This window comes from Aphelocoma coerulescens, assembly GCF_041296385.1.
Source record: "Aphelocoma coerulescens isolate FSJ_1873_10779 chromosome W unlocalized genomic scaffold, UR_Acoe_1.0 ChrW_unloc_scaf_1, whole genome shotgun sequence".
NCBI classification, from domain to species: Eukaryota; Metazoa; Chordata; class Aves; order Passeriformes; family Corvidae; genus Aphelocoma; species Aphelocoma coerulescens.
The window spans coordinates 10,673,166-10,961,523 of record NW_027184080.1 but is presented as its reverse complement, the minus strand read 5'-3'; the positions used below and the strand labels follow the sequence as shown (position 1 = coordinate 10,961,523).

Here is a 288,358-nt window from a genome sequence, read left to right as displayed (position 1 = left end):
ACCAAATTGACTCTTAAACGGAGACCAGGTGGTAATGAACTGGGACAATCTAAATGATCCAAGGGATGTGCAAAGAATCACGCCTAACTGGGAAGTAAGGCCAAATTTATATCAGTGGTTTCCAGTGCCCCCTGGACGAGTTCTGAGGCATCTTTGATACCCACCTTAGAGAGGAATACTCCCACTTCAAACGGGAAGATTGGGACTGTATCAAACAGGGGATTCTCATGTTCTGGTTTTAGCCTGTGACTTGTATTAAGAAGGGGGAGAATCACAACTTCCATCAGTGCCACACCATATACCCTGTTTGAATCATCCTAATATGGGGCATGCCAGCTGGGTCAAATATAAGTGTTTAATCTGTGGGAAAATTGACACTGTAGTTCACACCATTGACGCCCTAGTTGTAAGGAGTGTCAAGCACAAAATCGATCCTCTATCCAGGCAGAATTACAAGCAACAGAAATAATAACTTTGCTCTGCAGATGGGAATTACTAGTGCCTGTTGAATGGGAAATACCTGAGGTACAATGGGATGCTACAGTTAAAAGGTGCCAGAAGAGATTTGCCTGGAAACTATAAAAAAGGAAGTGACAAGGAAATAGAAGGCAAGACTGGGTTGGCCACTGTACTCGCCACCGAGAAGATCCAGTACACCTGCTATGGGTTGCACCCTCATAGGCAAGAGAGGTGGGAGTGAGTATAAGCCATGCCGGACCTCTGTTACTCCTTCTTTTGTCACTTATCCCGGTCCCTTTCAGGACACTGGCAAGACCATGTTACAAATGCTATCGAAAGCTCTACATGAAAAGACACCAGGGTTTCTTTCCTATTACTCATACCCATATCAACAGTCACTGTTATGACTCATCCAAATTAGGTATTTGCATGCATAGAGGGGAAAAATATTGGATTACAGAAAATTTAGGAACAAGTGGAAACAGATTGGGAAGCAATTGTCCAAAGGGAGAAAAATGGATTTGCTTCACAGCTGCCACCAGGGAAACAGTCCAAGATTTGGTAAAAGAACAAGTGGTAAGTAAAAATACAAAGCCAGCACAGCAACCTCACCCTATATTCACCTCACGTCACGACCTGTATGCACAGCTTAAACAACAGTTAAAAGAGGAAAAAGATACTCCAAGGTTGAGAAAGAACCTGTTTGTGGAATTGGGGGAGAGGATAGCTAAGGAACTTAACATAACCAACTGTTGGGTCTGTGGAGGAGCTTTAATGACAGAAGAATGGCCATGGAAAGGTAGCAGCATAGGCCCGGTAGAACTCCTTAAATGGAACCGGACAAATATAAGAGGGGGGAACCAACCTGAAGGGTGGGTTTTAAGTTCAACAGTGATAAGGGAAGAATGCCTCTGGCGAACTGGGAAAAATTTTCTTAATAAAGTAGGAAATACTCCCTATAAAAGGTATGAAGTAAGTAATAAAACTTTGACGTGGAGGGTCCCAGAAAAACCAACTTTGTATTGGGCTCAGAAAAAAAGGACTGTGTATATGATAGTGAAATCAGACTCTTTCAATGTAATGACACAGGGAAAAATCCTTATTTTGGAATCCCAGAAATATCCAAATTTTGGGAGAATATAAATCAACAGGAAGATGATTATTAGAAAGCACCAGATGGCTTATTTTGGATATGTGGGAAAAGGGCATACCCGAGACTCCCTTCACATTGGAAAGGGAGTTGTACACTAGGAATCATTCAACCAGGGTTTTTCCTTTTACCAGAACCAGAGGGAGATCAATTAGGAATACCCATCTATGAAAACTTCAAAATAAATAAAAAGGATTTGATTAGAGGATTTCAAAAATGGGAAGATAAGGAATGGCCCCCTGAATGCATATTGGAAACATATGGGCCAGCTGCCTGGGCACAAGATGGAAGTTGGGGATATCGAACCCCAATTTACATGCTGAATCGTATCATCAGACTCCAAGCTCTTGTAGAAATCATAACCAATGAAACAGCCAGGGCTATGGGATTAATAGTCAGTCAGCAACGCCAAACCAGAGCTGTAATATATCAAAATAGGCTGGCTTTAGACTATTTACTGGCTGAAGAAGGGGGTGTATGTGGGAAGTTTAATACATCGTGTTACAGTGGAGATACTATAACACGCCTATATCAAACCAGGAGTCCCGTGGAAAAGAAATATATATGGACGGATTCTTGATAGATGTTTCAGAGATGTTTATTTCCCCAGCCGCATGGCCAGGCTCTGCCGAGGAACTCTACAGTCAGGACCCGAGGTCCTTTTCTGCCCGCGCAGGGGAACACAAACCAACCAATGGGGAACGAGGCTGACCAGGGGCAGGGAAACCCCGTGCCTCCCTCTTCCCAGGGCTACATGGCGGGGGGAAGAGACCCCGACAACATCGGATTGTTGTTTAAAAATTGATGACAACGGGGATGCTGTTCTAGATATCTGTGGGAGTGTGTTAGCTTAGTTCAGTCCGGGTCTCCCCCCTATGTTCTGTAAGTTTGGTGTACCCCAGTTGGCACCCCCCCTGTTTTATTTAAATCACCCTGTCTGTCATTTTTATCTCCTCCCAGGACCCTGTCTGTCACTCTGCCACCCCTCCCAGGCTTCTGGAAAGTTCTAGCCAGGGGGCCAGGTGATTAGTCCTGGGAAAGGAGTCCCTCCCTTCCCCTGTTACAGTTGGTTCCCTTATGTGTCCCTCGTTCTGTTTGCCGCACCCTTCCCTTCCCTGGTTGGTTATTCTGTACACCCCCCCCCCCATGCCCCCCCTGCCATAAAATGCCCTGGCGCGCGATCTGCAGGTGCTCTGGGTTGGGCGCCCCTGGTGGTTGAGGTCCCCTCGTTCGGAGGACCAATAAACTTTCTGGATTTCACCCAACTCTGAGCCTGCCCCCTTTCCTCCGCTGTCTGCCTTTATCGCCGCGGTCCCTTGGAAGGACCCACGAGCTAGACCTTTGATCCCTCCGATATCAGAGGCTGGCCCCTGTTGCCTGCTGTGTCCCGAGCTGACCGGGCTGAGTGGGAACTGTTCCCAGAGGACACAACGGCAATTTTGCGCCCAAGCGTGGGGCTGCCGTTCCATCGGACCGCAAAGACAGCGTGGCGCCCGAGCGTGGGGTTCCTCGTTCTATCGGACCCCACGGAAGGGGCGTCCTCAGCATAAGCAGCTTGGCGCCCGGGCGTGGGGCTCCGCTTCCATCGGACCCCACGGAAGGGACTGATTGTTTCGGCAAGTGCGTCATCGGGACGTCAAGCTACCCCAGCTGCAGCACGCTCCGTTTTAGTGAGCTGCGTTCCTGGGGGTGAGAACCGTAACTTCGCCGCGCCTGCGAAGTCGTTCTCGGCGGAGGAATCGGACGTCTGGAGCTAACCTGGACGCCAGTCAGGTAAGTATTTTTCCCCGGGGGGGGAAAAACTTGCCTCAAAGCCGGTAAAGGCTTTCGGAGGGACCAGGATGGTCCCCGGCTCTCGAAGAGCCGAACGGAGGCTGCGCAGCCCCGGAACAAGCGCGGTTCGCTTGTCTCCAGTTGGTTTTTGGGAGACCGGCGTTCTAGGCTTTAAAGAGTCAGCTCCAGATGCTGTGCTGTCGGCTATGGGCACTAAACTTTCCACAGCACAGAAAGGGGTATTTCTCCAAGTTGCGGGACTCCTTGAGGGTGGGGGGATAAGTTTTTCAAAGGGATGTTTAAAACGGTTTGTTCGGTGGCTGTTTCTGCACTTCCCTCAGTGCTCTCAGGATACGGTTTTGACCGTTCCTTTTTGGAATGCCGCGGGAGAGAAGCTAGCGCGATCTAATTCTGCCAAAGAGAAAGATTTCTCCTTTCTGTACTTGCAGATTAGATCGGCGTTAGCTAAAAAAAGGGAGAGGGAAGGACAAACAGCCCCGATTTCCCCAGTTGTTACCCCTAACCCATCTCCCGAACCCATGTCCCCTCAAACGGGCATCCTGAGGAGAGCAACCCGCGATGCGCAGGGGTGCCACCGTCTCCCTGGCTTTCCTCGGGGTTCTCGGAGCCCTCGCTCGGACAGTCCCGGCCAGACTGCCCGAGGCTTATCCCGTTCCCCGACTTCCCCAGTTATCAGACCCCGAGTTCGGGTTAGTGATCCAGACAGTTTAGAAAATGCCCTCCCTGCCCGAGGAAGACAAGATGGCGGGCGCCACGTGGAAGGGACCCCCTCTTGCCGTCCCCCGCGCTTTTCCACCCGAAATCCCTTTCTCCCGAGTCCCAACCCCTTTCGCCCCGACCCCTCCTACTCCCAAGTTGGATCCACCCCTCTTACCCCTCCTACCTGCCACCAGTGCGCGCCCCCGTGCTCCGCCCCCAGAAATCGCGGCTCCATGCCCGGCTGCCACCCACTTCCTGCTTCCGGTTCTCACGCCTGTCCTTCCGGTTCCCACGGTGTCTGGCCGGAAGGGGGAAGGCTGGAGGACCGGAACCCGGAACTGGATCCCATTCCCTCCGCCGCTCCAGTTTTTTATCAGAGGTCCCGGAGAGGAGGAACAACCCATGTCAATTGGGAACCCCTCTCCCACCAAACAATAAAGGAGCTCTGCAAAGCGCAGAAGGAGTTTGGGAGAGAAAGCGGATATTTCCGTGGCCTTTTAAAGGCAAATCTCTCCGGAGCAGTAATGACGCCCTTTGATCTGCGTCAGCTTTTCTCATGCCTGCTTTCCTCAGCAGAGTTTCTGCTCTGGAAGGCAGCGTGGGAAAGGGAGCTCCGCAGGCTCCTTCCAGCGCTCTTGCAAGGTTCTGGTACGGCCGTTGATGCCGGCAATCAGGAATTTACATTGGACCATCTGAGCGGCGAAGGGGATTGGGCTCTGGCACCAAAGCAGGCTCAAGGCTTGCCTTTGGAGGTTCTGCAACAGATCAAGGAAGCAGCCAGTAAGGCATTCCTTGGTCTGAGGCCTGATATGCCCGTATAATCTTACTCGCAAGTCCAGCAGGAACCCACTGAGTCATTCCTGAAGTTTGTGGAGAGACTAACCTGAGCTGTAGAGTTGCAGGTTAAGCAGCCGGCGGCCAGGGAAGAGGTCATTGCAGAGATGGCCATGGTGAATGCCAATCCTCAATGCAAGGCAGCCATCCTGAGCCTCCCCCTGGACCCCCCGCCAACCGTACAGGACATGTTAGAAGTTTGTGCTGCGAAGGCACCACACCTGCAACCTGCCAGCTCGGAGAGACAGCGGCCCAGAGGAATGGCCTCAGTGGGAACAGCAACGCATCGCCCTGCAGCGGACCAGAGGAGGACCACGGGCCTGAACACCAAACCACCTCCAACCATGAACAGCCACAGGCGAACCCCACAGGCCAGAAACACCTGCTTCCTATGCGACCAGCCTGGACATTGGACAAGGGACTGCCCGCTCAAGTGGCAGTTCCAGCAATTTATAAAAGAACATGAACCTGGGGGACAGGAGGGCCAACTGCAATGAAAAAACTGAATGGGGAGCGGGCGCCCGCCCCGCGTGAAGACAAAAAAGGGACGGGACGCGAGGGGTAGGGGGAACTCAAAGAGGCAAAACTATCGGACGTGACCTTAAAACCGGACTTGACTTCCTTTTCTGATGGTTCTTTCAGGTTGCAGCTGTTGACACCGCTCCACCTAAAAACCAAAGAGTGGCATACCGCACCAGTGAGCACTGGTAGTGAGCTGTGGGCAGAAAACCAAGGCCCTGACAGGTATGTCATAGTTGGAAATGTTACCTGCACACCACAAGAGATCGAAGTCGCTCCGGGACTAATGATATCTAGTCCCGAAGGACCCGTTCTCTGGCTGCGCTGTGTCCACCCACCTCTGTTCCTGCCCAGAGGGCAGACAGTCGCCCAGGCTATCCCTGTGGAAAGGCCACACCCAACGGTGTGTGCCACACATGTTATAGGGACAGAGAAGCCTCGGGTAGGCTGCGAGGTCAACAGAGGGGAGGAAGTCCTGCACCTCAGAGGGCTTCTGGACACAGGGGCAGATGTGACGATCATTCCCACATGGGAATGGCCGGCACATTGGGAATTGCAGAACGTGGCTGGACACGTGCAAGGTGTTGGGGGCGTTCAATTGGCCAAACAATCAAAAAGTATCGTGCAAATTAAGGGACCGAGCGGACAATTGGCAAACATACGTCCGTTCGTATTAGACTACAAGGAACCCCTCTTGGGGAGAGACCTCATGCAGCAGTGGGGAGTCACAATTGACCTACCTGACCCCCCGAAAAATTTTTGGGTTGCGGCCACTGAAGAGCTCCCTACTCAAAAACTGAATTGGAAAACTGATCACCCCATTTGGGTGGAGCAGTGGTCGCTCCATGGTGAGAAGTTGAAGGCGCTCGAGAAGCTCGTGGAGGAGCAACTTGAAAAGGGGAATATCGTGGAATCCAACAGCCCCTGGAATTCCCCTGTCTTTGTTATCAAAAAGCCCAACAAATACAAATGGCGGCTCCTCCAGGACCTTCGTCAAATTAACAATGTTATTGAGGACATGGGCTCTCTCCAACCAGGGATGCCATCCCCACTGATGCTCCCTCAAAATTGGAATCTGGCAGTAATTGATATTAAAGACTGCTTTTTCCAAATTCCCCTGCACCCTGACGATGCCCCGCATTTTGCCTTCTCGATTCCTGTTATCAATCGAGAAGCCCCAAGGAAAAGATACCATTGGAAGGTGTTGCCACAGGGTATGAAGAACAGCCCGACCATCTGCCAATGGTATGTCTCTTCCTTGCTTGCCCCAGTTCGCGCAGCAGCAAAAGAGGCCATCATCTTCCATTATATGGATGATGTCCTCGTGTGTGCCCCCAACAATGACATGCTTGCCAGTGTGCTCGACCTGACAATCAATGCATTGGTTGCTGCAGGGTTCGAGCTCCAAGAGGGAAAGATTCAACGGATGCCACCTTGGAAGTACCTGGGCCTGGAAATAACAAAGCGGACCATTGTGCCGCAAAAATTGGCTATCAATACTAACATTAAGACTCTGGCAGATGTCCACCAGCTGTGTGGGTCTTTAAATTGGGTGAGGCCGTGGCTGGGTCTGTCCAACGAAGACCTAGCCCCCCTTTTTGATTTACTAAAAGGGGGAGAGGAGCTTAGTTCTCCCCGGACACTCACCCCAGAGGCCCAAACAGCTCTGGAGAGGGTGCAACATCTAATGTCTACCAGGCAGGCAAGCAGGTATAGGCCTGACTTGCCATTCAAATTCATCATCCTGGGTAATCTGCCACACTTGCACGGGGTTGTCTTCCAATGGGAAGACAACAAAAAGAAGAGCAAAAAGGACCAGGACCGGAGGGATCCCCTCTTAATCATAGAGTGGGTATTTCTCAGCCATCATCAGTCCAAGAGGATGACACAGCCACAAGAGCTGATGGCTGAACTGATCCAGAAGGCTAGGATCCGGATCAGAGAGTTATCAGGATGTGACTTCGACTGCATCCACGTGCCAATTAGGACAAAAACGGGCCAAATTACTAAGGCAATGTTGGAGAGCCTGCTTCAAGATTGTGAAGCATTGCAGTTTGCTCTGGAGGGCTACACAGGCCAAATTTCCTTGCATAGGCCAGCCCACAAAATTTTCAATTTGGAGATTCAATTCAAATTAAATACAACAAGTGTTCGGAGCAAAGAACCTTTAAAGGCCTTGACAGTTTTTACTGACGCGTCCGGGTCCCATAAGTCCGTGGTGGCTTGGAAAAACACCCAAACTCAGCGGTGGGAGGCTGACATCAAAGAGGTAGAAGGATCGCCTCAGGTTGCTGAGTTGGACGCAGTCGTCAGGGCTTTCGAAAGGCTCCCCGAACCCCTAAATTTGGTAACAGACTCTGCATATGTTGCAGGGGTAGTCTCCAGAGCCGAGCACGCCATTTTGCGTGATGTCTCCAACATGGCCTTGTATGAGTTGCTCTCAAAGTTAATAAATCTAGTCTCCCACTGAGAGCAACCATTTTACGTGATGCACGTCAGGTCACACACGGACCTGCCCGGGTTCATCGCAGAAGACAACAGGAGGGCAGATGCCCTCGCTGCGCCAGCTGCGATGGCCCCGACTCCAAACGTGTTTGAGCAGGCCAAAATCAGCCATCAGCTGTTCCATCAGAACGCTCCTGCCCTGGTTCGTCAATTCAATCTAAAGCACGACCAGGCCAGGGCGATTGTGGCTGCATGTCCAGAATGTCACCAGCTAGCTCTTCCTGCCATTAGTACTGGCGCAAACCCCCGTGGACTTAACAGCTGCAAAGTGTGGCAGATGGACGTGACACATGTTGCTTCATTCGGCAGAATGAAGTACTGTTGGGGTTTTAGTTTAGTCCTAGTTTTTTTTCTGTTAAAGGAATTTTTTCCCATAGCATGTTGCTAGGAGATAGATAGCCATACTTAAGAAAGACAAAAGGGCCCGTCCAAGCTTTTGTTCTCACCTGGCGGGCAGTTCAGTTCGCTCTCAGCGTCTGGAGGGAGAAGGTGCAGAGAAAGGAGCTGCTGGTTCCCGTTTTCGGCGTCTTTCCTTTCTGCTGGAAACAACACCGGGGATCCCAAAGCTGCTTTCCCTGCCCTGCTGGAGCCTGGGCTGCGGCCGCCCTACCCCGCTGCTGTTTCGAGCCTTCGTTACGCTGTAGCCGTGCTTACCCTGCCTGCCTGGACCTCTGGGGGTTCCCCCCTTTTGGATACATCTCGTCTGCCACCCGGGATTTGTGTTTGTGCCTGCCGCTCCAGCCTACCAGTCCAGCCTGCTGTTTCCGGGAACCCGGGACCAGCTGCCCACCGGTTTGTGAAGCTCCTTTGTTCCATCCTTCCCCGGGATCCCAGGGCACCAGAGCAGCCGCGTGCTCCCCGAGCTCGCTCCGGAGCGCCCCCTGCAGCCGCGGGGGAGCCATCGCACCTGCCCTGCTCACCGGGAGCCGCCAGCGATCCCTGCCGGCTGCGAGCGGAACTGCACCCGAGGGGAAATAGCCTGACAGCCGAGAAGGCCGGGACTGGGTTTGTGTTTGCTGTTACTGTCATAGTTGTTGTTGTTTTGTTTGACTAGTTATATATATATCTATATATATATAGTAAAGAACTGTTATTCCTATTTCCCACATCTTTGCCTAAAGACCCTTGATTTCAAAATCATAATAACTCAGAGGGAAAGGGGATACATCTGCCACTTCAAGGGAGGCTTCTGCCTTCCTTAGCAGACACCTGTCTTTCAAACCGAGACAGATCTTGGTGCCCAACCGTGGGGCCTGAGGGCATTAAGAGAGAGAGGTGAAAAAGGAATAACAGTTCCTGAATAACTTAAGTTTGTGTGTTGGATATAGGAACCTTGGTAGGCAGCACTATGTGGTCTACTTTGCCCTGGTTCGGGTGGCATGTGGCCGTGGCTATATTCTTCCCCTTTGCAGCTCCTAACTTGAATATGGGCCCTCTCACTAAGGCTACCATTGCTGTTATCCAGCTTGTGCTGTGGGTCGAGAAGGTGAGGAATTCATGGGTTTTTAACTTCCTCCGGAATGTGGGCACGTGGATAAATGGCTATCACACACTGAGCGCATGTTTTTGGGGTTATGTTAACAATGGTACCTTCTGTGAGGAAATGACACCAGGGGAAGTTTTTCCCCAACCCCTCAACCAGTTCTTTGGACCCACCCCATCAATTTTCGAAGGGTTTAGATTCTCTCTGAATACTAACCACCTGCTGCTGGTAGGCCTACTCTATTTAGCATTCAAGGATAAGTTGAGATTGGCTTGGATAACTACCCAGACACCAGCCCCAGAGACTAGAGATCCTGCCCCAGAGCCTGATCCTGCCCCAGAACCTGATCCTGCCCCGGAACCTGACACGGCCCCAGAGAGTAGAGTTCCTACCCCAGAGCCTGATCCTGCCCCGGAACCTGACACGGCCCCAGACACTAGAGACCCTCCCCCACAGCCAGATACCGCCCAACAGCCCACCTCAGAAATGGACTACCCAAACTGGGTGGGGGTACTGGCGAAAGGGATGCAGGAGAAGTGCCAGGAGATGGGCCAGGTGCTCAAGGAGATGTGCCAGGAGATGGGCCAGGTGCGCCAGGGGATATGCCAATTGCTAAGGGAATACACCTCCTCAGCTAGTGAAAAACCCTCTCCCTGCCCCAAAGAGGGTGAGTCCGACGGTGCAGCAGTGGAACCCACGGATGTTACAACCGTACAGGTTTCAGCTGAACCCCAAGGACAAGTACAGCCAGCAGCAGTCGCCCCTGTGCAAAGGAGGAAGTGTAAGACCAAATCAGTACGACCAGTTAATGATGATGGGGAACCAGGGCCCTCACAACCAGCAGGGGAGCCAGAGCCAGAAATCATCATTGAGTCCCTGTCATACGACAGTCTCCGTGGTATGCAAGACGACATTGTGCGAAGGGGGCGTGAGCCTTATACCACCTGGCTGCTTCGGGTTTGGGACCTTATGGGCACAAGTGTGCAACTGGATAGTGGTGAGGCAAGGTATCTGGGATCGTTGACCCAGGACCCAGGTGTGAACCAGGTATTTGTGAGGGAGCCAGGGCCCCTTTCTCTCTGGGAGCGGCTCTTAATGAGTGTGAGAGAAAGGTTCATTCACAAAGAGAGAATGCAGGAGTACCATCATAGAATGCAGTGGAAGACACTTGAGGAAGGGATCCAACAGCTAAGAGAAGTGGCAGTATTAGAGGTACTCTTTGGGAGGGATGGACAGCACGGTAATGACCCCGATAAGGTCAGGTGCACAGGACAGATGATGTGGAACCTGGCAAGGCTAGGGCCATCGCAATACACCACTTTCATTGCAACCATTGATGCTGACAATAACCGAGAAACAGTGGGCTCTGTTGCCAACAAGCTCAGGAATTATGACAGCATGGTCAATGGTCCGCTGAAAGCTCATGTCTCTGCTGTGGTCCAGGACCTCAAAGAGGAGATGAAGGAAATGAGGGAGGAGATGAGGAAGGTCAGTGTGGCACCAGTGTGAGTCACAGGCCCCCAAGTCAGAGCCCGTCGTCCCCCTGCTAGAGAGAGAGGGTACACCCCACGAGCTGAGCTGTGGTTTTTCCTGTGTGAGCATGGGGAAGACATGAGAAGGTGGGATGGGAAACCCACCTCTGTCCTGGCAGCGCGGGTGCGTGAACTTAAGGAGGGAGGCACTAATCGAGGGGGCTCCGCTAAGGTGAAAGTAGCCTCAGCCTCCCGTGACCGAGCTGCCAGGTATTACAGAAGGGAGGATGATATGTCAGATCCCCTCGAAGGTACCTCTAGTATGTATGCCCAGGGAAAGAATGATAACCAGGGCTAGAGGGGCCCTGCCTCTAGCCAGGAAGAGGCACGGGAGAACCGGGTTTTCTGGACGGTGTGGATCCGATGGCCTGGCACATCAGAGCCACAAAAATATGATGCATTGGTTGATACTGGGGCACAGTGTACTTTAATGCCATCGGGACATGTGGGGGCAGAACCTGTATCCATTGCTGGGGTGACTGGGGGATCACAGCAGTTGACCCTTTTGGAAGCTGAGGTGAGCCTGACTGGGAAGGAGTGGCAAAAGCATCCAATTGTGACCGGTCCAGAGGCCCCATGTATTCTGGGCATAGACTTCCTCCGGAATGGTTATTACAAAGACCCAAAGGGACTCAGGTGGGCGTTTGGGATTGCTGCTGTGGAGGCAGAGGGCATTAGGCAGTTGAACACCCTGTCCGGACTGTCTGAGAATCCTTCTGCAGTTGGGCTCCTGAAAGTGGAAGAGCAACGAGTGCCAATTGCCACCTCGACAGTGCACCGCCGGCAGTATCGGAAGAATCGAGATGCTGTGATTCCCATCCACAAGATGATTCGTGAGCTGGAGAGCCAAGGGGTGGTCAGCAAGACCCACTCACCCTTCAACAGCCCCATTTGGCCTGTGCGCAAGTCTGATGGGGAATGGAGATTGACTGTGGACTATCGTGCCTTGAATGAAGTGACTCCACCACTGAGCGCTGCTGTGCCGGACATGTTGGAGCTCCAGTATGAGCTGGAGTCCAAAGCAGTGAAGTGGTATGCTACTATTGACATTGCCAATGCATTTTTCTCCATTCCTCTGGCAGCAGAGTGCAGGCCTCAGTTTGCTTTCACCTGGAGGGGTGTGCAGTACACCTGGAACCGACTGCCCCAGGGGTGGAAGCACAGTCCCACCATCTTCCATGGGCTGATCCAGGCTGCACTGGAAAAGGGTGAGGCCCCAGAACATCTGCAGTACATTGATGACATCATTGTGTGGGGGAACACCGCAACAGAAGTGTTTGAGAAAGGAGAGAGGATAATCCAAATTCTCCTGGAAGCTGGTTTCGCCATCAAGAAGAGCAAAGTCAAGGGACCTGCCTGAGAGATCCAGTTCCTGGGAGTAAAGTGGCAAGATGGACGACGTCAGATTCCCACTGAGGTCATCAACAAGATCACTGCGATGTCTCCACCGACCAGTAAGAAGGAAACACAAGCTTTCCTAGGCGCCATAGGTTTCTGGAGGATGCACATTCCTGAGTACAGCCAGATCGTGAGCCCTCTTTACCTGGTTACCCGCAAGAAGAACGATTTCCACTGGGGCCCTGAACAACAGCAAGCCTTTGCCCAGATCAAGCAGGAAATTGCTCACGCCGTAGCCCTTGGCCCAGTCAGGACAGGACCAGAGGTGAAGAACGTGCTCTTACTTTGCAGCCGGGAACAATGGTCTGTCCTGGAGCCTCTGGCAGAAGGTGCCTGGTGAGACTCGGGGCCGACCACTGGGATTCTGGAGCCGAAGCTACAGAGGGTCCGAAGCCAACTTCACTCCCACAGAGAAAGAAATCTTGGCAGCTTATGAAGGAGTCCAAGCTGCCTCAGAGGTAATCGGCACAGAGGCACAACTCCTCCTGGCACCCCGACTACCGGTGCTGGGGTGGATGTTCAAAGGAAAGGTTCCTTCCACGCATCACGCCACCGATGCTACTTGGAGCAAATGGATCGCCCTCATCACGCAGCGCGCCCGAATTGGAAACCCAAGTCGCCCTGGGATCTTGGAAATAATTACGAACTGGCCAGAAGGTGAGACTTTTGGGTTATCTTCTGAAGAAGAAGAGGAGCAGGTGACGCGTGCCGAAGAAGCCCCACCATATAACGAGCTACCCGAGAGTGAAAGACAATATGCCCTCTTCACTGATGGTTCCTGCCGAATTGTAGGCGCTAGCCGGAAATGGAAAGCTGCTGTATGGAGCCCCACACGACAAGTTGCACAGGCTACTGAAGGAGAAGGTGGATCGAGCCAATTCGCTGAGCTCAAAGCCGTTCAATTAGCTCTGGACATAGCTGAAAGGGAGAAGTGTCCAAAGCTCTACCTCTACAATGATTCATGGATGGTAGCCAATGCTCTGTGGGGTTGGCTGGAAAGGTGGAATAAGGCAAACTGGCAGCACAGAGGAAAACCAATCTGGGCTGCTGAGGAGTGGAAAGACATTGCCACTCGAGTAGAGAAACTATCTGTGAAGGCCCGTCATGTAGATGCTCACATCCCCAAGAGCCGGGCTAATGAAGAACATGGTAATAACAAGCAGGTAGATCAGGCTGCGAAAATAGAGGTGTCCCAGATAGACTTGGATTGGCAACATAAAGGAGAGTTGTTCCTAGCTCGATGGGCCCATGATGCCTCAGGCCATCAGGGCAGAGACGCCACCTATAAGTGGGCACGAGACCGAGGGGTGGATCTAACCATGGACAGTATCTCCCAGGTGATCCATGATTGTGAGACATGCGCTGCGATCAAGCAGGCCAAGCGGGTGAAGCCCCTGTGGTATGGTGGGCGGTGGTCCAAATACAAGTATGGGGAGGCCTGGCAGATTGATTACATCACGCTGCCTCAAACCTGCCAAGGCAAGCGCCATGTGCTCACAATGGTAGAAGCCACCACCGGATGGCTGGAGACCTACCCTGTGCCTCACGCTACGGCCCGGAACACCATCCTGGGCCTCAAAAAGCAAGTCCTTTGGAGGCATGGCACCCCTGAGAGGATTGAATCTGACAATGGGACTCACTTCAAGAACAGCCTTATAAACACCTGGGCTAGAGAACATGGCATTGAGTGGGTGTACCACATCCCTTACCATGCACCAGCAGCTGGGAAGGTTGAGCGGTGTAATGGACTGCTTAAAACCACCTTGAAGGCACTGGGTGGGGGGACTTTCAAAAACTGGGAGGTGCATTTAGCAAGAGCTACGTGGTTAGTTAACACCCGAGGCTCCACCAGCCGAGCCGGCCCTGCCCAATCCGAACCCCTACAAACGACGGATGGGGATAAGGTTCCAGTGGTGCACATGAGAGGTATGCTTGGAAAAACTGTTTGGGTAAAGTCTGCCTTGAGCAAAGACAAACCCATCCGTGGGGTTGTTTTTGCTCAGGGACCAGGTTGCACCTGGTGGGTGATGCAAAGGGATGGAGAGACCCGATGCATACCTCAAGGGGACCTTGTTTTAGAGTGAACTACCCATGGCTCTGTACTTGTATCAGTATCAGCATGTATATATGTATATAATTCAGGTGATGCTTGTATTTATATGGTTAAAAAGTTAAGTTTCATGTAACATGTTAGTATGGAAAAAATTCGGGGTGGATAATGTTGGGGTTTTAGTTTAGTCCTAGTTTTTTTTCTGTTAAAGGAATTTTTTCCCATAGCATGTTGCTAGGAGATAGATAGCCATACTTAAGAAAGACAAAAGGGCCTGTCCAAGCTTTTGTTCTCACCTGGCGGGCAGTTCAGTTCGCTCTCAGCGTCTGGAGGGAGAAGGTGCAGAGAAAGGAGCTGCTGGTTCCCGTTTTCGGCGTCTTTCCTTTCTGCTGGAAACAACACCGGGGATCCCAAAGCTGCTTTCCCTGCCCTGCTGGAGCCTGGGCTGCGGCCGCCCTACCCCGCTGCTGTTTCGAGCCTTCGTTACGCTGTAGCCGTGCTTACCCTGCCTGCCTGGACCTCTGGGGGTTCCCCCCTTTTGGATACATCTCGTCTGCCACCCGGGATTTGTGTTTGTGCCTGCCGCTCCAGCCTACCAGTCCAGCCTGCTGTTTCCGGGAACCCGGGACCAGCTGCCCACCGGTTTGTGAAGCTCCTTTGTTCCATCCTTCCCCGGGATCCCAGGGCACCAGAGCAGCCGCGTGTTCCCCGAGCTCGCTCCGGAGCGCCCCCTGCAGCCGCGGGGGAACCATCGCACCTGCCCTGCTCACCGGGAGCCGCCAGCGATCCCTGCCGGCTGCGAGCGGAACTGCACCCGAGGGGAAATAGCCTGACAGCCGAGAAGGCCGGGACTGGGTTTGTGTTTGCTGTTACTGTCATAGTTGTTGTTGTTTTGTTTGACTAGTTATATATATATATATAGTAAAGAACTGTTATTCCTATTTCCCACATCTTTGCCTAAAGGCCCTTGATTTCAAAATTATAATAACTCAGAGGGAAAGGGGTTATATCTGCCACTCCAAGGGAGGCTTCTGCCTTCCTTAGAAGACACCTGTCTTTCAAACCGAGACAAGTACTTACATGTGTCAATTGATACCTTCTCGGGAGCAGTTTTTGCCTCTGCCCACACAGGGGAAAAGGCTAGCGATGTCCAAAAGCACCTAGTGCAGGCATTCGCTACCCTGGGCATCCCCAAAGTCATCAAAACGGACAATGGCCCAGCGTATACGTCCAAGGAGTTCAGGAACTTCCTGCAGCAATGGGGAATAGAACACAAGACTGGCATCCCCTATTCCCCGACAGGTCAAGCCATTGTAGAGAGGGCCCACCAAAACATCAAAAGAATGCTCCAGCACCAGTGCTCCTCAAAAAAGCTAGAGTCACCTGCTGTCAGGCTCTCAAAGGCATTGTTCACCCTAAATTTCCTCAACTGTGCCTTTGAGAACCTGAACCCACCAATCATCCGGCACTTTGGGCGGTCTCAGCAGTTGCAAGTGAAAGAAAGGTCTCCGGTGTGGGTTAAAGACCCGGAGACTAGGGAGATACAAGGGCCTTATGAACTAGTTACCTGGGGGAAAGGGTACGCATGTGTATCCACCCCCGAGGGCCCTAGGTGGATCCCATCAAAGTGGGTGAAACCGTGTATCTCCCAGACCATCAGGAAGGGAGATCAAATACCCCCCAAGACCGGGGTAGGTTAGTTGTGTGCCTCTCTGACCCCTAAGCCCCAAGTTTATCCCAGTTGCTATCCCCAGTTTTAACCTTATTTTTCTAAGTTGTGTTTTAGTTTGGAGACATCGGAGATGACGTGGTTCGGGGACCTGTACCCAGACTCAGAGTACTGTCCCCAACCCAGATTCATGTCATCTTAAAAAAAACAAAAAAGGAGAAGATGTGGGAGTGTGTTAGCTTAGTTCAGTCCGGGTCTCCCCCCTATGTTCTGTAAGTTTGGTGTACCCCAGTTGGCACCCCCCCTGTTTTATTTAAATCACCCTGTCTGTCATTTTTATCTCCTCCCAGGACCCTGTCTGTCACTCTGCCACCCCTCCCAGGCTTCTGGAAAGTTCTAGCCAGGGGGCCAGGTGATTAGTCCTGGGAAAGGAGTCCCTCCCTTCCCCTGTTACAGTTGGTTCCCTTATGTGTCCCTCGTTCTGTTTGCCGCACCCTTCCCTTCCCTGGTTGGTTATTCTGTACACCCCCCCCATGCCCCCCCTGCCATAAAATGCCCTGGCGCGCGATCTGCAGGTGCTCTGGGTTGGGCGCCCCTGGTGGTTGAGGTCCCCTCGTTCGGAGGACCAATAAACTTTCTGGATTTCACCCAACTCTGAGCCTGCCCCCTTTCCTCCGCTGTCTGCCTTTATTGCCGCGGTCCCTTGGAAGGACCCACGAGCCAGACCTTTGATCCCTCCGATATCAGAGGCTGGCCCCCGTTGCCTGCTGTGTCCCGAGCTGACCGGGCTGAGTGGGAACTGTTCCCAGAGGACACAACGGCAGATATCGCCAATAGCATCAGAAAAATAGCCCATGTACCGGTCCAAAAATGGGAATCAATGATGACTGCTAACTGGTGGGATGGCGTATTGGGGAAAGAATGGTGGAAGCTAGGTTTCTTCTTCTTATGTGCCACAGCTTGTTTAATATTTCTCCCTTGCTTGATCCCCTGTTTTATTTGACTAATCACCAGCGTAGTTCAAGGCATGCAAGTTGTGGCAATGCCTACGGACCCAAAGTTGGCTATGTCTGGAATGGCACAAAAAATTATGGTATTAAAAAAACTAAGTGATATAAAAGACCCTCTTGAAGAAGCCAAATTGATCTGTGAAAAGAACAAACGGACATTAAAAGCCAAAAAAAACCACCAAATATTGCTCAAGCCAAATGATTTATAAAATAGAAGAAGGGGGGGATTGATATAAATGCATATCATAATATTGGCTTCTCGCAAGGATTAAGGTGAATATTATATTATGTTAGAAATGCTGTGTGGATGTAGTTTTCTTTCTTTTTAGCAAGAATTTAGCAAGTGTGAGCGGGTAAGATACCCTCCAAGGGAACAGAGAATGAGGCCCAAAGCTACTATCAACACTCTGCCCGGGGAACAAAGAGGCCCAAAGCTGCTATCAACCCTTACTGTCTGGGGAAATTGAGGCCCACTCTACTATCAACTCTCACCTAGCGAGCCCAGGCCCAAGAATCAAAAGAAATAAAACCGCAATGCAGAAAAATGCACATGCTCTAAAAAGGCAGAACCAAGGAGTGGCCATGCAGAACAGTTCTTGGAAAAGTTTGAATATGCATAAAGAACAGACAATAAAAATAGTATAAAAAAGGACTATCCCCGGGCATCAAGTGTGCTCTTGGCAGAGCGCCAAGGTACCCGGCCATTACTTCTTTGCTTTATTTTATGTGTCTCTTATTGTCTTTTTTTAAACTTTTAAATTCTTACAGGAGAGTGAACCTTGTTTTTCACACTCTTCTTTCCTTTCTCCTCTGTCTGCTAGATTAGGATCCCAGTGCTGCCATGAGAGGAAATGTACCATTACTGTGGTCCCGCTCAACGTCTCAAGCTATGGGGTGTTGTGAGAGACTGGAGGAGATTGCCGGCTCAAAATATTTAGGGTGCGTGTGTGTGTGGTAAAGGGGAAGGTCAGGCCTCGCCTTTGGTGAGGCAATCCACTGCTCTGTACACCCCACCCTTCCCTGGGCCTGTATCTCAGCCCCACAGTGGCTGCCAATCACTGGCACACTGGAGACAGTGCTCCACATCCCACCCCTGGAGCCCCATTCTAGCCCCAGAGTGTCCAGATGACCAGAAGTCCCACGTGGGGGAAGGGCCCAGGAAAGCCAAAGGGTACTTAAACCGAGATACGAGGCAAGCACATATCTTGACCCTAGATCCTCTTGGAATTTCTATCAGCTGAACACCGCTGGAACCAAGAGTGGTAGCTAGGTTTGTTCTTTTCTTTATCTTTTCTTTCTCTCTTTCCCTTTCTTCTTCTAATTCCCTCTTCTTGGAATTTTGAGTAGATAAAAATCAAAGGGACTTAGAGTTTACTGAGTTGAATGGACTAAGTTAATGCTTTGTGAAATGTTTATGTTGATTGAATGCTGCTCTAAATTTTTGCCAAAGTTCTCTGATTTTCTAAAATGCCAGTAAAGGGGTTTTTTTGTTGTTTTGACCTCTTGAGAATATCTTGTCAGTATTTCTCCCATGTGCCTAACTCAGAGTACATGAAAAACTGTTAGCTCTTTAAGTGTCTTGTGCAAGCTTCTTTATTTAAGGCCTTACAGTTGCAAAATTCACTCTGAAACAGTTTTTGATTGCAAAATGCAGCTTTTCGGGTTTCTACTGCTGCCACTCGGAAAACCTGCCTGAAACAACCTTCTCGGGAAAAAAAAAACAAACAAAAGAAAACCAAAAGGGAGCCTCCATGTGTGCTGCCCCAGCTCTCTCTCCCTGCAAGAACAAAAGGGAATGACCAAGAGTGAAGAGACAAGAGTGTGCTGCCTTGAGTGCCCCCACCTTATAAAGATGGGTACCCTCCCCAGCCCTGTGGTTCCATTTCCAGCTGTGCCACTGAATCTTAAAGAGGCAGCAACAATTTTGGGCACAGATATGTTATGAATGTATTGTGATGTTGGCTTTTTGCATGTTACTTAATGTTAGAAAAACTTTACTTAGATTATGTAATATCATACATGATATAGAATGTCTATTGTTTATGTAGTCAATTTACAAAAGATAGGCAGAGGAAGTCTTCACATTCCTGGAGTATCTTATCAGAGAAGAAGAAAACCCAAAACCAGAGAGAAGAATTTATGGAGGGAACAGAGACGGAATGGAGCCAAGGAGGAAGATAAGGCTGATGGGATGATACACAGAAACTCCAAAGAATTTATGAATCATGCATGATTGTGATGAATATGCAATAAGAGATGTACTTTTAAAGAGGATCTTTTGGATGTAGAGGTGTGCCTTTGGATCTCTGCCAAAGCACCCGGCCATAATACCCTTTTTGCTATTGTCTCCTAATTGTCCCTTTTATTAAACTTTTAAAAAAATTTTACAAAGAGTGAACCTCATTTTTCACAGATAGATATGGAATACAATAACGTTTTGGGTTACCCAAGACATTATCCACCCCTTATTCCACCTTATTTGCTTAACGCCCAAATTAATACCTTTCAACTGTACACATATATACATATACACATAACTATATACAAATACAATCATTATTTCAGTAGCCATTGGAACCCTGGGTTCTGAGAGTTTCAGCCTTTCAGTGCTGAGAGGCAGTGATCCTCAGAAACACACTGTGTTCGATCCAAAACCCTGGGAAAAGTTTCCTAAATTGTGTGATAACACTGAAGTTGTTGCTGTGTAATTAAAAGTTACGTCACTGGGTGAAATATGTAGAAATGTAGAAAATTAGGTTTAGAACATATAGGTAATAATAGGTTACAACATGGAGGATTTTGGGTGTGGATTTATGTCTTCTTTCTTCTCCTCCTTCTCAAATCTGAATGTTCTGTCATTGGGTCAAAAGTTCTGCACTGCAGAACATGAAAAGTTAGTAATTGGATTGTAAGTAAAAACATATTCATAATTGGTTAGTTTAGACTTTAAAAAGCTTGGAAAATTAAAACTCACGGCCATTTTCCACCCTTCCAACAAAGAGGCACACTGTGCAGCTGTATTACTGATAAGATATAATAAACAACTAAGTCCGAACAAGAATCCTTGATCTCCTGCGTCTCAATTCAAACTCTGAGTAAAAGAACTCGAGATGTAAAAGAAAAAGAAGTAAAAGCGATATCTGATGCCCTCCATGTGAGGACTCGGAGTTTGAACCTCCCTGAAGACAATGAGAGAAAAGAAGAAATAGCAGCTTTAAGCTGGAAAAGGAAGAAATATATTCCCCGGGGAAAGAAGAAACAGGTGCTCAGGACCCTAAGGACTGGTGAAAAGAAACCAGAACCGCAGCTGCTGGCCAGCCACGGAACAGAGGGGCCTGAGGAAAAGCTTCTGACGGCGAGTCAGGTATGATTTTTGTTCTTCAGGGTCAATCCTAGAATCCTAGATTTTAAAAATGGGAAGCGTTATGTCAAAATCGCAGAGAGAGGCATTTAATAAGCTAGAATCGATGGTAAAGGAACACCCTATTGCAGTTCCAAAAGAACAATAGAAAGACCTTGTAATTTGGATTAACCAGGAATTTCCAAATTCCGATCCAACTTTGCTTTTAATACCGTTCCTCAGGGACTCTATACATCTGAGATTATATAATAAGGCCTCTAAGGGAAATGGTTCGGCTGCAAAACTCTTACCCACGTGCAGGATTGTTTATGAAGTTATGGCAAATAAAAATGAGACAGGACAAAGTAGCGAAATGCCGGCAGCCTCTCACACCGGCATAGCTGGCTCGCTCCCCGCGGAAAAGGGAGAGGGAGCCCCGCCTGCTTCTCAGGTTTTTCAGGCAGCAGGAGCTCAGATTCAAACGAAACAGCAGATATCTATGATAAATTTCGAGCCAGCCGAGACGTGTCGGCGCGGCACCCACGGTAAAACCGAAACAGCCGATCACTGTGGGAGCGCAGGGAGGCGGTCTCGCCGCTTCTCCCCGGGAAGAAATAAACTCGGCGGATCCCGGGAGTACAGGCGGGGAGAGTACCACAAGCAGGGGGAGTGTGGTCCCGTCCCTACCAGGTCCGCAAACAGCGGAGCAGACCAACCCGGGGCAGCGGGAGGTGGCAGAGCAGCGGGAGACACCCCAGACGAGCGAAACAAAAGCAGGGCGCGATTTCGGAACGGCAGATTCAAGCACGGACCCAGAAAAAATAAACTGTAGCGCTTTATTACCTATCGCTGCGGCACGGAGTCCCCTTCGGCCGCCAGCTTTCTTGCAGGGCCCTGCGGGGGCTCCTGCCACGGCAGCAAGCCCCGCGATTGCTTGGTTGGGCTACGGCATGGCTCAGCGTGTTTCCTATGGACTTGTTCCGAGACTTCCTATTGCACATTCGTGACTACGCGCGAGACTTTGTGCTCTCGCAAAATGGCGGTGCGCAGTTTCTGCCTGCCGTACAAGAAGATGGCGGCATACGGCGTAACACTGCAGTACAACAAAATGGCGCCCAAGTCACTTCCGTAAACAATACCTACGTACTTCTGCCTCCACTGTGTTGTGACAAACGAGCTGCTCATCCTCCAAATACAGCGCCACCTGAGGCCATTTGTATTATTACACCCTCAAATATATAACAGACAAATATCAGAACAATCAAATCTCTGCACAAGGGAAGAAAATGTGAATGCAGCTTCGAAGCCAGAGGAAAAAGCATCTTTACAAGGCATAAATGTACAAAATGCAAGTAATATACAGAATGCAAATAGAGAATTAGCCATATTTCCTCCTGAATTAGCAATGTTTTCAAACAATAATCCAGATGATCCTTCAGAAGATATGCCTAACTTTACCCACTGGGCAGAGACTAGAAAACATGCCCTGAAGGAAGGAGATTTTAATATGGCAACAGCAAAAGTCATTGCAATGCCAATAAGATATGGTAGAAGAAATGCAAATCCCAAATGGATTCCACTGACACACGACATCATCAAAAACTTCAGACAAGCAATTAAAGACAGTGGCTTAAGCTCTCCATATTTCAAACAGCTACTGAAAGGCATCTTCAATAACTAAGATTTGGTGCCTTATGATTGCAGATACATAGCATCTATGGTCCTGACAGATTCACAATACATACTATGGGAAGTTAAATGGAAAAGAGCTCTTGCCAATCAGATAGAGACTTATGCAGGAGGCGTGAATCAGCTCTTACATTTGTGGAAATAGCAGGTGGTGCACCCCACGACAAACCAGAGGACCAAGCAGATTTACCTTGAGAAGTTATTGCAGACATCAAAGAAGCAGCTTGGAAAGCAATTCTACAAGTTCATCTTGCTGGAGTTCCAGAAGGCGTTTATACAGAAGTAAAACAAGGAGCATGTGAACCATTCACTTCTTTCATAGACCGCCTTACGCAAGCAGTGGAGAGGCAATGCAGTGATGAACTGGCACATCCTCATCTGCTTCGAAGTCTCGCTTTTGCTAATGCAAATGAAGAGTGCAAGCGTTTAATCAGTGCCTTACCAGATCCTCAACCAACCTTGTCTCATAGAGGTCTGCAGCGAGATAGGCACTCCTCAACATGTAGCACTAATACAAGCGAATGCCCTAGGGGAACAATTTAAGAAAGCCCTCGAAGCAGCAGACGAAAGGCTCGCAAAAACCCTTGCTGCTCTCCATGTAACACCTCGTCAAGAAGATTCCGCAGAAGTAATGGCAGCAGAACTTGCAAAGAGGCCATGTTTCAGGTGTGGAAAATTTGGACACATCAAAAGATTTTTGCCCAGAGTCTGCAGAGAATGCAAGAGCACTGAATCACTGCCCAAGATACAGCGATTAGAACCTGCGTCAACAATCTGCAAGATCTACAGCAGCTCATAATTTTTAAGAAAAATTAATTGAAACAAGCCAATTTTGGGGATCACCAATGATGAACTTGCACCACTTTTCGACTTATTGAGAGGGGACTGCAACATTAACTCTCCCCGAACTCTTACACCTGAGGCTGAAAAAGCCCTTGAGAGAATCACTGAGGCCCTTCAGCAAAGACAGGCTCATCGCTGTGTGATGTCACAACCATTTCTTCTTGCAGTTTTGGGAGAAAAAATGCAATTGTATGGTCTCATTTTTCAATGGTATACCTCACAAAAAGATCCTTTTCTGATAATCGAATGGGTTTTCTCACCCTACAGATCTCTAAAAACAATTTTCACAACACTGGAAATTATAGCGCAGATCATAATCAAAGCTAGATCAAGGTGGATATCAATGGCAGGCAAAGATTTTGCAATAACTTATCTGCCACTGAAAAAAGAATATTTCGATTGGGCATTGCAGAAATCAGAACAGTTACAAATTGCATTATTAGATTATTCAGGTGCTTGTTCAATTCACTTTCCAAAGCATAAGCTGTTGCAGACAAAATTTAGTTTCAGGGAAAAACGCATGTTAAGTGAAGTGCCTTTAAATGCAATAACATTATTCACGGATGGTTCAGGAAAGACACTTAAATTAGTGATAATATGGCAGAACCCAACAACAAAAACATGGGAATCAGACATTAAGATAGTAGTTCCTCAAATTGTGGAATTAGCAGCAGTAGTTAGAGCATTTCAATTGTTTCAGGAACCTCTCAATCTGATAACAGATTCAGCCTATGTAGCTAATGTGGTTAAAAGAATAGAAGGATCACTCTTAAAAGATGATGATAATGATAATCTGTATCATTCTCTTGCATGAATGCAGCAGGTTATACGAAACAGGAAAAACGAATACTTTATTTCTCACATCAGGGCACATTCTTCAATTCCAGGATTCTTAGTGGAAGAAAATGCAGAAGCAGATAAATTAACAGTGCCCATTGCAAACACCTTGCCAAACATTTTTGAACAGGCAAAACTGAGTCACGCATTTTTTCATCAAAATACTCAAGCACTTAGGAGAACATTTCAGATTAGCAGAGGTCAGGCAAAAGAAATCATAAGTGCTTGTCCTGATTGTCAACTTGTGCAACCTCCTGTATCTACAGGGGCAGTCAATCCAAGAGGATTGCAAAGTCTGCAATTATGGCAAACTGATATCATAAAATATCCATCCTTTGGAAAACTAAAGAATATTCATGGATCAGTAGACACCTTTTCAGGTGCAGTCTTTGCTTCTTTGCACACAGGAGAAACAGCGAAACATGCATGTCAGCATTTTCTGAAAGCATTTGCATCATTAGGTGTGCCTCAAGAAATAAAAACAGACAATGGTCCAGCTTACATAGCAAAAGAGCTACATAAATTCTTAATGAATTGGGGTGTCTACACTCCTTCGGTATTCCTCATTCTCCTACAGGGCAAGCAATCATTGAAAGAACACACCAAACTTTAAAATCCCTTTTGGATAAACAAAAAAAGGGGGAGGCAGAGGCTGCGCCTCAAATGCACTTGAATAAAGCGCTGTACATTTTAAATTTTTTAAACAGCTCTTTTGCAGAACCAAATCCGCCAATAATCAGACATTTTTTCAACACCACACAAGCAAAGTTAAAGGAAAACCCTTTAGTTTTGATCAGAAATCCAGAGACAAGGAAAATTGAAGGTCCATTCCCACTAATAACCTGAGGCAAAAGGTATGCTTGTGTCTCTACAGGTGCTGGTCCAAAGTGGATTCCTTCAAAGAACATGAAGCCCTACAAACCACAGGAATACCCAGACGCCGCTGGAAGCAGAGAAGCAAGCACGCAGATGTGAACTGCAGAAAGACCGCAGCTGATGATAAACATCTTTTATCCCACATGCAGAAGCTGTGAACTTTGGATTTAGTGCCAGTATAATAGTGTGGGAATTGTTGGTATCATAAAACCTTGTTGACAAGTGCGTGGTGTGGATTGTGTTACAATTTAGAATTATATACAAAGTATAAGGCCATTGAAATTTTAATTAGGCCACGAGAGAGGAAATAGTCCTCGTCTCCTCGGTAATTGGAGAGAACTTTAGAGAGAATCCAAAGAAATCCAAATTTGTGAAATTGAATACAAAAGAAGTAACTTTTGTGCCTTACTCCTTATGATTGGCTTGTCTCAAAACAAGACTGAAAAAAGAAACCAAAGATAAACATGAAACTATGTTGGGGTATCATACTTGTGCCTTATTATTTCATTATTTGCCTTAAGTAGCATGATCCTGCCCGTGAGTCAACCAAAACCCAATGTTTGGGTGACCTTAGCCAATGCCTCAGGTTTGGATAACATTTGTTTGACTTATTCAAGTCCAGAAAAGCCATTTTTAACTTGCTTGGTCGGTTTACCGGTAGACAGTTGGCCAATACCAAAAAATGTTTCTTCAGATCTTCCATGATTCCTCATGAATCCCACAGAGGAATGGGGTGTGTGGACTCAATTTCTCCCTGGGACACCCTATGGCCCTCAAGAATTGGAAATCCTTGGCTCAGTAAGAATGGATTTTTGCATAATATTTGATTCTCCTGAGTTAAAACAGAATAAAAACAAAATCACAGATGTCACTCCAAATCATGCATTGTACGAGAATGCGACATCTTGGTGCAACTTCACCTCAGTTCTACACACAGCACCCAACCATGTTCCTTTACAATTACCACAAGGAGACTTTTTTATTTGTGGAGATAGAGTTTTATGACAGCTGGTGTGGGGTCAGTAGCTCTGACCCAGGAAGCTGTGACTGGTACAGAGAGATGGTCCCAAAAGAGATCATCTTCCCGAAGCCCGGTGTCTTCCCTCAGCTGCTAGCTAGGAGGGCCCGTGCAGAAGCTGTCAGCTCTTTAGTGATTGTCAGCTCGTGATTTCAGCTTACCTCTGCAGGGCAGCCTCCAGACCAGACCAGGGAGAGAGAGACGAGAGGCCCATATAGCTGTTCTGCACGAGGTAGCTTTATTAGTTCGGCGAAGGGGAGCCAGGGACGAGCATCTCTCTGCCCTCGCAGGGGCAGGGGGCTAGCTTTATAGGGATACAGGGGGTGGGTATCAGAAGGTAAGGGCCAATGGGTTACAAAGGATCTGCATAGGGTCTCCCAGAGGATTCTGGGTTGGTCTTCTTCTTGCCGTAACTAAAGAGCAGCTCCCTTTCCAGGGGAGTTCTGCTGGGAGGTTTAGGCACTCTCCTTATCTCAGCAGACGTCCCTCCAGGGCAGGGGCTGGGCATACCCCACAGAATTTGGCCTTGTCTTGGGGTGACTTTATGATGTGTATCTCCTATCGCTGCCCCCTGCCCAGAAAATAATTGTGTGCCTTTCTGTGCCTTTAAACTGTGCCTGAGAGGGGGGAGAGACAAAACCGAGGGGACTTTCTAAGCAATTTGTTTTCATATTTTCAGGGACAGAGAGATAGAGTCGGCTCTGTGTTCAGCTGCGGCAGCAGACTGAGAGTGGGGAAAGCACCCTGCTTGCTTTTGGCCAGTTTTTTCAGCTCCTTTTTCTTTCTCTGGAGAGAGATGAAGAGTTGAACTTTTGTTTTCCTGGGACTTCGGTTTTTCCTTTTTTTTTTCTTAGCAGGACTGTTTCAACATCACAATACCTCAGGAGGAAATTCCACCAAGACCTTGGCCCTGGAGGTGGGCCCACCACCCCAACCCAGCACCAAGGAAGGGGAGAGGGGGAGAGAAAGATCTATGGAAGGACTCTGAAATTTTCCCAGGTTTCTCTCAGCAGAGTGAGAGGTTTCATTGTTTAGCATCATTATCCTTTTACTGTGTTTGTTAAATAAATAGTTTTTATCTCTTTCACTTTCCTTTGAGGAAAATTTATTTTTTCCCAAAGCTGATGGGGGGAGGGGTGGTTGTAACCTGCCTTCTCTCAGAGGATATATTTCTAAATTTGGCCAAACCAGAACAAATTTAGTGGCACCCAACTGCGGGGATCGAAGGAAAGTGAAAAACCTGTACTAATTACATTTTGGGTTGAATTTAATTATTCTGTGTTGGGGTAAAGTCGTCACCATGTTGGTTGAGTTCATAATGTCTCTCTGGCTTGATATATTCATGTCTTTCTGGTCTGTAGGCTTGTTTGAGGTATTAGTGCCTTTCTGGTCCTTAGGCCTATTTGCCTATCCACAACTTGGTCCGATCTTATCCTTGATAAGGAATTTTTGCAGAGCAGGGGAACGAATTCTGCCGGGTCACCACTTGTCCGTTTCTCGCGCTTCACGTGTCGGAGGAAAATAACTTTAAGGGATGGGACTATGCAACTACACGAATTTATTGTTTAAAATAACAAACGCATCAGTCGAGGCGTGAGATTTTACAACACCTCCGAGTAATGGCGACTAGTCCCAAGATTTAGGGTTACATCGTAATTTATAACTTTCTAATCCAATAGATACTTAAAACGACACTTTGTTTTAGATTAATGACCTATCACCTGTGGCACTTCTCACTGCAATGCAGCTTATGTTTTGACCAATAACTTCTCATGTCACATACACACAGATGTCTCTCTTATACCATCTAAATTCTTAACTTAAACTATATAAAATCACACTATTATATTTTAAAACCCTTCACCAAAACACCCAGTGTACAATTTTACTTATAATGATAGGAACACAAGTTTGTAATCCTGTTGCTTAAAGTCCACAAATCTTTGTCAATTAAGCCAGACCTAGTCTCTTCCAGGGTTGTAAATCAAAGCCTCCTTTAATTGCAGGAGTATCTACTCCTCTGTCTCCCACAGAATTCAGATTTCTATTTTGCTGTGCTCGGTGATAATGATTTATAAGAAGTTGACAGAGGTACAGGCAGCTGTTCGAAGTGTGTATGATATGTGGTTTCTCCATCCTAACCCCAGTCCTAACTTCAGTAGCCTGTTTTGGGAATTTATTAGTAATTGCACCCAGATTGTTGGAACAGGAGGAGACGGGGTTTCCCTTCCCTTTAAATTGGATAGGTTACCTTTTGAGAATGATCAGTATCCCCTGGATGTTAAAGAGACCACCTTCCTGGTATTTCTGGTATTTTATCTGGTAAGCTTCCTTTATATGATTTGCAGCTTGTCTAGAATAAGAGCTCAGATTTCCAGGGTGACTGATGAGACACCTGACCCAGAGGTGGAAAATCCTGAGTGGTGTGGGGAATGGGAGGATATGGGCCAAACCCTGAAGAAATCCTCTGACCCAATGGTTTTCAATTTCCCATCTGAACAGGTTCAGAAACCAGCTGAGGTGGTGAAATATCTGAAAGAGAAATACAATGACAATTCTAATGAGAAAAAGCTTATTGCAATATGTTGGGCTTTGGCATATGCCTATCGCACACTGCAGCAGGTAAAGGTAGAGGGGAAGGAAGATCAATCAGCAAAGCCTGCAGACACCCCAATCACTCAGGCTGCAGCCAAACCAGATAGCAAGCCCAAACCAGATGGAGAGTCTAAGCCACTGACAGTGGCTCCTGTCAAGAGGAAAAAAGCACACAACCAAAACAGATCGCCCAGTGAAAGATGAGGATGATGCAGGGGAAGGCACCTCAAAAGATGCAGGGAAAGGAACCTCAAAACCACCAACTGACTCAGGCACAGAAACCATTACTGAGTCCATGTCCATAAAGGACCTTCACAGCTTAAGAAAGGACAACACCCGACGGTCTGATGAATCCATAATAAGTTGGATGGTCCGTATTTGGGATGCTGCAGGTGATGATGTGATGCTGGACGGTGCTGAAGCGAGGCATTTGGGATCCCTGTCACGTGATCCAGTGATCGACCAAGCGATGATATGGGGGGCTGACTCTGTCAGTCTCTGGAGACTAGTTTTGACAGGTGTGATTGAAAGATATATGTGCGGAGATGATCTCTACATGCAGCAAACCCAGTGGAAGACCATAGAACAAGGGATCCAGAGCCTGAGAGAACTTGGGGTGGTAGAGATTGTCTTCATAGATGACCCAGGATTGAGGAGTCCAGACACGGTCAGAGTTAATCCATTCATGTGGCGAAAACTCATACGACTTGGGCCACAAGAATACGCTTCTGCTTTAGCAATAATGAAACCGGACTACGGTGCAAATGAGACCGTGCAGGATATGGCAGTGAAGCTCCAAGCATATGCAGGCTCTGCATGGCCCAACACATGCAAAAATCGCAGCTGTAGAAACATGCATGCAGAAAATCGAATATAGGATGGGGAAGAATCTCCAGGAATTCAAGCAGGAGATTAAGAAGGAGATCAAAGAGTGCCTTCTCCAAGTCTTGGCAGTACAGATCAGATTCTGATACCAAACGTGGACGTTCCCCTGAGAGAAAGTACATCCCACGAAGTGAGCTGTGGGATTTCTTGTGTGACAGTGGGGAAAACCTGAGGAAGTGGGGTGGACAACCAACTTCTGCTCTGGAAGCACAAGTGCGTGAATTGAAAGAGTGCAAGTCTCAGAAAGGAAGTTCTACCAGAAAGGAAGTTCTACCAAAAAGGAAGTAGCTCCAGTTGCCTGTAGCCAAACTGCCGGAAATGATGGAAAAGACAATGACATGTCCGATTCCCATGACAGAACCTCTAAGATGCAGGCCCAGGGAAAGAAGGATAACCAGGCATAGAGGGGCCCTGCCTCTAGCCAGGTAGAGGCCAGGGAAAACCGTGGTTTTTGGACTGTGTGGATTCATTGGCCTGGTACATCAGAACCACAAAAATATGATGCCTTGGTTGACACTGGTGTGCAGTGTACAATAATCCCATTGCAACATGTGGGGGTAGAATCTGTTTCTATTTCTGGTGTAACAGGTGGATCACGAAATTTGACCTTGGTGGAAGCTGAGGTGAGCCTGACTAGAAATGAGTGGAAGAAACATCTCATTGTGACTGGTCCAGAGGCCCCGTGCATTTTGGGCATAGACTTCCTCCGAAGCAGGTAATTCAGAGACCCAAAGGGACTCAGGTGGGCTTTTGGAATAGCTGCTGTGGAGACAGAGGGCATTAAGCAATTGAACACTTTGCCTGGACCAAGGCAACTCGCTGAACTCAAAGCTGTTCAACTAGCCCTGGACATTGCTGAAAGAGAGAAGTGACCAAAGCTCTACCTCTACACTGATTCATGGATGGTAGCCAATGCTCTATGGGGATGGCTGGAAAAGTGGGAAAAAGCTGATTGGCAGCATAGGGGAAAACCAATCTGGGCTGCTGAAGAGTGGAAAGACATCGCTGCCCGAGTAAGAAAGCTACTTGTGAAAGTCCGCCATGTAGATGCCCATGTCCCCAAGAGTAGGGCTAATGAAGAACACCAAAACAACAAGCAGGTAGATCAGGCTGCAAAGATAGAAGTGTCACAGATAGACTTAGATTGGAAACACAAGGGAGAGTTGTTCCTAGCTCGATGGGCCCATGATGCCTCAGGTCATCAAGGCAGAGATGCCACCTATAGGTAGGCACGAGATTGAGGGGTGGATCTAACCATGGACAGTATCTCCCAGGTTATCCATGATTGTGAGACATGCACTGCAATCAAACAGGCCAAGAGAGTGAAGCCCCAGTGGTATGGTGGGCGGTGGTCCAAATACAAGTATGGGGAGGCCTGGCAGATTGATTACATCACACTGCCTCAAACATGCCAAGGCAAGCGCTATGTGCTCACAATGGTAGAAGCCACCACAGGATGGCTGGAGACCTACCCTGTACCTCACGCTACTGCCCGGAACACCATCTTGGGTCTTGAAAAGCAGGTCCTTTGGAGGCAAGGTACCCCTGAGAGAAGTGAATCTGGCAGTGGGACTCATTTCAGGAATAACCTTATTAATACCTGGGCTAGGGAACTTGGCATTGAGTGGGTGTACCATATCATATGTCATGGGTTAGCATAGCTACGGAAGTGATTCTCTTGCAAAGAGGTGCTTACAGCTTCCTCTATGACCTGACAGAACCTATCAACTGGCTACTTTGAATATTGGCAACTTTTTTAGCCACTTAAGGAGCTTGACACACCTCTCTTGTCCACATTTAAGAATGGACAAACCCTGGGAAAGCTCTCTCTTGCTTCCAGCCTTGGGACAGGTAACTGGGGGGTGGGGCCGGGCTGGGCCCTGCTTGGCCCGGGCTGGGCTGGAACACAGCCATCCTGGACCTGTGAGGCCCTGTTCCATCCACGGCCCCCCCACTGCCCTGCTCCGTGCAGGCAGCCCCTCGTGCTGCTGGGGCTCGTCTGAGACCGCTGCCGCACTGTCCAGCAAAGATCATGTGACCAACAGCAATAAGCGAATTCTAGCTGTGGGGCCCGGGTGAGGTTAACCCTTTTTTAGTGCTGTAAGTTTCCTCCAGAACAGATGAAGCCTGCAGATATTAATCCTCTTCCAAGTCTGAGGAAGAGGGAAGGTGAAGAAAACACCATAGAGACACCAAAGTCAGTGAAGAAGGAAGAGCTGAAACCCTGAGGGAGGAGAAAGAGGAGATGCTTAGAAGCTGAAATTCTGTTGTAAAGCTATGGTGGTGATGGACTATGATACCTCAGAGTACCTGATGTAATTTCATGAAAGCATGGGGGGGGGGGGTGGAGGATTCAAACTGTACTTGTGAGCAAAAGTACCTATGCTGAAATAAGCAAATGCTGAAGCAGCTGTAATTTGATGAGAAGTTTGAACAGGGAGAGATGGAAGTGATGAGGACTCTTGTTCCAAATCAGGAGAAGACCTCTGTTCCTAGAGATGCTCCCAGAGATAGTCCTAGAGATGAAGATGCTCCCAGAGATAGGTGAAGAGAACCTTTGTTTCTGAACAGCTCATCCTTTAAATGGTACCCCAGTAGCTCAAGATTGGACCCTTGAAAGCAGTTGTGGGGAAAGCTGCAAGTCGAGGGAAGGGACTCTCACATGCAGGCAGAGAACCGACCCAGGCGGCTGTCTAGCTGTGACACTGAAGCCATGAGAGAACTTCTTGTGGAGATGTCTCCATAGCATGAGCAAGAAAGACTCCTTTCCCGAAGTGAACTGAAAAAGTTATTATAGGAGTGGTAAACTGACTGAAAATCTCAAGGGTTGTCTTTTTACATTGTCAGTGGGAGAAGGGAGAAAGGGGGGGGGAGGAGGTGTTCTGAAGGTGTAGTCTGACTTTTTCTTTCTTTCTTTTAGGTCTGTTAATAAACTTCTTTATATTCTTTTAAGTTTTGTGCCTGCTTTGCTTTCTCCTAATTCTTATCTCATAGAAGGTCACTAAGTAAGTAATGAGTATTTTGGACCAAACCACTACACTTACCATGCACCAGCTGCAGGCAAAGTGGAATGGTGCAATGGATTGTTGAAAACCACCTTGAAGGCACTAGGTGGGGGAACTTTCAAAAATTGGGAACAGCATCTAGCAAAGGCCACCTGGTTAGTTAGCACCCAAGGTTCCACCAATAGAGCTGGTCCAGCCCAATCTGAATCCCTGCATACAGTAGATTTTAGGGACCGAGTCCGGAGAGATGGCTAAACGACACGTACACAGATACGATTAAGCATCGTTCTCCCTTTATTGTTCAACTATGCCAACTTATATCTACTTTTGCAAAGATTCAAGCCCAGTCCCTCTAGACAGCCTCTAATCAGCAGGGGAGCCGGCCAGTGTATACCTTGCCAAGGACTCTCAGGACTCCCTGCAGCCAGGTGCTTTCCAGGCCTGCCTGCAGCCAGGGGCCTGTTCAGGGGCTTTTCCTCAGCAACCCTGGGTTGTCCAATCTTTCCAGAGGTATCATATGCCCTTGTTCCATAAGGAATCCCTCTGCATACAGTAGATGGAGATAAGGTCCCAGTAGTGCATGTCAGAGGTCTGTTAGGAAGGACTGTTTGGGTTAATTCTGCCTTGAGTACAGACAAACCCATCCGTGGGGTTGTTTTTGCTCAGGGATCTGGTTGCACATGGTGGGTGATGCAGAAAGATGGAACAACACGTTGTGTACTGCAGGGAGATCTGATTGTGGTGTGAAAACCACATGGTATGTGGAATGCCTGTATACCACTGCTTGCTGAGTGTCACTGTCACTGTCTGTACATAGCTGTACATATGTATATATGTATTCATGTATTAATGTGTGTGTGTAGAATTAGAATATATTAGTTTGGGCATTGAGCCGACAATATGGGATAAGGGGTGGAATGTCTTGGGGTGACTTTGTGATGTGTATCCCCTATCGCTGCTCTATGCCCAGAAAATAATTGTGTGCCTTTCTGTGCCTTTAAACTGAGCCTGAGAGGGGGGAAGAGACAAAACTGAGGGGACTTTCAAAGCAGTTTGTTTTCATGTTTTCAAGGACACAGAGATAGAGTCGGCTCTGTGTTCTGCTGCGGCAGCAGACTGAGAGTGAGGAAGGCACCCAGCTTGCTTTCGGCCAGTTTTTTCAGCTCCTTTTTCTTTCTCTGGAGAGAGACGAAGAGTTGAACTTTTGTTTTCCTGGGACTATATTTTTCCTTTTTTTTTCTCAGCTGGACTGTTTCAACATCAGAATACATCGGGAGGAATTTCCACCGAGGCTTTGGCCCTGGAGGTGGGCCCACCACCCCGTCCCAGCACCAAGGAGGGGGAGAGAGAGATCTATGGAAGGACTCTGAAATTTTCCCAGGTTTCTCTCAGCAGAGCAAGACGTTTCATTGTTTAGCATCATTATCCTTTTCCTGTGTGTATGTTAAATAAATAGTTTTTATCTCTTTCACTTTCCTTCGAGGAAAATTTATTTTTTCCCGAACCTGGTGGGGTTGTAACCTGCCTTCTCTCAGAGGATATATTTCTAAATTTGGCCAAACTGGAACCGGAATCAGTGAAAAGACGTGTGTCTTCTGATGGCAATTGGTTGTACGGTGGAGCTTCTTCAGCACATGTCACTTGTTCTTGCTCTTCTTCATCAGTGAGACCAAATCTTTCACCTTCAGGCCAATTTGTGATTATTTCCAAAATCCCAGGGCAATTCAGTTTCCCGATACAGGTGCGCTGTGTGATGAGAGAAATCCCTTTACTCCATGTGGCATCGATGGCGTGGTGGGTAGAGGGAACCTTTGCTTTGAACATCCACCCCAGCACCGGTAGTCGGGGTCCCAGGAAGAGTTGTGCTTCCATGCCGATTACCTCTGAGGCGCCTTGGATTCCTTCATAGGCTGCCAAGATTTCCTTCTCTGTTGGAGTATAGTTGGCTTCAGACCCTCTGTAGCTTAGACTCCAAAATCCCAGTGGTCAACCTCGAGTCTCACCAGGCACCTTCTTCCAAAGGCTCCAGGACAGACTATGGCTCCCAGCTGCAGCGTAGAGCACATTCTTCACTTCTGGTCCTGTCCTGACTGGGCCAAGGGCTATGGCGTGAGCGATTTCCTGCTTGATTTGGGCAAAAGCTTGTTGCTGTTCAGGGCCCCAATGGAAATCGTTCTTCTTGCGGGTAACCAGGTAAAGAGGACTCACAATCTGGCTGTACTCAGGAATATGCATTCTCCAAAAACCTATGGCACCTAGGAAAGCTTGTGTTTCCTTCTTCTTGGTTGGTGGAGGCATTGCTGTGATCTTATTGACAACCTCAGTGGGAATCTGATGCCATCCGTCTGGCCATTTCACTCCCAGGAACTGGATCTCTCGGACAGGTCCCTTGACTCTGCTCTTCTTGATGGCGAAACCAGCTTCCAGGAGAATTTGGATGATTTTCTCTCCTTTCTCAAATATTTCTGCTGTGGTGTTCCCCCACACAATGATATCATCAATGTACTGCAGATGTTCTGGAGCCTCACCCTTTTCTAGTGCAGTCTGGATCAGTCCATGGCAAATGGTGGGACTGTGTTTCCACTCCTGGGGCCATTCGGTTCCAGGTGTACTGAACACACCTCCAGGTGAAAGCAAACTGAGGCCTGCACTCTGCTGCCAGGGGAATGGAGAAAAATGCATTAGCAATGTCAATGGTAGCATACCACTTCACTGCTTTGGACTCCAGCTCGTATTGGAGCTCCAACATGTCCAGCACTGCAGCGCTCAATGGTGGAGTCACTTCATTCAAGCCACAATAGTCCACAGTCAATCTCCATTCTCCTTCAGGCTTGCACACAGTCCAAATAGAACTGTTGAAGGGTGAGTGCGTCTTGCTGATCACCCCTTGGCTCTCCAGCTCATGGATCATCTTGTGGATGGGAATCACAGCATCTCGAGTTGTCCGATACTGCCGGCAAAGCACTGTTGAGGTAGCAGTTGGTACTCTTTGTTCTTCCACCTTCAGAAGGCCTACTGCAGATGGGTTTTCTTATTGTCCAGGCAAGGTGTGCAATTGCTTAATGCCCTCTGTCTCCACAGCAGCAATCCCAAAAGCCCACTTGAGTCGCTTTGGGTCTCTGAATTACCTGCTTCGGAGGAAGTCTATGCCCGAAATGCACGGGGCCTCTGGACCAGTCACAATGAGACGCTTCTTCCACTCATTTCCAGTCAGGCTCACCTCATCTTCCACCAAGGTCAAATTTCGTGATCCACCTGTTACACCAGAAATAGATTCTACCCCCACATGTTGCAATGGGATTATTGTACACTGCACACCAGTGTCAACCAAGGCATCATATTTTTGTGGTTCTGATGTACCAGGCCAATGAATCCACACAGTCCAAAAAACACAGTTTTTCCTGGCCTCTACCTGGCTAGAGGCAGGGCCCCTCTATGCCTGGTTATCCTTCTTTCCCTGGGCCTGCATCTTAGAGGTTCCATCATGGGAATCGGACATGTCATCGTCTTTTCCATCATTTCCGGCAGTTTGGCTACAGGCAACTGGAGCTACTTCCTTTTTGGTAGAACTTCCTTTCTGAGACTTGCACTCTTTCAAGTCACGCACTCGTGCTTCCAGAGCAGAAGTGGGTTGTCCACCCCACTTCCTCAGGTTTTCCCCACTGTCACACAAGAAATCCCACAGCTGCAATTCTTACATGTGTTGGGCCATGCACAGAATCTGCATATGCTTGGAGCTTCGTCGACACATACCGCACTGTCTCATTTGCACTGTAATCCGGTTTCATTATTGCTAAAGCAGAAGCGTATTCTTGTGGCCCAAGTTATATTTTTTGCCACATCACTGGGTCAGCTCTGACCGTGTCTGGACTCCTCAGTCCTGGGTCATTCGTGTAGGCAATCTCTACCACCACTAGTTCTCTCAAGCTTTGGATCCCTTGTTCTATGGTCTTCCATTGGGTTTGCTGGATATAGAAGTCATCTGTGCACATATACCTTTCAACCACGCCTGTCAAAACTCGTCTCCAGAGACTGGCAGAGTCAGCCCCCCTTATCATCGCTTGGGCAATAGCTGGATCACGTGACAGGGATCCCAAATGCCTCACTTCAGCACTGTCTAGCATTACATCATCACCTGCAGCATCCCAAATATGGACCATCTAACTTATTATGAATTCATCAGACCGTCCGTTGGAGTCCTTTCTTAAGCTGTGAAGGTCCTTTATGGACATGGACTCAGTAATGGTTTCTGTGCCTGAGTCACTTGGTGGTTTTGAGGTTCCTTTCCCTGCATTATCCTCATCTTTCACTGGGCGATCAGTTTTGGTTGTGTGCTTTTTTCCTCATGACAGAAGCCACTGTGAATGGCTTAGACTCTCCATCTGGTTTGGGTTTGCTGTCTGGTTTGGCTGCAGCCTGAGTGATTGGGGTGTCTGCAGGCTTTGCTGATTTATCTTCCTTCCCCTCTACCTTTACCTGCTGCTCTACAGTACCTAGCAGTGTGCAATAGGCATATGCCAAAGCCCAACATATTACAATGAGCTCTTTCTTCTTAGGATTGTCATTGTATTTCTCTTTCAGATATTTGCCCGCCTCAGCTGGTTTCTGAATTTGTTCAGATGGGAAATTCCAAGCTATTGGGTCCGAGAATTCCTTCAGGGTTTGGCCCATATCCTCCCATACCCCGCACCACTCAGGATTTTCCACCTCTGGGTCTGGTGTCTCATCAGTCACCCTGGAAATCTGAGCTCTTATTCTAGACAAGCTGCAAATCATATAAAGGAAGCTTACCAGATAAAATACCAGAAATACCAGGAAGGTGGTCTCTTTAACATCCAGGGGATACTGATCATTCTCAAAAGGTAACCTATCCAATTTAAAGGGAAGGGAAACCCCGTCTCCTCCTGTTCCAACAATCTGGGTGCAATTACTAATAAATTCCCAAAACAGGCTACTGAAGTTAGGACTGGGGTTAGGATGGAGAAACCACATATCATACACACTTCGAACAGCTGCCTGTACCTCTGTCAACTTCTTATAAATCATTATCACCGAGCGCAGCAAAATAAATCTGAATTCGTTCCCCTGCTCTGCAAAAATTCCTTATCAAGGATAAGGTCGGGCCAAGTTTTGGATAGGCAAATAGGCCTGATGACCAGAAAGGCAGTAGTACCTTAAACAAGCCTACAGGCCAGAAAGGCATGAGTAAATCAAGCCAGAGACATTATGAACTCAACCAGCATGGTGACTACTTTACCCCAACACAGAATAAGTAAATTCAAACCAAAATGTAATTAGTACAGGTTTTTCACTTTCCTTCGATCCCCACAGTTGGGTGCCACTAAATTTGTTCTGGTTTGGCCAAATTTAGAAATATATCCTCTGAGAGAAGGCAGGTTACAACCATCCCTCCCCCCACCAGGTTCGGGAAAAATAAATTTTCCTCAAAGGAAAGTGAAAGAGATAAAAACTATTTATTTAACAAACACATGGGAAAAGGATAATAATGCTAAATAATAAAATCTCTCCCTGTGGAGAAAAAACCTGGGAAAGTGTTAGAGTCCTCCCTTTTGGTCTCCCTTCTCCTCTGAGCTGGGACTTGGCCCAGGGCCAGGCCCTCTGTGCTCGGTGGAAAGTCCTCCTGATGCGTTCTGATGTTGAAGTAGCCCAGCAGAGAAGAAAGGAAAAAATCGGAGTCAGAGGAAAAGAAAGTTCAACTCTCTGGAGGAAAAGGAGCTGAAAAAATAACTGGCTGAAAAACTGGCTGGAAAAGAGAACAAGCTGGGTGTTTCCTTCTGCTCTCTCTCTCTCCTGCCGCTGCTGAAATGCAGACTGCTTTTTATCCCTGTGTCCTTGGAACATGATAACTAACTGCAAACTGCTTTGAAGAAGTTTTTCTCCGTTTAAAGGCATGGAGAGGCAGAAAATTAATTTCTGGGCATAGGGCAGCGACATGGCATCCACATCATAAAGTCACCCCAAGACACTTCCCAAACAGTTGCATTTGTAATTCTTAATATCTGACTCAGGGACCGACGAGAGTGAAAGTCATAAGCCCTCCCTTGACATTTATGTACACCAGTCACCTTATATGCATGCAATGTTAAATTTCCTTCAATAACTATGGCTATAACAATAATCACAAAAATTGCAATTTTCCAAATTATGCTTATTTGACTATTCATTTTAAAAGGTGTTAAGCTATTGTGAGGAATGAGACAACTCTTAGAAAAAAATTAAAATAATTTATTAAAATGGAAAAATTGAAAAATTACAGAAATTAGAAAAATATAAAAATTTGGGATCCTAGTGGCTCAGGAGGTATGCCCCAGGAGTGCAGGGATTAGAGATCTTCAGGCTTATACAGCACTGGACCTCTGATGGAAGAACTTGCAGTGCTGGGCTGACTTTTAGCTAATCCAAAAGTCAAAAAAAAATTATTAAAAGCTCAGTAAAAGGAGTAAGGCTTAAGTACCCAGCACTGGTGCCCACTACAGCTGATCTGCAGGGGTCTCAGCTCTGCTCTGAGGGGTGCATCATTGTTTTATAGTGCCTTTGCTCCGCCCCAGTCCGCCCACAGCCCGCCCATAGCACACCCCTTTGGTCCAAAGTGATTGGTGCTTTCCTTTTGACAGATCATCTCTGTCTACCAATAGTTTGTCATTGTCAGAGGGGTGGTAACAGCTGAAGTAAGGGTGGTAACATGTCCTCATTAAGATTCAGGTTGCTATGGAGCTTACTTGCAGAATAACGGCTATGGGGCTAAAAAAACAGCAATTGGCTGTTAGGACTGGGGTTTTGGAGTTAGTCCCGAGACTAAAGTGCAAAGCAAAAACTTAAAAACATACTAAAATACATCTAATACCTCCCAAAACATCCCCAAAAGCAGACAATGAACATAGGAGAAAACTCTTACAGTGTACAAGTGGTTTAAAGTTTGAAAAAGGGATTTTTAGCTAGGAAACTTTTAACTGGGAATTTTAACTGGGACTAGTGCAAATGCACTGTTTTGAACAAGTGAGAACACTAATAATGAAGCTTGATAGTGAAAACCATAATAATAATGCTTGATTTTTGTACCTGGGTTGATGGGTTAACTTTATCATTCAATTAAAAGAGCTGCTTAACTCAAAATTAACTAATTGAGGCACTTAACATGCAAAGACCAAGCTAATAAGGGATTTCATGTATGACAGCTATGCTAACATTTTACCCACACTCTACTTTCCCGAGTAAGTTTTAATTTCAGTTCAATGTCACTCGGCGTGACTTTCCAGAATCCTTCAGGAGCCTTCTTCACTTGGGTATAATGAATCCAGGCAGTTTTTTCTTTGATCCTGATTGCAGTAAAGGTGGTCAGGAGCACCTGGAGTGGTCCTTCCCACTGTGGTTCTAGGGTCTTTTCTGTAAAAGACAACATATACATAATCCCCAGGTTGTATATCATGTACTGGTCCATCTAATTCTCTGTTTCAAGCTTTAGCTACATGTTTTTCAATTTCTCTGAGCTGTTTGTTTAGGGCCATCATGTATTTGTGTAGGGTTTCCTCCCCTACTTGGGTGGGGGTTATGCCTTCTTGGACCCCCTATGGTGTCCCGTACAATATTTCAAAAGGACTCAATTTTTCCTTTACTCTTGGCTTGGTTCGAATTCGTAATAATGCCAATGGAAGAACCTGAGGCCAAGGTAATTTTGTCTCTTGTTTTAATCTTGTAGTTTGCTGCTTAATCAAATGGTTCATTTTCTCTACTTGGCCACTCAACTGAGGATGATATGGAGTGTGAAGTTTCCAATCTATGCCTAAGTGGTGGCTAATTTGCTGTACAAGTTTTGAAATAAAGTGTGGCCCTCTATCTGAAGATATTGTGGCTGGGACTCCAAAACGCAGTATTATTTCTTGTAACAATACTTTGGTTACCTCTCATGCTTTAGAGGTTCTGGTGGGGAAAGCTTCTGGCCATCCTGAAAAGGTATCTGTTAGCACCAACAGGTACCGATATCCCCCTTTCCTGGGCAGCTCTGAAACATCAATTTGCCATTGCTGCCCAGGCCCATAACCTTTTCCAATTTGTCCAAGTTTTGGTTTAGGAATATTTTTGAGGTTAGTTTGGAGGCAAAGACTACATTGAAAAGTTACTTGAATTACTGTACCTTGCAAATTTCTGGCCATAATTCTGTCTTTCAAGTAGTTATACAAAGTGTCTATCCCCCAATGCTTTTTTTCATGTTCTTTTTTCACTAATGACCATAACATGTAGGAGGGAATTACAAGTCTTCCTTTTCCTTCATCTGTGATAGCCCACCCTTCCTGATTATAACTCCTGTTTTCCTGTTTAATAAGTCTCTTGTCTTTTTTATTATACTCTCACTTACCTTCAATAAAAATCTGTCCATCTAGAATTAAGGTTGCCTCTACTGTCTTTATAATTGCCTCACTTTTGGCTGCTTCTTTTGCCTTTCTGTCTGCTAGCTCATTCCCTTCTTCCAATTCAGAGCTCACTTTTTGGTGTGCTTTGATGTGCATGATGGCTACTTCCTCAGGTAATTGAACCACTTCTAATAGTTTTATTATCTCTTGTGCATGTTTAATGTTCTTCCCTTGTGAGTTCAACAGTCCTTTCTTTCCAGATGGCTCCATGTGCATGAACCACCCCAAATGCATACCTTGAGTCTGTATAAATATTGATTTTCTTTCCTTTTGCTAATTCTAAAGCTTAGGTTAAGGCAATTATTTCAGCTTTTTTTGCAGAGGTGTTGATTGGTAATGGCCCAGATTTTATGACTTCTTTGCTTGTGGTGACTTCATATCCAGCATGTCTTTTTCCACTGATGACATAACTGCTTCCATCAGTGAACCAGGTTTTGGTGTCCTTGAGAGAAGTGTCTTTTAGATCTGGGCGACTGGAGTAAGTGGCTTTGATGGTCTCCAGGCCATCATGGATCACCGGTTCTCTTGTACTGCCACTGAGGAAGGAAGCTGGGTTCACAATATTAGTTACCACAATTTCTACATCATCTTGTTCTACCGTTATAGCTTGGTATTTCAAGAACCTTTGTGGGGAAAGCCAGTGTCCGCCTTTTATCTCCAGGACTGTTGACACTGTGTGGGACACTAGCAGTCATTTTCTGGCCCAGGGTGAATTTCCGTGCTTCCTGGATGTTCACTGCCACTGCTGCAATAGTTCTGAGACACCCTGGACATCCCTTAGCCATTGCATCCAGCTGCTTGGAGAGGTAGGTGACTGCCCTGTGATATGGGCCTAAGTCTTGTGCTAGTATTCCCAATGCAATCCCTTGCTTTTCGTGAGAAAACAAAAAGAATAGTTTACTCACATCTGGAAGTCCCAGGGCTGGGGCTGACATGAGGGCCTTCTTTAGTTGGTTAAAAGCTTGTGTTGCTTCTTTCGTCCATTGAAGGTCTCTGTTTCTTTCCACAACCAAGGCATATAAGGGTTAAACCAACAGCCCATAATTATAAATCCACACTCTACACCACCCTGTCATGCCCAAAAAGGTTCTCAGTTCTTTTACTGTCTGGGGTTTTGGAGTTTGGCATATTGCTTCTTTGCAATTTTGCCCTAAGGTTCTTTGTCTGGCACTGACCTCGTAGCCCAGATAAATAACTGTTTGCCTCACCATCTGGGCTTTCTTCTGAGATACTCGATACCCCTGTAAACCCAAAAAGTTTAGAAGGCTTACCGTCTACTCCACGCATGTCTCTTGTGTTTTAGTAGTAATCAGGAGGTCATCTACATATTGTAACAGCTGTCCTTCTTCTGATGGGGCTTCCCAGGATTCCAGATCTCTTGCAAGCTGTTCTCCAAATATTGTGAGGGAGTTTTTAAATCCTTGGAGTAGTACGGACCATGTGAGCTGAGCTTTGCATCCAGTCTTGGGATTCTCCCATTCAAATGCAAAAATTTTCTGGCTAGCCTCATGGAGAGGAAGGCAAAAGAAAGCATCCTTTAAATCTAAAATGGTAAACTAAGTTAGTTCGGGTGTTAAACAGGTTAATAAAGTATAGGGGTTAGCAACCACTGGGTATAAGTCCTCGGTTATTTTATTAACAGCTCTTAAATCCTGTACTATTCAGTATGATCCATCAGGCTTTTTGACAGGTAAAATGGGAGTACTGTATTCAGATTGGCACTCTTTCAAAAGTCCTATCTGCAAAAAGTTTTCAATGATGGGGCTAATTCCTTCCCTGTCTTCCTTTTTCAAAGGATATTTTTTAACTCTAACTGGTTGTTTTCCTTCCTTAAGCTTAACTTGTACAGGGAGTACATTCTTTGCTCTCCCTGGTATGTTAGAAGCCCATACCCCAGGGAATACTTGATCTATTATTTTCTTGCTAGTCTCTTCTTCATTTTCAACTTTGATTTCATTTGCTATCAACATCAAACTTAACAATTCTATGTATGGTTGATCTTTAACTTCCAAAGTAACTTCTCCATTTTTAAATACTATCTTTGCTTCTAGTTGCTCCAGTAAATCTCTTCCCAAAAGTGCTGATGGAGCATTAGGCATGTATAAAAACTTATGAATTCTCCATTGTCTCCCAAGTTTATATTTCAATGGTTTGCAAAAGTATGCTCTTTCAGATTGACCAGTTGCTCCCCTTACTACAACATAATCATTTGTTATTGGCATTAAAGCTTTATTTAGCACTGAGTATGTTGCCTGTGTCTATTAAAAACTCAATTTCTTTTTCTTGGTTCCCTAGTTTAATTATAACCAGAGGGTCCCCTAGGGTGGGAACCTCCGGTCTCCTTCAGTCTTCTTTAGCATGAGCAGCCACCCCATCCTTCTTTTGGTCTTCTCTTCTTTGATGAGCGCCTTTTCTTTGTTCTGGGCATTGGTTCTTCCAATGTCCAATTTTCCTGCAAAAAGCGCACTGATTTCTCCCTAACCAGGGTGGTCCTTGCCCATGTCCCTCTCCTTCTTTTTCTTTTACTATTGCTATTAATTTCTTCATCCCTTGCTTACATCCCTTTCTCTATTGCTAAAAACTCTCCGTGCTTCTTCTAGCAAAGTCTCTAAATCTCGTGCTGTTGGGCCCCGTATTTTCTGAAGTTTGTGTCGAACGTCCCCTGTAGATTGTCCTAAAAATAAGCTCACCAGGTGTTGCGTCTCTTCCTCAGATTTGGGGTCTAATGTCATATGACGACGCATTGCGTCTTACAAATGTTCTAAAAACTCAGAGGGTGTTTCAGAGGGACTTTGCTTAATTGTATATAGGGCTGACCAGTTTATGGTTTTAGGAATTGCCCTCTCCAGTCCCTTTGCTATGAAATATTGGTAATCTTCTAATCTTTCCATGTCACTGTCATCATTAGGATCCCACTGCAGATCTTGGAGAGGAAAAACATCCTTAACTCTCATTTATGTTATTTTGCAAGCGTCCTCTGCTAAGCTCCCTGCTGCTTTCAAAACTAGTCGTTTTTCTGTCTCTGTGAGGGCATCTAACAACAGTTGAAGATCTAACCAGTCAGGTCTATGTTGTTTAACCATAAATCTAAATTTCTTTGCAACACCTATTGGGTTGCTTCGATAACGTTTAGCAATCTTTTCCCAAGCCTCCAGATCTACTGTAGAAAAAGGGATTTTAACTAACATTGTTTTTCCTTCAGAAATTACTGCCTATCTCAAAGGTGCTTGTATGATTTCTTTAGCTTGTTTCTGGGTTCAGGATGCTACAGGACCCTCTGGGGAAAGCAGCTCTTCCCCTTCACTGTCACTGCTGGACAATAGTAAAGCTTTAGGGGTCTTTTTCAAAGAGGGTATAGGTGAAGTGGAAAATGAAGTGGAAGCTGAAGTTGGGACTGGCATTGATTCAGCTGTACTTATAGCTGAAGCTGGAGTTGAGATGGTAATAGCTTTAATTGGAGTGGGGGATGGAACATAAGCTGGAGTTGGGATCGAGATCGAAGTGGGGGGTGAGATAGGAGCTGGGATAGGAGCTGGTCCCCTGGGAAATGAGGTGGGGGGTGATGTAGGAATCAATTCCTCTCTTTTAGGGGGTGGTTTAAACAAATCTCCAAGCTCTTGCTCCAGTGAGTCAGCTGGATACACTTTATCAGGATGTGTGCAGCATTGGTTTATTGAACAGGTACTGCAACACCTTTTAGGCTCTTGTAGAGGGATTCCTTGTGGAACAGGGGCATATGATACCCCAGGAAAGTCTGACCAACCCAGGGTGGCTGTGGAAAAAACCCCTGAACTGGCCCCTGGCTACAGGCAAGCCTGGAAGACACATGGCAGCAGGCAGCCTTGAAAATCCTTGGCAAAGTTACACACTGGTTGGCTCCCCTGCTGCTTCGAGGCCGTTTCGTGGGAATAGGGTGTGAATCTTTGCAAAGTAGATATAAGTTGGTGTAAGTAAACAATAAAGCGGAGCACGATGCTCAAATCATATCGGTGTTCGTGTCGTGACTCTGGCCGGCTCCCCTGCACTAGAGAGCCCCCCCCCTCAAAAGGCTCTCTTATTAATTTTATCCTTTTCTAAGGCCAATACTAAGGGATCAGAAGGAGGCTTAATTCGACACTCCCTCTGCCATGCGGGGTGGTTTCGGAGGGAGAAAAATAAATCAGTGTAGGTTACCTCCTCCTATCTCTGCTCTTGTCTCAAAAAAAGCCTAAGCTGTAATAGGGTCTCATAATCTACAGTTCCAGCTGGTGGCCATCTAACACCTTCTCCGAGCTTATAAAGTGGCCACCATTGTGTGCAAAACTTGATAAGAGTCTTTTTGTTTTCTGTACCACCACAACCCACTAATTCTTTCCAGTGTGTCAGAATACATCCTAGTTTGAGGGATCTCTTTACTCTGGCTGGTTCCCATTACTTTCTCTTACAGCCCTTTCTGCACGGTCCACAACTCAGGTTAAAATCAACTTGAAAGGGGCTGTCAATACTGACTACACTTTCTGCACTGGGTTACAAAACAACAATAACGTCTGGTACAAAACTCACTTTTGTTATAACTTGGGCAATTTACCAACACAACTCATATCTAAACTTACTTTTTTCTTAGGCTGTAATTATAACTTTTGACACATGATGGCGGTATTACCTTTAAAATACACCTCAGACAGAAAATGCTGTCTCTATCGCTTCTTAAGGTCCGGGCCCTTTTAGCAAGAACACTGGGTGTTACAGCCGATACCGTCCCCTCATAACCAAGTATACGCACCACAATTACAATAACAAAACAGCACACAGCGTTCACTTTCAAACATTCACCATACACGCTTCGTCTTTCTCCGGCCGCCTCATTGCGGGTCCAAACTCCTCTCTTGCTCCATGCTAAGCATGTCTCAACAAACCCTCACACAGCCGCTCACACAGTTAAAACATACTCCTCACAACATAAGCAACTGTGCCCTCTACGGCACAACAACAACATAAGCAACTGTGCCCTCTACGGAACAACAACAACATAAACAACTGTGCCCTCTACGGAACAACAAATAAGGATTTGCCTTTAAAACTGCTAGCCCCGAATTGCTAGCAGACCAAAACCAAGCCCTCTACGGCACAACAAACGGCAAAATCCCTTCTGCCAACAGACAATGCCTGAGCATCCCCGGCCCAGCAAGGCATCTCCACAGCCTTTTGCCGGCCACTAGACACCACTGCAGCTTGCAAGCACACTACACAGGCACCAGTTGTGCGTGGGACATCTCCCTCCGACTTACCAATGGCCTTTCATGACCACGCGTATGCCTTACAGGTCACTGTTCCACTGTTCCAGTATTTTCTTTAAACATACCGTATTGTCCGGAGTTTTAGTAGTCAGGAGTCCTTGTCTGTTGCTGGATGAACAATCCGGACAGCGGAGACCTCTCTCCAGGAATATCCCGGGGACGCCCCAAGGGGTCCACCAGCCTGGGCTGGTCTCACAGCCAAACAGAACTTTCTCCTCCCTGGCTCGCCAGAATGATTCAATAAATCCCAATATCCACAGACAAAAGACCCTCTAAGTAATTAAAGTTAGAAAGTGGTATGTTTATTCAGGCACCAGCAGGCAGCATGGGAATAGCCTCCTAAAGACATGCCAGCAAAGTACAAGGTTCTTTGTTCTCTATTTATTACACAAAGTTTTACATCTTCTACATATGTATGACCCCAGCACCTCCCATCCTCCCCTTCATATTAAAATGAGATCATTAGTCTTTCACACATGCACAGTTTCTCTCTTGAATTGGGTCGGTGGTCTCGAACTGGGTCAGTGTTCCTGAAAGATGAAGTCAGGAATGTCTTCCTCACAGTAACCTTTTAACCTTCTTGCTGTTGGCAGGCCTTCATGACCTCTTGGCGCAGCCCAAGATCTCCTACTTTTGATTAATTATTATGAAACCCAGGTGCTGTTCTTGGTTCTATTAGTTTCAATTTGTTTTGATGACTGTTCATTTATTCTGTTTCCTCCTACAAACAAAACTTAAAACAAAATATAATGGCAAATAATACATCACTTAACTCTAGCTTAGGCATCTACTAATCATTAACTTATCTTTTGTTTCTCTACTCTGTATCTTAATTAATAAAAATTTCTTCTAACTCTTAGCTAAAATTTTAACCTTTTAGAACCTTGACTCAATGGAAGGTGAGTTTTTCATCCCCTGAGGGAGGACTCGCCAGTGGTACCTTTTTAGAGGGGCTTGCCTGTTTAGGGATGGGACTGAGAAGGCAAACCAGGGTGCATCTCTAGAATGGAGGGGGATGTTAAAAAAGCAGTCCTTGATATCTATGACTGCGAGTCTCCAATTGTGCGGCAGCATGGAGGGTGAGGGCAGGCCGGGCTGCAGGGGACCTATGTCCTCAATGACCTCTTTAGCGGGGGGGGGGGGGGGGGGGTCCCGGGTGCAGGAGAGTCAGCCGGAGTCACGACCCGAACACCGATACGATTTGAGCATCGTGCTCCAGTTTTATTGTTTACCTTCACCAAGTTATACTTTTTCAAAGTTCACGCCCCTTTCCCATGAGAAAGCCTCTAAGCAGCCGGGGAGCTCACCAGTGTATACCTTTTCCCAAGGCTGTTCAAGGCTGCCAGCTAGCAGGTGCCTTGCAAGCCTATCTTCAGCCTGAGGCCCTGTCAGGGGTACTTCTGCAACAGCCCTGGGATGCCCAAGCTCTCCTGGGGTATCTTATGCCCCCACTCCACAAGGAATTCCTCTACAACCTCATTGATCTTTCTGAGGTCATGGAGGAGCCTCCACCTGTCTTTGCCAGGTTTCTTAATAACAAAGACAGGAGAGTTCCAAGGGATGTTGGTGGGTACTATAAGGCCCTTGGAAAGCTGCTCTTCCATGAGGGACTCGAGACTGCGCAGCTTCTCAGTTGAACGGGACCACTGGTTAATCCACACCGGGCTATCGGTTTTCCACGTCAGCAGTGGGGTGGCGCGCTCCGCAGTGGCCCCAACTAAAAATCCCGAGATGGTGTGGGGATTTCTAGTTGAGTCCCCCATTGAGATAACAGGTCCCTGCCCCACAGAGTGATACCCGACCTGACCACGAAGGGCCTGATGGTGGCAACTTGACCCTCGGGTCCCTCCACGATGATGTTGTCTCTGCTGCGCATGGAGATCGCAGCACCTCCAATCCCCAAGATGACTCTGTTGACTGGAGTCAGTTCCCAGTCCCATGGCCACTCGGAGCAGGCAATGAGTGTGACATCCACTCCGGTGTTTGCCATCCCTGGAAGATATAACTTAGAACCCTTGTTAAGCAGGCTGCACTCTGCCATAGGTTTATCTGTGCCCACAACTTCAACCCAGCATGCTATCGGGTTCTCTGGGATGCAGTCTATATTATGTGGCAGGAGGAAAAATTAGGCAATGGTCATTCCTTGGTATAAAAACCAAGGGGGCTCATTGCATGAAACAGTTATAAAAATTTTGTCTTGAGGGCCGACGGTTTGGACTTCCGGAATAACATAAAGTTCATCCGGCCCATAAAGTCTATCGCCTGTAATTAAAATGTCTCTTGGGCCATCCGGGGGCCCAAATTATCCTGTGGGGATTTTGTACATGCCCTCATCATCAAACTGAATAGAAAGGGCACTCACAAGCTGCTGTTGGGTTCCCACCTGGATCTGTTGGAATGCCTCGGAGACCTGGAGCTCCTGGTCCGCATAGGCGTAATCAGGAATTGTGTCCGAGACTCCGGGACAGCAGGCAGGGCAGGGCAGGACGGCTTGGCATTTGGTGTCGTAGCACAGGGCCGTCCCACACTCTGCTGGCCGTTTCCCGAGTGGCGCTGGTGGTGGTGTTGACAAGTCAGGCAGTCTGATGGTGGGCACCCCACAGGTCGGTGAAAGTCCTTGGCCACATGATGTTCCTGGCAGTCCTTAATAAAGTGTCCAAATTCCCCACAATTAAAGCATCTTTGTTCTTCCTTGGATGATGCCACCAAGGCTTCAGCCACCCCTTTTGAGATCGCCATTGCTATTCTGTGTTCAGTGGATGTTAATTTGGCACAGGCCTCAATCATCTGGTCTATTGTAGGCTCAGGGTCGAGAGGGAGGGCCCTTAAAATCATTTTACACTCTGTATTCCCATTGGCCATAGCCAAGTTCTGCAGCAGTTCCCTGCAGGCCTCTGTGTTCTCAACCTGCCTCACAAGTGAACCCTTTAGACAGTCAATAAATTTATTAAAAGACTCTTCTGTGCCTTGTCTAACACACAAAAAGTTCAGGGTGGGAGTGGCATCATCAGGTGTTTGAAGCAGTGCTGCTTCTGCTGCTTTTCTAATGTTTCTAAGGACAGCCTCGGGGAGATCTTGGGCCTGGTCTTGTGGGCGCTCAAAGTTACCTTTTCCGCTGTGCCAGTTTGAACAAATTTGGAGGAAAAAGATCCTCTGATAGAAGGCAGGTTACAACCACCCCTCCCCCACCAGGTTTGGGAAAAAATAAATTTTCCTTGAAGGAAAGTGAAAGAGATAAAAACTATTTATTTTAAAAAACACAGAAAAAGGATAATAATGCTACATAATAAAATCTCTCGCTATGTAGAGAAAACCTGGGAAAATTTCAGAGTCCTTCCATAGGTAGCCTCTTTCCTCCTCCTTGGAGCTGGGATGGGGTGATCCCTCCTCCGGGGCCTTGATGAAAAAAAATTCTCCCAATGTGTTCTGATGTTGAAACAGTCCAGAAAAGAAGAAGGGAAAAAATCAAAGTCCCAGGAAAACAAAGTTCAACTCTCCAGAGGGAAAGAAAACCCAAAAAAAAGGCTGAAAGAAAAAGCAAGAAGGGTGCTTCTCCACTCTTGCTCTGCTGCCGCAGCTGAACGCAGAGAGCCGACTCTATCTCTGTGTCCTTGAAACAACTGCTTTGAAAAGTCTTGCTCAGTTTTTTTTTTCTTCCCCCTCTCAGGCTCAGTTTAAAGGCACAGAAAGGCACACAATTAATTTCTGGGCATAGAGCAGCGATAGGGGATACACATCACAAAGTCACCCCAAGACATTCCACCCCTTATCCCATATTGTTGGCTCAATGCCCAAACTAATATATTCTAACTCTACACACACACATTAATACATACATATACATATATACAGCTATGTACAAACAGTGACAGTGACACTCAGCAAGCAGGGGTATACAGGCATTCCACATTACAGGTGGTTTTCACCCAACAATCAGATCTCCCTGCGGTACACAACGTGTTGTTCCATCTTTCTGCATTACCCACCATGTGCAACCAGGTCCCTGAGCAAAGACAACCCCACGGATGGGTTTGTCTGTACTCTAAGCAGAATTAACCCAAACAGTCTTTCCTAACAGACCTCTGACATGCACTACTGGGACCTTATCTCCATCTGTTGTATGCAGGGATTCAGATTGGGCTGGACCAGCTCTATTGGTGGAACCTCGGGTGTTAACTAACCAGGTGGCCTTTGCTAGATGCTGTTCCCAATTTTTAAAAGTTCTCCCACCCAGTGCCTTCAACGTGGTTTTCAACAATCCATTGCACCATTCCACTTTGCCTGCAGCTGGTGCATGGTAAGGGATATGGTACACCCACTCAATGCCATGTTCTCTAGCCCAGGTGTTGATAAGGCTATTTTTAAAACGAGTCCCATTATCAGACTCAATTCTTTCAGGGGTACCATGCCTCCGAAGGACTTGCTTATCAAGGCCCAAGATGGTGTTACGGGCTGTAGCATGCGGCACAGGGTAGGTCTCCAGCCATCCTGTGGTGGCTTCTGCCATTGTGACCACATAGCGCTTGCCTTGGCATGTTTGAGGCAGTGTGATGTAATCAATCTGCCAGGCCTCCCCATACTTGTATTTGGACCATCGCCCACCATACCACAGGGGCTTCACCCACTTGGCCTGCTTGATCCCAGCACATGTCTCACAATCATGGATCACCTGGGAGATACTGTTCATGGTTAGATCCACCCCTCAATCTCGTGCCCACTTATAGGTGGCATCTCTGCCTTGATGACCTGAGGCATCATGGGCCCATCAAGCTAAGAACAACTCTCCCTTGTGTTTCCAATCTATCTGTGACACTTCTATCTTTGCAGCCTGATCTACCTGCTCGTTGCTTTGGTATTCCTCATTAGCCCTACTGTTGGGGACATGGGCATCTACATGGCAGACCTTCACAACCAGCTTTCTTACTCAGGCAGTGATGTCTTTCCACTCTTCAGCAGCCCAGATTGGTTTTCCCCTACATTGCCAATTAGAATTTTTCCACTTTTCCAGCCATCCCCATAGAGCATTGGCTACCATCCATGAATCAGTGTAGAGGTAGAGCTTTGGCCACTTCTCTCTGTCAGCAATGTCCAGGGCCAGTTGAACATCTTTGAGTTCAGCGAGTTGGCTTGATCCACCTTCTCCTTCAGTAGCTTCTGCAACCCGTCGTGTGGGGCTCCATACGGCTGCTTTCCACTTTCGTTTCATCCCTACAGTGCGACAAGAACCGTCAGTGGCAAGACCGTAGCGTGTGTCTTCTGATGGCAATTGGTTGTACAGTGGAGCTTCTTCAGAACGTGCCACTTGTTCTTCTTCAGGCTTTACGGTAGAGAAAGCCTCGCTCCCTTTGTGCTGCTGGCTGCATGGTGTCTTCTTCAGTTTGGCACGAAGTGTGCTGGCTGCAGACAGGCGGCTTCGGTGGCTCCCGTTGGCTCTGCCGGCTCCGTGTGGAGAGAAGAGGGACCCGCCAGTCCCAAGAAGCCTCGCTGGATGGGTTTAGTTCTGTGGCAGTCCATGGCTGGTTTTAGCTGCCTGTGGCTCTGGGACAGTTCCCCCCACAGCAACCCAGGGTCCATGCTGCGGCGTTGGGAAAAAGGGGGGGGGGGACAGGGGCCCCAGCCCGGCCCGGTGGGGCCTGGAGGTTCAGAGGCCTCCCCCACCTTCTGGCAGGCGAGCTGGAATGAAAGGAAATTCCCACCTTTCTGCGCGGTTTAAATATGTAAATTGTGAGAAGCGTCATTAGTCTAAAAGACTGTCCATCAATTCAGGTTCAACCCACTACATCCGCTCAGGTGCTCGATGTTTAAATGAGCCCTAGTGCCATCTCCTCTGTAAGATTGTATGAGCCCCTTTAACTGTTTCTTCCAAGTTCTCTCCCAAAGCATATATTCCGCGGGAGAGAGGAGGCACAACATGATGTTTGTAATGTCTTGGGGTACTAGGGTCTGCTCGGAGAAGGTAACCTGGAGCAGATTCTTAAAGTACGGTGACCCCTGGCCATATTCCTTGCAGGCCTTGCATAGCTCTTTTAACTGTTGGTAAGGGATGGTTTCCCAGTGTGGATTTCTCCCGCCCCTCTTATAAATAACTGGGGCGGTATATGGCGTGATCTTATTTGCCAGCTCCCAGTTACCATCCCTGGCTGCCCGCTTTCTCACCCCAGCCTGGTGATCCTCAGACTCAGTGTCGAGGGAGAGTGCTTGGCAGGGGTGCAGAGTTTTCGGCAAACCGGAGCCACCTGGTGTGGTGCATCAGTGGACGGCAAGATGGCGTCCTTCCGGTTGCCACCATGCCCACTTCCGGTCCCAGTAGTGTGGGAACCAGGAGTGGGTTGGTTCTCAGGGGTAGAGCCACCAATGGAGGGGGTGGGAACACAGGAAGGAGAGGCGAGGTCTGCGGCTGGAGGGGGATTCCCGGTGGGGGGGAGTCCCGACGCAGACATGGCCATCGACGTGAGGGAGGAGAAGGGCAGAGGGGGGTCGCGAGTTTGTGAAATGGCCGCCGCCACATGGCCGGCGCCATTTTGTGTGGCCGGGGTGAGGGCGGGAGAACTTGGAGAGGAAGAAGACAAGATAGCGGGGCTGGCCACATTGCTAGCGCCATCTTGGAAGATAACTGGGGGTGGCAGAACTGGGTAGGTGGGCATAGGTAGGAGGGTTAGGAAAGAGCCTGGGACAGCATGGCCACTACTGTCCTGGGAAGGGAACAGAGGAGACCGGGAGACATCAGGAAGACGGTAGCAATCCTGTGCCCTTGGGTGGGATCTGTCTCCCGATCTCTCCTGAGGCAGGGGAGAGGGGTCAGGGATGCTAGGAGAGGAAAGCAGTGAAAGGGGTTTTTCCCCGACTGATCCCCAGCACCCTCAACAGCTTTCTAACTAGCCTGTAAAATGAATAAATTTTTCCCAACACAAACAACCAATGAACAAGACGCTTTACATCTCCCCTAAAATGCTTAAACAACCAATTAACAAAATGCATTAAATCTTCCTTTGAAAAACAAAAATTTCCCCAAACAAGGGCTCTCAAAACTTGGGGAAAGGCTTCCCGCTGGGTGTGGGTTAAAGCCCCCATCTCCACACTCTTCCCAACACCCGAGAGAAAAGAGGATAATGAAAAGGATAAAAAGTGACCCGAAATACGCTCACCAAAGGGTCAACTGAAATTCTCGGGATGGTCCGTTGATCCCTGACGAGTCTTCTCTTTCCCGAGAAGGTTATTGGTCACCCCTCAGATCACCCTGATAAAACTCAGCGCTCTCTCTGGGGAAATGGCTGCACCAAAAGCGGCTTGCTTCCAGCGGCAAAAAGCCACTGGAGACGTTTTCAGGGAAGCTCCGACGAGGTCCCTGTTCGGGTGCCACTCTGTCACTAGCCGGGCACCTGGGCTTGTCAGAGTGTGAGGTGCTGCGACCTTCCTAAAAGCGTCTCCTTAGTGAAGCCGCTCAGCAGGACCACCACACACTCACACACACATGCACGCACACACACATGGATAGCTCCAGGAATGGATCGATAAGAAAGAGCTGGGAAGAGTCCTCATATGGGGTTCCACGGACGAGAACGCAGAGGCCCGCAGGGAACTGGTGCAGAACTTGGCTATGGCCAATGTGAATACAGAGTGTAAAAAGCAGGATTACTATTGCAACAACACATCATCAGTAGGGTAAAACTAACCTGTCTCACGACGGTCTAGGACGGACAAGGTTTATTGCTGTCACACCGTGAAGGGTTCCAGGGACAAAGACAAAGAACAATGGAGGGTCCAGGTTTAAATACGGTAGCAGATCAAGCATCAGGGACCAATGATCTGGGCACGGGGGCGGTACACAGGCAGGACTAGGGAATGGGAGCCAATGGGGAAACTCTGGGGGAGTGGCGAGGGGCAAGGGCCAATGGGGGGAATTTGGAGTGGAGAACCTTCTGGGGCATGGGATATAAGGTAACAAGGGGGTGGGGAGGCCAACGGCCAACCAGGGAAGCAGAACTGGGGTACATTAACATAGCAGGGCAAAGCATCCTGGGGGAAGCTTCTTTTCTCACCCTAACCTGGGGAGGAATCTTTGGTACTAGGGACTGTCCCATCTTTGTCCCTTGTATCGTAGGCTCACCGGCCACCAGAGTTGTTGGCTACTAGAGTCAGACTGGGGGTATAGGTGCCCCATAGCCAGTAGTGTCAGCTACTGGAGTGGGGAGGGGGGGGTCAGCATCAGCTACTGGAATGAGTGGGGGTCTTTTACTTTCAGCCACTGGGTGGGGAACAGCATGTGTCCTGAAAACCAGATATTGGGGGGAACTAGCATCAGTGATGCAAGTGAGAGGCTCAATGCCAATGGCTGGAGCAGGACTGCAGGTCACAGCTTGTGTGCCTAGATCTGGCTGCTGAGGGGCAGGGGAAAGTTGAGTGTCCGTATCTTCCCCAAACCAGCTGTGTGGGTATGCATGTGCAAGCATATTCACTAGCAAACTTCAAGCTGTACTTGCCAGCAAGTAGCAGAGGGGTCTTGGGTCTGGGCTGTGGCACTGGGCAGGCAAGGGTTAATGCTGGTATGCCCATGGGGACTTGTGAATGTAGAGTGCCTGGGGGATGAGCTTGTGAGCGAATTCATGTTTGCTATCCAGCATCAAGCTCAATTAGCCTGAGTCGGCATCCACGAAGCAAGTAAGAGGGTCAGGGATTGGGGCAGGGCTACCAGGTAGACAGAGGGTCCATGACAGTACTTGAGGGATCCTCAAACGTGTGTGTGTGTCTTTTAACTAGTGACTTTTTATCTCTACCAGCCAGAGGAGAAAGGGAGCTTGGCTGTCTATTTTTATGTTTTATGCAGGTCCTGTATGTTAGGTGCTGTTGAAGGCAGCACCTTGTCTGGGGCAGTCTGTATAACCAGCCATGTCAGCATGCTCTGTGTGTTTTTGGGATACATTCTCAGCTTTGCTACTAGTTGAACCTGCAAACAGATAAGTCACAGCTGAGTCCCTCAACCTGGGCAGAGACTCCGAGTGCCCAGGATACTGGGCTGGGCTTAAGAAACTGGGCAGGAGGGAGTTCTGGGCTGAAGTGGCTGGAGGAGGTTGCCAGGCTCCTAACATCTCTTAACAGTATTTGAAATTAAGTTGCTCATCAAGCCTTTTATGCTTCAAAGTCCATATAAAGAAAATAAAGAGGAAATAAGAAGTACAGTTTGGACTTCTTTGACTATCATAGAGATTTTCTCTACCTAAATGTAATTATTTAGAGGGAAAAATACTATACATTGTCTACCAAAAGCCTGAGGAGTACTGCATCTGTGTAATGGAAAACTGAAGACACAAGAGTGGGAGAAGGGTTTAAATATCTGCAACAGTAGTATGATTCATTTAGTATTGTCTTGCTGTGACCAGACAGTCTGTTGAAGAATTGGTCTCATCTTAAATAACAGCAAGTCATATCTGTTTCAAAGGGATTTCTGACTACTATAAGTGACTTTTCCCTCCAGGGACATTTATTAGACTTTCTTTTTTCCTTTCAGTGGTTTATCATTCTTTGAAACATAGTAGGGATCATTTATTCACAAAAATCAATGTAACTACACTGATCTAGTGCGTTGACCTTGGCTGGACACCAGGTGCCCACCAAGCCACTATATCACTCCCCTTCCCAGCAGGACAGGGGAGAGAAAATAAGATGGAAAACAACTAGTAGGTTGAGATAAGACAGTTAACTAAAAAAAAGTGAAAAATTGCACACGCATTAGCAAAGAGGAAAAAAAGTTTATTCTCGACTTCCCATCAGATAGCGATGTCCAACCACTTCCTGGGAAGCAGGGCTTCAGCACGCATAGCGGTTGTTCCAGAAGGCAAACACTGTAAAATAACAAATGTCTGTTGTCGTCCCCCCCCCCCCCCCCCCCCCCATTCCTTTCCCCTCCTGTTACAGTGGGGATACTGTAACACGCATATATCAAACCAGGAGTCCCGTGGGAAAGAAATATATATAGACAGATTCTTAGTAGATGTTTCAGAGAGATGTTTATTTCTCCAGCCGCATGGCCGGAGCTCTGCCGAGGAACTCCTACAAGCCGGGACCGAGGGTCCTTGCCCGCGCAGTGAAACACAAACCATCCAATTGGGAACGAGGCTGCCCAGGGGCTAGGAAACCCCGTGCCTCCCCTCAGGGCCCCTCTCCCAGGGCTACACGGCAGGGGGAGGAGACCCCGACACCCTCCCTTAGCTTTTATATCTGAGCTGATGTCATATGGTATGGAATATACCTTTGGTTAATTTGGGTCAGCTGGCCTGGTTGTGTTCCCTCCCAGGATCTTGCCCACTCCCAGCCTACTGATGGGGGGTGGAATGTTGAGAGACAGCGCTGATGCTGTACCAGTGCTGCTCAGCAGTAGCCAAAACACTGGTGTGTTCTCAACACCTTTCCAGCTCCCAATGCAAAGTACAGCACTGTGAGAGCTGCTATGGGAAAATGAACTCCAGATCAGCCAGACCCAATACAACTGGTAAAAGTAAAAAACTAATCATGGATTGATACTGAAATTTGGGAAGGGAAGGCACTAAAACTTTCCCATATCGACCAACTCGTGAGGATTAAAATCTTGACCTATATGCTATATATTTTTACAGCAAACCCACCAACTCTCTATTATTAATTGCTGCATTTTGAAAACCTTTTTTACTGAGTTAAATTCATCTAGCCTAATAAACTGGAGGCTGAACTCATCCAACCTCTTAAATCTCAGTTAGTTTTCAGATTTTGCTCAATTTGAAGTACTATTTCTTTTAAATATGTTTTTCAATCTTTTTTCCAATTCTAAATAAGGCCGATTTGTTACAAGTCTGTTCCTAGAAGTTAAATGTTTTCCAGAAGTCACTGCTAGCAGAAGGAAGTAATATCTGATACAGTTGACTTTTAATTTAGTAGTAATTGGAGCATTTATCTTAAAAGATTGGCTTTATTCACTACTTCCTGTAGTATGCAAGAATTCACTTAAAGAAGGCAAATTTTCCTGAAATAGTCACACAGTCGACTAGATGATCATTGTAGGTCTCTTCCAACTGGAACTATTCTATTTATTTAATTTACATCACCTGATTTTGAAACTTATTTATGTTTTATTCAAGTTGCTAAAAGATAGGTTGGTTCCTGCTGGCATAATAAATTTAATCAGTTGTAACCATGTCAGAAAGGAAACACATTGGAAGGAGGCTTCTGTTTCTGTTGACTTTAAATAATTCCTGTGATAGCTCTACAGTAGCTTGCTTGGAAAAGAGACATTAGCCAGGTAGTCACATAGTTATCACAAACAGATAATTGCTTCTTTAAAGTTACATTAAAGCAAAAGTGGTATTTGCATTTAAAGATATTAATTGAAGATCAAGATCAGAATCAAGACATCATTCCTCCTTCAAATTCAGATCAAGCAAAGATCTAGCCACTTGATTTCTGAGGGTTCTTGATTCTCCCATCAAATCAAGAGGGCTGTGGTTTTTTTTCATCAGTTAAGGCTGTTTCTCTTTAGTTTGGAAGGATATCAAGAAAGCAAAATTTTCTGGGACCAGAGGGAACCTGGTTCTCATGCAAAGCTACTCAATAATATTCAAAGCTTCTGTAAGAGTTCAGCCATTTTATTCCTAACCAAACCAGGTGGTACTTCAAAGCATCCAAAAAGGCTAGGAAATTTATGTACAGCTGCAACTGGTACCTCCTGCTCCTGATCTCTGGTAATATGGTTAGCATAACTAATGCCATTTTATAAGGTAAATGGCCATTTTCTGTGACTGAGCTGGTCAAGTATCGGTCCCTTTTTGCCTCATCAGGTCTTGAAGGTCCTTCGCACCAGGCTGACTTCTCCCCTTCCCTATTGGCCTCCAGATTTTTGGGCACCATGCTGACTACTCCCCTCCTTACTGGCTTTGAAGGCCCCAAGGCACCTGGTCAAATCTTTATTTTCATTTCTAGTAGGCATGATATAAATTATTAAGACCACGCAGTCAATAGGAGCTAAGAACATTATTAGTGTATAATTGCTGAATCATTATCTGGAGACCCAAGGCCCCTACTAAGGGCAAGTGATCAACTAAATTAATTTTTGCAAGAACAGAAGTTTCTTATCCAAAGGATCCATATCTAAGAGAAACATAAATTGCTGATGCCTAATAAATTTGCAAAGTTAATGATGGAAACATCTAGATTAACAGATAAATCACAAGGATGCTGACAGATAATTATACTGCACTATCTACAAAATACATTTTTTGTAATGTATGTTGCTATGCTGTACCACGTTTATGATTAGACAATTGGAAATCTGCATTAGTAGGTGGATGATTCATATCATACCCTTGTCGCATAAGGTATAAACCCCCTAAAAATCCTTTGTTTGGCTGAGACATCTCATGCACATGAATAAATACATACCTTTGTAATTCTATGCTTTGCGTTCTAGCCTCTCTCCTCAGTCGTCACGGGCCAAATTTGTAACACAGGATGTCCATAGCTGATTTTTCTTTCTTATAATGGATTACACATTTTCTTTCCTATGATGGCGAGAGGGCAGTGTACAGCCACTGGCTCCCAAGGCCTGTTTAAGAAAGCGGTACCGCTACCATAAAGCACTGTGGCCACTTCACGAAAGATGGACATTCACCGCCCCAGGGCCTAGTGGCCTGAATTTGGAGAAGGGCTAACAGACAGCCAACTGGGGTCAAGCCCACACCACTCTCCGCTACGACACCAGTTTCCTCGACGGAGCACCGAGAGACGGCAGTGGAGGTAAAGAAGCGCCTGCGCAGTAACGAGTAGCGGTGGACTAGGTGGAGGATTGCTTCCTGCGCTCCTGTCGCAGTTCGGAATTTGCAGTGCGCCTGCGTGTTGGTGGAGGGGAAGAGGGCGGTGTCCGGTCCCGTGTTTTGAACGTCTCGATGCGGGTAGCTCACTATTTGGCAGGAAGGTGAGGAGGCCTCTATCCTGGTGGAAGAGTTCGTGTACGGAGAGGAGGATCCAAATGTAGCAGAGGCGAATTGGAGGCAGCAGTGGTGACTGCGGAGTGGGACAAACGAAACAAGAGGAGCAGGTCCCTATACTGCTGCCGCAGAGAATCTGAGTGGCCTAGTGAGGCAGGAGGACTGCGGCGGTTGCAGTGCTAACGCTTCTAGACCATCCTCCTGGCACTCCCAGGCGCCCATTCTCCCAGCAGGTGAGTAGTGAGTGCAGGGGAAGGGGGAAGGGAAAGGAAAGCGCAGCCTAGGACCGGGTAAAATCGGAGGGAGTCGCTGTTCCCAGCTTTCCCTCCCCTCCTCCTCCCCTGCGGCTGACGTTATTTATATACTTGCGGTGTTCCGTCTCTGTTAACCCTTTCTTCTTCACTGTCTGCCTCAGCAGCCCGCCTGGAAGCCGCGGGAGGCGGGCGAGAGTGGGGGCCCTCGGGCTCCCTTCCCACGTAGCGCCCCGACTCCTTGGCAACCACCACTCTTTTGGGCTCCAGGGGACTGCTGCCCTCGTTTGGCATGGCCCCTCCTGGTATCTACCCCGCCCACATCGCGTCCGTTGCTGGAGAGAAGGCGTCGCAGCTGCACATTCCCCCTTCCTCTCTGTGGATCTATTGTACTGTGGGCTGGGGCCCGCTAAGGGGCTCCCAGCAGAGTGCACGTTGGGAGAGGCGGGTATCTCTGACCTGTCATCTATTCGCTCCCCTCATGAGAAAATGTGGTGAAGGGGATGTGAGGGTGGTGGCCGGGCTCGGCCGTGCCTCAGTAGCCAAAGGCTGGAGCTGTGAAAGTTGCTAACGCGTCGGGCTGGCAGCACTGGAGTTGCACACGGCACCGCTTCTGTCTGGGACACCCAGAGTGTGTGTACGTATGCGCGCGCTTTGCTAGCGCTTTTCTGGGTTCCTTTGTCTGCTGCTGTCGCCGCTTTCCCCTCCTCCCTCCTCGATTCCCTCTCTCTCCTCCCTCCTCGATTCCCTCTCTCTCCTCCCTCCTCTCCTTTCTTTCCCCCTCCCTTCTTTCCCCTCTCTTCCAGACTCAAAACGCTGCTGCAGCTGCAGGTTTGTAAATACTGGACTAACACACACAACATGGCTGACGTTCGCCCTGCTCCTTCACCGGGCTGTCCTCTTTCTCGCTCTGTCTCCACTGCTTATCCTCTTCTCCATTTAGTCTTTTGTTTCTTCTCATTCATCTCCCATTAAAAAAAAGAATTCACCCTCCTTATTGCTCCCATGGCGGGATTTCAAGGGTAAGGATCATCACTTTGGAGGCTTTCTCCTTTCGTTTTGCCGTTTACAACAAAATCCAAACCTAAAATCAGAGGGGGTTTGGGAACCTAGCAAGGCCTGGAGGGAGGGGGAGAATTGGCTGAGCCCTGCTGAGAGAGGCTCGGTTGGAATGCGCGTATCTCTGGGGGGAGGGGGCTGGTGCACCAAAGTGCTGGCAGAGATGAAATGCTGTATTATGCTTGCAAAATGATCTCGTAATTTCTTTCATTTTGGGATGTAGCTCAGTATAAGATATCAACTTGGCACAGTCTTATTAAAAAAAAACTCAGCTACTTATGTTAGAATAGGCATTGTGTAGTGAAAAAACATAGCATAGGTATTGGCTTTCTCTGTATCTCCTTGTCAATATCTTAAATTGCTCACAGATCACAAGATATAAAACTGGAATTAACACTTGCAAGGTCTCTTTGTGTTGCTAGTTTTCTGTCACAGAATTATTTGCCTTTGTGATGACAATAGTATAAACAGAAGTGTGTTGTTTTTGTTGTTAAAAGGAACATTTTTTCTTAAAAAGTAAAAAGGCATGGCATCGTGAACTGAAGTGTGATATTGAACTACACAACAGCATATTTCTGACTTCTAACACAAGACAAATGTTCAGTTCAGCACCTCCCAACTGCATTTATTCAGAGTACCTCCTTCTGACTTCAAAGAAAATAACATATATTTTATTGGGTTGTTGGGCTTTTTTAATGACATAAAGCCAAAATAACATTTTAATGTCTTGAGTAGTCCTAAAATGATCTGCTGGGGAACAGCATATCTAGGTTTTAAGGATGAGTACCCAAGGTGCAAAGGATGTGATGCTATTGCTTTCTAAATATATATGTTACTGTAACTCATAGTGTTTCATTTTCAAAGAGTATATTTAAAAACTCAGTCTTTATTCAAAGTATGAGCCTATTGGTAGCCATGGCTTCTATCAGAGCAGTGCCCTAAAGTAATGTCCTAACTTTTTGTTTGTTTGTTTGTTTTTGCTACTTTGCTTTGGAAGCTTCCAGTGGAGGAGCACTGGCATAGCATAATCATAGTTCTTATTGAGATAGAAGTAGTTACTGCATTTTAATGCTAGAATTAAGTATCATATATTAATAATTTATTTCATTTTTTTCCCTCCTGCTTTTTCCCTCACCATTAACAAGTGTTGATTAACTGGAGGAGACAATAAATAATAGGATCGAGTTTACCACAATGTAAAACTTGAGTGGAGTAATCCAAATTGCATTTTGAAATATGTATTCATGTCATGGCTCCCAAGCCAATTGTAATATTTCTAGATGGAAAAGTCTGAGCAAAAGTCTGTAACTCGATATGTCAGTGAATTTGTGTAGCACTCAGTTACTCTAACTATCATTAACTAGTTAAAACATTAGTTAACTAATTTGTATTTTATCTATGAATGGTGTAAAATGGGCCTGGCATTGCTAAAGTAATTTTCAAGTAATGGTGAAATTATTTAATTGAATAATATACAGTACTTACTACTTTTTTTCATGTGACAGTGGTTGGATTTAACTTTCTGTTTTAATCTAAAATGTGAATTTGGTGATGACACGCAGAAATGTAGGAGGTGAATTGATTTGACTATTTGAGAGGTTGAGGAGAATGTTTTCCTATTCTTTGACCATGTTGTAGCTGATAGTCCCCTTGTATTAACAGTGCCAGCTACTTTAATTGAAGTGCTTTGGATTCAATCCCTGCAGTTCCATTTTCTGGGAGTGATCAGTGGTGTATGGTAAACTGGCTAGTTTTAATGCTCCTTTCTGGAGTTTTTGGCTTGTTTTAGTGTCAGAGTTCTGGGGAGCCTGTTTACTTAGGACTGCTTGTATCTGCAAGTTTGGAAATGCTTTAGGATAAAAGTGCTCCAATAAAATATATTGTTAATGTTTAAGGTCACTGGTTGATCTCTCATCCTTCTGTTTTCAGTCTTCCTAGTGGTTCAGAGGTAGTCCTGAATACCAAGTTCCCTATGTAACTTTGGGTATAGCCTATTAAGATGATAATTCCCTCTGAATGTGTACCTCAAAGGCTTTTTAATTCTATCCACTGTATTGCTTGGTGGGTTTTTTTGTATTCCCCACATTACTATTAGGTCAGAACAAGTAATGAATATAGGGAACGTGGGTAACTATTCTGTTTTAAGATTACTATGGTGACTAGGTTGTAAAGTATAACCTTACCTAGCAAACTGATGTCTACCACTGGTGCTGCTTCTTAAGGTGGTATTGCTTTGCCTAGATGTTGCCAGTCACTTCTAAAATTAAGAAGTAAGCTTGACATTTCCAGTAGTGTTCACTGACTTGATCTAAAGCATACTAAGCTGCCATTATGCTAATTTCTGAAAAAAAACCCCTTCACCTATCTACAACTTAAGTTGACCCCCCTTTCAAAAATATAGATTACTCTTTTCTTTTTTTTCTGAACCTGTATAAATCCCATTTAAATGTAAAAATGAGCTTTACTGGATCATGACCTCTTACTCCAAGAAGCACAACTGAAAGACATATCTGTCTCAATTTGAAAGACAGGTGTCTGCTAAGGAAGGCAGTAGCCCCCCTTGGAATGGCAGATGCAACCCCCCTTCCCTCCGAGTTATTATAATTTTGAAATCAAGGGGCCTTTAGGCAAAGATGTAGAAAATAGGAATAACAGTTCTTTACTATTATATCTATATGTGTATAACCAGTCAAACAAACAACAATATCTATGGCAGTAACAGCAAACAACCACAAACCCAGTCCCAGCCTTCTCGGCTGTCAGGCCCTTTTCCCTCGGGTGCAGTTCTGCTCACAGCTGGCAGGGGCACTGGTGGCTCCCAGTGAGCAGGGCAGGTGTGATGGTTCCTCCGCGGCTGCAGGGGGAGCTCCTGAGCGAGCTCGGGGAGCACGTGGCACTGGTGGCCTGGAATCCCGGGAAGGGATGGAACAAAGAAGCTTCACAAACCGCTTGGCAGCTGACCCCGATGTCCGGCCGGACCCTCGGGAATGGCAGGCTGGAATGGCAGGGACGAGCACAAATCCCGGGTGGCAGACGAGATATATCAAAACGGGGAACCCCTGGAGGTCTGGGCAGGCAGGGCGAGCAGGGCTGCAACGTAGCGAAGGCTCGAAGCAACAGCGGGGCAGGGTGGCCACAACCCGGCTCCAAGCAAGGCAGGGAAGGTGGGCTTTGGGATCCCGGGGCTTCTCCAGCAGAAGGAAGAAGCGGCCAAAGAAAGCAACCTCCCTCTCTGTCCTGAACACCGGAAATGAAACTGTCCACATACCCAGGTGAAACAAAAAGGGTAGCCAGCTCTTTTGTTTTTCTTAAGTACCCAGCCATTTGCTTCCCTAGCAACACAAATGGGGAAAATTCCTTTAAGAGAAAGTCAGGAGAGCTCCTAAAACCCCAACATTATTCACCCCAAATTTTTCCCATACTAACATGTTACATGAAACTTAACTCTTTTAACCATATAGATACATGCATCACCTGAATTATATACATATATACATGCTGATACTGATAGAAGTACAGAGCCATGGGTAGTTCACCCTAAAACAAGGTCCCCTTGAGGTATGCATCGGGTCTCTCCATCCTTTGGCATCACCCACCAGGTGCAACCTGGTCCCTGAGCAAAAACAACCCCACGGATGGGTTTGTCTTTGCTCGAGGCAGAATTAACCCAGACAGTTTTTCCAAGCATACCTCTCATGTGCACCACTGGAACCTTATCACCGTCTGTTGTTTGTAGAGGTTCGGATTGGGCAGGGCCTGCTCGGCTGGTGGAGCCTTGGGTGTTAACTAACCAGGTGGCTCTTGCTAAATGCACCTCCCAGTTTTTGAAAGTCCCCCCACCCAGTGCCTTCAAGGTGGTTTTAAGCAGTCCATTACACCGCTCAACCTTCCCAGCTGCTGGTGCATGGTAAGGGATGTGGTACACCCACTCAATGCCATGTTCTCTAGCCCAGGTGTTTATAAGGCCATTCTTGAAATTAGTCCCGTTATCAGACTCGATTCTCTCAGGGGTGCCATGCCTCCAAAGGACTTGCTTTTTGAGGCCCAGGATGGTGTTCCAGGCCGTAGCATGAGGCACAGGGTAGGTCTCAAGCCATCCTGTGGTGGCTTCTACCGTTGTGACCACATAGCGCTTGCCTTGGCAGGTTTGAGGCAGTGTGATGTAATCAATCTGCCAGGCCTCCCCATACTTGTATTTGGACCATCGCCCACCATACCACAGGGGCTTCACCCACTTGGCCTGCTTGATCCCAGCACGTGTCTCACAATCATGGATCACCTGGGAGATACTGTCCATGGTTAGATCCACCCCTCAATCTCGTGCCCACTTATAGGTGGCATCTCTCTCCTGATGGCCTGAGGCATCATGGGCCCATCAAGCTAAGAACAACTCTCCCTTGTGTTTCCAATCCAGGTCTATCTGGGACACCTCTATTTTTGCAGCCTGATCTACCTGCTTGTTGTTACGATGTTTTTCATTAGCCCGGCTCTTAGGGACATGAGCATCTACATGGCGGACCTTCATGGGTAGCTTCTCTAACCGAGTGGCAATGCCTTTCCACTCTTCAGCAGCCCAGATTGGTTTTCCTCTGTGCTGCCAGTTTGTCTTCTTCCACCTTTCCAGCCACCCCCACAGAGCATTGGCTACCATCCATGAATCAGTATAGAGGTAGAGCTTTGGCCACTTCTCTCTTTCAGCTATGTCCAGAGCTAATTGGATGGCTTTGAGCTCAGCAAATTGGCTCGATCCAGCTTCTCCTTCAGTAGCCTGTGCAACTTGTCGTGTGGGGCTCCATACAGCAGCTTTCCATTTCCGGCTAGCGCCTACAGTTTGGCAGGAACCATCAGTGAAGAGGGCGTATTGTCTTTCATTCTCTGGTAGCTCGTTATATGGTGGGGCTTCTTCATCACGTGTCACCTGCTCCTCTTCTTCTTCAGAAGATAACCCAAAAGTCTCACCTTCCGGCCAGTTCATGATTATTTCCACGATCCCAGGGCGACTTGGATTTCCAATTGGGGCGCGCTGCGTGATGAAGGTAATCCATTTGCTCCAAGTAGCGTCGGTGGTGGGATGCGCGGAAGGAACCTTTGCTTTGAACATCCACCCCAGCACTGGTAGTCGGGGTGCCAGGAGGAGTTGTGCCTCTGTGCCAATTACTTCTGAGGCAGCTTGGACTCCTTCATAAGCTGCCAAGATTTCTTTCTCTGTGGGAGTGTAGTTGGCTTCAGACCCTCTGTAGCTTTGGCTCCAGAATCCCAGTGGTTGTCCCCGAGTCTCACCAGACACCTTCTGCCAAAGGCTCCAGGACAGTCCACTGCTCCCAGCTGCAGAGTAGAGCACGTTCTTCACTTCGGGTCCTGTCCTGACTGGGCCAAGGGCTACGGCATGAGCAATTTCCTGCTTGATCTGGGCAAAGGCTTGCTGCTGTTCAGGGCCCCAGTGGAAATCGTTCTTCTTGCGGGTAACCAGGTAAAGAGGGCTCACGATCTGGCTGTACTCGGGAATGTGCATTGAACAGAAACCTTTGGCACCTAGGAAAGCTTGTGTTTCCTTCTTGTTGGTCAGTGGAGACACTGCTGTGATGTTATTGATGACCTCGGTGGGAATCTGACGCCGTCCATCTTGCCACTTTACTCCCAGGAACTGGGTCTCTCGGGCAGGTCCCTTGACTTTGCTCTTCTTGATGGCGAAACCAGCTTCCAGGAGAATTTGGATGATTCTCTCTCCTTTCTCAAATACCTCCGATGCCGTGTTCCCCCACACAATGATGTCATCAATGTACTGCAGATGTTCTGGGCCCTCGCCCTCCTCCAGTACAGCCTGGATCAGTCCATGGCAGATGGTGGGACTGTGCTTCCACCCCTGGGGCAGTCGGTTCCAGGTGTACTGCATTCCCCTCCAGGTGAAAGCAAACTGAGGCCTGCACTCTGCTGCCAGAGGAATGGAGAAAAATGCATTAGCAATGTCAATAGTGGCATACCACTTTGCTGCTTTGGACTCCAGCTCGTACAGGAGTTCCAGCATGTCCGGCACAGCAGCGCTCAATGGTGGGGTCACTTCATTCAAGGCACGATAGTCCACAGTCAATCTCCATTCTCCTTCCGATTTGCACACAGGATAAATGGGACTATTGAAGGGTGAGTGGGCCTTGCTGATCACCCCTTGGCTCTCCAGCTCATGGATCATCTTGTGGATGGGGATCACAGCATCTCGAGTTGTCCGGTACTGTCGGCGATGCACTGTCGAGGTAGCAATTGGCACTTGTTGCTCTTCCAGTTTTAGAAGCCCAACTGCAGAAGGATTCTCTGATAGTCCAGGCAGGGTGTTCAATTGCCTAATGCCCTCTGCCTCCACAGCAGCAATCCCGAATGCTCACCTGAGTCCTTTTGGGTCTTTGTAATAGCCATTCCGGAGGAAGTCTATGCCCAGAATACACGGGGCCTCTGGGGCGGTCACAATCGGATGCTTTTGCCACTCCTTCCCAGTCAGGCCCACCTCAGCTTCCAAAAGGGTCAACTGCTGTGATCCCCCGGTCACCCCAGCAATGGATACAGGTTCTGCCCCCACATGTCCCGATGGCATTAAAGTACACTGTGCCCCAGTATCAACCAATGCATCATATTTTTGTGGCTCTGATGTGCCAGGCCATCGAATCCACACCGTCCAGAAAACCCGGTTCTCCCGTGCCTCTTCCTGGCTAGAGGCAGGGCCCCTCTAGCCCTGGTTATCATTCTTTCCCTGGGCGTACATGCTAGAGGTACCTTCAAGGGGATCTGACATATCATCCTCCCTTCTGTAATACCTGGCAGCTCGGTCACGGGAGGCTGAGGCTACTTTCACCTTAGCGGAACGCCCTCGGTTAGTGTCTCCCTCCTTGAGTTCACACACCCGTGCTGCCAGGACAGAAGTGGGTTTCCCATCCCACCTTCTCATGTCTTCCCCATGCTCACACAGGAAAAACCACAGCTCAGCTCGTGGGGTGTGCCCTCTCTCTCTACCTGGGGGACGACGGGTTCTGACTTGGGGGCCTGTGACTTGCACTGGTGCCCCACTGATCTTCCTCATCTTTTCCCTGATCTCCTTCATCTCCTCTTTGAGGTCCTGGACCACAGCAGAAACATGAGCTTTCAGCGGACCATTGACCATACTGTCATAATTCCTGAGCTTGTTGGTGACAGAGCCCACTGTCTCTTGGTTATTGTCAGTATCAATCGTTGCAATGAAGGTGGTGTATTGCAGTGGCCCTAGCTTTGCCAGGTTCCACATCATCTGTCCTGTGCACCTGACCTTATCGGGGTCATTATCATGCTGTCCATCCCTCCCAAAGAGTACCTCTAATACTGCCACCTCTCTTAGCTGTTGGATCCCTTCCTCGAGTGTCTTCCACTGCATTCTATGATGGTACTCCTGTATTCTCTCTTTGTGAATGAACCTTTCTCTCACACTCGTTAAGAGCCGCTCCCAGAGAGAAAGGGGCCCTGGCTCCCTCACAAATATCTGGTCCACACCTTGGTCCTGGGTCAATGATCCCAGATACCTTGCCTCACCACTATCCAGTTGCACACTTGTGCCCATAAGGTCCCAAACCTGAAGCAGCCAGGTTGTATAACGCTCACACCCCCTTCGCACTATGTCTTTTCGCATACTACGGAGACTGTCGTACGACAGGGACTCAATGATGATTTCCGGCTCTGGCTCTCCTGCTGGTTGTGAGGGCCCTGGTTCCCCATCATCATCATTAACTGGTCGTACTGATTTGGTCTTACACTTCCTCCTTTGCAGAGGGGCGACTGCTGCTGGCTGTGGTTGTCCTTGTGGTTCAGCTGAAACCTGGATGGTTGTAACATCTGTGGGTTCCACTGCTTCACCATCGGACTCACCCTCTCTGGGGCAGGGAGAGGGTTTTTCACTAGCTGAGGAGGTGTATTCCCTTAGCACTTGGCATATCCCCTGGCACACCTGGCTCATCTCCTGGCATATCCTTTGGCGCACCTGGCCCATCTCCGGGCATATCTCCTGGCGCATCTCCTGCATCCCCTTCACCAGTACCCCCACCCAGTTCGGATAGTCCATTTCTGAGGTGGGCCGTTGGGCAGTATCAGGCTGGGGGGCAGGGTCAGGCTGTGGGGCAGGATCTCTAGTGTCTGGGGCTATGTCAGGTTCTGGGGCAGGATCAGGCTCTGGGGTAGGATCTCTAGTCTCTGGGACCAGTGTCTGGGTAGTTATCCAAGCCAATCTCAACTTATCCCTGAGTGCTAAATAGAGTAGGCCTACCAGCACCAGTTGGTTAGTACTCCGAGGGAATCTAAACCCTTAGAAAATTGGTGGGGTGGGCCCAAAGAACTGGTTGAGGGGTTGGGAGAGAACTTCCCCGGTGTCATTTCCTCACAGAAGGTACCATTGTTAACATAACCCCAAAAACATGCGCTCAGTGTGTGATAGCCATTTATCCACGTGCCCACATTCCGGAGGAAGTTAAAAACCCATGAATTCCTCACCTTCTCTACCCATAGCGCAAGCTGGATAACAGCAATGGTAGCCTTAGTCAGAGGACCCCTGTTTAGGTAAGGAGCTGCAAAGGGGAAGAATATAGCCATGGCCACCTGCCACCCGAACCAGGGTAAACTAGACCACATAGTGCTGCCTAACCAGGTTCCTATATCCAGCACACAAAATTAAGTTATCCAGGAACTGTTATTCCTTTTTCACCTCTCTCTCTTAATGCCCTTGAGCCCTACAGCTGGGCGCCAAGATCTGTCTTGGTTTGAAAGACAGGTATCTGCCAAGGAAGGCAGAAGCCTCCCTTGAAATGAAAAATGCAACCCCCCTTCCCTCCGAGTTATTATAATTTTGAAATCAAGGGGCCTTTAGGCAAAGATGTGGGAAATAGGAATAACAGTTCTTTACTATTATATATCTATATGTGTATAACCAGTCAAACAAACAATAACTATGGCAGTAACAGCAAACAATCACAAACCCAGTCCCAGCCTTCTCAGCTGTCTGGCCCTTTCCCCTTGGGTGCAGTTTCGGTCGTAGCCGGCAGGGGCGCTGTGTGGCTCCCGGTGAGCAGGGCAGGTGCGATAGTTCCCCCACGGCTGCAGGGGGAGCTCCTGAGCGAGCTTGGCGAGCACGCGGCACTGGTGGCCTGGGATCCCAGGAAGGGATGGAACAAAGAAGCTTCACAAACCCCTGGGCAGCTGACCCCGATGTCTTGCCGGACCCTCGGGAACGGCAGGCTGGAACGGCTGGCTGGAATGGCAGGCTGGAACAGTAGGGACAAGCACAAATCCCGGGTGGCAGACGAGATATATCCAAACGCTACAACGTAGCAAAGGCTCGAAGCCACGGCGGGGCAGGGCGGCCACAACCCGGCTCGATGCGGGGCAGGGAAGGCGGGCTTTGGGATCCCGGGCCTTCTCCAGTAGAAGGAAGAAGCGGCCAAAGAAAGCAGTCTCCCTCTCTGTCCTGAACGCTGGAGACCGAACTGCCCAGGAACCCAGGTGAAACAAAAAGGGTAGCCAGCTCTTTTGTTTTTCTTAAGTACCCAGCCATTTGCTTCCCTAGCAACATGAATGGGGAAAATTCCTTTAACAGAAAAAAAAATCCCAGGACAGCTCCTAAACCCCCAACAATATCAAACATCATATTTCTGGTCAGGTATATGTTAAGATTAAACAATAATTTTCACAACGCAAACAGTTTCCTAGTTTAGTATGTATTTTCTTTATTAAAAATTCTTCCCTCATGTTTTCAAAAAAGGTAACAACTGCACTGTATAATTTCAAACTTGTTGTTGAGATTTTTAAATCTGGAATTTCCCAGCAGCATAGAAGAAAGCATGTTCTAGAATAGTTGTCTTGTGACATTTTTTTAATTGGGTATAATTGGCAAGGTTGAGGTGTGGGGGGAGATCAGAGTGTGGCTTCACAAGTGACCTCTGTGGGAGAAACTTGTTGACTGCCCTGTACTAGTTAGAGTTGGTTCCAGACAGCTCATCAGCAACCCCATTGCAGGTCAAAGATGAGCCAATCAGTAAACTTCGTGGTGCCTCTGTGAAAATAAAGCAAGGAAGGGTGGTAAATGCTGAAAAAAAGGAAGAAAAGAAATAACAACAGAAGAGAAGAAAGAGGAGACAGAAGACCATGCTGGAACAGGAAGAGAGCAGGAGCTCAAGTGGTAGTCTGAGCAGGAACTGAGAGCCCTGACTCTAAAGGGACTGCTACCAGTACAGGAACCACCACACACTGACCCAAATTTCCTGAGCTGCCTGTTGCCCCATCAAAGAGACTTCTATGTGTGGTGATGGGATTGGAGAAAGAACAGAGGGAAGGAGAGATTTTTCAGAGGCAAGAGATGATGAAGTGGATTGAAAGCTGTCTGAATGGCTGGACCCAGAGAGTGGTGCTCAGTAGCACAAAGTCTAGTTGGAGGCCAGTAGCTAATGGTGTAGCTCAGGGGTCAATACTGGATCCAGTCCTTTTTAACATCTTCATTAGTTGTCTGGATGGATGGGGCAGAGTGTAACCTCAACAAGGGAGGGAGTGACTGATATACCAGAGGGTTGTGCTGCCATCCAGAGGGACCTGGACAGGCAGGAGAAATGGGCTGACAAAAACCTCATAAAAATCACCAAAGGGAAGTGTCAAGTTCTGCCCCTGAGGAACAACCTCATGTACCAGTACATGCTGGGAGCCACCCATCTGGAAAGCAGCTTTGCAGAAAAGGACCTGGAGATCCTGGTGAGCACCAGGTTGAACATGAGACAGCAATGTGCCCTTGTGGCAAAGAAACCTGATGTTATGCTTGGCTGCATTATGCAAAGTATTGCCAGCAGGTCAAGGGAGGTGATCCTTCCCTTATATTAAGCACTGGTGAGGTTGCACACAGAGTACCATGTCCAGTTCTGGGCTCTAGAGTACAGGAGAGATATGGACATACTGGACAGAGCCCAGTGAAGGGCAACTAAGATGATTAAGGGACTAGAGCATCTCACATCTGAGGAAAGGCTGAGAGAGCTGGGAATGTTTAGCCTGAAGAAGGCTCGGGTAGAATCTTATTATCTATAAATACCTGAAGAGAGGCTGAAATGAAGATGGAGCTGGACTCTTTCCAGTGGTACACAGGGACAGGACCAGAGGGAATGGCCACACAGTGAAACACAGGAGATTCCATCTGAACATTAGAAAACACTTCTTTACTGTGAGGATGACCGAGCACCGGGACAGGTTGCCCAGAGAGATGGTGGAGTCTCTGTCCTTGGAAATATTCAAAATCTGTCTGGACATAGTACTGGACAACTGGCTCTAGGTGGCCCTGCTTGAGCAGGGGGATTGAACCAGATGACCTTCAGAGGTCCCTTCCAACCTCAATCATTCTGCTATTTTGTGATTTCTGAGGGAGAATGAGCATGGCTTTTTGTTTGTTTCAGTAACAGAATTGGTAATTAAAAGTTTTTGACAACAAATTAAATTGATTGAAATTCCCCAAAAATCAGTAAACTTTTTTCTCATAATACATTTATGTTAAGTTTTCTTGTTATCCTTTTTCAAATACTGTGTCAAACAACTAAAACTCAGTACAGTTCTTAGGTCTCTGGTATGCTTAGCTAATGGACATCATCATACCAATGAACATTTTTTGTAGTTCTTCTGTATATCTGTAACTTATCTGGTCTTCAGCTTGAATTGTAAAATGTTTGGAGAGTAAACTGTCTTTAAATTTTCTAGGAATTCTACAAATAATGAAAATAAGACTTGGAAAATGTAGGTTGTCTAACACATCTTGTACTCAAAAGACAGCTACATCTGTATGATTTTTGATGGCTGTTTGCCCATCCTGTTCCTTAATCTCCTGTATATTGGGCAGTCATAAGATCTCTGTCTTAATGTTGAAAGAAGACACAAGATTTCATTAATGGTTGATTTGCCATGAGTGGAACTGCAGTTATAGGATAGCTGATCTGTCAAAATATCCACTGACAGGAGTGTCTTCAAAAAACAGCTTAACAGAAAATTCTGTCTCTTGTGTGGTGCAAATACTTTTCAAAAATCTCACTCTTAAATGCTTTTGGAGTTAGGGAATACACAGGTGTTTGACATATTTGGAAATTGGAAATCATTTGGTACTTATTGCTTGACATTTTGTGAGTAGGGGGAGCATTCACAAAAGCTGCCCTCAGGTCCCATAGAGTCATCTCTACTGAGGAAAAGGCTTTTTCTAGAAGGGAATCAAGATAGAAATCTCTCTTGGTCCATTGACTGCTGAGGGCACTTCAGGTGACTACTGGCTTATTTTTATTGCTAGTATTTGTGAATGAAATCTCTTTTGATCTTCTGTGTGTGTCCTCTGTCCCCCCCCCCCCCATTTTATACTTCTAAGCATACTTTACTGTTAGGTGTCAGCAATAAGACAGAGAGCAAGCAACCTCTCTTCTGGTTTATGTGCTGTCCTAATGATATTGAAATCAGATGGAATAAACTTTCTAACACAATTTGAAGCATTAGAAAGCAGGCATTCTTTATCTGCATAGGACACACAGAGGATCTCTCCTTATTCTGTGTGTACAATGAGACTTTACAACAAGGTATTTATCCATCATAATCATACATATTCATTACGGCATATCACCTGATACATAAACATCACTTTCCTATAACTAATTTGCATACATCTGCCTCCTACTGGAAGTCCTTTTATGGTCCTGGAGGGTCATCAAAAGGGGCCTCTGGTGGTTGTATTCACTGAATGCTTCAATATTAAAGGTGACCTTCCCTTGAACTTTTTCTTTGGGCATGCATTGTTGCTTCTTGTTAGGTAACTTGCAAAAAAACCCACTGTAGGCCTCTTTATCTGGTTCTCCACTGGTTCCAGCTATGTTTATCATCCTGTGTGCATACCTTTACATCCTTTTATCTTTTTTTTCCAGTTAGTCTTTAAGCTCTATTCAGCAACTTCAGGGAAACTGAAAATTTCTATTCTCTGTTATTTATCACTAACAATTCACTTGTTTAAAGTTGGGGGGGGAGGGAGGGATTGACTGACTCCTACTCTCAGTTATAGCAGTGTTGGCTTGTATTGAGAGGAGGATGAGGCAAATTTAATTCATATGACTAGAGATGTAGCTGTCAATGTTGGATGAAAAGTATATTTTTAAATGATAATGACTTGGGACAGGATTCTTTGCTGTGAGTAAACATCCTAGTTGTCAGTCATGCTGAGGCCTCTAACCACAATTCTGAGAGACTGTATGTTTGGGTGGGGGTAGGGCAAGTTTAAATATGAAGCAGGGATGTGATGGGAGAAAATAGGAAGAAGAGGAGCAAGTTTTGTGGGTCAAAACAAAGACAGGGAGATCACTTGCCAATTAACTGCCATGAGCAAAACAGACTTGACTTAGGGAATTTAATCACCAGAGGAGTGAGTTTTTGAAAAAGCTTAATTTATTGCCAATTCATATCTATATCTATATCTATATCTATATCTATATCTAGATCTAGATCTAGATCTAGATCTAGATATAGATATAGATATAGATATAGATATAAAATTACTAATTCAAGTATTGGGAAACAGAATCAAAACAAACATTAAAAGACTTATGGAGAACACACTTAGGAAAACACTTTTCCTTCCCCTTTTCCCAGCCTCTGCTTTACTCCAAACTCTTCCCCTTGCCCCTTATGTCTGCAGGTTACACTCAGTTCCTTCAGTGATGCAGTGTGTGTATGTGTAAGTTGTTGTGGTCAGCATATAGCAGCTTCTCTGCTGCTCATTCCTTGTCACTTTTTTTCTGTTCTGGCATGGGTTCTCTACAGGCTGTAGTCCTTTCAGGAATATCTGCTCTGGCATGGGTTCTCTGCAGACTGCAATTCCTTCAGGAATGTTTGCTCTGCTATGAAGCTCTTTCTATTCTGACCTTGGTGTTTCCTCTGTTGTTTTTCACTTCTTTTTGTTCCCTTCTCCCATTTTTAAATGTTTCCACAGAGGTGCCATCAGCTTTGCTGATTGGTTCAACTTTGGCCAGTGATGGATTTGTTGCTGAGCAGGCTGGAACTGGCTGTGGCAGGCACAGGGTAGTCCCTAACTTCTTGCCACATACACCCAATGGACTATGAAAGGCAAAGGGAGGTGACTGTTCTTGTGTGTGCTCTATTTATCCATAGGATAGACTTCTAGAAAGCCCTACCTGTATATAAGGGGAGGGACACCCTGCTTTCTGAGATCCTAACTTTTTCCCTTTCTGTGAGTTTTTTTGTTTATTGCCAATATATATTTATGCAAGATCTCAGGAAATCCAGGACATAATTATGTTGTTGAATCCAGTGTAGGTCAGACATAAAGATTTCTGCAAAATTTTTTCAAGCTAAGAGGAGGAGTCTCTACCTCTTGTCCCTGCCAAAAGTTCTCACTCTAAAGTCCTATCTTGGTGAATGTACTTTCCCATTTCTTTTCCATTTGTGCCACATGTACAATAAATAAAATAATTTAGAAGCAAGATTTTTTGATAAAAAATTATTATCAAAGTAAGAAATCAATACACATTTTCTGTAGGACAAACAAGGTATGCTACGGAAAAATAAAAGATTCCAAGATGGCCTTCATTCTTAGAGTCTTGGCTTCTTTCTTGCTATATTTTTTCACCTCTCTGCTAATACAGGACAAGAAGAGCTAAATGTTTGAGGCATACATTTTGCTTGTCTGTAGAGGTAATTCCTCAAAGTCTATTCACAGACAGTCCCTCCAGTTATATAATCTTTTGAAGTACAATAACATAATAAAATTACCTTCTGTCTTGGTTTGAAAGACAGGTGTCTGCCAAGGAAGGCAGGAGTCTCCCTTGAAATGGAAGAAAAAAAAAAATTGCAACCCCCTTCCCTCCAAATTATTATAATTTTGAAATTAAGGGGCTTTCAGGCAAAGATATGAGGAACAGGAATAACAGTTCTTTACTATTATATATATATGTGTGTGTATAACAAGGCAAACAAACAACAATATCTATGGCAGTAACAGAAAACAACCACAAACCCAGTGCCAGCCTTCTCAGCTGTCAGGCCCTTTCCCATTGGGTGCAGTTACTGTCGCAGCCGGCAGGGGTGCTGGTGGCTCCCGGTGAGCAGGGCAGGTGCGATAGTTCCCCCGCGGCTGCAGGGGGAGCTCCGGAGCGAGCTTGGGGAGCACACGGCACTGGCGGCCTGGGATCGCGGGAAGGGATGGAACAAAGGTTTCACAAACCCCTGGGCAGCCGATCCTGGTGTCTGGCCAGACCCTTGGGAACAGCAGGCCAGAACAGCAGTGACGAGCACAAATCCCAGGTGGCAGACGAGATGTATCGAACTCTGGAGCTGCGGTGGGAACCCCCAAGAGGTCTTGACAGGCAGGGTGTGGCGGGGCTACAGAGTAGTGAAGGCTTGAAGCAGTGGTGGGGGCAGGGCGGCCGCAGCCCGGCTCCCAGCGAGGCAGGGCAGGCGGGCTTGGGAATCCCAGGGTTTCTCTGGTAGAAGGAAGGCAGCTGAAAAAGCAGAAGTATTCAGTGCTGACGAATTCCTTCCAGCCTCCCTCTCCATCCAAACTAACAGCCCACCAGCCCAGGTGAAAAAAAGTAGCCAGATGGACCCCTCCCCCTATGGCCAGGTCTTTTGTTTTCCTTAAGCACCCAGTAATTTGTCCCCCTGGCAACATGTATGGGGGCAATTCTTTAAGAGAAAAAGAAAACAGAAGGAGAACTCCTAAAACCCCAACACCTTTCTCTGATGAATTCTCACATCTGTAAATTATTCTAGGTTTTGGTAAGTGCTACCAAATACTGGTCCGGTTCATAAGGGGACTGTTGTTTTCCCAAGATGCTAGGTATTTTGTGTTCTGAAAAAACATTCTAGCAAGAGGGGATAAGCATAGAATACAGTGTGAATTCTTGAGCTACTGGTTGGTTTTGACAGCTCAGTTAAAAGAAATTTAAAACAGTTTTGCTAATTACTGAAGAAAAACTGTTCATATACTTATAAACTTATGCAGGTGTTCTCTGAGAGTATATTTTTTTCATAGCCCAATATATAACTTTTCACCAAATAACTTAAAATGTTTATTCTTCCTCTTAAATACTTCCATAAGATCTTCTGGTTCTCATTTATTTTGATGGATATGCAAATATGCATTCATTTCAGAGCCAGTTCTTTGTGCATTTTTCCCTCCACTTCTTAAAGCATCAGCAATATCATGATCACTGTTCTCTGTTTTTTCCTCCCCTTCTGGGAAGGGTTGTCAGTTTTACAACTTTATTCCCCCCCCCCCCCCGTTCCTTTTTCTTTTCTTTTTTAATTATGCAGGATGTTACTTGTTTTCCATGAAAAATCTGAAAGACCCGTATATAAATAAAAAATAACATACAGTGCTATGATGCTGAGAAGTAATCTTTTGTCACAACACACTAGTATAGTAAGCAGTTTAAATTGTCATTTGCCCTTGCTGATGATTTCAGTGTTAATTACAATATTTAAATTATCAGTATTACAGGCCTATGATTTCTTTTTCTACAGCTGTCCTACTCTTCTACAAGCAACAGTTCACTTTAAAGGACTATTTTTCACTGACCTTTCAAATTTCTAAATATAGTGAATATTTAGCAGGGCTGCTCTCAAGGAGTTTTTCTCCCAGTCAGTGCTCATGTCTGGGATTGTCCTGACCCAGGTGCAACACCTTGCACTTGGACTTGTTGAACTTCATGAGGTTCTCATGGGCCCAATTCTCATGTTTGACCAGGTCCGTCTGGCTGGCATCCCTTCCTTCTGTTGTGTCAGCTGCACTGCTCAGCTTGGTGTCATCTGCAAACTTGCTGAGGGCGCACTTGATCCCACTATGTCACTGATAAAGAGCACAGGTTCCAAGACAGAGCCCTGAGGGACACCACTCATCACTGGCCTCCACCTGAACATAGAGCCATTGACCACAAGTCTCTGGCTGTGTCCATCCAGTGAATTCCTATTCCACTGAATAGTCCATACATCAAATCCATGTCTCTCCAATTTGGAGATAATGATGTTGTGTGGGACTGTATCAATCCAAACAGAAATAAAACTATGTGGAGGTGGGGATGGAGGGGGGAGGGAGGAGAAGGAGAGACAAAAGTATAGAAAGGGTAACAATAAAAAGGAATATGGTCTAAAGGCCCAACAGCAGTTAACAGTATTTTAACAGTATTTAACTTAAGTTATAAGTTAAACAATTTAGCAAAGGATTCATATAGGATTTACTATACCACAACAGTAACTTACAGGCCTAACTTAGAAATCTAAAGTATTTAAGAATCTAGGAGAGCAGCATTTCTCCCACATTTGATACAGCATATGCACACCTGTATGCACACATAAAGAGTCTGCCCAATGTACCTGTGAAAAATTCCCCTCGAAAGTAGTGAAATACTCACTTCAGATGCCTTTGCATCTTCTCAACCGGTGAAGGGTTGAGCCTTGAGGAATGGGGGTATCAGCCCAGAATCTGTTGTCATTTGCTAGTCCTCAAGTATACTCGAGAGTTTGCTGGCTCTGAGAGGCTCTACTCAGAGGGAGGTTGCTGGTTGCAGCTGCTGTGGTCCAGGAGCGCTCAAAAGGTCTCAGTTTGGACTGCTGTTTATAGGCTCACAAGAGAGTGGGCTTTGGTCATAACAGTGTTTCATCCTGGCCACATTTCAGGTTGGAAATTCTCTTTGAAAGTGTAAGAACAAAAATATCAGTCCACTTGGCTTGTTATTCAGGCAAAAAAAGTTTCCAAGGTTGTTCATTAAAAAAGAGCAGGAGCTCATAAGCCAGCACTAGTTCCTGGGAGCAGACAGTGTTTCTGATAAGCTCAAGAGGAGCTGAGCCTAGGTGCTGTTCATCAAGCCCAAGGCCTAACAAACATTTCTGAGATCATAGTGTGCCCTGGGGGAGATGGGGGATGCACCACCACAATGAGTAAGGACAAAACACTTGCATTCTACTACTTGAAGTTCACTTGCATCTACCTATGGCGGGTTGACCTTGACTGGCTGCCAGGTACCTACTAAGCCATTCTGTTACTCCCCCTTGTCAACAGGATGGGGAGAAAATAAGATGAAAAACTCATGGGGTAACATAAAGGCATTTTATTGAAAAAAAGCAAAGGCTGTGCAAAGGAGCAAAAAGTTTTATTTTCTACTTTGTATCAGCAGACAATGTCCAGCAACTTCCTGGGAAGTCCTCTCTAATTTGATATCCTTCTATGATAAAGTCACCCACCTAGTAGATGAAGGGAAGGTGGTGGATGTAGGTTTTCTTGGATTTTAGTAAGGCTTTTGATACTGTCCCTCACAGTATCCTGTGGATGCTAGCAAGGGCTAGCAGAGGAATTTTCCTTTGAAACTTTCCTTTCTCATAAGAAAGCAGTTAGAGAAATCCAGCTTCTCACAGCTTCTCACAGCTTTGCTGTGAAAGCTTTCGTTCTCATGAGAACTGGATGGACAACAGTTTGTAAGAATGTAAACTATTTCTGCACCTGCAGGTTGTTGTGAGAACACTAGAATTGTTTTCAGTTTTGTGAGAATAATATTTGGAAATGGGTGTCTTACTGCTCAACCTATCACCTCGGGAGGTGGTAGACCAATAGGCCAATCATATAATTTCTCTTTTGGGAACCATGCTATAAAGGTATGGGTGATTAAACGAGGTCGCTTCAGCCATACCTTGCAACCTGGACTTGTGCCATGATTCGCCATTCTCTGGGGAATAACAGCGACAGCATCCTTTTGGCCAAATTGTCTAACTGTGAGATGAGCGGGTTCATGGTGCACTGGGTGAAGAACGGGCTGAAGGGCAGAGCCCAAAGCGTTGTATTTAGTGGGGCTACATCAGGCTGGTGACCGGTCACTAGCAGTGTTCCTCAGGGCTCAATTCTAGGGCCAGTTCTGTTCAATATTTTGATCAATGATCTGGATGCAGGAGTTGAATGCACCATCAGCAAGTCTGCAGAGGATACCAAACTGGGAGGTGCTGCTGACTCTTGAGGGTCAAGAGGCCTTGCAGAGGTATATAGATAGATTGGAGCATTGGGCAGTCATTAATGGCATGAAATTTAGCAAGAACAAATGCTGGATTCTGCACCAGGGACAAGTATAAATTGGGAGAGGAGTGGCTGGAGAACAGCCCTGCAGGAAAGGATTTGGGGGTGCTGGTTGACAGCAGGCTCAACATAACTCAGCAGTGTGCCCTGGCAGCCAATAGGGCAAAATGTGTTCCAGGGTGCATCAAACACAGCATAACCAGCTGGTCAAAAGAGGTAATTATCCTTCTGTATTTGGCATTGGTGAAGCCTCACCTTGAGTACTGTGTGTAGTTCTGGGCCCCACAAAATGCTGGAGTCAGCAGAACTGACACCTTAGACTTCTGGAGGGCAGACTTTGGCCTGTTTAGGAGACTGGTTGAGAGAGTCCCTTGGGAGGCAGTCCTGAAGGGCAAAGGACTCCAGGAAGGCTGGACGTGCTTTAAGAAAGAAATCTTAGAGGAACAGGAGCAGGCCATCTCCATGCTGAAAGACAAGCCAGCACAGAAGACAACTGGCCTGGCAGAACAGAGAGCTTTGGCTCAAACTCAGGAAGAAAAAGAGTTTTATCACCTCTGGAAAAAGGGGCAGGCAGCTCAGGACTACAAGGATGTCATGAGGTCATGCAGGGAGAAAATAAAAAGGGCCAAAAAGCCCAGCTAGAACTTAATCTGGCCACTGCTGTAAAAGACAACAAAAAGTGTTTCTACAAATACATCAGCAACAAAAGCAGGGACAAGGAGAATCTCCATCCTTTTTTGGATGTTGGGGGAAACATAGTGACAAAGGATGAGGAAAAGGCCAAGGTACTGAATGTCTTCTTTGCTTCAGTCTTTAGTAAGACCAGTTGTCCTCAGGGTACCCAGCCTCCTGAGCTGGAAGACAGAGATGGGGACCAGAATAAAGCCCCCATCATCCAGGAGGGAATGGTCAGTGACCTGCAGTGCCACTTAGACCTCCACAAATCGATGGGGGTAGATGGGATTCACCCAAGGGTACTGAGGGAGCTGGCCAAAGTGCTTTCCAAGCCACTTTCAATCATTTACCAGCAGTCCTGGTCAACCAGGGAGATCCCGGGTGACTGGAAATTAGCAAATGTGACACCCATCTATAAGAAGGGTCGAAAGGGGGATCTGGGGAACAACAGGCCTGTCAGCCTGACCTCAGTGCCGGGGAAGGGCATGGAGCAGATCATCTTGAGTGCCATCATGTGACACGTACAGGACAACCAGGGGATCAGGCCCAGCCAGCATGGGTTTATGAAAGGCAGGACCTGCTTGACAAACCTGATCTCCTTCTATGACAAAGTGACCTGCTTAGTAGATGACAGAAAAGCTGTAGATATTGTCTACCTAGACTTCAGTAAAGCCTTTGACACCACTTCCCACAGCATTCTCCTGGAGAAATTGGTTTCCCATGGCTTGGACAGGTAAACTCTTCACTGGGTAAAAAACTGGCTGGATGGCCAGGCCCAGAGAGTGGTGGTGAATGGAGTAACATCCAGCTGGTGGTCAGTCATGAGTGGTGTTCCCCAGTATTGGGTATTGGGGTATTGGGGTATTGGGGTATTGGTATTGGGGACAGTTCTGTTTAACATCTTAACTGATGACCTGGTGTCATTGTTTAGGGCAACAAGGCTGGTGAAGGGTCTGGGACACAAATCCTCACAAGTCCTATGAGGAGCGACTGAGGGAGCTGGGATTGTTTAGCCTGGAGAAGAGGAGGCTCAGGGGAGACCCTATCACTCTACAACTACCTGAAAGGTGGTTTTATCCAGGTGAGGGTTGGTCTCTTCCCCCAGGCAGCTAGCAATTGGACAAGAGGACACAGTCTTAAGATATGCTAGGGGATGTTTAGATTGGACATTAGGAAGAAATTCTTCAAAGAAAGGGTGATTGGGCATTGGAATGGGCTGCCCAGGGAGGTGGTGGAGTCACTGTCCCTGGAGGTTTTTAAAAAAAGACTGGATGTGGCACTTAGTGCCATGGTCTAGTTGACATGGTGGTGTTAGGTCATAGGTTGGACTTGATGATCTCAAAGGTCTTTTCCAACCTAATTGATTCTGTTTAACCCCATCTAGCAGCCAAGCCACATGCAGCTGCTCGCTCACTCTCCCATTAGCAGGATCGGGGAGAGAATTGAAAGTGTACAAGCTAGAAAACTCGTGGGTTGAGATAAAGACAGTTTAATAGGCAAAGCAAAAGCCACGCACACAAGCAAAACAAGAAATTAATTCACTGCCATCCCATGGAGCATGCCTGCAAAATGTGGGAGCACAGGTATTCCACCCCTTATTCCATACCATTTACATCATGCTCAGGTGTGTTACGAATGGAGAGGGGAGAGCTTAGACAAATCCCTGCCTTTCCAGGTTTCCGGCAGTAGGCAGTGGCTTTATTGAGGCAGCCAGCACCCCAAAACCCACTCTCACTTGCAAGTTCTTAATAATGACCGATCAGGCCTATTACAACATGAATTATTTATTTGAATCGGCCAAGGAAGCAGACATAAGACTTTAACAGATTACTTACTACACAGGATAACACAAAAGAACTACTAGTAGATAAAAAATACAGTGCACAATAATAATAATAAAGGTACCTTATGTTACAGCTAGTGAAGAAATAGTATAGATTAGGAGTCAATGTCACTTACCAATGAATGATAGTGGTGTGCAGAGAATCTCCTAACTTCTCTCAGTCCCAGGGAGGTAACTCGATGTCAACATCTTAACATCAAGGAGAACTCTCCACACACTCAGAGTGTATAAGAGATTTCTGATTTCATGAAAATCGTAGTGGTCTTTTATAGTTGTAAAAATGCTTGTGTTCTGCAGTGACTAATTTTAGGTTTTCCTTTCTCATCATTTAAGACAGGATGTGTATTGCTGGCTAAGGAGGTTCCCAGCCGAGATAATTCATCACATGACAAATCATTCTGGCCTAACCTAGCCATATGTTACGGGGAGATAAGCTTTTGCTGTATCAAGGGTGAAAGGTCCTGCCAAAAGATCCCACCCTATCCAATACAACCTCACTACCCAACACCCCCCTTCCCATTCTTTGATATAATATACAGATATTGTTCCCTTAGTCTATGGACCACCCCTGCAAAATGTCCATAAAATGTCCACAAAATGTCTGTTGAATTTGTCTTGTTCATGACTTTGGGCTCCATCTGTTCTAGTGGTCACTTGGGACAGAAGAGGTGGTGTGTTGCTTGGAGTTACTGGGCACCAAAGCCAGCTCAGGTCAGGTCACTGCTGCACCTGCACTGCTTCTTGTAAGGCTTCTCCTCCATTTGTTTGGGTGGTTCCTGCTGTAGTAATTCCTGTAACATGCAACTCAAATCGTGGCTTACAACAATTTAAAGGCATATCCATTACAATCTCCACCCTGGTCCTTTTGGGCCAGGTTATAGGGTTTGACATTGCAGTGAACTCCTCTTGTCCCCAGCCTGGCTGCAACAAGGGGTTCCTGTGATAGTCCACCATTAGTATAGTCACATCCTAGTCCTCCATGGACTGCAGGGGGACAGCTGCTTCCTCATGATCTACACCATGGGCTGCAAGGGAATCTTTGCTTCCCCTGCTCCAGCGTGGGGTCCCACCCATGGGAGACAGTCCTCCTTGAGCTTCTTCAATGTGGGGCCTTCCCATGGGCTGCAGTTCTTTATGAACTTCTCTAGCATGTATCCCCTGTGACATCACATGTCCTGCCAGCAAACCCACTCCAGCACAGGCTTCTCAGCAGGTCTCATCCTCTACAGGCTGCAGGTGGATCTCTGCTCCATTGTGGACTCATCACGCATCATAGTCCCTTCAACTCAAGTTCACACTGGAGTTCCAACCTGTCTGGTACAGCAACACAGAAAAAAGCAGCACTGCCCTGGCCATCTGCCAGCCCAGACACATCGCCATGGCTGTTATCAAAATGTTCCCAGGCACAACTCAGTAAGGTGATAAACAGTACAGCACTACAGCAAGCACCGAAAGCTAAAAGCGGCCACTAACGAGCACAAGACTTTAATATACAATCAAGAAAATGAGTCCCAATGCAAGTTCAGGAGCCTGCTCATTACTACCTAAACAGCACTAACAGATATAAATTCAATCTAGCACATCCCCATCAAATATGTTGTAATCTTGAACCCTTTGAGCTCCGCATTGGGCACCAAAAAGGACTGTTGTGGTTTGACCCCAGCCAGCAATTAAGTACCATGCAGCCGCTCACTCACTCCCCCACCAATGGGATCAGGGAGAGAATCAGAAGTGTAAAAGCTGGAGAAGTCATGAGTTGAGATTAAGACAGTTTAATAGGGAAAGCCAAAGCCATGCATACAAGCAAAGCAAAACAAGAAATTCATTCACTGCCTCCCATGGACAGGCACGTGTTCAGCCATCTCCAGGAGAGCAGGGCCCCATCATACATAATGGTTATTTGGGAAGACAAACCCCATCACTCCAAACACCCCCGCCCCCTTCCTCCTTCTTTCCCCCAACTTTATATACTGAGCATGATGTCATATGGTCTGGAATATCCCTTTGGTCAGTGTGGGTCACCTGTCCTAGCTGTGTCTCTTCCCAACATCCCATGCACCTCTAACTTCCTTGCCAACATGGCAGTATGAAAAGCAGGAAAGGCCTTGGCTCTGTGTAAGCCTTGCTCAGCAATAGCAAAAACATCTCTATATTATCAACCCTGTGTTCAGCAGAAATCCAAAACACAGCCCCATTCCAGCCACTGGGAAGAAAATGAACTCTACCCCAGCCAAAACCAGCACATCTGGACAAGGAGATCAAATGCACCCTAAGCAAGTTCACAGATGATGCAAAGTTGGGCAGGAGTGTTGATTTGCTGGAGGGTAGGAAGGCTCTGCAGAGGGATCTGGACAGGCTGGCTGAGGCCAATTGTATGAGGTTCAATAAAGTAAAGTGCCAAGTCCTACACTTGGGTCACAACAGCCCCATGCGACGCTACAGGCTAGGGGAAGAGTGGCTGGAAAGCTGCCTGGAAGAAAAGGACGTGGGAGTGTTGGTTGACAGCTGGCTGAATAGTAGCCAGTATGGGCCCAGGTGGGCAAGAAGGCCAATTGCATCCTGGCTTGTATCAGCAATAGTGTGGCCAGCAGGACCAGGGAAGTGATCGTTCCCCTGTAGTCAGCACTGGTGAGGCTGCACCTCGAGTACTGTGTTCAGTTCTGGGCCCCTCACTTCAAAAAAGTCATTGAGGGGTTGAATCATGTCCAGAGAAGGGCAACAAAGCTGGTGAAGTGTCTGGAGCACAAGTCTTATGAGGAGCAACTGAGGGAACTGGGGTTGTTTAGCCTGGAGAAAAGGAGGCTCGGTGTTGTGGTTTGACATTGGTTAAAATGCCAGGCACCCACAAAAACCGTTAATTCGTTCTCCTCTGCTATAGCTGAGCAGAGGAGGGGAGAAAAAAACGAAGGGCTAATGAGTTGAGATAAGGATTGGGAGAAAACATTCTAAAGGCAAAACAGGCTCAAATTTAAAGGTATAAAGTAAATTTATTATTAACAGAGTCAGAGGAGGATAATGAGGAGTAAAATAAGCCTTTAAAATACTTTTTTCTCCCCCAGCCCCTCCCTCCTTCCCACCGACAGTGCAGGGAGACAGGGTGTGGGGAGGGGGTTTGATTAGTTCATCACTCGAGATCTTCTGTTCACTTAGGGAGAGGAGTATTTCTTCTGCTATGCCATGGGGTCCTTCCCACGGGAGACAGTTCTCCGTGAACTTCTCCAACGTGGTTCTAATTTCACAAGTAGCAGTCCTGCCAAAACTGCTGTAATGTTAGTCCCTCCCATGGGCAAACAGTCTTCCCAAAACTGTTATGGTGTGGGTCACTAGTCCACGGGGTGCAGTCTTTTAAGGATAGGTTGCTCTAGCTTGGAAGCAAGGGCCCTCTTTCTCTATCTCTGGAAGCAGGGGGTCTCTTTCTATTCGGGTCTCCCACCGGATTGCAGCTTTCTCTGGCCTCCACTCGCTCCAGCGTGGGCATCTTTCCCACAGGCTGCGAGTGGATTTCTGCATCCCCCTGTGGACGTCATGGATTACAGGGGAACAGTTTGTTTCACTATAGGCTTTACCACGGTTTGCAGAGGAATCGCGGCTCCGACGCTTGGAGCGCTTTCTCCCCTTCTTTTTTTCCACTGACTTTGGTGCTGCCATATTGTCTTTCCCCACATGTTCTTACTTCCTCCTCTTCTCCGACCAGAAGAAAAACTGCTGCTCATAAGTACCATTGCCAATAAATTCCACTAATTCAAAGATTTCTATAGGATCTCACAGCGCCAAGAGGTTGATTTCGTCTAGGTTCCGCATCGGGGAATTGTTCGCCATGTTTTCACTGCCGGTCATGCGGTACTGCTGCCACTGTGCGGGCAGCAGCAGCCGCTGCAGCGCTGGCATTATTTAATGCCTTTCTTCATGCGGGGTGCTGAGAAGAAGCCGCCACCACCACCCCTGCCTTCCTGCCCGCAGCGCAGCATGGCTAAGGGCGGCTGGGCAGGCAAGGCTTGCTGCAGGCTGTGCCCAGATGGCAGCGGCCGCAGCGGCCACATCACTCCGCACGGCGCCAGGATGGCTCCCGGCGGCGGCACCTTACCACCCCTGGGAAAAACTGTGCTTGTGTTGTTTTGATTCTTTTCTTAAATATGTCATCACAGAGGCGTTACCAACCTCTCTAATTGGGCCAGCAGCATGTCCATCTTCAGAGCCATCAGAGATTGGCTCTGTCAGACATGGTGGAAGCTTCTAGCAGCTTCTCACAGAAGCTACTTTTGTGGCCCTTCCCCACTACTAAAAACTAGGCTGCGCCAAATGAGCACACTCGGGGGGACCTTATTGCTCTCTACAAGTACCTGAAAGGAGGTTGTAGTGAGGTAGGTGTTGGTCTCTGTTCTCAGGTAACAAGTGTGTCTTGGTTTGAAAGACAGGTGTCTGCCAAGGAAGGTGGGAACCTCCCTTGGAATGGAAAATATGACCCCCTTCCCTCCAAATTATTATAACTTTGAAATTACGGGGCTTTCGGGCAAAGATAGCGGAAAAGGAATAACAGTTATTTACTAGTATGTATATATAAAACAAGGCAAACAAACAACAGTGGCAGCAACAACAAACAAAACCAGAAACCCAACAACAGCCTTCTCTCGGCTGTCAAGCACTTTCCCCTTTGGTGTAGCTATGGCCACAGCTGGCAGGGGTGCTGTTGGCTCCCAGCCACACAGGGTAGGTGTGATGATTTCCCCATGGCTGCAAGGGGCGCTGTGGCGCAAGCTCAGCTGCTTCTCTCCACATGGGTAATGGCGGCTCAGCCAGCGGGAGAGAGAAGGGGCTTCCTTTGCAAACTCGTGGGGGGGGGGGGGGGGCAGCTGGCCTCGTGCCACTCAGGAAGCTGAATGGACTGCAGCAGGAAACCTCAGAGCAACAGGCTGGAACAGCAGAGGTGGGTGCACCTGGGGTGACAAAGTGTAGCAAAGACTCCGGGGCCATGCCAGAAGCTGCGGGGTGTCCGGGTGTCAGGTTAAAGTGTAGCAAGAAGCCCTGACGCAGCGGCAGAAAACAGTGGGGCTGGGCGGGGAATCGCTCCCCTAGATAGCTCAAGGGCGATGGCTAGTCCCGGGGTCGGGCCGCGCAGAGGGAGTGGCCCCGGTAGGGGACGGTGGGCTCCCGGTGCAGCACGCACTGGCTCTGGGCTCCCAAGCAAGCAGAGGAGCAGAGAAGCAAGCCAGCAAGCCCCAGTCACAGTGCCGAAAGAAAAGAAAAAGAAACAGGCAAAACCCACAAGGCAACAGTATATCCAGTCAGAGGCACTGTGCCGTGTGGCCGCACGAGGCGATCGCCCCACCGAAAAAGGAAGCAGTAGCCCCCTGACCCCACCCATCGGCGGATCCCAGGTTGGCTCCCACCCACCGCGATACTCCCGGAGCCGGGGGGGGGGGTGGGGGGGGTGGGGGGTGTGACCATTCTGGACACAAAACCAAAACCGAACCAAAAAATGGATATGCTATAAAAACCATCCCCAAGACAAAGTTACAGGACAAGAGGAAATGGCCCCAAGTTGCACCAGGGGAGGTTCAGATTGGATATTAGGAAATATTTCTCCACAGAAAGGGTTTTCATGCATTGGAACAGGCTGCCTAAGGAAGTTGTGCAGTCACCATCCCTGGAAGTGTTCAAAAAATGTGTGGACATGGCACCTGGGGACATGGTTTAGTGGTGAATATGGTAGTGGTGCTAGGTTGGCAGTTGGACTTGGTAATCTCAGAGGTCTTTTCCAACCTTAATGGTTCTGTGTTGCTGTTGCGCGCAGGGACGGCGAAGAACGACATGCACTCAGGTCAGAGAAGATGGTCAAAGCCGACCTTTTAATGCCAAAACCCCATCTTTTTATAGCATGGATTGCAAAAGAGAAATTACATGATTGGCCCATCGGTCAACCACCTACCAAGGTGATAGGCTAAGAGGTATAACCACCCATTTCAAAATATTATTCCCAGTAAACTAAAACAATTCCACTATGTTCTCACAACAGCCTTGCACCTACAAATGTTTATCAACTAGCAAACTGTCAGAGAGATAGCTTGCGTGAGAACGGAGACTTTCACATGAGACAGTAAAATGTGGAGAATTTTTCTCTGCTAGCCTTCTCAGCATCTACAGTTCTGTGATTTAAAGAGTGTCTTAATGTCCTTGAATGCATCCAGAGGAGGGAAAGAAAGCTGGTGAAGGAGCTGGAAGGCGTGTCCTATGAGGAACACCTAAGGACACTGGGTTTGTCTAGATTACAGAATATGGTGAGTTGGAAGGAACCCACAAGGATCACTGAGTCTAACTCAGCCCTGAAAAAGACAGCCCCGGGATTCCCACCATGTGCCTGAGAGCATTGTCCAAACACTTCTTGAACTCTGTCAGGCTTGCTGCTGTGACCCCTTCCATGGGGAGCCCCTTCCAGTGCCCAACCACCCTCTGGGTAAGAAACCTTTTTCTAATATCTAACCTAAACCTCCCGTGACAAAACTTTAGGCCATTCCCTTGGGTCCTGTCATCGGTCACCTGTAGTGGGTTGACCTTGGCTAGATGCCAGGTGCCCACCAAGCTACTCTATCACTTCCCAGTGGGAGAGGGGAGAGAAAAATAAGATGGAAAACAACTAGTAGGTTGAAAAAAGTTTACCAAAGCAAGAAAAAACTGAAAGTTTGCACATGCATAAGCAAAGGGGAAAAAAAATTAGTCTCTACTTCCCATCGGCGAGTGATGTTTAGCCACTTCCCAGGAAGCAGGGCTTCAGCACGCGTAGCGGTTGTTCCAGAAGGCAAGCACTGAAAAAACGAATGCCCCCTGTTCCCTCCTCCCTCCCTTAGCTTTTATATCTGAGCTGATGTAATATGGTATGGAATATACCTTTGGTTAATTTGGGTCAGCTGGCCTGGTTGTGTCCCCTCCCAGGATCTTTCCCACTCCCAGCCTACTGATGGGGGGGTAGAATGTTGAGAGACAGCGCTGATGCTGTGCCAGTGCTGCTCAGCAGTAGCCAAAACACTGGTGTGTTATCGGCACCTTTCTAGCTACCAATGCAAAGTTCAGCTCTGTGAGGGCTGCTGAGGGAAAATGAACTCCAGCTCAGCCAGACCCAATACATCACCACAGAGAAGAGATCAGTGTCTGCCCCTCCTCTTCCCCTTGCAAGGAATTGGTAGACTGTGATGATGTCTCCCCTCAGTCTCCTCCAGGCTGAACATACCAAGTGACATTAGCTGCTCCACATATGGCTTCACCTCAAGGCCCTTCACCATTGTGCCGATTTGGACAAATTTGGAGGAAAATATCCTCTGATAGAAGGCAGGTTACAACCAGGTTTGGGAAAAAACAAATTTTCCTCGGCAGAAAGAGATAAAAACTATTTATTTAACAAACACACAGGAAAAGGATAATAATGCTAAATAAGATAACCTCTCGCTCTGCTGAGAGAAAACCTGGGAAGATTTCAGAGTCCTTCTGTAGGTGTGGTCTCTCTCCTCCTCCTCGGAGCTGGGTTGGTGTGGGCCCACCTCTGGGGCCTCGGTGGAAAATTCTCCCGATGTGTTCTGATGTTGAAACAGTCCAGAAGAGAAGAAGGGAAAAACCGACGTCCCAGGAAAACAAAGTTCAACTCTCCATCTCCCTCCAGAGAAGAGGAGCTGAAAGCTGGCTGAAAAGCAAGAAGGGTGCTTCCTCTGCTCTTGCTACTGCAGCAGGATGCAGAGGAGTGTGTATCTGTGTCCTGGAACAACTGCTTTGAAAAGTTCACTCGGTTTTTTCCTCTCCCCCCTCTCAGGCTCAGTTTAAAGGCACAGAAAGGCACAAAATTAATTTCTGGGCATAGAGCAGAGATAGGGGGATACACATCATAAAGTCACCCTGTCTTGGGGTAACCTTATGATGTGTATCCCATATCACTGCCTATGCCCAGAAATTAATTCCTGTGCTTTTTTATGCCTCTAAACTGAGCCTGAGAGGGGGAAGGAAAAAACTGAGCAAAACTTTTTCAAAGCAGTTTGCAGCTTGTTCAAGGTCACACACAGATAGCAATTTGTTTCCCAGCTGCGGCAGGGGAGGGAGGAAGCACCCAGCTTGCTGCTCCCAGGACAGTTTTTTTTGGCCAGTGGTTCAGCTGCTTTTTCTCTGGAGAGAGACTGAGATTTGAATTTTTCCTTCCCTGGAATTTCAGATTTTCTTCCTTTTCTACTGGACTGCTTGATTGCTTTAACATCAGAGCACATCGGGAGGACTTTCCACCAGGCACAGAGGGCCTGGCCCTGGCCCAAGCCCCAGCTCCGAGGAGACCAGAGGGAGGACTCTAACACTTTTCCCAGGTTTTTCCTCCACAGCGAAAGATTTTATTATTTAGCATTATTTTCCTTTCCCATGTGTTTGTTAAATAAATAGTTTTATCTCCTTCACTTTCCTTCGAGGAAAATGTATTTTTCCTGAACCTGGTGGGGGAGGGGTGGTTGTGCCTTCTCTCAGAGGATATATTTCTAAATTTGGCCAAATCGGAACACACCCCAAGACAACCATCTTTGTTGCCCTCCTTTCTTATATTGTGGTGCCCAAAACTGCACACAGTACTCATGTGGGCTTAAAACAATTTAAGGGGCAGACACTCCAAAATTAGTTACCTCCCCTTTTAGTTTTAACTGCTCCCCTTTCACCAATAAGGAGAGATGAATTTGAGAAGATCTAAGTGGAAAAACGTTTAACTAAAAAGACAAAACAGCAACAGGCAAAATAACGCTAATAATCACTAGATACAAAGGTGTTGAGTCCTGCGGACTCCCCAGAAACAAAGAAAACAAAATAGCGGAGAAGCCTCTCCCCTCACCATGGCACCGTCCTTAGACAAACACGCAGTCCAAGGCACAAAAGCAACATGGCAGATAAGCCCCTCCCCCAAAATGGCAGCTTCAGTAAAAGACTGTGTTGTCCAAGGGACAAAGGCAAAATGGCAGAGAAGCTCCCTTCTGATCGCATGGTTGAGAGAAAGAACAAAGAAAAAAAAACCACAGCAACTGAACCTCCGCGATTATAAAACTCCCTCTTCCCCCAAACAACAACCAACAGGGAACAATGACAAAACAAAAAGAAACCTGGGGTCCAAAAACATTTAAATGCCCCTCAAGCCATTTTCTTCATGCCACCCGACAGTGTCTCTCTCCCACTGGGGGCAGCTCCATCGACAGTGGTGGCTGGAATTTGGGCAGCTGCTGGAACTTGGGAATTGGGGCCGTGGCAAACCTGCAGTGTCAGTTTCTCTGCTTCTTTTTCGGCCAGCTGGACCCAGTTTGTGTTGGCACATTAGTGTGTTAGGGTGGGGAAAGGAACCGTCTTCCTGGGCACCTAAACCAGCACCCCCTGGCTCTGACGGCTCCAGCTTCAGAGATGAGGGTTGCCTCTGGCAACCACAGCCAAAAAGGTGTTGCCAACTATTCTAAAGGTACAGGAAAAACAAAAGAGAGCCTCTGCCTCCTGGTGGGAATGAAAGAGAGAGACTCTGCCTGAGTGTCTTGTCTCTGAAAGGCACCCTGGCACCCCCTGCCTCTGCGATTCTGTTTCCAGCCCCTGGGTCTTAAAGGGCCAGTAACGATCTTGGGCAAATGGCGTAGCACAAATATGGAATACAATACACATTTTTTTGGGTTACCTAGGACAGTACTCAAGGTGAGGTTGCACCAGCGCAGAGTAGAACAGGACAATCACCTCCCTTGACCAGCTGGCGATGCTGTTCCTGATGCACCCCAGGACACAGTTGGCCCTCCTGGCTGCCAGGGCACTGCTGATTCATATTCAACTTTCCTTCAACCAGGACCCCCAGGTCCTTTTCTGGGGCGCTGCTTTCCAGCATCTCATTCCTCAGTCTGTATGTACATCCAGGGTTGCCCTGTTCCGGGTGCAGAATCTGGCATTTTCCCTTGTTGAACTTCATATGGTTGGTGATCCCCCAGTCCTCTAATTTGTCAAGGTCTCTCTGCAGGGCCTCTATGCCTTCGAGGGAGTCAACAGACTCTCCCAGTTGTGTATTGTCTGTGAACTTGCTTAGTATCCCTTCCAGTCCTTCATCCAAGTCATTTATGAAGATGTTGAAGAGCACAGGGCCTAAGATGGAGCCCTGCGGAACCCCACTAGTGACAGGTCACCAGTCTGATGTCACCTCATTCACTATAACCTTTTGCACCTGACCTGTGAGCCAGTTACTCACCCACTGCATGATGTGTTTATCCAGAAGGATCTGTGAGAGACAGTATTGAAAGATTTACTGAAATAAAAAAGATGACACCAACTGGCTTTCCTAGGTGGGTTACCCTGTCGTAGAAGGAAATCAGGTTTGACAAGCAGGACTTTCCAACTCATGCAGCCATGCTGGCTGTGACTGATGACTGCGTTGTCCTTCAGGTGTTTTCAATACCCTCCAGAATAATCTTTTCCATGATTTTATTGTTCAGTGAAGTGAGACTGACAGGTCTGTTGTTTCTGGGGTCCTCCTTCTTGCCCTTCTTGAAAATCAGGACATTTGGCAGCTTCCAGTCATCTGGGACCTCTCCAGATTCCCAGGACTTTGCAAAAACCATTGAGAGAGGTTTTGCGATGACATCAGCCAGATCTTTGAGGATTCCCAGCAGGCACCATAGATTTCTAGGGACTGGAGAAAATGAGACTGAGGGGGTGCCCTCATTGCTCTCTACAGCTTTCTGAGGAGGGGAAGTAGAGAGGGAGGTGCTGATCTCTTCTCCCTGGTATCCAGTGATAGGACGCATGGGAATATCTCAAAGTTGCATCAAGGGAGGTTCAGGCTTGATATTAGGAAAGATTTCTTTACTTAGAGGATGGTAAAACCCTGGAACCAGGTTTCCTAGAGGGGTGGTTGATCCTCCAAGCCTGTCAGTGTTTAAGAGGCTTTTGGACAATGCCCTTAATACTGTGCTTGAAGTTTTGGTCTGCAGTTGGAGACCACACAGTTGGACTAGATGATCATTATGGTTTCCTTTTCAGTTGGAAATACTCTATCCTAAGTAGGACCCCAGTATGTCTAGTGGTTGCTTTGGAGACAAATGCCTTAATAATGTTACGTGTCCGTGTAAGGCCCGAAAAACCTCATTAAATGAGACACTTAAAAGGGCTTACAGTTTTTCATGTACTCTGAGTTAGATGCATGGGAGAAATACCGACAAGATATTCTCAAGAGGTCAAAAACAACAAAAAAACTTTACTGGCAACTTTAGAAAATCAGAGAACTTTGGCAAAAGCTTTAGAGCAGCATTCAATCAACATAAAATATTCCACAAAGCATTAACTTAGCCCATTCAATTTAGCAAACTCTAAGCCTGTCTAATTTTCTCAAAACGTTACTCAAAACTCCAAGAAGAGGGAATTAGAAGAAAGAGAAAAAGACAGAAAAAAATATAGAAAAGAACAAATATAGCTACCACTCCAGGTTCCAGCAGTGTTCAGCTGATAGAAATTCCAAGAGGATGTAGGGTCAAGGTGTACTCACCTCATGTCCTGGGTTAAATACCCTTTGGCTTTCCTGGGTCCTTCCCCCAGGTGGGACTTCTGGTCATCTGGCCACTTAAGAGCTGGGTTAGGGGCTCCAGAGGTGGGGTGTGGAGCATTGCCTCTGGTGTGCCAGTGATTGGTGGCCACTGTGGGGCTGGGATACAGGCCCAGGAGGGGTGGGGTGTATGGGGCAGTGCATTGCCTACCCAAAGGCAAGGCCCAACCTGCCTTTCCCTCACCGCGCCCCCCCCCCCCCCCCCGCCAAATGTTTCAAGCCAGCAATCTCCAGTCTCTCACAGCCCCCACACCCCCTTTCACTTAGCTTTTATTGCTGAGCATGATGTCATATGGTATGAAATATCCCTTTGGTCAGTTTTGGTTGGCTATCCTGACCTTTAGGGTTGGTGAGTGAGGGGGAGAAGAGAGAGCCTTGATACTGTGTAAGCACTGGTCAACAGTAGCCAAAACACTGGTGAGTTACAAATACAAAGCACAGCACTGAGGGCTGCTATGGGGAAAGTTAACTCCATCCCAACCAGACCCAACACAATCTCCACCCTTTTTTTTCATTCCATTTGCATCATGCTTAGATCCTGTCAGGGATTGAATCTCGGACCCAGACCGGCAGGGAATCTGAATTGTTTATTCAAAGGAGTGAGTTGGTTTTATACACCTAAGGCACAGCATTTCCTTATATGGCGTGACCTATCCCGTGTTGGCACATCCAGCAACACACTTCGTAGGGGTCTGCCGCGTGACACTTCCTCCCCCTAGGGTCCGGTGGAGACAAACCTCTTTGTGCTGCCATGTGCCTCTGCAGGCAGGTTTTACAGCTCACAGCCCAATTCTACCTTATAATTCCCCATAAGGTCCTATATAATTTCATACATTTACATATCTTCTTATCATCCCCTTATATCTATTTCACAGAATCACAAAATTGATAAGGTTGGAAGGGACCACAGTAGGGTCATCTGCCCTAACCTCCCTGCTCAAGCAGAGTCTTCTCGTTCTGGAGGTAATTCTCATTCTGGAAATGCCCTCTTACTGATATTTTCAACTTATGCTATATGCTTAATCCATCTTTATACCTGTCTCAGTTTTGGAGACAAATTTCAGGCAAAAACGCCCTGGAATGAGCGTTTCCTCCAAAGAGAAAGGGCTTCAATAACTCCCTTCTGCCAATGAGAGAAATTTATATCAGCAAGTGAAGGTGAAAAAAAGAACTGTTTATTAACAGAAAAAAAAAAGGGGGGGGGGGGGGGGGTGCCTGCAAGGCACAGAAAAGGATAGAATAAATGCTAGATATGGACTCCCAGAAACTTACCCTCCAGCCACCCACACACCCACCCACAGCAGAACAAAAAAACCTCAAAAATGCCTGGTAAGGAAAAATACACGGGCTGACCGCATGGCCCAGAAAACAAAATGGCGACTCGTCCCTTTTGTCTTCAGGAAGGGGAAGAGGAGGTCACACAGCAGTCTGGAGCAGAGCAGATAGGAAACCTGTTGAGCCTCTGGTGTTGGTTTTCCTCCTCACAGCAGGTGAAAACTGGTGGATTTTTATGTCCCTTCTTTCGCTGGTTCAGTCTTTCTTGGGGTTTGGACCAGCCGGGGCCACCCCTCAGGCTCCCCGGGCCGGACAGAAGAAAAAAACCCAAAAAGCTGCCAAAAGGATTTGCCGGTGAAAAGCCTTCAGGCCAGGGGGAGGGAAAAAAAACCAAAAAATCCCCAGAAGCTTCTTGCCTAAATTGGCGAAAATTATTCCAAGCAAAAGGCAATGAAGTAACAATCCGTGTAGCTGCCGACCACGCCGGAGAGAGAGATTGAACAGAGCCCGTGCCTGGGGTTCCTGGGCTCCGGCCCTGCCCCCTGGTTAATCTTAAAGATACCACAGACATTTTCTGGGCATAAAGCAGATGATTAGGGAATAAAGTATCATCATCATCAAATCACCCCAAGACAATACCCAACATACAGATTTATACATTCCCATTTACTACTATTCCCTGTTTCTTAAGAGATAGGTAGATATCATTTTCCCATTCCACAAACTTCTGCCATTCCCCCAAATGTTCATAAGAACTGACTATGACTTGGGCCCCATCTGTCAAGGTGGTCTCTTAGGACAGGAGAAGCAGCATGTTTGATTGTTAGGTGCAAACACCAGCTTGGTTTGAGTCATCACTGCACTCACCCAGGTCCTTGTGAAGCTCACTCTTGGTTGGTTGAAGTAGTCCCTGCTATGTTACTTCCTACAGCGTACAACTTGCATCACAGATTATTATCCCCCAAGGTTAAATCTTGAGGCACACACTGGATCTTCCCATGCTTCTGCATTACCCACCAATTACACCCAGATCCATGAATGGGTTTGCCTTTTTCCAAGGGAGGAGAAGTCCACATTGTCTTCCCCAGCGAATTCCCTTCTTCCTCGAATTCTGCTAAATTTAGAACCCAGTGCCCAACACTCAGTATAGTGTATAATGGTCCATTATATTTCTCAGTCTTTCTGGAGGCTTGTGGATGATAGGACATGTGATACAAGCACTCAGTGCCATGTTCCTTGGCCCAGGAGTTTATGAGGCTATTTAAAAAATGAGTTCCACTGTCCAACTGTTCTCTCTGGGGTATCTCAGAATCCTAGAATGGTTTTGGTTGGAAGAGACCTTAAAGACCATCTAGTTGCAACCTCCCTGCCATGGACAGGGACAACTTCCACTAGACCAGGTTGCTCAGAGCCCCATCCAACCTGGCCTTGAACACCTTCAGGAATGGGGCATCCACAACCTCTCTGGGTAACCTGTGCCAGTGCCTCACCACCCTCTGAGTAAAGAATTTCTTCCAAATATCTAATCTAAACCTGCTGTGTTTTAGTTTAAAATCATTGTCCCTTGTCCTGTCACTATCTGCCCATATAAAAGTCCCCCTCCCTCCTTTTTATAAGCCCCCTTAAGGTACTGCAAGGCTGCTGTAAGGTCTCCCCCAAGCCTTCTCTTCTCCTGGCTGAACAACCCCAATTCTCTCAGCCTGTCTTTGTAGGAGAGGTGCTTCATCCCTTGGATCATCTTTGTGGCTCTCCTCTGGACCCGCTCTAACAGGTCAACATCTTTCGTGTGCTGAGAACCCCAGAGCTGGATGCAGTACTCCAGGTGGGGTCTCACAAGGGCAGAGTAGAGGGGGACAATTACCTCCCTCAACCTGCTGGCCACACCTCTTTTGATTCATCCCAGGATGCAGTTGGCCTTATGGGCTTGTCTTGGTTTGAAAGACAGGTGTCTGCTAAGGAAGGCAGGAGCCTCCCTTGGAATGGCAGATGCAACCCCCCTTCCCTCCGAGTTATTATAATTTTGAAATCAAGGGGCTTTTAGGCAAAGATATGGGAAATAGGAATAACAGTTCTTTACTATTATATCTATATGTGTATAACCAGTCAAACAAACAACAATAACTATGGCAGTAACAGCAAACAATCACAAACCCAGTCCCAGCCTTCTTGGCTGTCAGGCCCTTTCCCCTCGGGTGCAGTTCCGGTCGCAGCTGGCAGGGGCGCTGGCGGCTCCTGGTGAGCAGGGCAGGTGCGATGGTTCCCCTGCGGCTTCAGGGGGCGCTCCGGAGAGAGCTCGGCGAGCACATGGCACTGGTGGACTGGGATCGCGGGAAGGGATGGGAAAAAAAAAGCTTCCCAAACCGCTGGGCAGCCGATCCCGATGTCCGGCCGGACCCTCGGGAACAGCAGGCTGGAACGGCAGGCTGGAAGGGCAGGGACAAGCACAAATCCCGGGTGGCAGACGAGATGTATCCAAACAGGGAACCCCCCGGAGGTCTGGCCAGGCAGGGTGAGCAGGGCTACAACGTAGCGAAGGCTCGAAGCAACGGCGGGGCAGGGAGGCCACGACCCGGCTCCCAGCGGGGCAGGGCAGGTGGGCTGGGGATCCTGGGGTTTTCTCCGCAGAAGGAAAAGCAGCTGAAAAAAAACCCAGCCTCCCTCTCCGGCGTTAAGGGACCGACTAACCGCACACCCAGGTGAAACAAAAGAGTTGCCAGATACACCCCATTTTCAGTGGGTAGCTCTTTATTTTTCTTAAGTACCCAGCAATTTGTCCCCCTAGCAACATGTATGGGGAAAATTCCTTTAACAGAAAAAAAATTAGGAGAACTCCTAAAACCCCAACATGGCTGAAAGTGCACACTGCTGGTTCATGTACAGCTTTTCATCCATGACAACTCCCAAGTCCTTCTCCACCGGGCTGCTCTCAATGAGTTCTCCCAGTCAGTACTCATGTCTGGGATTGTCCTGATGCAGATGCAACACCTTGCGCTTCGACTTGTTGAATTTCATGAGGTTCTCATGGGCCCAATTCTCAGGTTTGACCAGGTCCATCTGGCTGGCATCCCTTCCTTCTATTGTGTCAGCTGCACTGCTCAGCTTGGTGTCATCTGCAAACTTGCTGAGGGCGCACTTGATCCCATTGTCTATGTCACTGATAAAGATTAAAGAGCACAGGTTCCAAGACAGAGCCCTGAGGGACACCACTCATCACTGGCCTCCACCTGAACATAGAGCCATTGACCACAAGTCTCTGGCTGTGTCCATCCAGCGAATTCCTATTCCACTGAATAGTCCATACATCAAATCCATGTCTCTCCAATTTGGAGATAATGATGTCATGTGGGAGTGTATCAAATGCCTTACAGAAGTCTAGATAGATGATATCAGTCATTCTTCCCTTGTCGACCGTTGCTGTCCCTGTCATAGAAGGCCACCTTATTGGTCATGCACAATCTGCCCTTAGTGAAGCTGTGCAGGCTGCCTTGGATCACCTTCTTGCCTTTCATGTGCCTTAACATTGCTTCCATGAGGATCTGCTCCATGATCTTCCCAGGCACAGAGGTGATATTAATTTTCTCTGTTTCTGAATTTCGAGTTCTTTTATTCAGAGTTTGGATTAAAACACAGGAGACGCCAGGCTTTTCTTCTTTACTGATGTTTATTATTTCTTATCTTTAGCACAGCTGCACAGGGTGTGCTTTCTAGTTGGCAGGGTGGAAAATGGCTGTGAGTTTTAATTTTCAAAGCTTTTTAAAGTCTAAACTAACCAATTGTGAGATACCAAGTAATATGTTTTTACTTACAACCCAATTACTAACTTTTCATGTTCTGCAGTGCAGAACTTTTGACCCAATGACAGAACATTAAGATTTGTGAAGAAGAAGGAGAAGAAAGAAGACATAAATCCACGCCCAAAATCCTCCATATTGCAAGTTATTATTACCTATATCTCCTAAACCTAATTTTCTACATTTCTACATATTTCACCCAGTGATATAATTTTTAATTACACAGCAACAACCTCAGTGTTATCACACAATTTAGGAAGCTTTTCCCAGGGTTTTGGATAGAATACAGTGTATTTCTGAGGATCACTGCCTCTCAGCACTGACAGGCTGAAATTCTCAGAACCCAGGGTTCCAACAGGTGAGACTCACCGGTCTATAGTTCCCTGGGTCTTCTTTTCTTCCCTTTTTAAAAACGGGATCAATGTTTCCCTTTTTCCAGTCACAGGGGACTTTGTCTGACTGCCATGACTTTTGAAATATTATGGAGAGTGGCTTGGCAACATCATCAGGCAGTTCTCTCAGGACCCTGGAATGCATATCATCAGGCCCCATAGACTTGTGGCTATTCAGCTTCATCGAGTGGTTCTGAACCTGCTCTTTGCATACAGTGGGAGGGACTTCTTTTCCCCAACCCCCACCTGGAAGTTCAGGAACTTGAGAGATGTGAGAAGCCTGACTGCCAGTAAAGACTGAGTTTACATATCCTTATTCCACTGGCTGTGCATTTCCTTCTTACTCCTCAGTTTGAGGAGCAGATCCTTGCTTAGCCATGCAGGTTTCCAGCCTGCTGTGGTGGGTTGACTTTGGCTGGATGCCAGGTGCCCTTCAAGCCACTCTACCACTCCCCTTCCCAGATGGACAAGGGAAAGTAAATAAGATAGAAAAAACTCTTAAATTGAGATAAGGCAGTTTACTAAAGCAAAAGCGAAAGTTTAGTTGCACATAAGCAAAGAAAAAAAGTTCATTCTCTACTTTCCATCAGCAGGTAACATTCAGCCACTTTCTGGGAATCGGGGTTTCACCATGCAGATCAGTTGCTCCAGAAGATAAACATTGTAAATAATGAATGCCCCCCCCAATTCCTCCTACTTTCCTTAGCTTTTATATCTGAGCTGACATCATATGGTATGTGTAGCAGGTTTGGTTTGTAACTGGGCAGAAGCACCAATTTCGTGTAGTGGTTTGGTCCAAGATACTCATTACTGTTTATCTTCTGTGAGATAAGAATTAGGAGAAACGCAAAGCAGGCACCAAACTTGAAAGAATATAAAGAAGTTTATTAACAGACCTAAAAGAAGGGGAAAAAAAATTATACCATACCTTCAGAACTCTCCTCCTCCCCCCACCTTCCTCCCTTCTCCAAATGACAATGTAAAAAGACAACCCTTAAGATGTTCAGTCTGTTTACCACTTCCATAATAACCTTGTTCAGTCCATTTAGGAAGAGGAGTCTCTCTTGCCCATGCTACGAACACATTATCACAACGAGACAGCCACCCACTTCCAAATAATTTTGTTCAGTCCATTTAGGAAGAGGTCTCTCTGCTCGCATGCGAGTCCCTTCCCCCGACTTGCAGCTTTTCCCACAACTGCTTTCGAGGGTCCACTCTTGAAGGTTTTTGGGGTACAATTTTAAGGTTGAGCCATTCAGAAACAAAAGTTCTCTTCACCCATCTCTGGGAGCATTTCATCTCTAAGAACAGAGGCCCTTCTCCTTCCCTGGGAGCAAAGGGTCTTCTTCAGCTTCATCTTTAGGACTATCTCTGGGAGCATCTCTAGGAATTGAGGTTTTCTCCTTTCCCATTTGGAGCAAAAGTCCTCATCTGGTCCATCTCTCCCTGTCCAAACTTCTTATGAAATTACAGCTGCGTCAGCATCTGCCTATCTCAGCGCAGGTGCTTTTGCTTACGAGTTGAACACTCCACCCCCCCCATATCTTCGTGAAATTACAACTCTGATATATCATAGCTTCACAATAGAATTTCAGCTTTAAGCATCTCCTCTTTCTCTTCCCTCAGGTTTTCAGTTCTTCACAGCACTAAAAGGGTTAATCTCACCTAGGCCTTGCAGCTAGAATGTGGCTTATCCATGTTGGTCACCTGACCTCTGCCAGACAGTGGTGCTTCTTTTGCTGAAATCTTGGCCGCAGTGGAGGGGGGGGGAGCTGAGCCGCTCTGGCTGCCCACAGCCCTGCTGGGGGGGGGGTTCCACGGGTGGAAAAGGCCCATTGGCTCCAGGATGGCCGTGGCCCAGCCCGGCCTGGCCTGAGCAGGGCCTGGGCCGGGTCCGCTGGCCCCCGCACGGGGCCCGCAGCCACCTGTCCCAGCACCGGAAACGAGAGAGAGCTGTGGGGGGGGGGGGGGGGGGGGGGGGGGGGTTAGTCTATTCTTAAGTGTGTATCACAGAGGCAGTCACAATTTTAAGTGGCTTAAAGAATTGTCCATATTCAAACTGGCCATCTGATAGGTTCTGTCAGGTCATAGAGAAAGCTGTAGGAAGAACATCAATTCTGAAACTTAGCTTGCTAACCTATGACAGTATGGAATATCCCTTTGGTAAATTTTGGTCGGCTGTCCTGCTTGTGTCCCCTCCTAGGATCTTGCCCACCTCCAGCCCCTTGATGGAGGGGAAATGTTGAGAGCCAGCACTGATGCTGTGCCTGTGCTGCTCAGCAGTAGCCAAAACACTGGTGTGTTCTCAACACCTTTCCAGCTCCCAATGCAAAGTACAGCACTGTGAGGGCTGCTATGGGGAAATGAACTCCAGCTCAGCCAGACCCAATACCATCTCCATCCCTTATTCCATATCATTTGCATCATACTCAGAACCCACACAATTTATAAATCTTCTAACTGTTCCATTGTATTTATTTCTCATTTCTGGAATCCCTTCATACCCACACATGCAGCTTAAACTACATCCTTAAACCATCTCTTTACCCAACATACAGATTTGTACATTTTCATTAACTACTATTCCCTGTCCTTTCACAGATAGGTATTATTTTCGCATTTCATGGGCTTCCTCCACCCCTCCAGATCCATGACTTGGGCTCCATTTCATCAGGATGGGTACTCAGGACAGGACAAGAGCACAATCAAGTGTTGGGCACCGACACTGGCCCTGCCCAGGTCATTGTCACACTCTCCTTGCTCCTTGCAAAATTCATTCTTCATTGGTTCATGTCATTCCTGCTACTTTACTTCCTGCAACATACAACTTACACCAGAGATAATTTTTCCCCCAAGGTTAAATGTCCTTGAGTCACACACCAGGTCTCTCCATCCTTCTGCATTACCCACGAAGTACACCCTGGTCCTTGGGCAGACAATCCCATGAATGGGTCTGTCTTTTCCCATGGGAAGAGAAATTCACACCAACATCCTCAGCCACTTTGCTACATGCACTACAGGGACCTTATCTCCTCCCACAGTAGTAGGGGTTTATTTTGGGCAGGACCAGGGCAGTTAGCAGATCCTCTGGTGTTAACCTGCCAATTGACTTCTGCTAAATTTGTATCCCAGTGCTTCCATGCCCCATTGCCCAGCAGTCTCAACATAGTCTTCAGCAGTCCATTATACCTCTCAATCTTTCCAGAGGCTTGTGGGTGGTAAAGAATGTGATATATCCACTCAATGCCATGTTTCTTTGCCCAAGAGTTTATGAGTTTTTTTTCAAAAATGAGTCCCATTGTCTGATTCAATTCTCTCTGGGGTACCATGTCACCACAAAATGTTCCTTTCAAGACCTGTTTTGAGCAGTGGCATGGTTTACAGGGTGTGTTTCCAGCCAACCAGTAGATGCCTCCACCATGGTGAGTATGTAGCTCTTGCCTTGGCATGTTCATGGCAGTGGTCCAATATAGTCAATTTTCCAGGCCTCGCCATATCAGAAACCCAGCCACTGCCCTCTATTCTAAGATTATACTCACGTGGCTTGCTTGATTGCAGCACGTTTCACAATCATAAATAACCTGTGTGATGGCCTCCGTGGTCAGGTCCACCCCTCGATCACAAGCCCATCTATATGTTGCATCCCTTCCAAGATGCCCTGATGTTTCATGAGCCCATTGGGCTATAAATAGCACACCCTTTTGCTCCCAGTCTAGGTCAACCTGAGCTATTCCAGCCTTATCTACCTGTTCATTTATTAGATGTTTTTCAGTGGCATGACCTTTGGGCATTTGACCATCTACATGACGTACCTTTAGAGTCATGTTTTCTACCCATGCAGCGATGTCCTGCCACAATGCAGCAGGCCAGATGGGTTTACCACTGCATTGCCAATTGGTCTTCTTCCATTGCTACAGCCACCCCCATAGGGCATTAGCCACCATCCAAGAGTCAGTATAGAGATGGAGTACAGGCCACTTTGGTTGTTCAGCAATCTCTAGAGCTAGTTAGATGGCTTTCACTTTTACAAACTGGCTTCAGTCACTTTCTCCTTCAGCAGCCTCAATGACTCATCATGTGGGACTCCACACAGCAGCTTTCCACTTCCGATGGTTTCCTATCACATGGCAGGATCCATCAGTAAATAGAGCATAGCCTCTTTCATTTTCTGCTAACTCGTTATATGGTGGTGCTTCCTGGACATGAGCCGCCTCCTCAGGCAATGCTTCAAAATCTCTGCCTTCTGGCCAGTCCATTTTCTCTTCCAGGATTCCTGGGCAATTGAGTTTCCCCAGTCAGGCTTGTTGTGTAATCAATGCTACCCACTTACTCCATGTAGCAGTGGTTGCGTGATGTGTTGAAGGGATGTTTCTGTTGAACATCCAGTGTAGCATGGGCAATCATGGTGCCAAGATGAGACACATTTCTGTCCCAACCACTTCTGAGGTGGCTCAAATCCCCTCATAGGCTGCTAATATCTCTTTTTCAGTTGGAATATAGTGAACTTCTGATCCTCGATAACCCTGGCTCCAAAACCCTAATGGTTGACCTCAGGTTTCTCCTGAGGTCCTTAGCCAGAGGCTCTAGGTGAGACCCTGCTCCCCAGCTGCAGTGTACAGTAGATTTTGCACAGCGAGGCCTGTCTGAACAGGCCCAAGAGCTACTGCACAAGCTATTTCCTGTTCGATCTGCTCAAAGGCCTGTTGTTGCTCAAGGCCCCACTCGAAATGGTTCTTTCGGGTCACTCAATAGACGGGCTTACAAGCTGGCTATAACCTGGAATATGCATTTCCCAGAAGCCCACAAGGCCTAGGAAAGCTTGTGTTTCCTTCTTGTTAGCTGGTGGAGACATAGCTGCTATTTTGTTAACCACCTCCAAAGGCACATGATGGCATCCATCCTGCAATTTTATTCCCAATAATTGGATCTCTTGTACGGGTCCTTTTACCTTACTTTGTTTTATGGCAAGACCAGCTTTCAGAAGAATTTGGATTATTTTCTTTCCTTTCTCAAAAACTTCTGCTGTATTGCCCCACACAATGATATCATCAACGTATTGCAGGTGTTCTGGAGATTCATCTTGTTCCAGTGCAATCTGGATCAATCCATGGCAAATAGTGGGGCTGTGTTTCCACCCCTGGGGCAGTCAGTTCCAGGTATACTGGACACCCATTCTAGTGAAAGCAAACTGTGGCCTGCACTCTGCTACCAGAGGGATTGAGAAAAATGCATTCACAATATCACTTGTGGCACCATTTGGCTGCCTTTGACTTCAGCTCATAATCAAGTTCCAACATTTCCAGTATGGCAGCACTCAGAGGTGGCATGACTTCAATCAGGCCACGATAGTCTCCTGTCAGCCTCCATTGTCCATTAGACCTTCCCACTGGCCATATGGGGATGTTAAAGGGTGAGAAGGTCCTGCTGATCACTCTTTGGCTTTCCAGTCGATGAATTAGTTTATGGATGGGAATTACGGAGATTTAGTTGGTGCAATATTGCTGCCAGTGCACTGTTGTGGTAGCAATTGTCACTTGCTGGTCTTCAACTTGCAGCAATCCCACAATGAAGGGATCTTCTGAGAGGCCAGGCAGGGTGGATAACTTTGATCTTCTCTGTATTAACTGTAGCTATACCAAATGCCCATCAGTACCCCTTGGGATTCTTGAAGCACCCTCTACTGAGGTAGTCAATGCCAAGGATACAAGGGGCCTCTGGGCCAGTCACAATGGGGTGCTTTTCCCACTTGTCCCCTTTAAAACTCACCTCAGCCTCTAATACAGACAACTCTTGGCATCCTCCTGTGACTTCAGAGATCCAGATCCCAGGTTTCAGCACCAAAAAAGACTGTACTGGGTAGACCCTGTCTGGATGCCAAGTACCCACCAAACCCTCCCTATCACTCCCCTCAGGAGCTGGACAGGGAGGAGAAAATATGACAAAAGGTTCATGAGGTTAGATAAAGACAGAGACCGATCACTCACCAAACACCATCACTGACTGGCAAAACAGGCTCAAATTAGAGATATTAATTGAATTTATTACTAACAAATAGCAAGATGATGAGAAGTAAAATAAACCTTTAAAAACACCTTCCCCCCACCCCCCTCCTTCCCAGCTCTACCTCCTCCTCCCCAGTGGCACAGGGAGACAGTTACACTCAGTTCATCAAAGGTTGTTTCTGCTGCTGCTCAGGGAGAGGAGTTGTTTCTCTGCTCCAGCATGGGATTCCTCCCATGGGAGAAAGTTCTCCATGAACTTCTCCAATGTGAGTCCATCCCATGGGCAACAGTCCTCCCCAAACTGCTGCAATGTGGGTCCCTTTCCATGGGCTGCAGTCCTTCAGGAATAGCCTGCTCCAGAATGGGTCCCCCACAGGATCACAAGTCCTGCCAGGAAACCTGCTCTAGAATGGGCTCCTCTCTCCATGGGTCTGCAGGTCTCTGCCAGGACCCTGCTCCAGCACAGGTTTCCTATGGATTCACAGCCTTCTTTCATTTTCCTGCTCTGGTGTGGGTCTCCTCCATGGGCTGTAGGTGGATCTCTGGACCCTTGGGGTCCTCCATGGGCTGCAGGGGGACAGCCTGCTTCACCATGGGAAATCTCAGCTCTGGCACCTGGAGCACCTCCTCTCCCTCCTTCTCCACTTACTTGGGTGTCTGCAGAGTTCCTTTCACATATTCTCACTCCTCTCTTCTCTGGCTGCAATTACAACTGCTCAATAACTTTTTCCCCCTTCTTCTTACATATGTTATCACAGAGGCGTTACCACCATTTCTAATTGGCCCAGCCTTTTCAGCAGCATGTCCATCTTGGATCCGGCTGGTATTGGCTCTGCTGGAAATGGAGGAAGCTTCTGGCAGATCCTCACAGAAGACACCCCTGTATCCCCCTCTGCTACCAAAACCTGGCCATGCAAACCTAATACATTCTACCCCTCTCCTCTGTGAATTACATATTTAAGAATTATCACTAAAATCCACATTCATCACACAACCTGCTCTCACATCAACAAAACCAACCAAAGAAAGCCAGACAAAAATTCCCCCCACAAAAATCAAAATAACATTATCACAACACAGAACCAAAGTGAAAAATTTACACAAAATCCACCCTTTGTCCCTTCACCAGAATTACAACAAAAATTCCCCATTATCATTCTACTCTCTAAGATTGTTCATGGAAGACCACAGGGATGCAGACTGCACCCTATGGAAGAGTGACCCATGTTGCAGTAGTTTGTGGAGAGCTGTTGCCTGTGGGATGGACTCATGTTGGGGAAGTTAGTGGAAAACTGTCTCCCATGAGAGGGACCACATGCTGGAGCAGGAAGAGGACCCTTCTCCCTGAGCAGCAGCAGAAACAACTTATGATGAACTGAGTATAACGCCCATTCCCCATCTCCCTGCACCACTTGGGGGAAGGAGGTAGAGCTTGGGAAGCAGGGAGGGTTTGGGGGAAGGTGTTTTTAACATCTTATTTTACTTCTCATTGTCCTGCTCTGATTTTGTTAGTAATAAATTCAATTAATATCTTTAATTTGAGTCTGTTTTGCCCATGATGGTAATCAGTGACTGAGCTCTCTCTGTCCTTGTCTCACCTCATGAACCTTTTGTTATATTATCTCTCCCCTGCCCAGCTGAGAAAGGGAGTGATAGGGAGGGTTTGGTGGGTGTCTGGCATCCAGCTAGGGTCTACCCACTACACCTGCCTTGCTCAATTTCCTACACACCATGATGAGAGCTCTTCCTCTGAGAAAAGTGGCCTTTAAGAGCTGCCAGCTCTAGTCAGCCCCTCTGTCCTTAAGGACAGTTTCCCAGGGGATCTCATTCACTGACTCCTTAAACATCTGGGAGTTCACTCTTCCAAAGCTCAGGATCCTAACTTTGCTTCTCGCCAGCCTCACACTCCTTTAGATCACAAGCTCAACCAGGGCACTGTTGCTACAGCCCAGGCTGCCTCCAATCTTAACTCCTTTAATGAGCTCATCTGCATTTCTGAGTACCAGGTCCAGTAATGCCTCACTTCTGGTTGGTTTGTCTAATACCTGGGCCAGGAAGTTGTCCTCTACACACTCCAGGAGTTTCCTGGATTGCTTACAGCCAACTGTATTACTTTCCCAGCACATATCAGGGTGGTTGAAATTCCCCATCAGGACATGAGCCTGCAAGTGTGATGTTTCCTGTAGCTGGAGCAAGAAGGCCTCGTCAACAGGCTCCCCTTGATTGGGCAGCCTATAGTAGACCCCAACCACAAGGTGTCCTTTGTTGGTCTCGTCCTTGATTTTTACCCACAAGCTCTCAACCTGTTTGTGGCTGTTTTTCAGAGGCAGCTCTTGACAATCCATCCATTCCTTAGCATAGAGGGCAACACCCTGGCCCCTCCTTCCCAGACTATCTCTTCTGAAAAGCTTGTAGCCCTCAATTGCAGTGCTCCAGTTGAGTGATTTGTCCCACCATGTTTCTGTGATAGCAATTAGGTCATAGTTTTCTAATTGCACCATGGTTTCTAACTCCTCTTATTTGTTTCCCATGCTGTGTGCATTGGTGCAGAGACACTTCAGCTGGCCTGTCAACCTCTTCAGCTTTTCGGGGGTGCCCTCTCATTTCTGTGGCATGTTGACACAGAAATTGCTCTTCAAGACCTAAGATGGTGTTTTGAGCAGTGGCATGGTTTACAGGGTATGTTTTTATTCAACCAGTAGTTGCTTCCACCATGGTGAGTATGTAGCAGTTGCTTTCGTCATGTTCGTAGTAGTGGTCCAATGTAGTCAATTTGCCAGGCCTCACCATGTTGAAAATCCAGCCACTGCTCTGTATTCCAGGGAGACTTTACTCATGTGGCTTGCTTGATTGTGGTGCATATTTCATATTCATGAGTGACCTGTGTGTAGGCCTCAATGGTCAGGTCCGCATCTCTCCCATTTGTGTGTTGCATTTCTCCCTAGCTTCCCCAATGTTTCATGGGCCTATTGAGCTACAAATAGTTCACCCTTCTGCTCCCAGTTTAGGTCCACCTGAGCCACTTCAATTTTGACAGTCTTCTTTACCTGTTTTTTTTGTTTTGATGTTCTTCAATGGCATGGGTTTTGGGCATGTGAGCATTGACATGCTGTATCTTCACAGCAATATTTTCTACTTGAGCAGCCATGTCTTGTCACAGTGTGCCATGGTCCCTCTGTATCTCTCAAATTTTCAGGACAACATACTCTGTAAATTAAGTTTTATTTTATTAGCTTATAAAATAAATATAACAAACCTGACAAAAAAGGGGTCAATCCCCTTTGCACAAACTAGTTTATCACGTGAATTTACTTATTTGCCATATAAATCATAAGGTTTCATAACTTATAACCCATAACTCGTGCACCCATGAGCAAGATGGTTACCTAGCTGATGGTGGGAGTGCTCATCCTTCTTGTTCCATCACAGTGCCCCATCCCCTGTATAACACCAGGAAGCATGAAAGCCTCAGCAGTCCAGCTGCTGTTGGTTCCACTTCAAAATCTTTTTGGATAAGCTGATGTTTTTATAGCTTCTAACTTAGAATCATAGAATATGCTGAGTTGGAAGGGACACATTATGATCACCAAGTCCAACTCCTGGCCCTGCACAGGACACCTCAAGAATCACACCATGTGCTTGACAGCACTGTCCAAACACTTCTTGAACTCTGTCAGGCTTGGTGCTGTGACTACTTCCTTGGGGAGCCTGTTCCAGTGCTCAACTACCCTCTGGGTGAAAAAACTTTTTCCTGATATCCAACCTAAACCTCCCCTGACTCAGCTTCATGCCATTTCCTTGAGTCCTGTCACTGGGCATGAGCAAAGAGATTGGCACCTGCCCTTCCACTTCCCCTCATGAGGATGACAACTGCAATGAGGTCTCCCCTCAGCCTCCTCTTCTCCAGACTGAACAGACTAAGTGACCTCAGCTGCTCCTCATACGGCTTTCCCTCCAGACCTTTCATCATTCTCATGGTCCTCCTTTGGATGCTCTCTAATAGTGATGAGTGGGAAAGACTCCACTACTAGAATAAGTAGTAAAGTAGGTATGTATCGGGTTACAAGTTCCATATTCATTGAGTTTCCCAATACGCCTATATATATTCATTGCCTGGCCCCGCCTAGCCTCGCTTTGTATTACAATGAGCCCAAAAGTCATTTACATCCGCGTTGCGTTTGCGCAGTGTTGTCTGGTGGTTGTGGGCAGGGGTCTCCGAGATGAAATAAGAGTCTTCCTCAGATGAAGTAAAGGGTCTTCCTCATCCTGAACTTTTCACCTTTCTTCCCTGCACATGCTCTTTATGCCCCTGGGCTAAGTCCAAACTTCAAGACTGGTTTGAGTTAGCTTTAGGTTAAAAACAGGATCTTTGGTCAAGATTCCTTCCCTTTATCAATAGTCTCATATCTTCTCATCCTGCTTTGGTAGGTACAATAAGTGTTGGGCAAGCTGTATGCATTGCTTCTAACAAACCAATTCTTAGTAAATCATTTAATCTCTGCTTCCCCATCCCCCTGATTCAATAGTTTATTGCCTTTTTTATATCATGGTGCCCAAAACTGCACACATTACTGGAGGCGAAGCTGCACCAGTGCAGAGTTTTCTTGGTTTGAGAAAATTTGAAGAACACTCTGGAATGAGTTGTCTCTTCTAAGGGTCCCAACAATCCCTTTCCACCAATAAGAAATGAATACTAATAGATGAAAGTGGAAAAACAACAGTTTATTAACAAACAGAATGCCAACAGGCAGGGAAAAACATAAATAAAAAATAACTGCTAGGTATCAAACTGTAAGACCTCATCACCCCACTGGAACAAAGAGAGACCCAAAATGCCTGAGAATACCTGTTCTTAATACATGATACAAGATGGCTTCAGCTCCCTCTCGGGAAGGTAGGAGCTTCACGGAGCAGTTCCAGCAGCAGACAAAGGCCCGATGGCTCATCTGGCATCGACCTCCTTCCCATGGCAAGGCACAGCAGAGTGGTCACGGCAGGCAAAGCAACTGGGCTGGAGCCACTCGGTGTCTTCCTCTCCCCAGCCCGGTGCTGTTAACAGTGGCTTGGGCTGGAGCGGGGCGTCTCCGCTCCACTTCTCTTGGCGCGATGCCTCTGGCTTCGGACAAGCAGCTGCGGAATTCGCCTCAAGGCAGCCCAAAGATCGCTACTCCAGCTTCTCTGAGCCAAGGAAAGGAAAAATTTTTTGCCTGGGCAAAGACCAAGCCAGCAAAGCAAATACCACGCTGCATAGAACCGCGAAAAACCTGGGCGGGGAGCTTTTAAAAAATGCCCCGTGCAAAAGGAAACTCTCCCCCACCCGGTCCCAGGCTGCAGCGTCTTAAAGATACAGTAACAATTTTTGGGCACAAATGACTATGGCATACACTACCATTATGAATCACTCCAAGACAAGAGTAGAGTGGGACAATCACCTCCTTTGACCTTGGAACCTTGGTCTATACCATTTCCATGAGCTAGCAGATACTGATGAAACTGTCAGACAGTATGCAAAGATAAGGGTTGCAGGAGACTGCAAGCAATAATAGTTGTATAATGGCCTTTTAGCTCATTCTTGCCACCTGTCCTGCCTACATAATACTCTCCCTTTGACCTAATGTCACTTCTCTCAGCATGCATCGGGCCTTAGCATGAGCTGTGATAGCCAAAATCTGAGCAGGTGTTGAGCAGTCATACAGTACAGCAGCCGAGATGGGTTTATCTCCACACTGCTACCAATTGGTCTTCTTTCATTGCTGCAGCCACCCCCATAGGGCATTAGCCACTATCCAGGAGTCAGTATAGAGATGGAATACTGGCCACTTTTCTTGTTCAACAATCTCTAGGGTTAGTTGGATGGTTTTCACTTTGGCAAATGGTCATGTTCTCCTTCAGTGGCTTTGGCATCTTGTCATGTTGGACTCCACACAGCAGCTTTCCACTTCTGATGGTTTCCTAAAATACAATAGGATCCATCAGTAAACAAAGTATAATGACTTTCATCTTATGATAACTCATTATATGGCATGACCCACCCCCTCAGGCAATGCTCCAAAATCTCTGCCTTCTGGCCAGAGGTGTTACCAAAAATTGGTGAAAATAAAAAAAAAACAACTCCTTAACACCAATGTAGTATTAAGAAGCAGGTATTCTTTATTTGGTTGGATGCATGAGGGGATATCTCCTCCAAAATATTGTGCATGCTGAATACAGAAAAGCTCCTGTTTATAGACTATATTTTATATACATATTTATTGATTTTCCCAGAATAAACATACATATGATAATAATTTCCCCGAAATTATTAACATATTTTCCCTCCCGTTTATGCATGTGTTCTTCTGTCCTGGGGGGGCCCCTTTAGTGGTCCCTGGTGGTTGGCAACCCCAAAGTCGTACCGGAGCACCCAGTGAACTGGTAAAAGTTGGCATAACTGGGCTTGTTGCTTTCCAGTTCTTCTTACAGAATGGGCATTGTGCAGTTCCCTAGGCCAGTGGTTTTTGAAGAATAAGCATTGTGTTAGCCTATGTAGCGGGTTGGGTTTGTAACCGGGCAGAAGCACCAATTTCGTGTAGTGGTTTGGTCTAAAATACTCATTACTGTTTACCTTCTGTGAGATAAGAATTAGGAGAAATGCAAAGCAGGCACCAAACTTGAAAGAATATAAAGAAGTTTATTAACAGACCTAAAAGAAGGGGAAAAAAAATCATACCACACCTTCAGAACTCTTCTCCTCCCCCCACCTTCCTCCCTTCTCCAAATGACAATGTAAAAAGACAACCCTTACGATATTCAGTCTGTTTACCACTTCCATAATAACCTTGTTCAGTCCATTTAGGAAGAGGAGTCTCTCTTGCCCATGCTACGAACACATTATCACAATGAGACAGCCGCCCACTTCCAAATAACTTTGTTCAGTCCATTTAGGAAGAGGAGTCTCTCTGCTCGCATGCGAGTCCCTTCCCCCGACTTGCAGCTTTTCCCACAACTGCTTTCGAGGGTCCACTCTTGAAGGTTTTTGGGGTACAATTTTAAGGTTGAGCCGTTCAGAAACAAAAGTTCTCTTCACCCATCTCTGGGAGCATTTCATCTCTAAGAAATCTCTGGGAGCATCTCTAGGAACTGAGGTTTTCTCCTTTCCCATTTGGAGCAAAAGTCCTCATCGCTTCCATCTCTCTCTGTTCAAACTTCTCATGAAATTACAGCTGTGTCAGCATCTGCCTATCTCAGCACAGGTGCTTTTGCTTACAAGTACAAGTTGAACACTCTACCCCCCATATCTTCATGAAATTACAACGGGTACTCTGATATATCATAGCTTCACAACAGAATTTCAGCTTTAAGCATCTCCTCTTTCTCTTCCCTCAGGTTTTCAGCTCTTCACAGCAATAAAAGGGTTAATCTCACCTAGGCCTTGCAGCTGGAATGTGGCTTATCGCTGTCTGTCACCTGACCTCTGCCAGACAGCAGGGCAGCTTCAGCTCAGTCTTGGCCGAAGTGGAGGGGGGGGGAGCCGAGCCGCTCTGGCTGCCCACAGCCCTGCTGGGGGGGGAGAGGTCTGCAGGTGGAACAGGGCCCATTGGCTTCAGGATGGCCGTGGCCCGGCCCGGCCTGGCCCGAGCAGGGCCTGGGCCAGGCCCGCTGGCCCCCACATGGGGCCCACAGCCACCTGTCCCAGCACTGGAAAGGAGACAGAGAGACTCTGCCTCGGGGTTTACTATTCTTAAGTGTGGATCACAGAGGCGGTCACAATTTTAAGTGGCTCAAAGAATTGTCCATATTCAAACTGGCCAGCTGATAGGTTCTATCAGGTCACAGAGGAAGCTGTAAGCACCCCTTTGCAAGAACATCACTTCCGGGACTATGCTTGCTAACCCATGACAGCCTACCAGGTGCAGATGATTTTTCATCTGGCAACACAAGGATATTCCGTACCATATGGCATTATACTCAGTAATAATGTTAAGGGGGAGGTTGGCAGGAGGTGAGCTGCTCCAGGATTGTCTGGGCATCCATCAGTTGTTTGGGGGGGAGCAGCTGTTTTCATTTGCATCACTTGTCTTTCTTGGATTTTATTTTTCTGTCTTTGTTGTTTTTTATTATTATTTTATTTCAGTTATTAAACTGTTTTTATCTCAACCCATGAGTTTTCTCACTTTTCTGATTCTCTCCCCTATCCCACTGGGTGAAAGCGAGAGAGTGGACATCTGTGTAGTATTTACTTGCTGGTTATGGTTAAACCATGACAGTCCTACTCAAAATAGTTCTTCTTTCAGGTTACTTGATAGCGAAGGCTCCAAAGCTGATTATAACCTGGAATATGCATTCTCCAGAATCCCACCAGGCCTGGGAAATCTTGATTCTTCCTTGTTAGCTGGTGGGAACATAGTTCCTATTTTATTGTTCACATCCATAGGGATGTGAGAATGTCAATCCTGCCATTTTGCTCCCAAGAAATGGATTTTCTGTGCAGGTCCATTGACGTGGCTTTTTTTTTTTTTAATGACAAAACCAACTTACAGAAGAATCTGAATTATTCTTTTTCTCTTCTAAAAATGCTTCTACTTTGTTGGCCCATGCACTGATTTCATCAGTGTATTGTAAATGTTCAGGGGCATCATCCTGTTGCAGTGCAGTTTGGATTAGTCCGTCACAAATGGAAGGGCTGTGCTTCCACCCCTGGGGCATTTGATTCCAGGTGTATTTGATACTCCTCCATGTGAAAGTAAACTGTAACCTGCAGTCTGCTGCCAAAGGAGTTGAGAAAAACCCCAAACATATCACTTGTCTGACTTTGACTCCAGTTCATATTCAAGTTCTGGTGTGTCTGATATGGCAGCACTCAGTGGTGGTGTGACTTCATTTAGGCTATACTAGTCTGCCTCCATCAGACTTTGGCACTAGCCATATGGGACTATTAAAGGATGAGTGAGTCTTGCTGATTATTTCTTTGTTCTCCAATTGATGAATTGGCTTATGTATGGGAGCCAGGGAGTTTCAGTTTGTGCGATATTGTCACCAGTGCACTGTCCTGGTTGCAATTTACCCCTGCTGTTCTTTGACCTGCAGCAACCCCTCAACAGAAGGATTGCTTGAGAGGACAGGCAGGGTAGACAGCTGTTTAACTTTCTGTGTGTTAATGGTAGCTACACCAAAAGCCCACTGGTACCCTTTTAGGTCCTTGAAGTACCCTCTCTTGGGGTAATCTATGTTATGTATACACAGGGCATCCAAGCCAGTCAGAATAGGGTGCATTTTCACTTGTCTCCTGTACACTGATGTTTACCAAAGCCTTGTACTTTTGTAGGTCTGATGTTTCAGGCCATCAAATCTACACACTGTATACTCAGTGATCCCTTCCCTCCTTCTGGCTGAAGACAGGGACCCTCTCTTTCTGTTTCTGGTTGGAGTATTCACTGTCTGACCCTTGCAGTGCCAGATAAGAAGCCCCTTCACCAGAATCAAGGAAAGTGATTGCAGTCTTTCTTCTATGTGTGGGAGATTGACAATTGCCTTCGTGTCTCAACAGCAATTAAACTGATAGCCTTCTTGGATGGCCCCCTTCTTAGCATGTCTTTCCTCAACTGAATACTAGAATGCCCACTCTCAACCATATCATGAAGTGCCATGTCTACTTGTTTTTTGAACATTTCCAGGGATGGTGACTCCACCAGTTTCCTGGGGAGCCTGTTCCAATGTGTAACCACTCTTTCAGTGAAGAAAGTTTTCCTAATATCCAACCTGAACATCCCCTGGTGCAACCTGAGGCCATTTCCCCTTGTCCTATCGCTAGATGCCTGGGAGAAGAGTCTGACCCCCACCTTGCCACAACCTCATTTCAGGTAGTTGTAGAGAGTGATAAAGTCTCCCCTGAGACTTCTTTTCCCCAGAATAAACAACCTCAGTTCCCTCAGCTGCTCCAGACCCTTTATCAGCTTTGTTGCCCTTCTCTGGACATGCTTCAGCACCTCAATGTCCTTCTTGCAGTGAAGGGCCCAGAACTGGACACTATTCAAGGTGAAGCCTCACCAGTGCCAAGTACATGGGGACAATCACTTCCCTGGTCCTTCTGGCCACACTATTTCTGATACAAGCCAGGATGTAATTTGCCTTCTTTGCCACCTGGGCACACACTGGCTGATGTTTAGCTGCTGTCAACCAACATCCCTCAGGTCCTTTTCTGCCGAGCAGCTTTCCAGTCACTCTTCCCCAAACCTGTAGGGCTGCATGGGGTTGTTGTGGCTCAAGTACACAACTGAATGGTAGCAAACACATAAGTTGTATAGTATTAAGATGCTGCTATCATATCCTGGGTAGTGGTTATCTTTCTGCACATGTTGTTGGGTTCAGAGGAAGATGAATGTGGTTTTAGTGAGAAGATAAGCTACTTCATATTTGCAAAAATGTGCAGATTAAGGCAGTTTCTTGGGTTTGAATAAATAGTAGATCTCTTGTAGTTGATGAAAGCATTATTTTGTAAGAATTTTTTAAAATATGGATGACTGAATTTATTAAATGAACAGTTATTAAGGTGTAACATGCAAAGTTGACTCAACAAGCAGATTTTTATTACCTGTAAGTATGTGAATGCTTTAAAAACTTGTCATTTTTTATAGAGTTCTGTCAAGAAAAGTTGTAGCAAAAGGATGGATAGGAATTAAGTCACATCTTTTATATTTCCAAATAAGCAATAAACTTAGAAAGCTGGTTGGCTAAGCTGTCATTGATGTTTACAGTGGTTCCATCGAGGGTAGAATACTGAAATTGAACTATTGAATTCTTGCCTTCCTAATCCTTGTTTTTTTGTCATAGACAGGTCATTTCAGAGTAAACATGCATCCATGTTGTATGAGGGAGTAGAGCTCTGAAAGAATTCTTTAAAAATACTCTATGCATATGTTTTTAGTGTCCTAGTACCTAAGGTGTAAATAATTCTGCAATGAATGACTGTTAAAGCTTTGTGTATAGATAGATGTTTCACTAGTTCTTCACAAGTGTTGGGAGGGAAATTACTAGAAATTGGAGTTTTAATTTAAATTAGATGTTGATACAAGTACATTTTACTTTTTAAATTAAGTTGTTGCAAGCTCAGTTGGCACTAGCCAATTCTCCTATTCTTCCTATAGCCTGAGTCCTTTTTAGTGGAATAGAGGGAGTGTGTGTTTTTAATACCAAGCTTCAGATTCAACTTTTGTTTCAATTTTAGTATGTCTTTTGAAATAATAAGGGAAACAAGAAATTCTTCATAGGGCAAGTATATGGCAAAATGTCATTCAGGCCATTAGCCAGATATTATTGAATCTAGTTGTAATATTGATAATGTGGGATGCAGATCTGTTGCAGTGCAGATACTGCAACACGATGTATCAAACAAGGAGTCCCGGGGAAAGGAAATATATATGGACAGATTCTTGATAGATGTTTCAGAGATATTTATTTCTCCAGCCGTATGGCCGGGGCTCTGCCGAGGAACTCCCTCAATCCCCAGACCCGAGGGTCCTTGCCCACGCAGTGAAACACAAAACAGCCAGTCAGGAACGAGGCTGATGAGGGGCAAGGGAAACCCCATCTCTGTCCCAGGGCCCCTCTCCCAGGGCTACATGGCGGGGGGGAAACCCCAACATTTGACCCATTTATTTTTAACAAAAGAGATGTAAAACTTAACACTGAAAACAACAAGGACAGTTTCAAAACAAAACAAGCTACCCTCCTGAGTCTTTGAATGTCCAAACAGATTCTGTGGAACATCTTAAGGCTGACAGAAGGGAGACAGAACTCTCTGAGCATGCTTTGTGGGGAAACTGAGGCAGGAGAGGGTTTAATTTCTTCCCCCCCCCCTTTTCATCCCCCCCTCGGCATCAGAGAGGAGTTGTAGGGAAAGGGAATTGTATAGGGAAGCCATGGGGTGAAAAACGGATTAGGAATGAACTGGGGATGGTGTAAACTTAGGAAGGCGTTCATATTGGGTATAGGGTAAAAGGGGAAAGTAGGCTGTGGGTAGGGAAGTTGCTGGGATGGATATTGTTTATAATTTTGTGCATAACGGCTGCCTTTGACTGGAATACCTCCAGGCCCAGTAACATTTGCTGCTTGTAAACCCTTCTTTGCCTTGTATAATTTTGAATTCCATCACCTCTCCATCTCCCAAGCTTGGGATGCATTTTTCAGGGTTATTCTTTTTAATAGCAGTTCTATGAACGAATATATCTTGCTGGTTGTCACATCTCATTATAAAACCATAATTTTATTTAACATTATACCACTTTACTATTCTTAAAACTTTAGCTACAGTGATTTTTTCCTTTTTCCGAGTGGCTGCTGTTTTCTGTCTCGCTGCGTTTTTGCTTTCTCTTTCTCTTGCTCCCGTGTTGGAACTGCCGGAGCTGCTGGGGCTGCTGGGGCCGCTGGAGCTGCTTGTGCCTGCGCGCTCTTCCTGGGCTTGTATTCGGGGCCGCGTGGGCTGGGCCGGGCCGCACCGCTCAGTTCTCCGTGCGTCGCCTCCTCTGGTCGCAGCTTCGCTGCCGATGCCAGGTGCTGCATCCATGTCTCGGCCGGGCCCCTGAGCGATGACTCCCCCGTGCCCTGCTTCAGTGCATTTCGGCTGGGTGCAGCTCTGCTCCACCGCCACCGCTGCCGGCCGCCACCCACACACTGCCCCTCTCGGTCGGGCGTTCACAGGGCTCGCTCCACCATGCGCTGCGCAGGGCCGGGCTGGCACCGCCGGGTCACGCTGCTCCTGCTGCACCTCGCTTCGCCGCCAACACTGCAGCTCGCGTGGCTCCGCCCGCACGCGGGAACTGCCTCGCTGCTGCTCGGAGAGCGCTCGGTCCACATGGCCTGGGTCGCACAGTCCCTGAGCCAGGCTTCCCTTCACCAGGACACAGCTGACATTGCTCAACAGTCTCGGAAATTAAATAATATTCACGAAAATATTCTTCCATCGGCATATATTTTGATTAAAAAATTAACTGTGTCCAAACGGTCTTCCAAAAGTCTTTGGTAAGAATTAAATCCCAAGAAACATAGAAAAAGTTCTTAAACAACCATGAAAGGAAATGTTTCAGTTCCTTTTGAGCTTGAATTAAGCTAAAATTTACAAATAGTTGTTCAAGTATCTTTTTAAGTTTAAGATAAATGTCCATATGCGGCTCTGAGAGCCAAGAGTCTTCCCACGGTTCCTCCATAGTTTAGATATGGAATAGCAAAACAAAAACGAGAAGAGGAATCCAAAGTTTCTAGGGTTTACTCACACAAATCAGTCGCTTAGGGATCGGGGATCGTTCTGCCCGCAATTCCCTACCATTTGTTACAGTGCAGATACTGCAACACGATGCACCAAACAAGGAGTCCCATGGAAAGAAATATATATAGACAGATTCTTGATAGATGTTTCAGAGAGATGTTTATTTCTCCAGCCGCATGGCCGGGGCTCTGCCAAGGAGCTCTTACAGTCACCGGACCGAGGGTCCTTGCCCATGCAGTGAAACACAAAACAACCAATTGGGAACGAGGCTGACCAGGGGCGAGGGAAACCCCGTCTCTGTCCCAGGGCCCCTCTCCCAGGGCTACATGGCGGGGGGGGGAACCCCAACACAGATCAAATAAGCAGCATTTATATTATTTTAATTTTAGACTAATGGTTAATAGCTGACTTTGCTATTTATGAACCCTCCAAACCTGACCAAAACTGCAAGGTTTTTTTGAATATGTTATCTTGAAGAACCTAAATTTCTTCTAGCTTTAGGGTTAGTTAGTTTTTAAAATTGCAACCATGTAGCTTTTTTCCCCCTGAAACCTGGAGGCAATTTCAGAAAGCTAATTTAGCATGAGACTAAATTAAAAACCTATAATGAAAATGAACTGGTTTTTTCCCTCCCACTCATTGCTTTCTGAATATGGTGTGCATGTGTAGTTTCCTATTGCCATCTCTATTGCCTTCATTTTTCTGTACTGTTTTCATCACTTCAGTTTTGTATTCATGCTTTTAATTTTTGCCTCTGTGTTGATATACATGTTTTTTATTCATTTTGGCAGAAACTTATGCCTATAGCTAATTGTAACCATCAGTTGACATATTGATAGTTTGTCTGGTTTAGTGATCATGTAGTGTTATCATTGTCGTTTATTTTATAATTAGCCTGCATGTCTTCAGGTTTAGTGTTTTAAGTCTGGAACGACTGGTATGGTTCCTTCAGTAGTGGGTTATAGGACTTTCTTGGTCTTTTTTTTCCCCCTTTCTGTAAAGAATTGCAGGGAGATATAGAGCAGCATACAATTAAATAGAATGAAGAAGACTGATCAGATGTTCCAAAAGTATTTCCAGCTTATTCAAAGCCCAGTTCAGTGGGAGAAGCCATAATTTGTGAGGTATTGAACAAGACCAACCAAGATGATCATCCTTTTTTCAGGCACTTCCTACTATTCATCAAAGAAAGATTAAGCACTTTGAAAATCTCTGGACAGAGACCATCTAATTTCTACACCACAATAATGGTGTGAATGTTATATCATCAATGGTTATGTTCCTAATAAATTCTTCCTGAATTTTATATGAAAAGCAATGGCTGAAAAATAGATAAAATATTATAAAAGCACACCATTCTTCTGATGAAAGTCAAGTTAGTCACCCCTTTTCTGTTCTTTTTTTTTTTTTTTTAGCAATTCCACAAATGGAAAAATTAGCTGGCCTCTGATTAGCTTGTTTGCTTGGGGAGGGGAAGGAATTAGTCTGGGATTTTTTTGTACATCTACATTTCTAGTACATCTACATTTTGGGAGGGGGAGGGGAAAGCAGAGGAGCAAGAGAGAGCAGCATGTGGTTTGGAGAGTCTCAGCAGGGTCACTGAATTGAGTAGTACCATTCCTAAACCACGACAACCTGGCACTGAGGCTGGTGTCACCCGCAGCATTTTGGGTTCTTTGATAATGGGTTGGTCTATACCACGCCAGGCCTGTTGGCAACAGACAACATACACCTGTGTCCTGGTTTCAGCTAAGGTAGAGTTAATTTCTTCTCAGTAGCTGTTACAGTGCTGTGTTTTGGATCCGGAATGAGAATGGTGTTGATACAATGATGTTTTGTATTTTTACTAAGTCATGTTTCTCCTAAGCCAAGGACTTTTTCCTTGTCTCATGCTCTGCCAGTGAGGAGGTTTGCAAAAAACTGTGAGGGAGCATAGCTGGGACAGGTGATCCAAACTGACCAAAAGGATATTCCACACTGTAGAACATCATGCCCAGCATATAAACTGGGGGGAGGTAACTGGAAGAGGAGCCAATCTGGGCTTGGGAAGGAGGGTCTGGCATTGGTCAGCAGGTGGTGAGCAATTGCATTATACATTACTTGTTTTCCCCCTTTTCATTGTCATTATTATTTACCATTATTATTGCATTTTACTTTATTTTCAATTATTAAACTGTTCGTATCTCAACATACAAGTTTTACTTCGATTTTCCTCCCCATTCCACTGGGGGAGGAAAGAGAGGGGCATTGAGCAAGCAGCTTCATGGTTTTTTAGCTCCAGGTGGCCTTAAAACCATGACAACCTGTCTCAAATGGGGAACAGGATCTTTGTGTAGCAGTTAGCAGGGCTCATTAAAAGAGCTTTAAACTAGGTTTGATGGGGGAAAGGGGTGAAACCAGGCTCCCTAGAAAAAAGCCTGGTGGCGGCACTTCAATATTTAAGGGACAGTGTGTTAGCAAGGTCCTTTGGACTACTCCACTATGTGCTGAGTACACTAGAGCACATTTGAGATGCCTCGGTCCTAATGAGTGCAACACCCTAGCCATCCCAGTGGAGGTAGGGGATGGGGATCCATGCAACACCAAAGACACTAGGGTTATTGATGTGGTAGAAACCACAGAGGCACCTGAGAATGGTCACATAGGAATTAGGACATCTCCCCCAAAAAAGGTGGTGGGATAGCCCAACTGAAGTGCATCTGCACCAATGCACACAGCATGGGCAACAATCAGAAGGAGCTAGAAGCCATTGTGCATCAGGAAGACTATGACATAGTTGCCATCATGTAAACATGGTGGGATGACCCCCACAACTGGAGTACTGCAATGGATGGCTAAAAACTTCAGAAGGGACAGGTAAGGAAGGAGAGGGAGTGGGGTAGCCCTGTATATTAGGGAGTGTTTTGATTATCTAGAGCTTGATGACAGTGATGAAAGGGTTGAGTGTTTATGGGTAAGAATCAGGGAGAAGGCCAACAAGGCAGATATCCTGGTAGGAGTCTGTTATAGAGCACCCAACCAGAGTGAAGAGACAGACAAAATATTCTATGAGCAGCTTGAAGAAGTTTTGTAATCGCTGGCCTTTGTTCTCATTGGGGACTTCAACCTACCAGATGTCTGCTGGAAATAGAGCAGACAGGAAATGGTCTAGGATGTTTTGGGAGTGTGTGAAAGGTAAATTCCTGACACAGTTCATGACTGAGCCAACTAGGGAAGGTATAACAGCTGGTGATTGGGGTCAGAGGCTCTGACCCAGGAAGAGGTGACCGGTCCGGAGAGATGGTCCCGAAAGGAATCGCCTTCCCGAGGCCCGGTGTCTTCCCTCAGCTGCTGGCCAGGAGGGCCCTTGCAGAGACTGTCAGCTCTTTAGTGATTATCAGCTTGTGATTCCAGCTCAGCTCTGCAGGGCAGCCTCCAGGCCAAGCCAGACCAGAGAGAGAGACGAGAAGGCTCGTGTGGCTGGTTCCGCACGAAGGTAGATTTATTGTTGGTCCCCTCCGGCGAAGGGGAAAGCCAGGGACAAGAACCCTCTCTGAGCCACAGGGGCAGAGGCCTAGCTTTTATAGGGATACAGGGGATGGGTGAAGACCAATGGGTTACAGAGGATCTGGGATGGGTGAGGACCAATGGGTTACGAAGGATCTGCATAGGGTCTCCTAAAGGATTGTGGGTCTGTCTTTTCTCGCCTTGACCAAAGAAGTGGTTGCCTTTCCAGGGAGTCCTGCTGGGCGATTGCGAAATCTCTTATCTCAGCAGAGATCCCTCCAGGGCAGGGGCTGGGCATACCCCACAGGAAGGCATTGTGATCCTATTAGTGCGAGATGCCTCTGCCTGAATTAAGGTGAAAACAAGATCATATGCCAAAGTCAATAGTACGGATTTGATTAACCAGTAAATGTGAGGTAGAGAGAAAGAAATAGAAATGGGGGGGATGAGAGAGAGGTCAAGCAGAAGACAGTACCTACCCATGAATCCAGCGGCATCCCATTGGCCCTTCTTCACCCTGGGCTTCTTCGTGGTGGGGGTCCCAGAGTTGTTCTTCTATGGTTATCACCTTTATACAGTCCAAGTTCTGGGTATCCACAGGGTAGTCACAGACGCCGTTCCCATAACTTGGGGTAATAATGTGTATGAGCAGTTGGTCCCTTTCCCACAGCAATTTGCCACATTGGGAATTTTTGTTGAGATGCGTTAACCGGGGTGTGCTAACCGGATCTCACCTCTGCCAGGCTTGAAATTAGTGCCTTCATGTTGTAAATTCCTCCCTTCTGTGTTTATCTCAAGTTCCTGCTGTGGTGGCTTATCTTATGGCAAGTTCCTTCTGTGGCCTTGACAGTGTTTGAGACAGGCAACTGTGCTCTTTAAGTCCTTATAGAAGGTGCTTGACCTGTTGTTTGTGAACAAAGACTTGTGGGTGATGTGATGATTGGAGGCAGTCTTATGAAATGATAGTTTTCAATTCTCAGAGATGTAAGGAGGTGGGTCAGCAGTACTGCTATCCCAGAATTCGATGGCCAATTTAGGAGACTGTTTCTTTGGTCAGCTACCCTTACTCATATCAGAAACATTGCTTACTTTAACATTTATGGAAGCTGTAATATAAAAACAAGCAAATTATGGGTGCACACTGAGAGGTAGTTTTCATTAGGAAGATTAGTTTCTTCTACCTACAAGAATAATCTACAGCTGAACTTCTTGCATGGTCTACTAGGGAGTTCTGATGCCTTCAGCATACAGAATAGATCAGGAATAATTGGAAAACCTGTAGACTGACAATATGGACATTTTAATGCAAACTGTTGCTTTCTTTTTTTATATGAGTTAGTAACCTTTTCCCCAGAAATGTTAGTAAAATAAAATGCTGGAAAAAACTCAAATATGCTTGAGAGTTTAGTTAAAGCATAGTTTTGCATAACCATTTAAAATATGATTTGGGATTGTATGGATAATGTTGTTTACTGCTGAGTAACATCTTCTCCTGTTATTCTCCAAAAGAAGCTAGAATAACATTTTTCTTAAGATGTATGAAGATAATTGAACAGTCTGATGAATTCTTGCTTCTGAGGGCTATGATTAGCATACTTCATTAGGGGATTGGACTATCTACATCGTAGCAGAATTAAGTGTTAAGGCTCCCAATGGACGAAATAAAATTCACCAACTTGTCAGTGAAGTCATAACTTAATTGCTGATGTCCTGGGAAATTAAGGTAATAGAAAGGAGAGGTTTCTTTTCTACCAAATCTTGTTCACCTTTTTTTGTCACTGCAGGAGAGACATGTACTGAGTTAGTCCATAAATTTATAAATACAGAAAAAAACCCCATTCCTGTAACACTTCTCACAGAAACAAGATTGCATTAAATCCCAGTGTTATCTTTTCCTCCTTAAAAATTATACTGGATTAGTAGGAAAACTCAGACAGTATTTGCATTGGTTATGGAACTTGAATCAAGTTCTTCAGATGGACAGATCTTACATGTGATAGAAACTAGGAGTTTTAGTTCTTGGATATGAATCCACAAGGTGTTAAAGCAGATGGTCCAGGTGCCTTTTCAATTTTGACATTAGGAGGAGGAAAAATTAACTATTTTAGAGGACAGGCAAGATTCAACCTTATGTCTGACTACTTTAGAAGGAGGTGCAACTCTCATGCCCAAAACTGAATTACAATAATTTTTCATTTTTCCAAAAAGAAAAAAGCAATGCATTGTTAGTGATACTAGCTGCTTGTGTTGCTTCTAAAGGTCTTCTAGAAATAGTTATGCTTGTAGAGAAACTGGAGAATAGTTTTTAAATGCTTAGGTCCTATAAAAAACAACAGCATGAGAGGTAAATGTTTAGTTTCTGGAAAATCTGTCCAGATGTTCGGTGTATTCTTTGCAGCTGGATCATTCTGCCTCTAGAAGGATATTGACAATATCTGAAGCATTTTTAATACTAGTAGTTCTTGTTGTTGCAGATTGCCCTCTATGTAGAGGAAAAAAGTCGTGTCTCAAACTTGAATAAAAGTACTATTGGAAATGAGAAAATACTAAAGGAACAATTTCTCTTATGAAAACTTCAGCTGCAGAGAACAAGGAAGAGAGTAATGTGTAGTTAGTAGTCATATGCTTACATATATGCTGTTTCAACTAAGCAATAAGTGGTAAGCAAATCTGAAAAAAGGATATTATATGGTTGCCTCCCCATAGAAGGGAAATGGTGTTTATCTTCCTTTCTTATTCAAAAATCAATGTGTACTTGGAATAGGAATGGATTTCCTTTCTGGCTGTCTATAACTGATAGTCTAATTTACTAGCTTTAAATATAAAATAGGAAAACTTGTTTGGTTTTGTTTTCTACGAATATTGGTGATTCTATTAATTCTGTATACCTTGAAATTCTCAATTATTTAATGTATGTAAAAGCTTGTGTCATATTTGTTACTAATATTTTAACTTGCTTTCAGCTGTACTAGATAAAGTTCTTGATGATTATGTGTTTCACCTTTTAGATTCATAAGGTAAAATGCCCACCTGAATTACTGGTATAGTTTTTTCTCTTTTGCTGTAAACAGTTGGGTATGCATGTGTGGGGTATGCCCAGCCCCTGCCCTGGAGGGATCTCTGCTGAGATAAGAGATTTTGTAATCACCCAGCAGGACTCCCTGGAAAGGCAACCACTTCTTTGGTCACGGCGAGAAAAGACAGACCCACAATCCTTTAGGAGACCCTATGCAGATCCTCTGTAACCCATTGGCCTTTACCCATCCCCTGTATCCCTATAAAAGCTAGGCCTCTGCCCCTGTGAGAGAGGGAGATCTCGTCCCTGGCTTTCCCCTTTGCCGGAGTACGGACTGACAATAAAGTTACCTTCCGTGTGGAACCAGCCACACGAGCCTCTCGTCTCTCTCTCTGGTCTGGCTTGGCCTGGAGGCTGCCCTGCAGAGCTGAGCTGGAATCACGAGCTGATAATCACTAAAGAGCTGACAGTCTCTGCAAGGGCCCTCCTGTCCAGCAGCTGAGGGAAGACACCGGGCCTCGGGAAGGCGATTCCTTTCGGGACCATCTCTCCGGACCGGTCACCTCTTCCTGGGTCAGAGCCACTGACCCTAATCACCAGCCGTAATATGCATGGAGGATACATCTGCTCTAGCACCCGGAAAACCTCCTCCCCCTCCTTCTTCACTGACCTTGGTCTCTGCAGGGCTGTTTCTCTCATATATTCTCACTCCTCTCTTTCAGCTGCTGCTGTGCAGCAATTTTTCCCCTTCTGTCAAGACATATGAGCAGCTTCTGGTATCTTCTCACAAAAACCACGGGTGCAGTACCCCCCTCCCAAAACCCAATACAACATTTTACTGTTTATTCTCTATCTTTTCACTAGTGACCCACTGTTTGAAGTCTTTGATACTTGTAAATGCAGTGCTGTTCATAGTCATCCCTTGGAATTACATGTCGTATGCTACTTATGGAGTCTGGCAGTTTTTAAGGACAAAATCCCACATTCATGTTAAGTATGGAATTTCCACTGTATTCTTAAGGCTAACAAAATATTAAGCTAGTCAGATGGAGATTAGGTGTCATGGCCATAATTTGTAGGCTACTAGAATATCTGGAATAATCCTTTGATTGCAGTAGGATTTATAAGTGCATGAAAAAGTTCCTTTGCATACTTCCAAGAAGTAGAGGTTCAATTCTAGATATGAAAAAAGTAGTTCTTGATATCTGGAAAAAAATTACCCCCTTCAGTGCTTAATTTCCAGACAGCTGAACTTTGGTAGTCAATTTCAGTGATGTGGCACTAGTGTTCTTGAGCTGTTAAACATTTGGGAAATTTCACATTTTATGATTGTTTTCATATGTGGATTTTATTTATTTTAAGAATATCATATATACTTCTGTGAATGTTTGAGACAATGATTACCCTTCATTGTAGGGTGCATAGAGTTAACTTCAAAATTAATCTCTCTTCCAGTAATACAAAGCTTTTGAAGATGTAAATGCTAGTGAAATATCTCCAAACTCTTGGTCCTTGAATTGGATATAGTGGGATATTCCTATAATTTTAGACCATTTGTCCAGGATCACTGTGTTAAATGTAATAACTGTATTTGGGTTTTTTTCTTTAGAATCATAGAATCATTAAGGTTGGAAAAATCCTCTAAGACCACAAGTCCAACCGCCAACCTAGCACTACCACCATGTTCACCACTAAACCATGTCCTCAAGTGCCATATCCACATGTTTTTTTGAACACTTTCAGGGATGGTGACTCGAACACTTCCTCGGGCAGCCTATTCCAATGCTTGACAACCCTTTCAGTGATTTTTTTTTTTCTCATATCTAATCTAAATTTCCCCTGGTGCAACTTGAGGCTATTTCCTCTTGTCTTGTCACTTGTCACCTGGGAGAAGAGACCAACAGCCACCTCACTACCACCACCTTTCAGGTAGTTGTATACAGCAGTAAGGTTTCCCCTGAGCTTCCTTTTCTCCAGGCTAAACAACAGAATCACAGAATATGCTGATTTGGAAGGGACCCACAATGATCATCAAGTCCGATTCCTGGCCCTGCACAGGACCATCCCCAAGAGTCACACCATGTGCCCAAGAGTATTGTCCAAAAGCTTCTTGAAATCTGGCAGGCTTGGTACTGTGACCACTTCCCTGGGGAGCCTTTTCCAGTGCTCAACCACCCTCTGGGTGAAGAACCTTTTTCTAATATCTAACCTAAACCTCCCCTGACACAACTTGAGGCCATTCCCCTGGGTCTTGTCACTGGTCACCAGAGAGAAGAGATCAGTGTCTGCCCCTCCTCTTCCCCTCATGAGGAAGTTGTAGACTGCGATAAGGTCTCCCCTCAGTCTCCTCCAGGCTGAACAGACTAAGTGATCTCAGCTGCTCCTCTCATGGCTTCCCCTCAAGACCAAGACATGCTCCAGACCCTTTACCAGCTTTGTTGCCCTTCTCTGGTGTCTTGGTTTGAAAGACAGGTGTCTGCTAAGGAAGGCAGGAGCTTCCCTTGGAATGGCAGATGCAACCCCCCTTCCCTCCGAGTTATTATAATTTTGAACTCAAGGGGGCTTTTAGGCAAAGATATGGGAAATAGGAATAACAGTTCTTTACTATTATATATCTATATGTGCATAACAAGTCAAACAAACAACAATAACTATGGCAGTAACAGCAAACAATCACAAACCCAGTCCCAGCCTTCTTGGCTGTTAGGCCCTTTCCCCTCGTGTGCAGTTCCGGTCGCAGCCGGCAGGGGCGCTGGCGGCTCCCAGTGAGCAGGGCAGGTGCAATGGTTCCCCCACGGCTGCAAGGGGAGCTCCGGAGCAAGCTCGGGGAGCATGCGGCGCCGGTGGCCTGGGATCCCAGGAAGGGATGGGACAAAGGCTTCCCAAACCGCTGGGCAGCCGATCCCGGTGTCCGGCCGGACCCTCGGGAACAGCAGGCTGGAACGGCAGGGACAAGCACAAATCCCGGGTGGCAGACGAGATGTATCCAAACTGCGGAGCTGCGGTGGGAACCCCCTGGAGGTCTGGGCAGGCAGGGCGAGCAGGGCTACAACGTAGCGAAGGCTAGAAGCAACGGCGGGTGCAGGGTGGCCACGGCCCGGCTCCCAGCGAGGCAGGGAAGGCGGGCTTGGGATCCTGGGGTTTCTATAGCAGAAGAAAGAAAGCAGCCCAAGGAAGCAGCCTCCCTCTCCATCCAAATGCTGGGGACCGACTGTCCGCACACCCAGGTGAAACAAAAGAGTAGCCAGATGCACCCAATCCCAGATCCCTCTTTTGTTTTTCTTAAGTACCCAGCAATTTGTTCCCCTAGCAACACGTATGGGGAAAATTCCTTTAACAGGAAAAAAAACCAGGAGAGCTCCTAAAATCCCAACATCTGGACATGCTTCAGCACCTCAAGGACCTTTTTGAAGTGAGAGGCCCAGAACTGAACACAGTAGTCAGGGTGTGGCCTCAACAGTGCCAACTACAAGAGGACAATCACTTCCCTAGTCCTGCTGGCCTCTTTATTTCCGATACAAGTCAAGATGTCATTGACCATCTTGGCCACCTTGGCACACTTCTGGGTCATGTTCAGCCAGCTGTCAACCAACACTCCCGCATCCTTTTCTGCTGGGCAGCTTTCCAGACACTCTTCCCCAAGCCTGTAGCACTGCATGGGGTTGTCATGACCCAAGTGCAGGACTTGGCACTTCACCTTATTGAACTCCATATGATCAGCCTCAGCACATTGATCTAGCCAATTGTTACGAACAAGAGTGTTTGAGATCGCTTAAAAAATCATCAGCAAGGGTATGAGCAAAAGCCAGATCCATCTGAAGAGTCTTCATCCTCTCCAGCAAATCAACAGTCCTGCCCAACTTTGCGTCATCTGTGAACTTGCTTAGGGTGCACTTGATCCCCTCATCCAGGTCATCAGTTAAGATGTTAAACAGAACTGTCCCCAATACTGAGCCCTGGGGAACACCACTCATGACTGACCACCAGCTGGATGTTACTCCATTCACCACCACTCTCTGGGCCTGGCCATCCAGCCAGTTTTTTACCCAGTGAAGAGTTCACCTGTCCAAGCCATGGGAAACCAATTTCTCCAGGAGAATGCTGTGGGAAGTGGTGTCAAAGGCTTTACTGAAGTCTAGGTAGACAATATCTACAGCTTTTCTGTCATCTACTAAGCAGGTCACTTTGTCATAGAAGGAGATCAGGTTTGTCAAGCAGGTCCTGCCTTTCATAAACCCATGCTGGCTGGGCCTGATCCCCTGGTTGTCCTGTACGTGTCACATGATGGCACTCAAGATGATCTGCTCCATGCCCTTCCCCGGCACTGAGGTCAGGCTGACAGGCCTGTTGTTCCCCAGATCCCCCTTTCGACCCTTCTTATAAATGGGTGTCACATTTGCTAATTTCCAGTCACCCGGGATCTCCCTGGTTGACCAGGACTGCTGGTAAATGATTGAAAGTGGCTTGGAAAGCACTTTGGCCAGCTCCCTCAGTACCCTTGGGTGAATCCCATCTACCCCCATCGATTTGTGGAGGTCTAAGTGGCACTGCAGGTCACTGACCATTCCCTCCTGGATGATGGGGGCTTTATTCTGGTCCCCGTCTCTGTCTTCCAGCTCAGGAGGCTGGGTACCCTGAGGACAACTGGTCTTACTAAAGATTGAAGCAAAGAAGACATTCAGTACCTTGGCCTTTTCCTCATCCTTTGTCACTATGTTTCCCCCCACATCCAAAAAAGGATGGAGATTCTCCTTGTCCCTGCTTTTGTTGCTGATGTATTTGTAGAAACACTTTTTGTTGTCTTTTACAGCAGTGGCCAGAGCCAAAACTCTCTGTTCTGCCATGCCAGTTGTCTTCTGTGCCGGCTTGTCGTTCATCATGGGGACGGCCTGCTCCTGCTCCTTTAAAATTTCTTTCTTAAAGCACATCCAGCCTTCCTGGACTATTTTGCTCTTCAGGACTGCCCCCAAGGGACTCTCTCAACCAGTCTCCTAAATAGGCCAAAGTCTGCCCTCCAGAAGTCTAAGGTGGCAGTTCTGCTGACCTCTTTCCTTATTTTTCTGATAATTGAAAATTATAATTTCTTGATTGCTTTGCCCAAGATGGCCTCTGACCATCACTTTGACCAGTCCTTCTCTATTTACAAACACCATGTCCAGCAGGGCACCTTCCCTGGTTGTCTCATTCACCAGCTGTGTCAGGAAGTTCTCTTCCATGCACTCCAGGAACCTCCTGGACTGTTTCCTCTCTGCTCTGTTGTATTTCAAGTAGACATCTAGTAGGTTGAAGTCCTCCATGAGAACAAGGTCCAGCAATCCCAAGATATCCCCCAGCTGCTTATAGAATATTTCATCTGCCTCTTCATCCTCGTTGGGTGGTCTATAACACTCCCACCAGGATATCTGCCTTGTTAGCCTTCTGCCTGATTCTTACTGTAGTGGGTTGGCCCTGGATGGATGCCAGACACCTACCAAAGCTGCTCTATCACTCCCCTCTGTAACTGGACAGGAGACACAAAATATAACAAAAGGATTCATGGGTTGAGATAAGGTCTGGAGGAGATCGCTCACCAAATACTGTCATGGGCAAAACAGACTCGAATTTGACGTATTAATTGAATTTATTACTAACAAAATCAGAGTAGGACAATGAGAAGTAAAATAAGACCTTAAAAACACCTTCCCTACACACTTCCCTGCTTCCCAAGCTCTACCTCCTCCCCCCAAGCAGCGCAGGGAGACAGGGAATGAGGATTATAGTCAGTTCATCACAAGTTGTTTCTGCTGCTGCTCAGGGAGAGGAGTCCTTCTCTTGCTCCAATGTGGAGTGTCTCCCACAGGAGACAGTTCTCCATGAACTTCTCCAACATGAGTCCATCCCACGGGCAAGAGTCCTCCCCAAATTGCGGCAATGGGAGTCACTCTTCCATGGGGTGCAGTCATTCAGGCACAGCCTGCTTCAGTGTGGATCCCCCACAGGGTCACAAGTCCTACCAGGAAACCTGCTCCAGTGTGGGCTCCTCTCTCCGTGGGTCTGCAGGTCCCTGCCAGGAGCTACCAAAACCTGGCCATAAAAACCCAATACACTTACCAATAAACACTCAAGTCTATAACTACCATCATGTGAGAGACTGAAATGGTAAAGGTTAATGAATCAATCAGCCATTTGCAAAAGCAGCAGGGTGATTTGCTGAGGGCAGGTTTGCACCCCCCAACCGAAGGGGAGGAAGAGAGTTTTTGGGTGTGTGGTGGCAAAGCCTCTGATCTGCAAAAAACAGCCCAGGTGCAGAGGGGATGCGCATTTACCACCGGAGGATGACCACAACAAACTGACCTTTGTTTAGATAAACTTGTTGAGCCCTGCAATTTTGTCCTGGATAACCTGTGACTAATGTTAACAAGCTGGGTTTTAGGCCAGATAAGGGAAAAGACCCATAAGAAGCAGATCCTACAGAGGCAGGTCATGGCACATCATCAAGCTCCAAAGAATCAAAATACTCCCTAATATACAGGGCTACCCCACTGCCTCTCCTTCCTTGCCTATCCCTTCTGAAGCGTTTAGAACCATCCATTGCATCATTCCAGTCGTTCAAATCATCCCACCATGCTTCTGTGACAGCAACTGTCATAGTTTTCCTGATGTACAATAGTTTCCAGTTCCTCCTGATTGTTGCCCATGCTCTGTGCATTGGTGTAAATGCACTTCAGGTGGGCTAATAACCCTACTGCCTTTTTGTGGGGGGAAGCCCTAATTAATGTATGACCATTCTCAGGTACTTCTGGGATTTCTAACGCATCATTAACAATTGCATCCTTACTTTTGCAAGGATCTCCATCCCCAACCTCCACTGATATGGCAGACTGAAGGACCTTAGCAGCACACTGTCCCTCTGTTCCTGTTTGGCCAAATTCAGAAATATATCCTCTGAGAGAAAGCAGGTTACAACCAGCCCTCCCCCACCAGGTTCGGGGAAAAAAAAAATTTCCTCAGAGGATAGTGAAAGAGATAAAAACTATTTATTTAAAAAACATGCCAGAAAAGGATAATGATGCTAAATAATAAAACCTCTCACTCTGCAGAGAGAAACCTGGGAAAATTTCAGAGTCCTTCCGTAGATCTCTCTCTCCCCCTCCTTGGAGCAGGATGGGGTGGTGGGCCCACCTCCAGGGCCAAGGCCTCCGTGGAAATTCCTCCTGATGTATTCTGACGTTGAAACAGTCCAGAAGAAGGAAAAAAAAGAGGAAACAAAGTCCCAAGAAAAACAAAAGTTCGACTCTCCATCTCTCTCCGGAGAAAGAAAAAGGAGGTGAAAAACTGGCCAAAAGCAAGCTGGGTACCTTCCCCACTCTCGCTCCCCTGCCGCAGCTGAAAAAAGTCGCTATCTCTGTGTGACCTTGAACAAGCTGCAAACTGCCTTGAAAAAGTTTTGCTCAGGTTTTCCTTCCCCCTCTCAGGCTCAGTTTAAAGGCATAGAAAGGCACAAAATTAATTCCTGTGCATGGGGCAGCGATATGGGATACACATCATAAAGTCACCCCAAGACATTCCACCCCTTATCCCATATCATTGGCTCAATGCCCAAACTAATATATTCTAGCTCTACACACACACATTAATACATACATACATATATACATATATACATCTATGTACAGACAGTGACAGTGACACTCAGCAAGCAGTGGTATACAGGCATTCCACATTACAGGTGGTTTTCACCCAACAATCAGATCTCCCTGCGGTACACAACGTGTTGTTCCATCTTTCTGCATTACCCACCATGTGCAACCAGGTCCCTGAGCAAAGACAACCCCACGGATGGGTTTGTCTGTACTCTAAGCAGAATTAACCCAAACAGTCTTTCCTAACAGACCTCTGACATGCACTACTGGGACCTTATCTCCATCCGTTGTATGCAGGGATTCAGACTGGGCTGGACCAGCTCTATTGGTGGAACCTCGGGTGTTAATTAACCAGGTGGCCTTTGCTAGATGCTGTTCCCAATTTTTAAAAGTTCCCCCACCTAGTGCCTTCAAGGTGATTTTCAACAATCCATTGCACCATTCCACTTTGCCAGCAGCTGGTGCATGGTAAGGGATATGGTACACCCACTCAATGCCATGTTCTCTAGCTCAGGTGTTAATAAGGCTATTCTTAAAACGAGTCCCATTGTCAGATTCAATTCTCTCAGGGGTACCATGCCTCCAAAGGACTTGCTTTTCAAGACCCAGCATGGTGTTACGGGCTGTAGCATGAGGCACAGGGTAGGTCTCCAGCCATCCTGTGGTGGCTTCTACCATTGTGAGCACATAGCGCTTGCCTTGGCATGTTTGAGGCAGTGTGATGTATTCAATCTGCCAGGCCTCCCCATACTTGTATTTGGACCACTGCCAACCATACCACAGGGGCTTCACCCGCTTGGCCTGCTTGATTGCAGCGCATGTCTCACAATCATGGATCACCTGGGAGATACTGTCCATGGTTAGATACACTCGATCTCGTGCCCACCTATAGGTGGCATCTCTGCCCCGATGGCCTGAGGCATCATGGGCCCATCGAGCTAAGAACAACTCTCCTTTAAGTTTCCAGTCCAAGTCTACCTGTGACACTTCTATCTTTGCAGCCTGATCTACCTGCTCGTTGTTTTGGTGTTCCTCATTGGCCCTACTCTTGGGGACGTGGGCATCTACATGGTGGACTTTCAAAACCAGCTTTCTTACTCAGGCAGCGATGACTTTCCACTCTTCAGCAGCCCAGATTGGTTTTCCCCTACGCTTCCGATTAGCTTTTTCCCACTTTTCCAGCCATCCCCATAGAGCATTGGCTACCATCCATGAATCAGCGTAGAGGTATAGCTTTGGCAACTTCTCTCTTTCAGCAATGTCCAGGGCTAGTTGAACAGCTTAGAGTTCAGTGAGCTGGCTCGATCCGCCTTCTCCTACAGTAGCTTCTGCAACCCGTTGTGTGGGACTCCATACGGCTGCTTTCCACTTTCATTTCATCCCTACGATTCAACAGGAACCGCCAGTGAAAAGAGCGTAGCGTGTTTCTTCTGATGGCAGTTGGTTGTACGGTGGAGCTTCTTCAGCACGTGTCACTTGTCCTTGCTCTTCTTCAGCCGTGAGACCAAAGTTTTCACCTTCAGGACAATTTGTGATTATTTCCAAAATCCCAGGGCGATTCAGTTTTCTGATACGGGTGTGCTGTGTGATGAGAGCAATCCATTTGCTCCATGTGGCATTGGTGGCATGGTGGGTAGAGGGAACCTTTGCTTTGAACATCCACCCCAGCACCAGTAGTTGGGGGGCCAGGAGGAATTGTGCTTCAGTGACATTTACCTCTTAGGCGGCTTGGATTCCTACATAGGCTGCCAAGATTTCCTTCTCTGTTGGAGTATAGTTGGCTTCAGACCCTCTGTAGCTTCGACTCCAAAATCCTAGTGGTCGACCTTGAGTCTCACCAGGCACCTTCTGCCAAAGGCTCCAGGACAGACCATGGCTCCCAGCTGCAGAGTAGAGCACGTTCTTCACTTCGGGTCCTGTCCTGACTGGGCCAAGGGCTACTGCATGAGTGATTTCCTGCTTGATTTGGGCAAAAGCTTTTTCCTGTTCAGGGCCCCAGTGGAAATCTTCTTCTTGCGAGTAACCAGGTAAAGAGGACTCACAACCTGGCTATACTCAGGAATATGCATCCTCCAAAAACCTATGGCACCTAGGAAAGCTTGTGTTTCCTTCTTGTTGGTTGGTGGAGACATTGCTGGGATCTTATTGATGACCTCAGTGGGAATCTGACGCCGTCCATCTTGCCATTTCACTCCCAGGAACTGGATCTTTCGGGCAGGTCCCTTGACTCTGCTCTTCTTGATGGCGAAACCAGCTTCCAGGAGAATCTGGATGATTTTCTCTCCTTTCTCAAACACTTCTGCTGTGGTGTTCCCCCACACAATGATGTCCTCAATGTACTGCAGATGTTCTGGAGCCTCACCCTTTTCTAGTGCAGTCTGGATTAGTCTATGGCAGATGGGGGGACTGTGCTTCCACCCCTGGGGCAGTCCATTCCAGGTGCACTGCATACCCCTCCAGGTGAAGGCAAACTGAGGCCTGCACTCTGCTGCCAAAGGAATGGAGAAAAATGCATTAGCAATGTCAGTAGTGGTATACCACTTTGCTGCTTTAGATTCCAGCTCATACTGGAGCTCCAACATGTCCGGCACAGCAGTGCTCAATGGTGGGGTCACTTCATTCAAGGCACGATAGTCCACAGTCAATCTCCATTCTCCTTCCGATTTGCACACAGGATAAATGGGACTATTGAAGGGTGAGTGGGTCTTGCTGACCACCCCTTGGCTCTCCAGATCACAGATCATCTTGTGGATGGGAATCACAGCATCTCGAGTTGTCTGGTACTGTCGGTGATGCGCTGTCAAGGTAGCAATTGGTACTCTTTGTTCTTCCACCTTCAGAAGGCCGACTGCAGACGGGTTCTCTGATAGCCCAGGCAAAGTGCTCAATTGCTTAATGTCCTCTGTCTCCACAGCAGCTATTCCAAAAGCCCACTTGAGTCCCTTTGGGTCTCTGAATTACCTGCTTCAGAGGAAGTCTATGCTCAAAATGCACGGGGCCTCTGGATCAGTCACAATGAGATGCTTCTTCCAGTCATTCCTGGTCAGGCTCTCCTCAGCTTCCACGAAGGTCAAATTTTGTGATCCACCTGTTACACCAGAAATAGAAACAGATTTTACCCCCACATGTTGCAATGGGATTATTGTACACTGCGCACCAGTGTCAACCAAGGCATCATATTTTTGTGGTTCTGATGTACCAGGCCAACGAATCCACACAGTCCGAACAACACGGTTTTCCCTGGCCTCTACCTGGCTAGAGGCAGGACCCCTCTGTGCCTGGTTATCCTTCTTTCCCTGGGCCTGCATCTTAGAGGTTCCGTCATGGGAATCAGACATTCCATCGTCTTTTCCATCATTTCCGGAAGTTTGGCTAGTGGCAACTGGAGCTACTTCCTTTTTGGTAGAACTTCCTTTCTGAGACTTGCACTCTTTCAAGTCACGCACTCGTGCTGCCAGAGCAGAAGTAGATTGTCCACCCCACTTCCTCATGTTTTTCCCCACTGTCACACAGGAAATCCCACAGCTCACTTTCGTGGGAGGTACTTTCTCCCTTGGGAACGTCCGCGTTTGGTATCATAATCTCTGATCTGTACCACCGAGATTTGGAGAAGGCCCTCTTTTATCTCCTTCTTGAGTTCCTGGTGATTGTTCTCCATCTTATCTTGCATTTTCTGCATACATGATTCCACAGCTGCGATTTTTGCATGTGTTGGGCCATGCACGGAATCTGCATATGCTCGGAGCTTCACTGCCATATCCTGCACGGTCTCATTCGCATCTGGTTTCATTATTGCTAAAGCAGAAGCATATTCATTTTCCTCATGACAGGAGCCACTGTCAATGGCTTAGACTCTCCATCTGGTTTGGGCTTGCTGTCTGGTTTGGCTGCAGCCTGAGTGACTGGGGTGTCTCCAGGCTTTGCTGATTTATCTTCCTGCCCTTCTACTTTTACCTGCTGCAGTGTGCAATAGCCATATGCCAAAGCCCAACATATGGCAAGGAGCTTTTTCTCATTAGAAAATGACCAGAAAGGCAATAATACCTTTAACAAGCCTACGGACCAGAAATACATGAATATATCAAGCCAGAGAAACGTTATGAATTCAAACAACATGGTGACTATTTTACCCCAACACTGAATAATTAAATTCAAACCAAAATGTAATTAGTACAGGTTTTTCACTTTCCTTCAAGCACCACAGTTGGGCGCCACTAAATTTGTTCTGGTTTGGCCAAATTTAGAAATATATCCTCTGAGAGAAGGCAGGTTACAACCAGCCCTCCCCCACCAGGTTTGGGAAAAAAAAAAAATTTCCTCAGAGGATAGTGAAAGAGATAAAAACTATTTATTTAAAAAACATGCCGGAAAAGGATAATAATGCTAAAAAATAAAATCTCTTGTCCTGCTGAGAGAAACCTGGGAAAATCTCAGAGTCTTTCCATAGATCTCTCTCTCCCCCTCCTTGGAGCAGGATGGGGTGGTGGGCCCACCTCCAGGGCCAAGGCCTCCGTGGAAATTCCTCCTGATGTATTCTGACGTTGAAACAGTCCAGCAGAAGGAAAAAAAAGAGGAAACAAAGTCCCAAGAGAAACAAAAGTTCGACTCTCCGTCTCTCTCCGGAGAAAGAAAAAGGAGGTGAAAAACTGGCCGAAAGCAAGCTGGGTGCCTTTTCCACTCTCGTTCTGCTGCCACAGCTGAAAAAAAGTCTCTATCTCTGTTTGACCTTGAATAAGCTGCAAACTGCTTTGAAGAAATTTTGCTCAGGTTTTCCTTCCCCCTCTCAGGCTCAGTTTAAAGGCATAGAAAGGCACAAAATTAATTCCTGGGCATGGGGCAGCTATAGGGGATACACATCACAAAGTCACCCCAAGACACCCTCAAACGTTGGCATGGCACCCCCACGCTTATCTCTGTTGAGCCTGGTTTTGTCCCCATCCCCCTTCAAATCTAGTTTAAAGCTGTCTCAATAAGCCCTGCTAACTCTTGAGCTAAAATCCTTTTCCCCCTTTTAGACGGATGGACCCCGTCTTTTGCCAGCAGGCTCGGTGTCACATAAACTGACCCATGATCAAAACCCCCAAAATTCTACTGGTAACACCAGTCTCAAAGCCAGGTGTTCATCTGCATGATTTTCCTGTTTATTGCCCCATCATTCCCTGCAGGGAACTGTCAGGACAGAAGAGAACACAACTTCTGCTCCAGATCCTTCTACCAGTTTTCCCAAGGCCCTGAGGTCCCTCTTGGTTGTCTGCAGCCTTCTTGCTGGGACTTTGTCACTGCTCACCTGAAAAAGCAGTAGTAGGTAATAGTCAGTAGGCTGTACCAGGCTGGGAAGTTTCTTGGTGATGTCCCTTACCCAGGCCCCAGGAATGCAGCATACTTCCCTATGGGTTGCGTCCAGTCAGCATATTTGGCCCTTTGTTCCTTTCAAAAGTCACCAATGACTACTACTTCTTTACTACTACAACCCTTCTTTTTTTCTTAACTGAGGAGGTCATGATGCAGTGGGTAGGCTGCCCCGCCCTAGGCAACACCTCCAACCTGGATGGACTTTCATCCACATTCTCATTTCCCTGGTCCTCAGATTCCAGGGTTCATAACTATTGTATAAGGGCACCTAGGAAGGTGAGGTAGGTTGGGAGGGGATTTGCTTGCCACCCCGAGTAGAAACCCATTTCTACACCCCTCCATCTCTACAGTCCCCTCCTTCTTCCTGGTGGTGAGAGGGTAGATCTATTGCTTCTTGTGAAGTAAATGGCGGGTCGTTTGTCTAAGGCATGGTAGAGTGCGGCTCCACTGGTCAGTCTCCTCAGTCCCTGATACTTCTTAGTCTTTCTACTTCTCTCAGCTCTGCCACTGGGCCGAGCAGATTGTTGACCTGATTGTACCTCACACAGCTGTTTTCTCTGCTGCCCTCTGAGAGCAGTGCCAGACTCTGGCACTCCTTGCAGCCTAAGACCTGGATGGCTGTGTGTTTTTGTGGACACTCTGTCTGCGTTGCCACATCCTTTATGGTGCCCACAGAGGAAACAGCTTCTGGCCAAATGGAAACCATATCTGAGCTCCCTTGGCGAGGGCAATGACCACCAACTCAGCTAACTACTCCAGCTGCAGAGCCTCAGTGCTCTCCCTGCACACCCTTCCTCATGATCTGCCATGCAAACTGCCACACCATGCCACCACTGTTTGTGGGGGTTTTTTTCCATAGAAGGTGGAAAAATCCCACTTGGCTTTTTTTTTGTTCAAGTCTATTGACAGATGCGTGCTGTAATGCAGACAAGAACATTTGACTTCCATGCCTTGTATCTCCCACAGTAACCATCTGTGTAAGCATAAGGATGCTACAGACTAAGCTAAAAACTATTATAGAAGCTTTCAGAGGAAATAGGGGTTTTTGTCCTTGAACTACAATAAATTTTTTGAAACAGGAATAGCTGCTTTGTGACTTGGGGAGGGTGAGAATCCTATGCTTTTGTGCTCTCTCTACTGGTGTTTTCATTATAATTTTCAAATGTAGTATGTGAGTTCTGAAAATTAGTGTTATGAGATGATATTCTTCAGAAGTTAGGAGTGTGGTCATTGAACCCCTGAAACTTAAAATACCAAGCAAGTTCATTAAAATATTATTTTATAATATTAACTCTAATGAAGTTCTACTGCTGCCTTTAATGCTAAGTATGCACTCTGTGATTATTTCAAAATATCTATTGCAAAAATAAGACCCCTTAAATGCTAAATTGAATTAAGCGAGAGAGACAGAGTGCTTTAACAATGTACATCATGAGGAAATTCCAGTGGAAAGAGAGAACTATACTGCTTGTCTCACTAACAACTGTATCTTGCTAATTCAAGGGGAAGAACAAGTATGGCAGGAAACATCGGAAATGGTACTTTCAGGATTTCTGTCTCTTTTTTTTTAAATGAACATTAAATGCAGTGTTTCTGTTCTTATAAAACTGCACTAATGCTTCAAGTTCATGGACCTCATGTTTCACCTGAAATACGATGCCTAACTTCAGTGTCACTAAGCTAAAGATGTGCTGAAAGGTGGTTTAGACAAAACTTGTTCAAACTTGGCTCAGAAGGCTTCTGAAAGGTTAAAATCCTTTGTAAAGCTAACTACATAGTTCTGCACATTTGGAGTATTACCTAAGGGGTAGGAAATATTGGGATTATTGCTCAATTGAATATTGCTCTTAATAACTGTTCTTCCAATGTGTTTTTTTTATTTTTTAGAACGCCTAAATTATATTGACTTTTACAGTTTTATGCTAAAATAGGGAGTTCTTTCCTTGAGACTTCTCAGAAAACCTCTTTCTGCTCTACAGTACAGTAAAATCCTGATCTAATTCATCCATTTGCTTATGCTGATATTGTTATTAAAAATAAACTGCAACATCCTTTCTCTTGCATTCAATGTTGTTGAAACAAAGTTGAAAGATAAAAGTTTATAGAAAGATTAAAAACCTTTTCATTCAGTTCCAGGATCTTTATCCAAATATAATCTGATCTGTTTTGTTTCCCTTTTTAAGGTGTATTAACTGTGGTGGTGGCATTAGAATGTATTTTACTATAGTAGCTTTTTGTCTTGGTTTGAAAGACAGATGCCTGCTAAGGAAGGCAGGAGCCCTCCTTGGAATGGCAGATACAACCCCCCTTCCCTCCGAGTTATTATAATTTTGAAATCAAGGGGCTTTCAGGAAAAGATGTGGGAAACAGGAATAACAGTTCTTTACTATTATATATATATGTGTGTATAACCAGTCAAACAAACAACAATAACTATGGCAGTAACAGCAAAGAAGCACAAACCCAGTCCCAGCCTTCTCTGCTCTCTGGCCCTTTCCCCTTGGGTGCAGTTTCGGTCGCAGCCGGCAGGGGCGCTGGCGGCTCCCGGTGAGCATGGCAGGTGCGATGGTTCCCCTGCGGCTGCAGGGGGCGCTCCGGAGCGAGCTCGGGGAGCATGCGGCACTGGTAGCCTGGGATCCTAGGAAGAGATGGGACAAAAGCTTCACAAACCACTGGGCAGCCGATCCCGGTGTCCGGCCAGACCCTCGGGAACAGCAGGCTGGAACAGCAGGCCAGAACAGCAGGCTGGAACAGCAGGGACGAGCACAAATCCCGGGTGGCAGACGAGACGCATCCAAACAGGGAACCCCCCGGAGGTCTGGGCAGGCAGGGTGAGCACGGCTACAACGTAGCGAAGGCTCGAAGCAACGGTGGGGGCAGGGCGGCCACGGCCCGGCTCCCAGTGGGGCAGGGAAATGTGGGCTTGGGATCCCGGGGCTTCTCCGGCAGAAGGAAAAAGCAGCCCAAGGAAGCAGCCTCTCTCTCTGTCCAAAGCGCCAGGGACTGACTGACTGCACACCCACGTGAAACAAAAGAGTAGCCAGATGTACCCAACTCCAATGGGTAGCTCTTTTGTTTTTCTTAAGTACCCAGCCATTTGTCCCCCTAGCAACACGTATGAGGAAAATTCCTTTAACAGAAAAAAAAAACCAGGAGAGGTCCCAAAACCCCAACACTTTTACTGAAAATATCTGTATATAGTGCATTGCTTTTCTAGATATTCTCATATTAAAAAGGGGAAGAAAATCAGGTGAACTTTAGGTAGCACTTCTTTTTTCCTTTTAACAGTAATGGTACAGCATTTATAGTTCCATTGTCTACAAGAGCCACTTGTATAGACACCCAACAAGGGATGATTTATACAAATTTCAGGTTATTTCAATCTTCAGTTAAATAATCTATGGTTACATCAATATAGCATTTTAGAGTAAATTTAATTAGCTATTTTATTTTATCTATAAATATAAAATATATTTATATGTTTTAAATATGGGTACACACACCCATGCTGTCATAGGTTAGCAAGCATAGTCCCGGAAGGGATGTTCTTGCTAAGGGGTGCTTACTCTTTCCTCTGGGACCTGATAGAACCTATCAGCTGGCCAGTTTGAATATAGACAATTCTTTAAGCCACTTAAAGTTGTGACTGCCTCTGTGATACACACTTAAGAAAAGGCAAACTCCTCCCCCAAGCTCTCTCTCATTTCTGGCGCTGGGATAGGTGGCAGCGGGGCCCAGTGGGCCCAGCCCAGGCCCTGCTCTGGCCAGGCTGGGCCGGGCCACAGCTCCAGGTTGACCCCCCCCAGCAGGGCTGTGGGCAGCCAGAGCGGCTCAGAACCACCACCCCCCCCCCCCCCCCCCTCCACTGCGGCCAAGATTTCAGCAAAGCGGCACCTCTGTCCGGCAGAGGTCAGGTGACCAACAGCGATAAACCACATTCCAGCTGCAAGGCCAAGGTGAGATTAACCCTTTTATTGCTGTGAAGAGCTGAAAACCTGAGGGAAGAGAGAGAGGAGATGCTTAAAGCTGAAAGTCTGTTGTGAAGCTATGATATATCAGAGTACCCGTTGTAATTTCATGAAGATATGGGGGGTGGAGTGTTCAACTTGTAAGCAAAAGCACCTGAGCTGAGATAGGCAGATGCTGACGCAGCTGTAATTTCATGAGAAGTTTGGACAGGGAGAGATGGACCAGATGAGAACTTTTGCTCCAAATGGGAAAGGAGAAAACCTCAGTTCCTAGAGATGTTCCCAGAGATAGTCCTAACGATGAAGATGAGGAAGACCCTTTGATCCCAGGAAAGGAGAAGGGCCTCTGTTTCTTTGTTTCTGAATGGCTCAACCTTAAAATTGTACCCCAAAAAACTTCAAGAGTGGACCCTCGAAAGCAGTTGTGGGAAAACCAATTGCTACCTGTGTGTGACCCTGAAAAGCTGCAAGTCAGGGGAAGGGACTCACATTGCGAGCAGAGATACTCCTCTTCCTAAGTGGACTGAACAATATTTGGAAGTGGGTGGCTGTCTCGGTGTGATACTGTTTTCATAGCATGAGCAAGAAGAGACTTCTCTTCCTAAATGGACTGAACAAGGTTATTATGGAAGTGGTAAACAGACTGAACATCTTAAGGGTTGTCTTTTTACATTGTCAGTGGGAGAAGGGAGGAAGGTGGGGGGAGGAGGAGAGTTCTGAAGGTGGTATAATTTTTTTTCCTCTTTTAGGTCTGTTAATAAACTTCTTTATATTCTTTCAAGTTTGGTGCCTGCTTTGCATTTCTCCTAATTCTTATCTCACAGAAGATAAACAGTAATGAGTATTTTAGACCAAACCACTACACATGCACAGTTCGTATACCAGTACTTCTTGTTTCTGTACACTTCTAAACAAATAATTTGCAAGCTAATTGCTTCCTATTGTTTTTTCATATGTGTTTTAAACCTTGAATATTGTTCTTCTGGTTCTGTACACCATCACTGTGTATAATGGCTAGATTTCAGAAAGAGATGAAATATAGAAAAGCTAGGTTTCTTTAAATGGATATTTAGATTTATTTTCACAAATTCTTATTGCTTCCAGACTGAATTTCTAAAAAATTAGTTCTTCCAAATATAGCACAGATCTTTCAAAAAACTACAAATTGCCCAATAATTGTTTAAACTAGAAAAACCAGAAACTAGTATTTAATTTTATTTGTCTCTCTACTACTCTTTCTTTCTAGGAATATTCCTCTGCATTGATCTAATATTCCTGTTAGTTAGCAAATGTGATTCATGGAAGACGTGGCAGTGTTAGTAAATGGAAATGCAAGTTTCAGCACAGCATTTGTACTATACCTGTACTAGTTTGGAAACAAACCAGTGGGAGATCACAAGTCAGAATTATAATTTAATCGGAAAATAAAAATAAATGCAATAGTACAAGAACACTGACAGAGTCAGGATACAACCTGACACCTTGTTAGTCAGGGTGGTGGTAGCAGTCCAGATGAAGTGGTCCTGTTCAAGTGGTGATGCTGTAGAAGGGTCTGGTCTTCACCTGAAGGTCCAGTGGTGGTTATATAGCTCTTGTCTTCTGGGAATCCAGTAGGTAGGGCTGAGTGTGGTGTTCCAAACCTCAGATTATATCCAGGTAGGAATGCTTGGTTCCTCCCCCTGGGCAGAGCATCTCACCATGGGCTAATGTAATTTTATGAGTCATGCAATGAGGCTTGATAGCCCATTAACAGAAGATATCCATCTGGATGGAGTTATCAGGGATGTGTCATGGAAGAGATGAAGAACACTGCCCCACCTGGTTTTAAGAGATGGTGATAGAGTACATACTTTTGGTTACATCTTATATTGTAACCTAAGACAATACCTCAAAGCATATGCTTGTATATTCAGTTGTTCAGTTAGACACAAACATAAGGTACACCTTTTTCCACTGCTGGGTTAGGGGAATTCCTCTGGTTTTTACCCTTTTGTCAAAATTAACAGCAGGTTCCAAAGCTGCTGTTGGGAAGAAAAAAAGTGAAAGGGAGAAGGCCACAGATGATTGACAAATTGTAGAGGACATGATTACAGCAATCACATTTCTTAAGGAAACCAGGCTAAAAGGATGAGCTGATCTGTTGTTTTAGCTGTGTGCAGCATTGAAATAAATGGATTAATTAGGAGAAATGTTTGCTGTCCAGAAACATTAGTCTGAAATAATTGATCTGTAATGCTTCAAAATTTTAGGTGATAACAAGTGTCTGTAATTTAAATTTTGGAAAAGACTTTAAAGCATTGTCCTCCCAAATCTCCCTAATCTAGAGAAATATGATTACTAAATGTTTCAGGAATCTGAATTTAGGTGTAGTGAATCAGCAATGACTTTTGCAAATCTATAAACTAATGACTTCACAAATTTTTAGTTTGCATATTGCAATAATATCTGTGAGGGGTTTTACCTTTTATGTGTTAAGATTTTTTCTATATATTTAAATGTATCTGTAGAGAAGGAATTCTGATATGTGAGTGTGAAGCATTTTGTTTTGTTTTCTAACAAACGGAAGTAGTTGGATTTTGCTTTATGTCTGGTGAATGTAGTACAGTTTGTTCTGCTTTCAGGCAGGGTTTTTAAAGTATTAGTCATTTATTCCTATACTAACTGGTGGGGTTTTGGGGTTTTTTTTATTAGGTTTTTTCTATGAGTATCTGTCTGGATGACTGATATAGAACTTGCATTGAGAATATGAGGAAAAGTATGAGCCTTAATATGTCTGTCTTCTTGCCTAACCACTCTCTGTTTACTGAATGTATCCAGAATAACAGAATATGAAGAGACTTCTCACTGAACATGAAAGAAAAAATATTTTGTTTCACTTCATTGTTTATTTTAACCAAGTCTCAAATCAGACTATATTTTCTGGTTTGATTTTCAGAGTGATATAACTGAAAGTGCTTCTCCTATATTTCAGGAAGAACAAATTGATGATTGGATGGTATATTAATAAGTAGCTGTTCTATTACGAGAATAAGAAGATATTTGGGGAGTTGGGAAGAACTGGATTTTCACCCTAGTCTAGCAGCTTTGCTGCTCACTTAAACACAGATGAATGAAGACCCCATTTGGAAAATCACCAGGTCAGCGGTCCAGAGCTGATGCAGGTGAGGTGTTACTGAATTTGAGGGTTGTTTTTTAGTGGGTAAAAAAGTGTCCTTATCTTATAGATTTTTCTTATGTACTAATGGTTTTATGAAACTGTTGCTGTTTGTGATTGGGGGGATTGATGGTTGTTGGGGTTTTTTTTAAGATAAGAATTATTGGAACTGTGGAATTGAAAGGATATACATAAATTTAAGATGTACAGAATTACATTTATGAAGTTGTACTGGTTTTGGCTGGGATTGAGTTAAATTTCTTTGTAGTAGCTGGCATGGTGCTATGTTTTGGTTTTGTGCTGAAAACTGTTGATAACACACTGATGTTACTGCTGAACTGTGCTTACACAGTGTCAAGGCCTTCTCTCTCATGCTGCAAGAGAAAGACAAATTTAGGTGCTGATGAAATTATCTGCTGCATGTTTCCTAATTTCAGGTGTAGATTAGGGAAGTGTACCAGGTAGTCATTATTAGGAGACTGTAAAACCAACCTGTCTTAGTTTAAGACAATTTTACAGGGTGCAGACTTTGAAATGTTATCTCCCCTTAGTTTTAACTACTCCCCTTTCAACAATGAGAGACAAATACGAAGAGATAAGTAAAAAAATAACAGTTTACTAAAAGAAAAACAGCAATAACCACTAGATACAAAGGTGCTGAGTTATGTGGCCCTCTCCCCGAGAACAAAGAAAACAATATGGCCACCACCTGGACAGCCCAGTGGCCCAGAGGACAAAGACAAGATAGCGGAGAAGCCCCCTTCTCCGGACCATGCAGCCGAGAGAGAGAACAAAGGGAAACAACACAGCAACCAAGCCTCTGCAGTTCCAGAACTCCCTCCCTGCCCCCAAACAACAACAGGAGCAGGGAAAAACAAAACCTGGAAAAACCTATTTTTCTCCAAAAGGCTTCAATGCTGCTTAAACACTGGAAGAAACTTCCTGGCAGTTGCAGGGCCAACCCCCCCCCCCCGCCTCAGTGGCTTGAGACTCATGGAGAGTGGCTCCAATGCTGCTGAAATGCTGATTCCTGTGAGGCAGCGCGAGGCAGGGGCTTTCTTGCTCTTTTCTTGCTGAAAGACCTTGCAATGTGATATAAATTAAAATTATAGTGAGTTTGTTGTATTTTATTAAAATAAAAATAACTGGGAGAAAAAAAGCTATCAAAAGCACAACTGGGTCAAGTGACAAGGAGCTGGAATTAGAAATCCAAATCAGTAGTAAAGACTTAGAAGTGGTGGCTTCTTTGAAAAAGCTAGTTTTCCTCTGTCCTGTCTGTCTGCCTACAATGGTGCAAGGAGCACAGTTGCCTTTCTCAAACACTAAGGTTTCCTGGTTCCAGCCAGGACAGAGTTAATTTTTTCAGTAGCCAGGAGGGGGCATGACTGGGGTCTGTAGGTTATTCTATATCACCTCACGTCATTGCTAGGGGCAGGGGAAAGGGCTCTTTTAAGGGGAGAAGGGGTTTCTTCCAGATGAGAAAATATGGCAGAGGAAGCTGTCCAGTATTGTCTATTATCATGGAGTTTTTCCATGTGAATAATTTATTTTCTTGTACACTCTGTTAATATTGTTGCTGTTACTGTTCATTTTCTTATCTTATTGCTGTTTCCAGTAAATTGTTCTTATCTCAACCCGTGATCTTTGCCTTTTGTGCCTCCAACTCTCCTCTCCAGCCATCCACAGTGGGGAGGAGGAGGTGAAAACAGGGGAACAAGAGAGGACAGCGTGTGGTTTGGAGAGTCAGAGTCGGTGGGGGCACTGAATTGGGGAGCACCATTCCCAAACCACGACACAAGGCCACAGAAGGAACTTGCCATAAGATAAGCCACCACAGCGGGAACTTGAGATAAACACAGAAGGGAGGAATTTGCAACAGGAAGGCACTGATTCCAGGCCTGGTGAGGCAAGATCTGGTTAGCACACCCTGGTTAACGCATCGCAACAAAAATTCCCAATGTGGAAAAGAGAGCAACTGCTCATATACATATCACCCCAAATTATGGGAACACCATCTGTGACCACTCTGTGATACTCGGAACTTGGACTGTATAAAGGTGGTACCCCCAGAAGAACAACTCCGGGATCCCTATCACTGAGAAGCTCGGGGTGAAGAAGGGCCAATGGGATGCTGCTGGATTCATGAGTGGTGACTGTCTTCTGCTTGACCTCTCTCTCTCTCTCCACTCTTTACTCTTTTCTATTTCTTTCTATCTTTCTACCTCACATTTATTGTAAAATAAAATCCATATTGCATATGGTCTCATGTGCAACTCGGTCAGAGGCATCTCTCACTAATCAGATCTTAACAAAACAAAAGGCTTTAATTTGCTGTAAAGTAGGTTTAAAAGAGGAGAAAAATATATTTGACTAAATGTTCTGGTTTGGCCAAATTTAGAAATATATCCTCTGAGAGAAGGCACAACCACCCCTCCCCCACCAGGTTTGGGGAAAATAAATTTTCCTCAAAGGAAAGTGAAAGATATAAAAGCTATTTATTTAACAAACACACGGGAAAAGGAAAATAATGCTAAATAATAAAATCTCTCACTGTGGAGAAAAAACCTGGGAAAGTGTTAGAGTCCTCCCTTTGGTCTCCTCGGAGCTGGGACTTGGCCCAGGGCCAGGCCCTCTGTGCCTGGTGGAAAGTCCTCCTGATGTGCTCTGATGTTAAAGCAATCAAGCAGTCGAGTAGAGAAGGGAGAAAATCTGAAATTCCAGGGAAGGAAAAATTCAACTCTCAGTCTCTCTCCGGAGAAAAGCAGCTGAACCACTGGCCAAAAAAACTGTCCTCAGGAAACAGCAAGCGGGGTGCTTCCTCCCTCCCCTGCCATAGCTGGGAAACAAATTGCTATCTCTGTGTGACCTTGAACAAGCTGCAAACTGCTTTGAAAAAGTTTTGCTCAGTTTTTCCTTCCCCCTCTCAGGCTCAGTTTAGAGGCATAGAAAGGCACAGGAATTAATTTCTGGGCATAGGCAGCGATATGGGATACACACCATAAGGTTACCCCAAGACACTAAAGTATCCAGATTTTTGAAGTTTACCTCTACTGGGAAACAGAATTAATAGTTCCATCTTGAGAAATAAAGGATAACATCCAATATGGAGAAACAAAGGAAAGCCAAACTTGGTTCTTATTTTTTCACAACAGTAGAGCTTGTGTCTGCAGTCTCAGTAATTTTGTTAAAATATAGAGGAGCCTCCCAGGATATAGTTTCAGTAGATCAGTCAGCTCCTTAGTGCTTGGCATTGTGCTTGTGCTTCTAATTAGAGCATGTTTCTCCTCAATATAGGTGAATCCTGATTTTTTTTTTTTATTAACATAATCTAATCTAATCTAATTGTCTGTGAGGTAAGTTGTGGTTACCCTGGTGTCCTGGTTCTGGCCAGGACAGGGTTAACTTTTGCAGTAGCCAGGAGGGGCTCAGGCAGGACTCTGGGGTTATTCTATACCACCTCATGCTGCACACAGGGGAGTCACTTCTTTTCCAGTTTGCTGGGGTGTACGGTCAGGTAGCACTGGGTTCCGCACGGTGAGAAATTGCATGTGAATAGTTTGCCTGTCTTGTATACTCTGTTATTAGTATTGTTGTTGCTGTTCGTTTTTATTTCATTGCTGTTTCCAGTAAATTGTTCTTATCTCAAGCTATAATCTTTACCGTTTTGTGCCTCCCATTCTCCTCTCCATCCCGCCATGGGGGGAGAAGTGAGCCAGTAGTGCATGGACTGGGGTGTTTTCGGTGGGAACACTAATTTGGGAAATACCATTCCTAAACCATGACACCTTGTGTTTACATTTATATTTCAACTTTTTGAGCCTAGTGATCACTTGTTTTTATGCTGTACAAATGTAATGCATGGTCCTTTACAGTTCTTCCTAGCTGTTACCAGTACTGTCCTTTGGAATTATGAAGAGATCCCACTCCCAGATTCGACTACTTTAAGATGCAATGAAACCTTTTGGGAGAGTCAGGAATTCATTTTACCACTCTTCTCCTGGTCCGGTTTCCCAAACTCTTAGAGTTGACATTGGGCAGGCAATATTAGGTGTGAATAAACACAGCTCTGAAATTTTCAGGTATCTCAAAGTAATTCTGAAAGAGACATCAAATCAATATTAATTCTCATGTGATTGTATGGTGTTTCCACAGCAGATACTGAAATATAATTTTAAAATGTCAGCTTTTGCTGCCTGTCATAAAGATGGGATATTATGAGTAATAAGCAGCTGTGGTGTGTTTTGAAGAGTCCATCTAATTTTGATGGACTGAATGGAGAGTACCATCTGATATGATGACAATTAAAAACATTGCTAGTAGCTTTTTCCCATCCCTCTTCCTTTTCTCTCCTCCTATGTCCCCCAGTTGAAATGTGTGTACTTCCTCTACAGTCCACACCCTCAAAGAATGTTTATTTCATTTCTGTGTTGTCTTACCCTTTTTCTTTCTCTGTAAGGTAGAAGCATTCAGAAACATGGCTCCTAGTTTTGTTATTGAATTTAACAGCATTCTAAGGATACATTAGGCAGAATTAATCCAGGCTCAAAAAGCACAGGCCAACTGGCAATTAAATGCTTAATTATTTTGTTCTTGACTTTTTATTATTGAAAATATTTAGTTTTTTAGTCATGAGAGATTGAGCCATATATATTCTTCTTCCTCAGATCTATCCAAGTTTGACTCTTTGCTGCTTATTATAAAGAAGCATAAAACAAATCCAATCACTTTGTGTGTTTGTTTTTTGGGTTTGTTTTTGGTTTTTTTTGCTAATATTCAGTATTAACTTCTGGGTTTATATTCATAGCAAATTAGTTGTACAGTGTTTATTTTGAATGATGTCTAAAACATGGAATTTCATGTAATGTGCAAGTTGAAACAGTAGCACTTGTCATTCCATAGTCAGGACGAGGTAAAGGATATGAACTTAAATCCATTCAATGAGATTCATGGTATATAGAATCTGATAACTCTCCGTTATTGTTTTCTAATTACTGTTAACATCTTTGAAGTCACATTATTGCTTGACACCAAACCAAGTTTGACCCCAAAATATTCTATACACTATTTTTTCACTTGAAATGTTTATCGGAATGTATTGCTGTACTGGGTTTGCGTGGCAAGGTTTTGGTAGCAGGCGGCTACAGGGGTGGCTTCTGTGAGATGCTGCTGGAAGCTTCACCTTATGTCTGGCAAAGCCAATGCCAGATGGCTCCAAGACAGACCCACCACTGGCCAATGTTGAGCCAATTGGCAATGGTAGCAATGCATCTGGAATAATATATTTAAGAAATGAAAAAAAGTTATTGCACAGAAGTAATTGTGGCCAGAGAAGAGAGGAGAACATGGGAGAGGAACAACTCTGCAGACACCAAGGTCAGTGCAGAAGAGGGGGGAGGACATGCTCCAGGTGCCAGAGCTGAGATTCCTCTACATCCTATGGTGAAGACCATAGTGATGTCAGACTGTCCCCCTGCAGCCCATGGAGGCCCCGGGGGGTGCAGAGATCCACCTTCAGCCCGTAGAGGAGACCCACACTAGAGCAGGCAGATGCCTGAAAGAAGGCTGTGAACCTGTGGGAAACCCGTGCTGGAGCAGACTGTTCCTGAAGGACTGCACCCCATGGAAGGGACCCATGCTGTAGCATATCATGAAGAACTGTAACCTGTGTGAGGGACTCATGTTGGAGAAGTTTGTGAAGGACTGGCTCCTGTGGGAGGGACCCCACACTGAAGAAGGGGAAGGACTCCTCTCCCTAAGGGGGAAGCAGCAGCAGAAACGACGTGTGATGATGTACTAGTTTGAAAACAAACCAGTGGGAGGCACCAAGTCAGAATAACAATTTAATAGGGAAATTTAGAAAAATAAAGGCAGAAAACACTGGTTAAACTGACAGAGTCAGGATACAACCTGACACCCTGTTAGTCAGGGTGGCGGTAGCAGTCTGATAAAATGGTGGCTGCAGTCCTCCTGAAGTCGTGGATGTGGTTCTGTTGAAGCAGTGATCCTGTAGAAGGGTCTGTTCTTCCTCAGAAGGTCCAGCGGTGGCTATGTAGCTCTTGTCCTCTGGGAATCCAGTGGAAAGGGTTGTCTGTGGTGTTCCAAACCTCAGATTATATCCAGGATGGAATGCTTGGTTCCTCCTTCTGGGTGGAGCATCTCACAATGGGATGATGAGTCATGAGGCAAGGCATTGATGGGCCCATTAACAGAAGATAGTCTGGAGGGAGGAGGCAAGGAAACACTGTCCCACCTGGTTTCTACAGCTCATGCGGATGGTAATAGAATACACTGTAACCCAGGACAGATGAACTGACCCTAATCCCCATTCCCCATATCCCTGCACCACCGGGGGGGGGAAGGAGGTAGAGAATCAGGAATAAAGTTAAGACTGGAAACGAGGGAGGAGTGGGGAGAAAGTGTTTTTAAGATTTGGTTTTAATTCTCATTATCTTTCTCTGATTTGATTAGTAATAGATTCAGTTATTATCCCCAAGTTGAGTCCTTTTTGCCCATGATGGCAATCAGTGAGTGATCTTTCCCTGTCCTTATCTCAACTTATGAACCTTTCATTTTATTTTCTCTCCCCTGTCCAACTGAGGAGGTGTCTTGAGGTCACCTTATGATGTGTATCCCATATCGCTGCTCTATGCCCAGAAATTAATTTTGTGCCTTTCTGTGCCTTTAAACTGAGCCCGAGAGGGGGGAGAGAGGAAAAACCAAGCAAACTTTTCAAAGCAGTTGTTCAAGGACACAGATACACGCTCCTCTGCATTCTGCTGCAGTAGCAAGAGCAGAGGAAGCACCCTTCTTTCTTTTCAGCCAGCTTTCAGCTCCTTTTCTCCAGAGAGAGACGGAGAGTTGAACTTTGTTTTCCTGGGACTTCGGTTTTTCCCGTCTTCTCTTCTGGACTGTTTCAACACCAGAACACATCAGGAGAATTTTTCACCGAGAGCCCAGAGGTGGGCCCACACCAACCCAGCTCTGAGGAGGAGGAGAGAGGCCACACCTACAGAAGGACTCTGAAATCTTCCCAGGTTTCTCTCCACAGCGAGAGGTTTTCTTATTTAGCATTATTATCCTTTTCCCAAACCTGGTGGGGGAGGGGTGGTTGCAACCTCCCTTCTATCGGAGGATATTTTCCTCCAAATTTGTCCAAACTGGCACAAATAATTAGTGGACCACAGTGGAGCCACTGCCAAATGGCTTAGGCTCTCCATCTGTTTTGGCTGCAGCCTGAGTGACTGGGGTGTCTGCTGATTTATCTTCCTCTACCTTTACCTGCTGCAGTGTGTGATAGGCATATGCCAAGACCCAACATATTATAAGGAGCTCTTTCTCATTAGGAATGTCACTGTATTTCTCTTTCAGATATTTCCCCACCTCAGCTGGTTTCTGAACTTGTTCAGGGGGGAAATTGCAAACCATTGGGTCAGAGAATTCCTTCAGGGTTTGGCCCATATCCTCCCATTCCCCACACCACTCAGGATTTTCCACCTCTGGGTCAGGTGTCTCGGCAGTCACCCTGGAAATCTGAGCTCTCATTCTAGACAAGCTGCGAACCACATAGAGGAAGCTTACCAGATAAAATACCAGAAATACCAGGAAGGTGGTCTCCTTAACATCCAGGGGATACTGATCATTCTCAAAGGATAACCTATCAAATTTAAAGGGAAGGGAAACCCCGTCTCCTCCTCTTCTAACAATCTGGGTGCAGTTACTAATAAATTCCCAAAACAGGCTACTGAAGTTAGGACTGGGGTTAGGACAGAGAAACCACATATCATACACACTTCGAACAGCTGCCTGTACCTCGGTCAACTTCTTATAAATCATTATCACTGAGCATAGCAAAATAGAAATCCAAATTCATGCCCCTGCTCTGCAAAAATTCCTTATCAAGGATAAGATCGGACCAAGTTGTGGATAGGCAAATAGGCCTAGGGGCCAGAAAGGCACTAGTACCTTAAACAAGCCTACGGACCAGAAATACACGAGTACATCAGGCCAGAGAGACATTATGAACTCAAACAACATGGTGACTACTTTGCCCCAACACATAGTAATTAATTTTAAACCAAAATGTAATTAGCACAGGCTTTTCACTTTCCTTCGAGCCCCGCAGTTGGGCGCCACTAAATTTGTTCTGGTTTGGCCAAATTTAGAAATATATCCTCTGAGAGAAGGCAGGTTACAACCATCCGTCCTCCCACCAGGTTCGGGAAAAAAAAATTTTCCTCAGAGGAAAGTGAAAGAGATAAAAACTATTTATTTAACAAACACATGGGAAAAGGATAATAATGCTAAATAATAAAATCTCTTGCTGTAGAGAAAAAACCTGGGAAAATATTAGAGTCATCCCTTTTGGTCTCCCTTCTCCTCCGAGCTGGGACTTGGCCCAGGGCCAGGCCCTCTGTGCTCAGTGGAAAGTCCTCCTGATGTGTTCTGATGTTGAAGCAGCCCAGCAGAGAAGAAAGGAAAAAATCAGAGTCACAGGAAAACAAAGTTCAACTCTCCAGAGGAAAAGGAGCTGGAAAAAAAACTGGCCAAAAAACTGGCTGGAAAAGAGAACAAGCCGGGTATTTCCCTCTGCTCTTTCTCCTGCCACCGCTGAAATGCAGACCACTTTTTATCCATGTGTCCTTGGAACATGATAACAAACTACAAACTGCTTTGAAGAAGTTTTGCTCAGTTTAAAGGCATGGAAAGGCACAAAATTAATTTCTGGGCATAGGGCAGCAACATGGCATACACATCATAAAGTTACCCCAATATACCCCATTTCCTCCTCCTCTAACAAACTGGGTGCAATTACTAATAAACTCCCAAAACAGGCTACTGAAACTAGGACTGGGGTTAGGATGGAGAAACCACAAATCATACACACTTTGAACAACTACCAGTACCTCTGTTAACTTCTTATAAATCATTATCACCAAGCACAGCAAAATAGAAATCTGGATTTGTGTCCCTGCTCTGTAAAAGTTATGTATCATGGACAAGATTGGAGCAAGTTGTGGATAGGCAAACAGGCCTAAGGACCAGAAAATCATTAGTATATCAAGCCAGAGAGACATTATGAACTCAACCGACATGGTGACTACTTTGCCCCAACACAAAGTAATTAAATTCAAACCAAAATGTAATTAGTACAGTTTTTTTCACTTTCACTCGAGCCCCGCAGTTGGGCGCCACTAATTATTTGTGCTGGTTTGGACAAATTTGGAGGAAAATATCCTCTGACAGAAGGCAGGTTACAACCAGCCCTCCCCCACCAGGTTCGGGAAACAGAAGTTTTCCTCAGAGGAAATTGAAAGAGATAAATACTATTTATTTAACAAACACACAGGAAAAGGATAATAATGCTAAATAAGATAACCTCTCACTGTGGAGAGAAACCTGGGAAGATTTCAGAGTCCTTCTGTAGGTGTAGTCTCTCTCCTCCTCAGAGCTGGGTCGGTGTGTGGGCCCACCTCTGGGGTCTCGGTGAAAAATTCTCCTGATGTGTTCTGGTGTTGAAACAGTCCAGAAGAGAAGATGGGAAAAACCGAAGTCCCAGGAAAACAAAGTTCAACTCTCCGTCTCTCTCCGGAGAAAAGGAGCTGAAAGTTGGCTGAAAAGAAAGAAGGGTGCTTCCTCTGCTCTTGCTACTGCAGCAGAACGCAGAGGAGCGTGTATCTGTGTCCTTGAACAACTGCTTTGAAAAGTTTGCTTGGTTTTTCCTCTCTCCCCCCTCTCGGGCTCAGTTTAAAGGCACAGAAAGGCACAAAATTAATTTCTGGGCATAGAGCAGCGATATGGGATACACATCATAAGGTGACCTCAAGACAGGAGGGTAGTGAGAAAGTGGCTTTGGTGGGCACCTGACATTCAGCCAAGGTCAAACCACCACAACTGACCTTGAAGTTGTTGGCAAATTTTTAAATGTCTTCCTTTGAATTGGACACTTTTCAGTGAATGACTAATGCCAATTATGCTTCTGTCAGAAGCCATTTAGGTGGTACTAGACATTTCCGGATAATTTGTGTAAGCAAAGTTTCTGCTTTTCTTGTTATGTTTGGCATTCTCTGCTAAAGGGGACTATCAGCATCATCAGCTAATCATGCCTGATGCATTTGGTGGCCTCTGATGACAGGGTTACAGAGGTGGTGAATGAGGGAAGAGCAATTGACATCACCTACCTGGACTTGGCAAAGCATTAGACATCCTGGTCTCTAAACTGGAGAGGTGTGGATTTGATGGGTGGGCCAGTCAGTGGATAAGGAATTGGCTGGATGATCACTCTCAGACTTGTGGTCAACAGCTCAATGTCCAAGTGGAGATTAATGACAAGTGGTGTTCTTCAGGGGTCGGTATTGGGACCGGCACTGTTTACCATCTTTTTCAGTGACATGGACAGTGGGATCAAGTGCACCCTCAGCAAGTTTGCCAACAACATCAAGCTGTGTGGCGTGGTCGACACGCTGGAGTGAAGGGATGCCATCTAGAGGGACCTTGCCAGGTTTGAGAGGTGGGTCTGTGTGAACCTCATGAAGTTCAACAAGGCCAAGTGCAAGGTCCTGCACCTGGGTCGGGGCAATCCCGAGCACAAATACTTGCTAAATGGAGAATGGATTGAGAGCAGCCCTGAGGAGAAGGACATGGAGGTGTTAATGGATAAGGAGCTTGACATGAGCCAGCAATATGTGCTTGCAACCCAGAAAGCCAATTGTATCCTGGGCTGCATCAAAAGAAGTGTAGCCAGTAAGTTGAGGGAGGTGATTCTCCCCCTCTACTCCATTCTGGTGAGACCCTACCTGGAGTACTACTTTCAGATCTTGGACCCTGAACATAAGAAGGACATGGATCAACTAGAGTGAGTCCAGAGGAGGGCAACAAAGGTGATCAGAGGGATGGAACACCTCTCCTAGGATGACAGGCTGAGAGAGTTGGGGTTGTTCAATGTGGAGAAGAGAAGGATTCAGGGAGACCTTATAGCAGTGTTCCAGTACCTAAAGGGGGCCTACAAGCAAGCCGGAGAGGGACTTTTTACAAGGGCATGGAGTGATAGGACAAGGGGGAATGGCTTTAAACTGAAAGAAGGTAGGTTTACACTGGATATTAGAAAGAAATTCTTTACTGTGAGGGACACCAGAGCAGGTTGCCCAGAGAAGTTGTGGATGCCCCATCCCTGGAAGTGTTCAAGGCCAGGTTGGATGTGAAGGTGTCTCTGCCCATGGCAGGGGGGTCTTAAAGGTCCCTTCCAACCCAAATCATTCTATTGTTTTATTATGTATGTTAAACATTAATGTATTAAAATATTTTTATTTGCTGTCAAATGTTTTAAGTAATTAAGACATAGTAATACTTGCAACATAATGTATTTACAAATAAATATCTTTGTATAGAAACTGTACAAGCTGTCTGGAATTTTAAAAGTTCTGCACAGCTGATTTGTTGCCTTAGTGTAAGATAAGGTTTATGTCTACCTTATGCTGTGAGAGTTTATTTCTCCCTTTAATCTCTGGGGAAAAAAAGTAAAATATACAGAATGAAAGATATCCTAAAGCATCAGAACTTTAGTATTCCTATTCTTGTAGGAAAAACAAAAACAGAAATGCATTTCTATTGTGAATTTGTTCTAATGAGCTTTACCACTTGTTGTGGTTTGACACTGGCCAAATGCCAGGCACCCACTACAGCTGCTCACTCGCCCTCCCCTGCTACAGCTGGGCAGAGGAAAGAAAAAAAATTAAATGAAGGATTCATGAGTTGAGATAAGGACTGGGAGAAAACACTCCAAGGGCAAAACAGGCTCAACTTAGAAGTACAAAGTAAATTTATTGCTAACAAAATCAGAAGAGGATAATGAGAAGTAAAATAAGCCCTTAAAACACCATTTCTTCCCCCAACCCCTCCCCCCTTCCCACTGAGCGCAGGGAGACAGGGCATGGAGGTTTTGGTCAGTTCGTCACCCGAGATCTTCTTCCACTGCTCAGGGAGAGAAGTCCTTCTCCTGCTATGCTGTGGGGTCCCTTCCCATGGGAGACAGTTCTCCGTGAACTTCTCCAGCATGGTTCCACTCTCACGAGAAGCAGTTCTCCCAAAACTGCTGCAATGTGAATTCCCCCCACGGGCAAACATTCCTCCCGAAACTGCTGCGGCATGGGTCACTCTTCCACGGAGTGCAGTCCTCCAAGGACTGGCTGCTCCAGCCTGGAAGCAGGGGCTTATCCCTCTGTATTTAGCATTGGTGCAGCCTCACCTTGAGTATTGTGTGCACTTCTTGGCCCCACAATTAAAAAAGGATGTGAAGGTCCCTGAATTGCCCCCAGAGGAGGGCAACAATGCTGTTGACAGGACTGGAAGGAATGTCCTATGAGGAATGGCAAAGGACTTTAGGCTTATCTAGCTTGGAAGAAAAAAGTCTAAACTGTGATCTCGTTGCTCTCTACAGCTTCCTGAGTAAGGGAAGTGGAAAGGGAGGTGCTGAGCTCTTCTCTCTCTTATCCGGTGACAGGATGTGTGGGAATGGTTCAAAGCTGCATCAGGGGAGGTTTAGACTTGACATTAGGAAGCATTTATTTACTGAGAGGGTGGTCAAACTCTGGAACAGGCTTTCTGGAGAGGCAGTCGATGCCCCAAGCCTGTCAGTGTTTAAGAGGCATTTGGACATTGTTTTTGTGGCCTTCCTCTGGACTCACTCTAACAGGTCCATGTCTTTCTTGTGCTCAGTTCTTCATCTACCTTTTTACCATCTCTTCTTGTAAGTAGGCTATATTCACATTCTTCACCTAAATGCCGTAACTTTTTATTAAACTGGGCACTACCTTAAGCTACCAACACAAGAAACTGAGCAGTACTCAGTTTGCTTAGTTGGTTTTTCTCTAGAGCTAGGTACACGAAGAAGCAAGTTCTTGAAATCAGTCAGGACCCGTCAAGCTCGTTTTTTATCTGACAGCAAAATAAGGTAGTCTACTCTCAAACTCTTAGTTCAGTGTTGTATATATTTGTTAGTTTGGTACATGTCCATTTCATTCATGGATATTGTGTATGAATAGTCAAGAAATTTTGCACGTAAGTGAATTTGAGAGAATAAAGACATCTGGCTGTAGAACTTGAGTTTTATAAAAAATAAGAGGTGCCTAAGGTGAACAGTTACTGAACAGGGCAAACACTCATTCTGAGTAGAGTGCATAGCTTCTCCTTTGTATTTTTTGCAGCTTCTGTAATAGATCTTCCTTCTGTGTATCTTTAGGGCTACTTTTGTTTTGGAAGGCTAAATGCGTTGCACTGTATAGTAAGATTCAGAGTCTGAGCAGAGGACAGAAAAGAAGTTTTGTGTTGAACCATTCTGCTAAATATGTGGGTGTGCTTTTTATAGTATTTTAACTACTTGAATTGATTTAGTTAAATCTTACTTTTTCTCATCAACCAGTAATGGAAAACATGAAATCTGTGTGTTTGTGGTTTTTTACTTTGTGAGAACAGATTTTTTTTTAATAAGTATGTTTTTAAACTTGTGTTGGGGTTTAGGATTCCTTCCTCTTGTTTCTTTCTCTCTTGGAATTTTGTCCCGTATGTTGCTAAGATACAATAACGACCGGGTACTTAAGAGAGACAAAAGAAGTTGCCCCGGGAAGGGTGCGGCTCGCAACTCTATTACGGGGTGTGTGGGGGGGGTGTGTGTGTGTGTTTTCTTGTTTTCTCGTGGGGGGGTGGAGATACCGCGAGAATTGGGCTGGGGGAAGGGGTTGGGCACAGCTCATCGCTCTTTCTTGCCCTCTCGGCTTCGGAGGAGGACGGTCGGAGCTGCTGCTTGGGGGAGGGAATTCGCTGCCGCCGCCAGAGCCCAGCCTAGTCTTGCTTCTTCTGCCGTGGGGTGAGCCTTTGCTCGTGAGAGCAGCCACTGAACTGGGACCTTATTAACACCCTACCTCACTAAAAAAAGGACTTTCACCATCTGCTCGGGTGCCTCAGGGGAAAACCCCGGGATCCCAAGCCCTTTCCCCTCCCAGGGAGCCTTTTCCCTGCCCTGTTCGGGGAGCCGAGCTGCGGCTGCCCCGCCCCCGCCGATTTTTTTTGCCACTGCTCCGAGTTTTTGCTACATTGTAGCTCTGCACCCCCTGCCCTGCCGAGATGTCCCGTGGTTCCAGCTACAGCTGCAAAGTTTCTGATACATCTCGTCTACCACCCCGGGATTTTGCTCGTTCCTGCCGTTCCAGCTTGCTGCCTCCGAGAGTCCCGCTGGGGCACCGGGATAGACTGCCCCTGTGGGGTTTGTAAAGCAAGCCCGTTTCCCATCCCTTCTCGTCTCGGTCAAGCTGCCATTAACCGCATGGTCTCCAAGCTCGCACCGGAGCGCCCCCTGCAGCCGCGGGGGAATCATCGCACCTGCCCTGCCCAGCTGGGAGCCTGACAGCGCCCCTGCCGGCTCTGACCATAACTACACCAAAGGGGAAAGTGCCTGCGGCCGAGAAGGCTGTTACTGGGTTTCTGGTTCTGTTTGTTGTTGCTGCCATTGTTGTTAGTTTGCCTTGTTATACATACTGATAAAGAACTGTTATTCCTTTTCTCATATCTTTGCCTGAAAGCCCCTTAATTTTAAAATTATAATAATTCGGAAGGAAAAGGGTCATATTTTCCATTCCAAGGGAGGCTCCTGCCTTCCTTAGCAGACACCTGTCTTTCAAACCGAGACAACTTGTTTCCTCATATAACTAAGAGGTGGCTAACGATAGGGTGAAAATGCTTGTTCAGTTGTTGCAGTCAAGTCTCAAAAGTATTTTGGGTTTCTATTCATACTTTTTGAGATATATTTTAATTTCTAGCTGTTAGTTCTTATAAACGTGTTCAAGGGAAGTTCTATTTACTTGGTTTTTACTGCAAATAGCATCTTTACTGTAGCTATTTGCATGGAGGGCTTAATTTTTGAAAACTTCAAATTCCAGCTGTTAAAACTGGAGACGCATCTTTCCATGGATTCAGTACAAGCTTGAGTGTTGGAAACAAAATGTATGTAGTCTTATTTTAATTCTGTCTCTTCTGTCACATGATATATGTCCTTTTATTTCTCCATAGGAAAATCCAAATATTAAAATATTTATGTAAACTGTTAAGGTTAATTGCACTTTCAGTGCTTAACTTGTGTGACACTACTGCTATTATGAAAATTAATTTTCAGAATACATATGCTAAAGCTATGCTTGGAACATGTACATAATGCTAAAGAATTTGTTTGGATCTGTAGAGAAACCTCAATTAAGTATTTCTCTGTCGGTGTGAATTTAAATGTCCATAGATGAAATTCTGAACATTTCTCCAGATATATGAGGGGGTTTTTATTGATAACATGCATGTGTCCAGCACTCTCTGACTGTGTTCTTTTTGATATTCCATGTGTAGAGGGTTTAATGCTTTAATGCCAACTTTAGTTTTTTCAAGTGTGGTAGGTTGACCCTGGCTGGATGCCAGATACCCACCAAAGCTGCTCTGTCACTCTCCTCTGCAACTGGACATGAGAGAGAAAATATAGTGAAAGGCTCATGGGTTAAGGACTGGGAGAGATCACTCACTGACTACCATAATGGGCAAAACAGACTCAGCTTGGGGATATTAATTGAATTTATTGCCAACAAAATCCGAGCAGGATAGTGAGAAGTAAAATAAATCTTAAAAACACCTTCCCCCCCATCCCTCCCTCCTTCCTGAGCTCTACCTCCTCCCTGCCAGCAGTGCAGAGAGATGGGGAAGGGGGGTTACAGTCAGTTAATCACAGGTTGCTTCTGCCATTGCTCAGGCAGAGGAGTCCTTTCCCTGCTCCAGCATGTGGTCCCTCCCAAGGGAGACAATTCTCCACAAACTTCTCCAGTGGTAGTCCTTCCCATGGGCTGCAGTTCTTCATTAACTGCTCCAGCATGGGTCCCTTCCATGGAATGCAGTCCTTTAGGAACAGGCTGCTCCAGCATGGGTCCCCCATGGGATCACGTCCTACCAGGAAACCTGCTCTAGCGTGGACTCCTCTCTATGGGTCTGCAGGACCCTGCTCCAGCACAGGTTTCCTACGGGTTCACAGCCTTCTTTCAGGCATTTGCCTGCTCTGGCATGGATCTCCTCCATGGGCTGCAGATGGATCTCTGCACCCCTGGGGTCCTCCATGGGCTGCGGGGGAATCTCCACTCTGGCACCTGGAGCACCTCCTGCCCCTCCTGCACTGACCTGGGTGTCTGCAGAGTTGTTCCTCTCACACATTCTCACTCCTCTTCTCTGGTTGCAATTACATCTGCACATTATCTTTTTTTTTTTTCCTTCTTAAATATGTTATCACAGAGGCGTTACTACCATTTTTGATTGGCTCAGCCTTGGCCAGCAACAAATCCATCCTGGAGCCGGTTGGCATTGGCTCTGCTGGACATGTGGGAAGCTTCTAGCAGCTTCTCACAGAAGCCACCCCTGTAGTCCCCCCCCCCCCCACTGCGAAAACCTGGTCATGCAAACCCAATACATGAATTTATTTATTTAACATTACATGGAACTTGGATTTAGAATGATACAGCAATTTTCTTTAATCACAGTGCAAGTACAAGTTACATTTAGCAGAGCATAGCAGTTGCAATATACAGTTGTATCACAATACAAATGTGTTTGTCATTATTGGTCTCCATCACGATGCTGGGCATCCCCAGTCGTTGGGAAGAAATATGTGGGTTGAAACCAACTCAAGCCTGTTGCTCTCCTCAATGTTCTGTCTGTTAGTTGTGCAGTTTTTATACTGTATATGCTATACTTAGTTTTTATACTTGGTTTTGGCTCTATACTAAGTTTTTACAGTGAGTTTGGCTGAGCCATGTATACACCCACCCATTCTGGCCTCACTAACTCAGGAATATATGTATTTGATGATACTATCAACTCAAGGGCAGATAAACAGCCATTTGAATCCCTTAACTGTTGTAGCCATTTATCTATAACAAAGACTACCTTCAGTCTCCTTTATGTCAAGTTCAGCTTTTTGTAACAGTTGTCCTCAGTAACTCCCTAATTCTTCACTTAGCTTTGTGAGTACATAGTCCTTGCCTGTCCCCTCAGCCTTCTTCCATTATAGAAACTCATTGATAAATCACATCATGATGGGTTTAAGCTTTTTTACTTGAAAAAGAGAACTTTTCTGTAAGATACCTTTTTGACATTGTGTATAAACACATTTTATTGTTCAATAATTCCATCATTTATATTGTAGGTCATGCAGGAGTCTCTGCGAGCATGATGAAGAAAAGAACTTCCCACAAGTAAGTTCCTAATACTTCCTAAACTGTAGTTCTCAATAACTGGCAGTACCATTCTAGAAATGTATCTGTATTGTTCCAGTCATTTTGAAAATAATGTGAAGCAGTATTCAAACGGTGTATGTGTGTAGAATCAGACTTTAATTCATTTGGGAGGACAATGGGAAAGAATGCACCATTGGTACAGTTCTAAACAATTTTGAATGTTACTCTGAGAGAAATTATTCTGTCAATACAGTTCTGTAATTTATAATTCGGAAACAAGAGATTGCAAGACAGAAATTGGGCATATGTACTCTAGGATTCATTACAGCCTTAGTTTTTGAAAAGGATTTTTTACCTTTTTTAAAAAATAAGCAATGTACTGTAGTATGGCTGCTATTTGTGTGAAGGTTACTTGCTTATCCTATACATTAATCACATTTATTATTCACTCTACCAGAATTTGAGATAGTAGTAGCTAAATGTTGCTATGAGTAAATGTGAGAAGATATAGGTAGTAGCTTAGACAAAATTTACCTTAGTTTCTAACAGCTAGATGTTGCATCTGGCTGCATCTCTGGTGGGTGACCTCTAAAATAAGCTGGGAAAAGGTGAAATTTATTAAAATGCTATTCGTTATATTTTGAGTATGAAGTCCTATAATGCTGATATACAACAGGCATCAATCCAAAACAATTTGTCTGGCAAAAATATCTTCCATGATTAACATTTGAATTAGTATTAACTATTTCCCAGACACAACACCTGATATAAAACTACTCTTAATTCCTTCCACTAACTCTTCACCATTCAGTCTTATCTATCTCCTTACAAGGCAGAGATAAACATTTATTTGTCTAGAGACAGGTAGAGTTAAAATTTAATTTCTCTTGTTCTTTTTCAACCGCTCAGAGAAAGGAGTGTATGATGGGAAGACTATCAGAGGTGGGTTGCCTTTTGTACTTGAGGGTGGCTAGATTTGTCTTTATTGTTGTTTTGATATACACTTATTTAAATACCTAAATAGGTTGTATATTTTTTAGCATAAAGGCTTTTATGGGGCATATTAAGTCATGATCCTAAGTCACATGATTTCGAGGCATTTAACTTAAGTACCCAACTGAGTTTTATATTGATTTAGCCTAGTTTAATTGTTTAAGAATTGTTTGGTAAAGGTTTTATTTTGTACCAAACCAAGATGATTTTGTGTGCTGCTCAATGACTTCTCTGAAAATGACAGACGCTAGTATAGAGTTGTTTTTATTTGATATTCGTTGCTTATATTTTTGAAATGAACAGTAAGTAGCACTGTAGACATGTTTATAGTAAACAAGTGAGATATGAATCACTGTTTAAAAATGTATGCTGATACTACTATGAGCCGTTACAGCAGACCATGAATTAATAATGCATACTTTGTCATTGATTTAGTTATGATGACTTTTACATTCCTCATTAAAATAAAAAGAGGAACAAGTTACTGGCACTTGAAGGTCATAGGGGAGATTCTAAACTTGGTTCATAAGTTCATAGGGGACGGAAGATCCAACAGGATAGAACAGGACATAGTCCAGTAACTGAGGAAGGGATAAAATGAGCTGTGTGGATTAGTCTTCTAAATTCTTCTTAACTAAAATGGTAGTTAACCATTAACCCTTTTGGAAGGGGGTCCCATGGTCAGCTACAAAAGGGCAGTTCTTCTGAATATAAAGTTGACTCTATTTGTGTCAGATCAGTCAGTAGTCTCTTGGCTCTTATCCTTTCCACCCTTGGTGCATAAGGAAACAGTGCACAGTGTAAGGATAAAATCTTACAGGTTTCTCATAGTTGGCACTTCAAGGACTTTGAGGTGGAGGTTCTATCTGCCACTTAACTCTCACTGTACTTATCCCTTGTGAATTTCTGATCAAAGTTTAAACTAACTTGTGGTGGATTATACTTGACTATGAGCCAAACTCCCACCCACCTGCTTACTCACCTTCCTCAGTGAGGCAGGGGGAGAAAATAGAATGAGAAAGTTCATGGGTCAAGATAAAGACAGGAAGATTGCTTACTGTTACAGATCAAATGGGAGCTTCAGACAAGCCCTGCCTTAGCCTCAGATTTTTGGCAGTGGCCTAAATTTAGGTGGCTCGCACCTAAAATCACTTTGGCCTGCAAGCTCTAAGAATGGCAGATCAGGTCTATTATAAAAGGAGTTATTTATTGAATAAACAGGAGGTAACAGACAAAAGGCCTTAAACAGAGTTACTTATTACACAGTATAAAACAAAAAGAACTACTAGTAGATTACATAAAACAGTGCACAACATTAAGGTACCTATATTAAAGCTAGCAAAGAAATAGTATAGATTAGGAGTCAATGTAAATTACCAATGAAATGACGATAGTGTACACAGATTCCCTTCCCTCAGCTCCTGGGAGAGTAACCACAAAGAGGTGTCCCAACTTTGGGGAGAAAGCCCCACACATTTCCAAGGAATGTGCAGAAGATTTCTGCTTTGTGAAAGTTTTGTGTAGCTTTTATAGTTTGTAAAGTGAAGTGTCTGTCAGTCAGAAATTCCAGCTTATCTTTCCACATCTCGTTTCCACAGTAAGATGTTTATTGTCAGCCTTACTTCCATGGCGCTGAAATAACTCACTACAAGACAAGCTGTCCTGATTGAGTTATTTCACCAAAGCTCATGTGAAGCTCATGTGAGGGGTGAGATGCCCTGAGTTATTTCACCAGCTAACAAGCAACAGATAAGGTCTTGTGGTGGGGGAGATGCCCTGCTACACTTACCAGTCACTATCACAGGCAAAACAGGCTTGACTTGTGAAAAATTAATTTATTGCAAATTTAAATAGATTCAGGTGGTAAGAAACAGGAAGACAAACATTAAAACACCTTTCTTTCCTCCTTTACCATGTTTAAATTCATTCCTTCACTCCAGACTCACCACCACCCCCAGGGTACAGGGGAAATGAGGGAGGGGAGTTTATAGTCCATACATAATGGTTGCTCTCTGCCACTCCTTCCCTCTTGTACTTAATTTCCTCCTGCTCTGGCGTAGGTTCTCTACAGGTCAGTTCCTGTCAGGAAAGTCTGCTTCAGCATGGTCTCTTCTAGGGGAGACAGTCCTGTCAGGAAAACTGCTCTGGCATGGGTTCTCTGTGGATTCTCCATGGGCCACAGTTCCTTCATGAAATACCTAACTGCTCCAGCATAGGTCCTTTTCTTCCCCTCCTTCTCTGCCTGTCCAGTGGTGATTTTTTTGCTCTTTGCTAAATATGTTTTCACAAAGGCACCATAAACTTTGCTGATTGTCTCCACTTTAGCTGTCAGTGGGACCATTGCCAAGCCAGCTGGAACCAGCTGTGTCTGGCACAAGGTAGCCTCTGACTTCTTCTCATAGAGGCTACTCCTGCAGGTGTTGTCATGTCTGTGTGTGTGTGTCCATTACCAAAACCTTGCCACATATGCCCAATATACCTGTAATCCTAAGAAAATTAATTTCACAACTGAATGATGGCTTTTAAAGGAGTACAGAAAGTACTTTACAACTTCTATCTTTAGTAATGTGCCTCATAGTCTGAATACTAAGGAAAAATAGTTGATAACAATTCTGTGATCACATGATCCCCTGTTAGTGACAGTCTGTAATAGTATCAAAATTCTAATTCAGGCCCTATTTTTAATTTTTCTACATGGTTCCATGAAATATAGAAATTGTACTGACCATTGCTACTCTGCTTCATTTGTACTCTTTTCTAAATTTCTTTGAACTTTCCATGATCTGGTTCTGCTAATAAAACTTTTTCATGTAACAAGACTTTACTTATCAGCTTAGTGTCTTCAAGATAAATACTTAATCACCGAGATGAGCAGCTCTGGTTCCAGCATGATCCATAGCATAGGGGGGGTTCCTGAACCTGGGGGAGCCACAAGAGCGCAAGGAGTCCACAGCTTGTGCTACAGCTGCTGACAACACCTGGGTGGGGCCAGGAGCAATGGTGGTCAACCCCCCTACCCCCATATGAAAGAAGTCCCTAGGGAGTGCTAGTGACCAGGGCAAGCCAACAGGGCAGTTTGCAGGGAAGGGCATGCAAAAAAGGTATTGTAGCTCTGCCAACTCAACCAGGGAGCAATGGTATCCAGCTGGCAGAAGGCTATGAGCACACTAAACTCTGCACCCACGACGAATGATGCAGCTTTCCAGACAGAGCTCTGGTGGGAAGACACTGCTACCCAGGTGTCGGGCTGCAGGGCATGTCCTACTCTTATGTCAGTACTGGACAGCAGCAGTGAGCACAACTGGGGGAGGTGCACTCAGGTAGAGGAGTGCACCCAGGTAGAGGAACTCCTTCGCTTAGTGACAGAGCTCTACGATGTGGTGAGTAGGTTGTTAAGGAGTATCAGGGAGAGTGAAAGAGAGACTACTGGAATTTCCCCCTACCTTCCCCGGGGCAGGGCTGTCAGGCAGACAGGACATATGATATGGAAAATTTCCTATCCTGTCTCTGCTTGGCAGAATGTGGTGACTTAAGCGATAGGGGACAATGGTGACAAGTTCCTGCTTGTTGTAGCAGAAGTAAGGAGGGGAGTCAGCAGAACTGCCACATTGGACTTGTGGAGGGCACACTTCGGCCTGTTTAGGGGCCTGGTTGAAAAGAGCCCCTTGAGAGGTAGCCCTGAAGGGCAAAGGAGTCCAGGAAGGCTGAACATTCTTCAAGAAGGAAATTTCAGGGTTCAGGCCATCCCAGTGTGCTGAAAGATAAGCTGACGGGGAAGAAGACCAGCCTGGCTGAACAGAGAGCTTTGGCTGGAATTCAGGGAAAAACTGAGAGTTTATGACCTTTGGAAGAAGGGGCAGTCAATTCAGGAGGACTACAAGGATGTTAAGAGGTTGTGCAGGGAGAAAATTAGAAGGGCCTAAGCCCAACTAGAACTTAATCTGACTAGTGCTTTAAAAGAAAATAAAAACTGTTTCTATAAATACATTAGCAACAAAAGGAGGGCTAAGGAGAATCTCCATCCTTTATTGGATGTGGAGGGAAACATAATGACAAAAGATGAGGAAAAGGCCAAGGTACTGAATGTCTTCTTTGCCTCAGTCTTTAATAGCAAGACCAGTTGTTTTCAGGGTACCCAGCCCACTGACCTGGAAGACAGGCAGGAAGCAGAATGAGGCCCCCATAATCAAAGGGGAAATGGTCAGCAACCTGCTACACCTCTTAGACATGCACTAGTCTATGCAGCAGGACGGGATCCATCCAAGGGTACTGAGGGAGCTGGTGAAAGTACTCATTAAGCCACTTTCAGTCATTTACCATCAGTCCCGGTTAAGTGGGGAGGTCTCAGTTGACTGGAAGTTCACAAATGGAATGTCCATCTACAAGAAGGGCTGGAAGGAGGATCCAGGGAACTACAGGACTGTCAGCCTGACCTTGGTGCTGGGGAATGTTATGGAACAGATTATCTCGAGTGCCATCATGCAGCATGTACAGGACAACCAATTGATCACATCCAGTCAGCTTGGGTTTATGAAAGGCAGGTCCTATTTGACCTTATCTCCTATGACAAGGTGACCCACTTAGCAGACAAGGGAAAGGCTGTGGATGTTTCCTATCTGATCTTCAGTAAAGTTTTTGACACTGTTTTCCACAACATTCTCCTGGAGAAACTGGCTTGCAAGACTTGGACAGATGAACTCTTCACTGAGTGGAAAACCAGTTAAATGACCAGGCCCAAAGAGTGGTGGTGAATGGAATTAAATCCAGTTGGTGGCTGGTCACTAGTGGAGTTCCCTGATGCCTTTTTGCTGGTCCTAAAATCATGAGCCAGACACAGTTAGGTGATAAAAAGGGGTTACCTTTATAAGGATCCTTAGTTGCACAGTTCACCAGGTGGAAAACGCAGAAGATGCACACGTAGCATAATGTGTATACAATTTTTTATATGTTTAGCAAATTAGCATATATGGCAAAAATCCCCAATTAGAGACATAACTGGTAAGGTAATTCTCCCCTGGTTCAACCCTCTTTGAATTCCCCTTCTTTTAGATAGGAACTAAACTTAGTTTATGAAAATGTGTCTCGGAGAGCTAGTTTCAACCTTGGCTTCCCAGAGAATCTAACCTTGGACCCCCAGCTTGGAGCTGCTGGAGAATTTATTTTGTCTTTATGTCTAATAGAGTAGGTAAAATGCTAGCTACAAAAACTATGATAGTCTACAGAGCTACAAATATATGTGTAAAGAATATAGAAAATATATAAAAGAAAAAAAGGCAAAAATCAATTCGGCATCATCCCCAGGGCTCAGTATTGGGACCAGTCCTGTTTAATATCTTTATCAATGATCTGGACAAGGGGATCAAGTGTATGCTCACCAAGTTTGCAGATGACACCAAGTTGGCTGAGAGTGTTGATCTGCTGGAGGGTAGAAAGGCTCTACAGTGGGATCTTGTTGGAAAAGGTCCGTGGACTCCGGCGGGGGGAGAAATTGCAGACCGGCCAATATGGTTGATAAAAGCAAGCTCCCTTTATTAGCAATCCAGAGGCACTTATATAGTATCCCAGCTTGTTAACTCTTAAGTCGCTTAAAACCTATCAAAGCGCATTTCTGCTTCTACATAATTAGACTACATTGGCAAGCTTCTACTAGTTATGTTATGATTAAAAGAATTCAGAGTTCACCCTCCCTTCTCCTGGTAAGCACATCTTATCTGCACAGCTGCATCTCTTCAAAACTCCCTTTTTGTTTCTCAGGCCTGTTTCTCACACAGGGATTTTCTCATGGAGGTTTTTGCTTGCAGGCCTTTTGCTTGTACAGTTATTGATTTGTTCCCTTTATCAATGATCCATGTCTCTGATCCTCTAATCATTTTGCAACAGGATCTGGACAGATTGATTCGATGGGTCAAGGCCAATTGTTTGAGGTTCAACAAGGCCAAGTGCCAGGTCCTGCACTTAGATCCCAACAAACCCCATGCAACCCTATAGGTTTGGGGAAGGGTGTCTGAAAAGATGCCTGGCAGAAAAAGGATGTGGGAGTGTTGGTTGACAGCCAGCTGAACATGAGCCAGTGTGTGCCCAGGTGGCCAAGAAGGCCAGTGGCATCCTGGCTTATATCAACAATAGTGTGGCCAGCAGGACTAGGGAAGTGATTGTCCCCTTGTACTTGGCATTGGTGAGGCTGCACTTTGAGCACTGTGTTCAGTTTTGGGCACCTCACTACAAAAAACACATTGAGGTGTTGGAGTGTGTCCAGGGAAGGGCAAAAATGCTGGGGAAGTGTCTAGAGCACAAGTCTTATGAGGAGCACCTGAGGGAACTGGGATTGTTTAGCCTGGAGAAAAGGAGGCTCAGAGGGACCTTATAGCACTCTACAGCTACCTGAAAAGAGGTTGTAGTTATGTGGGTGTTGGTCTTTTCTCCAAAATAACAAGCAATAGTTGAGCCAGGGAAGGTTTAAAATGGATATTAGGAAAAAATTCTTTCATGAAAAGGTTTTCAAGCATTGGAACAGGATGCCCAGGGAAGTGTTGGAGTCAGCATCCTTGGAGGTATTGAAAAGATGTGTAGATGTGTTGCTTAGGGATGTGGTTTAGTGGTGGACTCAGTGATCTTGAAGGTTTTTCAACCTAAATGATTCTATAATTTCTTTGAAATAAGAGGATCTGAAACTTAGTGGAATTGAAGGGCCTTTTACGAGTGCATAACTGAAGCATCAGGAATTGTTTTCAGGACTTGGTGTTATCTGCTTTTCCTGGCTCTGTGTGTTTTATGTATGTATGGCAACTTAAATATTGAATGTCTAGGGCTTTGAAATGTTATTCCATTCTTTAGGAACAAAACTTTGTGAAATTTTAAGGATAATTCTAATAAAACAGAAGGGAAACATTTTGGATTTTCTTATTATACCATCTCAAAATTTACATACTTGTGTTCCTGTGCTTATCACAGAAACAACATACTATTGGTATAAAAAGAGGTTTGAGAAAGTTGACTATTATATGGAAGTATACTGGTCATGGTTATTGCACACCCATTTTTGAAAAGGGTAGTAAGGAGTTCCCTGGGAACTACTGACCAGTCAGTCTTACCTCCATGCCCGGTAAGATCATGGAACATATCTGCCTGGAAGACATGTTTAAACATATGGAAAACAGGGAGGTGATTAGAGACAGCCAACATGGCTTCAGCAAGGGCAAGTTGTGCCTGACTAATCTAGTCGCCTTCTATGATGGGGTGACTGCATCAGTGGACAAGGGAAGAGCAACTGATGTTATCTATTGTGGACTTATTCTTGCCTCTAAATTGGAGAGACAGGTTTGATAGATGGACTGTTAGATGGATAAGGAATTGGCTAATGGCTGCATTCAAAGTCAACAGCTCTATGTCCAGGTAGAAACCAGTAATGAGCGGTGTCCCTTAAGGGTTCATACTGGAACCAGTAGTGTTCATTATCAACAAAATAGTACTGTTAACACACCTGAAGAACAGGATGCCATCCAGAAGGACCAAGACAGGCTCAAGAAGGGGGCCCATGGGAATCTCATGAGGTTTAACATGACCAAGTACAAGGTGCTGCACCTGGGTCAGGGCAAACCCCAGTATCAATACAGGCTGGGGGATGAACAGATTGAGAGCAGCCCTGCAGAGAAGGACTTGGGGGTGCTGGTGGATGAGAAGCTGGACATGAGCCGGCCACATGCACTGGCAGCCCAGAAAGCCAATTGTATCCTGGGCTGCATCAAAAGAAGTGTGGACAGCAGGTCAAGGGAGGTGATTCTGCCCCTCTACTCTGCTCTCGCGAGACCCCACCTGCAGTGCTGCATCCAGCTCTGAGCTCCCTAGCACAGGAAAGACATAGACCTGTTGGAGCGAGTCTAGACAAGGCCAGAAAGATGATTAGAGGGATGGAGCACCTCTTCTACAAGGAAAGGCTGAGAGAATTGGGATTATTCAGCCTGGAGAAGAGAAGGCTTTTGGGTGACCTAATTGCAGCCTTCCAGTACCTGAAGGGAGCTTGCAGGTAAGATGGGGCAAGACTATTTACAAGAGCACGTAGTGACAGGACAAGGGGGATTGGGTTAAATTGAGAGTAGGTTTAGATTAGATATTAGGAAAAAATTCTTTACTGTGAGGGTGGTGAGGAATTGGAACAGTTTGCCCAGAGAAGTTGTGGATGCCTGTGGATACAAAAATACAGCTAGCAAGAATTTCGCTTGCTTCTTTTCAGTGTCGTGAGAGACTTTTCTCTCTCATGGAAGATAGTAGCAGAGTTCTATAAACTATGAACACCTGCGACCTTGCAGAGATTTGTTTATGGTACAGTAGAAAAATATTTTGAAAATGGATGTTTTAGGATTTTAGCCAATCACTCCAAGGGGTGGCTGATCCTTTGACCAATTAGACTATGAAGAAAAAGTCTATAAAAGAGTTTGTAAAATAATTAAATAGATCAATCTTGCTGCACAATTCCTGCCTTTTGGATCTCTCCTCTCCTCCCTACGGCTGCGGGATACCGTAATAGATGCCTCATCCCTGGAGGTGTTCAAGGCCAGGTTGGATGGGGCTATGTGCAACATGGTCTAGTTGAAGGTGTCGCTGCCTGTGGCAGGGGGTTGGAACTAGATGATCTTCAAGGTTCCCTTCCAACCCAAACAATTCTATGATAGTGGGATTGAGTGCACCTGCAACAAGTTTATGGATGATACCAAGCTGAACAGAGCAGTTGATTCACTTGTGGGAAGGGATGCCATCCAGAGGGACCCTGAAAGGCTGAGTCCATGTGAGCCTCATAAAGTTCAACAAGGCCAAGTACAAGGTCCTGCACCTGTGTCAGGGCAATCCCCAGTATCAATACAGACTGGGGGATGAATGGATTGAGAGCAGCCCTGCAGAGAAGGACTTGGTACTGGTGAATGAAAAATTGAATATGAGTTGACAATGTGTGCTTGTGGCCCAGAAAGCCAATTGTATCCTGGGCTGAATCAAAAAAGTGCGGCCAGCAGGTCAAGAGAGGTGATTCTGCCTGCCCCTCTATTCTGCTCTAATGAGACCCCACCTGGAGTACTGCATCCAGCTCTGAGGTCCCCAGTACAAGAAAGATGTGGACCTGTTGGAGTGGGTCCAGAGGAGGGCCATGAAAATAAAATCAGAGGACTGGAACACCTCTCCTATGATGACAGGCTGAGAGAGTTGGGGTTGTTCAGCCTGGAGAAGAGAAGGCTCTGGGGAGACCTTATTGCTGCTTTTCAATATATAAAAGGAGCTTATATGAAAAGACAAAGAGAGACTTTTTACCAGGGTCTGTATTGACAGGACTACGGGCAATGGTTTTAAACTGAAAGAGGGTAGGTTTAGATTTGACATCAGGAAGAAATTTCCTATGATGAGGGTTGTGAGGCACTTGAATAGGTTGCCCAGAGAAGCTGTGGATTCCCCATCATTGAAAAGTGTTCATGGTCAGTTTGGATGGGGCTTTGAGCAACCTGATTTAATGAAAGATGTCCATAGCAGGGGATAGAAGAATTGGATCTAAATGATCTTTAAAGGCTGATCATTCTATGATTCTGTTGTTTGTAGTCAGTTAGAAATCTGTTTTCTTTCTTATGACATGTTCAGTAGCAAGCAAAAATAGTTCTTCTTTGGCAATTTATTTGTTTGAAAATCATATTTCCTGCTATAACAAATAGCAATACAAATGACAATGAGTGGCTGTCCAGTAGTACCAGCCTTCAAACAAAGGAAAACTTGAACTGCAAGTATACCTAGCTGCTGCTTGATTTGTAATTGCATTTATGATGCTTTTTGCTCTCTTCAAGGTGTTTTAAAAGGCAGTGACCAAATTGAACTGTTTTGTGTAGCTTTTTTTCATCATATTTTTTTAAGTGACTGAAGCTTTTCACTTAATTGTGCAAATTTAAATGTTATGATTTATAAGCAGAAAGTGAAATTAACTGTGTGGCTAAACATGAACAGTATTATTTTACCATTTTCAACTAACTTTTTAGCTTCATTAGCAGTTGGTTTTATTCTGTAAGGATGCCTTAAAATGGAATTGCGATTCATTAAAATTAAATACATTATTTGCATGCAAAATAAAGTCATTTTCATTGTGCCCAAGAACCAGATCTTTCATCTCATTTATTCAGAATAAAACTTTTCAGAGACTATTATAAATTTTTTTTAAAGTAAGACTTGAGCAAGAATGAGTATTTGAACGTATGTTCAAGTTGCTGTGGAAAATTAGAACCAACTCTGCAGAGGAGTTCCTCTTAACAGGAAGAGATTAGCATTTCTATAATACTACTAATTTTGACAAGATAAATTGTGAATGCAGACTGACCTCCTTAATCAGGTTAAATCATCACAGAAGTTAAATTTGACAAAAGATACTGTGAAACTCTGCTAAGACTTTCATGGAGAATGAAAGTCTTGAGGTGGGACAAGCTGCTGAAGGAATTATACATCTTGTTTTTAATAGAGTTATTATTACATCTTCAGCATTAGTAATTTTATATACTGTTTTTATTGGTTTTTAAGACTCATTATGTGACTTCATTGATGAGATTGTGTCTTTTGGATCTCTATCATACATGGGCTGTTCTTTGAGCTTTCATTGTTCCTGGAGACATTTTTCTTTGGTCATTGTCACTAATCTAAGGATGGACGTTGTTTTCTGCAACTGATTTTTCTTTTTTTAGATGTTGCTTTTAAGCATGCTTCTGATGTGTATATTGCCATATAAATGAAGAGTACTATAACTGGTAATTAATCCAGAAATTTATTTTGGAATTAGCTAACATTCATGAGAATTTTAATCAGGCAACCCGCTAAATATCACTTTAGGAATGAATATGCATATTGTAACATGCTAAAATAAAGATGATAATATACATTTATCACCAATGTAATGTCATAATGTTCATGTTTCTTCGTATGTTGTATTCACAAATGTCAAGTTACTGTTTGGGTTTATTTAACTCAATAGAATAAAACTTGTGTAACACTGTTTTAGTGGGTTGAAACTGTCAAATAGCTTACATGACTTTATCAGAGCAACTGCCATTTGCCAGAAGGAATCTTCCTGTGCAAGTTAGATTACAAAAATGAGGAAGGGTAAAAAGTATGTTTAATCTATTATCTTCTTTAAAGAGTATCACTTCTCTTGCTGTCACCTTTGCATATAATTTTTCTTGTGTTGTACTAAAAAGGAATGCTAGAAAAATGTTGTTGCTACCATGTGCCTTTAAAAACACTTAAAGATATCTGTAAGTGCAGAGGGAAGTGAAATTTCCTTCAGATGACAACACAGGTTAGGGAAAACAAATGCTCTGAAGAATTTTGATCAACCACCACTCATGTTTCCACTGAATTCTTCCTACTGGGGTGAGAGAATTATGTTTACCATTCTGCAGAGAGCAACAAGGTAGCAAAAGTATATACTATTAGGTGACATTGCTCTTTCAGAGCTGATTTAGGGTTTCAACAAGCAAGTTTTACTTTTGATGTTCTGTGTAGCAATGCCTAAAATAGTTCTTTTGGCTTAAGAAAACTAGTTTTAGAAACTACTATTATGAAAGCAACCTTATACAAAATATTGAAAGTGTTCCACTACTTTTCAGTGTGGTTTTTTTTTCTTTTTCCAGGGCAATGTAGGATTCTTTATACCCTAATTTGAATAAGGTGCACTAAGCTGTATTTTAGAAATTAATGTATCTTACATTAATATATAATAATAATATATTGCCTTCTTAAAGCATGCAGCTCTTGTCCAAAGTAGAATTTTGAGTATGTACTTGTTTAATGTTCTGTTTGTATCTGTGTACAGAAAGCATAGAAACAATGTTGGACCAAGCAAACCTATTTCTCAGCCACGAAGAAACATTGTAGGCTGCAGAATACAGCATGGCTGGAGAGAAGGGAGTGGACCTGTAACACAATGGAAGGGCACAGTTCTTGATCAAGTTCCTGTAAATCCCTCCCTCTATCTTATAAAGTATGATGGATTTGATTGTGTGTATGGACTAGAACTGCACAAAGACGAAAGAGTTTCAGCACTTGAAGTCCTTCCAGACAGAGTTGGTAAGAGGTTTTTTCTATATGTGCATATGTTGTCAGAACATTTAAACTTTATTAAATTACTTTTAAGTACATGGCAGATAATATAAATGCTCTGTTCAATTTTTATTTTTTTTTAGTTCACAAAGTTTTGATGATAGCGGAGAGATTAGCACTGTCTCTTGTCTTTAAATGGTATGCAGAAAACTCTGTGGGTTTTCTTTTTGAGAGTCTTATCCCTAATGATCTTATGTACATGTAGTGTCGATATTTCTATTAAAATTTAAACTCTGAGCCAGCTGAGAAATGTCCTGGCTATGCTGTCTTGTGTTTATTTGACAGTAATTATGTGTTTGGTTGGTTTTTTTTTTTCATGTGCTTTCCTAGGTATTAATACAAGCAGAGGGGAAAAAAGCATTTTCTAAGTGAAATAACTTGACTAGTAACAAGGCTTTGTTGTTTTTCTATAATTAGCACCGAATTGTTAAACTGCAGGTGTTTCCAAACTGTAAAGTTCAAAGTTTACCCTAATAATTACTTATTTCTGAATGGAATAAATTCTTGGGTTTCCTGACTGCAAAGAAATCAGTAGCAGTCTCTAGAATAGGGTTAGGGGTAACCAAACCTAACACCTTCATTAATAACTTCATACAGCTGCTCTGTGATTTAGCCTCTCTTCCTTCCCTCCTCCCCCCCTTCAATACAAATATTTAAAATACAGATGCTATTCCTTGCTGTGGCTTATATTGGTCTCCCTTTACCGTGCATTATGATAGTTTGATTGGGGGGGATGCAATGATGGAAAATGTCAACAAAGAGTTTAAACATGTTAAAATAATTCTTCAAGTTATGCTGTTCTTTGGTCTTCAACTCTCTGAAATGGACATTATTTGGTTTTTATGTGAATTGACTAACTTTCAAATTAATTTATTCATGAATCTGGATAAAGATTATTTTTTGTAAAGACTTATTTCTGTACTTTTTGAATGGACATACTTATGAACTGCTACCATTTCAGCTTCATCTCGAATTAGTGATGCCCACCTGGCAGACACAATGATTGGCAAAGCTGTGGAACATATGTTTGAGACAGAGGATGGCTCAAAAGATGAATGGAGGGGGATGGTCTTGGCTCGAGCTCCTATTATGAACACATGGTTTTATATTACCTACGAGAAAGATCCTGTGTTGTATATGTACCAACTCTTAGATGACTATAAAGAAGGTGACCTTCGCATTATGCCCGATTCCAGTAAGTAGACCGGTTGCTTTTTTCTTCTGAAAAGTGGCATCTCTCTGTATTATTGTACAGCTTATGGGTTATGTATGGAAAAGAGAGTTAACAAACAAGTATCTTTTTAAGCATCAAAACTGGCAAAGGTTACAGCACAACTGAAAAAACATCTGTATTAAACAATTTCTGAAATATTTTCCTTGAGTTGGTGGTGAAATATGCAATAAATACTGGAAAATCCTTTTCTGTTATAATTTCTTATTCTGATATACATACTGTTATGAAGAGGTTACTCTTAGATTTTTTTTTTTACACAGACAAACTAGAACCCTTCCATTGTTATTTTCTTATAGAAGTGTCACAAATCAAGGAGTTGTATTTTTGAAGCACTCGTTATAAAAATAATATTTTGGGGCTAACCAAAATAGGTTAATTTAGTTTGGGTAAGCATCTTCAGTTTGGAAAGCTTTTGAATAGTTTCTTGGAGGAAAGAAGCACTAATCTTTTGAAAACTCATTTTCTCTCACATTTAAACTTATAAACAGGAAAAAATTTCAATAGGTTAGGAGGAATATTTTTTTCTTCATTTTTTAAAGTGAAAGTTATTGGCTTTTTTCCTATAAATATTTTTGCAGAATTAGTGTTGTTCAAGGGACTTTAGCTAATATAAAAAAAGAAGAAAAAAGTTTGTCAATAATATTGTACTCTCATTTCTGTCCTGTGCCTCAAAAGTGCTTCTCTGACAGAGAGGCAATTTTGGCTTTAAAGTAAATCATTAATTTGATAGCCAAACAGTAATTATGCAGTGCACTACATAAATATTATTTAAAATTAATTCATAGAGTTTCTGTCTTCCTTCAGATCTAGCACTGGCTGAGTAAACAAGTGGCACTTATTTGCATAACCTCTGTAGTAATCCTATGGTTTTAGATTTTTTCCAGCCTAACAAAAAGAAACTTATCTGTGGCCTGAGAGGGAGCCACAAATGTTAATGGAAAAACTGACTTTCCTATCATAAAAAAACCAAAGCAAGCTCTTTCAGACTTGGCACCCCAAAATACCTTGCAATTACTTTTTAAATTCTGCTTTGCTTTCTTCTTTCTTGGAAAATAAGTAAAAATACTTATGCTTTTAATATTTAAGAATAAAGTTTGTAATGTGTTCTTTTTTCCTATCTATTGTGGGTCCCTTCCAACTCAGGATATTCTATGATTACTTGCCTCTAAGACACTCCAAACTATGAGCTACCTTCCCTGAATTTGGATCCTTTACAGACAATGTGAATTGTGTCTTAAAGGATACTTCTGGGTAGATTTTGCTAGAAAAGCAAATAATAAAATTAAACTTCTCAACAGTATCCATTCTAGTGTGAAACTGAAAACTCCTTTTAACACCATTATTGATTAAAGAGGTTACACTTAGCTTGGAAGATGTGGTTTTGTTGCAATGACATTTGCATTGACATTATGGATAGTGTGTGAGTTCTAGTATACCTGCCTTTCTGTTAAATATACTCAGTGCCTTGTTCTGCTGGGGGCTCAAATTCAATTATCTACAAACATTTTTTGTAATTGGTGTGTAGACCTTCATGTCAAAAGATTTACTTTTCTAACCAATTGAAGTGCTAATTTTTAATTCATAAAAGTGAAGACTGTATTACTTAAAAAAATAAAATCTGTGACTACTCTCTAGAAGCACCGCAATAGTTAGGCATTTGTCTAAACAACTCGTTTTAGACATACTTTGCATTTTAAACTTGACTGTTTCTTAAATAGAAGTCTGCAGTTTTGTATATTGGGAAAAAATCCATAAATGTCTACCAAAGTACATTGTATTTTCATATTACAGATGATTCACCTCCTGCAGAACGAGAACCAGGTGAAGTTGTAGACAGCCTGGTAGGCAAACAAGTGGAATATGCCAAAGAAGATGGCTCAAAACGGACTGGCATGGTCATTCATCAAGTTGAAGCCAAACCATCTGTCTATTTCATCAAGTTTGATGATGATTTCCATATTTATGTCTATGATTTGGTGAAGACATCCTAGACGTCATCATGAACTTCTGCCAAATTTGTGGAAGTATTAAATGTAAAATTTGTAGACACAGACTTGACTGTTTTTCAGTTGAATGAAAGCTTAAATGTCCCTGCGAACCCACAATCTCTGCCAGCAACTCTGTTTTGTTCTGAATAATACAAATTTATGTGAACATGACACATCTTGTGTAAGAGAGCTCCTTTTCTTGAAGGAAATCAATATATTTGGGTGGTAGGGAGTTAAAAGCAAAGAAGAGTTGCAAATTCAAGCTGTGTGAAGTCAATCTAGTATTGTAATCTAGATTTTTTCTTAGATTAACTTTTTCTTCAACCTTGCATCACCTGTTCAACTGCCACATGCAAGTGTAGTTTGCTATTTTCCATATGCCTTCTTTTACAACATTAAATTTAATTTCTTGGCTACTGGCAGTCCTTGTTTTCTGGGTTGGGACAGAGGTGACTTTTCTGAAAGGTTTAAACAGTTTGTGCAGCAGTAAGGAGTGTCTAACCCAAGTAACATCAATTTACTGTGTTTCTACTCTGTTTCAAATTAAGTTTTTTAAGAACTTGCAGTACATGAAAATACTTGTGCGTTTTTACTAGTCACAGGGCAGTAGGATATCGTGTTTGACTTATGCACCTTTCAGTGAAAAGGCTTTAAACTATAAAAATATATTTAATCTGTATATCCAGTTAATTAGAAAATGCAGGTTAAGGGCCTGTGTTTACAAGTTGTAGGAACCAGTAAAATACCCACAACAAAGCTGCCTTTAATCCTAAATGTTATGCTCTGTTTTGTTATACACATTTCATAGCAGAATACAAGTGCTTGGTGCCACAAGTTTAACAGTATATAATGCTACTTAAGCAGACTTTGGACTACACATTGGCAATTAGTAGTCTCATTTAATATCAGAACCTAGCAACCTGGATGTTTGTGTGTGGACTTAGAAACCTAGTATTAGTTAATCTTTTACATGGTAAATACAAGTTTATGGGGGAGGGGGTCCTTTTACACTGAGGACCGCCTTTAGAGAAGGAGAAGCATTTGTTGCCTTCTCCTCAGTCTGCTGTATTCCTTTGTTTTGTTTTGTGTTGGGGTTTGCTATTGTTTTTAAACATTTTGGTTCAAGAAGGCATCATGTCAATGTATTCTATTTTTGGATTTTTCATGTAAGGAGTGTCCAGACAAATCTATGGTTTAAACCTGTTGTTGCCTTTTGTGGTGTACTTGCTTTGAGGTATGCCATTAACATGAATTTCATTCTATGAACACTAGTTTTGCATGCCAGTGGTGTACTTTCAAATGAGAGCTATAGGCTGCCTCAGTGGTTCAGTCATCTGCATTAGATTGTGGATGAAAATAACAGCCCACAACAGCAGAATCCTTTCAGTTTTAATCTTGCAAGATAGTTGTAAATCAAGGTTAGTGTATTTGGGTTTTTTTAAGAATAGCAACTTTTAAAAGCATCATAATCATACTGAGGATCAGCACAGCAACAAAATTTTCATGTTGAAGCAGAACTCTACAAGCTTCAAACCACTGCTTCACAGAAATACAGTATGTGAAGAATGTGAATACAGTCAACCCTATTGATGGAAAGAAGGAATACATAGATATCCAACCTTATGATGTTAGTAGAAGGATGCAGGAGAGATACTGCTAATCAGAGATCAGAGGTCTGACCTCTATTGTGGGTATTCTTAATATCAAAGACTCAGTGGCTTAAGTCCTTTTCTGTCCATTTTTTTTTTGCCTGATTTCATACTTTAGCCTTAAGGCTTGTGCCTCATTATGCTGTTAAATGGTAATACTGTATAAATATGGTATCTTAATTCTTTGTCCCTTGCTACTATATTGCATTATGTCCTCTATTTCATCATAGGCAACCAAAGGCAGGCTATTGTCTTTCAGTTCACAACTTCTCAATCTAGTCTTTAAGCACCAAGTAACTGAGTCAGTAAATTTTCATTGTGTTTTGAACAAAACGAGCAGATTTGCAACACAGAGCTTTCATCCTGCAGATCTGTTATGTGCTTTCTATTGACTCTTAAGAGTCCTGCATGTAAATCTCAAAGCTGAGCCTGGCTCCATGAGCCCAAGTTGATATTTGTGGCACAAGAATGAGTGTATTGATTACACACAAAATACACTAATAACTTAGTACAATGAATTTTGGGCTTTACATCTAAGGATGTAACAGCAAGGTTTGTTTTGAAATATTTGAGGTTTAGCTCTACTGGAACATTTTTACCATTTGGCTTGCATTTGTGGGTTTTTATGTGAGCCACTCTAATACACCACATATTTTGCTAATTAGAATATAATCTATACAGTATATACTGTCAAATTTTATGGTTGTTTTTAGATGTCCCCATTGTCTGTTGCATGGGTTTTTTCTTTTCATCTTTTTTTTCTTAAGGTTTGTGTAGAGGGGTGTTTTTGGTTTTGTGGTTGGTTTTTTTAATAGCTTAAACCACCTTTTTGAGACTTGAGACTAATTCCACTCCCTGCCATCTGCTTTGGGCTTATTTTAGGCTCATGTTTCAGATCTGCATGCAGTGCTTGCATTACCCTAGTAACTACATGTTGGTCCCTTGTTCTAGGGGTTCAACATTACTTTCCAAATTTATCATAGGTCTTGTGATGACACAAGCCATGGATCATTGTATAAAAGTTATTGGCCTCTCATTTACCTGCTGTAGTATTGTTGTATATTGTGTGTGCATGATGTCAAGCTGCCATGGAAAACTTTTTAAAAGGAAAAAAACCACCTTAAATGCAGACCATCCTTTTTTGCATGCTTAGAAGGTTAGAACATTCAATGTAACAAACTGAAGTTGCATGTTATAATGTTTAGGTTTGGGGTTTGTTCTGTTTTTATTTTGTGTTCAGTTTTTTGTGAATTTCCTTATTGTGCTGTTTGAATGGTTGTTAATAGGATTAAATGCACTGGTGAGGCAAACATAGTTCCAACAAAAGGTAATTTTCCAGTTGTATGTGTCATACAGCATTTGAAGGGACCATGTATTCTGTTCAAGAATAGATAAAATCATAATTGATAAGTAAAACACTGAATTTTTTTTCTTTTGAATGCCAAACCCTAAATTAAGTGGGACTACATAAAGACTGAAATACTTTGGAGAAAATCCTATTTATTACAATAGGTATATACATCTTCTTTAAATTAATTCTTTAAAATGGAGGATTTATCTTCAAATAGAATAAATTACAGTTGCTTCAGGGAAAAATAATTATGGTAAAAAACAGTTTCTGGTTCCTTGAAAATGTTGTGCATTTTGTATTTTATATCATTAGTGCAATTTGAATGGTTCTTGGTATGTGTATAGTTCAAAGGTCTTCGTGTTCACATTTTAAAATTAGGTAGTGACTTCATCTTTAGAGCTTGGTTTCATTATTTTTATTTTCTTTGCATTTAGAAGTATGAACACTTTAAATCTGTTACTTAATTCTGTAAGTAATTTTTATAATTATGATGTAACTCTATCCTTAAAACATTTAAAATAAATCCTTTATGTGCAACTCATGACTTTAAATTTTATTCTCATGAGCAAAATGTAGTGATGTGACTTCAGACTGCAAAGAAGCAGTTTCTTCAGTATTTTAATTTAAAAACGCTTAGTATTTTAAAGTTGGGCCATGTGTGCTGGTATAATACTTTCCCCTATGAAATAAGCTTGCTTGCTAAGTCAATTTTTTTTTTTCCCATGTAAGTATGAATGTCAATAAGATGGAATTTCACTAAGGTAAAGCATAATGCTTAAATTGTATTTCACCAAAAAAAAGAAAAATTCCCCCTCAGGGGTTAATGCAAGTCTGTGAGGAAGTGTCTTATTTCCAGAACACACTAGCTCACACTGTAAGCAGTAGTTCAGCAGCAGGGAACAGTAGAAGTATTTGTCAGTGTTTAGCTGATAAATTTGACTACTTTGAATTAATGGGCTTAACTAAAATTGGAATTTTATTTTACTCACTAAATTAAAAAAAAAAAAAAAAGTAGAATTTATCCAAAAATAGACATGATGAGCAGTGAAGAGAATAATAGCACAGTGCTGTGAATTTCCTTGAGGCATATTAGGTATTTCATACTAATCCATGAACACTTATTTTATGTTGTTTTAGGTAAATTACCAAGCTTGACTTTGAATACTGAAATCTGATTGTAGGGGGAAAAAATCTTATAGGAATAGCCCAAAATATATTTTTGACACCAAGTTGCCGACACCTCTGGACAGTGGGAAGGAGTGCACCCTCAGCAAGTGCATAGATGATGCAAAACTGGCAGGAGTGGCTGCTACACCAGAGCGTTGTGCTGCCATCAAGAGGTACCTTGACAGGCTGGAGAAATGGACTGACAGGAACCTCATGAATTTCAATAAGGGAAAGTGCCAGGTCCCACACCTGGGAAAAAACAACCCCATGCACCAGTACATGATGGGGGCTCACCAACTGGAAAGCAGCTTTGTGGTAAAGGACTGTATGTGCGTAGTGTCCCAGTGGACACCAAGCTAAACATGAGCCAGCAATGTGTCTTTGTGGCAAAGAAGGCTAACCGCATCCTGGACTGCATTGGGCTATTGTTGCCAGAAAGTTGAGGAAGGTGATCCTTCTCCTTTACTCAGCACTGGTGAGGCTGCATCTAAAGTACCATGTCCAGTTCTGGGCCCTCCAGTATGAGAGTCATGGACATTATGGAGAGAGACCAGTGAAGAGTCACAAAGATGATTAAAGGACTGGAGCATCTCTCTTATGAGGAGAGGCTGTGTCACCTGGCTTTATGGGGACAGAGGTTCTTTTGGAAATCCTTGGCAGAATGATGATGAAACTAAGTTGTAGTTACAATTAAAGTTTTATTTTTTACCAGACTTATGATCAGCATAGAATGGTATGATCAGGATAGAATAGGTGTTTTAATAAGCAGAATCAGTGTAGCACAATTTTATAAGTAGCATAGCACAGAATTTCAAGGCATAGCTTAGCTTATGGTTTCTAATCACCTGGATCCTCTGCATGTCAGGTCAAATCTTAATACATGACTTTCCATATCAATATAACAATCATAATCTAGGCTTGAAAGATGTAAAAGAATTTGAGTCACTAAATTCTCAGTAGAAACAGATGATGTTGGAGGCATCCCTGACCACTGGAGGATCACAAGTTTTGCTGTTCAGCAGCTGTTTCAGTCCAAGTCCCACTTAAGACTTTTAACTGCTTGATTTTATAGGCAGTGATATGTGTGCTGCTAAGCTTCCCTGTTCTGTGTCAGGGTCACAACCACCTCATTGGCCAGGTGCCTGGGACCTTCAAGGCCAGTAAGGAGGAGAGTAGTTAGCCTGGCACCTGGGAACCTGGAGACTGATAGGAAAGGGGAGAGGTCTGCCTAGTGCGCAGGACCTTCAAGGCCTGCTGAAGGAAAAGGGGGACTGATATGTGCCCAGTTCAGTCACAGAGAATGGCTATTTGCTTAATGGCATTAGTTATGTTAACCATATTACCAGGGGTCAGGAGTAGGTGGTCACACTGAGAGTGCTGGGAGTGTTTAGCCTGGAGAAGACTCAGAGAGGTTCTCATCAATGCGTACAAATACCTGATGGGAAGGAATGAAGAAGAGGGAGACATGCTCTTCTCAGTAGTGCCTAGTGACAGGTCAAGAGCAAATGGGCACAAGCTAAAACACAGGAGTTTCCATCTCAACATCAAAAAAATCTTTTTTTTACTGTAAAGGTAACTGAGCACTGCAACATTTTGCCCGGGGGTGTTGTGGAGTCTCCCTCCTTGAAGAACTGTCTGGACATGGTCCTGAGAAACTGGCTCCAGATGACCCTGCTGGGGATGGGGGGAGAAGGTGTGGACTAGGTTCCAGCCTCAACCATTCTGTGATTTTTAGGATTGACAGCCTGGGAGAAGTTATCAAGCTTCTAAGCATTCTTTTCAGGCTTTACTCTTCCCATTTTACTAGTTTACTGCTCTGAATTCCTCATTTCCTCTTACAGATTTGGAGTATAGCAGCAGTATATGTACAACAATGTAGCTGAGGTCCCACTGGTGTCAATAAGCTGGTATATACATAACACTAAACTATTCCGCTTGGATGTTAATTACTGCTTTGTGTTGCATGTCCCTCTTAATCATTGTCATGATTTACATAACTTCATTTGAGCAAAAAATGTAAATGGCCTTCGTACTATGACAATTTAAATACCTATATATTTTGGTGCTTTTTTCTCCAAATAATCCTTACGTTTACTTGCGAAAGTCACTCCATTGAATACAAATCATTTTTTTTAACATCTCCATGCTTTTTGGTGTTGCACTGTTACTCTGGTCCTACCAGACTACCCTGTTCAAAGTTGACTCTGGTAATGAATACTGACATATATGCACCTCTGAGCAACCTTCTTCTTTTTTTCTTTAGCGTGTTCCACCTGGACCTGACATTTGAGAGACATATTTTTGTTAAATTAAGATAAACACCACAAGTTAAAGCACAGTTCATCCTACTTTAAATGCACATTCAAGTTAAATCAATGAAAACTTACATAGCCGCTGTTTGGGGAGGGGAGAGATCTAATAACACTTGTGTGAAAGACAGCTCTGAAAGGACATCTAATCCTTTAAATATGTGTAAGGAAATACAAGATCCTTATGCATTTTGCACAAAGAGTTTGGACTGCTGATTTTTAATTCTGCAAAACTATATACATGTGGTATATACGCACCTTTTAACTGGATTCTGAGATGTCTTCTTAAATTATCCTTATGAACATTTTGATCTACAAATGGAGTTGTGCTGGGAATGGTTTGTTGTGTTCTTGACAAAGCTTCTAATTAATTTGGTTTTGCAGTACTGACTTCTAGCCATTTTTAGAAAAGCAGTTATCTAACTTAAATGTTTATGAATTTAATGATTTAGAAAATAAAGTAACATTTTAAGCTATTACAGCAAACAATGTTAATAGGAGAAACAGTACAAAACAAATCTACTATATGATTCAGAGATCATTCTCAAAAGTATTGAGAAATAGGGCAACAGCAAGTTATGCAAGTGTCTATTTTTGCTACATTACCCCTGTACTAGTTTGAAAATTACGCAGTAGGAGACTCCAAGTCAGAACTACAATTTAATAGGAAAATTAAAAACAAAGGCAGAAAACACTGGCTTAACCTGTCAGTCAGGATACAACCTGACACCCTGTTGGTCAGGGTGATGGTAGCAGTCCGATTAAATGGTGGCTGCAGTCCTCCTGAAGTGGTGGATGTGGTTCTGTTGAAGTGGTGATCTTATAGAAAGGTCTGGTCTTCCTCTGAAGGTCCAGTGGTGGCTATGTAGTTCATGTCCTCTGGGAATCCAGTAGGAAAGGTTGTCTGTGGTGTTCCAAACCTCAGATTATATCCAGGATGGAATGCTTGGTTCCTCCCCCTGGGCAGAGCATCTCACAATGGGCTGATGTAATTTTGTGGGTCATGCAGTGAAACTTGATGGCCCATTAACAGAAGATATCCATCTGGAGGGAGTTATCAGGGATGTGTCATGGAAGAGATAAAGACCACTGCCCCACTGTTGCTGCCTGCCCCTGAGGTGCAGCCCAGCCCCGGGACTGCCCAGACATGTCCGGACTTGTCCCTGCCATGTGCTCTGAATCCCTTTTGTTCTAAGCGCAGGTAAAACTTGAAAGTAGCACAGACTCCCCCAAAGCAGAGTCCAATTGGCTGGTTACCCCAGGTCCACCCCTAGCTCTCCCCTTTCCCTTCCCCCGAATAAAAGGCCGATCCCAGCTGGCCCCGCCCCTCTTGCTCTTGCCTTCCCTTCTGTGAACAGCCTCTCCTGTCTCTCTCGAGACTGGAGGAATATAGAAACAGGAATAAAGGCAGAGAGTTTGGGCTGGATTTCTACCTCTTTGCTTCTGCTTTTGACATTAGCTTTACAGCTATCGCTGCATTTCGGAGCCACTGAGGTGCTGGATTGCCTGTGCTGCCTCTCCCGGCAGCTCAGAGCTTTTCCAAAGCACAGACCAGTGAGCCAGCTGACTGAGTAAGCTGTGAGCATATCGTCATTTGGCATCCAATGTGCTATCTCTGAACCTCGGTTCTACAGAGACTTTTGGAGTGTCCCGGCAAGCCACGTCTGCCGGAGTAAACCCTGTGTGTTCAGTGCCTGCACTCTGCAGCCTGCTGTTGCTTTTTGTGCAATACCTAGCTCAGAGCTCCAGCTGAACCCCCTCCACACCACATGGCACGGGAACGGCTGAAAAAGCAGAAGGCCCATTTTGCTTATTCTTTTCTCCAGACCTGCTTTCCTGTGGTGAATCCAGAATTCTGGTGAGTATTTCCCCGCTGGTTTGGGGGCTCATGTCTTGTAGCTGGTTTTGGTGCAAACTTTCTCTTTTTTTAATTTTTTTTCGCGATTTGGGACTGAGGAATTGTGGTGTTGCTTTTATAATGGGATCTGAAGTTTCTGCACACCACAGAGAAATATATTACCAAGTTCAGAGTTACCTTTCTTGTACTGGGCATAAATACCCTAAAACTTTAGTTCAATCTTTTGTGCGCTGGGTTTTTCAGTACTTTCCTCATCTGACCTCTGAGGACATAAGATCTTCTGAATTTTGGGATAGTGTCGGGAGAAAGCTTTCATCTCTCAGACGCTCGGGAGACAAAACAGTTTCAAAATTTTTTCCTCTCCTGTTACTAAGTTACACTTTGCCAGAGAAGAACGCAGTACATGAAAAGCCACTGCAAAAACACCTGGTTAACTCCTTTATACCCTCTTCCAATCCCCTTGTCCCTGATCCGTCTTCCCCTATGCTGGAAAACACGGCTGGAGCAGCCTGCTTTTTAGCACAGGAGAGCTATCAACCTCCTGGCCCACCCGTGTCTCCTCAGCACCCTGCCTTCAATGGGAATCCAGAGCCCATCCCAGGACCTTTCCAACCCCTTTTCTCCACTCCCTTGTCCCCAGTTTCTAGTCCACATGTTGTAAGCGCACGAAAAAAACCCTTCTCCCCTGATGTCGTTGTTCCCAGGAACAGCAATAGCCATGTCCTCATAGCCCGGGAAAAAACCCCTTCCCCCAACCCCTTTTCCCTGAGTCTATCTGTTTCCAATAATGGTGGCTGCCACGTGGCCTCATCTCCAAACTACACCTCCCACAATCCCTTTCTCCTCCATCCCACAAATCCCTTCTTGTCTTCATCCCCTCCCATGCCTGCGTCGGAACCTACCCCTGCCCTCTACCCCGCCCCCACAGCATCGTGTTTCACCCCTCCCTCTGTTCCCGCCCCCAAGGGTAGCACTGCCCCCTCCACCCACAACCCCGCTCCCAACTCCTCCCCTCCTCCTGCTGCCTCTGCCCCTCCTCTCCCTGTCCCTGCTTCCCATTGTCCCACCCCAGGTTCCCATGGTCATGTGGCTACCCCTTTACATCCAGGAACCCAAGGCTACCAGGAAGTCTCTCCACTTGTTACCACTCTCCCCCGTAGCAGCACTGGAGCGAATCCTGGCTGGACTACTTTCCCATATTCCAATATCATACATTTGTGCAAGGCAATTAAGGAGTTTGGGATGCATAGTCACTATTTTAAAAGCCTATTAAGTGCTACCTTTTCTACATATCTGTTAGTGCCTCATGATTTGATTACAATAACGCAAACTCTTCTCACACCTGGTGAATTTGTGTTGTGGAAACAACAGTGGAAGCTAATTTTATCAAATTTATTGAAAATTCTGTGGCAAACTCCAGATAATTATCTGGATTTTGAGAATGTCATGGGTTAGCAAGCATAGTCTCGGAAGTGATGTTCTTGCAAAGGGGTGCTTACAGCTTCCTCTGTGACCTGATAGAACCTATCAGCTGGCCAGTTTGAATATGGACAATTCTTTAAGCCACCTAAAGTTGTGACCGCCTCTGTGATACACACTTAAGAATACACAACCCCGCCCCCCCCACAGCTCTCTCTCATTTCCGGTGCTGGGACAGGTGGCTGAGGGTCCTGTGCAGGGGCCAGTGGGCCTGGCCCAGGCCCTGCTCGGGTCAGCCTGGGCTGGGCCACGGCCATCCTGGAGCCGTGGGCCCTGTTCCACCTGCGGAACCACCCCCCACAGCCTTGCTGTGGACAGCCGGAGCAGCTCGGCTTCCCCCCCCCCTCCACTGCGATAAGCCACATTCCAGCTGCAAGGCCGAGGTGAGATTAACCCTTTTATTGCTGTGAAGAGCTGAAAACCTGAGGGAAGAGAAAGAGGAGATGCTTAAAGCTGAAATTCCGTTGTGAACCTATGATATATCAGAGTATCCCGTTGTAATTTCATGAAGATATGGGGGGTGGAGTGTTCAACTTGTAAGCAAAAGCACCTGCGCTGAGATAGGCAGATGCTGACGCAGCTGTAATTTCATGAGACGTTTGGACAGGGAGAGATGGAAGTGATGAGGACTTTTGCTCCAAATGAGAAAGGAGAACCTCAGTTCCTAGAGATGCTCCCAGAGATAGTCCTAGAGATGAAGATGAGGAAGACCCTTTGCTCCCAGGGAAGGAGAAGGGCCTCTGTTCTTAGAGATGAAATGCTCCCAGAGGTGGGTGAAGAAAACTTTTGTTTTTGAACGGCTCAACCTTAAAATTGTACCCCAAAACCTTCAAGAGTGGACCCTCGAAAGCAGTTGTGGGAAAAGCTGCAAGTCGGGGGAAGGGACTCAAATGCAAGCTGAGAGACTCCTCCTCTTCCTAAATGGACTGAACAAAGTTATTTGGAAGTGGGCGGCTGTCTCATTGTGATAATGTGTTCATAGCATGGGCAAGAGAGACTCCTCTTCCTAAATGGACTGAACAAGGTTATTATGGAAGTGGTAAACAGACTGAACATCTTAAGGGTTGTCTTTTTACATTGTCAGTGGGAGAAGGGAGGAAGTTGAGGGGAGGAGAAGAGTTCTGAAGGTGTGGTATAATTTGTTTTTCCTTCTTTTAGGTCTGTTAATAAACTTCTTTATATTCTTTCAAGTTTGGTGCCTGCTTTGCATTTCTCCTAATTCTTATCTCACAGAAGATAAACAGTAATGAGTATTTTGAGCCAAACCACTACACTAAATTGGTGTTTCTGCCCGGTTACAAACCCAACCCGCTACAGACAACAATTATATCACACTAGACCATTTATCTGGTGACAATAATATGGCAAATCCTCAAAAACAAGCAATGCTTATTCCACGCCCAGTTCTTATTGAAATAACATGTGCTGCTGAAAAGGCCTTAACATTACTACCATCTCAGACTCCTGAATCTCATTATACCAATGTTAAACAATTGCCAACTGAAAATATTATACAGTTTTCTAAGCGTTTGCATGAAGCAATCTTTTCCCAGATCCCTAATCCTGACCTCCAACAAGCATTCCTACTAGAACTGCTCCAGGCAAATATGAATGAGGCTTGCAAGCAAGTGATCCTGAGTCTTCCCTTGCGTCCACCCCCAACTGTTGGGACCATCCTCGAAGTTGGTTCAAAGAAGGTGCAGCTGAACACAACTGTTCCTTTTTTGAAAAAAGTGGGGATGGTGGGGGAGGTTGAGGAGAACACGATGGGTACAGGGGAAACTCCATCTCGATGTAACCTTGTGTGCTACCGTTGTCAGAAAAAGGGACATGTGGCTGGGAATTGCAGAGCAATTATAACTGCTGATAAAAACTCTTCAAAGACTGTTTCCCCAGGTCAACAGCAGGGAAACTAATGGCCCAACGTGTCCTAATAGCTCCGCATTTTGACATAAATAGAGCTGCAGACAAAGTAAAATGGACTCCTGGACTTAGGTCTAAGGTAACCTGTGATGTAGCACACCATTTCAACAACAACAAACAGACTGTAATACCCATCTCATTCCAGAACGTGGACCACATACCAGACTTTACATACCTTTTTGTTATTGGGGACACTCAGGAAACACCTGCTGGGATAGAGGTTACACCCACACTCATGAAAGTGGATCAGAACGGGTGTTCTAACCTAATGGTACACTGTATATATCCACCATACTTTATGTCAAAGGGTCAAGTCATTGCACAGGCCATTCCACTGCCCAAATACCTGCCCACAGATGGTCATATCCCAGCCATCTGTTGGACTGAGGTTCTGGGAAACGATAACCCTATAGTGGAATGTAAGTTCCGTCATGGATCACATAAAATCAATATAATGGGAATGATAGACACAGGTGCTGATGTATCTGTCATTCCATTTGATAAGTGGCCTGCGCAATGGGAATTGCAGTCTCAGGATATCATACAAGGAATTGGAGGTACCCAAATTGTGAAGCAATCCAGAAACATCATTCAAATTGAAGGTCCAGAAGGACAAATAGCAACACTTCGTCCATATGTCCTAGATACCAAATTCACCCTGTGGGGAAGGGATGCCATGTCTCAATGGGGAACAAAAATTGATATCACGCCTGGACATCAAAATTTTCCCTTGCGGCCACTGGAGCTGAGTGCCTTCCACAAAAATTAACTTGGAAAACTGATGAACCAGTGTGGATTGACCAGTGGTCACTAAAAAGTGAAAACTTGGAGGCACTCCAAACATTAGTAAATGAACAATTAGCTAAAGGGAACATCGCACCAACTAATAGCACCTGGAACACGCCCGTGTTTGTAATACAAAAACTGGGAAAGAACAGGTGACGCCTTCTCCAAGATCTCAGAAAAATCAGTGAAGTTACTGAAGACATGGGACCCCTTCAACCAGGTATGCCATCACCTTTAATGCTCCCACAACACTGGCATTTGGCTGTCCTTGATTTTAAAGACTGCTTCTTTCCTATTCCACTCCACCCTGCAGATGCCCCTCGATTTGCATTTTCCGTGCCCTCTATTAATCGTGAGGCCCCTATGAAATGTTACCAATGGCTCGTGCTTCCCCCGATGCCTTTTCCTGGTCTTAAAATCAAGAGTCATACAGGGTTAGAAGGGGAAAAGGGATTTTACCTTGGTATTTATTTTAAGGATCCTTAGGTGCACATGTCCAGGTCAAATGCACCAAAATGCACCCCGCAAAAAAATGCACACCTCAAAAGATCGGGTATAACATTATAGGTTTTACTAATTAGCATATCTATCAAAAATTCCCCAATGAGAGGCTCAAGTGAGCCCCCCTCCCCAGGGAACCTTCTCCTGGATGGTTCTATCTTAGTTTACAGAATGTGTTCTGGAGAGGACCTTGGGGTCTGGGGCACACTGATCCCTAGCTATGAAGCTTCTAAGATGTTTAGTCTCTCAGCTTGACAAACAAGTCCAAGAATGTAGGCAAAAAGCACTAGGAATACAGAAGTTGTAAAAGGTATAACAGGGGTATAAAAGAAAAGGCAAAAATCTTCATGGCATCACCCCAGGGTATGAAAAATTCACCAAGTCTCTGTCAAGAGTATATTGCTAAAATTCTATCTCCCATCCGTGCCAAAGCAGAGAAAGCCATCATCCTACATTACATGGATGATGTGCTGATATGCGCTCCCAATAATCAATATCTTGAGCAGACACTTAACATGGTGATTGAGGCCCCAGAGGCCAAGGGCTTTGAATTACAACCAGAAAAAATGCAGAGAACAAGCCCTTGGAAATACCTCAGACTCAAAATCACAGAGACTTCTATCACCCCAACACCCATCACCATTAATAATAACCCAAAAACATTAGTAGAATTGCAGCAGCTCTGTGGGTCACTGACATATAAAACCCTGGTTGGGACTCACCACAGAGGATGTGGCTCCTATTATGAACTGACTGTCGGGGGGAGGTAGTCCAGCATCTCCTAGAGCCCTGACAGAAGAGGCAAGGCAGTCTCTCAAAAAGGTACAAGAGGCAATTTCCACCAGGCAGGCACACAGGTATCAGCCCTCCCTACCCTTTAAGCTTGTCATTCTAGGGAAGGTACCATGCTTTCACGGCCTTAGTTTTCAGTGGGACAAGGAGCAAAAGGAACACCTCATCATAATTGAATGGGTGTTCCTCCCACTCCAACCTTCTAAGAGCATCACCAAGCGACAAGAACTCATGGCAAAAATTATTATGAAGGGTAGAGCAAGTCTCCGCACCCTAGCAGGATGGGACTTTGCATGCATCTACTTACCTATAACAACAGACTCATTAGATCACCTGCTCCAAAATAATATGAACTTACAATTTGCATTAGACAGTTACTCAGGCCAAATATCAAATCATTACCCAAAACATCAATTGTTTAATCTGGCATTTTCTTTTATCCCTCGAGAAATTCAAAGTAGGAAACCCCTTGATGCTCTAACCATTTTTACAGATGTCTCGGGGAAATCTAAAAGGTCAGTCCTGACGTGAAAAGATCCAAAGGCGCAAAAGTGGGAATCTGACATCAAGGTAATCCAGGGGTCACCACAAGTAGCTGAACTAGCAGCCGTCGTCAGAGCATTTGAGAGGTTCAAAGAACCCTTTAATTTGATCACTGCTTCAGCATATGTAGCTGGAGTAACTGTGAGAGCAGAACACGATCTCCTAAAAGAAGTCTCAAACAAGAAAATTTATGATCTGCTCTCGAAGCTAATTTATCTGGTTTACCACCGAGAGCATCCCTATTTTGTCATGCATGTGAGGTCACATACAGACCTGCCAGGATTTATTACAGAGGGTAATTGTAGAGCTGATGCCCTGGCTATGACAGTAGACCTAGTTTTATCAGCTGACTTATCAAAGCTCCCCCAAGTTTTTGAACAGGCAAAATTGAGCCATGCCATGTATCATCAAAATATTCCTGCTCTTATCTGCATGTTCCACCTATCGCAGACACAAGCAAAAGCAAGAGTGGTGACATGTCCCAACTGCCAGAAGCTTCAGCTTCTATCACTGGGCATGGGGGTCAATCCCAGAGGCATTAATAGCGGTGAAGTGTGGCAGATGGATGTTACACATTTCCCTGAATTTGGGAGATTAAAATACGTTCATGTCTCTATTGATACCTTCTCTGGTGCTATGTATGCCTCTGCACATGCAGGTAAAAAGGCTAAAGATGTAGAAAAACATCTTGTCCAAGCTTTCGCTGTGCTTGGTGTACCTGAAGAGATAAAAACTGATAATGGGCCTGCTTACATCTCTCAGGAGTTCAAAAACTTTCATCAGCAGTGGGGATTTCAACATGTCACAGGTATTCCTCACTCCCCAACTGGACAAAAGCATTGTTGAACATGCCCATCAAACTCTTAAACAAATGCTGCTGCAACAATCAGGAACCACCAAACTCAATTCACCTGTTCTCAGACTCATCAAAGCATTGTTTACCATAAATTTCCTGAACAGCTCCTTTGAGGATCCAAACCCTCCAATCTGTCATCATTTCCAGAACACCAGGAGACAGAAGCTGAAGGAAAATCCAGAGGTCCTGATCTGGGACCCAGAGGCTCAAAAAATCCAGGGACCGTACAAACTTATAACTTGGGGACATGGATATGCCAGTGTATCCACCCCTCAGGGATTGAGGTGGATACCCAGCAAGTGGGTAAAACTCTATGTTACTTCAACAAAGGTCAAGGAGGTCAAAACTGCCTCCTGGATGAGATGCCATAAGAAAAATCCTGATTTTGCACCTTCATTTGAGCCCCTTGCACTGGATTTTGATGTTAATCCCCTAAATTAAGTTATGCTGTTTTGCACTCACATGTTGTACTTTATTTTGTAGATCCTCATCCTGATACCCCATACCATAGATGACCTAACCTCCTGAGTTTTCTAACTGGGGGACTAGTTTAAAGACATCTTAGGTAGTGTTGGGTTGTAAAGACAGTGGATTTCAATTATGTTTTGCACTATTGTTTTATTACTGTTTTGTGCACTTTAAGTTACTCAAGGTCACAGCCCAGCTTTAAAGAAAAAAAAAATGGGGAATTGTTGCTGCCTGCCCCCGAGGTGCAGCCCAGCCCCGGGACTGCCCAGACATGTCCGGACTTGTCCCTGCCATGTGCTCTGAATCCCTTTTGTTCTAAGCGCAGGTAAAACTTGAAAGTAGCACAGACTCCCCCAAAGCAGAGTCCAATTGGCTGGTTACCCCAGGTCCACCCCTAGCTCTCCCCTTTCCCTTCCCCCGAATAAAAGGCCGATCCCAGCTGGCCCCGCCCCTCTTGCTCTTGCCTTCCCTTCTGTGAACAGCCTCTCCTGTCTCTCTCGAGACTGGAGGAATATAGAAACAGGAATAAAGGCAGAGAGTTTGGGCTGGATTTCTACCTCTTTGCTTCTGCTTTTGACATTAGCTTTACAGCTATCACTTGCTGCATTTCGGAGCCACTGAGGTGCTGGATTGCCTGTGCTGCCTCTCCCGGCAGCTCAGAGCTTTTCCAAAGCACAGACCAGTGAGCCAGCTGACTGAGTAAGCTGTGAGCATATCGTCACCCCACCTGGTTTTAACAGCTTATGAAGATGGTGGTAGGATACATACTTTTGGTTACATCTTACATTGTAACCTAAGACACGCCACATTTCCTTGGGGAAGGATGAAACTGTCTTCATGGGGATCCTCACTAATCTCAGGTTTTGTACACCTATTCTACATTTGCCCCTGTAAGGCCCTGTTCCGGTTTGGCCAAATTTAGAAATATATCCTCTGAGGGAAGGCACAACCACCCCTCCCCAACCAGGTTCGGGAAAAATAAATTTTCCTCAAAGGAAAGCGAAGGAGATAAAACTATTTATTTAACAAACACACGGGAAAAGGATAATAATGCTAAATAATAAAATCTTTCGCTATGGAGGAAAAAAAAACCCTGGGAAAAGTGTTAGAGTCCTCCCTTTGGTCTCCTCGGAGCTGGGGCTTGGCCCAGGGCCAGGCCCCCTGTGCCTGGTGGAAAGTCCTCCTGATGTGCTCTGAGGTTGAGGCAATCCAGCAGAAAAGGGAGAAAATCCGAAATTCCAGGGAAGGAAAAAGCAAAGTTCAACTCTCAGTCCCTCTCCGGAGAAAAAGAAGCTGAAACAACTGGCCAAAAGCTGACTGGAAAGCAGCAAGCCGGGTGCCTCCTCCCTCCCCTGCCGCAGCTGGGGGAAATAAAACTGCTATCTCTGTGTGACCTTGAACAAGCTGCAAACTGCTTTGAAAAAGTTTTGCTCAGTTTTTCCTTCCCCCTCTCAGGCTCAGTTTAGAGGCATAGAAAGGCAAAAAGTTAATTTCTGGGCATAGGGCAGCGACATGGGATACACATCATAAAGTCACCCCAAGACAGGCCCCAAAAAAACTTGCTTGATGAGACTTTTAAAAGGATTTATTCTTTTTCATGTACTCTGAGTTAGACACAGAAGAAATACTGTCAAGATATTCTCAAGGGGTCAAAATAACAAAAAACTTTACTGTCAACTTCATAAAATCAGAGAGCTTTTGCAAAAGTTTAGAGCAGCATTCAGTCAACACAAAACACTTCACAAAGCATTAAATTAGCCCATTCGACCTAGGAAACTCCAAGGCCATCCAATTTTAAGTTACTCAAAACTCTGAGAAGTGGGAACTAGAAGAAGAAGGCGAAAGAGAGGAAAGATATAGAAAAGAATGAATATAGCTACCACTCCTGGTTCCGGTGCTGTTCAGCTGATAGAAATTCCAAGGGGAGGTGAGGTCAAACCACATGCTCACCACATGTCCTGGGTTTGTTGGGGAAGATGAAACAGGAAAGCCTTAAAAATATGATTGCCTGACAAAAGATTTTGGGATTATGAAAACTATAAGCGACATCGAAATGAAGGCCACCTTTGAGATACCAAGTCTTAGTTACTGAACAACTGGAAAACAATGGTATGGCCGACTGAAGGTAATCCCCTCTTGATTGAACAATACCCTCTGCTTGCAGACAGGTCCAAGGGTCAGAGCAGACCCTACTAGCTCAGCAGAAGGGGTCCAAGGAGTAGTTTTTAGGAGTTAAAATGTAACACTCTATGGTAATGTAATAACTCTTATAGGCTGTATGTAAATGCTATAGGATTTGTATCTTGTACTAGGTTGGCTAGTGAGAATTAGAATATTCAATACAGAAGAGGATTTATTGTATTGTAACAAGGACTTCAGTCTCTCTCTTTCTCTCTCACTTACTTCCTCTTCGCTCACTCTTACTCTGCTCTTACCTACTTGCTCTTACTTTTACATTCTTGCTCTCTTGGGCCTGCTCCGAGCTGCGGCTGGCAGCTCTAAGCAGTGCTCCTGTACCCACGCCCTTTGCAATAAACCGCATGTTCCAAGATCTGACTTCAGAGATCTCTCGTCTCTGTCCGTCCTGACCATCCAACCCACTCAAGCTCCTACAGTCTGGTGCCCAACGTGATTGAAGGCCCGGTTCAGCTTTTTCCACCTGTGGGAGACTTCTCCATGGACGGTAACTAAAAGACCAGTTATAGCTACCTGGAACGTGTTGTGAGCACGGCATACCGTTGCTGCGCAACGTAAAAGCCGGAGCTCTATAATTCTGCCGAGGCAGCCCTCGAGCACGGGGAGCCGTTACTACGTAGCGATCACCTGGAGCTCTCGGAGGAAATTGCCTGGCAGTCCTCGAGCACAGGCGGCCACTTCTGCGCAGCGGCTACCTGGAGCTCTTTGAGGAAGTTTGCCGTGGCACCCCTCAAGCACGGACACGCTGCTAAGCAGTGCCGACCGGAGCTCTAAGGAGAGACCCTGCCGCGCGCCCCGAGCACAGGCGGGTACTGCTCAGCACTGCCCGCACTGGAGCTCTCAGTGGAGACCTGTCGGAAGCCACGGCGGGACGGGGGGCTCGGATCCCGGGCGGGGGGAGAAAAACAGAGGCCAACCAATATGGTTGAAAAGTACACTCTAATTTATTAGCAGTCTAAAGACACTTATATAGTATACCAGCTTGTTAGCTCCTAAGTGGCTTAACGCTTATCAGGACACATTTCTATTTCTACACAATTGGACTACATTGGCAGTTTTCCACAGTCTTGTTATGATCAAAAAGAATTTTGTCCTTGCCTCCCTTGGCACAGTCCCGGACAGCACCTGCAAGTTCGTTACTCCCTGAAATTTCTCAGGCTGAAACTGTTTGGTTTCACACAGAGACTTTCCCATGGAAAGTGTCTCACACACACAGGTCCAAAAACCTCCAGCTCAATAGCTTGCACAGTTCTTTTATTGATCCCAATAATTCTATTCTCCAACAAATTCCCCGTTTTTCTTTTGTGCAAGCAATACTGGAGGGGTCACAGATGTAGTGACTTTGTATATTATCTACTGCAAGCATCGGGAGGCAAGGTGAACACACTGTTATTAACAGTATTGCCAGTTCTACAGTAATCAAATGCTACATAAATAAAACTAGTTATAATTTTAAACTTAACAACTTTAACTATCCCTCTAAGTTGAGACCGTCTTCTATAATTATGTAGTTAATGGATGTAACTCACTTATCTATTAGTGAAATGGGAAAAATGATTAGAAAGACTTAAATAGCATAAACCTTTAAACTCTTCACAGCTGTGGCTGTGGGCTAATAGCAGAAGATCAATAGCTACTTAACTTTATATTATTACATGTCTAACATTAATAATACACAACTTATTAAGCACTTGCAAGGCTATATTAAACTTAATGGCTGCGCAGCTTTGACATCACTTAAATTCTACACAACTTAACTTAGCAGAACTTAAAATTAACTTTACTTAAACTTAACTTTGCTTAAACTTAACACGAATTAACCTTAACACTACCTAAACGTTATGCAACTTAACCTTATCACTTAAATTCTACAGAACTTTAAACTTAAGGAACTTAACCTTAACAGAAATTAACCTTAATATCACGTAAACTTAACAGAACTTAAATGTACTCATATTTCAAGACATTCAAAAAACCACAATTTTTCACTTTACTTCTGAGTTTGGTGTTATACTCAAAAACTTTTTGCAATATACCCAAAAATTCATGCAATTATTTTTCTTAGTTTTGTCTTTGGAAAGAGTTCCCCGACACCCACTACCAGTCACTAGCAACCACCTAGGGCAGCTGTTAGATTCGCCCCAGAGTCTCAGTATTTCTCCCGCTATGGATAGTGGTGGATCTGGCAAGTCCTCAGCTCCTTCACTCAGCCACGTCTCAGCCTCTCTCAAGGCTCCTCAGGACAGGTTTCAAAGTCCCAGCTGTTATGGTAGTGGCATCACGTTCCTCAGGAGCTGATGCTGACTGTGCCATCTCGTTTCGGGGTCCTGTAGCATGGCACCACTTTGCTGGGCACCTCTCTGGTCAGTGATGTAGCGATGACTTGTCCCTGTTGTTGCAGGACATTGTGCAGTGTTGTAGTCCACGTTCGTTCCCAGAGCAGGAACTGTGAAGGGGTTAACAACAACTGTGCGATGCTGATGTAATGCTTTTGAACACAGGACATCTGCTGTAAAGACAGACTGAAAAATGCTTAGTATAGATAAGTTAGAAAACTTTTGATGACTTTTTGCATTATTTGTTGGTACTTCTCTTTCTTTTGGGGCTGTTTCCGGGTCGCCCCGGCCAGCTTTGGCTCTGCCGCTTTCGGCAGGACGGCAAGACAGACTGTGTCTCTCTGGCCTGCCTGTGCCCCGCCCCCTGGATCTGGTGTCTGTGCTTCCGCTTTCGCGGCCATTACTCTTCCAGTCGTCGGAGAGTTAACATCCGGCTCTGCCGAGTTTAGTAACTCCCGTAATGAGCTAACGCGCGCTGCCCTGGTTTTAATCATTTTCTCACGGCCAGCCCGAAGGACCGCGCTACCCCGAACTCCGCCGCGGTCTCTGGCCGCTGCTCTGTAAGTCCCACGTCTGTTACTTTCGCGGAGCTGCTACAACCCGCGCTGCCGCTCTCTACAGCCTCTATAGCAACCGCGGCAACTGTCTTTTCTGCTTTTACTTCTGCGAGAGTGCTAATTACTGCTCTCCAGGTGAATTTGGGAGCTCTTGTTTCTGTAGCTTTCATTTTAAACGATCTTGGATTAGCTAGTTCCTTATAAAGGTTTATCTCCTTAATTCCCTGCTTTTCTAAAAAGCATAAAAACACATTAAAGGCTGCCTGAGTTTCCATGACCGCGTCAACCACAAACCCGCGACTCAGCGCGAAACACAAACCACGAACTACCAAAACCGCATCCAAAGCGTAAACCCGCGTCTCTGCGTGAAACTATACCCGCGGATAAACCGCGAACCCGCGTCCAGCATGAACCGTACCCGCGACCAGCGTGAACCCCGCGCCTCAGCGCGAAAACGAAACCGCGGACAAACCGCGAACCGCGAACTGCGTACCAAAACCGTAAAACCGCGGACTACCCTGATACGACCCGCGTCTTTGCACGCCTCAATTATCAGGGTCCTGCAGCGTCCAGGCAAGCCTTTAGCAGCCAAACAGCGAACCCCCGATGTTAGGGCGGTCCAGGCTGGAGGTCGGCCGACCCGCCGACCCTCCACGCCCCCTGGCGCTGCCCCGGCACCGCATTAGGCTCCTGCCGGATCAAAGGGAACAAAATACCAGTCCCAGTCCAAATACCGAGTTCCATGTTCGAGTCCCGTACTCCGCGTTCCAAGTTCCGAGTTCGGTGTCCCAAGTTCGGTGTTCCAAGTTCGGGCGCCAGATGTCGGAAGCCGCGGCGGGACGGGGGGCTCGGATCCTGGGCGGGGGGAGAAAAACAGAGGCCAACCAATATGGTTGAAAAGTACACTCTAATTTATTAGCAGTCTAAAGACACTTATATAGTATACCAGCTTGTTAGCTCCTAAGTGGCTTAACGCTTATCAGGACACATTTCTATTTCTACACAATTGGACTACATTGGCAGTTTTCCACAGTCTTGTTATGATCAAAAGAATTTTGTCCTTGCCTCCCTTGGCACAGTCCCGGACAGCACCTGCAAGTTCGCTACTCCCTGAAATTTCTCAGGCTGAAACTGTTTGGTTTCACACAGAGACTTTCCCATGGAAAGTGTCTCACACACACAGGCCCAAAAACCTCCAGCTCAATAGCTTGCACAGTTCTTTTATTGATCCCAATAATTCTATTCTCCAACACAGACCCACCTGCGAGGTCCTGAGCACAGAAAGCTGTTGCCAAGCGACGCCTAAAACCGGAGCTCTAAGGACGGACCCAAAAGCAGCGTCCTGAGCGCCGAGTGGAGTGCCTGGCCAGCCCCCCACGACGGACCTCTGACTAAGGACCCTGCCCCTGCGACATCTAGGTGGGTATCATACTGGTCTAATAATGGGACAAACTCACTCTGCCCATGACAGAAATCTCTATAAGCAACTTAAGCATTTACTAAGCTCCGGTCCAAGTCAATTACCTAAACAGGAGCTAAAAAACCTCTTAGAATGGACTCTGATTAATTTCCCAAATGCTGACCGTTCAGCCGTCTTTACAAGAAACTTCCGGGACACAGTTGGGGTTAAGCTCTTTAATATCTCCCGCCGGGATATGGCTGCTGCGGAGCTGGTCCCGGCTTGCAGAGCGCTGGTGGAGCTGTTTGCTGCGAAGGCACCGCCCGCAGCAGTCACCCCGCCGAGTCCCGCTCCTGCTGCGAGCCCGCCCCTTGCCGCCGCGAGCCTGCAAGGGGGCACGGCCCTCGCCTCTCCGCCGGACCTCGCGGCTCCAGTACCCGAGGTCCGGCTGACTCGTGCCGCCCCGCCCCCCGCCCTCGCGGTCCCGGCACCTGTTACCCCGGCCCCAGCCACCCCACCGGACCCTACGGCCCCTCCCACCGCTCCCGCCATCCCTGCCCCCGCCATCCCGTTTGTCCCTGCTGTCCCGGCTCCCGCGGTTCCCGCCCTCGGTTCCAGCATCTTCGTGGCCCCGCCCCTCGCTTCTCCCACCCCGTCCGCCAGCGTCATCGCGGCCCCGCCCCTTGCCCCTGCCCCCACGTGCCCCCCCCCGTTTCCGTCATCGCGGCTCCACCACCCACTGCTGCCGTCATTGTTACCCCGCCCCCCGCTGCTGGCATCATGGTGGCCCCACCCCCCGCCGATAGCCCTGCTGGGCCGGCGGCTGCCCCCCTGCTACCTACGGGTGCTACCGCTCCCCCAGCCGCGCCTGTTATGGCCGTGGCTGCCATTATAGCCGGCCCCCGCAAAGCCAGGCGGCGACCCTTCTTCCAGCCCCCCAGGTCCCCCTCACCCGCCACCGACACAGTCTCCTGCCGCTCCCGAACCACCGGTGCCGACAGCGCCTGTCACGGCCGCGCTGGCGTCCCCGGCGCCGCCTGTGCACATTGCTGCGGGAACCCTGCTCCCTTGCCCTGCCGTTCAAGCGCACACAGCACGCCCCGAGCTGTCCCCCGGCCCCGCGGCAACACAGATGCCTATGTCTACTCCTGTCCCTGCCGGCGTTCCTGCGCAATTCCCCGATCCCGGCACACCATCGCTTGCGCTGGGACACGGAGCGCCCCAGCCCCACGAGCCACCTGGTGCCGGCACCGCAGCGTCCGCACGGATGGCTGCAGCCTGTTCCGTGCCTGCCGCTGCTCCAGCCCCGTCTCCCGGCACCGCTGCTCCGGCAGCGCCGCTCCTGCCCGCCGCACCAGCAGCCACACCAGCCCAGCCTACAAGCTCCCAGCGGCAGCACGCGGCGGTCCAGCCGCCAACTGGCCCACCGTTCGCCATGGCCCCACCGCAACATACTCCCGCCGCCTCCACGCCGGCCCTCCTGCCTCCCGCCGCCCCGGGATCATCTCCTGCCGACGGGGCAGCCCTGCCGCCGCCGCCCGCCTCCGTGACCCCAGGCCGGGCCCTGCCGTCTCTACCACAGCCTCCCGCTTCTCAGCTGCTGAATAGCGCGGTCCCACCGCCACCGGCATCCATGACCGTCCCGTCGCCCCCTTCCTCGGCCGCAGCCCCAGCCCCTGGTTTAGCAGCCCTGCCACCTCCCGCTCTCCCCGAACCGCCCGCCACACAGACAGCCGCCATCACAACCCGCCACGTTGACCTGATGACGCAACCCACGCATGCGCAATTGCTGCAACCCCCGGACCAGCGCTATCACTTGGCTCACACCCCTCCAACCCCAGCACTGCTCCCGGGACTAGCCGTACACAGCAGTTATCTTCCCGCAGCCCCGCCGCCACCCCCCACGGCTTTCACCTCACCTTTGATACAGCCACCCGCACTCCCTGCGCTGCCTCCATCGCCGCCGAATTTATACACAGCACCACAGCAGCCGTATTCCGCATCGCCTTGCCCTGTCCTTCCGCCGCCTGCCTCCCTGCCTCCGCCGCCGCATCCCGGAGCCAACCCAAGCAGCACCGAATCATGGCCGCATCCCCTCGAACACCCAGCCGCGCTATCACCCTCCGCGCTCCTGGCACCGAATGGGACTACTTTGTATCACCAATTGTCCGCACAGCCACAGCCAGGCACACAAACCGTGCAACGAGGAGGGGGAGGGTGGAATATGACACCTGCTTTAATAAATACAGGACAGACTGAGAACTATTTTGCCCCTGCAAATGCCAATCCCTTAATCCCAACACAAAACAATTCCGAAAAAGAACTAAGTCTGTTCCCAAACAGCTCCGGAGTCCCCCCAGTGTTTGGGACAGATTTCTCAACCCAAAATGAGACACTAAACCCTGAAAATTCGCCCGCATTAATCCCAAAAGTAGAAAACTCCCAAAAATGTTTTAATAATTTTCAATTAACAGACTGGCATGAAGTCAGACGCCAGATTTGCAAAGAGGAAAATCTAAATCCTTTAACTATGCCTGTACTATTCAGCCAGCAAGCTGGTGGTCCTAGAACATGGCAAGCTATCCCACACCATGAGATTAAAGAGCTGCGGAAAGCAACAAAGGACAGTGGTATCTGCTCCCCATATTTTAAGCAGCTGCTGAAAAGTACCCTGGAAGGACATACACTTACACCAAATGACTGTAAAAATCTTGCTAGTATAATTCTCACAGACTCACAATATATGCTATGGGAACTCAAATGGAAGAGACTGCTTGCAGGAGTACTAGCCACTTATAAACAAAGTACTGATAACAGTCCTTTGTATGTTTCACAAGAATTAACTGCATTCTTAAATGACTGGGGTGTCCGCCATACATTTGGCATTCCCTACTCCCCCACGAGTCAAGGAATAATAGAAAGGACACATCAAACTCTAAAATGCATTTTAGATCAACAGAAAGGGGGAGAAGCCCAGGATACACCTCAAAGGAGGTTGAACAAGGCTTTGTATGTTTACAATTTTTTGAATAGCTCTGCAGAAGAGCCTGATCCCCCCATTTACAGACATTTCTTAAACAAAAAAAAAAAGCAAAACTAAAAGAGCACCCCCCAGTTTTGATTAAAAATCTAGAATCAGGAAAAATAGAAGGACCATACAATCTTATAGCGTGGGGGAAGGGGTTTGCGTGTGTTTCCACAGGTGGAGGGCTCAAGTGGGTTCCAGCAAAAAAAACGTGAAGCCATACCACGCATCAAAGCCTGCCGACGCCTCCACACCAGCCAGTGACCCTGCAAGTGGAAGCCAGGAAGCAAGCACCCAGACCTGAACTGCGCAGAATCACCAGAAGAAAGTGATCTGCCAAAAACAGCTCAAGAAAAGAATGGAGTTTTCTCATTTGCGCACGTGCATGTTGCTTTTATTCTTTTGTTTTAGTTTTTGTAGTGAAGCTTTACCTGTAAATCAACCAAAGACAAATGTCTGGGTTGCTTTAGCCAAATCTGCAGGCTCCGATACCATCTGTCTATCTGACACAAGCCCTGACAAACCTTTTTCAACCTGTTTAGTTGGAATACCTTTTCCAGAAGGTTTTGATAATGTTACTCTTGATAAGTATTGGCCATATGACGATCATCATGTATCTCCAGCTCCCAACCATAGATTTATATTTATTTTTTATATCAATTTATATTGATAATTCTAAAATTGATAAATCTGACCTTCAAGAGCTAGAAATCCTAGGCTCGTTTGTTGCAGCGGGGATACTGCAACACGCATATATCAAACCAGGAGTCCCGTGAAAAAGAAATAAATATATACGGACGGATTCTTGCTAGATGTTTCAGAGATGTTTATTTCCCCAGCCGCATGGCCGGGCTCTGCTGAGGGACTCTTACAGTCGGGGCCCGAGCTGCTTTGCCCGCGCAGGGGAACACAAACCAACCAATGGGGAACGAGGCTGAGCAGGGGCAGGGAAACCCCGTGCCTCCCTCAGGGCTACATGGCGCGGGGGAGGGACCCCAACATCTCACCCGTTTTATTTTAATAAAAGGAGAATGAAGACAATTGGATAAACATAACAAGAACAGTTTCAAAACAAAACAAGCCACCCTCCTGAGTCTTCAAATGTCCAAACAAATTCTGTGGAACATCTCAGGGCTGACAGAAGGGAGACAGAACTCTCTGGACATGCCTGTGGGGAAACTGAGGCAGGAGAGGGTTTAATTTCTTTCCTCCCCCTTTTCATCCCCCCATCGGCATCGGAGAGGAATTGTAGGGGAAACAATTGGCAAAGGCAGGGGTTTGTGAGGGAAACCATGGATGAAAAAACGGATTGGGAATAAACTGGGGATAGGGTAAACTTAGGAAAGGGTTCATATTGGGTATAGGGTAAAAGGGGAAATTAGGCTGTGGGTAGGGAAATTGCTGGAATGGATATTGTTTATAATTTTGTGCATAACGGCTGCCTTTGACGGGAATACCTCCAGGCCCAGTAACATTCGCTGCTTGTAAACCCTTCTTTCCTTGCACTATATCAAATTGAACAACTTCCCCATCTCCTACACTTTGCAGGTAATTTTTAGGGTTATTCCTTTTAATGGCAGTTCTATGGATGAATAAATCTTCCCCTGTATCATCTCGTGTTATAAATCCATAGTTGTTTTTCACATTGTACCATTTCACAGTTCCTGTGACTTTCGTTGCTAGAACGTCTCCTATCACGTGCTTGCGTGTCTGTCGTGGCTGCCGGTCCCGCGTGGCCGCCGCCTCGCCGACTCCGACGTCTCGGTCAGGCCCCCGCGCCGCGGCCGCTCTGCGCTCTCTGCACGGCCCCGCTCCAGCGCCTGTCTGGGCTCTGCATGGCTCCGCTCCGCAAACTCCACGCTGCTTTGAGAGCGGCCCCGTTTCGGCTCGGCGCTGCACTGCACAGCTTCTCGTGTCGCTGTGGAAACCGCCGCTTCTCCCTGCATAGGGCTCTCTGAGCCGTATGCACAGAGCGGGCTTCCACGCTGACCTCCGCTTCCTGGCTGCTCGTGGCCCACGGCACCCATGGCGCCTGCGGCATCGCTCCCTCACTCGCGGCCGCGTAGCCGGGGACCCCGAGACAGGGATGGGGTCCGCAGTAAGGCGCGCGCTCCCGAGGGGGCCGGGCGCATCCAGCGCAGGCACCTCCGCTGGCACAGCTGCAGTCATACACTCCTGGGGTGGCCGCCACGCGGTCTCGGCCACGGGAGAAGTATGATCTTCTGCTTTAGGGGTAATGGGATCATACAGATGCTCCTGAAGAGCGTCACTGATTATAAAGGATCCACGGAGAGCTTCTATCGCTAGTCCATCCCTTAGCTTATCACAGATCTCGTTCCAGAAACACTCCTGAGAATATCCAGGAGGTTTGATATCAAAAAGTAAGTCTCGAGAAATATAGGGGAACTCTTTGAAAAGCCAGATAAAAAAGTGTTCAAGATCTCCCGGTTCCAATACTTTTTTGTTTTGTTGTTCAAGGATCCCTTTTACTTCTAGATACATTTTTTTCTGTGGCTCAGAGAGCCCCATTTCCCACGATTCTTCCATAGTCCAGATATGCAATAGCAAAACAAAACCAAGAAGAGGAATCCAAAGTTTCCAGGGTTTACTCACACAAATCAGTCACGGGGATCGTTCTGCTCGCAATCTTCCACCATATGTTGCAGCGGGGATACTGCAACACGCATATATCAAACCAGGAGTCCCGTGAAAAAGAAATAAATATATACGGACGGATTCTTGCTAGATGTTTCAGAGATGTTTATTTCCCCAGCCGCATGGCCGGGCTCTGCTGAGGGACTCTTACAGTCGGGGCCCGAGCTGCTTTGCCCGCGCAGGGGAACACAAACCAACCAATGGGGAACGAGGCTGAGCAGGGGCAGGGAAACCCCGTGCCTCCCCTCAGGGCTACATGGCGCGGGGGAGGGACCCCAACACTCGTTAACTATGGATACCTGCTATTTCTTTCACTTTCAAGGAGAAAATGGTCCTCATTTAAACGTTACCCCATATCACCCAGCTTATAGCAATATAACTTCTTGGTGTAATCAAGCTAAGCTTCTTGTATATGACGAACCTCATGCAGATCATTTTAACAAATTTCCTATTCGATTCCCTAGAGGAATTTGGCTCATCTGTGGAGACAGGGCCTGGCAAGGTATATCTTCAAAAATAGATGGTGGCCCTTGTGCTCTGGGACAACTTACAATTATTGCTCCCGGTGTCAAAGAGGTAATCAAAAAGAAAAGCAGAAGGATTAGATCTTCCTGGGGACATCAGTATGAGAGCGACTGTGATAGTGACTTTCACCCTTGGAACTCTGAAAAATCAATTGTTGCAAGCATTTTTCTACCTCAGTTAAGTTCCTCAATTGCATTAAAACAGTTAAACAAGTTGGGATGTTGGCTCAGCAAGGAGGTAAATGCCACCTCTACAATGATCAGTGATTTGTTAACCGATGAAGAGGCAGTCAGACATGCCACTTTACAAAATAGAGCTGCCCTTGATTATCTTTTATTAGCACATGGGCATGGCTGTGAAGATTTTGAAGGATTATGCTGTATGAACTTATCCGATCATTCTGTTTCCATTCACAAACAGCTACAAAACCTAAGGGACCTAGCTAACCAAGTTACAACAGATGACCCGTCTTGGCTAGACAGTTTGATGGTTGGAGCTTTGCACCTTGGCTAAGGGAACTCTGTAAAATAGGCTTGATTATTCTAGTAGTAATAATTATAGTTTTAGTAGCAGTACCTTATATACTTCAGTGTGTGCAAAAAATAACGAGTAGGACTGTATCTAATATCTTAGTTGTTCATCAGAACGGGGGAGATGTTGGGGAAGATGAAACAGGAAAGCCTTAAAAATATGATTGCCTGACAAAAGATTTTGGGATTATGAAAACTATAAGCGACATCGAAATGAAGGCCACCTTTGAGATACCAAGTCTTAGTTACTGAACAACTGGAAAACAATGGTATGGCCGACTGAAGGTAATCCCCTCTTGATTGAACAATACCCTCTGCTTGCAGACAGGTCCAAGGGTCAGAGCAGACCCTACTAGCTCAGCAGAAGGGGTCCAAGGAGTAGTTTTTAGGAGTTAAAATGTAACACTCTATGGTAATGTAATAACTCTTATAGGCTGTATGTAAATGCTATAGGATTTGTATCTTGTACTAGGTTGGCTAGTGAGAATTAGAATATTCAGTACAGAAGAGGATTTATTGTATTGTAACAAGGACTTCAGTCTCTCTCTTTCTCTCTCTCTCTCTCACTTCCTCTTCGCTCACTCTTACTCCGCTCTTACCTACTTGCTCTTACTTTTACATTCTTGCTCTCTTGGGCCTGCTCCGAGCTGCGGCTGGCAGCTCTAAGCAGTGCTCCTGTACCCACGCCCTTTGCAATAAACCGCATGTTCCAAGATCTGACTTCAGAGATCTCTCGTCTCTGTCCGTCATGACCATCCAACCCACTCAAGCTCCTACAGGGTTAAATACCCTTTGGCTTTCCTGGGCCTCTTTCCCCAGGTGGGACTTCTTGTCATCTGGCTACTCTGGGGCTAGATTGGGGCTCCAGGGATGGGGTGTAGAGCATTGCCTCCAGTGTGCCAGTGATTGGCCGCTACTGTGGGGCTTGGATACAGGCCTGGGGGGGTGGGTGTGAAGAGCAGGGCATTGCCTCACTAGGGCAAGGCCCAACCTGCCTTTCCCTCACACACAAACCCAAAATATTTCGAGCTAGCGATCCTTCCAGTCTCACAGCTGCCTTCAAAAAATATTTGCTCTGCCTCATGCAAAGTTCTCCTTTTGTTAGTGAGCCTCAGTTTATTGTCTAGTGACATATTGAAAGAATAAAGCAAAAAGTGAGAATTATCATGCAGTTTTCTGAGACACTGAGGTGGAAAAGCAAACTTTCCTGATTCAGAATTTCTGATGATAGGAAAAAAATCATGTATAGATCAAATAACTACTGAACTGGGAACTAAGAATGAGAGTTTGTTCCAAGAGAATGAAAAAAAATGCTAACTACATAATAAACATAGACCTTTCTTTAGGCTTTATTGAAGAGAAAAAAATCTAAGATTAGTTAAAAGGTTATGTGGAAGGGAGTGTCTACTCCTTTAAGGATATCTAGTCAAGTACCTTTTTCAATGAAAAAATGGGTAATAAGAAAATGAGAAAGCTATGAACAAGACTATACCAAGGACAGAAACTTGATGACAAATAAGGGAGGCACTTCCAAGAAGACTGTTATGGGTCAAGTGGAAGCTTCAGACAAGCCCTGCCTTAGCCTCACATTTTAGCAACAGTTTAAATTTAGGGAATCACTCTGGCCTGCAACTTCTAATGATGGCAGATCAGGTCTATTTATAAAAATGAATTATTTATTAAACAGATAAGAGATAACAGACAAAAGATCTTAATCATAATTACTACACAGTATAAAACTAAAGAACTACTAGTAGATTACAGCATAACATAAAACAGTGCACTATATCAAGGTACCTATATTAAAGCTAGCAAAAGAAATAGTATTGATTTAGAGTCGAATGTAACTTACCACCGAAATAACAATAATATACACAGATTCCTTCACTTAACTGTCTGTTTCTCGCGCTTCACGTGTCGGAGGAAAATAACTTTAAGGGATGGGACTATGCAACTACACGAATTTATTGTTTAAAATAACAAACGCATCAGTCGAGGCGTGAGATTTTACAACACATACGAGTAATGGCGACTAGTCACAAGATTTAGGGTTACATCATAATTTATAACTTTCTAATCCAATAGATACTTAAAACGACACTTTGTTTTTGATTAATGATCTATCACCTGTGGCACTTCTCACTGCAATGCAGCTATGTCTTGACCAATAACTTCTCATGTCACGTACACACAGATGTCTCTCTTATACCATCTAAATTCTTAACTTAAACTATATAAAATCACACTATTATATTTTAAAACCCTTCACCAAAACACCCAGTGTACAATTTTCCTTATAATGATAGGAACACAAGTTTGTAATCCTGTTGCTTAAAGTCCACAAATCTTTGTCAATTAAGCCAGACCTAGTCTCTTCCAGGGTTGTAAATCAAAGCCTCCTTTAATTGCAGGAGTTTCTACTCCTCTGTCTCCCACACTTAACCCCTGGGGAGTAACCACGAAGCAAGGGTCCCTACTCACAGGAGAAACTCCACACATTTCCAAGAAAATGTATAGAATATTTCTTCTTTGTGAAAATTTGTTATAGCTTTTTTAGTTGAAAAGTGAGGTGTCTGTCAGTCAGAAATCCAGCTTATCTTGCCAGATCTCAATTCAACAGTAAGATGTTTTTGGCAGTTGGAAGATGCCAGACCAGTGTTAATCCCATGGTGCCAAAATAACTCAGAACAAGACAGCTTGTCCTGCTTCAGTTATCTAATCAGTTAACAAGCAACAGATAATTTGTTGTGGAGGGTGAGATGCCCTGCTACGAAGACCAACCTGGACTTTGCAACTGATAAGATTGTAAATCAGGGGGGATTCCAGACACTGGGGTATGAGAGGGTGCAGGAATCTACAAACTCGTGAAGCAACATGCAGGAGAAAGGGGGAACAAACAGGAACAAAGGTGGAGTAGACAGAAAGGAGTATAAAAGGGGCTGGTCCCATGTAGTGGGGCCTGTCAGCATGGTTGTCTGGCTGAGTACTACACCTGATTGTAGATACAAAAATGCTGCTAGCGAGGATTTTCTTGTTATTTTCTAAGTCCGTGAGAGATTTTTCTCTCACACAGAAGAGGTAGCAGGGAATGTAAACAACCCAGACACCTGCAACCTTGAAAAGTCTTGTTTATGGTATAGTAGAAAAATATTTTGACAATGGATGTTTTAGGATTTTAGCCAATCACCCCCAAGGGGTGGCTGGCCCTTTGTCCAATTAGGCTATGAAGAAAAAAGTCTATAAAAGAGTTTGTAAAATAATTAAATAAATCAATCTTGCTGCACAACTCCTGCCTGCTGGATCTTCTCCTCCTCCTCCTCCCTATGGCTGCGGGACACGGTGCTATACCGTAGGAACCAGGCCTGCGGTAATATTTGGTGCTGCCCGACGTGATCTGCACTCTCTGACGTGTCCTGCTGCTGCGAGCCAAGCCGAATTCCTCTAGAGGTACGCTGCTCCCCTTTGCCCCCGGGACCGGGAGGTCCGACAGAACTGAGAAATGGCAAACAGCGGCTCACAAACCGAAGCTGCGATGCTGGTCTGGAAAGGTGTGTTTAGCATATTGCGCACCTCCATTCCTGAAAACTCAGTTCGGGAATTATTAGACTGGGCTACTTTAAAAGGGATTTCCATGGACAGAGATAGTGCCCTGGACTTTGCCTTATGGCAGGAACTCGGATGCGCTGTCCGACAGGAGCTCCCGACTGGGGACTCAGCAGCGTTAGAATTATACAAAACCTGGCGTTCATTATTTTTCCTGCTGACAGACCTTGACTGTGATAGCAGGGCTGGCTCGCCTATCTCGGTGATGAGTGACGGAGGAATGTCCGAGGGGGGCCCCGTTGACTGGGTTTCCGGGGAAAATGATAATGGATTCCGAAAATCCCCCCCGGCTCCACAGGCAGAGCTTGCGCCGGCTCACCCTGCACAATCGCAGGACTCCACAGCCTCCAGCAACCCCGCGCCGCCAGAGGCGGGGGGGTCAGGGCAGCAGGAGGGCGCACAGCCTGCCTTGCCATTCGGCTGGGCAGCGGCCACGGCTTATCCAGTGCCTCAGATCAGCGGCTTAGCCACTTGGATGCCCAGAGAGGCTCCTAGCTCGGTTCCGTACGGACCTGGATCTAACTTCTTAGCCGGCGTAGCGCCGGGCGTGCATGCCCCGGGACTCCCTGGGTGTGGTCCGCTGCCCTCCCTGGCGCTGGACTGTTCTGCGCAGTCGCAGAACCGAGCCATCGACCTCAGTGCAGCATTTGCCTTTGCTGATGGAGCTGCCAAACTTATCCCGAAGGATGGAGGAACTCCTCACCCTGCTAGATCGGCGAATGCCCGAACCAGCGCCGCCCGCGCCCCCCCCGCCATCCGCGGGAGATGCGGCTCCGAGCCGAGAAACGGCGCGGCCGGCGGCGAACCCGGCAACGGCTGCGGAGACGCGGCCAGAGACGGCGGCTGCGGAGCAGCGGGCAGGGGGGGAAGCGCCCAGAGCGACCCCCGAGAGCGGGCCGGCGGCGGCAGCGCCGGGCGCGGCTGGGGAGCGCGAAACAGCAGCGGCAGCGGCGACCGCGCCGAACGCAGCTGCTGTGCCAGAGGCGGCGGCGCCGAGAGCGGCTGTAGCCCCAGGGACGGCGACAGCGGTTCCAGTACCAGTTCGGTCGGGGCTGGCCGAGACAGCCTCCCGTATAGAAACTGGTGTAAAAACTGCTGCGCAGCCAGCTGCAGTCTGTCCTGTCTGTTCTGCCTCTAGCGAACTTAGCCAAAGTGCCCCTCCACGTACATTTCTGTTCACTCCCAGCACCCCAAAGTTGCCTTTGCCTGATGATTCCTCGTCAGGCAGTGAGGCAGATGAGGCGCTGGCCCCAGGTCGTCAGGCGGCTGTAGCCGCGCGGCGAAGGAAAAGGCTGCGCCGGTCTCGCCCCTGGACCTTTCAGGACTGCACGGTAACAGTGCGTCCGACGCATTACAATCGCTTCTTAGAGTCCCTTAAGATGCGAGCATTGGAGGAGGGTGACTGGAGGTCATTAGAAATCCTTGGAATGCCATATAGATCTGAGGATTCTGGGGGTAACCGGGGAGCTGTTACACTCCATCCGCAGGCTGTTCCAGAAGTTCAGGATGGTAGTGCTTCCCCTAAAGGGGAGATCCAAGCTTTCCCAGTGTATAAGGCTCTCCCAGATTCAGGAGAGCATGACAAGCATGAGGTAATTGCCTGGAAAGTTGCCCAGGACCTCCAATCCAAGGTGGCACAATATGGGCTAGGTTCTGCTGAGGTTATGCAGATAATAAGGGTGATAAATACAGATTTGCTTTCTCCATTTGATATCAGACACTTAGGTCAAATTCTATTTCAACCTGTACAATTTACAGTTTTTGAGAAAACCTGGAGAAAGCTGGCCGGCAAGACTGCATTAGCAAATATGCAGCTCCCTGCTGCTGATCCTAGACAGACAGCAGGAGTGGATGCTTTGATGGGGACCGGTCCCTCCTCTGATCCCAGTCTACAGGGTACCTTGTCCTCTAGCATCCTGCAGCAAGCTCAACAGGTCGGCATGGCTGCCCTGTTGAAAACCATAGAGTTGTCTGCGCCCAGAAAGCGATATACTGAAATAGTTCAAGGCAAATCAGAGTCATTCCTCTCTTTTGTAGAGAAAGTTGCTGCTTCTCTCGAGAAGCAGGTTGAGGATGACGGGTTAAGACAGATGTTGTTAAGGCAGTTAGTGAGAGATAACGCAAACGAGGAGTGCAGAAAAATCATAGATGCCTTACCAGGGGACCCTGAGGTAACAGACATGGTCGAAGCCTGTGCTAAGGTGGGATCTGGGAACCAGAAAAGGTCTGCCTTGGCTGCGTTCCTGCAGCCTGTTCACGCATCTTCTGGTCGTGAACCAAAGCCACCAAAACAGGTGAAGAAACGGAAGCGGCCTAAGCCGAGCCAAAAAGAGAACACACCGATCCCCCAGTGCAAGAGGTGTGGCAGGCCAGGCCATTGTACAGGCTACTGTAGATCCCGGACTCATGCCGATGGTCGGCCTTTGTCGGGAAACTTCCGCCGGGGTGCAAGGAGGGGGAATTGCTCTCCGATGCAGTCGCTCCCCCAGAGAGTGGCACAGGTACAGGCACAGGCCTACCCAGCCGCCCTAGAGACGGCACCCAGGGATCAGACGGTCCCCACGGATCAGATGGGTTTGACGTCCACACCGCAGCCACAGTCGTCTTAGACTCTAGCGGTATTTACAAGGTTCCCTTGGATGCATATGGACCCTTAGCCCAGGGATCCAGTGCGATGCTGGTGGGAAAACCTGGCGTTGCCCATCAAGGAATCTTAGTGCACTCAGGAGTTATTGATTCTGACTTTAAAGGTCAGATTTGCGCTATGGTCTCCACGCAAAAACCCCCTGTAACTATTCCTGAAAAGACCTGCCTTGCTAAATTAGTGCCTTTTAAGTCTTGTGTCCCCAGGGTAGAACAAATTCAGGAAGATAACGGCAGTGGATCTACGGGACTTCCACAGGCCTTCTGGACTGCAGACATCTCTGACCAAAGGCCACAGATGACATGTACCCTGGTCCTGCCAAGCGCCCAACCACCCCGGATTCAGCTTCGAGGTTTGATTGATACGGGTGCTGATGTAACTATCATCTCCTTCTCTGCATGGCCTCCCTCATGGCCTTTAGCCCCGGTGGGATCGGCCATTGCAGGAATAGGAGGAACCACACAGAGCTATTTAAGCGAACGGCCTGTGATGGTGAAGGACTCAGAGGGACACACAGCTACAATTAGGCCTTATATTGCTACCACTTCCCATAACCTTTGGGGACGGGATGCGTTGGCAGTTTGGGGCGTACGGATTGGGACAAAATTTTAGCAGGGGTCACTGTGTGTAAGAGCACACAGTATCCTACACTGCCTTTGTGGTGGTTCATCAACACACCAATCCGAGTCAGACTCTGCTCAGTTAGTTGAATTAAGGGCTGTTACCATGGCTTTTCAGCGATTCTCACAGGAACCTTTGAATTTGGTTACTGACTCTGCTTATGTAGCAGATATAACCCAACGCTTAGATTATTCCCTTCTGAAGGAGGTGAACAATGTGGCTCTGTTTTCGCTGTTGCAAACCTTGTGGTCTGCAATTCAGGCTCGAGTGCATCCGTATTACTTTCTGCACATTCGAAGCCACACCAATTTACCAGGTTTTCTAACAGAAGGCAATGCCAGGGCTGACATGCTGGCCAACCCTGCATGGGTAGGGCCTCAGCCTGACAAAATTGCACAAGCCAAGGCATCGCACGGTTTCTTCCATCAAAGTGCACATACCCTGCAGAAGCAGTTTCATTTAACGCCAACCGAGGCGCGCGACATTGTCAGCGCTTGTGCTGACTGTCATGGACTCGCTGCGCCTTTGCCAGCGGGGGTAAACCCCAGAGGGCTAAAAGCCTTGCAGATTTGGCAAACGGATGTAACTCACGTCCCAGAATTTGGTCGGCTGAAATATGTGCACGTGTCTATTGACACTTTCTCCTCGGCTATGTGGGCTACTGCTCACACTGGAGAGAAGGGCCGTGATGTCATTGCCCATTGGAAATTGGCTTTCTCAGTCCTGGGCGTGCCAGCTTCTGTGAAAACCGATAATGGTCCTGCCTATGCCTCGGAGAAGACACGGCAGTTTTTACACCTATGGGGTGTAGACCATACCTTTGGTATCCCACATTCTCCTACTGGCCAAGCCATTGTTGAACGCGCTCATGGTACCTTGAAGCGTGTTTTGGACAAACAGAAAAGGGGAATGCATGGAGAAACCCCACAGAGCCGACTAGCAAAAGCTTTGTATACAATTAATCACCTTACAGTACCACAAAATTCAAATAATCCTGTTATTCTGAATCATTTTTTCTCATTGCAGTCTGCAGGTGACAGACAACTGCCCCGGGCAAGAGTCTGGGTGCGGAATTTACTCACTAACCAGTGGGAAGGCCCTTATGAGCTTATCGTTTGGGGTCGTGGGTATGCTTGCGTTTCCACAGATACTGGGATACGGTGGCTACCTTCAAAATGCGTTCGCCCTGACCTACGGCACCAGAGGCAGAACAGGCAACCTCCAAATGATGACCAGAACGCCAATCATCCAAATGGCGACCAGAATGTAGATCATCAGCCTAATGACTCTTCTGATGATGACCAGGATGTCAACCATCAGGCAGATGGTCCTTCTACAAGCAGAGACTGGGATGGTCCTTCTACAAGCAGAGACTGAACTTTAAATTTCTTGTTATGGAGTCAGATAGTTAAAGCCTTAAGGACATATTTAGAATTAATAACTGATGTAGATTTCTATTTGGCATTAATAGTAGAGTTGTTATCTTATAAAACAAAAAGGGGGAATTGTAGATACAAAAATGCTGCTAGCGAGGATTTTCTTGTTATTTTCTAAGTCCGTGAGAGATTTTTCTCTCACACAGAAGAGGTAGCAGGGAATGTAAACAACCCAGACACCTGCAACCTTGAAAAGTCTTGTTTATGGTATAGTAGAAAAATATTTTGACAATGGATGTTTTAGGATTTTAGCCAATCACCCCCAAGGGGTGGCTGGCCCTTTGTCCAATTAGGCTATGAAGAAAAAAGTCTATAAAAGAGTTTGTAAAATAATTAAATAAATCAATCTTGCTGCACAACTCCTGCCTGCTGGATCTTCTCCTCCTCCTCCTCCCTATGGCTGCGGGACACGGTGCTATACCGTAGGAACCAGGCCTGCGGTAATACCTGATCACCAGAGTCAGTCCTTTCTTCTTATACCTTCTTATTAAATCTTTTAAATATCTAAGTAATGTCAATGTCTATCCTGTGTGTATGTGTGCTGAAAGGACTAAGTGCCAGTTACTGGGGGGGGGGGGGGGGTGTATGTGTGTGTAATTTGGTGCCAGCAACTAGAGTCAGCCTGGGGATATAGGTGCCCTGCAACCTGTGGTGTCAGCTACTGGAGTGAGTGGGTTTCATAGCATCAGTAATTGAGAGGCCATAGCTTTATGGATCTAAAGAGGGTCCTGCAGACTTTGTGTCTGGGGTGCCAACTACTTTGGCAACTGGTGCAAGTGGACTGGGTGCCAGCTACTGGAGTGAGTGAATGTCTCAGGGCTAGCTACTGGAGTGAGGGGGGTCTTATATCTCCAGACACTGGAGTGGGAACCAGGGTATGTGTGCATGTTCTAAAAGCCAGCTGCTATGAAGGATCAGCATAAGTAAGATGAATGAGGGGCTCAGCACCAGCAGCTAGATCAGGACTACAGGTCAGAGCCTGTGTGAGCTGTCTGTATCTTTCCTAATCTGGTGTGTGGATATGTGCATCTGTTATTCCCAAGAAAGCTTCAAGGTAGATTAGCCATGGAGTAGGGACCTGTGACGCAGGTAAGAGGGCCTGGGATCTGGGCAGAGATATTAGATGGATGGAAAGAGCTGTGCCATGCTCAAGGGATCCACAAATGTGCATGTGTTTGTGAATCTAAAGAGCATTGTGTGTGTGCCTTCACTAGTAACCTTCTATCTCTACCAGCCAAAGAGGAGGAAGGGGATATGACTGCCTGTGTTTGGTTTATGTGGGTCCTGTGTATAGGTGCTGTTGAAGACAATGCCTTGTCTGTAACAGTCTGTGTAATCGGCTGTCAGTGTCCTCTGTGTGTCTGTCTGTGTGCGTGTGTCTCTGGGATATGTGTTCATCTTTGCTACTGGTTGAACCTGCAAATGGGAAATGTTCCCTCAGTTTAGGCATAGACCCCAGGCAAACAAGGTTGGAGTCTAGTGGCTGGGAAGAAGTCCTAGGCTGGAGCTGTCGGAGACGGTGGTTGCATTCTTAACATTCCTTAACAAATTATTGCACATGGAGGAAGATGCATAGTATTCTGGCTTCTATAGAATTAGTTTAACACATGGTATGTCTCATACTTAAAAAAGAATAAAATTATGTCAGCAAATGGCCTAAATTTAACCTCACATGGGCTTCAATTTCAGAATTTTTACAGTTCAAAAGTAATGTTAGTTACACTCTGAGAGATAATCTGAAAGTGTGAAAAGGGAGATCTGAATGGCCTAATATTTATAGAATATAGTAATGTGTGGAAGGAAGGAAGGAAAAGTCATGATGAATGCTAAAAAAATGCACTGTATACATTTATGATGCATTGTCTTGGTTTGAAAGACAGGTGTCTGCTAAGGAAGGCAGGAGCCTCCCTTGGAATGGAAGATGCAACCCCCTTTCCCTCCGAATTATTATAATTTTGAAATCAAGGGGCTTTCAGGCAAAGATATGGGAAATAGAAATAACAGTTCTTTACTATTATATATATATATATATATATGTGTATAAAACAAGGCAGGGAAAAAAAACCTGATTTAAACTGACAGTCAGATACGACCTGACCCTGTTAGTCAGGGTAGCAGTAGCAGTCCGATAAGGTGGTGGCTGCAGTCCTCCTGAAGTGAATGGATGTGGTTCTGTTGAAGCGGTGATCCTGCGTAGAAAGATCTGGTCTTCCTCAGAAGGTCCAGTGGTAGGTATGTAGCTCTTGTCCTCTGGAAATCCAGTGGGAAAGGCTGCCTGTGGTCTTCAAAAATCGCAGTTTATATCCAGGATGGGATGCTTGGTTTCTCCCTCTGAGTGGAGCATCTCACAATGGAATGATGAGTCATGAGATAAGGCACTGATGGGCCATTAACAGGACATAGTCTTGAAGGAGGAGGCAGGGAGCACTGCCCCACCTGGTTTTAACAGCTCATGAAGATGGTGATAGAATACATGCTTGTGGGCACATCTTACATTGTAACCTAGGACATGCATGTAGTCATCTGCCTCAAATATGTTTCACTTCTCACTTTATGCTGAGATGTTCCTCTGTGGAGTAAAAACCTCTGCATTCAATACAGGATCCAAATTCCAAAGTGGTGCTGATAACTTTTTTTCACTGAGACCAATACAGAGCAATGGAAAGTCTGCACAGTTCTGCTGAAGAAATTTGATTCTGCTTTCAAATATATTTCCACTTTTCCATGAGCTATCTGATTATATATCTGATAAACATGATTAAAATAATCAGTGTGATTTCAAGTTTATTTTTCTAACTATTTTACTGGGGGGGGGGAGTGTGACTGAGATGTGCCATTAAACTTGCATGGCTACTTGACAGGATAAACAAGTCAAAAGACTTGGATCTTTCTCACTATTGGGATAACAATGAGAAAGCAGCCTCCAGTAAGGTATAATGGCAGGTGAATCAACTCATGGCTTTTTACTAAGCTCTCTACCATAGCTGTAAGGAGAGAGAAATGCTCAGCTCTAAAGCAATAATCCTTTAATCACAGGGCTAGATTATGGTTTGTCTTGTCCTATGCATAGTTTGCTTTTTGCAAGTGCTTAATAACAGGTAAGGAAGTGTTATGAATGTATTGTGATGTTGGCTTTTCGCATGTTACTTAATGTTAGAAAAACTTTACCTAGATTCTGTAATGTAATACATGATATAGAATGTCTATTGTTTATGTAGTCAATTTAGAAAAGATAGGCAGAGAAAGCCTTCACATTCCTGGAGTATCTTATCAGAGAAGAAGAAAACCCGAAACCAGAGAGAAGAATTTATGGAGGGAGCAGAAACGGAATGGAGCCAAGGAGGAAGATAAAGCTGATGGGATGATACACAGAAACTCCAAAGAATTTATGAATCATGCATGATTGTGATGAATATGCAATAAGAGATGTACTTTTAAAGACGATCTTTTGGATGTAGAGGTGTGCCTTTGGCTCTGCCAAAGCACCTGGCCGTAATACCCTTTTTGCTATTGTCTCCTAATTGTCCCCTTTTATTAAACTTTTCTTAAAATTTTATAAAGAGTGAACCTTGTTTTTCACAATTGGTGGCCCATACGGGGAGAAGGCCTCGCCTCTGAGATCTCCTGAGGAACCCAGAGTGGGGGGCGCCCCCGCCTGCTTTTGGCGGCCTTACTTTGTGTTTCCAGGCGTGGGTTGGGGGGTTTGCAGGTCAAATACCTGGAGGATGAAAGAAGAGACAATAAAGCAAAAAGAAAGGAAAGAAAAGGCTCCCTAATGTGAAAAACGAAGTTCACTCTCCTGTGAGGATTTAAAAAGTTTAATAGAAAGACAATAAGAGACACATAAAATAAAGCAAAGAGGTAATGGCTGGGTGCCTTGGCGCTCTGCCAAGAGCACACCTGATGCTCGAGGTGAGTCCTTTTTATACCATTTTTACTGTCTGTTCTTTATGCATATTCAAACTTTTCCACTTTTCCAGGAGCTGTTCTGCATGGCCACTCCTTGGTCTCACCTTTTTAGAGCATGCGTATTCTTCTGCCTTGTGGTTTTATTTCTTTTGATTCTTGGGCTTGGGCTCGCTAGGTGAGAGTTGATAGTTGAGTGGGCCTCTTAATTCTCCAGACAGTCAGGGCTGATTGCAGCTTTGGGCCTCTTTGCCCTGCCCCTGGGCAGAGCACTGATAGCGGCTCTGGGCCCCCTGCCCCCCCCCCCCCTTTGGGCCTCATCCTCTGTTCACTTGGAGGTTATCTTACTTGCTCACACTTGCTAATATTCTTGCTAAAAAGAAAGAAAACTACATCCACACAGCAAAAGCATTTCTAACATTATATAATATCTACCTTAATACTTGCAAGAAGCCAGTATTACAATATATGTTTATAACACTAAGATACCGCGGTAGTTAAGCATGTAAAAAGCTTGTGCAGAAAGACTCAGAGAAAGGTGAGTATTTTTTCTTTCCTCTTTTTCTTGGGGGGGGGGGGGGGGGGGGGGGGGAGCGGATACGGGGGATGAAAGTGTGTGTATGAGACGTGGGCTGGTTACCCCAAGACCTGCGAAGCAAGTGAGGAGCTTCTGAGGCTGCATTTCTGCTCTCCCACGAGGGAAGCAGTCAGTAAAGAGGCAAAGTGAAAGATAAAAGGAGTGAAAGAACCCCCGGTTTAACTGGGACTGGGTTTCAGGGAAGAGATTGGATCCCTTGAAGGAGGGGAGTCAAGAGTTTCCTAGTACAAACCACGAGGAAACGAGACAAAAAGTAAAAGAGCCCCTAAAGATTTGCCAGGTTGAGGACTGGATCCAAGAGATTTAGGTTTTGAGACTGCCAGATTGAGGATTTAAAATGCCATGAAATCCGGGCTTAATTCTGCTAAATTGAGGATTACTTCAAGAAACCTGGAACATTGGGCCCATGGGTGAATATTAACCAACAATTTGAAATTAAAAGGTACCTTAATCTTGTGTGGTTGTGACTGATAGTGATTGAGAAAGAGAAATTGGAACAATAAAAAAAAGAGTGAGTGAGAATGAATGAAAATGTATGTGATAGAAATGTTAAACTCTGAAATATAACTTTATTTTCTGGAGGGAGGCATATTGTATTAAGAGGAGGGAACTTTTTTATTCTAGGAGAGGAAAAGGGGAAAGAGGGGGTGGGGTCCGAATTGCTGGGGTTTTTTTTCTATTAAAAACAAATATATATATATACTGGGAAACAAAGGCCTGGGAAGGGTGGAAAAGATTCTGAGAAAATGGGACATAAAACCAGTAAGCAAGAATCAGGAAATAAAAAAGGGAATGGAGGCGTGCCAGCAGAGATACCCCAGGAAAGCCCTCTGGGAGTTATGTTAGCTAACCTGAATACTAACCCAAGTACAAGAAAAAAAAAGCAAAGTCAAAATGATACAGTTTTGTATGTTTGATTGGGCCGAGAAGGAAATAAGATCTGACCATGTTTACTGGCCCAGATATGGCTCTTTTGAAGTTTAGATCTGTCAGGCTTTACAAGTATTTGTAAATTTAAAAGAACCCTTTAACACAGAAGAAGGCAAGTATGCTTCATTCTGAATGGGAAACATAGAGCCTAAGGGGATAAGAATTTTTAAGTTGTCAGAGACCCAAGAAAAGGAGAAAAGAGAAAACAAGAAAGAGAAGGGCTGGGACCCCCTGGAAGCATTGCCCCCTCCATTCCTGCTTGCCCCCCCCCCCCCCCCAAGCCCAGGCTCCTGTTGCGTCACTCGCAGCTGCACCGCCTGTCCTGGGGCCCGAGGTCCCACCCGTCCTGGCTCTTATGGCACCACCCGCGGCTCCACCGCTTGTCCCAGCGGCAGCGGCTCCGCCGGTGGACCCGATGTTCCCGCCTCCCCCTTCAGCCCCTGTGGGTCCTGTAGGAGCCCAGCCCACCACCTTTGGGGTCCCCCCCCCGCCCCTACCCCGCCTCCGGCCCCAGTCCCGCCTCCGGCTCCGATTCCGATGTCCGTGGCCGTTCCATCCGCCCCTGCCCCCGCTTGCGTTGCCTGCCACGGCTCCGCCGGTAGCCCCAGCATTCCCGCCTCCACCTCCAGCCCCTGCGGGTCCAGCGGCAGCCCAGCCTGCCGCTTTCGGTGTCCCGCCCGTCCCTAGCCCAGGTATCTGTTCCGCGGAAGCCCAGCCCACCGCTTTTGGGGCTCCCCCCGCCCCTGCCTCTGCCCCGGCGGCAGCCCCAGTTCCGGCTCCGGCCCTTGTTCCGATGTCCGCGGCCGTTCCACCAGCCCCTGCCCCCGCTGCGTTGTCTGCCACGGCTCCATTGAACCCGGCTTCAGCCCTGCGGGCCGCGCTGGGTCCGCCGGCAGCACAGAGTCCTGCCGCCATGGCTGCTGTGGACCGTGTGCAGAGAGTCCACGCTAAACTTTGGTATCCGCCAGAGGAATTTGTCCCCTTGGCGGTTCCGGTGGCAGTCCCCGCCTATGCCTCCCCACTCCTGGAGGAATCAGCTTCGGAGAGGACTCCCACCTCCTACCCCCACTCCCTCGCCTGCACCGTTCCCTTGGCAACGACCACTTCTGCTGTTCCTCTTAAAGAGGAAGCAAAACACCAAAGTGCGGGGAGCTCAGTTACAGAACAGCCGTCTCCCGACACCCCCCCAAGACAGGAAAGAAGTATCATAAGAGAAAAAGGACACAAGAATTGGGATCGGGAGGTCCGTTTGTTCCCTTTAAAGGGAAGTTCCAATGGGAGCTGGGGGAACAGGATTTGTAAACGTCCCCCTCACTTCTTCAGAGGTTAGAAATTTTAAAAAGGAGATCAAAGGATTATTAGCAATCCTATGGGTTCAGCTGAACAATTATATCAATTTTTAGGTCCAAACATTTTCACTTGGGAAGAGATGCAAGCAATAATGAAAATATTATTTTCTCAAGAGGAACGAGAAATGATTAGAGTTGCGGGTATGAGATTTTGGGAAAGAAAAAACCAGCAGGGACTACCAGGAGACCAGAAGATGCCATTGACACCTCCTGCTTGGAATCACAATGAAGGGGCTGGGCGGAGGAATATGAATGATTACCATAATTTAGTAATCAAAGGAATAAAAGAGGCAGCACCTCAAGAGCAGAATTTAAAAAGGGCTTTTGAAGGGCAACAGGGAAAGGCAGAGTCTCCATCTGAATGGTTAGAGAGACTTAGGAGAAATATGAAACAATTTTCTGGGATAGATCCCAAGACAGTAGCTGGGCAGGCTTTACTAAGAGTCAATTTTGTCACTCATGCTTGGCCAGATATTAGGAAGAAATTAGAAAAATTGGAAGACTGGCATGAAAGATCATTAAATGATTTATTAAAAGAGGCTCAAAAAGTTTATGTCAGGAGAGATGAAGAAAAAGCCAAAGTAGAAGCAAAAATTATGGTAGCCACTATGAGAGAAAGTAACTTTCAAAGGAATCTGAACTCCACAAGGGGAAGGTCCTTTTCAGGTGCTACTGATGACTGAGGCAGTGATCTGGACCAAGGAGCGAGGGTGGATCCACGCCAGCAGAATCAAAGGACCCGTGGAAGAACCTAAGGAGTGGACTATAACATCTACGTCTGGTGATACCAAGTTAACTCCTAAAAGGGAACTGGGTGGTAATGCACTGGGAAGGCCCAAATGATCCAAGAGATATACCAAGAATCACACCTGACTGGGAAATAAGGCCAAGCTTATATCAGTGGTTTCAAGTGTTGCCTGGACAAGTCCTGAGACACCTCCAATACCCTCCTTGGGGAGGAATACTTCCACTCCAAACAGGAGGATCAGGACTATTTCGATCAAAGAGTTCTCATATTCTGGCCTTAGCCTGTGACTTATTTAAAAAGGAGGAGGAATTGCGACTTCCAACAGTGCCATACCATATACCTTGTCTGATTCACTCCAATACTGGACATGATAGCTGGGTTAAATGTAAATGTCTAGACTGTAAAAATTATTGGTATTGTAGTTCACTAAAATGACACTCTCATTGCATGAAGTGTCAAACGCCAAATCTATTCCCCATCCAGGTAGAGCAAAGAGCAGCTGAAATAGTAACCCTGCTTTGTGGATGGGAATTACTAGTGCCTTTTGAATGGGAGATACCTGAGGAACGGTGGGAAGTTGCAATTAAGAAGTGTCAAAAGCAATTTGCCTGGAAAATAGCGAAAACGAAGTGACGAAGAAATAGAGGGCAAGACCGAATTGACCACTGTACTTGCCACCAAGAAGATCATATACCCCTGCTGTAGGTAGCAACCCCATAGGCATGGGAGGTGAAGGTATAAGCCATATTGGACCTCTGTTATTCCTTTATCTGTCACTCCTTTTTTGTCTCTTCCCTCTGGGGATACCGACAAAGCCATGCCATAGGTGTTACCGAAAGCTGTCTATGGAAAAACACCGAGGTTCCTTTTTCATTGCGCATACCCATGTCAACAGTCACTGTTATAACCCATCCAAATTAAGAAACTGTATGCAAAATGGGAAAAAGTACTGGATTGTAGAAAACTTAGGAACAAGTGGTAGCAGGTTGAGAAGTAAATGTCCAAAAAGGGAACGATGGATTTGTTTCACATATATTGTTGGGAGTAAAGTCTCAGGCTTAGTAAAAGAACAACTGATAAACAAGAAGGCAAAGCTAGCACAACAATCTATATTGACCCCAATTCAAGACATGTATGTGAAACTCAAACAACAATTAGAAAATGAAATCTCAAAATTTGGAAAAAACCTGTTTGTGGAATTAGGGGAAAGGATAGGTAAAGAGCTTAATGTAACCAACTGTTGGGTCTGTGGAGGGCCTCTGATGACAGAGGAATGGCCATGGAAAGGCAATAGCTTAAGCCCAATAGAACTCCTTAAGTGGAATCGGACAAAGATAAGGGGAGAAAACAGACCAGAAGGGTGGGTACTGAGTTCAACAGTGATAGGAGAGGAGTGTCTCAGGCGTACCAGGAACAATTTCCTTAACGGAGTAGGAAATACTCCATGTAAGAGATATAAGGTCAGTAATGGAACTTTTTACATAGTGGGTCCCTGAGAAACCAGCTCTGTATTGGACTCAGGAAAAAACAAAGGAAAAGAATTGTAAGTACAATAATAAGGTTAAACTCTTTCAATGCAATGATACAAACAAAAACCCTTATTTTGGGATCCCAGACATTTCAGAATTTTGGGAAAATATAAATCAACAAAAATTTGACTACTGGAAGGCACCAGATGGTCTATTCTGGATATGTGGAAAAAGGGTATATGCAAAGCTCCCTTCTCGGTGGAAAGGGAGTTGTACCCTGGGAATCATACACCCAGGATTCTTTCTTTTACCAGAGCCAGACAGAGATCAACTAGGAATACCAGTGTATGAGGATCTAAAAAGTAATAAAAGAGAATTGATTGGAGGATCTCAAAAATAGAGAGACAAGTAATGGCCTGCTGAGCGCATCATTGAAACATATGGGCCAGCCACCTAGGCACAAGATGGGAGTTGGGGGTATCGAACCCCAATTTACATGCTAAATCGGATTATAAGACTCCAAGCAGTTGTAGAAATAATAACGAACCAAACTGGTCAGGCATTGGAATTACTAGCTAGACAACAAGGCCAAACAAGAGCTGCAGTGTATCAGAATAGGTTGGCTGTAGACTATCTATTGGCTGAAGAAGGAGGTGTTTGTGGAAAATTTAATACATCAGACTGTTGTTTGAAGATAGATGACCATGGGGATGCCATCCTAGATATAGCCAAAAATATCAGAAAAATAGCCCATGTACCGGTCCAAAAGTGGGATTCCACACTAAAACTTAGCTGGTGGGATAATGTATTGGAAATAGAATGGTGGAAGAAGCTAGGTTTCTTCCTTTTATGTGCCACCGCAGGCTTGATATTTCTCCCTTGCTTGATGCCCTGTTTTATTCGATTAATATCTACTGTGGTCCAAGTCATGCACAATAGTACCAATGCCTGTGGAACCAAAATTGGCTACATCTGGAATGGCACAAAAGATCATGGTGTTAAAGAAGCAAAATGATATCAAAGACCCCTTTGAAGAAGCAAGATTGATTTGTGAAAAAAATGAGCAAATAATAAAGGCTAGAAAACAAGGTATACTGCTCAAGCCAAATTATCTGTAAAAAAAGGAAAACGGAGGTATTGTTATGAATGTATTGTGATGCTGGCTTTTCGCATGTCATATAATTGTTATGAATGTATTGTGATGTTGGCTTTTCGCATGTTACTTAATGTTAGAAAAACTTTACCTAGATTCTGTAATGTAATACATGATATAGAATGTCTATTGTTTATGTAGTCAATTTAGAAAAGATAGGCAGAGAAAGCCTTCACATTCCTGGAGTATCTTATCAGAGAAGAAGAAAACCCGAAACCAGAGAGAAGAATTTATGGAGGGAGCAGAAACGGAATGGAGCCAAGGAGGAAGATAAAGCTGATGGGATGATACACAGAAACTCCAAAGAATTTATGAATCATGCATGATTGTGATGAATATGCAATAAGAGATGTACTTTTAAAGACGATCTTTTGGATGTAGAGGTGTGCCTTTGGCTCTGCCAAAGCACCTGGCCGTAATACCCTTTTTGCTATTGTCTCCTAATTGTCCCCTTTTATTAAACTTTTCTTAAAATTTTATAAAGAGTGAACCTTGTTTTTCACAGAAGGCTCCATTTCAATGCCCAGTAGTACTTAGGGAGTCCTATCCCATTAAAAGCCTATTTGTTTTCAAGCAGGTCAAAATACATTTGTGGCAGTTTGCCCCTGGCTGGATGCCAGGCACCCACCAAAGCCACTCTATCACTCCCCTCTGAAAGTGGACAGAGAAGAGAAAATATAGCGAAAGTTTCATGAGTTGAGATAAGGACTGGGAGACATCACTCACTGATTACCATCACAGGCAAAACAATGAACTTGGGGATATTAATTGAATTTATTACTAACAAAATCAGAGGAGGATAATGAGAAGTAAAATAAATCTTAAAAACACCTTCCCCTCACCTCTCCCTTCTTCCCAGGCTCTACATCCTTCCCCCCAGCAGCGCAGGGAGACGGGGAATGGAGGTTACAGTCAGTTCATCACAGGTTGTTTCTGTCACTGCTCAGGGAGAGAAGTCCTTTCCCTGCTCCAGCATGGGGTCCCTCCTGAGACAGTTCTCCATGAATTTCTCCAGCCTGAGTTCATCCCATGGGTAACAGTTCTCCATGAACTGCTCCAACATGGGTCCCTTTCCATGGGGTGCAGTCCTTCAGGCACAGCTTGTTCCAGCTTGGGTCCCCCACAGGGACACAAGTCCTACCAGGAAACCTGCTCCAGTGTGGGCTCCTCTCTCCACAGGTCTGTAGGTCCCTGCCAGGAGCCTGCTCCAGCACAGGCTTCCCATGGAGTCACAGCCTCCTCTCAGGCATCCACCTGCTCCAGCATGGGTCTCTTCCATGGGCTACAGGTGGATCTCTGCATCCCTGGGGTCCTCCATGGGCTGCAGGGGGACAGCCTGCTTCATCATGGTCTTCACCCATGGGCTACAGGGGAATCTCAGCTCAAGTGCCTGAAGCACCTCCTGCCCCTCCTTCTACACTAACCTTGGTGTCTTTTTTGCTTCTTAATTATGTTATCACAGAGGGGTTATGTACTAGTTTGAAAACAAACCAGTGAGAGGCACCAAGTCAGAATAACAATTTAATGGAAATTAAAGAAAAGGAACAGAAAGTAAAAGAAAACACTGACAGAGTCAAGATACAACCTGAGTCCCTATTAGGCAGGGTAGTGGTAGCAGTCTGGTGGAATGGTGGCTGCAGTCCTCTGAAGTGGTGATCCTGTAGTAGAAGGGGTCTGCTCTTCCTCAGAAAAGTCCAGCGGTGGCTGTGTAGCTCCTATCCTCTGGAAATCCAGTGGAGCCAGTGTCTTTCGTGCTCAGACTCCCAGTTATATCCACGATGGGATGCTTGGTTCCTCCCTCTGGGTGGAGCATCTCACAATGGAGTAATGAGTCATGAGGCCAAGTGTTGATTAGGCTCGTTAACAGAAGATAGTCTGGAGGGAGTTATCTCTGAGTCATGCAGCAGGACAATGATGGGCCATTAACAGAGAGATAGTCTGGGGGGAGGAGGCAAGGAAACACTGCCCCACCTGATTTCAACAGCTCATGAGGATGGTAATAGAATACACCTCAACCCAGGACAGGTTACTACTATCTCTGATTGTCTTGGCCTTGGCCAGTGGCAGGTCCATCCTGGAGCCACCTGGCATTAGCTCTGCTGGACATGGAGGAAGCTTTGGACAGCTTCTCATAGAAGACACCCCTGTAGCCTCCCCCCCCTACTTCCAAAACCTGACCACACAAATCCAATACACCATCTCAGAAAAAGAATTTGTGCCATCACTAATCTGAGATGCAGATTGTGATGTGATTCCACCATGAGTATTGAAAATTTAGGTTTTGAGGCTTCTTTAAAGCTTAACTCCCTATATATGCAGACAGCAAATCTACTCTGCTGTCCTGTAGAGCTACCAGGTCCTTGCATTTCTGCCTCTTCACTGTATCCCATTTGCAATAATCTATCTGCTCCTGTGGCTTTGCCCCGGAACCATCCCTGGAGCAACCTGTTTTCAGAGCTAAGAGTCTTCTAGAAAATTGCTTTGGACAAGATTATAAAAGAGGCCCTACTGGGCACAGGTAGAAGGTTGTCTATGTAGTTTAGGATCTTCAACCTGTAAATTGCATCTCATATTTTCCAGTTGTCCTGGGGTAACCCAAAATGTTATTGTATTCCATATCTATCTGTGTCCAAAAATTGTTACTGTCTCTTTAAGGCCCAGTGGTGCAGCCAGAAACAGACTCGTGAGGTCAGGAGGTTTGCCGCGGTCTCTGTAAAAGGTTTGAAGCACTGGAGCTAAACTCTCTCTTCCTTCATGGTCTTCGCTTAAGGGAGAGACTCCATTTTTTTTTCCTTCTCTTTTGTTTTTCTCTTGCATCTTGGACTGCCTCAAGGCGAATTCCCCAGGTGCCTGCCTGCAGTTGCAGTGCCCCGCTGGGGAAGAGGGGGCAGCCCTGCTCCGGTCTGAGTTGCCCACAACTCGCCAGCAGCGCTTGGCCAAGGAGAGACGGCACCGATTGCTCCAGCCCAGCTGCTTTGCCTTGCCTTGTCTGTCATTTCCTGTCACGAGGAAGGTGAAGTCCCTCCATGAGTTCTAGCCCTTGACAGAGTGCCAGCCGCCTTTCTTGACAAAGCTCCAGCAGACATAGAGATAAGGGGCGGGGAGGCAGGGGGAGAGGGCAGATGCCATCTTCCCTTTGTCTTTCAAACCACGCTCGGCTGCGGAGTGCCATCTTGTGTGGGGAAGGGGTTATTCTGCCATTTCGGGTCGCTCTGTTCCTGTGGGGTTTGTGAGATTTAGCGATTTTGTATCTAGTGATTATTTGCTGCTTTTTTATTTTTTTGCCTGTTGCTGTTTCACTCGTTAGTAAACTTGTATTTTTTCACTTATATATACTGGTATTCATTCCTCATTGGTGAAAAGGGATTGGTTGAAACTAAGGGGAGGTAACTCAGAGTGTCCACCTCTTTACATTGTCTTAAACCAAGACAGCAGTATTCTGGAATGTGAAGAGAAAGACAAATTCAAGTACTTCCTCTTTTGAATTGTTGACCAAATTTTGGGTTAAGGTTACTCTTTCCTTTGAAGACAAAAATAAAATAGCACTGGTGTTTTAGTCACAAAGCACGGCACTGTACAAGTTATTAAGAAAGTTAACTCCATCCCATCCAGACATAGTAAAATCTCAATCACTTATTCCATACCATTAGCATCATGCCCAGGTCCTACACTGTCCATCTTCATTAACTACCACCCTCCTTCCTGTCCTTTGACTTATACACAGATATCATTTCCTTAGTCTATAGGCCACCCCTGAAACATTAATAAAATGTCCATCAACTGTCCATTGAGTTAATTTCATCTATCTGTTAAGCTCAGGACAGTTGATGCAGCATGTTGTGATGAGTTATTACTGGGCACCAATGCCCAAGCCAGCTCAGGTTAGATCACTAATGCACTTGTCCAGCTTCTTACGAGACTAATCCTCCACTGGTTCAGGTGATGCCTTCTGTAGTACTTCCTAGAATACACAACTCAAATCACAAGTTATTTTCCCCCAAGGTTAAATCTCCTTGAGGTACACATGGGATTTCCCCATTCTCCTGCATTGCCCACCAAGTACATACAGGTCCCTAAGTGAAAGCAATCCCAGAAATGGGTTTGCCTTTTCCAGAGGAAGGAATAATCAAGACTGTCTTCCCCAGACAGTTCTTTATGTGTACTGTGGGGATATTATCTCCCTCTACAACATGTAGCGGTTTTGTTTGGGCAGGGCCAGGTGGGTTAGCAGATCCTCTAGTAAAGCAGCAAAGTGGCAGTCAAGTGGCTTCTGCTAGATTTGCATCCCAGTGCTTGAATGTCCCAGCATACATCTTTCTCAGTATCGATTTTTAACAGTCCAATACATTGTTCAATCTTCCTGGAGGCTGGTAAATGTTAGAGAATGTGGTACACCCAGTGTCTTGGTTTAAGGCAATTTAAGAGGCGGACACTCCAAAATTAGTTACCCCCCTTTTAGTTTCAACCAGTCCCTTTCCACCAATATGGAGAGACGAATATGAGTAGATATAAGTGAAAAAATAACAGTTTACTAAAAAATGAAACAGACAACTGCATGTGGAGAGACAAAGATGGCAGCAGCCTTTCCTCCTCTTATCTCTCCGGCAGCAGCAGCTCTGTCAGCAAAGGTGGCTGGCACATTTCAGCGGCTGGATCCAACCGGTGTCAGCACTACAGCCTCCAAGCCACTGGTGTCGGTGCTGCAGTCTCAGATCCCTGTTCCAGTGGGGGAGAGGAAGGAAACAGACTCTTGAGCACCAAAGAACGGTGGCCAGACCTCAACCTGTAGATACAAAAATGCTGCTAGCAAGGATTTTCTTGCTATTTTCTAAGCCCGTGAGAGACTTTTCTCTCTCACAGAAGAGGTAGCAGAGTTATGTAAACAACAAAACATCTGCAACCTTGGAAAGTCTTGTTTATAGTACAGTAGAAAAATATTTTGACAATGGATGTTTTAGGATTTTAGCCAATCACCCCAAGGGGTGGCTGATCCTTTGTCCAATTAGACTATGAAGAAAAAAGTCTATAAAAGAGTTTGTAAAATAATTAAATAAATCAATCTTGCTGCACAATTCCTGCCTGCTAGATCTTCTCTCCTCCTCCCTACGGCTGCGGGACACAGCACCCTAGGGTTGCAGTAATATCAACCAGCTCCAGCTTTGCTCTGTGGACAGGTCTTGCAAAATTCACTCTGAAACAGCTTTTGATTATGAAATGCAACTTCTCAGGTTGGTACTGTTGCCAGCCAGAAAAAACCTGGTGCAACCCTGTAGTGGGTTGACCTTGGCTGGGTGTGAAGTGTTCACTAAGTTGCTCTATCATTCCCTTTCCCATTGGGACAGGGGAGACAATAAGATGGAGAACAACCAGCAGGGTGAGATAAGGCAGTTTTATTACAGTAAAAGAAAGAAATAAGCAGAAATATGCATGTGCATGAGCTAAAGAGAAAAAAGTCAGTCTCTACTTCCCATCAGCGAGCGATGTTCAGACGCTTCCTGGGAAGCAGGGCTTCAGCATGCGTAACGGTTCCTCCGGAAGGCAAACATTGAAGAATCACGAATGCCCCCCTTCCTCATCTCTCCCTTAGCTTATATATCTGAGCTGATGTCATATGGTATAGAATATCCCTTTGGCTAATTTGGGTCATCTGGCCTGGTTGTGTCCCCTCTCAGGATTTTGCCCACTCCTATCCCTTTGATGGGGGAAGGAATGTCAGAGGGACAGCGCTGCTCAGCAGTAGCCAAAACACTGGGCTGTTATCAACACCCTTCCAGCTACCAATGCAAAGCACAGCACTGAGAGGGCTGGGAACTTTGCCTCAGTCAGACCCAATACAAACCCCCTCAGGGGAAAAAACCAAAAAATACCCTGTTGGTGTGACCCAGCCCCCTGCAGGGCTGGGGCTGTGTAATGCCAATCAATCCCAGCCCCTCCCCTGGATCGAGTTCCCCGAAGAGTCAGACTCAGGGGGCGGCTCAGAAGCCTAAGCCGCACCCCCCCGGGCGGTGCCCGGGTACAAGCCACCTCCCCCGGTTCGGGAAAATTCTCGGTTACTCGGTTGTTCATTGGTTCTGTTATAACCCCCGCCTCTCGGTTTACCTCAGTGGTTCTTGTTACATTGTATCCTCCCCCTGGCTTGTAACTCATTGGTTGTTTTCCCCTTTCACCGGGGTTTTCAAATTCCCTATAAAACTGAGGACAAGGCTCCGAAGAGCCATCCCATCACAATCCCATCATTCCCATCATATCGGATTCCAGTCTTCCGAGCTCATTCGGGTTGAGAAACTTCTAACAATAAATCTGTTAGAAGCCAGACCTGAACAGCCTCTCTCTTCCTCTGTCTCTGAGCTAACGTGAGCCGATCCCGTTGTCTCCTGCCGTGTTCCCTCTGCCGAGAAGCCAGCTAGCTAGCCCAGCAAGCAGCTCTTTTCCTGATCCCGAAGTCGCTTCTGCGACGGGCAGAAGTAACGCAGCTGGATTCTCTCTGACCTGGGGCACGCCAGAGCTCGTGCCTCGAGCACCAAACCCTGCGTTAATACTCAAAGGGGAGCCTCTGCCCACACTGCATCTCTCTCTCTCCCCCTGCAAGAGGAAAAGGAAAAGAGCCAGAGCCAAGAGGCAAGAAAAGAGCTCTGCCTGTGATGCCTTAAAGAACCTGGAAATAACACACTCTTGACATAATATTAGTATAGGAGGTAATATAGAGGTTGGTTTTTAGTGGAGGCCTCCAGGGGCAGATATGGAAAATGTCCACAAAATGCCCACCCCCCACAGGGTGAATACAGTTTTATAAGTTTAGCAAATTAGCATAATTGACAAAAATCACCAATTAGGAGCACAAGTAGTGATGCAATTCCCCCCCCCCCCCAGTTCAAGCCCCTTCTAAATCCTCCCCCCCCTCAGATTAGACTAAACTTTGTTGATGAAAATGTGTCTCGAAGAGCTGTTTTTCGGTCTTGGTTCCCAGAAGGAACCAAGATAGGATAGGGGGCCTTGGAATGTGTTTTGTCTTTCTGCCTAGGGAAAAGGTAGGGAAAAGTACTGGGAAAGCTAGCCACAGATACAGCAATAGGCTACAGAGATACAAATATATGTGTAAAGAATACAGAGAATATAAAAATGAAAAAAGGCAAAAACTCATTCAGCATCACCTGAGTGCCTCAACCTTGAAAAGCCTGGGCACCCCCCCCCCCCCCCCCCCCCCCGCCCCACCATTCCATTTCCGGCTGCATGGCTGGGTCTTAAACAGACAGTAACAATTTTGGGCATAGATAGATATGGAATATAATACATTTTGGGTTGCCCAGGACACCCAGTCAATTCCATGCTCATTGGCCCATGTGTCTATGAGGTTGTTTTGGAAATTAGTCCTATTGTCTCAGTTTTTTAATTGACTTTTTTTTTAGGGTTCTGTTTTACCACCAAACTTGCTTTTCAAGGCCAAGGATAGTGGGTTTGTGTTGCTGTTGAGGTGGGTCACGACACATATATACATTGACAACTCCAGGCAGTGGCAAAAAGCATCTTTAATTCTACAAAGCCTCTTTTATACAGTTTCTTGGCACTTGTGCTGTGTCCCCATTGGCTTCTACGTTAACACCCCACAAAACTAGTGGTTACTTGCAATTAACACCTATCTAAAACAAATCTAAAGTGAATAACTGTGGGGTATGCCGAGCCTCTGCCCTGGAGGGAGGCCTGCTGAGATAGGGAGATTGCACAACCTCCCAGCAGAATCCCCCTGGAAAAGGCAGCCGCCTTTCAGTTACCTTGAGAGAGGACACAGATCCATGATCCTCTTGGAGACCTATGCAGATCCTTTGTAACCCATTGGCTTTTACCCTCTCACACCCACCCCTGTACCCCTATAAGATCTAGCCCTCTGCCCCTGTGGGATCGGAGAGCTCGTCCCTAGCCTCCCCTTCGTGGGGTGCGGACTAATAAAGCTGCCCCATGCGGAACTGCTATACAAGTCTCTCGTCTCTCTCCTCCTGGTCTGGCTTGGAGATTGCCTTGCAAAGCAAGAGCTGAAATCACTAGCTGAGAATCACTAAAGAGCTGTTAGCCTCTCTGCAAAGGCACTCCGGTGGCTGAGGGAAAACTACGCAGATCCCGGGAAGACGGTTCCTCACAGGACCATCTCTCTGGACCAGTTACGGTTTCCTGGGTCTGAGCTACAGACCCCACACCAGCTACTTCAAATAACAGCCTCCCCAGTGCAGCTGTGCAGTCTTCATCTGTTGTTTTGGGTTCTTGCTTCTGTTGATGTTAAAACTTGTCACAGGTACAAACTGAATTCTCAAGGGTACAAAGTGATTGTGTCCAAGTCGAGCTCTGTGAAACTTTCAGAGCAGCTTGTCGATTTCCACAGGTTTGGTGTTGGCATTAGTTCCAGGTTACGTTTTCAACCATCTGGTGGTCAGTTTCATAATGGAAAGCACATGGCACTTGCCTTAGTGGGTTTGCAGCAATGTCATATAATGGATCTGCCAGTCCTTCCCATACTGGTATCCCAGCCACCATCCTCTGTGCCAGAAAGGCTTTACCCACTTGGCTTGTGTAGTGGGTTGATGCTGGCTGGATGCCAGGCACCCACCAAAGCCACTCTCTCACTCTCCTCTGCAGCTGGACAGAGAAGAGAAAATCTAATGAAGGGTTCATGGGTTGAGGTAAGGATCGGAAGACATCACTCATCAAATACCATTATGGGCAAAACAGGCTCAAATTAGAAATATTAATTGAATTTATTGCTAACAAAATCGGAGCAGGATAATGAGAAGTAAAATAAACCCTTCAAAACACCTTCCCCCACTCCTCCCTCCTTCCCAGCTCTACCTCCTACCCCAGCAGCGCAAGGAGACAGGGAAAGGGTATTACGGTCAGTTCATCACCTGTGGTTTCTCCCGCAGCTCAGGGAGAGGAGTTGTTCCCCTGCTGCACTGTGGGATCCCTCCCATGGGAGACAGTTCTCTGCAAACTTCTCCAACATGGCTCCATCCCATGAGCAACAGCTCTCTGTGACCTGCCACAATGTGAGTCCATCCCACAGGCAACAGTCCTCCCAAAACTGCTGCAGCATGGATTACTCTTCCATGGGGTGCAGTCCTTCAAGGACAGGCTGCTCCAGCATAGGGCCCTCTCTCCATGGGTCTCCCCTGGGGTCACAGCCTCCTCTCAGGCATCTGCCTGCTCTGGTGTGGGACTCCTCCATGGGCTGTGGGTGGATCTGCTTCCCCGGGGATCTCCATGGGCTGCAGGGGGACAGCCTGCTTCACCATGGTCATCACCACGGCTTGCAGAGGAATCTTGTCTCCGGTGCCTGGAGCACCTTCTCCCCCTCCTTCTCCACTGACCTTGGTGTTTGCAGAGTTGTTCGTCTCACATATTCTCACCCTGCTCTTCTCTGGCTGCAATTACAACTCTTCAGTAACTTTTTTTGTTTTTCTTTCTTCTGAAATATCACAGAGGCATTACCACCATTTCTAATTGGCCCAGCCTTGACTGGTGGCACATCCATCTTTGGAGCCACCAGGAATTAGGTCTGCCAGACATGGATAAAGCTTCTAACAGCTTCCTTCAGAAGCCACCCCTGTACTCCCCTGCTACCAAAACCAGGTCATGCAAACCCAATACAATGTCATATAGATACACATGTACCCAAGATTTGGGCTACTGAAGAACACAACAGACAGGTAGATTGCTCTGCCAAGATTAAAGTATCTAAGGTAGATATGGACTAGCAGCATAAGGGTGAATTATTTCTGCCTCGGTGGGCTCATGATGCCGCAGATCATTAGGGAAGAGATGCAACAAACAGATGGGTTTGTGACTGAGGGGTGGACTTAAGCATGGACACTATCTCCCAGGTTATCCATGATTGTGAAACATGCTGTGATCAAACAGTGTAAGCAGGTAAAGCCACTGTTGTATGGTGGACGATGGTTGAAATATAGGTATGGGGAGGCCTGAGTCAAATTGATTACATTACACTCCTGCAAATCCACTAAGGTGAGTACTACATGCTTACAATGGTGGAAACAACCACGGGATGGCTGGGGACTGTCCTGGGGTGACTTTATGATGCGTATCCCATATCGCTGCCCTATGCCCAGGAATTAATTTAGTGCCTTTCTATGCCTTTAAACTGAGCCTGAGAGGGGGAAGGAAACTCTAAGCAAAACTTTCTCAAAGCAGTGTGCAGCTTATTCAAGGTCATGCAGAGATAGAGACTTTTTTTTCAGCTGCGGCAGGGGAGGGAGGAAGCACCTGGCTTGCTGTTTTCCAGTCAGCTTTTGGCCAGTTTTTCAGCTTCTTTCTCCAGAGAGAGACTGAGAGTTGAACATTTTTTCCCCCTTGCCCAGAATTTTGGATTTTCTCCCTTTTCTGCTGGACTGCTTCAATATCAGAACACATCGGGAGGACTTTCCACTGAGCACAGAAGGCCTGGCCCTGGGCCAAGCCCCAGCTCCGAGGAGACCAAAGGGAGGACTCTAACACTTTTCTCAGGTTTTTTCTCTACAGCGAGAGATTTTATTATTTAGCATTATTATCCTTTTCCCATGTGTTTGTTAAATAGTTTTTATCACCTTCACTTTCCTTCGAGGAAAATTTATTCTTTCCCAAACCTGGTGGGGGAGGGGTGGTTGTGCCTTCTCTCAGAGGATATATTTCTAAATTTGGCCAAACGAGAACAAATTTAGCGGCGCCCAACTGCGGGGCTTGAAGGAAAGTGAAAAGCCTGTGCTAATTACATTTTGGTTTGAATTTACTTATTCTGTGTTGGGGCAAAGAAGTCACCATGTTGGTTGAGTTCATAACGTTTCTCTGTCTTGATATATTCATGTATTTCTGGTCCGTAGGCTTGTTTAAGGTACTAGTGCCTTTCTGGTCCCTAGGGATATTTGCCTATCCACAACCTGGTCTGATCTTATCCTTGATAAGGAATTTTTGCAGAGCAGGGGCACGAATTCGGATTTTCATTTTGCTGTGCTCGGTGATAATGATTTATAAGAAGTTGACAGAGGTACAGGCAGCTGTTCAAAGAGTGTATATGTGGTTTCTCTGTCCTGACCCCAGTCCTAGCTTTGGTAGCCTGTTTCGGGAATTTATTAGTAATTGCACCCAGATTGTTAGAAGAGGAGGAGACGGGGTTTCCCTTCCCTTTAAATTTGATAGGTTACCTTTTGAGAATGTTCAGTTTCCCCTGGATGTTAACGACACCATCCTCCTGGCATTTAATCTGGTAATCTTCCTCCATGTGATTCGCAGCTTGTCTAGAATGAGAGCTCAGATTTCCAGGGTGACTGCTTGTAGTGGTCTGGGCTAAAATACTCATTACTGTTTATCTTCTGTGAGATAAGAATTAGGAAAAATGCAAAGCAGGCACCAACTTGAATGAATATAAAGAAGTTTATTAACAGACCTAAAAGAAGAAAAGGAAAGAAAAAAAAAGAAAAAAATTATACCACCTTCAGAACTCTCCTCCTCCCCCCACCTTCCTCCCTTCTCCCACTGACAATGTAAAGACAACCCTTAAGATGTTCAGTCTGTTTACCACACTTCCATAATAACCTTGTTCAGTCCATTTAGAAAGAGAAGTCTCTTTTTGCTCGTGCTATGAAAACAGTATCACACCGAGACAGCCACCCACTTCCAAATATTGTTCAGTCCATTTAGGAAGAGGAGTCTCTCTGCTTGCGATGTGAGTCCCTTCCCCCGACTTGCAGCTTTTCCCGCAACTGCTTTCGAGGGTCCACTCTTGAAAGTTTTCTGGGGTACAATTTTAAGGTTGAGCTGTTCAGAAACAAAGAAACAGAGGCCCTTCTCCTTCCCTGGGAGCAAAGGGTCTTTCTAATCTTCATCATTAGAACTATCTCTGGGAGCATCTCTAGGAATTGAGGTTTTACTCCTTTCCTCTTTGGAGCAAAAGTCCTCATCTGGTTCATCTCTCTCTGTCCAAACTTCTCATGAAATTACAGCTGCGGCAGCATCTGCCTATTGCTTACAAGTTGAACACTCCACCCCCCATATCTTCATGAAATTACAGTGGGATACTCTGATATATCATAGCTTCACAACAGACTTTCAGCTTTAAGCATCTCCTCTTTCTCTTCCCTCAGGTTTTCAGCTCTTCACAGCAATAAAAGGGTTAATCTCACCTCGGCCTTGCAGCTTTGCAGCTGGAATGTTGAATGTTGCTTATCGGAGTGGAGAGGGGGGGAAAAGCCAAGCTTCTCCAGCTGCCCACAGCAAAGCAGTGGGAGGGGTTCCATGGCTGGAACAGGTCCATTGACTCCAGGATGGCCGTGGCCCGGCCTGGCCTGGCCACAGTAGGGCCTGGGCCGGGCCCGCTGTCCCCCGCACGGGGCCCTCAGCCACCTGTCCCAGCACCGGAAACGAGAGAGAGCTTGAGGGGGAGTTTGTCTATTCTTAAGTGTGTATCACAGAGGCGGTCACAATTTTAAGTGGCTTAAAGAATTGTCCATATTCAAACTGGCCATCTGATAGGTTCTATCAGGTCCCAGAGGAAGCTGTAAGCACCCCTTAGCAAGGACATCCCTTCCGAGACTATGCTTGCTAACCTATGACAGAGTGTCACAGATAGACTTAGACTGGAAACATAATGGAGAGTTGTTCTTAGCTCAGTGGGCCCATGATTCCTCAGGTCATCAAGGCAGAGCTACCACCTATAGGTAGGCACGAGACTGAGGGATGGATCTAACCATGGACAGTATTGTCAAATTTCCCACGTTCACTTGTTGGAGGAAATAACTTTCAGGGATGAGACTACGCAATTACAGGGATTTATTGTTTAAAATAAAAAATGAATCAGTCGAGGCCTGAGATTTTACAGTACCTCCGAATAATGGCAACTAGTCACAAGATTTAGAGTTACACCGTAATTTATAACTTTCTAATCCAATAGATACTTAAAATGACACTTTGTTTTAGATTAATGACCTATCACCTGTGGCACTTCTCACTGCAATGCAGCTATGTCTTGACCAATAACTTCTCATGTCACGTACACACAGTTGTCTCTCTTATACCATCTAAATTCTTAACTTGAACTATATAAAATCACACTATTATATTTTAAAACCCTTCACCAAAACACCCAGTGTACAATTTTACTTATAATGATAGGAACACAAGTTTGTAATCCGTTTGCTTAAAGTCCACAAATCTTTGTCAATTAAGCCAGACCTAGTCTCTTCCATGGTTGTAAATCAAAGCCTCCTTTAATTGCAGGAGTTTCTACTCCTCTGTCTCCCACATCTCCCCCTCCTTTCTGCACCAAAAAAACTCCTTTGATGGATTTATCAATCATTCGCTGTACACATTGAAACAGACACGGCACCATTATGAGAACTATTACTATGACTGCCAAAATGTATAGGCCTGTTGTAAGACACTTTTTTACCCACGACGCTATACCCCATCCACTAAACAAATTATCCAGCCAAGTTCCATCATCGATTCTTATCTTCGACACGCCCTCTTTAAGTTGTTGTATGCTCTTGTAAATAGACTCTGAGTGGTCAGACAAATTCATACAGCACATCCCCTCAAAGTCTTTGCATCCATGTCCATGGGCTAGTAAAAGAAAATCAATGGCTGCTCTATTTTGCAAAGTTGCATGCCTCACATTTTTGACATCTGCTAAAAGGCCACTTAATGCAAGGGATGTAGCATTAGATTGTTTACTCAGCCAACATCCCAACCGATCCAACTGCTTTAGAGCAAATACTGAGGCAACTGGTGGCATAAGAAGAGATGTTACAAGCCTTTTTCCATAGCCCCATGGGGTAAAATCATCTTTGCACTCTGGTCCATATTGATGCGGAGTAGATCTTTTTTGTCTGTGTCGCACATTGGCAATTGTCTTCATATTAGGAGTAAATAATGTAAGCTCTCCCAAAGTACATGGACCACCCTTAATGTTTGAAGGGATAGCTGGCCATGCTCTGTCTCCACATACAAAAAACATTCCTCTTGGTAATTGCAAAGGAATAGAGCTAGGTGCAGATGAAACTACAAAAGTATTATTGCACCAAAAGGAGTGGTTCTTATAGACAGGGTGATATGGAGAAACATCTCTCATCAGTGATTGATTCATGTTTGTAAAATGGAACTCAACACAGAATTTCACTTTTACAGAACCAAGGATTTCCAATTCTTCAGGTTCATCAGAGGTTTTAGGAAGATAGGGAGTCCACCATTCCCATGTATTTACTGGAGTATAGTGTTCCCAAACTTCTGATCCTGCAAAGGTACCTCGTAAGGCCCTGTCAATTTTCTCTGGGATTGGCCAATTCTCTATTGGAACATTGACTAGACAAGTTGAAAATGGATTTTCTGGGGTTGTGGTAGACAGACATAGAGTATCCAACCCTGCAGCATTAGCTAAAGTCACTCAAACATTGGTCTTAGGTTGATGGACCGGCAAAGCTACTCCACCAAAAGTAAACAAGTCAAACAAAGCAAAAAACAAACTTAACATTTGATTAGATCTCATGTTTCTTGAAAGTTCTCTTGGCAAAAGACTCCTTCTCAAATCTCAATCTCTAAACTAATTTGTAAGAATATTTTTGTATTTCCCAATTTTACTTTCACTTCATCTAATGATGAGGATTATTTGCCAAAAGATCTTTACAACACATTTGCTTATGCACTCTTACATCGATCTAAAACCTCAAATTTACAGCTTTAACAATAAAACAAAAGATTGCAGGTATAGGTCTTTGCATATTAAGTGCTTTAATTAATTAATTCTGAGTTAAATATTTTAAATGTTAAAATTAACCCATCAGCCCAGGTACAAAAATCAAGTTCCATTATCAGTGTTTTCAATTGTTCAAAGTAGTTTATTAAGAGAGTTATACCCTTCCCAGTTAAAAATTCCCCAGTTAAAAATCCCCAACTTATGCTCCCTTTCCAAACTTCAAACCACCTGTACACCATAAGAGTTATCTTTCCTGTGTTTACTGTATACTTTTACAAGTGTTTTAAGATTTGTTGGATGTATTTTAATATTTTTTTCAAGTGTTTTCACTTTGCACTTTGGTCCAAGGAAGGGCTAACTCCAAAAACCCCAGTTCTAACAGCCAGCAGCTATTTTTAGCCCCATAGTCGTTACCCTGTAGGCAAGCTCCATGGAAACCTGAATTTTAATGAAGGCATTTTAGCACCCTTATCTCAACTGATACCACCCCTCTGACAACGACAAGCTATCGGTGGACGGAGATGATCTGTCAAAGGGAAAGCACCAATCACTTTAAACCGAAGGGGCGGGCTGTGGGAGGGCTGTGGGCAGGCTGTGGCAGAGCAAAGGCACTATAAAACAACAAGACAGGCTTCAAAAAGACACAGAGAGAGAGAGGCGAGAGGAGAGAGTGTCCTCTTCAGGCTAGCTGTGGTGGACATCAGTGCTGGGCATTAAAAGCCTTACTCCTATTAAGGAGCCTTTAGTAACTTTTTTGACTTTTGGACCAGGCCAGCACTGCAAGTCCTTTTTCTCTATCTGAGGTCCAGTGCTGTCTCAGCCAGAAGATCTCAGATCCCTGCGCTCCTGGGGCATACCATCTATCGAGCCATAGGATCCCAAATTTTTATATTTTTCTAATTTCTGTAATTTTTCAATTTTTCCATTTTCAATAAATTATTTTAATTTTTTTATTTAACTAAGAGTTGCCTCTTTTCTCACATTGCTTTTGTCTACCACATATGCTTCTTCCCTGTTCAAATACATAGTAAAAAGTTCTGCATATCTTAGTTCATCAAACCTACGCAATGATCTCAATTCTACCATCAGGTCATTAATGAAGTTTATTTTCCAAACTCCCATAGCGAGGCCAATTTCTTTGACTTAATTTTAAAGTCGGCCAAACCCGTGTGGACAGTCTGATCAATTTTTGGGTGTCCAAAGTAGTTTTTCACCCTGTCAGCCATCTCCAGTGTTTTATTATCAGCTCTAATGGGCTGTTAGGAGGGATTTTTTCATTCACACCACCCATGTTTTCTCACAGACAGGAAAACTCTGCCAGAGGAAAGCTCTTAACTCTGGAATTCAGCCTGCAATCTGGCCTTGGAATTCCAATTTCCCAGGCAGTTTATCTAGGTTACTACACAAACGCTTCAAAACAGCACTTTAAAACACTAAAAAGCAACTAGTTTTAGCAAGCAGTAAATGCACGCTCGCGAAAATCTGGTCTCAAAAGGATTCGAACCCACAACTTCTCGACGTCTCAACCAACCAACCAACCAACCAACCTCTGAGCCACTCCTGCAGCTGCGTGGGGTGCAGCCTCTGGGCTCTTGTGGACTCCACGGAGGGCGTCCCATCCTTTCCACAGTTTGCAGGGGAAAAGTTTAAGCTTTCCCCTTTTGTGGGCTTCTATGCCCCCAACCTTTCCAACCCCCTCAGAGATCTCCTTCCCTAGTGCTAGCACAGTCTTGGTAGTATCAGTCCCCTTTTCACTCACCTCTTTCCGTGCTTCTGCCTTTCCGTGCTGGGTCCTAAAGTCCTGGTCATAGTCTTAGATCGTTGCTCCAGCCCCTCTGTAATTTGCCGGCAAAGAGAGGGGCAAAGCAAGATGTGTTCCAACCCAAGACTGCTATTTTCAAGGTCTTCAGGGTCCCTTCATGGTTGCCAGCAACTGATGCCTTTTCCTGGTCTTAAAATCAAGAGTCATAGACGGTTAGAAGGGGAAAAGGGATTTTACCTTGGTATTTATTTTAAGGATCCTTAGGTGTACACATCCAGGTCATATGCATCGAGATGCACCCCGCCAAGTATCTCCCCCCCAACATTGGGTATAACATTATAGGTTTTACTAATTAGCATATCTATCAAATATTCCCCAATGAGAGGCTCAAGTGAGCCCTCCTCCCCAAGGAATCTTCCCCTGGATGGTTCTATCTTGGTTTACAGAATGTATTCTGGAGAGGACCTTGGGGTCTGGGGCACACTGATCCCTAGCTATGAAGCTTCTAAGATGTTTAGTCTCTTAGCTTAACAAACAAGTCTAAGAATGTAGGCAAAAAGCACTAGGAATACAGAAGTTGTAAAAGGTATAACAGGGGTATAAAAGAAAAGGCAAAAAATCTTCATGGCATCAGAGGAACTTTTCTGGCACCTGCTTTGGTCTGGCTGGAGTCAACAGAGTGGCATATCCCCTTCCCCAAGCTAGTAACTTGAACGGACCCTCAATTTTGTGAGTTTCAGGGTCTTTGACCAACACCAGCAGATTTTCTTTCAATTTAGTTCTGGTCGAATTTTTAAAGTGCCAGTATACAGGGGGGTCGGGCTCTTCGAAGGAGCAATTTAAAAAGTTAATGGTGAAGAGAGCCCTGCAGAGTAGCTCAATGGGTGAATTAGTCTCTGCTCCTCCCCGCTGCTGGGCAAGGATTCTTTTGAGCATCTGATGGGTACGCTCAACTATAGATTTGCCTGTGGGAGAATAAGGGATACCTGTAGTGTGGCGAATTTCCCGCATGTCGAAGAACTGGTGGACGTTCTTCGAGACATATGCTTGTCCATTGTCCGTCTTAATTTCTGCTGGCACTCCTAGAGTAGCGAATGCCAGCAGAAAGTGCTTGATGACATCTTTTGCCTTCTCCCCACAATGAGAAGAGGCAAAATCTGCTCCCGAGAAGGTGTCTAGGGAGACATGGACGTACTTAGACCTCCCAAATTCGGGGATGTGAGTTACGTCGGTCTGCCACAGCTGGCAGCAATTAAGACCGCTGACACACGCCAGACCCTAATGATGGGATCTGATGTTTCTGAAAGTCTGTGCAAGTTGCCACAATGGCCCTAGCTTGGCTGTGCGAGAGATGGAACATGTGGACCAAAGCCTGGACATTTTGATGGTAGAATTGATGGTTCAACTTTGCTTGTTGGAACGTTCCTGGTAGTGATGTCAATTGCACCGGGGCGGCCAAGGTGTTGGCATTCTGGTTCCCTTCAACAGTAGGACCTGGGAGGTCGGTGTGCGACCTCATGTGCATTACATAATAGGGCTGCTCCCAGTGGGACAGCAGAAAGACAATCTGTGAGACCAAGTTATATAATTTGGGATTTGATACTTCTTTGAGCATTGAGTGCTCTGCTCTTTCTCCCACTTCAGCTACATAGGCCGAATCAGTGACAATGTTTATTGGTTCTTTTTGGAATCGCTCGAAGATCCTGACAATGGCAGCTAACTCTGCAATTTGAGGAGATCCCTCAACTGTTTCAACATCCTTTTCCCACTCAGATGTTTGGGGGTTCCTCCAAGTCAGAACTGACTTATGGGAAGCCCCTGAACCGTTGGTGAAGACTGTTAGGGCTAAGAGCAGTTTGTTACTTTGAAACAGTTTGGGAACTAATTTGAAATTTAAATTGCACAGATTGTGTGGAGGATGGTGGCTAGAGAGTTGCCCTGAGGAACTATCTAGGGAAAACTGCAGGCATTTGATGCTCTCCAGAGCAAATTCTGCATCATCGAATTTAAATGGCAGGTAAATGCATGCAAATTCGCACCCTGCAAGAACGCGGAGGCGAGACCTGGCCTTCCTTATCAGTTGCGCCATCAATTCTTGTGGCATGGTAATCCTTTTGGATGGCTGGTGAGGCAAGAACACCTACTCTATGATTAAGAGGGGGTCCTTGATCCTCTCGTCCCATTGGTAAATAAGGCCTTGCAGATGTGGTAGCTGGCCCATAATTATAAACGAGAACTGCAGGTCTGGTTCCATCCGGTGGGCCTGCCTGGTGGAAAGAGCTTTCTGGACCTTACCAATGCCGTCTCGTGCTTCTGGGATTGGAGATCAGGGAGAATGTAACCCACTATTGCCTTGCAGTAAGTTAAAGAGGGGGGGCAAGGCTTTCTGTAGAGATCCCACACAGGGGCCGGACCCAGTTCACTGTACCGCACAGTTGTTGAAGGTCGCGGAGGGTCCAGGGCTCGTCAGCGATGGCAAGCTGTTGGGGAGCGATGGTCGTCTCATGAATCTGGAGGCCAAGGTAGGTCAGGGGGCACAGGGATCTTGGTAGGATGAACTACAAAACCTGCAGCTTCAATTGCCCGGATTGTCAGATCTAGGGTTAGGTGCAAGTGTGTCTCGTCTGGAGCACACACAAGGACGTCATCCATGTAATGAAGGATGATTGCCTTTGGGGCCTGTTTCCAGACAGGGGATGATGCCATGAAGATTTTTGCCTTTTCTTTTATACCCCGTTATACCTTTTTACAACTTCTGTATTCTTAGTGCTTTTTGCCTACATTCTTGGACTTGTTTGTCAAGCTAAGAGACTAAACATTTTAGAAGCTTCATAGTTAGGGATCAGTGTGCCCCAGACCCCAAGGTCCTCTCCAGAACACATTTTGTAAACTAAGATAAAACCATCCAGAGGAAGGTTCCTTGGGGAGGGGGGCTCACTTGAGCCTCTCATTGGGGAATATTTGATAGATATGCTAATTAGTAAAACCTATAATGTTATACCCGATCTTTTGAGGTGTGCATTTTTGGGCGGGGTGCATTTCGGTGCATTTGACCTGGACGTGTGCACCTAAGGATACTTAAAATAAATACCAAGGTAAAATCCCTTTTCCCCTTCTAACCGTCTATGACTCGTTTTTAAGACTAGGAAAAGGCATCAGGGACAGGACCCGTGCAACATACCATTGGCAAATTCTGGGGCTTTTCTTCATGCCCTGGGGCAGCACTGTCCAGTGATATCTGAGCATGGGGGCTTGCCGATTAACAGATGGCACTGAAAAGGCAAATCTAGGAGCATCACTGGGGTGTAGAGGTATGTGGAAGAAGCAGTCTTTGATGTCTATGACAGCTAACTTCCACATACGAGGGAGCATTGACGGTGAGGGCATGCCCAGTTGCAGGGGTCCCATGTCCTCCATGACTGCGTTAATTTTACGCAGGTCATGGAGGAGACGTCACCCCTTTTTGTTTCAGTTTTTGGGGAACGAACACGAGGGAATTCCATGGGCTATTAGTTGGAACTATGTGGCCCTTGTAAAGTTGCTCCTCCACGAGGGACTTGAGGGCACGAAGTTTCTTGATGGATAAAGACCACTGTTTCACCCATACGGGGGTGTCAGATAGCCAATTAATGTGTGGGTGGTCGTGCTCAACAGTGGCCCGCCCTAAAAACCCTGGGCTGCTGGAACGACAACTCGAGTTCCCCACTGGGACAAGGTATCCCTACCTCACAAGGTAAACCCTGCATCAATAACAAAAGGCCGGATGGTAGCCGAATTTCCTTCCGGGCCTTGGATGGTCACATTTTGGGTGCTCCTTAAAGCTGTAGCTTTACCCCCAACCCCAGCAATGTTCCCAGCCACTAATTCAAGTTCCCATGCCTGGGGCCACTCTTTACAAGAGATCACAGTGACGTCTGCCCCGGTATCCACCATACATGGCATGAGAACTCGCTCACCCCCTTGGCTCAACTCACACTCAAGGGTTGGCCGATTGGGTCTCATCACTTCTGCCCAAAACACTCGTGGCTCTTGCTGAGTTGTGAGGCAATCTTTTGGGATGACTCGTCCTTGTGCGATCGTAGCACCTTCTGGAATAAAAAGAGGAGCATGATGACATTCAACCAGGAATACAAGCCCCCCTCCCCCATTGGTAGTTAGTATGGATGGGAAGACTTTAATTCCCAGATGCTCCGATGCTGCAAGTCCAGTAATAAAAATGTCTGACTCTGGCGGGATGGGTATCACTGCTCGGGCCGGAACAAGTCTATCACCAGTTTTTTTAACAAGGAGGCTGGAGGTCAGGACGATTGGCACTGTCTTCCTCAGTTTCCAAGTATAAAATTGAACTGCCGCATTGGCTAGCTCAGCTTCTGTCCAGTCCTGTAAAGTGTCCTTTTTTGGTGGTACAGCTGATTTACCAAAATATGGTTATTGATCTAATATCGATAGCCAACTGAGATGGACAAAGAGTCTCTAACAGTTTAGAGTTAAAAAGTGTATGTTTATTCCAGCGCCAGGCAGCTGCTTGGGATAACTCCTTAATACGCAGTGCAAAGTTACAAGCCAATACAAAATCTATTTATCTACAAAAGGTATGAATATCCAAAATACAAATGCATATTTATAACACTGATACCTCCCATTCTCCGCTTCGTATGGTAATTAGCTTAAATGTCATTGTCCTGGGTTGAAGTGTATTCTATTACCATCCTCATGAGCAGTGGAAATCAGGTGGGGCAGTGTTTCCTTGCCTCCTCCCCCCAGACTATCTTGCTGTTAATGGCCCATCATTGTCCTGCCGCATGACTCAGAGATAACTCCCTCCGGACTATCTTCTGTTAATGAGCCTAATCAACACTTGGCCTCATGACTCATTACCCTATTGTGAGATGCTCCACCCAGAGGGAGGAACCAAGCATCCCATCGTGGATATAATCTGGGACTCTGAGCACCAGAGACACTCTTCCCACTGGATTTCCAGAGCACAGAAGCTACACAGCCACCACTGGACTTTCTGAGGAAGAGCAGACCCCTTCTACTACAGGATCACCACTTCAGAGGACTGCTACCACCACCCTGCCTAACAGGGACTCAGGTTGTATCTTGACTCTGTCAGTGTTTTCTTTTACTTTCTTTTCCTTTTCTTTAATTTCCATTAAATTGTTATTCTGACTTGGTGCCTCCCACTGGTTTGTTTCCAAACTAGCACAGTCATTAAGCATGCGTGGTATGTTCTCTGAATTGGGTTGGTGGTTTTTTATTTGGGGAGTGGTCTTGGGGGTGAAGTAAAATTTATCTTCCTCATTTTGACCTTTCTACCTCTTTGGTTTTTGATAATACAAATTACTCCTTGGGGACGTCCAGTTCCTCTCTCTCAGTTACTTCTGAATAGGTTCCCAGATGGAAAAATTAGTAGTTGTCTTCATTTCTTTAGATCTATTTATCAGTGTTTCTGTTTCTCATTATAAACACAGCTAAGCAAATATAAGAATGACAAGTAATCAGTTACTTACAACTTAAACGCATATTTCAAATCCGGCTCTTATTAACTCTTAATTAATCCCAGCTGGGCTTACCTATCTATTTATTTTAACGAATTTCCACAAAACTCATCTTTAGCTAAAATCTTAATGTTGCTTTTAAAATCTGTGTTTCACAGCAGCTCCATTTATGTCTCCATGTGGAGCTGTATCGCACTGTCTGCTCAGTTTCCCAAGGGTGGTGCTTGGGTGTTCGGTCGGTGGCTGCAGCAACATCCCTGCCCCAGGTGGCCCGAACCTGGAATGAAAAGCTCAGGCACAGGTGTTACTGCCTGGGATTCTTTACATCCCTTTGCCAGTGCCCCAGCTTCCCACAGCAGTGATACTGGCTCTGGAATGGAGGTTTCCCTCCTTGACTCACCACCCCCATGACCTCCCCTCTTTTATTATTTTGAATTTTGGGGTTGATTGACACCAGCTTTACACAAGTTTCTACTATTAGATCTAAGGTGGGAGGAGGATCTAAAGGTAGGGCCCTGAGAACCGCTTTGAAGGCTTCATTCGCATTGGAGCAGGCCAACTCTGTTAGCAGCTGCTGTTGGAATTCGTGCCCCTCTGTCTGTGAGCGATCTGCCTGTGTGAGGCACTCTACAAAATCTACAAAGGGTTCTGATCGTCCTTGGAGGACTTGTGTGAAGTAAGTCTTAGGTGTGGCAGTGGTGGGAGTAAGGAACAGAGCTCTCTGGGCAGCCTGCTTGATTTCTTGCAGGACCGCTTCAGTGATGTTGGCAGCCTGATTTTGGGGCTTAGTCCAAGCCCCTTCCCCTCAAAGGTGGTCCAAAGACAGCACTGCAAGTTGGGAGTTGTTCTGGTAGGATGCAAGAAGATCTCCCAGCGCCCTCTTCCACGTCCTTTCCCAGAGGAGATACTTGGTCTGGGAAAGGAGGCAGGCCATGACATTCTTAAGGTCATGAGGGACTAAAACTCTAGGGGAGAAGGAGGCAAGGAGCAAGCTCTGAAAGTACTGAGACTCTCGACCAAACTCTTTGCTCGCTTTTCACATCTCCTTTAAGTCGGCATGGGGGAAGGGTTCCCACCGGAGGTATGCTCCGGCTGAGGTGTAAACAACTGGCGCGGTTTGCACCTGATCTGCATCCCCACTTCCAGGTCTGGGGTCGTGGGAACCGGAAGGGGGGGTGTCGGAACCGGATGTAGGGAGGTAGGGGGTGGAGCTTTCAGGGCAGGGAGGAGCTGGCAGGGTGGAGCTGGGGGGCGAGTGTCCCGATGAGGTAGGAGGGGCCTAATGCGGGGACGCCCATGGAGGCAGGAGTGGAAGGTGCCGATGCGAGGGAAGGGTGTGGAGAGAAGGGGGGAGGACCAGGGGAGGGGCCGAGGGCGGAGCTGTGCAAAGCGGAGGGAAACTGGGACACACAAAATGGAGGACTCTGTCTTCTCCCAAGATGGCAGGCGCTGCCACGAGGTTGCGGGCACCATCTTGGGTGGATAAAAAGGGATTAATAGGGGAAGAGTAGGAAGTGGGGGGGGACTGGGGCGAGAAAGGATTGAGATCTTTAGGGGGTACAATGAACTCTTTCTCGGGCAGAACAGGAGACGAGGGAGAGGAGAAGGGGTTGAGGGAAGAGCTCAAGTTGGGGTGCCCAAACCCAGCTTGAGGCGGGTAGGGAGAAGCTTCTGGAGAGCCGGGGAGACGGGGGCAACCCCACGCCGATAGGCAGTATGCTTCTCTGAGGCTAGTCCCGTTAGGAGCACAAGGGGAAGGAGAGCCAGGGGCGCTGTGGCAGAGCCGGTCTGTGCCCAGTGAGTGACCCTGGAGCTGATCTGAGCTTGGTGAGCCGCACTGGGCCAAGCGGGGCTGCGGCCACGCAGAGCCGGGGGCCGGGGAAGATGAAGGAACACAACTGGGGACAGAACTGGGATCACCCTCCACCCTGGACTTCTTAAGAGCATTTATAATGGCTGCACACAGGGGCATGAATGGATAAACCACTTTGTCTCTCATGGCAGCCTCTTCCCCAAGCCGCTCTCCCTCTTGAGCCCAAAACATCAGGTCTCACACACAGACTGCAGCAGTGCTGGGAAAGTGGTGAAGAATCCACCTTACAAAGTTCTTTAGGAGGCCTTTAGAAAACTTAAAATCATAACTTTGAAGGATGTAGGTACAGAAATGCTGTTAGGGAGGATTTTCTTGCATTTTTCTGGGTCCGTGGGGGGCTTTTCTCTCTCACAGAAGAGGTAGCAGAGAATGTAAACAACCAAGTCACCTGCGACCTTGAGGAGTCTTGTTTGTGGTATAGTAGAGAAATATTTTGACAATGGATGTTTTAGGATTTTAGCCAATCACCCCCAAGGGGTGGCTGGTCTTTGTCCAATTGGACTATGAAGAAAGAGGTCTATGAAGGAGTTTGTAAAGTAGTTAAATAAATCAATCTTGCTGCACAATTCCTGCCTGCTGGATCTTCTCTCCTCTTCCTCCCTATGGCTGCGGGACACGGTGATATACTGTAGGAACCAGGCCTGCGGTAATATTTGGTGCTGCCCGACGTGATCTGCACTCTCTGACGTGTCCTGCTGCTGCGAGCCAAGCCGAATTCCTCTAGAGGTACGCTGTTCCCCTTCTCCCCCGGGACCAGGAGGTCCGACAGAACTGAGAAATGGCGAACAGCGGCTCACGAACCGACACTGTCGTACTGGTCTGGAAAGGTGTGTTTAGCATATAGCACACCTCCATTCCTGAAAACTCAGTTCGGGAATTATTAGACTGGGCTACTTTAAAAGGGATTTCCATGGACAGAGATACTGCCCTGGACATTGCCTTATGGCAGGAACTCGGCCGTGCTGTCCAACACGAGCTCCTGACTGGGGACCCAGCAGCGTTAGAATTATACAAAACCTGGCACTCGTTATTTATTCTGCTGACAGACCTTGACTGTGACAGCAGGGCTGGATCGCCTATTTCAGTGATGAGTGACAGAGAAATGTCTGAGGGGGGCCCCGTTGACTGGGCTTCCGGGGCAAATGATGGTGGATTCGGAAAACCCCCCCGGCTCCACAGGCAGAGCCTGTGCTGGCTCACCCTGCACAATTGCAGGACTCCGCAGCCCCCCAGGGACCCCGCGCCGGCAGAGGCAGCGGGGTCAGGGCAGCGAGATGGTGCACAGCCTGCCTTGCCGTTCAGCCATGGCTTATCCAGGGCCGCAAATCAGCGGCTTAGCAACTTGGACCCCCAGAGTGGCTCCTAGCTCAGTTGTGTATGCACCTGGATCTAACTTCTTAGCCAGCGTAGCCCCGGGCATGCCTGCCCCGAGACTGCCGGGCTGTGATCCGCTGCCGTCCTTGGGGCTGGACTGTTCTGCGCAGTCGCAAACCGAGCCATTGACCTCTTAATGCAGCATCTGCCTTTGCTGACAGAGCTGCCAAAACTATCCCGAAGGATGGAGGACCTGCTCAGCCTGTTAAAGCGGCGGATGCCCTAACCTGCGCCAGATGCGCCGCCAGCACCGCCCACCCTCCCCCCCCGCCAGCCGCGGGAGACGCAGCTCCGAGCCAAGAAACGGCGCGGCCGGCGGCGAACCCGGAAGCAGCGCTGTAGTGGGAAAACCCGGAGGAGGCGGCGGCTGGGGAGACGCGGCCAGAGACGGCGACTGCGGAGCGGCGGGCAGGGGCAGCGGCGCCGGGCACGGCCGGGGAGCAAGAAACAGCCGCAGAGACAGCGGCGCCGGGCGCGGCCGGGCAGCACGAAACAGCAGCGGAAGCAGCGACTGCGCCAAATGCGGCTGCTGTGCGAGAGACAAGCGCGGCACTGGGCGCATCGCCGTGCGTGGCGCCGAGAGCGGCCGTAGCCCCAGAGACGGTGGCAGCAGTTCCAATATCGGTTCGATCATGACTGGCCGAGACGGCCTCCCGTAAAGAAACTGCTGTAAAAACTGCCGCACAGCCAACTGCAGTCTGTGCTGTCCGTTCTGGCTCTAGCGAACTTAACCAAAGTGCCCCTCCTCCCCGTCCATTTCTGTTCACTCCCAGCACCCCAAAGTTGCCTTTGCCTGATGATTCCTCGTCAGGCAGTGAGGCAGGTCAGGTGCTGGCCCCAGGTCGTCAGGCGGCTGTAGCCGCGCGGCGAAGAAAAAGGCTGCGCCGGTCTCGCCCCTGGACCTTTCAGGACTGCACAGTAATAGTGCGTCCAACCCATTATAATCACTTCTTAGAGTCTATTAAGATGCGAGCATTGGAGGAGGGTGACTGGAGGTTATTAGAAACCCTTGGAATGCCAAATAGATCTGAGGATTCTGGGGGTAACCGGGGAGCAGTTACACTCCATCCGCAGGCTGTTCCAGAAGTTCAGGATGGTAGTGATTCCCCTAAAGGGGAAATCCAAGCTTTCCCAGTGTATAAGGCTCTCCCAGATTCAGGCGAGCGTGACAAGCATGAGATAACTGCTTGGAAAGTTGCCCAGGACCTCCAATCCAGGTTCTGCTGAGGTTATGCAGATAATAAGGGTGATAAATACGGATTTGCTTTCTCCATTTGATATCAGACACTTAGGTCAAATTCTATTTCAACCTGTACAATTTACAGTTTTTGAGAAAACCTGGAGAAAGCTGGCTGGCAAGACTGCATTAGCAAATATGCAGCTCCCGGCTGCCAATCCTAGACGGACAGCAGGAATGGATGCTTTGATGGGGTCTGGTCCCTTCTCTGATCCCAGTCTACAGGGTACCTTCTCCTCTAGCATCGTGTAGCAAGCTCAACAGGTTGGCAAGGCTGCCCTGTTGAAAACCATAGAGTTATCTGGGCCCAGAAAGCGATATACTAAAATAGTTCAAGGCAAATCAGAGTCATTCCTCTCTTTTGTAGAGAAAGTTGCTGCTTCTCTCAAGAAGTAGGTTGAGGATGATGGGTTAAGACAGTTGTTGTTAATGCAGTTAGTGAGAGATAACGCAAATGAAGAGTGCAGAAAAATCATAGATGCCTTACCAGGGGATCCTGAGGTAACAGACATGGTTGAAGTCTGTGCTAAGGTGGGATCTGGGAACCAGAAAAGGTCTGCTTTGGCTGCGTTCCTGCAGCCTGTTCACACATCTTCTGGTCGTGAACCAAAGCCACCAAAACAGGTGAAGAAACGGAAGTGGCCTAAGCCGAGTCAAAAAGAGACCACACCGATCCCCCAGTGCAAGAGGTGTGGCAGGCCAGGGCATTGCTCGGACTATTGTAGATCCCAGACTCATGCCGATAGTCGGCCGTTGCCGGGAAACTTCCACCGGGGTGCAAGGAGGGGGAATTGCTCTCCGATGCAGTCGCTCCCCCAGAGTGGCACAGGTACAGGCACAGGCCGACCCAGCCACCCTAGAGACAGCACCCAGGGATCAGACGGCACCCAGGGATCAGATGGGTTTGACGTCCACACCGCAGCAGCAGTTGTCTTAGACTCTAGCGGTATTTATAAGGTTCCCTTGGATGCATATGGACCCTTAGCCCAGGGATCCAGTGCAATGCTGGTGGGAAAACCTGATGTTGCCCATCAAGGAATCTTAGTGCACTCAGGAGTTATTGATGCTGACTTTAATGGTCAGATTTGCGCTATGGTCTCCATGCAAAAACCCCCTGTAACTATTCCTGAAAAGACCTGCCTTGCTAAATTAGTGCCTTTTAAGTCTTGTGTCCCCAGGGTAGAACAAACTCAGGAAGATAACAGCAGTGGATCTATGGGACTCCCGCAGGCCTTCTGGACTGCAGACATCTCTGACCAAAGGCCACAGATGACATGTACCCTGGTCCTGCCGAACGCCCGTCCACCCCGGATTCAGCTTCGAGGTTTGATTGATACGGATGCTGATGTAACCATCATCTCCTTCTCTGCATGGCCTCCCTCATGGCCTTTAACGCTGGTGGGATCGGCCATCACAGGATTAGGAGGAACCATACAGAGCTATTTAAGCAAACGGCTTGTGGTGGTGAAGGACTCAGAGGGGCACCAAGCTATGATTAGGCCTTATGTTGCTACCACTTCCCGTAACCTTTGGGGACGGGATGTGTTGGCAGCTTGGGGGGTACGGATTGGGACAAATTTTTAGCAGCGGTCACTGTGTGTGAGGGCGCACAGCATCCTACACTGCCTTTGCAGAGGTTGATTAACATACCAATCCGAGTCAGACTCTGCTCAGTTCGTTGAATTAAGGGCTGTTACCATGGCTGTTCGCTGTTGCAAACCTTGTGGTCTGCAATTCAGGCTCGAGTGCATCCATATTACATTCTGCACATTCAAAGCCACACCAGTTTACCAGGGTTTCTAACAGAAGGCAATGCCAGGGCTGACATGCTGGCCAACCCTGCATGGGTAGGACCTCAGCCTGACAAAATTGCACAAGCCAAGGCATCGCACGGTTTCTTCCATCAAAGTGCACATACCCTGCAGAAGCAGTTTCATTTAACGCCAACCGAGGCGCGCGACATTGTCAGCGCCTGTGCTGGCTGTCATGGACTCGCTGCGCCTTTGCCAGCGGGGGTAAACCCCAGAGGGCTAAAAGCCTTGCAGATTTGGCAAACAGACGTAACTCACATCCCTGAATTTGGTCGGCTGAAATATGTGCACGTGTCTATTGACACTTTCTCCTCGGCTATGTGGGCTACTGCTCACACTGGAGAGAAGGGCCGTGATGTCATTGCCCATTGGAAATTGGCTTTCTCAGTCCTGGGCGTGCCAGCTTCTGTGAAAACCAATAACGGTCCTGCGTACGCCTCGGAGAAGATGCGGCAGTTCTTGCACCTATGAGGTGTAGACCATACCTCTGGTATCCCACATTCTCCTACTGGCCAAGCCATTGTCGAATGTGCTCATGGTACCTTGAAGGGTGTTTTGGACAAACAGAAAAGGGGAATGCATGGAGAAACCCCACAGAGCCGACTAGCAAAAGCTTTGTATACAATTAATCACCTTACAGTACCACAAAATTCAAATAATCCTGTTATTCTGAATCATTTTCTCTCATTGCAGTCTGCAGGTGACAGACAACTGCCCCGGGCAAAAGTCTGGGTGCGGAATTTACTCACTAACCAGTGGGAAGGCCTGCATGAGCTTATCGTTTGGGGTCGTGGGTATGCTTGCGTTTCCACAGATACTGGGGTATGGTGGCTACCTTCAAAATGCGTTCGCCCTGACCTACGGCACCAGAGGCAGAACAGGCAACCTCCAAATGATGGCCACAACGCCAACCATCCAAATGGCGACCAGAATGTAGATCATCAGTGTTATAAATAAAGTATGTATTTTGTGCTATTATGTGTAAAACTAGAATGTAATCAGACCATGTAGAGACAGTTTCAAAATCCCTCCACCAGCCTGGCTGAGAGAAAAATTTCACAACACTAAATGAAGTTGTCTCACAATAAGTGAGGATTCCACCTAGGTGGTGTTGGATCTTATCACCAGGACATTTGCACCATGACGACTTGATTACCACCTTCTGATATCTACATCTTATCTGATAAGGAATCGGACATTCCGGGAACTAAAAATAACTGTTCCAGGAACCAGAGATGGTCAATTCATCATCAGAGATGGACCTTCCATCAGCAGAAATGGCTCACTCATCACCCAGGATGTCCAATTCATCAGACCCAGGAAAGGCTTTGTGCAGCCCAACTCCGGGACAAGAAAACTTCATGAACTCTACCCAAACTCTGCCCAAAAACTGTATAAGAAGGGACCAGCCGAAGCAGCACTTGTGAACTTGGGAGGTCTGGTGTGATAGAGATCAGATCTATGCGTGTTCACCCAGCTCTGACCCCGGGCTCGGAGCTGCTTTTCTCGATCGTGGCTTTCTGTGTGACCGATCTTTCGGTCACGGAATAAAATCTATTCCTTTATTAAATTTAATTTGGCTGAATTTCTTTACCTCAAATGGTGACCCTGTCGTGCTACGATTTGGGGTATCGCGGACCCCTTTTTTGCCCAGGAGGCGCCCCGCTAATTTTTTTAGCGGCCTGGCCGGACAGGGGATCCCGCGGACCAATCGTATCAACAAACCTAATTTAAAGTGGCACCTCAATCGAGAAAAGGAAATAAAACGAGCTCTCAGGGAACTCAGGGGGAACCCAGGGTGGGATCCCCGGAGCCACGGCAGGGTATTTCACTCATAAAAATCTACGTGCACGAAGAATCCACGCAGGAAAACAGACCGTAAGTATTGCGTGGTTGAGTGAGGAGCGGTCAAGCGTGTGTGTGAGACGTGATATTATCACGAAGTGAGTGCGGATCCCAAGATCACAGTTCCTCTCTCCCGCGAGGGAAGAGGTCGGTCAAGGGGGAAGCGAAAGTAAAAACCTAATTCTTATCCACACGTCAAGCCCGAATAAATCGAGAAATTCGAGGGATCGATCGCGGACGACTAGGGGGAAGGGTACGTCCTTTATCGAGTTCAAGGATTGGCAAGCCCCCTAGTCTCAGACATATTTAGTCCAGGTAAAAGTCAGAACTTTGAGAGCAGTTACCGGAGGAAAACCCCCAGGGCGGTCCCCTGCGAGGGCTACTATACCGGTATACAAATTAAATACAAATTCGAAACGGTACCGAATTCAGGAACTTAGAGGACTCTGCGCAAAGTCCAGGTAAGAAGCAATTTTTTATCTTTTTTTTTTTTTCTTTAAGATGGAACAGAAAAAGAGTAAAATCCCAAGAAAACCCCAAGAAAAATCAGGGGGTGGGAAGGAACAAGGGATACCTGAAATCCTGAGAGATAGTCCCTAGGCTGGATACTAGAACATAGGGGGGACTGTCCCTAAAGGAGAAAGAAACCCAAGGAAAGGAGAAAAGGAAAACAAGAAAGAGAGGAGTTGAGCCCCCTCCCGGCAGCATTGCCCTCCCCCCCCCCCCAAGGCCAGGCTCCTGTTGCGCCGCCGGTCCTGGAGCCCGAGGTCCCGCCTGTCCCGGCTCTTATGGCACCGCCCGCGGCTCCACCGCTTGTCCCAGCGGCGGCGGCTCTGCCGGTAGCCCCAGTGTTCCCGCCGCCCCCTCCAGCCCCTGCGGGTCCGGCGGCAGACCAGCACCCCCTTACGGCCTCCCGCTCGTGCTCCTGCCCCGGCCCCGGTGGTGGCCCCAGTCCCGGCTCCGGCCCCGGTCCCGATGTCCGCGGCCGTTCCGCTGGCCCCTGCCCCCGCTGCGTTGTCTGACACAGCTCCATTGAACCCGGCTGCGGCCCCGCGGGCTGCGCTGGGCCCGCCTACAGCTTGGAGTCCTGCTGCCGTGGCTGCTGTGGACCCGTGCAGAGGGTCCACGCCAGGCTCTGGTGTCCGTCAGAGGAGCTTGTCCCCTTGCCAGTTCCAGCGGCACTTCCCGCTTATCCCCCCCCCCCCACTCCTGGAGGAATCAGCCCCGGAGAGGATTCCCACCTCCTACCCCCTCTCCCTCGCCTGCACCGTTCCCCTGGCAACGATCGCTTCTGCCGTTTCTCTTAAAGAAGCAAAACACCAAAGTTCGAGCAGATCTCGAGGAACAAGCCCTTTCAGAAAGAGAAATAATATATGTAGACAGTTCTTCCAGATGTGTACAAAGAAAAAGAATGTCAGGGTATGCTTTAGTTGATGGGGGGACTATGCACACTGGAATATTTAGCACACAAGAAGAAAAAGGGGTTGATTCATGGGAGAAGGATGAAAGATGAGAAAATCTTTCAGGAGGTCTAGGGCTGTCAGAGCCTTCTCAATTTAGGGTCCAGGAAGCCCTTGATAAAATTAAAAGTCGGACCCCTAAAGCAGGAACTAATTTTTTGGTAGACTCGGGAGCTGAACAAACCACTGTTCAGCGACTGCCGAGCGGATGTACAACAAGCAAAGGTACCCCGACGGTGGTCAGAAAAAAAAGGGAATCCTTTAAGGTCCCGGTTATTAAAAACGTAGAGTTCGAATCTGAAACCAGGACATGCCTAGGGAATGTTTTGTTGATTGAAGAGGCGAACTACAATTTGTTAGGAAGAAATTTGATGGTGGCTTTGGAGGTAAGCTTGATTGTTCAGGAGTCACAGTTTGTAGTGAGCTTATACAAACTAACCATAGAAGATAAAGACAAGGTGAATCCAAAAGTCTAGTATACCAAAGGAGAGGCAGGCAGAATAGAAATGAAATCCATTCATATCGAGATTAAAAGGCCAGAAGATCTGATTAGGGGTTAAACAATATCCTCTTCCTATAGAAGGGAGAAAGGGACTAAAGCAAGTAATAGCTGGGGCGCTGTTCCCCACGGTCCCCTAATCCGTGCACTTTGCTGGGTGGCACCCCCCCTCAGATACCTGGTGTAGTGTGGTAGACTTGAGAGGTGCCTTTTGGACTTGTACTCTGGCAGAGGAGAGCTGGGATTGTTTCACTTTTCGGTGGGGGGATCCGGGAACCCGCTGGGGGCGGCGGCTCGGGTGAGCTTCCTTGCCTCAGGGGTTTGTGGACTCACCGAGCTTGTTTGGTCGAGCCTTGAGCAAGTGCTCAGCTGGTTTTGTTCGGGGAGACAGGCTGCCTCAGTGCGTGGATGGCTTGCTGGTGGCTGGACCAGCAGAAAGGGATGTGAGAAAAGCCACTACAAAGTTGTTAAATTTCTTAGGAGACAAGGGGTTAAAGGTCTCCAAATCAAAACCCCAGTTCACTGAACCCGAGGTAGAATACCTGGGACGTTTGGCTAACAAAAAAAAAAAAAAAAGGGGGGGGGGGAACTATTTTTACAGACTCCAAGTATGCATTTGGCGTGGTACACACTTTTGGGGAAATTTGGGAAGAAAGAGGGTTAATTAACACCAGAGGGAGAGGATTAATCCATGGGGAAATAATAAAACAGATCCTGGAAGCTGTCAGGGAGCCAGAGGCGATTTCAATAGTGTATACAGGAATGCAGTTCCAGACCCGAGGAGCTGATAAAGAGGCGAAAACGCAGCATTATTAAAGGTGAGTACCCCGGAGGTCGAGCAAAGAGAACCCAGAGAATACCCCCCCACCCAACCCTCCAAAAAGGAGATTGAAGATTACCTAAAAATAAGAGCAAAACAAGAAGGTAAGTGGAGGTTACCTGATGGTAGGAAGCTACTGTCAAAGGAATACAGTAGGAAAATTCTAAAAAGACCACATCAGCAAACTCACTGGGGGGCACAGGCTCTAGCAGAACAATTTTTAAAAAAATTTTTTCAGATGTAAGAATTTATGAGTTAACCAAGCAGGAGGTACAAGGATGCATGACATGCCAAAAAGTAAACCGGGCTAAATCTCAACGAGCAGTGTTGAGAAGTCGCCCTGCAGCCCACCAGCCTTTTTAATAAATTCAAATAAATTTTAAAGAGTTGCCTAAAGTGGGGAAGTATATAAAAAAATCTGTTAGTTTAGTAGATAAATTAACACATTGGGTAGAGGCTTTCCCAACCCCTAGAGGTACAGCCCAAACCTTATCAAAAAAATATTATTAGAAGAAATTATACCCTGATATGGCATGATAGATTATACAGACTCAGATCAGGGGACACATTTTACCTCAAAAATTATTAAGCAATTGGCTGAAGCTCTGAGAATTCAATGGGAGTATCACACTCCTTAGCACCCCCAGAGTTCGGGTCAAGTTAAAAAAAAAAAAAAAAAAAAAAGGATCAGACACTAAAAGCTCAATTATCTAAATTAATGCTAGAAACAAAAATGACATGGGTAAAATGTCTCCCCTTAGCCTTGTTAAATATCCAAACTATGCCGCATTCAGAGACAAGGCTGTCACCTTTCGAAATGTTATATGGGATGCCAGTAGGACACCCCGGGATAGAGGATGGACAAATACAACCATACCTATCAGAAATTAACAGAAATCTACAGAGCTTGAGAAGGCATGGACTGACGCAGCAATTCAGACAGCAGAGAGAGGCTGGACGCACACTTCTCGAGTGAAGAAAACAACTTCAAGAAGAGACACCTGAGTGGAGGATCATTTCTGCCCCAGGGGACTTAAAGATAAAACTACGCCAACCCAGCAAATGACTGGGAGGGACCAGATAAGTTGTATCGTAATTGCTTGTCCATGTTATCCGTTTGTCTCTTTTGAGTGCGAATATTGTCACGAGGTTCGGGTTACTCATTGCCAAAGGGGCTATAGACCCAGAGACTTGTGTACAAAGTGTTTAGAAGAAGAACAAGACTTGACTAGCCGTGTTTTACAGCTTGCTACAAATTTGAGTATAATACAATTGGATTCTTTAAAGTAGTATCACCTATACAAAAACGAAGTAAGGAGAAAATTGGACTCTTTGGCACAAATTCTGACTGTCGAGTGTCACAGGTTTTAAATAAAGTACCCTGCGGGACTGACACAGTTAAACTCTCTTAAGTGGGGCGTGTACAAAAGGCAGTATGCAGCTCGATCTGGCCACAGGATCCCAGGACAATATTCCTGCTGCCGAGAAGATCGTTCACCTCGCCGCTGGTAGCAACCCAGTGGGCGTAGGCACAGGCAGAGGGATGCATCTGTGGAGATTCCTGATGGTTCTGAGCCTAGCCATATGCCAGACAGCTAACCTACAGCCGGATAGCTGGTCCTACACTGAGAGGGAAAACCTCACCGAGAGGTGTAAGCTGTGTCTGCCAAGCCTCTTAAAGGAACAGGGTACGTATCAAGTCCCAGAGGTCTGTGAAATCAGAAAGAAAAGCAAGACCTGTCATATTAACGGCACTCGATTCCAAATATATAAAACAAATGGGGTAATTTTGTGCTACCCCCAAGTTGCAAGCTCTAAGCACGGGCAGTCAAGGGCACCCCCTATTAAAAGTAGACACCACCTTAATAGATATAAAAGGGAAGTCACACAAAAACCTATTCCAGCTTGCAACCAATGTAATCAGACTGTTGGGATAAGAGGAAAAATGAAACCCATTTTTGTGGCCTACTTTCAGGTTAACAATCTGTGCTATGATACCTCTACATTAAACATGTGTATTATAAATTGGAAAACCTACTAGGTGGGGCAAAATTTAAAATATCAAGGTAAACTGACCCTGAGCAACGAACCTGTTATACTAGACCTCCTTAAGGAAAATGATGACAGGGCATGCTTGCAATATGCTAACATCTTTTGCTTTTCTAAGAACAAAGATGGCATGGACCCAGAAAGCACTATGAAACAGGTAGTATTAAAGCTTAAAAAACAAAAATCAGAAATAAGAAAAATGAGAATAGAACAAGAGAGACTATTGACATTAAGCAAACAATACGACTTACTAGAAAAGCAGTATAATAATTGGGAATGGCCAACCCCTAACACTAACTTGTTCATAGACCTGATGCAAGAAATTGCTACTGAGTTAGGTTTATCCAACTGTTAGATATGTGGGGGGCTAAAATCAGCAGAAAAATGGCCTTGGAAGGGTGAAGGCTTAGCTCCAGAACAACTCCTAAAAAGAGATAAATCAGTTCTCAAAGACTACACAGAGGCCCGAAGGTTGGATTCTAGACCAACGAGTAATAAGAATAATTTGCATCAGCAGGGAAGGAAATGTATATACTGAGGTTGTGGGATACACCCCGTGTATATCCACCCTAGCAATATATTCAAATAATAAAAGTAAAATCTGGCAACTAGAACCCCCTGCAGGATATTGGAGTCAAGAATAAAAAGCAAATTGTAACTGGAATAGTCGAGTCAACCTTTGCTGGTACAAGCAATCTGGAGCTAACCCTTACCAATCCTTAGAAGACTTAAAAGAATATTGGAGAGAACCAGAAAATACGAGAATAAAATGGAAAGCCCCTAATGGTATATACTGGATATGTGGCAAAAAGGCATACAGCGAACTACCCAGTAAATGGAAAAGTTCATGCACTCTAGGTATGATTCGACCTTCTTTCTTTACACTCCCCAGATCAGAAAGTGGCCTGTTAGGAGCTCCCTTGTACGAAACCTTAAGCTGAAAGAAAAGGGGCATAAAGAAAACACTACCTATAGCAGGTGGGAATCAAAAGTGGGGTGAAGAAGAATAGCCCGCAGAAAGAATAATCCGATATTATAGCCCAGCAACATGGGCACAGGATGGGAGCTGGGGGTATAGAACCCCTGTATATTTACTCAATCGACTCATAAGGCTCCAAGCTGTAGTAGAAGTGGTTTCAAATCATACCTCGGATGCACTAGAACTGTTAGCTAAACAACATTCTCAGATGTGGGCCTTTGTATACCAAAACTGAATTGCATTAGACTATTTGTTAGCTGAGGAAGAGGGAGTCTGTGGGAAGTTCAATGAATCAGAATGCTGCATAGAAATTGATGACTATGGAGAGACCATCAGGGACCTCGCAGCTGAAATTAAAAAGGTGGCACATGTTCCAGCCCAAAAATGGAATTCCATCTTACAAGCATCTTGGTGGGAACAATTATTTGATGGTGCATGGTGGAAGAAGGCAGCATTCTTCATACTTTTTTCAGTGGCCGGGGTGATATTCATACCCTGCATGATTCCATGTTTTATTAGATTAATACACTCAGTAGTACAAGGTATGCAAATAGCTGTGATGCCCATGGACCCGGAACTAGCTGCTAGAGGATTAGGCAAAAACAATAAAATCTCTAAAATCATGGAATTAAAAGAAGAAGAAGCAAATAGTAAAGCTGCCGAGATTCTGTAAAGTTTAAAAAGCAGATAAAAGAGGAAAAGCTAGAGTTACAAGAAAAACTAAATAGCTATGACTAAAAGGAATTCTTTTGTTTGAATATTCATACCTTTATATTTGTAGTAAATATTTGATGATAATATTTCTATTTTTTTCATAGTAACAAAAAGTAGCACGAATTAATGTTTCCATATAAAAAGGGGGGGAATTGTTATAAAAAAAGTATGTAATTCGTGCTATTATATATAAAACTAGAATGTAATCAGACCATGTAGAGACAGTTTCAAAATCCCTCCACCGGCCTGGCTGAGAGAAAAATTTCACAACACTAAAAAAAGTTGTCTCACAATAAGTGAGGATTCCACCTAGGTGGTGTTGGATCTTATCACCAGGACATTTGCACCATGACGACTTGATTACCACCTTCTGATATCTACATCTCATCTGATAAGGAATTGGACATTCCGGGAACTAAAAATAACTGTTCCAGGAACCAGAGATGGTCAATTCATCATCAGAGATGGACCTTCCATCAGCAGAAATGGCCCACTCATCACCCAGGATGTCCAATTCATCAGACCCAGGAAAGGCTTTGTGCAGCCCAACTCCGGGACAAGAAAACTTCATGAATATGAGAAGAATAGAATTAATTTGGACTCTACCCAAAAACTGTATAAGAAGGGACCAGCCAAAGCAGCACTTGTGAACTTGGGAGGTCTGGTGCGATAGATATCAGATCTATGCGTGTTCACCCAGCTCTGACCCTGGGCTCGGAGTTGCTTTTCTCGATCGTGGCTTTCTGTGTGACCGATCTTTCGGTCGCGGAATAAAATCTATTTCTTTATTAAATTTAATTTGGCTGAATTTCTTTACCTCAATCAGCCTAATGACTCTTCTGATGATGACCAAGATGTCGACCATCAGGCAGATGGTCCTTCCACAAGGACACACTGGGATGGTCCTTCCACAAGCAGAGACTGAACTTTAAATTTCTTGTTATGGAGTCAGATCGTTAAAGCCTTCAGGACATATTTAGAATTAATAACTGATGTAAATTTCTATTTAGGATTAATAGTAGAGTTGTTCTCTTATCAAACAAAAAGGGGGAATTGTAATACAAAAATGCTGCTAGCGAGGATTTTCTTGTTATTTTCTAAGTCCGTGAGAGACTTTTCTCTCTCACAGAAGAGGTAGCAGGGAATGTAAACAACCAAGACACCTGCAACCTTGAAAAGTCTTGTTTATGGTATAGTAGAAAAATATTTTGACAATGGATGTTTTAGGATTTTAGCCAATCACCCCAAGGGGTGGCTGATCTTTGTCCAATTAGACTATGAAGAAAAAAGTCTATAAAAGACTTAATTAAATAAATCAATCTTGCTGCACAATTCCTGCCTGCTGGATCTTCTCTCCTCCTCCTCCCTATGGCTTCGGGACACGGTGCTATACCCTAGGGCCCAGGCCTGCGGTAATATTCTATGACCTGACAGAACCTATCAACCGGCTAGTTTGAATATTGGCAACTTTTTAAGCCACTTAAGAAGCTTGACATGCCTCTGTGATCTGCATTTAAGAACGAACAGAGCCCGGGAAAGCTCTCTTGTCTTCTGGTTTTCAGACAGGTGGGGCCAGACCGGGCCCTGCTCGGCCCAGCCGGGTCAGCCATGGCACGACCCTGTTCCATCCGCCAACCCCCCCCCCCCCCCCCCAGTGCGGCGGAATAGTCATCTGAGGCTGCCCTGCCTGGCAAAGATCATGTGACCAACAGCGATAAGGGAATTCCAGTTTCAGGGCCTGGTGAGATTAACCCTTTTTTAGTGCTGTATGTTTCCTCCAGAACAGATGAAGTCTGCATACATCAATCCTCTCCCGAGTCAGAGGAAAGGGAAAGGTGATGGCCAGTGAAGAGAACACCAGAGAGACACCAAAGTCAGTAAGGAAGGAAGAGCTGAAACCCTGAGGGAGGAGAAAGAGGAGATGCTTCGAGCTTAGAAGCTGAAATTCTGTTGTAAAGCTATCGTGATGGACTATGATACATTAGAGTACCCGTTGTAATTTCATGAAACTATGGGGGGGGTGGAGTGTTCAGATTGCAATTGTGAGCAAAAGTGTCTGTGCTGAAATAAGCAAATGACAGTAGCTGTAATTTGATGAGGACCCTTGCTCCCAAGGAAGGAGAAGACCTCTGTTCCTAGAGATGAAAGTGATGAGGACCCTTACTCCCAGGGGAGGAGGAAGGCATCTATTCCTAGAGATGAAAATGCTCCCAGAGATAGGTGAAGAGAACCTTTGGTTCTGAACAGCTCATCCTTAAAATGCTACCTCAGTAGCTCAAGATTGGACCCTCTAAAGCAGTTGTGGGGAAAGCTGTAAGTCAGGGGAAGGGACTCACACATGCGAGCAGAGAACCAACCCGGGCGGCTGGCTTGTTGTGATATTGAAGCCACGAGAGAACTGTTTCTTGTGGAGATGTCTCCATAGCATGAGCAAGAGAGACTCCTCTCCCTAAGTGAACTGAAAAAGGTTATTATAGAAGTGGTAAACTGACTGAAAATTTCAAGGGTTGTCTTTTTACATTGTCAGTGGGAGAAGGGAGAAAGGTGGGGGGAAGAGAAGTGTTTTGAAGGTTTGGTCTGATTTTTTTCCCTTTATTTTAGGTCTGTTAATAAACTTCTTTATATTCTTTTAAGTTTTGTGCCTGCTTTGCTTTCTCCTAATTCTTATCTTACAGAAGGAAAATAAGTAAGCAATGGATATTTTGGACCAAACCACTACATGGGGTCAGGCACTGCCCGGCGCTGAGCCCCCACATTCCCCCAGCCCGTGCTCCCAGTCCCGCACCTCTGTGCCCGGTCCTGCCACTCCTTGCCTCAACCATATTTCTCTACACTCCCCTTCAACTAATCTTTTTTTCTCAACACGTCAACACTATTTGTCCATCTCCTGTTGTCGACTCCTTCTCAACTCCCCTTATTGCCCCCCCTAGGCATGGATTGTCAAGACCCCTTCTCAACTTTCCCTTATTTCCCCCTTTGGGCATCCATGTCTTTAATTACCTCTGGGAGAATGTGTAAACACACTCCACATTCTTCCAAGGGATTCTTCAGAGATATTTTGGGATTGTCATCCCTTTTGCTGGGGTCCCTTCCCAGCTTTACCTTTGCTACCCTCCATGGGTGCCTTCCCAGGTTTACTCCCTGAAGATCCACTTGTACTCACCAGTGAGATTTTCAGTGGTATTTCCCTGCGGACTCTTCCTGGACCTCCCTGGTCCGCCACTTGTCTGTCTCGTGGACAGTCTCAGGAATCCAATCAGTCGTCACCACCTAGGGGAGCTGATCACTGAAACTGGGTGAGGCGCACCTTCAGCTCCGCTCACTGCCCACTGCCCCCGGATGGTGGAAATATCCCGGATGAGAGCCCCCAAATTGTCAGGAAAATTAATCCACAAACACCAGAGGTTTATGTCCAAAAAGGAGATAGAGGAGTCCTGTTACGTTATTCAATTAAAGGGAGAGGCCATGGGGCATTCCCCAGGGTCTCTCAAATTGTTAGAGGACACAGCCTCCTTTTTATAGTAATTTCCCGTCTGCATTTCCCTCTCTCTTTCCCCATTGGCTGAGGCACTTGAGAGGTACAGACTTCCCAAATCGCCTAATACAGACCCCCTTCTAATGTATATCCCCCCTCCTTTTCCTTTCCTTTTGTCTCTGTTCTTTTCCTCTAAATCCAGGGATTTAGCACAGCCTTGGGTGAGTAACAGTTTATGTCAATCAGTGGAATTGCTATGGAATTTATGGTTCCTCCCATTGCTTCTTTCATCTCCCAGTATCTGGCTTTATCTACCAGCAGACCCACAGTTTGTTTGTAAAGACAAATCCCTCTCATTCCTTTCACCCTCTTCCCTCTGAATTATTATAATTTTGAAATTAAGGGGCTTTCAGGCAAAGATATGAGAATAGAAATAACAGTTCTTTACTAGTATGTATAACAAGGCAAGCAAACAGCAATAACTATGGCAGTAACAGCAAACAGAACCAGAAACCCAGTAACAGCCATCTCGGCTGATCCCGGTGCCTGAGCAGGACTCTCAGAAGCAGCAAACTGGAAGGGCAGAAAGGAGCAAAAATCCCAGGTGGTAGACGAGATGTATCAAACTCTGCAGCTGTAGTGGGAATCACGGGATGTCTCGGCAGGCAGGGGGTGCAGGGCTACAGTGTAGCGAAGACTTGGAGCAGTGGCAAAGAAGTGGCGGGAGCGGGGCAGTGGTGGTCCAGCTCCGAGCAGGGCAGGGAAAAGCAGGCTAGGGATCCCAAGGTTTTTCTCCTGAGGCACCTCAGCAGATGGTGAAAAGTCCCTCTTTTAGTGAGGAAGGGGGTTTATAAGGTCCCAATGCAACGGCTGCTCTTATGAGCAGAGCTCCACTCATGGTAGAAGAATGGCACCAGGAGACGGAACCCCTCAGTGGTGACGAATTCTCCCCACAGCAACCACAGCCTATCTCCCCTCCTGATGCCGAGAGCACGAGAGATAGGGGCTGCACCCAACCCTGTTTTTCCCAGTCCAAATCTTGTGGTATCTCTGCCCTTCATGATAAACCCCCAGGTAAAAGAGAGAATAGCCAGCTGGACCCCTCCCCTGAGCTGTGGCCAAGTCTTTTGTCTCTCTTAAGTATCCAGTCGTTACTGTCTCCTAGCAACACATATGGGGGAAAAGTCCTTAAGAGAAAAAAAACAAAAAGGAGAACTCCTAAAACCCCAACACATTGAGATCTACATTTGGTAAAGGCCACCTGGTTAGTTAATACTAGAGGCTCCAACAATCGAGCTGGTCTTGCCCAATCAAAGCCTCCACATACTGTAGAAAGGGGATAAAGTCCCCATGGTCCCTCTTAGGAATGTGTTTGGGAAGACAGTTTGGATTAGTCTTGCCTCAAGCAAAGGAAAACCTATCCATGGATTGTTTTCACTCAAGGACCTGAGTGCACTTGTTGGGTGATGCAGAGGGACAGGGAAACACAATATGTACCTTGAGGGGATTTGATTTTTGGATGAGAACAGTCCATAATGTTGAATTGTATAATAGTGGTTGCTGAATGACACTGCTACTGTATATAATAACTACCATGGACATGAGGATGGACTGCTTCAGATACACCAGTCATGAGCTCCTGATGCAGCTTGCAACCACCTGACAGCACACCAGCCCTCCTGCCATGGAACACATCTAGGACAGATAGAACTCACAGTCATGGCGTAAATGAACTCAACAGCTGTCTTGGAGGAACAGCCATTGACTATGGAAATGATACCTGTGCTTGTATACATATGTGTGTGTGTGTCTTGGTTTGAAAGACAGGTATCTGCCAAGGAAGGTGGGAACTTCCCTTGAAATGGAGAACATGACCCTGCTGGGGTTTTAGGAGTTTCCCTTCTGTTTTCTTTTTCTGTTAAAGGAATTTTCCCCATACATGTTGCCAGGGGGACAAATTACTGGGTGCTTAAGAAAAACAAAAGACCTGGCCACAGATGGAGGGGTCCATCTGGCTACTCTCTTTCACCTGGGCTTGTGGGCTGATAGTTCCTGAGGTTTGGATGGAGAGGGACGCTGGAAGGAATTCGTCAGCACTGAAGACTTCTGCTTTTTTGGCTGCCTTCCTTCTACTGGAGAAACCCCGGGATTCCCAAGCCCGCCTGCCCTGCCCCATTGGGAGCCGGGCTGTGGCCGTCCTGCCCCTGCCGTTGCTTCCAGCCTTCACTACGTTGTAGCCCCGCCACGCCCTGCCTGCTGAGACCTCTGGGGGGTTCCCACCGCAGCTCCGGAGTTTGGATACATCTCGTCTGCCACCTGGGATTTGTGCTCGTCACTGCTGTTCCAGTCTGCTGTTCCCCAGGGTCTGGCCGGACATGGGGCTCGGCTGCCCAGGGGGTTTGTGAAGACTTTGTTCCATCCCTTCCCGGGATCCCAGGGAATCCTCGCTCTGGAGCGCCCCCTGCAGCCGCGGGGGAGCCATCACACCTGCCCTGCTCACCGGGAGCTGCCAGCACCCCTGCCGGCTGTGACAGTAACTGCACCCAAGGGGAAAGGGCCTGACAGCCGAGAAGGCTGGGACTGGGTTTGTGGTTCTGTTTGCTGTTACTGCCATAGTTATTGTTGCTTGTTTGCCTTTTTATACACATATAGATATATAATAGTAAAGAACTGTTATTCCTGTTCCTCATATCTTTGCCTGAAAACCCCTTAATTTCAAAATTATAATAACTCGGAGGGAAGGGGGTTGCAATTTTTTTTCTTCCATTTCAAGGGAGACTCCTGCCTTCCTTAGCAGACACCTGTCTTTCAAACCAAGACACCGCCTTCCCTCTGAATTATTAACTTTGAAATTAAGGGATTTTCAGGCAAAGATATGGGAAAAGGAATAACAGTTCTTTACTAGTATGTATATGGATAACAAGGCAAACAAACAACAACAATGGCAGCAGCAACAAACAGATGCAGAAACGCAGTAACAGCCTTCTCTCAGCCGCAGGCACTTTCCCCTTTGGTGTAGTTATGGTCACAGCTAGCAGGGCTGCTGGTGGCTCCCTAGCTGGGCAGGGCAGATGCGATGATTCTCCCACAGCTGCAGGGAGTGCTGTGGCATGAGTTTGGTCATCTCTCTCACATGGCAATGGTGGATGCAGCCAGTGGAAAGGATAGAAAGGGGGCTTCCTTTACAAACCCCCAGGGGCAGCCGATCCTGTTGCCCCTCTGGATAGGAAAAGGAGCTGTAGCAGGGACCTCAGAAGCAGCAAGCTGGAATTGCAGGGACAAGCAAAATCTCAGAGTGGTAGACGAGATGTATCAGAAACTCCACAGCTGTAGCTGGAACCGTGGGACGTCCCAGCAGGCAGGGAGTGCAGGGCTACAATGTAGAAAAAACCCAGAGCAGTAGCAAAGAAACGGTGGGGGTTGGGCAGTGGCAGCCAGACTCTGTAACACGACAGGGAGAGGCTCCCTGGGAGTGGGAAAGGGCTTGGGATCCTGGGGTTTCCCCTGAGGCACAGGAGCAGATGGTGAAAATCCTTTTTTAGTGAGGTCAGGTGTTAAGAAGGTCCTAGTTCTGTGGCTGCTCTCACAAGCAAAGGCTCACCCACTGCAGAAGAAGCAGGACTGGGCTGGGCTCTAGCGGCAGCAGCGAATTCCCCCCCCCCCCAGTAAGAAGCAACTCCACCGTCCTCCTCCAAAGCCGAGAGAGCAAGAAAGAGCTAGGTGTGGATACTAAAAAGTTAGAAGCAGAGGATTTTTCCAGCTTCTGCAGCATCCTGTGAAGTTTTCCTTTCTCATGCAAGCTAGCTGAGAAACAGTTTGAGGTTTTTGTAAACCAAGACTTTATCTCACAGCTGCAAACTTGTTTTGCAAGTATTATCATGGTACATTGAAGAAAATATTTTGAAATGGGTGTCATAGCATTCCACCAATCATTCTGAGAGGTGGCTGGTCAAGCGACCAATAGCATCATGCCACCCTTGCAAACAAAGATATATAAACTGATTTATAATTAATTAAATCATGCCATTTTATCCTGGACTTGAATTCTATGTCGTTCTTTACGCTGTCCCTGGTGCAACAGTGACAGCTAGGAACTGCGCCTAGCCCCCTTTTCCCCAGCCCAATTCTTGCAGTATCTCTGCCCCTCCAAGAGAAACCCCCCAGCTAAGAGAGTAGCCAGCTGCACCCTTCCCATGGCAACTTCTTTTGTCTCTCCTAAGTATCGGTTGTTATGGTTTCTTAGGGACAGATGGGAGAAAATTCCATGAGAGAAAGAAACAAAAGAAAAAATTCTAAACCCCAACATGATCCACCCTGAATTTTCTCCCATATCAACATGTTACATCAAAATTAAGCTTTTACACACATACATGCATTACTTTAACTATATACGGATATACATCTAGATATAGATACAGGCACAGTGCAACAGACAGTTTACCCCACAACAAGGTCCCCTTGAGGTATGCATCGTTTCTTTCCATCCTTTTGAATCACCCATCAGGTGCAACCTGGTCCCTGAGCGAAGACAACCCCAAGGATGGGTTTGTCTTTGCTCAAGGCAGAATGAATCCAAATGTTCTTTCCCAGCATACCTCTCATGTGTACCACCAGAACCTTATCCCCGTCTGTTGTTCGTAAGAGTTCAGATTGGGCAGGCCCACTTCGGTTGGTGGAGCCTCAGGTATTAACTGACCATGTGGCCTTTGCTTAATGCATCTCCTAGTTTTTGAAAGTCCCCCTGCCCAGTGCCTTCAAGGTGGATTTAAGCAGTCCATTGCACCGTTCAACTTTCCCAGCAGCTGGTGCATGATAAGGAATATGGTACAGCCATTCAATACCATGTTCCCTAGCCCAGGTGTTTATAAGCCTGTTCTTGAAATGAGTCCCGTTGACGGACTCAATTCTCTCAGGGGTACCATGCTTCCAAAGGATCTGCTTTTCAAGGCCCAAGATGGTGTTCCGGGCAGTAGCGTGAGGCACAGGGTAGGTCTCCAGCCATCCTGTGGTGGCTTCTACCATTGTGAGCACATAGCCCTTGCCTTGGCAGGTTTGAGGCAGTGTGATGTAATCAATCTGCCAGGCCTCCCCATACTTATATTTGGACCATCACCCACGACACCACAGGGGCTTCACCTGCTTGGCCTGCTTGATTGTAGCACACGTCTCACAATCATGGATCACCTGGGAGATACTGTCCATGGTTAGATCCACCCCTCGATCTCGTGCCCACTTATAGGTGGCATCTCTGCCCTGATGACCTGAGGCATCATGGGCTCATAGGGCTAGGAACAACTCCCCCTTGTGTTGCCAGTCCAAATCTATCTGGGACACCTCTATTTTCTGTAGTGGGTTGAATCTGAGTTGATGGACAGTCTTTCAGACTAATGACGCTTCTCACAATTTACACATTTAAACGGCACAGAAAGACAGGAATGGCCTTTGGTCCGAGCTTGCCTGCCAGAAGGTGGGGGAGGTCCCAGCCTCCGGGCCCTGCCGGGCTGGGCCGGGGCTCCTGCCCAACCCCTTTTCCCAACACCGCGGCACAGACCCTGGGTCGTTGGGGGGTAAAATGTCCCAGAGCCACAGGCAGCTAAAACCAGCCATGGACTGCCGCACAGCTAACCCCATCAGGCGAGGCTTCTTGGGACGGGCGGGTCCCTCTCCTCTCCTCTCCTCTCCTCTCCTCTCCTCTCCTCTCCTCTCCTCTCCTCTCCTCTCCTCTCCTCTCCTCTCCTCTCCTCTCCTCTCCTCTCCTCTCCTCTCCTCTCCTCTCCTCTCCTCTCCTCTCCTCTCCTCTCCTCTCCTCTCCTCTCCTCTCCTCTCCTCTCCTCTCCTCTCCTCTCCTCTCCTCTCCTCTCCTCTCCTCTCCTCTCCTCTCCTCTCCTCTCCTCTCCTCTCCTCTCCTCTCCTCTCCTCTCCTCTCCTCTCCTCTCCTCTCCTCTCCTCTCCTCTCCTTGCGGAGCCGGCAGAGCCAGTGAGAGCCGGCATAGCCTCCTGTCTGCAGACAGCACACTTCGTGCTGAACTGAAGGAGACACCATGCAGCCAGCAGCACAAAGGGAGCAAGGCTTTCTCCATCGTTATCATGGGTTAGCAAGCTAAGTCTCGGAAGTGATGTTCTTCTTACAGCTTCCTCCATGACCTGATAGAACCTATCAGATGGCCAGTTTTAATATGGACAATTCTTTAGGCCACTTAAAATTGTGACCGCCTCTGTGATACACACTTAAGAATAGACAAACCCCCCCACAGCTCTCTCTCATTTCTGGCGCTGGGACAGGTGGCTGCGGGCCCCGTGCGGGGGCCAGTGGGCCCGGCCCAGGCCCTGCTTGGGCCAGGCCGGGCCAGGCCACGGCCATCCTGGAGCCAATGGGCCTGTTCCACCCGCGGAACCCCCCCCACAGCAGGGCTATGGGCAGCCGGAGCAGCTCGGCTCTCCCCCCTCTCCACTGTGATAAGCTACATTCCAGCTGCAAGGCCTAGGTGAGATTAACCCTTTTATTGCTGTGAAGAGCTGAAAACCTGAGGGAAGAGAAAGAGGAGATGCTTAAAGCTGAAAGTCTGTTGTGAAGCTATGATATATCAGAGTATCCCATTGTAATTTCATGAAGATATGGGGGGTGGAGTGTTCAACTCGTAAGCAAAAGCACCTGCGCTGAGATAGGCAGATGCTGACGCAGCTGTAATTTCATGAGAAGTTTGGACAGGGAGAGATGGAAGCGATGAGGACTTTTGCTCCAAATGGGAAAGGAGAAAACCTCAGTTCCTAGAGATGCTCCCAGAGATACTCCTAAAGATGAAGCTGAAGAAGACCCTTTGCTCCCAGGGAAGGAGAAGGGCCTCTGTTCTTAGAGATGAAATGCTCCCAGAGATGGGTGAAGAGAACTTTTGTTTCTGAATGGCTCAACCTTAAAATTGTACCCCAAAAACCTTCAAGAGTGGACTCTTGAAAGCAGTTGTGGGAAAAGCTGCAAGTTGGGGGAAGGGACTCACATGTGAGCAGAGAGACTCCTCTTCCTAAATGGACTGAACAAAGTTATTTGGAAGTGGGCGGCTGTCTCGTTGTGATAATGTTTTCATAGCATGAGCAAGAGAGACTCCTCTTCCTAAATGGACTGAACAAGGTTATTATGGAAGTGGTAAACAGACTGAACATCTTAAGGGTTGTCTTTTTACATTGTCAGTGGGAGAAGGGAGGAAGGTGGGGGGGAGGAGAAGAGTTCTGAAGGTGCGGTATAATTTTTTTTCCCCTTCTTTTAGGTCTGTTAATAAACTTCTTTATATTCTTTCAAGTTTGGTGCCTGCTTTGCATTTCTCCTAATTCTTATCTCACAGAAGATAAACAATAATGAGTATTTTGGGCTAAACCACTACACTAAATTGGTGTTTCCGCCCGGTTACAAACCCAACCCGCTACAACCGTAAAGCCTGAACAAGAACACTCTTCAACCTGGCTGCTTCAGAGTCAGAGAGAAAGAGAAAGTGAGTCACATGAGATGAAGCTGAACATGGCGACGGGAGAGAAAAGGGCGGTGCCGCATTTTCTCACATGTAGCTTAAAAAACTTCTTTCATGCCGTGGTAAGAAACTGTAACATCACAAACTGTTTGTCTCTTTAATCCACATGAAGTACATGGGGGGATGAATTTCACGTGTGGCCTGTGAAAATTGTGAAGAATGCCTATGCCAGGCTACATAGAAATATTGAGAGGCTTTTTAGAGACTTGTGTCGGAAAAAAAGCGCCTTTGTGTTCAGGCCAAAGTAACTCACCCTTAAAAAGATTAATATCCCCATGTGATAGCCTATGTTTGGCAGTGTGAAGGAACTGGGAGATTTTTCATGGAAGAGATGTTTTACACCACAGCAGATTGTGTCTTTCCGGGCAGGTCTGCTGTTGGTGGCAGTTTGGGAACCATGTGCAGCTGAAGAAAACCCTTTTTTTCCTTAAGCATATGAAAGAGACTTATCAAGACCTGCAACACTGACTAACATCCCATGTTCTGTTACCCTTTGTGTGAGTTGGGTAAAAGGAGGAAAGTGGTTGGAAAGGGGGAGGGGGTTTGCTTAAATTTCTTGTTATTTCTCTTTACTTTTTATTCTATTAGTAAGTTAACTCCTTCTTTGTACTGCAACTGTTTAAGGTTTGTGCCTGCTTTGCTTTCTCCTAATTCTTATCTCACAGAAGGAAAATAAGTAAGTAATGGATATTTTAAACCAAACCACTACATTTTCGCAGCCTGATCTACCTGCTCATTGTTTTGGTGCTCCTCATTAGCCTGACTCTTGGAGACATGGGCATCCACATGATGGACTTTCACAGGTAGTTTCTCTACTGGAGTGGCAATGTCTTGCCATTTGTCAGCAGCCCAGATTGGTTTTCCCCTATGCTGCCAGATGGCCTTTTTCCACCTTTCAAGCCACCCCCACAGAGCATTGGCTACCAACCATGAGTCAGTGTAGAGGTATAGCTTTGGCAATTTCTCTCTTTCAGCAATGTCCAGGGCCAATTGGATGGCTTTGAGTTCGGCGAGTTGGCTCGATCCACCTTCTCCTTTGGTAGCTTCTGTAACCTTTCATGTGGGGCACCATACAGCTGCTTTCCATTTTCGATTCATCCCTACAATGCAACAGGAACCGTCAGTGAAAAGAGCGTAGCATATTTCTTTATGTGGCAGTTGTATGGTGGAGCTTCCTCAGCATGGGTTACCTGCTCCTGCTCCTCTTCATCAGTGAGACCAAAGTTTTCACCTTTTGGCCAGTTTGTAATTATTTCCAAAATCCCAGGGCAATTTGGGTTTCCAATACGGGCGCACTGTGCGATGAGAGCAATCCAATTGCTCCATGTGGCGTCAGTGGCATGGTGGATAAAGGAAACCTTTCCTTTAAACATCCACCCCAGCACCGGTAGTCGGGGTGCCAGGAGGAGTTGTGCTTCAGTGCTGATTACCTCTGAGGCAGCTTGAACTCCTACATAGGCAGCCATGATTTCCTTCTCTGTTGGGGTGTAGTTGGCTTTGGACCCTCTATAACTTTGGCTCCAGAATCCCTGTGCTTGACCCCAAGTCTCACCAGGCACCTTCTGCCAAAGGCTCGAGGACAGTCCACTGCTCCCAGCTGCAGAGTAGAGCACATTCTTCACTTCTGGTCCTGTCCTGACTGGGCCAAGGGCTACGGCATGAGTGATTTCCTGCTTGATTTGGGCAAAGGCTTGTTGCTGTTCAGGGCCCCAGTGGAAATTCTTCTTCTTGCAGGTAACCAGGTATAGAGGGCTCACGATCTGGCTGTACTTGGGGATGTGCATTCTCCAAAAACCTATGGCTCCTAGGAAAGCTTGCGTTTCCTTTTTGTTGGCAGGTGGAGACATTGCAGTGATCTTGTTGATGACCTTGTCATGGTTTAGCATAGTTTGGGTTTTTAGTTAAGGAGGGCTCCATCAGCCACGGAAGTGATTCTTTTGCAAAGAGGTCCTTACAGCTTCCTCTAGACCTGATAGAACCAATCAACTGGGCAGTTTGAATATTGGCAACTTTTTTAAGCCACTTAAGAAGCTTGACACCCCTCTGTGATCCACATTTAAGAACAAACAAATGCCGGGAAAGCTCTCTTGCTTCTGGCTTTTGAACAGGTAACTGGGGGAGGCCCGTGGCACGGCCCAGCGGGGCCGGGTCAGGCCCTGCTCGGCGCGGCCCGGCCGGGTCAGCCACGGTGCAGCTTGGCTAATATTTCAACTGCTTCTGCTCGCTGGACACCCGGCACAGCACCCCCCCCCCCCCCAGTGCAGGCTGGGCCAACCAGGAGACAGCCACCCCAGAGCCACGCGGCCCTGTTTCATCCACGGCCCTGCTCCGTGCGGGCCAGCCCGTGCAGCCCACCTCTGTGCAGGCAGCGCGGCGGCGCGGCTTGGCCAGGCCAGCCCTCACCTAGTGCGGCTGAAATTCATCTGAGGCCGCTACCCGGCAAAGATCATGTGACCAACAGAGATAAGCGAATTCCAGCTGCAAGGCCCAGGTGACATTAACTCTTTGTTGGGGTTTTAGTTTAGTCCTAGATTTTTTTCTGTTAAAGGAATTTTTTCCCATAGCATGTTGCTAGGAGATAAATGGCCGTACTTGAGATAAGATAGCCATACGTAAGAAAGACAAAAGGGCCTGTCCAGGCTTTTGTTCTCACCTGGCTGGGAGTTCAGTTCGCTCTCAGCGTCTGGAGAGAGAAGCCGCGGAGAGAAGAGCTGCTGGTTCCCGTTTTCGGCATCTTTCCTTTCTGCTGGAAACAACACCGGGATCCCAAGGCTGCTTTCCCTGCCCTGCTGGAGGCTGGGGCTGTGGCCGCCCTGCCCCGCTGCTGTTTCGAGCCTTCGCTGCGTTGTAGCCGTGCTCGCCCTGCCTGCCTGGAGCCCCGGGGGGTTCCCCTTTTGGATACATCTCGTCTGCCACCCGGGATTTGTGTTTGTGCCTGCCACTCCGGCCTGCCATTCCAGCCTGCTGTTCCGGGAGTCCAGGAGCGGCTGCCCAGCGGTTTGTGAAGTTTTTTTGTTCCATCCTTCCCCGGGATCCCAGGGCACCAGAGCAGCCGCGTGCTCCCCGAGCTCGCTCCGGAGCGCCCCCTGCAGCCGCGGGGGAACCATCGCACCTGCCCTGCTCACCGGGAGCCGCCAGCAATCCCTGCTGGCTGCGAGCGGAACTGCACCCGAGGGGAAATAGCCTGACAGCAGAGAAGGCTGGGACTGGGTTTGTGCTTGCTGTTACTGTCATAGTTGTTGTTGTTTTGTTCGACTGGTTATCTATCTATCTATCTATCTAGTAAAGAACTGTTATTCCTATTTTCCCACATCTTTGCCTAAAGACCCTTGATTTCAGAATTATAATAACTCAGGGGGAAAGGGGTTATATCTGCCACTTCAAGGGAGGCTTCTGCCTTCCTTAGCAGACACCTGTCTTTCAAACTGAGACACTCTTTTAGTGTTGTAAGTTTCCTCCAGAACAGATGAAGCCTGCAGACATCAATCCTCTTCCAAGTCAAAGGAAAGGGAAAGGTGGAGGCATGTTAAATAAACACCATAGAGACACCAAAGTCAGTGAAGAAGGAAGAGCTAAAACCCCGAGAGAGGAGAAAGAGGAGATGCTTCAAACCTAGAAGCTGAAATCCTGTTGTAAAGCTATGGTGATGGACTATGATACATCAGAGTACCTGTTGTAATTTCATGAAGCATGGGGGGTGGAGCGTTCAAACCGCAACCATGAGCAAAAGTACCTGTGATGAAACAAGCAAATATTGAAGTAGCTGTGATTTGATGAGAAGTTTGAACAGAGAGAAATGAACGTGATGAAGACCCTTGATCCCAGGGAAGAAGAAGACCTCTTTTCCTAGAGATGAAGATGCTCCCAGAGATAGGTGAAGAGAACCTTTTGCTTCTGAACAGCTCATCCTTAAAATGGCACCCCATTAGCTAAAGACTGAATCCTCAAAAGCAGTTGTGGGAAAAGCTGTAAGTCAGGGGAAGGGACTTTCACATGCTAGCAGAGAACCATCCCGGGCGGCTGTCTCGCTGTGGCATTGAAGCCATGAGAGAACTGTTTCTTGTGGCGATGTCTCCATAGCATGAGCAAGAGAGACTCCTCTACCTAAGTGAACTGAAAAAGAGATTATTATAGAGGTGGTAAACTGACTGAAAATCTCAAGGGTTGTCTTTTTACGTTGTCAGTGGGAGAAGGGAGAAAGGTGGGGGGAAGAGAAGTGTTCTGAAGGTTTAGTCTGACTTTTACTTTTTTTCCTTTCTTTTAGTTCTGTCAATAAACTTCTTTATATTCTTTTAAGTTTTGTGCCTGCTTTGCTTTCTCCTAATTCTTATCTCACAGAAGGAAAATAAGTAAGTAACGGATATTTTGAACTAAACCACTAAGCCTCGTTGGGTATCTGATGCTGTCCGTCTTGCCACTTTACTCCCAGGAACTGGATCTCTCGGGCAGGTCCCTTCACTTTGCTCTTCTTGATGGCAAAGCCAGCTTCCAGGAGATTCTGGATGATTTTCTCTCCTGTCTCAAATGCTTCCGTTGCCGTGTTCCCCCACACAATGATGTCATCAATGTACTGCAAATGTTCTGGAGCTTCACCCCTTTCTAGTGCAGTCTGGATCAGTCCATGGCAGATGGTGGGACTGTGCTTCCACCCCTGGGGCAGTCGGTTCCAGGTGTACTGCACACCCCTCCAGGTGAAGGCAAACTGAGGCCTGCACTCTGCTGCCAGAGGAATGGAGAAAAATGCATTAACAATGTCAATAGTGGCGTACCACTTCGCTGCTTTGGACTCCAGCTCGTACTGGAGCTCCAGCATGTCTGTCACAGCAGCACTCATTGGCGGAGTCACTTCATTCAAGCCATGATAGTCCACAGTCAATCTCCATTCTCCTTCAGACTTGAGCACAGGCCATATGGGGCTGTTGAAGCGTGAGTGGGCCTTGCTGATCACCCCTTGGACCTCCAGCTTATGGATCATCTTGTGGATGGGAATCACAGCATCTCGATTCGTCCGGTACTGTCGGCGATGCACTGTTGTGGTGGCAATTGGGACACATTGGTCTTCCACTTTCAGAAGCCCAACTGCAGAAGGATTCTCTGATAGTCCAGGCAAGGTGTTCAATTGCTTAATGCCCTCTGCCTCCACAGCAGCTATTCCAAAAGCCCACCTGCATCCCTTCAGGTCTTTGAAATACCCGCTCTGGAGGAAGTCTATGCCCAGAATACACGGGGCCTCTGGACCAGTCACAATAGGGTGTTTCATCCACTCAATTCCAGTCAGGCTCACCTCATCTTCCAACAGGCTCAACTGCTGCAATCCCCCGGTCACCCCAGCGATGGAGACAGGTTCTGCCCCCACATGTCCCAATGGCATTAGGGTACAGTGCACACCAGTATCAGCCAGCGCTTCATATTTCTGTGGTGCTGATGTGCCATCAGATCCACACAGTCCAAAAGATACTAATGCAACCGGGGGCTTGTTATCACAAGCCTTGGTGTGCCCTCGGGCAGAGGGGACGCAGTGTTAGCCTCCACAATGTCCTCGCTGGATGGCTCAGTGGAATAGGCGTGAGATGGATGCGTGCACTGGCTCCTCTTCAGAGGAAGCACGTCAGGTGGCTGATGGATTAGGCCCGCGTCAGTCCGGAAGCAAAGAAGGCGGGAGGGGCCTCTGGTATGGGTTCCAACACATTTATTTGTGGGAGGGTCCAGGGACCAGAAAAGGCCCTGAGAAGCACTGGGCACACCCTTTTATGGGGGGGTGGAGCAAGGCAGGGAAAGAGAAAACAACCAATGGAGTACAAGCAGAGGGGAGGATACAATTTTTCAGAACCAATGGGGAAAACAGGGAGGCGGGAGTCACAGCAGGGAACCAATAAACAACTAAGAAAGGGAGAACTTTCTGGAACATGGGGAGGTAACTTAAGATTGGGAACCACCCAGGGGGAGGTAACCTAGATCTCAGTGATCTCTTCTGGTCCGCCTTCCAATCCACTGTCCTGGGTGGGGAAATCCACCCAGTGGATGGCCCTGGTTTGACTGACATTTGATGGTTTCAGCCCGAGAGTAGGCTGAGCCACCCCAACAAGATACGATTCTCCCATGCCTCTTCCTGGCTAGGGGCAGGGCCCCTCTAGCCCTGGTTATCATTCCCTCCCTGGGCATACATTCTAGAGGTTCCTTCAAGGGGATCAGACATATCATCCTCCCTTCTGTTATACCTGGTAGCTCGGTCAAGGGAGGATGAGGCTACTTTCACTTTAGCAGAACCCCCCTCAGTTAACGCACCTTTGCTGCCAGGACAGAAGTGGGTTTCCCATCCCACCTTCTCATATCTTCCCTATGGTCACACAGGAAAAACCATGTCATCTCATGGGGTGTACCCCCTCTCCCTAGCTGGGGGGTGTGGGCCTCTGATTCTGGGGCCTGTGACTTGCATTGGTGCCACACTGTTCTTCCTCACCTCCTCCTTCACCCCCCTAATCTCCTCTTTGAGGACCTTAACCACAGCAGAGACATGAACCTGCATCAGGCCACTGACCATACTGTCATCATGCCTGAGCCTCTTGGTGACAGAATCCACTGTCTCTTGGTTTTCCTCAACATTAATCCTTGCAATGAAGGTGGTGTATTGGGATAGCCCTAGATTTTCTAGGTTCTACAACATTTTCCCTGTGCACCTGACCTTGTCAGGGTCATTACTGTGCTGTCTGTCCCTCCCAAAGAGCACCTCTAATATTGCCACTTCTCTCAGCTGTTGGATCCCTTCCTCAAGTGTCTTCCAGTGCATTCTATGATGGTAGTCCTGCATTCTCTCTCTGTGAATGAACCTCTCTCTTACACTCATTAAAAGCTGCTCCCAGAGAGAAAAAGGCCCTGGCTCCCTCACAAATACCTGATCCACACCTACATCCTGGGTCAAGGATCCCAAATACCTTGCCTTGCCACTATCCAGTTGCATGCCTGTGCCCATAAGGTCCCAAACCCAAAGTAACCAGGTTGCATAAGCCTTGCACCCCTGTCGCACAATGTCTTTTTGCAGATTACGGAGACTGTCATACGACAGGGACTCAGTGATGATTTCAGGATCTGGGTCCCCTGCTGGTTGTGAGGGCGTTGGTTCCCCATCATCATTAACTGGGCATACTGATTTGGTCTAATACTTCCTCCTTTGCACTGGGGCGACTGCTGCTGGCTGTGATTGCCCTTGTGGTTCAGCTGGAGCCTGGACAGTTGTAACATCCGTGGGTTCCACTGCTGCGCCATCAGACCATCCCTCTTTGAGGCAGGGAGAGGGTTTCCCACCTGATGGGGAAGTGTATTCCCTCAGCATCTGGCACATCTCACATATCTCCTTCACCAGTACCCCCATCCAATCTGGGTGGTTCATTTCTGAGGTGGGCTGTTGGGGAGTGTCAGGCTCTGGGACAGCATCCCTAGTCTCTGGGGTAGATGTTAGAGTCGTTACCCATGGCAATCTCACCTTATCTCTGTATGCTAAATAAAATAGGCCTATCAGCAACACCAGCCACACTACAATATCGTTACCATTTAGAGAAGATTTGAACCCTTCAAAAGCTGGTGGGGCAGGCCCAAAGAAATGGGTGAAAGGTTGGGAGAAAACTTCCCCTGGTGTTACTTCCTCGCAATAGGAACCATTATTAATGTAACCCCAAAAACATACATGTAGTATGTGATAGCCCTGTATCCATGAGCCTGCCTGCCAGAGTAAGTTAAAAATCCATGAATTCCTCATCTTATTGACCGATAGTGCAAACTGGATAACAGCTGATGCCTTTCTTTGGTCTTAAAATCAAGAGTCAAACATGGTTAGAAGGGGAAAAAGGGATTTTACCTTGGTATTTATTTTAAGGATCTTTAGGTGCACTACGTCCAGGTCGAATGCACCAAAATGCACACTGCAATGCACCCAAATGATCTGGTATAACATTATAGGTTTTACTAATTAGCATATCTATCAAAAATTCCTAAATGAGAGGCTTGAATGAGCCCCTCTCTCCAAGGAACCTTCCCCTGGATGGTTCTACCTTAGTTTACAGAATGTGTTCTGGAGAGGACCTTGGGGTCTGGGGCACACTAACCCTTACCTACGAAGCTTCTAAAACTTTTAGTCTCCTAGCTGAACAAACAAGTCCAAGAATGTAGGCAAAAAGCACTAAGAATACAGTGAGTCAAGATTATGAAGAGTTAAAGTTTAGCTAAGAGCTAGACGCAATTTGTACTGATTGAACCAGCCAAGAAGTATAGTGCTATTCACTATTATGTACCTGGCTGAAACTTTGCTTATAGTAAATGAACTGTCATAAGGACAAAAGAAGCTGATAGAATTATAGCTAGCACTTAGATTCCATGATCAAATACAGGCAGGAGATATGGACCATCTCCAGAAGGCTTGACGAGGCTTGCCCACAATAGAAGGTAGAAAGTTCATGGCAATGAAGAGATCCCTGACTTCATCTTTCAAGACCACTGACTCAAATCAAGACCACCGACCCAAATCAAGAAAAGAATTGTGCACGCGCACAGGACTAATAACCTCATTTTGATAGGAAGCGGGGAATGGGAGGTGCTGGAGATATGTATATGATTAATATGTAACACTTTGTGAAATAAAGAGAGGGCAAATAACCATGTAAGTTGCTGGCATGTCTCTAGGATGCGACTCCCGTGCCACCCGCTGGTGTAATAAACATACTACTTTCTAACTTTAATTAGTTAGAGAGTTTTTGTCTGTGAATACCGTTTTCTTTAACAATTCATTTTGGCAAGCCAGCCAGGAGGAAGTTCTGTTTGGCTGTGAGACCATCCCGGACTGGTGGACCCCTCAGGGCGCCCCCGGTATATTCCTGGAGAGAGGGCTCCGCTGCCTGGATTGTTCATCCAGCAACAGACAAGGACTCCTGACTACTAAAACTCTAGACAATACTGTATGTTTAAAGAAAATACTGGAACAGTGGAACAGGGACCTGTAAGGCATACATGTAGTCATGAATGGCCGTTGGTAAGTCAGAGGGAGATGTCCCACACAAAACTGGTGCCTGTGTAGTGTGCTTGCAAGCTGCAGTGGTGTCTAGTGGCCGGCAAAAGGCTGTGGAGCTGCGTTGCCGGGCTGGGGAGGCTCAGGCAGTGCCTGTTGGCAGAAGGGATTTTGCCGTTTGTTGTGCTGTAGAGGGCTTGGTTTTGGTCTGCTAGCAATTCGGGGCTAGCAGTTTTAAAGGCAAATCCTTGTTTGTTGTTCCGTAGAGGGCACAGTTGTTTATGTTGTTGTGAGTGCCGTAGAGGGCACGGGTTGTCAACAGGGGCTAGCAGTTGTGCTGTAGAGGGCACAGTTGTTTATGTTGCTGTGAGAGTGTTTTAACTGTGTGAGCAGAAAGAAGTTTGGACCCGTGACGAAGTGGCCGGAGAAAGATGAAGCGTGTGTAGTGAATGTTTGAAAATGAACACTGTGTGTTGTGGGGGTTTTTTTTGTAATTGTAGTGTGTATATTTGGTTACCAGGGGACGGTGTTGGCTGTAACACCCGGTGTTTACGCTAAAAGGGCCCGGACCCTAAGAAGCGATATAGACAGCATTGCTGTCTGGGGTGTATTTTAAAGGTAATACCGCCATTTTGTGTCAAAGGTTATAATTGCACCCTAAGCAAAAAGTAAGTTTAAATATTTTAGGCTGACTAAATAAATAAAAATTTATTTAACTCATCAATTTGAGTTATACCCTTAAGAATTCATGAGTGGAAAATATTATTTAAAAGTTATCTCAAACCTCGAGAGGTAACTTGGTAGCTTTGGATTGGGAGCAACTGGTAGCAAAATATAGGAATTTGAAAAAAAGTGAGTGAAATAGTTTGTGTTTGTAGAGATTTTTGTAATTTTTAATGTATTTAGAAGCCAACATTGTGTGTGGACATAATTGCAGTGTGAGTTTTGTACCAGACGTTATTATTGTTTTGTAACCCAGTGCAGAAAGTGTAGTCAGTATTGACAGCCCTTTAAGTTGATTTTAACCTGAGTTGTGGACCGTGCAGAAAGGGCTGTAAGAGAAAGTAATGGGAACTAGCCAGAGTAAAGAGATCCCTCAAACTAGTCCTCTAGGATGTATTCTGACACACTGGAAAGAATTAGTGGGTTGTGGTGGTACAGAAAACAAAAAGACTCTTATCAAGTTTTGCACACAATGGTGGCCACTTTATAAGCTCAGAGAAGGTGTTGGCCACCAGCTGGAACTGTAGATTATGAGACCCTATTACAGCTTAGGCTTTTTTTGAGATGAGAGCAGAGATGGGAGGAAGTGACCTACGCTGATTTATTTTTCTCCCTCCGAAACCACTCCGAGTGGCAGAGGGACTGTGGAATTAAGCCTCCTTCTGATCCCTTAGTATTGGCCCTAGAAAAAGATAATAAAATTAATAAGAGAGCATAAATGATGTTGCAGTACCTGTTCAATAAACCAACGCTGCACACATCCTGATAAAGAGCTGACTCACTGGAGCAAGAGCTTGGAGATTTGTTTAAACCACCCCCTAAAAGAGAGGAATTGACTCCTACATCGCCCCCCACCTCATTTCCCAGGGGACCAGCTCCTATCCCAGCTCCTATCTCACCCCCCACTTCGATCTCGATCCCAACTCCAGCTTATGTTCCATCCCCCACTCCAATTAAAGCTATTACCATCTCAACTCCAGCTCCAGCTATAAGTCCCAACTTCAGCTTCCACTTCATTTTCCACTTCACCTATACCCTCTTTGAAAAAGACCCCTAAAGCTTTACTATTGTCCAGCAGTGACAGTGAAGGGGAAGAGCTGCTTTCCCCAGAGGGTCCTGTAGCATCCCGAACCCAGAAACAAGCTAAAGAAATCATACAAGCACCTTTGAGATAGGCAGTAATTTCTGAAGGAAAAACAATGTTAGTTAAAATCCCTTTTTCTACAGTAGATCTGGAGGCTTGGGAAAAGATTGCTAAACGTTATCGAAGCAACCCAATAGGTGTTGCAAAGAAATTTAGATTTATGGTTAAACAACATAGACCTGACTAGTTAGATCTTCAACTGTTGCTAGATGCTCTTACAGACACAGAAAAAACGACTAGTTTTGAGAGCAGCAGGGAGCTTAGCAGAGGACACTTGCAAAATAACATAAATGAGAGTTAAGGATGTTTTTGCTCTCCAAGATCCGCAGTGGGATCCTAATGATGACAGTGACATGGAAAGATTAGAAGATTACCAATATTTCATAGCAAAGGGACCGGAGAGGGCAATTCCTAAAACCATAAACTGGTCAGCCCTATATGCAATCAAGCAAAGTCCTTCTGAATCACCCTCTGAGTTTTTAGAACATTTGCGAGATGCAATGCATCGTCATACGACATTAGACTCTGAATCTGAGGAAGGGATGCAACACCTGGTGAGCTTATTTTTAGGACAATCTACAGGGGACGTTCGACACAAACTTCAGAAAATACGGGGCCCAACAGCACGAGATTTAGAGACTTTGCTAGAAGAAGCACGGAGAGTTTTTAGCAATAGAGAAAGGGATGTAAGCAAGGGATGAAGAAATTAATAGCAAAAGAAAATGAAGGAGAGGGACATGGGCAAGGACCACCCTGGTTAGGGAGAAATCAGTGATTTTTTTTGCAGGAAAATCGGACATTGGAAGAACCAATGCCCAGAACAAAGAAAAGGTGCTCATCAAAGAGAAGACCAAAAGAGGGATGGGGTGGCTGCTCACACTAAAGAAGACTGAAGGAGACTGGAGGTTCCCACCCTAGGGGACCCTCTGGTTATAATTAAACTAGGGAACCAAGAAAAAGAAATTGAGTTTTTAATAGACACAGTCAACATACTCAGTGCTAAATAAAGCTTTAATGCCAATAACAAATGATTATGTTGTAGTGAGGGGAGCAACTGGTCAATCTGAAAGAGCATACTTTTGCAAACCATTGAAATATAAACTTGGGAGACAATGGGGAATTCATAAGTTTTTATACATGCCTAATGCTCCATCAGCACTTTTGGGAAGAGATTTACTGGAGCAACTAGAAGCAAAGATAGTATTTAAAAATAGAGAAGTTACTTTGGAAGTTAAAGATCAACCATACATAGAATTGTTAAGTTTGATGTTGATAGCAAATGAAACCAAAGTTGAAAATGAAGAAGAGACTAGCAAGAAAATAATAGATCAAGTATTCCCTGGGGTATGGGCTTCTAACATACCAGGGAGAGCAAAGAATGCACTCCCTGTACAAGTTAAGCTTAAGGAAGGAAAACAACCAGTTAAACAATATCCTTTGAAAAAGGAAGACAGGGAAGGAATTAGCCCCATCATTGAAAACTTTTTGCAGATAGGACTTTTGAAAGAGTGCCAATCTGAATACAATACTCCCATTTTACCTGTCAAAAAGCCTGATGGATCATACTGAATAGTACAGGATTTAAGAACTGTTAATAAAATAGATGAGGACTTATACCCAGTGGTTGTCAATCCCTATACTTTATTAACCTGTTTAACACCCGAACTAACTTAGTTTACCATTTTAGATTTAAAGGATGCTTTCTTTTGCCTTCCTCTCCATGAGGCCAGCCAGGAAATCTTTGCATTTGAATGGGAAAACCCCAGAACTGGACGCAAAGTTCAGCTCACATGGTCTATCCTACCCCAAGGATTTAAGAACTCCCCCACAATATTTGGGGAGCAACTTGCAAGAGATCTGGAATACTGGGAAACCCCATCAGGAGAAGGACAGCTGTTACAATATGTGTACGACCTCCTGAGAGCTACTAAAACTCAAGAGACTTGTGTGGAGTGGACAGTAAGCTTCTTAAACTTTTTGGGTCTACAGGGATATCGAGTATGCCGGAAGAAAGCCCAGATGGTGAGGCAAACAGTTGTGTACTTGGGCTATGAGGTTAGTGCTGGACAAAGAACCTTAGGACAGGCTCTCAAGGAAGCAATATGCCAGACCCCAAAACCCCACACAGTAAAGGAACTGAGAACCTTTTTGGGCATGACAGGGTGGTGTAGACTGTGGATTTATAATTACGGGTTGCTGGTTAAACCCTTATATGCCTTGGTTGCGGAAGGAAACAGAGACCTACAATGGATGAAAGAGGCTACACGAGCCTTCGACCAACTGAAGAAGGCCCTCATGTCAGCTCCAGCCCTGAGACTTCCAGATGTGAGTAAGCCATTCTTTTTGTTTTCTCACGAAAAGCAGGGGATTGCTTTGGGAATACTTGTAGGGTATGCCCAGCCACTGCCCTGGAGGGATGTCTGCTGAGATAAGGAGATTGAGCAATCTCCCAGCAGGACCCCCTGGGAAGGCAGCTAACTTTTCAGTTACAGCGAGAAAAAGACAGACCCAGAATCCTCTGGGAGACCCTATGTAGATCCTTTGTCACCCATTGGCCTTTACCCTCTGACACCCACCCCCTGCATCCCTATAAGAGCTAGCCCTCTGCCCCTGCGAGGGAGAGAGCGCTCGTCCCTAGCCTCCCCTTTGCCGGAGTACAGACCAACAATAAAGCGACTTCATGCGGAACCAGCTACACGAGCCTCTCGTCTCTTTCTGGTCTGGCCTGGAGGCTGCCCTGCAGAGCTGAGCTGAAATCACGAGCTGACAATCACTAAAGAGCTGACAGCTTCTGCACGGGCCCTCCTAGCTAGCAGCTGAGGGAAGACACCAGGCCTCGGGAAGGCGATTCCTTTTGGAACCATCTCTCCGGACTGGTCACCTCTTCCTCGGTCTGAGCTACTGACCCCTCACCAGCTGTCATAAATACTAGCACAAGACCTGGGCCCGTATTGCAGGGCAGTTGCCTACCTTTCTAAACAGCTGGATGCAGCAAAGGGATGGCCAGGGTGCCTCAGAGCTGTTGCAGCAGTGTCAGTGAACATCCAGGAAGCACGCAAATTCACCCTGGGCCAGAAGATGACTGTGGTGACACAGGGGTAAGTGAAACAAGGCCTTTCTTCCAACCTTTAAAAATTTAAAATTTAGGTTGGGAAAACACTGGGTGACTCACCAGTTCCTGTATATGCCAAACTCCCCCAAAGCATTGTTGGGTAGGGATTTATTGGAGAAATTAGAAGCAGAAATTAAATTTTGCAAAGAGAGGGGAGTGAAAGTTATAATTCCTGAAACTAAATTTGTCGAAGTAGCTGCCCTTTTCATACAGGAGAATTGTGCTGAAATTCCCAAAGAAGTTGAAGATGCTGTCATTCCAATAGTGTGGGCCAGTGATTTTCCTGGGAGATCCAAAAAAGCTGAGCCTGTGAGTATTACACTCAAATTAGGGGCTACACTGGTAAGGCAGAAATGATACCCTTTGAAGTTAGGTCATAGGGGATTGACACCTATAATTGAAAAGTTCCTTAAATTTGGGTTAATGGGAGAATGTGACTCTATATACAACACCCCCATCCTGCCAGTAAAGAAAGCTGATGGTCAGAGTTATCAATTAGTGCAGGATTTAAGGGGAATTAACAAAATAACAGAGGACATACACCTAGTGGTAACAAACCCCTATACTCTCTTCACCATGCTAACAGATGAATTAGGGTGGTTCACTGTTTTAGATCTCAAGGATGCCTTTTTCTATATTCATGTGCATAAAAAAAACCCCAAGAACTCTTTGCTTTTGAGTGGGAGAATTCTGAGACAGTGAGAAAAAGCCAACTTACCTGGACAATCCTATCCCAGGGATGGAAAAACAGCCCAATAATATTCAAAAACCAGCTGGCAAAGGAATTGGAGGACTGGAGAAGATAAGAACCAGGAGGGGTTATTCTTCAATATGTTGATGATATAGTGATTGCAGCTAAAACACGAGATGACTGCATCCAACTCACTGTAAGTCTGTTGAACTTTTTGGGACTAAGTGGGTATAGAGTCTTGAAAGAGAAGGCACAGGTTGCCAGGGAAACAGTAGTCTACTTGGGGCTAGAAATCTTCCGTGGACATCAAGGACTCAACCAAGATTGGAAAGAAGCCATCTGTCATCTCCCAGAGCCCCACACCGTGAGAGAGATGCAAGCCATCCTGGGAATGGTAGGTTGGTGTTGCTTATTGATAGCAAATTATGGATTACTGGAAAAACCTCTGTAAGGAGCACTAAAAGCAGCTGAAAAGGGAATTATTATGTGAACAGAGAGCA

At 46.0% G+C, this 288,358-nt stretch overlaps 1 protein-coding gene and 3 long non-coding RNA genes across 16 annotated transcripts; 1 reads left to right on the top strand and 3 right to left on the bottom strand.

Annotated features, from left to right (window-relative positions):
• Positions 1 to 55,842: 55,842 nt before the first annotated feature.
• Positions 55,843 to 181,716, top strand: LOC138102697 (spindlin-Z-like). Of its 10 annotated transcripts, none has more exons than XM_069000429.1 (9): positions 55,843 to 59,078; positions 59,261 to 59,733; positions 144,430 to 144,619; positions 146,289 to 146,761; positions 154,997 to 155,119; positions 161,828 to 161,876; positions 174,679 to 174,932; positions 175,927 to 176,160; positions 177,991 to 181,716. In XM_069000429.1, exons 4-9 carry the CDS (start codon positions 146,755 to 146,757, stop codon positions 178,188 to 178,190), a joined length of 867 nt encoding a protein of 288 aa, XP_068856530.1. In that variant the 5' UTR covers positions 55,843 to 59,078; positions 59,261 to 59,733; positions 144,430 to 144,619; positions 146,289 to 146,754; the 3' UTR covers positions 178,191 to 181,716. The 10 variants fall into 10 exon arrangements, with proteins under 10 accessions (XP_068856530.1, XP_068856529.1, XP_068856528.1 ...); XM_069000428.1 differs by having other exon boundaries at positions 59,261 to 60,118; XM_069000427.1 differs by lacking the exon at positions 59,261 to 59,733.
• LOC138102740 (uncharacterized) lies at positions 62,792 to 64,306 on the bottom strand. Its single transcript, XR_011147508.1, has 2 exons — positions 63,846 to 64,306; positions 62,792 to 63,487 (listed from the first exon to the last, which is right to left on the bottom strand). It is a non-coding gene; the product is annotated as an uncharacterized lncRNA (long non-coding RNA).
• LOC138102739 (uncharacterized) lies at positions 69,859 to 83,005 on the bottom strand. Of its 4 annotated transcripts, none has more exons than XR_011147505.1 (5): positions 81,865 to 83,005; positions 77,582 to 77,858; positions 76,750 to 77,019; positions 74,943 to 75,670; positions 69,859 to 71,331 (listed from the first exon to the last, which is right to left on the bottom strand). It is a non-coding gene; the product is annotated as an uncharacterized lncRNA (long non-coding RNA). The 4 variants fall into 4 exon arrangements; XR_011147506.1 differs by lacking the exon at positions 76,750 to 77,019 and having other exon boundaries at positions 69,859 to 70,209; positions 71,230 to 71,331; XR_011147507.1 differs by lacking the exon at positions 76,750 to 77,019 and having other exon boundaries at positions 74,943 to 74,994; positions 75,187 to 75,670.
• Positions 181,717 to 196,990: 15,274 nt separating the features above from the next.
• On the bottom strand, positions 196,991 to 202,232 carry LOC138102731 (uncharacterized). Its single transcript, XR_011147498.1, has 2 exons — positions 201,310 to 202,232; positions 196,991 to 200,665 (listed from the first exon to the last, which is right to left on the bottom strand). It is a non-coding gene; the product is annotated as an uncharacterized lncRNA (long non-coding RNA).
• Positions 202,233 to 288,358: the final 86,126 nt, after the last annotated feature.

Bases quoted from the DNA above. Each gene is read 5' to 3' on its own strand.
- LOC138102697 (XM_069000427.1), top strand. The intron at 155,120-161,827 runs GTGGGTCTGTGT...TTTATATTGTAG, and splicing joins GACCTTGCCAGGTTTGAGAG to GTCATGCAGGAGTCTCTGCG. The intron at 161,877-174,678 runs GTAAGTTCCTAA...ATCTGTGTACAG, and splicing joins AAGAAAAGAACTTCCCACAA to AAAGCATAGAAACAATGTTG.